The following is a 288,358-nucleotide window of genomic DNA, read 5'->3' on the forward strand; positions in this document are numbered from 1 at the left end:
TTCAATGTAAATGGAAAATATCACATAATATGCCACAGATGCTTTGTGTCAAAAGTCTCCGGCTATTGCTGAAAAAAAAATCCCATAAACATGTCAGTTTCGATGGGTACACCTTTTGGAAGCCTGGCCGTGGACCTTTGGTCAAAACTCAAATCGATAACGTAATTTCGAGAGTGCATGATAGATTCTACTTTTTTGGAAATTTTACCCCACACAACCATATAACCGAGTGTTCCCGCTGCCTAGCAAGTTATAATAATTTGTAACACTCGCTTTTTTCAGCAAGTTACGGAAGCAGACAAATTTGTGCACTGGCAGAGCTAACTGTCACCAGCAATAGAATCCCCCGATACCGCTCGACCGCGCGGCCGGCACCCAGCCCAGGGACGGGGTCGGGGTCGGGATCTCTGGCCGCCGCCCGATCACGTGACCGACCCTGCCCCGGGGCGAGGTCAGCTGACACAGGGCGGCCCGGTGGACCCTCACACTGGCAGCTCAGAGCCTTTCGGGACGCACGGCCGGCTGCCTGCCTTTGTTAGCGCGCAGGTCTCTGTCAGTCCGTCAGTTCATGCCGACTATCTTTTACTGTATTTTATCTTGGGTTTCACATTTATTCCTATATTATTTACTTTTCTTCTTGCGACTTTTCAGCGTTGCAGTTTCCTCTTGGCATCGACCGGTTTTATTCAACGGTTATACCTACCACTTGTTCCCTTGAGAACAGTTGCACCAGCGTCAATTTACGCAAATGACAACAAAATAATAATAAATAAATAAAAGCATGCTAGTTGGTCGTTTCTCTCCGTCCGCTTCTCTCTCGTTGTCAGGTATGGCATTTTTCGTCCCCAGTCCCTGTTTACTTCCCGAACAAAAAAAAAAACTCAAAGTTCAAGGGACTACGGGTAGGTATATTGCACAGTGCATGCCCATTGCACGTACCTATATTATACGTACCACATCTCATCACGAAAGCAATACAAAATTGCACACGTCTGCAAACACAATGACAGATTACTAGCATCCCAAACATGGCAAATAATGACAGCAACAGTGTCAAAACCGAAAGATGCAAAATTTCGCCATATTACCTGATGAGCACAATGAATGGCAACGAGAATAAAAATTTGCATTAGTATTAAAACAGCAACACAGCATATCACACTTGCTTCACAAACAGTTCGACACAATATAACGCTACTACACTCAAAATATGTACAGATTATTTACAACAGAACGTCAGGGTCAGAGACAGAGACCATGACCCTGCCAACGAGAGCACCTTCGTCAGGGCCGGGCGACCTCAGACGGAGCCGGCGCCCTCTTCCCCCGCCCCCTCCGGCACATCCCCTCTCCCGAGGAAGGGCCAGTCTCCGAGCCAGGCGGTGGGCGGCCTGTCCTCCCCAGCCTCCCGACCGGTGTGGGGCTCCTGAGGGACCGAGCCGTCCACCAGACGAGGCTCCCGGCCGACGGCCGAGGGGGGCTTGCTGGTCAGGCGCAGGTGCGGCAGGGGCTGGTAGCGTCCGTGGTGGAAGTGGGAGAAGTAGCGTCCCAGCTCCAGGTGGCGGACGGGACGGGGACGCTCCGCCAGCACTAGGTCCTCTGAAGCAGAGAACAGAGAGGGATAGTTAGGGAGGTGTACCGAAGAATTTGGTTGGGCGTGATGACACACAAACACTGCTGATACACTGTAAAAAATCTTACAAGCCCCTTGTAGGAAAACCGCTGGCGCAAAAATGAGCATGCAGCGACGTGTAAAAATCGCCTCATATTTAGCTAGTAAGAGGGTACAAGCTTGTTTCGTTAGTAAATGACAAGCCCACGCCTCATAAACCGAGCATCCCCGTGTCAGCCCCTCGTTTCGTTATTCGGTACCTCGTTTGAAAACGAGGGCAAAACCAGCAGATCGGTACGCCGATTATGGCTCCTTAGCAGGACTCGCCTGGTAACCCAACCAGCTAGCGCCTGCTATTGCTGCCCAGTAGTAATACTAGCTCAATTGCGTCACCCCCCCCCCCCCCCTCCTTCTCCCCAGCCGCCCCTCCGACTGGTGGACGACCCGGCCAACGACAGCCACGCCACGTTACAAAAAAAAAAATACACAAAAATAACGTTTATTAATTATTAGCATACGATACAAAATATCTAAATATATACATATTACAATATCATAGCGGAGTGGTGCAAAAGCTGATTCGAGTCACCACCAATAACATTCACAAAATAATACGGTTGCATGAGACGAGACACGATCGGGCACTTCCACGGGCTCTGACGCAACGGCACTGACAACAGGCGAGTGAGCAAGTTGATCCTGCCATGTCAGGTACATTGTGCACTGTGCAGTCCATCAAATATTTGCCATACTTTGCAGATTCAAGCAAGTTTTTTTTTTCTGGGCGAGGCTTACCAACAGAAATATCGCTGGCTTCCGGTATACCTTCATGCCTCAGTCTTCCACAACTTAAAGCAACTCTGCAAACAGAAAAGAAAATTAACTGCTGATTTTAAAATATCAGTGAGGATGGCTTTATTATCTACAACAACTGACTTTTGTATAAGATAAATCAATGTGAGGCAATATGAGTAGCTTACACATTTGGAAAAAAAAGGCTAGACAGCAACTGAAAGAAAGTCCGTCTTCCAACAGTCGGAATTCAAACGAAACAGTGGCCCACAACGGTCAAGGGGTGAATTCTATGACGCAACATGTGTTCAGAATATTACAAAATGAATAAAGTGTCCCCCATTGCTACGTAAATATCATACAATATAACGTACCTTCGGAATATCCCCGCCCGAGAACTTCACAACGCACCGTGCCACAACACAACCGCACCAACCGCCGGCAGCCGCAGAACTGAACAATGGCGGCCGGAAATGACGGCCCCGCGCCGGAAGTTAAGGACGCGTTTTAGAAGCAGTCTCAGACTCGTCGCTGCTCACCGTAGCAGGGATTTATGAGGCACTACCGAATCAAAGTCGTTTCGCCTCATTCGGCAACACGGAAACCCTACCAGGACTAGTCCGATGATGAGTTTCCGACTAGGTGGCGTGTGCGCAGGATTATATTTAAAGCACGTGCAGGGCGGTGCCTCATTAGCCGACATAATAATTATATGACACGATAATGAAACACGCATGTAACTAGCATGCAACAAGCTTCTGGCGGATTTAATTATGAGACTATGCGTAGTTTTCCGACACAGCGCGAAATCTGTTGATAAGCAGGAAGGGGTGTTAGGGAAGCATTTAAGTTATTAGGTTACCGTTTGTAACCAATTGTTTCACGAGGCCACTCTTTAACTAACAACGCTCAGGCTGATAATGTCCCTATATATAACAGCAAGGTACAATGGACTACCGTGTAACCCACTCCTTGTCATAGAATTGGCTCGTGACATTTTTTTACAGTGTATATCACAGCTTTTTTTTTTGCAGGCTAGTTCCTTTGCTTGTTCAAATATGGCCACGACGTTATGCTATTTCAGATATTTTTTCTATCGCCAGGGAGAAAAAGGGAAGTGGCGCAGCATTTTCTGCCACGCTTTGCTGTAAATTACTGCAGCGCAGTCTGCAGCGATGTCCTTACCCTCCCTGACGCGGAGAGCGCAGTGTTCGCCGTCCAGGAGTAGGTCATACCACGCGGTGGGCTCGTTGTCCGTCACCTGACGGTGAGACAACGGCAGGGTCAGCATTCAGCAACGTTTGGGCTGATGTGTTCAGTTATCAGGCACAGAAGCAAAATCTGTTTAGTTTGGTGAAGTAGCCAACAGCATTATTGAATGTTGTAAGGAGACAACATTACCAATTAAAAAAGCCTATCTAAGGGCCATGCATGAAAGGTAGCGGACTACTCGCCAAAGCTGACCTTGGAAGAGAGCACGGCGTAGATGACGCCCATCACCCCGCTGTCGGCCACGAAGTTGACGACGTCGCCGATTTCCAGCAATGGCTCGTGGTAGCCGTAGGATTCGATGCCCACGAGAGCTGCCTGTGAAATGAAAAAAAAAATCTTTAAAGCCGGCATTTCAAACAAAAACGATAAACCGAAAAGGCCGTACCACCGTTGCCCAATGTCCCACCTTGAGCTACGTTTCGGCATCAAATTTTGTAGTTTTTCAAGAGCGTAAACCGACACGACGGCAATGAATCTCCGGCACCGGCTCGTTTTAACTGAACTCACCGTACGTCTCAGGTAGGCCTCGTTGGTGTTGAGCCACCGGTGAACCTCGGTACTGCGGCTCACCAGGGACGCCATAAACTGCCGGATACCCGCCGCCTCGTCCTCCGACACATCAGCGGCGTCCAGGTACTCCTGCAGAAGGAGAAAATAACCTCAGAACTGCTGATTGATGATTATGATGATGGTTTGGGGTTTTAGGGCGCCCAGACTGCGGTAATCATCGACGTCCAATACGCCTGTTTGAAGTGACCATATTTACAAATTTCATAAGAAAAGTATGATATATGTACCTTTGTGCTTGTTATCACTTCGGTTAGGAGATGTGCAACATCATTTGAACACAAAGGACCCGTGACAACTGTTGCTGGCACCCCGTTCAGGTTGGCTGACCTGACAGAGGCGGCGGGTGTAGGCCGGTCTCGCGGCCTGCAGCTGGCCGCAGACGCTGCGCAGCTGCAGCCGTCCCGGATGGCAGCCGTCCATGGTCCGGTAGAGCAGCAGCTGGTTGGCCTGGTGGTCGGCCTCAGTTTCTGCGCGGACGCTCCGCTTCCATTGGTAGCCGCCGGCAGAGAGGTAGTGCAGAAGCTGAGGACAGAACCAGGGGCGCGGTTAGCAGCAGCGGGACGCTGTTGAAAAGCTATAAGCTATGTGATGATTCTTACAATGACAACTTCAGTTTGATTTAGGCTTTATGCTTCACGTGATCGGCGCTAAGGGCACTACTCACCATGCCGGGCGTCATGGGCTCGAGGAGGATCCTGTGGAAGGCCTCCCCGCAGACCTCCTGGACCTCCTCCACGGCGGTCTCCAGGTCCAGTTGGACGCCGCCGCGGGCCACGTCGATGAAGATGACGTCTTCCTCGCTGGAGAAGCACGGAACAGTTGACGTCGACGGAACACGGCATAATACACTAATGATGCGAATAACTTAGATCTAATTTTACAATATACGAGTATGCACTTCGACAGCAAACAAGTTCATCAAGCAGACATGAATCTAGAGGCAAGAATACAATTAGCGATGCTAGATGCATCAGGTTTGCTGTTAGTCAGTACTCACACTGGCTGCCAGCGGACCAGCCACGGGTCCATCATCCTGAGGTGCTGGATCAGCACCCCGAGACGGCCGGCGACGGCGGCATACAGCGCCGTCATGACGCCTTGCAGGCCGCTGCCCCACGTGACGATGTCACGGTGCGCCACGCGCAGCTGTTGAGAGAAAGTACAGTTAACCGATCAGCTCAGGGTGAAGTTCAACAGACGATGAAGACGAAGATAGCACATGTGCAATGCTTTCGTGGGCCGCAACGACAAGTAATGTCGGCAGCATTTTTTTCAACATTTTGTAGTTGTAGATTTGTACTCTTAGCACATCGGCACCTATCATCAGGCTTATCATTCAAGCTTCAACGGATTATTTTAGGTTACTTACGGTCGCGTGCAGCTCCCGATCTTCCGGCCTGTCCTGGTCCTCCGGTCCGTCCTGCTTCAGGAGCCGGAGCCGATCGTACAGCGTGTAGTTCACGCAGTCGAACAGCTGCTGGGACAGCAGGTCGGACCACAGGGTGTCCACCAGGGGCTCTGAGCGGGTTTCGGTCCAGGCAGCTGCTGGGTGGTCCGGGTAGCACTGCTTCAGCTCCTGCAGAGCAATCTCCGCCACCCGAGTCGCGTACCTGGACAATCAACAGAGAGTCAGTTAGGAATGCAGGAGGATTGCTGGCGAAGTCAGAATCTGGTGGACTTTATTACTCTTTGGTTTCGAGGCAGTCACATCTTTTACAAAAAAGTAACAAGTTGTAATTTCCGGCTATCCACACGTAAAAAATGTTTATCGCTTGAGTTTATTCCCGAAAGCGATTGATGAATAAGGTACCTTAGTCACCACTGTTGCCGACAAACTGCACTAGGTAGTTGGTGTTGCGGCTCATTTCGGATCTGATCGTAGCTGCCGGGCCGGGCCGACTCGTGATCCCGGCCGGCGCCGCTCCACGCCGCCGCCGCCCCCATCCCCCTGCCACGCCGCCGGCAGATGGGCCGTCCGCATGGCAGTGATCGGGTGACGGGACGCTCCCCTCTCCCTACGACCGTGTTCTACAGCTGCAGTTGTATGAAAGGATGCGCTGTTACCGGAGGGACTGACCCGGGGGGAGGGGGTGGGCTGGCGTGGCGTCGCACGTGGATCTGTGTCCCCGGCGGACCGGAGCCGTTATGCCGACATGTGCCGACCGCGTGGTAGGGTTACCAGGACGCTGTGTAGTGTGTAGCTTCTTTGTTGTTTCATTACTTTCGTCGCCATCTGTGTCCTCCCGACCCAGTACATAAACGGGGCGGGAGCAGCCCTCGCTCTCACTTCTTTACTTTTCGGCGCCGAGAGAGCACTGCCTCGCTCTCTCTGGCCAACTCTTCTTGTCAGTGATACTGTGTTGTCATCGCCTATTCGCCATCTGCAATACTCACCAGTTCGGAAGAATCTTGTGTTTGTGAATGGTGAAGAGTGGAGTGCAGCGGCGGATAAGAGCACGGGGAGAGTGGCACACAGTCAGTTCGCACAGTCTTCTATTTCACGGTGACCGGGTCTACTTATCATTCCTATCTGATTCCTTATTTTCCTAATACCTCTTGCTCTCTGAAAAGAGGGTTCCTTTGTCTCTCTGTAAAGAGGGCTCTTTATTTAGGTCTTAACATGCTCTCTGTAAAGAGGGTTCCTTTGTCTCTCTGAAAAGAGGGCTCTGCATACCCTTTTAGGTCTTAACCCTCGCCCGCACATGCCATTTTCCCATCCTAGAACGCACATGGGGGGGGGGGTGGTTGCCACCCCCCCCGCGCCATTTCGTTCCTGTTGGAGATAGAGCTTAGCAGTAAAGACCAAAAAGATTCTTTGGGAAGAGACGAATCCAATGATACCCAGTTTTACCTTCTCAGGTCAGTCATTGACCTTCCAGGTCAGGTCAAACTAAAAAATGTTGCTGTTTTGGGTCACCGTTGGATATCAAGTGTGCTGCTTATCAAATACCGATGACGATGCTGTTTTCTGGTGCCAAGCCAGCTAGAACCTCTTTGTCACACTACCCGACCAGAATTTTGCTGCTGAGGTCATTTCAGGTCAAGTTAGGTCAAGGTCAATTATATGTGTTTGTATGTCTGTGTGTGTCTGTGTGTATACTGATGTGTGCACCGATTGTTTTTGGGTCCATATTACATGAAATAATGATCTGAGAAGCTTTTACCAAAAATGCAGTCAAAAAACTTCAAAAAAAGTAAATTCAGCCTGCCTAAAACGCAATTATCTTAGGTGACCTAGGTTGACCTTGACCCTGACCTTGACCCCTGTACATCGTCAAACAACATGTTCCATGATAGGTAGGAGGTAAGACTGGCAAAAAAGGCCGAAATCAGGGTGTCTAAAGCTCATAAGGCCCATGGCAAACGCAAGATGTTGAGAATTGGCCATTTGGGTCATGACATGACCTGAAAAACAAGATCATATCTCCGAAACCAAAAATCACAGAAACTTGAAATTTTCAGTGGACATCAAGAAAGGATAGAGGAGCAGCTATACGAAAAATCAGCCTTCTAGCTCTAAAAATGTTGAGTGCAGAGCAGAAAGACTACCTGGGGGGGGGGGGGGGTGGCAACCACCCCCCCCATGTGCGGGCGAGGGTTAACATGCTCTCTGTAAAGAGGGTTCCTTTGTCTCTCTGAAAAGAGGGCTCTGCATACCTTTTTAGGTCTTAACATGCTCTCTGTAAAGAGGGTTCCTTTGTCGCTCTGAGAAGAGTGCTCTTAAACCTTGATCCAAAATTATATCCATTCATATAGCATCCACTTCTTATATTATAAATTCCCAATTTCGCCTCATTACCATATCAACCTATATCCTGTCAGGCCCCGGTCGCCACACCAAATGATGCGAGACGTCAACACACACACAGTTATACAGTCCACTGAGTCAAGTTGAAGAACGTCTGCAACAACCACATTCGCTGAACAGACTACCTTACCTTTGGACGTCGGAGGCCGGCCGCGGCCCCACCTCTGGGAACCGCCACATGGCCAGCAGGCGGTAGGCCTCGCCGACCTCCTGCTGCTCGGGAGGCAGCTCCATGAACATCCGCATCAGCGGCACCAGCACGGAGTCACGCTGCACCTCCCGGTAGAACATGGTGGCGTAGTAGCCACGCGAGAGTCCGTTTCTGGCAAGGACAAGTCACATTGTCACCCTAGAGTTGTGAAATTATTTGATTCCACTTCCTGGAGATGTCATGTTGAGCATCACATTGAGTTAATATCTCGACAATTTTTTGTAATATTTGGTATAACATAGCAAGTTTTGAGAACAAATAATCAGAAAGTAATGGAAAGTTACTCTCACAGAACAAGTACACAGAGTACACTCAGCTATCAGCCAAATGATGTCCTTTGAACTAAAAAAGAGTAAAAAGACCCCTTAGTCACCTCACCTCCGTGTAGGCCGCGGATGGAATATCTCATCCAGGAGGGCGTCCCTCATGACGAGGGAACCATGTGCCGCGGTGATCCCGCGGAACTCCTCCATGGCCTGGTCGGGCAGTCCGGGCACGGGGTGGAACTGGCCGGCCACGCGATCCAGGAACACCCTCAGGTGCTGCCCAGCCCCAAGCCGACACTGGGTGAGGGTGCGGCAGTTGATGCCGCAGAGCAGCACCTTGACCACGGGACAGCAGGACGGCTGTATCAGGCGAGGAAACGTGCCGGAAAGGGATCAATTTCGTTAGAAATTACACAATAATTTCAACTAAAACGGTTTACGGTAACGAGATGATTTATATTACCACTTACCTCGATTGCTATCATACTTTATAGGGTTTGATTACCTATTGGTTATCGCATTTTAATCTCTCACTCGATAACGTTATAAGAGCGCTCTTCAGTCTTCACCAGAGCCAATATATCACTCTGCTGTTCTTCGTATTTCATGCTGCTGCTGAAGCCAGCTCAATGCGATTTTTAGTTTGTATGACCACTTGAGCCGAAACTTAAACTTACCGCCTCTTAAACATCGCCCTCCATATCTTGTTGGAAGACGCCATGATGTCCCTAAATCTCCGGCACGACGAAGCGATGTCAGGAACATCTTCTATGTCCAGAAGACAAAATATGTCTTCCAGGATCTCCGTAGGGATCTGCCTGACCGGCATGCACTCCATCTCGCGATGTCAGTGGGCGCAATCCGCTCAAACTAACCGTAAGAAGTCTTGCGCCGTACTGAACTGCCCGCGCTTTGATTGGCGCCATCAGCCCTCATTTCAGTGACTGCGGTGCCATCTATAGGCCCGGTTATGGAGATCTGATCGCCCGGGACAGCCAATCACGCCCCAGCAGGGTTGAGGCCGCCAATAATGAACCTAGGCGAACGCTAAGCTCCGCCTCCTTGTCATCGAAGAGATTTGACGTCATTATACCCTGTTTGCTATCGATGTTACCGTGTCGAAGAAAGTTAGCCCGTTCATATTTTATCAATAAGACAGATTGACTGGATATATATGAAAACATTCTCCTTGTACCTAAAATATGTGACAATAAAGAATGAATAATGAGATGTAAATACCACTTTTCTGAATCTGCATTCTGTAAATGTTTAATGTAATATTGCAAGTCAGAAAAAAGAAGAGATCCAAAGAGACACATCGTTTTATCAGACTCCTAAAGCTGACTTTGCTTCTTTTTAACGTTTTCTTTTCATTGATTTTTTCTTTCAACAAATGACATTATCACCAAGAAGCCGGGCACAATTATGGATTCGTATGAATATGTGTGTCATTAAGTTGCACAGCTTGTTTGCCGATGTTTCTCTCCGCACTTCTTTCAGATGCCGCTCGAGCCGGCTCAGAGTCAGGCTGGTAGTCAGGTAGGTCCCGCTCATTGAGACTTTCCTTCGCGAAAAGTGTTTTTCATGCCATTTTTGACTGCGTTTTGAGATGTCCCTCGGCGCTTCAACTTGCAGAAAAGTACCCGCGACATTGAATGGCCTAGTTTTTTTTTCGTGCGTCGCCCATTGCCCGGGGACTCGACAGCTGCCATGAATTATCCTCAGAGGATTTCTGACTCGTATTTAGCCTTGTTGACCACCTTGTGCATGGATGCAGCGTGGAACCGAGTAAGACCTTATGCCGCGTTATTTCGCCCCCATATCATGATATCGAGAGGCTGTTTGGCGGTTCCAATGCGTGGCACTTGATATGACATGAATTTAGACCAACTCCGGCAGTTAAGTTGGTGTTGCCTCTGAACTGATTTAAAGACAGACTCTTAAAACCCAGATAAAATGCTTATTTTCATCGAAGCTCCTTTTTGTCCTTTTGTAAAACGCCTAACTTATATATTCTTCCGCTTAACCCTCCCCGCACATGCCATTTTCCCATCCTAGAACGCACATGGGGGGGGGGGTGGTTGCCACCCCCACCCCCCGCGACATTTCGTTCCTGTTGGAGATAGAGCTTAGCGGTAAAGACCAAAAAGATTCTTTGGGAAGAGACGAATCCAATGATACACAGTTTTACCTTCTCAGGTCAGTCATTGACCTTCCAGGTCAGGTCAAACTAAAAAATGTTGCTGTTTTGGGTCACCGTTGGATATCAAGTGCGCTGCTTATCAAATACCGATGACGATGCTGTTTTCTGGTGCCAAGCCAGCTAGAACCTCTTTGTCACACTATCCGACCAGAATTTTGCTGCTGAGGTCATTTCAGGTCAAGTTAGGTCAAGGTCAATTATATGTGTTTGTATGTCTGTGTGTGTCTGTGTGTATACTGATGTGTGCACCGATTGTTTTTGGGTCCATATCACATGAAATCATGATCTGAGAAGCTTTTACCAAAAATGCAGTCAAAAAACTTCACAAAAAGTAAATTCAGCTTGCCTAGAACGCAATTATCTTAGATGACCTAAGTTGACCTTGACCCTGACCTTGACCCCTGTACATCGTCGAACAACATGTTCCATGATAGGTGGGAGGTAAGACTGGCAAAAAAGGCCGAAATCAAGGTGTCAAAAGCTCACAAGGCCCATGGCAAACGCAAGATGTTGAGAATTGGCCATTTGGGTCATGACATGACCTGAAAAACAAGGTCATATCTCCAAAACCGAAAATCACAGAAACTTGAAATTTTCAGTGGACATCAAGAAAAGATAGACAAGCAGCTATACGAAAAATCAGCCTTCTAGCTCTAAAAATGTTGAGTGCAGAGCAGAAAGACTGCCTGGGGGGGGTGGCACCCCCCCCCCCATGTGCGAGCGAGGGTTAATTTTGACTGTTATGTCTATTATAGGCGAATTTATTTTCATGCGTCACGGTGCATACGTTACGCAATCATTTGGTAATCTTTTTTCTTCAAATTCAGTGACAGTAGCTGATCAAGGTTTTCATTAAAACAAAAATATCGTCACCATCAAAACAGAGAAATTCGGTTAACTTAAAACTGTTATGCAACATTCCTCTGAGTAGCATCCACGTTCAGTTTTATAATAGCGCGTTGGCGTATATTATACGCATATTTGTATGTAGTATGTACATTTTCAAGTCAGTCTTCAATCAGTCGTGGCTATTTTTGCCCCAAGACATAGGGTAATGGGTAAAACCATGCAGGTTGCAGTTACTCAATCATCGACACCATCACGATAAAGTAATGAAAACAATTACACACGCTCTGGCGAGAATAGGTACCTACTCTTTGGCCGCGTGACATATTCAGTGACCAGCATGTCTGCGATTGACGCGTCTCGCAAGGGACCGCCGCGCTGTGGTTCTCCAAACAATAGCGGAGGGAGACTTACAAATCATTGACCGGACAAGCGTGTGTAGCCAGCCTCTGCCGTCGCTCGCGGTATGTATTTACTATGCCGAACTAGTGAATAGGGTCAGGTAACAACCCAGCTATGATTGCTGCGGTCACATAAATGCAACTTATCTGCATCATTATCACCATATCATTATGTCTTTATAACCCGCGCCCCGTAGGGCTACCGGCGGACCCTACCACCCGTAGGGGGGGGGGGGGCGTTTCGGCCCCCCCTAAGATCTCGGAAAGTTACCGGCCGATTTTCAAAATTCAAACGGCGTTCGATAGCCCCACCCGGGAACTACCTTGTGACCAAATTTCATTGACCTAGGTCAAACCGATGACGTCAGAGGTCAGGTCAAAGGTCAGATTTTCACCGTTCACAGGCAATTCAAGAAATGTGCTGTGAAAGCGAGCAAATTGGTAATTTATTGAAAACCATCGATGGTACATTGTTCGTCAAACACATACTTTGCTATCTAAGGTCACTGATACCAGGTCAGGTCACAGCGATGAGCGAGGTCAGGTCACCGGGGGTCACAATATGAATGTGTCGTGTGATACATGTTTTATGGTCCATTTGACATGACAAATGCGACTATGTGGGTTAGGCAGCCTTTGGGGCCAGCCTAGGTCACGTTTTTGTGAAGGTCAGGTCAAGGTCAGGTCAAATTAGGTCAAATTTCAAAGTTGATATTTTTGCATAAAATGGGTATCGATTCGATGCAGCTCGTCACGGGGAGTCTAATGGTGGTCTTTGTTTTGCTCTACAAGTTCTAAAATTGCCAAAAATTGAGTTTGAAAATTTGACGTCATCATTTTTGAACAGTTTTTTCGCTATAACTTGGCCAAAAAACGAGGTATCGATCTGAAATTTGGTATGTAGATAGAAGACGGTAGGCACTATCACATATATTCCGGTTTTTTCGAAACTCAAAAAACTGTTTGGATTTTTTGGCGAATATATCCAAAAAATGCTTTTTTGATTTTTGGGGGTCAAAACTTCAAAATTTTAAAAATTCGAGATAGCAGTTTTGTAGCCCTGTCAATTCTACACCTTTTATACCTTGATCATTTTTCTGTATCTTCAAAGCTGTAGTCCTGACAGGTCTTCTCGCGAAGGTCTTTTTTTCGGTCGAAAATGACAGAACATGACGTCACTCTGACGTCATTTGTGGCCAACCTATCATAGCCTCTGGAAAAAAAGTTTGGTCACAATTTGTAAATTTGATGCCCAGAGGGGTCCTAAAAGTTTGGTGGCGATATCTCCAGCCGTTTAGGAGATATCGACCGAAAAGGACAGAGGGGGGGGCCGTTTCGCCCCCCCCCTACGGGGCGCGGGATAAGAGAAGCTTCCATCACTTCAAACTCATCTATCAATGCTTCATTTTCGTTCCCTAAACTCTGGCTGGTCATTTATTTGTCTTCGGTTGTACAGCAGGTAACATTCTCTGTACGAGTACCTACAACCGGAGGGCCTGGTGAATGGACTGTGGAGTGTGGGTGGCCACTGACCACATGGTGAAGGGTGTCTAATTACCGACCAGACTGGCGCCTGAAACTTCAATCAAACCGCTCACAATGTTGGCGACACACCGCCAGCGGGGTACAAAAAGAAATGTCAGTCTTGCTACCAGAACCAGCCACGCCCTTAAAGGATTTGGAAAAGGCTGACCCTGTGGTAATGAGGGTCAGGTACCCAAACCAGGCGACTAACCATTCCCATTATCCCAAGGCACGGAGTGCTGGCGATAGATAAACGCGGGTCTGCCAATCGCTCCTTCCGTATTTACTGACCATAACCGTGTTTGGTAATTGGCATTGCCATACCACCCACAGTCGTGGCGCCAGGCACGGGATTACCGCCGACCGACCGCTGGACATTATCAAAGAGGAGACGAGACCCCGGTGGAGACACGTCACTTGGCGTGGGGACGGTGGGATCGTGATCACTAATTTAGAGACGCTCAGCCGGGCAGAGCGGCGACGACCAGTAATCTGAGCGCTATTGAAAATCGCTGCTGGCAAAATGCAAGAGCTTATAAGATTTTTTTTTCATTACCTCTTGATTGCCTTGTAAGCTTATTAGCAGCAAGGACATTTTAATACACGAGTACCACTGCCCACTTTGCTGGCAAAAATTCATCATTCCGTATGTTTACTTTTTCCAGCTTAGTAGTTTATGATCCTTGTAAGGTACGGTTCATGTTGTATTTTAACCCGCGCCCGGCTGGGGGTCCTGGATTTCCACGCCCTGCTGGGGGGGGGGGGGGTGTTTGAACACCCCCCCCCCCCTTCTAACTCGGCTCCTGGGCCACGTAGCGATACGCGGAAGGCGGCGTTCGAAAGAGCGTCAAAAATAATGACGAAATCAGTTCGGTCAATTTTTTGGTCAGGTCAAAGGTCAGGTCACCAGAGGTCATTGAAGGCAAAATTTCGCCGATTTCCAGGTCGAATATCGAAAATTTCCAAGAAGCCAACGCATAACTCGGGAACCAATAGAGCTACAGCGCCGCGGAAAAGCGCATTCGATAGCCCTATTAACGCCCTTTCTGAATAATTCTCTCAGATTTGACCTAACGTCAACGGTGTTGCCTGCAGGGGGCAAAAACTGCAAAAATAGCCGATTTTTTCGGAAACGGTTTTTCTGCAATAACTTTTGACCCAAGCCTTGTACGAGCTTACTTTTACCGGCATCGTGTTCCTCTCGTCAAGACGCATCGAATGAACTATAACTTGACCTTAAAAGGTCAACTTGAAAATTTGACCTCAGGTCAAGGTCATGACCTGACCGGAAAGGGTCATGTTGCATATCAGTCGATCCGTATCGTCGAGCTGAACACATCTAAGGTGTTTTCATCGCTCTAGCATGCCTCTAGCAAAAGTTATTTGCGAAAAATTGTTAGATACCATTCGTGAACTAAGATGACCTCAGGGCATAAACAGGGGTCACGGACACCATTTTCATGTTCAGTGTGTCTAAACCACTTGTAATTCAGTGTTTGGGAGTGTTTATAATGTCTTTCGTCCGAAAGAGACGCATTTCAATTTTCTCCCATTGACTTATAATGGGGAGGTCGCAAAATTGACCTGACCTTAGGTCATCGATATCAAAATTCTGAGATATACATTTTGTACATGCTATTGCTCTTAGCAATCGCTGAAAGTTTCAAAGCGATCGGTCACTCGGTGTAGCTATGACAGACATTGAAACTTTTTATGAGGTGAGGTCACTTCAAGTGACCTGGTGACCTGACCTTGAATGACCTCGGTCTGAAATTTTCACAACATGTGTAGAATTGATGCATGATAAGGTGTACCCAAAACGGCGGCGCTCCGCGCCGCCGTTTTTGAGATATTCGCGAAAAACCACAAGGGGGGTGTTCAAACACCCCCCCCCAGCAGGGCGCGGGTTAACACGCGCAGTGGAAGGGGGGGGGGCGGATGTCGCCCACCCCTCCTGTTTTTCGCCAATAGCTCGCGCCGCAAACAAAATATTAATGTGGAATTTTGGCTACCTGCTCAGAATTGAATTGCGGATCTTCTCGTGCAAAAAATAAGAAAATCGGTTCACAACTGTTCTAGTAAGAGCGATGTGAAGTCAAACATCCTGCCGCCGCGGCGGCGCGGCGGCGCGGCGGCCGGCGCGGCGCTAGCCGTTACGCGCCGCCTGAATTGTAGACTGTGCCGGGGCGGGACGCTTCCGTTTTACATCGCGCTCCTTACCGCTGATTAGATTAGATTCGCGTCAAATTTGGTGAGAAGACTGGGAAATGTACAGGAAATCATATGGTCAAAGAATTTTGAAAATCGGCCGGTAACAACTTGAGTTATGAGTGTGTAAACACAAAATTGTGATTGCCGCGTTTCCCGCGTCGGCCGATCCCGCTTCAGCCGGCGACATCTTACCCTTAGCAGGCTTCTAACTGCCATATTTATTGTTGGATTAACTAGAAATTCACTTTACATACTCACAAATGTTCGGTTTTTCGTATAGTGAAAGAAAAAAGAAAATCGGTCGGTAACTTTTTGAGTTATCAGCGTGTAAACGCAAAAAAGTCGCTCATATGGCAGATTTGACCACATTTGACCTCATTTGACCTTGAAGATATTGACCTAGGGTCATGAAATTCACACACGACAGAGTTCCCTATGGCCCTCACCTACCCTCCAAATTTCGTTATTCTAGCTCCAGTGGGAGCTGAGATCTTAGGGGGGGGGGCGACATCCGCCCCCCCCCCCCCCTTCCACTGGGCGTAGTACTGGTAACCCTTCCACTGCGCGTGTTAATCGCAAGAAAATCAATCGTTTTCCTTTCATTCGTTTCATCGGAATAACAACGGAAAACAGGGATGCAGAAAAATATGTTTACTTCTAGCGAGGCATACAACACGTCATACCCCGTTACAATCACGCTGCACAGACAGCTACACACGTGGTCGCCACGTGGCTAACTGCGGGCCTGGGACCACGCTGCCGACCGTCTGATGACCGTCTGATGCCGGTGGTGGCATTAGCGCACACCCGGTGTCCAATTACTGAACCCGTCACAGAAAGGAAACCCCGCCACATCGAAACACTGGGGTCCGGAGCTGTGCGGAAGTCTCTCGGCACGTTTGGGTATGAGACGCCGTGTGTCGCCAAATTATCAGCGGTTTGATTGAGTTTTCTGCCGTCAGTTCCGCTGGTTGTCGTGCGACCACCCGTGGCGCCCCTCGGTACCCTTGTCTATTCTTATCTTATAAATCGTCCTATCTTATCCGACTCCTAATTTCCATTGCTGAAGATTAGTCAAAGCCAGAGTTCAAAGGTGCCCTCCCGCTGGAAGGGTGCCAGGATCGTTATCAGGGGGCAGCTGGACGTGGCCGGGCAGGAAACGGCTGTGCTGTGGTCATTCGATGGCCACGTGGTGAACATATACTTCAACCTATCTGTAACCATGCTATAAAGTCCTGCATAAGAGACACCGGAGTACATTCACCCATGTCTGGTGCTGGGTGTCGGATTATTTTTCTATTAACCCGCGCCCTGCTGGGGGTCCTGGATTTCCACGCCCTGCTGGGGGGGGGTGTTTGAACACCCCCCCCCTTGTAGCTCGGCTCCTGGGCCACGTAGCGATACGCGGAAGGCGGCGTTCGAAAGAGCGTCAAAAATAATGACGAAATCACTTCGGTCAATTTTTTGGTCAGGTCAAAGGTCAGGTCACCAGAGGTCATTGAAGGCAAAATTTCGCCGATTTCCAGGTCGAATGTCGAAAATTTCCAAGAAGCCAACGCATAACTCGGGAACCAATAGAGCTACAGCGCCGCGGAAAAGCGCATTCGATAGCCCTATTAACCCTCGCCCGCACATGCCATTTTCCCATCCTAGAACGCACATGGGGGGGGGGGGGTGGTTGCCACCCCCCCCCCGCGCCATTTCGTTCCTGTTGGAGATAGAGCTTAGCGGTAAAGACCAAAAAGATTCTTTGGGAAGAGACGAATCCAATGGTACCCAGTTTTACCTTCTCAGGTCAGTCATTGACCTTCCAGGTCAGGTCAAACTAAAAAATGTTGCTGTTTTGGGTCACCATTGGATATCAAGTGCGCTGCTTATCATATACCGATGACGATGCCGTTTTCTGGTGCCAAGCCAGCTAGAACCTCTTTGTCACACTACCCGACCAGGTTTTTGTTGCTGAGGTCATTTCAGGTCAAGTTAGGTCAAGGTCAATTATATGTGTTTGTATGTCTGTGTGTGTCTGTGTGTATACTAATGTGTGCACCGATTGTTTATGTGTCCATATTACATGAAATCATGATCTGAGAAGCTTTTACGAAAAATGCAGTCAAAAAACTTCACAAAAAGTAAATTTCGCTTACCCAAAACGCAATTATCTTAGATGACCTAGGTTGACCTTGACCTTGACCTTGACATCTGTACATCGTCGAACAACATGTTCCATGATAGGTGGGAGGTAAGACTGGCAAAAAAGGCCGAAATCAAGGTGTCAAAAGCTCACAAGGCCCGTAGCCAACGCCAGATGTTGAGAATTGGCCATTTAGGTCATGACATGACCTGAAAAACAAGGTCATATCTCCGAAACCGAAAACCGCAGAAACTTGAAATTTTCAGTGGACATCGAGAAAGGATAGAGGAGCAGCTATACCAAAAATCAGCCTCCTAGCTCTAAAAATGTTGAGTGCAGAGCAGAAAGACTACCTGGGGGGGGGGGTGGCAACCACCCCCCCATGTGCGGGCGAGGGTTAACGCCCTTTCTGAGTAATTCTCTCAGATTTGACCTAACGTCAACGGTTTTGCCTGCAGGGGGCAAAAACTGCAAAAATAGCCGATTTTTTCGAAAACAGTTTTTCTGCAATAACTTTAGACCCAAGCCTTGTACGAGCTTCCTTTTACGGGCATCGTGTTCCTCTCGTCAAGACGCATCGAATGAACTATAACTTGACCTTGAAAGGTCAACTTGAAAATTTGACCTCAGGTCAAGGTCATGACCTGACCGGAAAGGTTCATGTTGCATATCAGTCGATCCGTATCGTCGAGCTGAACACATCTAAGGCGTTTTCATCGCTCTAGCATGCCTCTATCAAAAGTTATTTGCGAAAAACTGTTAGATACCATTCGTGACCTAAGATGACCTCAGGGCATAAACAAGGGTCACGGACACCATTTTCAAGTTCAGTGTGTCTAAACCACTTGTAATTCGGTGTTTGGGAGTGTTTATAATGTCTTTCATCCAAAAGAGGCGCATTTCAATTTTCTCCCATTGACTTATAATGGGGAGGTCGCAAAATTGACCTGACCTTAGGTCATCGATATCAAAATTCTGAGATATACATTTCGTACATGCTATTGCTCTTAGCAATCGCTGAAAGTTTCAAAGCGATCGGTCACTCGGTGTAGCTATGACAGACATTGAAAGTTTTTATGAGGTAAGGTCACTTTAAGTGACCTGGTGACCTGACCTTGAATGACCTTGGTCTGAAATTTTCACAACATGTGTAGAATTGATGTATGATAAGGTGTACCAAAAACGGCGGCGCTCCGCGCCGCCGTTTTTTAGATATTCGCGAAAAACCTCAAGGGGGGGTGTTCAAACACCCCCCCCCAGCAGGGCGCGGGTTAAAATGCAACTTTGAAATTGCGAGCTAGCGCGAGGCGCGAAGCGAATCTTTTCAATTTAAATGGAAAAGATCACAAAATGTGCCTAAAAGGCTTTGTGTCAAAAGTTTCCGGCTATTGCTGAAAAAAAAAACATTTTCCATAAACATGTCAGTTTTGATGGGCACACCTTTGGGAAGCCTGACCGTGAACATAATGTCAAAACTCAAATCGATAACGCAATTTGGAGATAGCATGATAGTTTCTACTTTTTGGAAATTTTACCCCACACAACCATATAAACGATTGTTCCCGCTGCCTAGCAAGTTATAATAATTAGTGACGTTCGCCTTTTTTCAGCAAGTTACGGAAGCAGACAAATATGTGCACTGGCAGCGCTAGCCGTGACCAGGAATAGAATCCCTCGCCACTGCACCGCCCGACCGCGCGGCCGGCGCCCAGCCCAGGGACGGTGTCGGGATCTCTGGCCGCCGCCCGATCACGTGACCGACCCGGCCCGGGGCGAGGTCAGCTGACACAGTGCGGCCCGGTGGACCCTCACACTGGCAGCTCAGAACCGTTCAGGACGCACGGCCGGCTGGCCGCCTTTGGTAGTGCTGCAGGGTGTGAGACCAGTTTTTGCCACGCTGCAGCTGTCAGGTCGGGGCGACTGCCTTTTAGTGTATTTTTTTGTCTCGCGTGTTGCAGTTATTCCTGTATAGTGTATAGTTTTCTCCTAGAAGCTTGTTACCGTCGGTTTCCTGCAAGCACCGACGGGTCTTATCCACCGGTTAGATCACTCGTTTCTTTGGGAGCAGCTATATTGGTCGCCTCTTCCAGTAAGAGTCCATGTTTCTCAGATGGGATATTGTCCGTCCCCAAAACTCTAGCCATCTACCATCCTGAAAAAAAAAAATCAAGAGCCAAAAGGTAAAGCATGACGATATGTATTTTGCGCAGTGTGCAATGCACATTGCTCAAGAGCCAAAAGGTAAAGCATGACGATATGTATTTTGCGCAGTGTGCAATGCACATTGCACACGCATGCGCAATAACCATCCCAAAAAAAAATGACACTAAAAAACGTCTGTGCATACGGGTGGCATCGAGTCACAGCAATAGTGCATATGGTCAGGTTGTGCGACATTTTACCACATAATCTACTATGCCAAGTGAACATTGACATTGTACCACATTACATGATATCACAATACCTACTCTTACATCGAAACAAGTATGAAAATTTGCACTAGTATATGCACAACAGTAGCACATAGCAATATAGCAGATCACAGTTCCATCAACAACATAGCGACACAATATAACATTACTAAGATAAAAATATGTACAAATATATACAACATCGCATGTCCAGGCACGGTCGTAGGTCCTGCCCGCGTTGGTCACGGGCCGCCCTCATCAGAGCCGAGCGACCTCAGACGGAGTCGGCACCCTCTTCCCCCGCCCCCTCCGGCACGTCCCCTCGCTGGAGGAAGGGCCAGTCCCCCAGCCAGGCGGTGGGCGGCCTGTCCTCCCCAGCCTCCCGACCGGTGTGGGGCTCCTGAGGGACCGAGCCGTCCACCAGACGAGGCTCCCGGCCGACCGCCGAGGGGGGCTTGCTGGTCAGGCGCAGGTGCGGCAGGGGCTGGTAGCGTCCGTGGCGAAAGTGGGAGAAGTAGCGTCCCAGCTCCAGGTGGCGGACGGGACGGGGACGCTCCGCCAGCACCAGGTCCTCTGAAACAGAGAACAGAGATAGTTAGGGAGGTGTGCCGAAGAATGGTGTTGGGAGTGATGACACACAAACACTGCTGATATATCACAGCTTCTTTGGCAGGCTAGTTCCTTTCCTTGTTCAAATATGGCCACGACGTTATGCTATTTCAGATATTGTTCTATGGCCAGGGAGAAAAAGGAAAATGGTGCAGCATTTACTACCACGCTATGCTGTAAATTTCTGCAGCGCAGTCTGCAGCGATGTCCTTACCCTCCCTGACGCGGAGAGCGCAGTGTTCGCCGTCCAGGAGTAGGTCGTACCACGCCGTGGTCTCGCTGTCCGTCACCTGACGGTGAGAGAACAGCAGGGTCAGCATTCAGCGACGTTTGGGCTGATGTGTTCAGTTATCAGGGCACAGAAGGAAAATCTGTTTAGTTTGGAGAACTGGCCAACATCATTATCGCATGTTGTAAGGAGACAACCATACCAATCAAAAAGCCTATCTAAGGGTTATGTATGAAAGGTAGCGGACTACTCCCCAAAGCTGACCTTAGAAGAGAGCACGGCGTAGATGACGCCCATCACCCCGCTGTCGGCGGCGAAGGTGGCCACGTCGCCGATTTCCAGCAGGGGCTCGTAGTACCTGCAGGTTTCGGCGTTCACGAGGGCTGCCTGTGAAATGGAGCCATTCATCGTCAGTTAAAACCGGGCTCTTACAACAACGACAAACCTGTAAAGATCCTCAACCACTATTCAGAGTCATATCCTGGAGCATGTGTCATATTTTTGTTTCTATCGTTTTTCAAACACGGACCGACATAATAACAATGAATCTCCGGCACCAGCTCGTTTCAACCGAACTCACCGTGCGTCTCAGGTACGCCTCGTTGGTGTTGAGCCACCGGTGAACCTCGGTACTGCGGCTAACCAGTGACGCCATAAACTGGCGGATACCCGCCGCCTCGTCCTCCGACACATCGGCGGCGTCCAGGTACTCCTGAAGAAGGGAATATAATCATCAGTACTGCTGTTAATAATTATGATGATGGTTTGGGATTTTAGGGCGCCCAGATTGCGGTGTTCATCGACGTTCATTAGGGGAGAGTGGGGCAAAGCGGCCACCCGGGGCAAAGCGGCCATCCATCGTTTTAGCCCTCCACAGCTGGCGTCAGTTCCAATTTATGATTTCCAATTATTCTTCTCTTTGCGGTCGTTCGAATGAGCCAGACCGGGGTTTCAGGCCCATCGCCATTGTTCTGTGAAACACGGAAAAGCATTTCTTGCCAGGTTACCAATTATGTTTACAATTTTTAAATGTTATTTTATTCCATAACCGTTTGGAATTTTTATAAGCGTTTTTGTCCATGCATTGCGTGGTTATCGTACACGCCTTCTACCAATTTTAATGCTTTTTACCCCACTAATAGCTGAGCTGGAATATTTTTGTCTCGGACGGTATGCGCGGGGCAAAGCGGCCGGGGCAAAGTGGCCAGCCCCCAATTGGCCATAAGTTGTTTCCATCTGAATAAAAACATTATTTATATTCAAATGTGTCGTCATGCATTCATCTTGGCCACTTTTCGGTTACATGAGTTACGAAATTATGCAATTAAATGTTTTTCCAAGAAAATTCTTTCTTTGTTTAGCAATAGGTGGGAAGAGAACAAAGTAAACATCCATCTTCCCTTAAACCTTGTCACCATCAAATACCCTAGTCGTGCATGAGGCAACTATTCTGTTTCTCATATCGGGACTTGAGAAGTCGCCAGTGGCCGCTTTGCCTCAGGGATGGGGCAAAGTGGCCAATATGCTATAGGTTTAAAGTTTTGTCAATATCTCCCATATGTGAACGCCTTTGGAAATGAAACGCAGTTGGAATAAAAGACAATTTAATAGGGATCACATTGGTATAGAAAGAATCTTTCCAAGTTTAAAAATCAAGCGTCGGTATCGTTAGAAACGTTAGGGTGGCCGCTTTGCCCCACTCTCCCCTACTGAGGTTTGAAGTGGCTGTATTTACATATTTTCAAAAGCATTCATTTCGCACTTGTGATTGTAAGCACTTCGGTTAGGAGATATGCAACATCATTTAAACACATAGGGCCCCGTGACATTTGCTGCTGGCACACCGTTCAGGCTGGCTGACCTGACAGAGGCGGCGGGTGTAGGCCGGTCTTGCGGCCTGCAGCTGGCCGCAGACGCTGCGCAGCTGCAGCCGTCCCGGGTGGCAGCCGTCCATGGTCCGGTAGAGCAGCAGCTGGTTGGCCTGGTGGTCGGCCTCAGTCTCTGCGCGGACGCTCCGCTTCCATTGGTAGCCGCCGGCAGAGAGGTAGTGCAGAAGCTGAGGACAGAACCAGGGGCGCGGTTAGCAGCAGCGGGACGCTGTTGAAAAGCTATAAGCTATGTGATGATTCTTACAATGGCAACTTCAGTTTGATTTTGGTTTCATGCTTCACGTGATCGTCGCCAAGGGCACTACTCACCATGCCGGGCGTCATGGGCTCGAGGAGGATCCTGTGGAAGGCCTCCCCGCAGACCCCCTGGACCTCCTCCACAGCGGTCTCCAGGTCCAGTTGGACGCCACCGCGGGCCACGTCGATGAAGATGACGTCTTCCTCGCTGGAGAAGCAGGAAACAGTCATTATCGATGGAAAACGGCATACTACATAAATGGTGCCAAAAACTGAGCATCTTTCTACTTGCATTACAATATACCTACCACTAAACACTTCAACTGCAAACAAGAAATGAATCTAAAGGCAGCAATACAATTGTCCACTCTAGATGCACCAGGTTAGCCGGTAGTCAGTACTCACACTGGCTGCCAGCGGACCAGCCACGGGTCCATCATCCTGAGGTGCTGGATCAGCACCCCGAGACGGCCGGCGACGGCGGCATACAGCGCCGTCATGACGCCCTGCAGGCCGCTACCCCACGTGACGATGTCACGGTGTGCCACGCGCAGCTGTTGAGAGAAAATAAAGTTAAACGATCAGCTCAGGGTGAAATTCAACAAACGATGAAGACAAAGATCACACATGTGCAGTGCTTTCGTGGGCCGCAACGACAAACAATGTCGGCAGCATTTTTTCAAACATTTTGTAGTTGCCAAGTTTCAGCTCTCTATCCCCAGCGTGTTCGGACAGCAGTTTTGTAGTTGTAAGTTTGTACTTTTGACACGTCGGCACTTTATCATTAGGCTTATAACTCAAGCTTCAACGGATTATTTTAGGTTACTTACAGTGGCGTGCAGCTCCCGATCCTCCGGCCTGTCGTGGTCTTCCGGTCCGTCCTGCTTCAGGAGCCGGAGCCGATCGTACAGCGTGAAGTTGACGCATTCGAACACCTGTTCGGACAGCAGGTCGGACCACAGGGTGTCCACCAGGGGCTCGGAGCGGGTCTCGGTCCAGGCAGACACTGGGTGGTCCGGGTAACACCGCTTCAGCTCCTGCAGAGCAATCTCCGCCACCCGAGTCGCGTACCTGGACAATCAACGGAGAGTCAGTTAGGAATGCAGGAGGATTGCTGGCGAAGTCAGAATCTGGTGGACTTAATTACTCTTTGTTTTCGAGGCAGTCACATCTTTTACAAAAAAGTAACAGTTGTAGTTTCCGGCTATCCACACGTAAAAAAATGTTTATCGCTTGAGTTTATTCCCGAAAGCGTTGATGAATAAGGTACCTTAGTCACCACATTCGCGGAACAGACTCCCTTACCTCTGCACGTCGGAGGCCGGCCGCGGCCCCAACTCAGGGAACCGCCACATGGCCAGCAGGCGGTAGGCCTCGCCGACCTCCTGCTGCTCGGGAGGCAGCTCCATGAACCTCCGTATCAGCGGCACCAGCACAGAGTCACGCTGCACCTCCCGGTACAGCATGGTGGCGTAGTAGCCACGCGAGAGTCCGTTCCTGGCAAGGACAAGTCACATTGTCACCCTAGAGTTGTGAAATTATTTGAATCCACTTCCAGGAGATGTCATGTTGAGCATCACATTGAGTTAATATCTCGACAATTTTTTGTAATATTTGGTATAACATAGCAAGTTACGAGAACAAATAACCAGAAAGTAATGGAAAGTTACTCTCACAGAACAAGTACACAGAGTAGGGTAAGGTGCCTAATTAGCGACCCCCTTAATTTGAACCGTCATTGCTCACGCTCTGTGGGTGCCACTGTATTACTGGCTTGATTTTCGGAGAGGTCGTTCATTTTTCGATTAAAAAATAGTCATTTTCTGCCCCAATATTCACTAAATTATTTGTAGTGAGCATTTAAGCAAACCATTGCAAAAAACGCTAATAGGGAACTCTTCCCGATTAGCGACCAGGGAGGGTCGCTAATAAGTCTATGGGTTTCCCCATATTAAAAATGGCAAAAAATGCGACGCCTGAAAAGATGTAATATTATCTCAAAAAGGTAACCTATACGCAAAGCTCACTCAATCACTCGAACAGGAACGTTTATCCAACACATTTATGTAAGTAAAAACTGATCACGTGATGCACCGAAGGCGAAAAGAAGGCGGAAACCCAAATTTTGCGGGCTATCTCGTATGATATTCGAGGTCCGCGCTGAATTCGGCACCCCTGCAGTCGGTGACGACATTTGACATCCCCTGCCACACATTGCAAGCTTCAGCAACACCTCATTTTCATTTCTCTCCTTTCCCCTTTCTTTCCCTTCTTGAGCTATTTGCGACCATGTCAGGCGCAAATAGGAAATATGAGTTGCGACACATTTTTAACCGCCATGCTGTGCACGGTTAAGCGATTCACTTTGGGAAAACGGCAATCAATTGAAAAAGGAATGTCGATTCAGAATAAAAAAGGTGCATCATCCTAATGTGCATCGCTTTTCATCAGAGAGGGCCCAAACACACACGTTTTGGATAAGAAACTCGTCATTTTCATTTAAACTCACCTGAAACGTCCCACCAGAAACATCGACAACCGTAAAATAATTTAATTTGATAACCAAAGTATGGCTGACCTTTTGACGATGTTTTTACCCTGTTTTCTCCCGCCAGTTTTTCTGTAGGGAGGTAGGTCGCAAATCGGAAAGGGTCGCTGATTAGGCACCTTACCCTACACTCAGCTATCAGCCAAATGATGACCTTTGAACTAAAAAAGAGTAAAAAGACCCCTTAGTCACCTTACCTCCGTGTAGGCCGTGGATGAAAGATTTCATCCAGGAGGGCGTCCCTCATGACGAGGGAGCCGTGAGCCGCGGTGATCCCGCGGAACTCCTCCATGGCCTGGTCGGGCAGTCCGGGAACGGGGTGAAATTGGCCGGCCACGCGGTCCAAAAACACCCTCAGGTGCTGCCCGTACCCCAGCCGACACTGGGTAAGGGTGCGCCAGTTTATGCCGCGGAGCAGCCCTCTGACCTCACGGCAGTAAGTCGGCTGTGTAAGGCGAGGGAACCTGCCGGAGAGGGACAAGTTTCGTTAGACATCGCACAGCAATTTCAACTAAATGGTTTATGTTCATGGGAGGATTAACCCGCGCACCGACGGGGGGGGGGGCGGATGTCTGCCCCCCCCCTGAGGTTTTTCGCGAATAACGGGAAAACCGCGGCGCGTAGCGGACTATTCCCTCATTAATTTTACACATGGTGTGCAAGTTTGAACCTCCTACCTTTCAAGGTCAGGTCACCAGGTCACTTTGAATGACCCAACCTCAAGTCACTTTTTTGCAACTTTGTCACCGTGCCAGAGCTACAGTAGATGTCGGAGGCCTTTGAATGTCGCAGGATGTTATCAGGTCATTAGTAGCTACAATTTGTGTATCTCGGAATTTTGATATCCGTGACCTAAGGTCAGGTCAATTTCGCGACCTCCCCATTATAAGTCAATGGGGAAAAAATCAACTCCCTGTTTTTACCACTAAAACGGGTCGGAATGGCCCCATATACCATAGGGGAGAGTGGGGCAAAGCGGCCACCCGGGGCAAAGCGGCCACCCATCGTTTTAGCCCTTCATAGCTGGCGTTAGTTACAATTTATGGTTTCCAATTATACTTCTCTTTACGGTCGTTCGAATGAGCCAGACCGGGGTTTCAGGCCCATCACCATTGTTCTGTGAAACACGGAAAAGCATTTCTTGCCAGGTTACCAACTATGTTTACAATTTTTAAATGTTATGTTATTCCATAACCGTTTGGAATTTTTATAAGCGTTCTTGTCCATGCATTGCATGTTTATCGTACATGTATTCTACCAATTTTAATGTTTTTTACCCCACTAATAGCTAAGCTGGAATATTTTTGTCTCGGACGGTATGCGCGGGGCAAAGTGGCCGGGGCAAAGTGGCCACCCCCAAATTGGCCATAAGTTGCTTCCATCTGGATAAAAAACATTATTTATACTCAAATGTGTCGTCATGCATTCATCTTGGCCACTTTTCAGTTGCATGAGTTACCAAATAATGCAATTAAATGTTTATTTTCATGAAAATCCTTTCTTTGTTTACCTACAGGTGGAAGATGATAAAGTAAACATCCATCCTCGCTTAACCTTGTTACCATCAAATACCCTAGTCGTACACAAGGCAACTATTTTGTTTCTCATATCGGGACTTGAGAAGACGCCGGTGGCCGCTTTGCCCCAGGGTATGGGGCAAAGTGGCCAATATGCATAGGTTTAAAGTTTTGTCAATATATTTCATATGTGAACGCTTTTGGAAATAAAACGCAATTGAAATAAAAGGCAACTTAATAGGGATCACATTGGTATAGAAAGAATCTTTCCAAGTTTAAAAATCAAGCGTTGTCATCGTGAGAAGCGTTAGGGTGGCCGCTTTGCCCCACTCTCCCCTACATGTCCTTCATATACGATCAACCTTCACTACCTTGAGGTCTGTTTTGCTGTTGGGCAGCTGTGAGATCATGTGACGTCATCAAAGGTCACCAAAGGTTTTTGGCCAATAACTCCGTACAGGAATAAGATACAGACGCGTGGATGGTCTCATTTTGTTCAGCTCGTCAAGACGCATCGAATGATATACATGATGACCTCAAGGTCACGTGACCTGAGGTCAACCTTTGACCTTGACCTTTCGAGGTCAACATATATAGCATTCGATGCGGATTGACGAGAGGATCACGACGATGCCTTTAGTTTGTTCCTATCTTGACTAATTCGAAAGTTATTCGAGAAAAACTATCCATATCTAGCGCCGCCATTTTGACTTTTTCGACCACTGTGACGTCATCTTTGACCTGACCTGAAAATGACCTTAGTAAAAATTGTAGATCTTGACCGTGCGTATCCGATGCCGTTTACCGCTTGTCGCTATCTTGCTTCGTTCTCGAGATCTCAGGGGGGCGGTCATCCGCCCCCCCCCCCCCCGTCGGTGCGAACTGCGAAGTTGGCGCAGACCCCCGTCGGTGCGCGGGTTAATATTACCACTTAAATACACTAATTGCTACCATGCTTTACAAGCACTATTGGATATTGCAGCATAACCATTTTAACCCCTCACTCGACAACGTCATAAAGCGCCTTCCATCAGAGCCAACAGATCACCCTGCTGTTCTTCGTAGGTAATTCACGAGCTGCTGGTGAAGCAAGCTCAATGCAACTTTTAGTTTTATGAACCCGTGAGCCAAAACTTACCTCCTCTCAAACATCGCTCTCCATATCTTGTTGGACGTTGCATAGGCGCGGGAGCCGGGGGGGCAGTGGGGGCAGCTTGCCCCCCCAACTCTGGGGCCGTGGGGGCGGTGCCCCCACAGCTTTGAGACGGAATACCACACTTTTTTTGCAAATGTTTTCTTTTTTTGTTGAAAAAGCCGAGGGGTGAAAAATAAGTGGCCTAAAACCGGTGAGAAAACTAGATTTGGGGGTACCCTAGGTTGATCTCTATTATGGTGTGCCCCCCCAGTCGGAAAGTAGTTCCCGCGCCCCTGGGACGTTGCCAAGATGTCACGGAATCTCCGGCAGGACGACGCGATGTCGGGAACATCTTCCACGTCCAGCAGGCTGAAGATATCCTCCAGGATCTCTGTAGGAAGCTGCCTGACTGGCATGCACTCCATCTTGAATTGTCACTAGGCTCAAGCTGCTCGAAGTAGTCGTACGAAGTCTTGTACCGCACTGAACTACCCGCGCTTGGATCGGCGCCATCAACACTCGCTTCAGAGACTGTGGTGCCATCTATAGCCGGATTATGGAAATCTGAGCGCCCAAGGCAGCCAATAACGTCCCAGCAGGGTTGAGGCCGCCAATCATAGATTAGGCTAACGCTAAGCTCCGCCTCCTTGTTATCGAAGACCTGTGACGTCATTATACCCTGTTTGCTATCGATGTAACCGTGTTGTAGAAAGTTGGCCCGTTCATATTTTAACGATAAAACAGATCGACTGATAAAAGACATGAAAACATTCTCTCTCGTAATTAAAATATGTGAAATATTCTTGTAAAAAAGAAAATGAATGATTACGGAGCGAGCGAAGCGAGCGTAGTCTTTCGTAGATTAATGGAACTCTCTGAGTATTAGCAGCCGGCCGTGCTGACGCTTTTCAGCAACCACTTGATCGATTTACATGCGGTAATTTTTGTAGGGTAGCTTCATTCCTTCTGCCAAGTATTGAACTATTCCCGATGCATGCCTTACCTTACCTTACCTTACCTTTGCGGTAATCGGGATTTAAAAGGCCACTTGGCCTGGGGATCCCGCTCACATCGAGCTCGTAACAGGATACAGGCTGGGCTCTTAGGGGGTTGGGATGTCGAACATCGAGTCGCCCCAGTGTTTATCCAGGAGAGCCTTGAACTGGTTCACGGACTGGGCCGCCACCACTGCGTTCGGCAATGAGTTCCAGTCGTTGATGACTCTAATGCTGAATGAGTTTCTGCGCACCAGTTTCGAGGCCCTGGGCTTGTCGTGGCCCCTGGTACGACCAGAGTCACTCCGCGTCAGGAAGACTTCAGGTGGAATTGCCAAACCGCCGTGGAACAGCTGGTACACCGTCACCATGTCGCCTCTACGTCTCCGGTAGTGTAGGGATGGCAATCCCAACCGACGGAGCCGTTCAGTGTACGGGAGGTGCCTGATCGCGGTGACCATCTTTGTGGCACGCCGTTGCACGCGTTCCAGCTTCTTCTGGTCGACCTTTCCGAAGGGACCCCAGATGGTGTTTCCGTATTCCAGGAGGGGGCGAACCATCGTCTTATATAACAGTGGCAGTGTGAACTCATCGATGTTAGCGAATGAGCGCCTCACAACGGCCAGTATCTGGGAAGCCTACGCGATGGCTGCGGCAGTCTGCTTGTGGAAGTTGAGCTGGCAGTCTATGAAGATGCCAAGGTCTTTCTCCTCCTCTGTCTCTTGTATCGGAATGCCACTCAGGGTGTACGTCAGGGCCGGGTTTCGCAGGCCGAGATGCATTGCCTTACATTTCTGGGCATTGAATGGAAGAAGCCATTTTTCGGACCACCGGACGAGTGCGTCGATGTCGCTTTGGAGGCTTGTGCCGGTACCGGGCACTTGTCGATAAAGCTTAGTGTCATCTGCGAAAAGCTTGACTGAGCCAGACACTTCCAAGGGCAGGTCGTTGACGAAGATAGTGAACAGCACAGGTCCGAGGACCGATCCCTGGGGAATTCCGCTCGTCACCGGTGCCCAAGGGGACTTACTTCCCTGGACCACGACCCTCTGTCGACGACCGACCAGAAAGGCCGCAATCCAATTGAGAAGGGCTCCTCTGACACCATAGGCGTACAGCTTGTGTATCAATCGTTTGTGCGGCACGGAATCGAAGGCCTTAGCAAAGTCCAAGTAGATGATGTCAATGGCCTCGCCATTTTCGAGAGCACAGCTCCAATCTTCCATCGCTTCCATCAGCTGGGTAGTGCAGGACCTCTTTGGGAGGAACCCGTGCTGGGCGCTGTCAAGCAGACCATTTGTGCACATATGCTGGAGGAGGGCGTCTCGGACAATTGACTCCAGGACTTTGACGGGGATGGCCGTTAGTGTTATAGGTCTGTAACTCGAGGGGTTCTGACGGTCTCCTTTCTTGAAGATAGGGGTGATCTCTCCGGTCTTCCATTCTGGGGGGAGGGCTCCAGCATCCAGTGACTTCCTGAATAGTGTGCTCAGGGGCATCGCGAGGGTCCTTGCAGATTCGCGGAGGACTCGAGGCTGTATGGAGTCGGGTCCTGGAGAGCTGTTTGGTCTGAGGGAAGTCAGTTTTGCCTCCACTTTTTGCGCAGAAACGTCGATGTCTTCGAGGACAGGTCCATCCCACCGCACGTTAAGTTCTGGCTCTGGTTCGTTGGCTTCGTGGGTGAAAATGCCACTGAAGTACCTTCCCAAGATGTTAGCCTTTTCTTGGTTGCAGGATGCTAGCGCTCCATGTTCGTTGACTAGGTCTTCAACTCTGCTCTTGGTACGGAGTCTTGTGCTAGCGTATCTCCAGAAGGCTTTGGGATTTTCCTTTAGTTTACCCGCCAGACTGGATTCGTATTGCTTTCGCAAATTTCTTGTGAGTTTCCTTAGCTCATTCCTACAGCGTACGAACCTGGCGTGGTCAATTGGGTCTAGCGTTCGTCGATATTCACCCCAGAGTAACTTCTTTTTCTTTCGCAGCTGCATAGCTTTTCTGTCCATGTAGATGTTTTTCTTGGGGCGGATCTTTCTTCTTGTGGAGGCTTGTGACACAGCCTCGGATAACCGTGCCTTGAATGTTGCGTATGCATCATCCAAATTCATGTTATCAAGCTCTGACCAGTCTCGGGCACCCAGCTCAGCGGATAGTTGCACAAAGTCAGTGATCGTGCGACACTGAGGGAGTGAAGTAGCGGTATCTGTGTAACAAGGGAGGGTGAACCGGATGACCAGGTGGTCGCTACTTCCTAACGCAGGCTGGTACTGGAGGCTAGTGACCATACCCTCCTCATTCGTGAGGACCAGGTCAAGGACAGATGGGGTCTCGCCTAATCGGTATCGAGTTGGGTGCTTTATATGCTGAAAGAGGAGGCAGTCATGGATCAGGTCCAGGAAGGATTGTGAGATGTGCTGAGCTGGTGCGGTTTCTGATTCCCAGTCAATGTAAGGGAAGTTAAAGTCGCCGACGATGAGGAGGTGGGAGAATGGCAACAGGCATGCCTGCCGAAACAGACCCTCAAGGTGCTGCATACTTTCTTCTGGAGAACCAGAGGGACTTCTATAGATGCATCCCAACAGAAGGCGATCGCTTCCAGTGAGTGATAAACTCACCCAGGCGTGCTCCACTGATGAGTGTTCTAGAAAGACTTCAGACACACTTAGTTTTTCAGATGTGAAAATGCATACACCTCTCATGCCGCTAGTACCCAAGTTGGGTGTAGATGGTGCAAAGCTAGGGTGCATAGTGTATCCAGGGATGTGGAGCAGTGCAGGGGCTATTGGATTTTTTTGGGCCTTGGGAATCACTTCAGAGATGAGAATAATGTCTGGTTCATCATTGCAGATTAGCATGCAGAGGTCGTCCCGTTTGGTGGTGAACTGGTCGGCATTCGTATACAGAACTGTCAGACCCTTGATGCGCTGCCTTGGGTGACTTAGTCAAAAGCCATGGGCAGCATTTTCTGGTTGGGCTGAGTGGCCTTCTGTGCCAGAGGTGCCACCAGATTCCCGTACTGCACCAGGCAGACCTGCGCCACCCTGACCCTCGTTGTTATCAAGGGCTGCGGGTGTAGCCCCAATAATTTGAGGAGCAACAGGGGCTGGCTGAGCAGGGACACTGTCGGGGACATGGCTTCTAGACTCTGACTCCCTGGACTGAGAGGACACTGAGGTGCCACCAGACACACTGCTCTTGCCTGGTGCTTTGCTGTTTTCATTTGGTGGCTGGGTTAGGCAGATGATTTTGCCTCCCTTGATCTTCAGGTTTGTTTCACCTGCTCTACGTCTTGATGTGAGCTCATCTCTGAGCTTCCTGTTCACCTCTCTCTCCTGCTGAGTCAGATCAGGCGTGATGTAGATGTTGGGGTACTGCACAGAGTGGCGCAGCTGCGGAGCACACCTAAGTATATCATGTCTACAAGCTGGGTTATCCAGAGTTACTATCAGTAGTCGTGGTTTCCCAGGCACTGCCTTACCAACTCTGAACGACTTTGATGCCCTTACGTTTATCTTCATCTCATTCTTGACTATCTCAGTGAACAGGGACAGGTCTTTTACAGACCTCTCGTAGAAGGTGCCTTCTACCTGCTCGGGAAGGTTGTGAACAACAAGGTTCGCTTTCCTTCTCTCTTTATCGAGATGGTTGTCAAGGACCTTGGAAAGATCCATTGTAGCCTTGCGCTCTTCGTGTTGGCCAGATTTTGGAAGCTGGGCAAATTGAGTTTTCACCACCTGAGCCACCTCAGAGCAAGTACTTTTTACTGCTTCAGCATAAGAGACCTTGTGTTGCTGGGTTGTAAGTTCAAGCAACTGAGACTGCTTGACTGTCTGCGACTCAATGGATTTGAGTGATTTTTCAAGCAGGGATGCATGGTCCTTAATCGATTTCTCGTGAGACTTGACTGAGGTCAGGAAAAGCTCCGAGTTTCTCTTAGCTGCATCTTCGAGCTGCCGCAGCCTGTTCTCAGTGGACCGCAGTTGCAAAAGGAGAGATTTTTCCTTTCCGCTCTTTAAATCTGTCTTGCATGTCATGCAAAGCCAAGCGAGGGCCTGAAATCTCTCAAGAGCTCTAGAAGCAGCTTTTGGAATCCCTTGGCAGCTGGGATGAAACCATTCGTGACACCTATCACAGCAGACCCCAGGTTCGCCATTTTTCACAGGGTTTCCACATACCTTGTCGGGGCCACCAGTACAGATTGCCTCTGTGCTGCTCGTGTCGCTTGAGGAGCGTGATAGGGTACCGCCAGATTCCTGCTCAAAAGCTTTGTAGACGCTTTGATTGAGTTTACCCACCTTGGTTTGCTTCGTCGAGGTTTGTTCCATACCTGAATCGATGTCTTTCTCGCCGACCGCCGCCACGCTTCCCTGTTTATGGTGCTCGTCGCTCCCTCCTTCGCTACCACCACCATCACCACAGCCACCAATAGCTAAAGCCCTGGTTCCACCGCTTTCCCCGTCGCGACTTTTTTCCTTGCTTTTCTCGGAGACTCCGGTCGCATTTTTTGAAACCGTTCCCGACGCTAGCGTCTTGAGGCTGATTGCGGTCAGCTGGCGTCCCTCCTTGGTTTCGGCGGGAAAGTACCGGCGATCGTTCTAACGGCATTTCTTGCTTTTCTTTACTCTTGTTGTTTTTGTTTACGAAGATGTGATCCGTGGATTAGGAAATAGCAAAGACCAGGAAAGAAAACCAGGAAAAGTGAGATACAATCAGCTGACTAGCCAGGCAGTAAGGAGGAGCTCGATGGGCACGTCCGATCCCGACGGAATCCCGACACCGAAAGCAGGTGACTCCTGATGCACGTGTCACGTGCAAAACGAAGAGGTGTCAGTTTTGTAGCAATTGCAATATCTCGGTAACTGCTGGACCGATCGTGTTAAAACTTGGCATGTAGGTAGGCAACCACTAGGAAATATATGTTTTATGTGCCACAGCTGGGGTGCAGCTGCACGTGTGCACGTGCAGAGGTCGATTCCAGATCTTGAAAACGGCTGAACCGATTGCACTGAAATTTGGTACATGATGAGGGACCGGTTAGTAGGGTGCCGTGCAAAAGTCAGTTGGGACCCATTTTGCACGTGCGCACGTGCAGGGTGCCGCATCCAGATCTCGAGAAGGGCTAGGCCGATGGCGCTGAAATTGGGCACATCGCTAGTGATTATTCTTAAAAGTAACTTCGTTTTGGTCTTTTTTAAAACGGTTATTTCATTATAGTCTCTTGTTCGCTTTAATTTTTTATACGGTTATGTATGGTCGAAATTGATTTGCCTGCGTCATGAGACGGTGTGTACTGTATACAGGGTGTCCCAGGATTGACCGAACACTGTATATCAGCGTATTCTTTGGCCGCGTGATATGTCTGGTGACCTGCGTGTCTGCGATTGACGCGTCTCGCAAGGGACCGCCGCGCTGTGGTTCTCCAAACAATAGGGAGGGAGACTGATGAATCATTGACCGGACAAGCGTGTGTAGCCAGTCTCTGCCGTCGCTCACGGTATGTATTTACTATGCCGAACTAGTGAATAGGGTCAGGTAACAACCCAGCTATGATTGCTGCGGTCACATAAATGCAACTTATCTGCATCATCCTATCACCATCTCTTATATGTCTTATACGAGAAGCTCTCACCACTTCAAACTCGTATATCAATACTTCATTTTCGTTCCCTAAACTCTGGCTGGTCATTTATTTGTCTTCGGTTGTACAGCAGGTAACATTCTCTGTACGAGTACCTACAACCGCAGGGCCTGGTGAATGGACTGTGGAGTGTGGGTGGCCACTGACCACGTGGTGAAGGGTGTCTAATTACCGACCAGACTGGCGCCTGAAACTTCAATTAAGCCGCTCACAATGTTGGCGACACACCGCGACCGAGGTGCAAAAAATGTCAGTCTTGCTACCAGAACCAGCCACGCCCTTAGAGGATTTGGAAAAGGCTGACCCTGTGGTAATGAGGGTCAGGTACCCAAACCAGGCGGGAACCTTTCCCGTTATCCCTTCACATGGAGTGCTGGCGATAGATAAACGCGGGTCTGCTAATCGCTTCCTCTGTGCTACTGACCATAGCCGTGTTTGGTAATTGACATTGCCATACCACCCACCCACAGTCGCATGGCACCAAGCCTGGATTACTGCCGACCGAACGCTGGACATTATCAAAGAGGAGACGAGACCCCGGGTGCAACTGGAGACACGCCGCTTGGGGTGGGGACGGTGGGATTCAGTTTAGTAGTTTGGAGATGCTCAGCCAAGAAGAGCGGCGACGACCGCTGTTGAAAACCGCGGTAGACAAAGTGAGGAATGATAGGTAAGGTGGTCCTCCTGATCACCCCCTGATCGCCTAGTCAGCTCATTGGCAGACATCTCCGTACGCGAGTGTCACTGAGCTAGCAAATATTCAAATGTGAATTTTCCTGAGTATATTGGTATATCCAAGGTATATCTTGCCCAGTTAAGTATGGGCTTACATGTTTTGTTTTATAAATGCCACTCAGTTTTGCTTTTCATTCGGGTAATTGGAGAGCAGAATAAAGCATTCTGGATAGGTTGTATCTCCCCATTGAGCTGAAGACTGCTATATACCCAGGCTGAGCCAAGCTGTACCCGCAGTTACACACGTGGACACCACGTGGCGCCGCACCCGGGACCACCTCCGGGACTGTCTGGGGATAGGGGGCATTAGCTAATTCATGAGCCTGTCACTGGAAGGAAACCCAACTACATTGGAGCACTGGGGGGTCGGGACACGTCTTAACCCTATTCCTGGCGGGCTCCGCCGGGACAAGAAACTGGCGGGGGGGGGGGGCCGATTCGGCCCCTCCCTGAGATCTCGAGAACGAAGCAAGATAGCGACAAGCGGTAAACGGCATCGGATACGCATGGACAAAGTCTACAATTTTTACTAAGGTCATTTTCAGGTCATGTCAAAGATGACGTCACAGGGGTCGAAAAAGTCAAAATGGCGGCGCTAGATATGGAGATAGTTTTTCTCGAATAACTTTCGAATTAGTCAAGATAGGAACAAACTAAGGGCATCATCGTGATCCTCTCGTCAATCCGCATCGAATGATATATATGTTGACCTCGAAAGGTCAAGGTCAAAGGTTGACCTCAGGTCACGTGACCTCGAGGTCATCATGTATATCATTCGATGCGTCTTGACGAGCTGAACACAATGAGACCATCCACGCGTCTGTATCTTGTTCCTGTACGGAGTTATTGGCCAAAAACCTTTGGTGACCTTTGATGACGTCACATGACCTCACAGCTGCCCAACAGCAAAACAGACCTCAAGGTAGTCAAGGTTGATCGTATATGAAGTCATGTATGGTATTGGTATATGGGGCCATTCCGACCCGTTTTAGTGGTAAAAACAGGGAGTTGATTTTTCCCCCATTGACTTATTAATGGGGAGGTCGCGAAACTGACCTGACCTTAGGTCACCGATATCAAAATTCCGAGATATAAAAATTGCACATACTGGTACCCTAACTAAAGCCTGAAGAGAAGAAATTGATTGGTCAAAAACTCTAGCTCTGGCGTGATTGCAAACTTTTCTGAGGTAGGGTCACCAAACCGCCTCTGGTGACCTGACCTGAGGTCAGATCAACTCAAAATTTTCAGACATGTTGCGTAGAAGCCTTTTAGGAAAAGTCAGAAAATTTGAGCTTCCTAGCTCAACGCGTTTGGGAGAAATAACCAAAAAACCTCAGGGGGGGCTCCTGAGGCCCCCGCCAGGAATAGGGTTAAGTCTCTCGGCGCGTTTGGGTCTCTAGACGCTGGCTGAAGCGGTGTGTCGTCATATTGTCAGAACTTCTCTTGAGTTCCTGTCGTCAGTCTATAGCCGGTGACAAGATACTGCTAATCGCTTGACCACCCGCAGCTTCCCTCGGTACCCTTATCTACCCTAATCTTATCAATCGTCCCATCTTATGCGACCCCTCATTACTACTGCTGAAGACTAGCCACAGTCAGAGTTCAAAGGTGCCTCGCGCTGGAAGGGTAGGGGCTCTTGATGAGGCACGGGTGATATCGCAGTGCACGTGGCCGGGCACGGAACGGGCTGCACTGCACGGTCATTTCGTGGTGACACGGCAAACACATGAACCTCAACTTATATGTACCCAACAACCATGCTGCAAAGTCGCACATACGTGATACGAGACACCTGGTTTCATTCACATGTCTGGTGCCTCCTTCGAAAACATAATTCTAGGGACATTGCTTAATTTCGTGCCCCATTGCTGACGAAGCTGCAAAGCGAAATATTCAATGAATGCCTAAATATTTGGGCTCTAATTTTATCATTTATAGTATGAGGTTATTGGTTACTATTTAATGATTTGTTACTATTTCATTTCTTATTATGCTGAGCCTCAGTCAGGGTTCTCTCTCTCTCTCTCTCTCTCTCTCTCTCTCTCTCTCTCTCTCTCTCTCTCTCTCTCTCTCTCTCTCTCTCTCTCTCTCTCTCTCTCTCTCTCTCTCTCTCTCTCTCTCTCTCTCTCTCTCTCTCTCTCTCTCTCTCTCTCTCTCTCTCTCTCTCTCTCTCTCTCTCTCTCTCTCTCTCTCTCTCTCTCTCTCTCTCTCTCTCTCTCTCTCTCTCTCTCTCTCTCTCTCTCTCTCTCTGTCTCTCTCTCTCTCTCTGTCTCTCTCTCTCTCTCTCTGTCTCTGTCTCTGTCTCTGTCTCTGTCTCTGTCTCTGTCTCTGTCTCTGTCTCTGTCTCTGTCTCTGTCTCTGTCTCTGTCTCTGTCTCTGTCTCTGTCTCTGTCTCTGTCTGTCTCTGTCTCTGTCTCTGTCTCTCTCTCTCTCTCTCTCTCTCTCTCTCTCTCTCTCTCTCTCTCTCTCCTCCCTCTCTCTCGTCCTCCTGCCTCTTCCCCTCTCCTCTCTCTCTCTCTCTCTCTCTCTCTCTCTCTCTCTCCCTCTCCCCCCTCTCTCTCTCTCTCTCTTGCACAGCAGCACGGGTAGCAACCTTCCGACCCTTCCCCCCTCCCGTGTCGTGTAAACATCTCAACTGTTCTGTACCTATCGGCGGTGATATTAGACCCATTCAGGCTACTAAACACAGGTGTTGATGCAAGTGTCCAACGGTCATTATTCGCTCTTCGCTCATTCAAAGAAAAGGAAGCTGTTGTTGGTTTATTGGGGCTTTAAAAAATGATGCACGGTTTATTTCGAACAGCAACACTATAAGAGACAATCGCCCGACACAGACGGCGCATGGCGGCGCGCTCGTGCGTCGGCAGGTAGGCCAGGCGCGTTTCCAACCACCTTATTATGACTGCCGTCCGGCGCACTAGGGCGGTAGCCTCTCGGGCTCTCTCGCGTGGGGCAGCCTGAAAAAGAGAAACTTGGCGTCACCTCACGAGAAGAATTAAGGGACAGAGAGGTTACATTAGGCGTTTCCCTTATCTATTCGCTTCATTGCTAAGGATTATCAGATCCCCGATATTGAAGTTCGTTAGCAGCCATCAAGAGACCGACGTTGGGGGGGGGGGGGAGGGTCAGCAATATGTAAAGAGCACGTGCGTGTAAACAAAGAACCAGAAGAGATAACTCACCATGGCCAGATAGGCGGTGTTGTAACGCGACCGCTCCGCCGCCAAGTAGCCCTCCATGACGAAACAATCGTAGTACGGGGTTGGAGGTGCCCGCTCCGGGCTAAAAATCCAGTCCGGGACCTCGTAGTCCGGGGCCGGACTCTTCGCCGTCGGTCGCACAAATTTCACATTGAAGTCGCCTACGACCTCCGGCTCCGCGCTCGTCGGTGGCGCGATTTCAGTAGAGGGGTTCATGGCGTCTCGACGGTTTGGAGAAGATCGCTTCAACTCCAACAGGGACACACTAGGGAGCTCTATTTTATCCCCAGGAAGAGGGGGCGGAAAAGGGTTCAATCCCCGCCCAGAACTGACCGTCCGGCCCGCTGGTTGGCCGTAGTAATCCGGTAATTAGGAGTATGGAAGGGTCGTGCCGCGGGGCGGGTGTCCACTGACAAAAGGAGACGCCGCTCGGTCCGCTTCACTCTTCGAATATTGAGAACTAGAAGTAAGGATATGCAGCTATCTCGGAAAGTTGGGTGGTAGTGTTCGATGGGATCGATGGTGCATGTCATGTTCAGCCCGGTCCGCAGGGCAGGGGCCGTCGGCAGCGCCGAGCTGCCCGTCCACTGTCGCCGTCAAAGTTATCTTTTCTTCACTTTTTCTCCTTCTTCCTCTCTCTCTCTCTCTCTCTCTCTCTCTCTCTCTCTCTCTCTCTCTCTCTCTCTCTCTCTCTCTCTCTCTCTCTCTCTCTCTCTCTCTCTCTCTCTCTCTCTCTCTCTCTCTCTCTCTCTCTCTCTTTCTCTCTCTCTCTCTCTCTCTCTCTCTCTCTCTCTCTCTCTCTCTCTCTCTCTCTCTCTCTCTCTCTCTCCCTCTCTCTCTCTCTCTCTCTCTCTCTCTCTCTGTCTCTGTCTGCCTGTCTGCCTGTCTGCCTGTCTGCCTGTCTGCCTGTCTGCCTGTCTGCCTGTCTGCCTGTCTGCCTGTCTGCCTGTCTGCCTGTCTGCCTGTCTGCCTGTCTGCCTGTCTGCCTGTCTGCCTGTCTGCCTGTCTGCCTGTCTGCCTGTCTGCCTGTCTGCCTGTCTGCCTGTCTGCCTGCCTGCCTGCCTGCCTGCCTGTGTGCCTGTCTGCCTGTCTGCCTGTCTGCCTGTCTGTCTGTCTATCTGTCTGTCTGTCTATCTGTCTGTCTGTCTGTCTGTCTCTTTTTTCTTTCTCCCTCTCTCTCTCTCTTTCTATCTATCCCTCTCTCTCCCTCTCTCTGTACCTCTCTCTCCCTCTTTTCCTCCCTCCCTCTTCTTTTTATCTTTTTATATGTCTCTGTCTCTATCCCAGTCCCTTCCTCACTGTATTTTCTCTCTCCCTCCTTTTTTTCTTTTCTTTTGCGTTTGTATTGTTTTCTATCCGCCTATTTCATCTCCTGTTTTCTTTTTCCCCACCTTCCTACCCGTCTCTTTCTCTCCCTACCTACACGTCCCTCCCCTGTTGTGCCCCGTTGACATTTTCTTACGGATATGATGATGATAAGTTTTTTTCGTGGTTTCGAGCGTTTCAAACATGAGAGTTGATATTACTCCCATGCATGAGAGTGGATATCAAGGTCACCTGGAAGTCAGGTCAGGTCATTGACCTTTGGTGACCTCGGTTTACTTTTTCGAGTTTTATATGTTTCTAGAGTAGTTTTTAGAGCTGAATTCGAATTTAGCAATCATTCGCACATCTACGAAGTAGATTTGGTGCCTTCGTAACATGTTACGAAGCTGTCAGAGACGGTTGACACGTACTACGAATACCCAACACGACCCCTAATGGTTGACATGACCTGACCTGATACGACCTGGCCTAAATGCATGAAGACATCATCTGTGATCAAACCTAACGTGATATTCGTGTTCAGCAGTCCCCATGGCAGCCACACTTTACGACATTCTAACAGGTCCCGATTTTCCAGAATTTTATTTCATTGACCTGACCTGGAAGGTCCAATGACCTAGGACCTTTACAATTGGGTATCATTGGCTTCCTCTCGTCACAGGCAACACGTTCATTTTTTCGCGAAGCTCTAGCTCGATCAGGATTGGCCTCCTCTCGTCACGGGCAACACGCTCATTTTTTTTCGCGAAGCTCTAGCTCGATGAAGATTTGGGAAAGGCTGATGCTGTGGTAATGAGGGTCAGGTACCCAAACCAGGCGAGAGCCATTCCCATTATCCCGACGCATGGAGTGCTGGCGATAGACGCGGGTCTGCTAATCGCTTCCTCCGTGATTACTGACCATAGTCGTGTTTGTTTAGTTTAGTTTAGTTTAGTTTATTTAGCATATCATCCACGGGTAAGATGACCCATTTATAGACAAAGTCATCAGAATAAAAACACACAAACGCAGCAAGGTGAATAACAATGCAAAACAGACACAATATCGACACAAACACACCTCTGTTGGTCTACTTCTCGCGCACATAGGTGATCACATGCTTTTTGAAGTTCAGAGCGCTGTGGTTCCATTTGTCAATGGCCCGGTTTCGGTCGAGAAACGCGTTACAAAGCTTCGGCAAGCGACAGAATGGACTATTTCTGACCGTGTTGACCCGAGCATACGGCACATGGAACAGCGTCCTATTCCGGAGCGGGCGAGGAGGCATTGCCAGCGGAAACTGTTCCAACAGGTATGACGAGTCCACAGCATGACGGTGAATGTTGCGGATGAACATGATGTCATGCTGTTCACGCCGCGCTGCGAGGGGGGCCATGTGGAAGCGCTTCATCAGGGCGTCGTACTCAAGGGACACGTCTGTGTCTCGACATCTACCGCTCAGCCACATCAAAAACTTATGCTGAACGCGCTCAATGCGTTTCATGTGCGTCTCTGCCGCCCCTCCCCACACCACGCCTGCGAACTCGAGAATGGAACGAACATTTGCGCAGTATGAAGCCAGCACAGCCTTTACATTGCACTCACGGAGTGACCTGCCACGCTTGCCAGTTTGGAATGATCGCATGAGCACGCCTAGCGCCCTGTTAGCCTTACGAACAGTAACATCTACATGTTCACCAAATGTTAGCTTCTCATCAAGGTACACACCCAGGTCTCGCATCACACCAACTCTCTCCAACTGCTCGCCTCCCACAGTGTACGAGTACACACCGACAGTTGGAGCATGCCGAAGTGTTAACGTTAACACTTTACATTTGGCCGGGTTTAGTGTGAGTCTCCATAGTGTAGACCAACGATGCAAACTGTCCAACTGCCGCTGTAAGAAGTCCGCATCAGCAGGACAGTCTACCTTGCCATACAGCTTGACATCGTCGGCGAATAGCACACAATCAGTTTTCACGCAGTCAGGTAAGTCGTTAATGAAGCAGGCGAACAGTAACGGGGAAATTAGTCCGCCCTCCGGGGTGCCTGACGGTGCCGACGCCCACTGCGAACACTTGCCCTTCACAACAACGCGCTGTTCTCTTTCCGAAAGGTACGACTCAAACCATGCAAAAGCTTTGCCTGAAATTTGATATGAATTTTTAAGTTTGTGAAGAAGTAGTTTGTGGTTAACACTTTGGAAGGCCGAACTAAAGTCTGTATAAATCACATCAGTTTGAGAACCAGCAGCGATGTTGTTCCAGGCAGCGTTCAGCATTGTGAGCAGGTTCGATGCACAAGAGCGGCCCGGCATGAACCCGTGCTGTCGGTCTGACAGAACAGGCTTCACATGTGCGTACAGAACCTCACAAACAACACGTTCCACCACTTTCCCAAACATCGGCAGTAGCGATACGGAGCGGTAGTTGAGCGGTGAGCTTTTTGTACCTTTCTTATGGATCGGCACAATGTTTGCACGCTTCCACACCTTGGGAAATACGCCCTGGTCAAAAGACAGCCTGCACAGTATCGCCAGCGGCGCCGCCAACTCGTCAGAACACTCTCATGACACGAGCGCTGACATTATCAGGACCGCACGCTTTTCCAGGGTTCATGCCCTTGAGAATGTTCCTGATGTTCTCCGACGATACATGTAATTCCCGCAGTGGGTTCAGGTCATATACAGGCGCTTGAGGTACATCGCTGACAGACGTGTCTGCAAACTTGCAAGCAAAAGCATGGTTTAACAACTCTGCTTTGGCAGTGTCGTCCGCTACTTTCTCGTTGCCGTTTACAAGTGGTGGGATTTCACTGTTTCTACCTTTGACGGTTTTTACATACGACCAAAAACGCTTAGGGTTGGTTTTAAGATCATCGGTGAGATTCTTCAGGTAGGGGAGAGTGGGGAAAGATGCCCAGGGTTTTACTATGTCATATATTGTTCGAAAATGACGATCGGAAATAAAAACATGGAGTTTCAACGGAAGCCGACATCATTTTTCTCCAAAAATATCACACTTTCGTGCCTGAAATATGATGAGTTTTTTTGCTATTAAGCATTTTCCTGAAGAAGTGAAAGGGGGCATCTTACCCCACAGGGTGGGAAAGACGCCCCCTGGCGTTGGGGAAGATGCCCCTGCACTATAAGTGACATAAATGGGCACGTGAATCGCCTGAACGAATGAGTAGTCCCTTCGAGCCTGCAGTAGACACCAAACGTCATCGTAAGGGCCCTCAAAAGTAGTCGTAAGGGGCTTCAGAGGTCATCGTTATGGGCCATCATAGTCCAGCGCGGCCAAACAAGCCTCCGTGGTGGCGTTTGGAGACCACTGTGGGGCCCTTATAGGTCTTCATGATGCTTGAGGGCCCTCGAGCCCATCGTGGGGACCTCAGATGCCAGCGCGGCCCGTGGAGCCAACGTGGGAGCCCTCAAAGGATGTCGTGAGGGGCCCTGGAGCCAATAATGGGGCCCACAGAGGCCGTCGTGAGGGCTCTCAGAGTCAGATGCCGCCCAAAAAGTCGCTGTGTGGGCCGAGAGACCGGCATGGGGAGCACCCGACCGTACTGGACTCTCAATAGTCCCAGATTTGCTTTTGTCTCTCATCACAAGTATGTAATAAATGATTTGACGGGCTGCTTGAAGGACAGCCTACGGATTTAGGGGAGCGTCTTTCCCCATCAGCACAGGGGGCATCTTACCCCAAGGTACCGAAGTAACATTAAATCAGTACAATTTGTTAGCCATAAAACTACACCCTGAAACAAACTGTTTGGGACGCAGTACACGCATGTTAATGTATCACGACTATAGCAAGGGACGCAAAAATTATTTACCTTCTTTGATATTTACAATGTTTTGACACCAAAATATTTTTTGAAAGCAGCAAATAAAAAACATGCAATCACCAGCCAGCCGTTGCCCAACTGAGCTTCGCAAATTTATGTGCAGTTAACAAGGCAGGCTTCCGCTTTACGCTAAGAACATTAATTTCCAGGTTCTATTCTTTGTTTCGCCGCTAGAGGGGGTGGGGCGTCTTTCCCACCCTGGGCATCTTACCCCACTCTCCCCTATTCATAAAACTTAGAGCTAGCGAGTTTTTTAAAAATCCTACGTTTGCCACTGAACGCCGCCTCTGTCTCGGGAGTCCTGGTGCGCTTCATTCTTCGGTGAGCTGCCTCCTTCTCACTCAGCGCCGTCCGAAGCTCTCGGTCAAACCATGGTGGCTGGCGGCGCTTCAGATGGACCACTGGGACGTGATCAGTGATGGCAGAGTTGAGGAGCTCGTAGAAGAGGGTGGTGGCGTCATCGACGGGCAAGTTGTCCAGCATGCTCCACGGGACGAGTCTCAGTGCCGTACGCAGTCCGTCCCAGTCGGCGCGTCTGTAGTTGAGCGCTGAGATCCTCGTCACCAGCGGGACAGGTCCCCGCACCGCACTGATGTCACACACCACCTCCCTGTGGTCAGACGAAAACACTCCATCGCGCACCGAAGCCGTAATGGCTTGGCCATTTGGTAATTGACATTGCCATACCACCCACCACAACAGTCGTGGCGCCAGGCATGGGGCTACCACCGACCGAATTTGCTGGACCTTATCAAAGAGCTGAAACGAGACCCCGGATGGGGCACGTCACTTGGCGTGGGGACGGTGGGATTCAGCTTATCAATTTAGAGACCCTCAACCGAGTAAAGCAGGGGACGGCGACGGGTAATTTGAGCGGTATGTATATTGAAAACGGCGGCAGGTAAAGCGAGGGCTGATAAGGTGGTCTTTTTCATTACCTCTTGGTCACCTTGCCAGATCATTAGCAGTAAGGGCATCTCCAGACTCCAGTGCCACTGCTTACTGTGCTCAGTGATCACCACGCCATGTGTGGATCGCCCATGATCGTAAATACATACAATACATACATTCCTACACAGCCGACTGTCTGGGGACATCGGTGGCGGCATCAGCACGCACCCCGGTAGCTCATTACTGAACCTGTCGCAGGAAGGAAACCCCACCACATCGAAACACTGGGGTCGGGGGATTAAAAGAAAGGTTTTCGGTGCGTTTGGGTCTCTGACGTCTACTAACACCGTATGTCGCCTAACGCCGTCAGCGACTTGATTGAATTTCCTGTCGTCAGTCTATAGCCGGTGACAGGATATACTGCTAATCGCTCGACCACCCGCAGCGTCCCTCGGTACCCTTATCTACCCTAATCTTATCAATCGTCCCATCTTATCCGACCCCTCATTACTACTCGGCTGAAGATTAGCCACAGTCAGAGTTCAAAGGTGCCCTCGCGCTGGAAGGGTATGAGGGTAGTTATCAGGCACGACTGATAAAACCACGTGTCAGTGGGCGCGTGGTCGGGCAGGGATTGGGAACGGCGGTTGTGCTCAGTGCTGCGGTCATTTCGTGGCCACACCGGGCAAAAATATAGACCTCAACGTATCTATAACGGCTCAAAGCCTATAACGGAAGTTTCCATTGATGCCATCGTGTTCTCCATGCTCAGGCGCGTCGAGTGATGCTTTTTGGTCAGTTTAGGTCAACTCAAGGTGGTGACCTCGGGTCAAGGTCAGGTCAGAGTCACCCAGGCCACGAAGTTGATTTGAAGGTTGAAGTTGAAGTTGAGGAAATCATGTCGCTTATCATTCGATTCGGCGGACTTTCCCGAATCCATTGGTCATTGGTGGCTTTTCCGATTCTAGCTTAACCCGCGCGGGGCTGGGGGGGGGGGGTAAATTTTACCCCCCCTCGCGAATTTTTGCGATATCTCAAAAACGGCGGCGCGCAGCGCCGCCAAACTTTCAGTACCTTTTCTTACATCAATTTGACACGTTCCCTGAAAATTTGAGCGAAATCCGTCGGAAAATGTTTGAGAAATTGACGTTTTAGTGACGTCATGTTCGTCATTTTCGCCTCAAAAACGGCAAAAGTTCAAACGCCGCTAACATCTTCATTTTTAAAGGAATCAAGACGTAACAAAAAAGGTTATACGTAATTTTACTTTGTCTATCAAATGGCTATCTCGGTTTTTTGAAAATTTTGGATTTTGGCCTAAATTTTTTCAAAAAACTGATTTTTTTGGGAAAATCATTATAAAATCCAAAATTTTGAGTCTATCGAAAAAACCGGAATATATGTCAGAGAAGTGGTCTATGTGCACCTACATACCAAATTTTAGAAGAATCGGTTCAAAAATGTGGGAGTTATTCAAAATTTTATGACGTCACGACACACAAATTTTTTGAAAAATGACTTTTTTGGAAGTTCTAGACCTCGTACGGAAACAAAAATAGCACCATTCGATTCGCCGTGAAAAACTGCATCAGATAGACACCTTTTTAGGCCCTAACAACCAACTTCAAAATTTGACCTCTTTTGACCTGACCTTGACCTGACCTCGACCTGAAATTCATCCAGAGGTGGTCCATATCACTTATTTAGTGTGCCTATTGAATTCTATGAGTAAAATGACCCATAAAACATGTGTCGCACATGCCCTTTTCTATATTTTGTTTTTTGGTGACCTGACCTGACCTGACCTGACCTTGACCTTGACCTCTGAATGATATTGTATGCAACGAATATTGTCTTGGTAGCCTAAGAACACGTTTTGGGCGATGAGTCTCAGTCCATGACTCCATTCTTCGGCAACTACGATGCAAGGCCGATACTGTAGAAACTTGCAATTTGTACCCTTGACCTGACCTTGACCTTGACCTCAAACTTTAAATTAAGTACATGTTTTTAGTAGTTCGTGATGAGAGCTTTCGATTGGCGTTTGAATTTTCCAAATCGGACCGTTAGTTCGGGAGATAACAGGGGGGATAAAATTTACCCCCCCCCCCAGCCCCGCGCGTTCGGCTGGAGACCCCAGCCCCGCGCGGGTTAACCCTCGCATGTGTGCGGCGTTTGCCAGCTTCTAATGTGTAGAGGGGGGGGGGGGTCGGTTGGACCCCCCCTTGCCGTTTGGCCCCTGATCGAGCTAGAACTTCGCGGAAACAACGAGCGTGTTGCCCGTGACGAGAGGAAGCCGATGATACCCAATTTTAAGGTCCTAGGTCATTGGTTGACCTTCCAGGTCAGGTCAATGACCCCAAAGTCGGGAAAATCGGGACCTGTTAGAAAGTCGTAAAGAGTGGCTGCTAAGGGGTTTTTCGGGGTGCTGATCACGAATATCGTGTTAGTTTTGATCACAGATGATGTCTTGAAGCATTTAGACCAGGTCGGGTCAGGTCAGGTCAGGTCAACCAGTAGGCGTCGTGACGGGTATTCGTAGTATGTGTCAACCGCCTCTGACCGCTTCGTAACATGTTACGAAGTCACCAAAACTACTTCGTAAATGTTCAAATGGTTGCTAAATTCGAATTCAGCTCCAAAAACTAGCTTAGAAACATGTAAAACTCGAAAAAGTGAACCGAGGTCACCCGAGGTCACCAAAGGTCAATGACCTGACCTGACCTTCAGGTGACCTTGACACCCACGGGAGTAACATCAAATTACATGTTTGAACGTTTGAAACCACGAAAAGCTTGCAAACGCGCGGCTAATGCGAGCCGACATACGCAGAATCGCGATTCCGGCCAAACATGGTCTCGGAAAAGAGGTCACAGGTCAAAGGTCATTTGGGTCAGGGTCATGAAATTTTCAGGGTAGGTGTAAAATTGATCAATGTGAGGGTACTGAAAGTTTCGTCGCGAACGGCCGCTTTTTACGCGAGTTATTCGCGAAAAACCATGGGGGGGTCCATCCGACCCCCCCCCCCCCTACACATGCGAGGGTTAACCCTTTTAGTGGCAGGGGGTTGTTTTCATCCACCCCTCAGGTTTTTCGGGAATATCTCCGAAACCGCTGAAGCTACGGTGCTGAAATTTTGTGACTTTTCCTAAAACTAAATTGGGCACATTCCCTGAAAATTTCAAGATCATAACTTTACCAGGGGCGGCTCCAGAGCACTGGGAATTGGGGGTCCTATTCGTGAAGCGAGTCATTTGGGCGAAGATCACGATGCTGATGTATTATAACTGTATGCACCAGTTTTACGAACAGTGAATGAAAGGTATCATGTGATAACATATACAAAGTTATTGTGCATCCTCTTTTGACACGTTTTCGCTATAATAGGCGGATCCAGGCGTCCAAAAGGGGGGGTTATGTTTTATCTCCCAACATAGGTGCCCTGACACCGCCTATGCATGACCAATACAATTGTAGTCGTTCTCTCATAAGAAAATTGTAACATAACAAGACCATTGCCACCCTTTTTAGAAACAGTACCAAGAAAAACCTTATTTATTATACTTTTTGTGTACCCCCAATCTCAATGATCTGTATCCGCCTATGATTTTTGAAAATGCATATTTTTAGGATCCATGTGAATTCCTGGTTCATTCTCTATCGATCGGCAAAAGTTGCGTTAAGATTGGTTCAGAAACCTGGCCGTGATAAATAGTCTAAAATGTATCTGCAGTTTGCCCGTTTTTACCCCCCTCTACCCCCTATTGACATTTTTTAATTTTTATTTTTTAGAAATGTAGATCACGTTGAGCGAAATCGAATGCCGTTTGAATTTTGAAAATCGGCCCGTTAGATCTCGAGATATCAGGGGGGTCGTAAACAGCCCCCCCCCCTGCCACTAATAGGGGTAGCCAGGAGCCTGCCACTAATAGGGTTAAATTGATTGGAAGTTATTGATGGAAAACACCTCCAAAAGTGAAGCATCACACCTTCCAAGGAGTGTATAAAATCACAATTAAATGAGCTTGCGGTAACTTCATTTCTGGTCCCAACATAACAGTTTGCATGTTTCCTCAATTGACTTACAACGCTGAGAAGTAACCGAACTGGCCTCATGTCACCTAAAGGAAAAATCCGAGATATTCAAGCTGTGAGTGAGACCTCTAAAGGTTATAGGACCTGCAAGTTTTATTTCCCTGTGTCCTGTGAAAGTTCCTCTGACACTAGGGGCATTGCGAAGTTGCGACATTCTAGGACCGTGCAGACTTTCACGTATGGCGTCATAGGTCAGTGACCTAACATGACCTGAAAATGGGTTGTGTTACAAGATTTCGCAAGATGTCAAAATATGTCACAAGCACGGAGCACCCCCTCCCTCGGGCGGCCTTATTCACGATTTTAGGACTAAAGTACGTATCGCTAAAGTACGTAGGACAAAAGTACGTATGCAAATGTTCGTACGCAAATATACGTAGGCGCTAAAGTTCGTATGCCAAAAGTACGTACGCAAATGTTCGTACGTAAAAGTACGTATGCAAAAGTACGTAGTGCATAAAGTACGTATGTCAAAAGTACGTACGCAAATGTTCGTACGCAAAAGTACGTATGAAAAAGTACGTAGTGCATAAAGTACGTATGCCAAAAGTACGTACGCAAATGCTCGTACGCAAAAGTACATATGCAAAAGTACGTAGTGTAAAAAGTATGTATGCCAAAAGTACGTACGTAAATGTTCGTACGCAAAAGTTCGTATGCAAAAGTACGTAGTGTATAAAGTACGTATGCCAAAAGTACGTACCCAAAAGTTCGTACGCAAAAGTACGTTTGCAAAAGTACGTAGTGTATAAAGTACGTATGCCAAAAGTACGTACGCGAATGTTCGCACGCAAAAGTTCGTATGAAAAAGTACGTAGTGTAAAAAGTACGTATGCCAAAAGTACGTATGGTTCGTATGCCAAAGCACGTAGTGTATAAGTACGTATGCTAGAAGTAGGGTATAGTAGTGTAAGTTGAGCCACTTTTTCTTTATTGCTGCCCTCTTGCCATACTATAGGGAACTCATGATAAATTCATATAGGTACCAAATAATATAGCTTTGTTCCTTTCGCCCATTTACTCATCGAGAAATTTTGCTATGCCTTGTAACAAATGCTCATTAAATAAAGAATAAGAAAGGTATTACACATTGATCAACTTACCCCATGGGTGGGGTACGTACTTTATACCCTACGTACATTTGCTATACGTACTTTTGTCCGTGACGTACTTGGTCCACACGTAGGGTAGACCGGGGCAAGTCGCCCCGCCGAGGTAAAACGCCTGGCGGCCTCACCGATATCTCTCGGAACTGACAGGGTTCTGGGGAAAGGTCCTCTCCTTTGTTAAACGTGCACTATATGATCATTCTGGAAAGAAATTGTGATAACTCTCTGGGAGATATAGCCAAAAATGTGTTGTTTTTTTTTAGTGATTTTTATGTTTGGTCATCTGATTATGCATCCTCGCGTTCTTTTGTAGTCCACATCAGGTTAACGACTTGTATGTATTTTGAACAACTATTGTCTAACGCTTATAATGCCGGGTTGGTTCGTGTTAAATTATGTCTTGCTGGAGCGCAAGGCGTTGTTCGCTGACCGGACTACATGATGGGGTAAAACGCCCCAGTAGGTCGCGGGGCAAAAAGCCCCATGGGGCGTTTTACCTCATGTGTTGTTCGGACTACCCACTTCCTAATGTTCGGTAGCTGGCGAACAGCAAGTTTCTATGCATTTATATGTATTTTTCTCAGCAACTGTATGGCAAAGGAAGTGTATTGTTAACTGATTTGCATTGCAATAATTTATTATTTGGCCTTATGAGGCACGTGAAAAACCTGCTCATACAATTAACAATAGTGTCATAGCTAAACACCTGATAGGATGGAAGGTGCTAACTTCAGTGCCGTGCCTCCAGCGGTCTAACGGATCTCTCATATAAGATTTAGCCAACTACCATGTTTAATCTTTAAGCTAGACTCTAGAGTATGGGGCTTCTTGCCTCAGGCCGTGGGGCGTTTTGCCCTGGGGTTGGGGCAAAATGTCCCATTTGCAGTTGCTTCACAAATCACTTCCTAGCTGGGAGTCCGATCATAAGTGAATGAATTTGAGGGGTGAAATTTAAAGTAAAATGTCCAAAGAACACATTGAGCACAAATTTGGCCTTCCAGGTGATGTAGCACAAAATTTAGGTAGGCCTGGTAGGCCTATGTAGCAAAATAGATTATCTGGGGCGTCTTGCCCAAGGTCTTTACCTTGCGTCTTTATCCTTCATTATACCCTACGTACATTTGTTATATGTACTTTTGTACGTGACGTACTTTTGTCCTTACGTTTACGTACTTTATACCCTTACGTACTTCTGCCATACGTACTTTTGTCCGTGACGTACTTTTGTCCATACGTACTTTTTACCCTACGTACATTAGCTATACGTACTTTTGTCCGTGACGTACTTTTGTCCATACGTACTTTATACCCTACGTACTTCTGCGATACGTACTTTTGTCCCTGACGTACTTTTGTCCATACGTACTTTTTACCCTACGTACATTAGCTATACGTACTTTTGTCCCTGACGTACTTTTGTCCATACGTACTTTATACTGTACGTACTTCTGCGATACGTACTTTTGTCCATACGTACTTTATACTGTACGTACTTCTGCGATACGTACTTTTGTCCCTGACGTACTTTTGTACATACGTACTTTATATTGTACGTACTTCTGCGATACGTACTTTTGTCCCTGACGTACTTTTGTCCATACGTACTTTATACTGTACGTACTTCTGCGATACGTACTTAAATCCTACGTACTTTTGCTTACGTACTTTTGTCCTACGTACTTTAGCGATACGTACTTTTGTCCGTAACCCCTTATTCACACCGTCCCATTTGCTGTTCTCTGCTACTAGCGTGACATCTCACCATCTCGAATAATATTATCAACTACAGTTTCTCTAACTGTACGAAAGATGTCGCCAGCGCAGCTCCACTGTTCGATCAGCTGGCAATCGGTGGGCGGCACCGGCGGAGCGAGCGTCGCTCTCCCCGAACGTTGTCGGCACCGACGCGACGCGGGGCCGCACCAGTTTGGCCCGGGGTGTGCGCACGGGGCGACGCGACTCCACGAAACGGGCAGTGACGGGATTGCGTCGAAGGCGACGGGACGACGCTGGCCAGGAGGCACGTCTCGGCCGTGGCGCTGGTAGTGTAGGTGAGCTATTTCTGCCCCGTGAATCTTACCAAATTTTGAACCAATTTGACGCTCCTAGACTTAATTTGATTGATCGAACGCTTTGTTTTTCTGCTGGTGAATTATTTATGCATCAAGTCTGGAAAATACTTTTCCGCGGCGGACCAGACTCATCTCACCACAGCATCAGAGCGACTGCAAGCGAGACGAGCGCGTGACTCCCTCATCGATACACGGCGGTCCCTTGGCACCCTGCCAGGGCGAGGCGAGGTAAGTCATGCCCCGGCGACGGAGCGTGTCGCCAGCTGACGAGGTATCCAACAGGTGTGTCAACCCTGGCCCGATCGCGGCAACCGAGCGCGGCGCCGGGGGCGTTTTTGAGCACCAATAATTGTTGAGCGATGTGTGTCTCCTTCTGTTCGTTCTGCTATCCATTGCCGCTGCCAGGCACCTCGGAGCGTGGAAGCCAGCCAGCCATCAGTGGTGCCAAAATACGGCTATAAATAAATATGTCATCCGAAGCATGTTTGCCCGATAACTGCAGTTTCCTGCGCGTTACGGTCAAGCATGCTCGGTGGTTATAGAATATAAACATAGGTATCATTTAAAGAATCATCGCGTATTGGTGAACCACTGTCATTTCTTAGGTACGCATGGGATACGCTATGACATCAAAGTAGCCACTGCTGGTATAAATTTCAGGCTGTTAGAAAAAAAAACGAACGAAATGCTGATCATGTCATGTGAATATAAAAAGAACGTTTTTTTTTTCTGGAAAACGACATAAACAAGTATAGGTACGTCGAATGCATAGTATGTAAGAAAGTCATCGTTTATTATGTCAGCCATATTCCCCAAGAAAAAAAAAACAGACTTCCGTATTGTTTGGTATGGGTTAATAAAAATGATATCCGATTGGCATCTTTAGTAGCCATCACCTATCGCCACTTGGCATCTCTACTTTCAAGATTTATAATTGTAGATATTATTGCAGGAAGAAAACACGATTCGATGCTCCTATACCTGTAATATGGCTTGTCATGCACATGATTTCAATTCAAACTGTTTTCGCACAAAAGCCCCATTGAGCCACAATGTGAACATTCTGCGTGTTCATTTACGGAACGTCCAACCGCACAAACCATTCATAAATTCACATACTGCCAGCTCGTTATAAACGCGAGTGCATCACATCTTCGGACATATTCTCGCTCTGTGATTTATTTTCCGGCTAACGGGCGGCGAGGGAGGACTATAGTTTCATTTACAGTGTCACTGGTCTTCCAGATGGCTTCGCTGTGATGAATGCCACCGGGTGACTTCAAACTAATGTAAGGGAGAGCAGCCGGACTTATTACCACTGAAGACACATGGGCCGACCGACCTTTGCGAAATTCAACGGCAGTGCGTGATGGCTTAGCGATCCATCCCGCGTTGCACGGAATGCTGGAGTTTATGCAAATTGACTGCAGTTGTATGAATGTTAAAATTGCAAAGTGAATTAGAATGCAGATGGGACTTGAATACCTCATGGGCTGGGGAAATATTGCGACTATCAAAGTCAATACTGAGCTGTTGGTACCCGTTCACATGATAACATGTGGGCATTCATTAGAAATAGACAGCATTTAAAGACAGCTATCATCTCATAATTATTTGCAATAAAACAACACCATATGCACTCGCAATCCTGACCAACAATAAGAACATTGGACAGGTAAACAAACACACAACTTACCTGCGAGCGACTTTTTATGCCGTCGATGCTTTGAACTCTTCCGTGTGTGTTGGCATCACCCCTCCTGCGGCGACGATTTGATCCTCTGGTGCGTCTGAAATTGGCAGTCGCACCTTCGCCACCTGTTCGTCTTCCTCTGCCGCCAAACGATGTCAACCCATTGTTCTTCTCCCTTCATGCACCAGCATCAATCTTGATTTCGCCGTCTTCGGTCGCTGTGCCGTTCTTGTGTACACTTTTCGCTCCCATTCTTATTTACTTACTATTATATCCCTCGCCCGTAAACGGTGTTTTGCCACCTTCGCCCATGCAGCGGGGGGGGGGGGGGGTTGGTGCGACCCCCCCTGGCGTTTGGAAACGGAGCGTCGTAGAGCTTAGCGGAAACAACCAACGGATTGCTCTCAACGATATCTCGCGATTGGTGGTATATTTTTTGGTCCTAGGTCAACATTTGACCTACTTATGACCGGTCAAAGGTCAAATTTTCGGAAAAAAATCTAAATTTTTCATATTTCCGCGCCGATTGCGGCAAAACGGTAAGAGATATCGACTTGAAACTTTCACTATCGTGATCCTTGATCAATTCTCTATCGTTTGGTGTGTATTTCGATGTCATAATTCTAAAAATGATGCGTTGGGAGCATCGGAAGTCTGCAAGGTCATTTGTGCATTAGGTCACGTCAGGCGTGTGACGTCACTGACCTGACCCTGACCCAAAATGAACTACAAGAAACAACCGACGATGCCTGAAATGGATAGCAAATTCGAATTCAGGGCATCTAAATACCCCGAAAAGGCATACAAGTGCAAGAAGTCATTACAGGTTAACCGAGGTCACTGACCTTACCTTGACCTTTGGGGCATTCCACGATAGATCGAACCAGGCCCGTCACCCTCATCTCTAAGATTTGAATGAAAATTGGTACAATGGGTAATCATAGGCTCCAAAAACACCTGTCAAAATATCAGACTTCTCAGATCAAAACTTTTTGAGTTACATTGCATAATATTTTCTAAACTTCAGATTGTAAAGGTGAGTTTGATGAGCTATAACTCAAAAACGAGCTAAGCAAGCAACAAACGGTAAACAGCTTTGAACTAACGATGAATCAAAGATTAATACAGTATTTTTAAAATTGGAAAGAAAAGCTTAACATATTGAAAAAAGTCGTAGTATTTTTTCAAATTGTCTATAATGGCCCTTGGGACCAAAATTTTTGCCATTTTTATTTTTTCAAAATAAACCTCAGGTCCTTTAAAATCGACATGCAAAAAAATTAGAAGGGTGTTCTTTCTATAAGTTCCTCATTTAAATGTATACAAAATGAGTTCCGGGGTTCGGTACGACCCCAGCTCGCCGTTTCGCCTCTAATGGAGCTAGAACCTTGCGGAAAATACGAGCATGTGCGCCGTTACAAGATGCATCGAATAATGCCACATTTTAAGGTCTCGGGTTCATTGGTGACCCCTGAGGTCATTTCAAGTGACCCAAATTACGGGTCCGGTTTTTGATAGATAACTTCGCAACAAATGGTCCCAGAGCCACGATTTTAGCATCTTTGTGTTTGCCTAGCTCCGGCGCGTCGAATGGTATACTGTTTGTTCTGGTGAAGTCAGCTTAAGTCGCTGACCTCGGGTCAGCACACTGCCGTGTATTTGGCTCCGCGCCCCGACCGGGCGGCCCAGCCGGCAGCCAGCCCCCGGGCATCACGTGACCGCTCGAGTCCGCGGCAAAGCCAACCAGCGCGGCGCTGGACAAACAGCGCCGCTACAGAGATGGTTAACAGTCGGGTCAGGCCACGAAGCTGAGTGAATGAGATCATATTGCACATCATTCGATTCGCAAGGTCTTTCCGAGTCCAATGGTAGCTTTCCCGTCTCTCTAGCTCAATTTGATCGAGAGTTATTGACGAAAAACTCTTATGACCCTAATGACGTACGAATGACGTCACGAAAGATCAACAATGCAAAAGTCAAGCAAAAGTGAGGCGAAAATGACTTCAACTGAACTTTCAGTAACAGGGGATGTCACTAGGCAGCTTTCATCATCATCATCATCATCAACCTTGCGGCTTTACCACACCATTTGTAGGCTCTTTTCCGAAATCACAATTCGAGACCATTACGGTGACGTAAAATAAGTACATTTATAGAACGAACACCTTCCTATTTTTTTTTTTTGCATACTACTTAAAAATGATCCAAAAATGTTTTTAAGTGAATAAAAATTCAAAACAAATTGGTCCTAAAGGCATAAAAATGCAAATTAAAGGAAACTCGAGGTGTTATATATCAAAAATAGTATATATTTCAAAATTTAAAAAGTGCATATTATTCTTTGCTTCAATGCAAGTTTAATGCCGTATAGCATTTGGCATTTGGATTATCCTTAGAGTTACAGCCCGCCAAACTTGGGGCTGCAACGCAAGATCCAAAACATGTTATACACTATAACTCAAAAACCACTCATCTGATAAGCTTGAAATTGTTACAGGAGGATTCAGAGCCCCTGATTACCCCTTAGACCAATTATCGTTAAAATCCGAGAGATGAGGGTGTCAAATTCGAAAAAAGTGGTACGATCTATCGTGGAATGCCCCCTTTAGTAACCTTCAAAATGTCAACGGACATTGTGCCAATGTCAAATCAGCCAGTTGTGATTCTAAAACAATCCATCAGTGTGTCAGGTCAGTAGGCATTTATACCAATGTGAATCAATCTCCAATTTAGTGTAAATCTGGCCGGAGGTTGTTCCCTTTATGACGTCATAACTCCGTGACCTGACACGACCTTGACAAAAAAATAACAAAAGTTGCGCAAAGGATGCCCCAGAGGGTACTGAAAATTTGAACAGGCTATCTGAAACGGTTCGGCGTGTAGCTAAGAAAAACCTCAGGGGGGGGGGGGGGGCGGGTTGCACCCCCCGAGGGATACTCGTATACTTATTCTTATTTTTATTCCTTCCCCATTATCATTGTGCTCTCGCATCTAAGATTGTTTTCAATGAAAGTCACTTTATTCATTTCACAAACGTTTGATTACCTCCGAAAATGAATAGTTATGAAGAATACACGTTCTTTGCATTGAGTTGAAGCTATTAAGAAGTGATATCGGATGGAATCGTTTTGTGTTGTTGCCGTGCTCAGTTCCCATCCTACAGTTGAGGAAAGGAGATTTATCGGGCCAAGAACTTCTACCTACAGCTACAAACAATGAACAAAACAGCGGCCTATCAATTTTTGTCTTCATTTTCTACCCTCTGGCTTTGCATTACCAATATAAGCCTTAATTATTTTTATTAAAATACTCGGATACTGTACTCGGAAGTTAGGGTAGCCGTGGTGACCAATCGTACTGTCTGCATTAGTCACGTGATGTCTGGCCGCGCTCACCACGTGTTGTAAGGTCTGGGATAATTCCGCCCTCCGCCCCTTCCCGCCCCTACTGTGACGTGGGGAGCATGGGGAGTGGAGGGGAGTCGGTGTGGGATGAGGTGCTGTCCCTCCCCAGCTGTTGTGAGCCCGGCGCTTCTAGATTAGTACTGAATGAGCGGCGGTAGGGGAGGATATAATGCAGCGACTTGAGGTTCAACTGTGTGCTGGAAATTTAGCTCACCAGGATGCACTTTGCGTTTGGGTGCGTCCGTGCGCTGGTGGATGGTATCGTGCAACGTGAGGTGCGTGAGTATTCCCGAGCTCCTGAAAAGGGGTGCATGGCTTGCCTCAACTGCAAAAGCAAGTCTCATTTGCTTGGACTTGGACTTTGCTTGCTTGGAGTTCTCAATGTGTGGTGATCACCACATGGGGCCGCCGATCTATACTTTTCCGCTATATCTGGGCTTGGTAAGTACCTATCGGTAGCCCAGTTATCCAAGCCCACATCGAAAGCCCCGCCGGATTCAGCGCTGCAGCCCATCGAGCACTATTTCAACACGCTGAGAGCTGTCAAATGCTTCTGTTTTTCCTGTCGCCGCTCTCCTATAGACGCTCCTCTGAGTCAAAAAAGTGACAAAGAAAGTGAGGATCCGGACAGATCAACTGTCATCTGAGGCGACAGCTGACGTCTGATTCGCGACGATCTGTCTGTCTCGATACGATGAGTGGAGTGATCTTCGTCACGGTTTGAGTTCTGGTGAAGAAAGTCGGGAGAAAACTGCCTAATATCTCTATTGAATCCACGGCAAAGAAGTATTAAAAGATTTATGCTCTTTTGAATCACGTTAATCCATGCAGAAAAAAATGGATATCTTATTACAGGGAGCTATTTTGTGACCTCCAGCATTTAAAGGGAAGTCGGCCCTAAGTGCAAGTAAGCAGCTTTCCTCTCTTCTCCATTTGCACACGTAACTCTCCTACCTATTTATCCTTTCTTTTTCGTATTGTTTCGCCTTATCCGTCCCGCCATGTCTTGTCAATGCCTTGCCTTATCCTGTTTTTTTTTTTTTGCTGCCTTGTCTCGATCCTTCTTAGCTAGTCACTCGAGATCTCTTCTCAGCGGCTCTCCCTCCCGGCCATCGCCACTCTCCTCCCCTGTTCCCCTCTCCCCATCTTCACTTCATCACCTCACTTCCCGTCCATCTCTCCTCTCCTCTCCCTCCATTCTCTCTCCCCTCTCGGTCCTCTCTCCCTTCTCCTCTCCTCTCCCTCCATTATCTCTCCTCTCTCGTGGTCCGATATATCCCACCAGCTGATCGTTCCCCTCCGTGGCTCTCTCGTGCCGGTATGCGAATACCGTTCGAAATAGCTCCCGCTCGGCCCGACCGACCGTCTGGCCACGTCCCCGGGCAGCCTGAGGGCACGTCTGACCCCACGTGACCTCGATGGCGCCGCACGGAGAGCCGTCGATGCCGACGACCGGATGTGGGTCTCGTCTGGGTGCCCCTGCCGAAGGTATTGGCGAGCGGTGCGACTTTTGGGGCTTACAGTCGGGCCTGACAGGGACCCCATGGCGGCGCTTATGATGAAGGGCAGGTGATTGGAAGTTACTTCTGTTTTTGCGTACATGATTAATAATTATATACCATGCAGGTAATGGCAGCGAGGGGGCTTATGTATTCTGACGCATTGGCCTTAAGGAAATGTAATAACTTCCCGTAAAATGTATCCAATGGAGGTAAGGTAAAACGTGCTCACCTGGCATTGCATTATGATTGGTGAGCTTGTCAGCTATTTTTACGTTATTTATGCCACGCTTCAGAATGATGGTAAAATCGTTGGTATGCGCTTTTTATAACAAGTTTCTTCTTTCAAGTCTCCAAAATTAAACGGAGCCTAAATCTGGACGCACCAGGTCGGGTCACAATGCCCATCAGTCAGTGGCAGGGGACACTCTGGCCCGTGCTGGTGTCTGGACCTGTCGTCTGCCCCAGGATGGACCCAAGCGCGCCCCCTGACCCCTGCGAACGCGGGCCGTCACAGAGTCCCCAATGAGCGACAGCGTTCCCTCTGCTCCCAATGGATCACCGTGCGCTTGTGGAGATGGGCAAGCGTGCATCTTTGCGGCCATTGCCCTTGCCAGCTCCACCGGTGAGCCGCAAGATGAACTCGAGAGGCCCCTATGCCCCGTCCCAATACGTCTTTCCAGTCTCATTGTACCCAGTCCCCTGGCACGGAATAGCTATGCATTGTTTTCGAATGTCACAGGTAGCGTGCCTAATGGTCTCCTGTTGTTTTGCCAGTGAGCCAGCACGCTAGGTTCACACTGGTCGAAAGCATGCGTCACGAGTCCATGTAGGCAAGCTAGGAGCTCCAGGTTGATTGGTAGCAACACTTGTTCACCGCATGACTGGCATGCACGTTCTTGACTGACTCAAATGTCAGTCACGTTTCGAACTCAGTGCCTCGCTCTAGCACCTATTTGGTGCTCCCCTGATTATGTTTCTACTTCATCCCCGATAGATACCATGTCTAGTTTGCGGCTCGGAAGTGGTCCAACACTGTTTATGAACTCGATGTAAAACTTCAGCGATAGCTCGGCTATCAACATAAGGGTGACCCCATGGGTGCGCTGGCGGCGGCAAGTTTTTCTGCGCTTCCTGGACGGTGTTCTCTTCAAATAAGCTTATCGTGGAAACTTCGCACTGGTGCGATTGGTGAATCGTGTTGGGAATATTTGATTCCCTCCTTGGAAACCTCCCTCGTGCTTCCATGACTAGAGCTGATGAAAATGACGTATAGGCTCTTGGCTCGTTTGATAAATTGTGCCACGGAAAGTCGCAGTCCTAGGAAATATGCATTCCTAAAGTAACTAGGAAGTAGGGACCAAGGCAGGTGCAACAAGCTATGTGTGATTGTGCAAATACCTCTGCAGGATATGGGTGTCATGGGTGATCCAGGGCATTTTCACACCAATGGTGCCACTTATCCTCATTTCCTGACTTTTTTGGAAGAAAAAATTGTAAATGAATATACCATTGAGTGCTCTTAGTAGCGTTTTTTTTTTCAACGTCTCTTTTTATAAGAACACAGGACATTCGCTCATGCGCTTGCCATAGAAAACATCCATGAAATGTCCAGCAACGTAGATACTATAGCAGAATATTTCAGTCGTATGAGATGCCTATCTAACGTGTTCGTAGTTTGATGACACTTTGCTTCTATTTTCTTTACTTTTTAAGTTTGAAACACCGCAGTTGTTTCATAATTTCGGCGGCGGCTAGCTGATGTCAAGTCGTTAAGATGATATATGAGCCGGTTTACTAAACTTTGGCGTTCCAGCCATTGAATATTGAAGCCCTCTAGAGTGCTGTAATGCCAAAGAGCACGAAACACATATAGATCATCATGCTGATGAAGCAATAAGCTAATAACCTGGCTTCAAACTTTTGTCACACAGTAGGCCATCGTCTACCGAATATCATTTGCCTTCACAAACGTTTAGAATTTTCATATTGTTGAACCGTCAAAACTGTGATCAACGAGGTATATGAGGCTATCAGCTTATTGTCGCCACACTAATATGAAGTCATTTTGCAAAGATAAACTTCAATTCGATTATCCTCTCGCTTAATATTTTGGCTAGATTTTTAATTCGTAATTTTCGTTTCATTTGCCAGGTTCCTTTGTGCACATCAAACCAAGGCATGAGCTTACACATGGAACATAAAGTACCAATGCCAATTGCCATCATGGATTGCCAGGTGAAGTGACTCGCTTTTTGTAATGTATTGCAAGAAAAGTTGATCAAATCAAACGCACCAGTGATATTTTGTCTTTCTCCACAGGGCCGTCCTCAACCGCAATGATGGCGAACTACTGCAGCTGCTCCTACTGTGACCTTTGTTGACCTTTGGAAGCCGCCAGTTGACATTTAGAGATCAGTGCTACTTGAAGGTGTACTGGAGGCTCAAACACTCCAGCAGCTACTGGTGTCGGTCGCACTGATCAGTATGCTCCAGTGACAGAAAAAAATAACAGTGAAGTGAAGAGTGAGCAAGCTCGACCACGAGTGACTCGAGTGACATCTGCATCCTGCACACCACGGTTTACCGTCCAGGTGACTTCTGGTGACCACGAGTGACTCGGTGACGTCTTCACACCGCCGTCTGAGAGCGCTATCCAGGTGGGTCAGTGGGGTGACGCCATCTGCACGCGCCTCGCACGTGTCAACCCCGTCACCGGCCGTCCATTTGGCTCACGATCGTGAAACGGTGACCTTGGAGTGTTGCCAAGCCACTGGCCACCTCCCCCTTCACCCCTCCCCTTTCGCTGGCGTCACCGAACCGACCGCACGCACTGTGCGGTGTCCCTGCCGCCGCCCACTGACCTTGGCTTGTGGTGGGCACCATGGGGGAAGCCGATCAGATGTCGTGGCTGCTGGAAAGGCGGAGGGGGAGGTCACTGACCTGTAGCTAGTGGGCGGGGGGGATAGGGATGTTACTTTTGCTTCTTAGTCGTAGGCAGGGGTGGAGATCTGTCAAAATTTCGGGGGGGGGGGTCCAGGTCGGGCAGATGGAGGCGGGCCCGGATGCAGTACCATTAAATTACAGAGCAGTTATAGGTAATCCGTTTTTAGTGGGAGGGGTCCTGACCCCCCTCCCCCCGAGATTTCCACCTCTGGGCTAAAGGATGTGCAGACTTCTGAAGGTAGTTGTGGGGAAAGGCTTCTTTGTCATGATTAGGATGTTCCATCCAGGCCCGGGACTGGTCGTTTGTCGTAACTACGCAAGTTAACCGTGAGCCATGGAATGTATGTCGTAATGTAAAATTTACCTCAATTTTTACTGCTGAGGTTCCAACCATTGATCTTTGTTTTCTCTTGGTATGCATTATATTTTTTATCGGACATGACACCTGAGTTGTAAGCTTTTGAGGCTGGCAGACCTTCGCCCGGCACTTTGCAAAATGTGTACAGCCTAATGGACTAAAGGACCATTCTTCTCCCGTCGACTGATTTATTCCGCAGTGAAGGAACTGTTTTTACAGACTTACTTAGGGAGAAATGTGAGGGAAACGTCTGACATGCGAACTTTTGCACCCATGCAACTTTTTGTGGCCTATTTTCTAAGCGCACTGCGCAGTGCAGCTATTCTTTAGTAAATGCATCCAAATCATGTTACAGGGTGTCCCAGAAGTCTTGAAGCTTTTTTATTTTTGTCGTGTGATCTTGTTACGGAGCGAGCGAAGCGAGCGGAGTCTCATACTGAATTAAGGGAAAATCCTGAGTATGAGCGGCCGGCCGGCCGGCCGGCCGTGGGGACGCTCTTCAAAAGCTAATATCTTAGGAACGGGACATCCGATTGACAAGCGGCCTTCTTTACTGAATGTCACTTGGACGTAAAAGTTATGTGGTGTGATGGCCACCATGCGTTCTTGCCAACCACCGCACGTGGCGCGTGGTAAAGTTGGACATTTTTTAAGAACCCCCAAAATTGCAACCTCAATAACGGCACAACGGTTGGGCCGATTGAATTGAAACTCGGTACACAGTTAGGTCTCCATCAGATAATTCATCTGCATGTGTTAAGGTTGGGGTGCTACAGCACGTGCGCACGTGCAGGGGGCGCTCCCAGATCTCGAGAACGGCTGGGCCGATTGCGCTCAAATTTGGTACACGGTTGGGGACCAGTTAGTAGGGTGCCGTGCAAAAGTCAGTTTGGACCCCGCTTGCACGTGCGCACGTGCAGTGTGCCGCTTCCAGATCTCGAGAACGGCTAGGCCGATTGCGCTGAAATTTGGCACATCGCTTAAGACCGGTTAGTAGGGTGCAGTGCACAGGTTAGTTGGAGGTACCCCCTCGCAATTTCGCACGTGCAAGGCCCATCCTCTCGCTCGCTCCGTTGGTCGCCCAAAAGGCGTTTTACTGGTTATGCCACCGATTAAGGCAAATGATGCCTCAAACGAAAGAGAATGAACTGAAAATTTGTATTTGCATGCGTAGAGCACCACTTTAGTCAGGTGGCCCCCGTTGTGAGTCGCACAAGAATGAGCGCGAGAGATCACGTTCTTCGCTGCCGCAAAGATCTCCCGATTTGTGAAACACCGGTGTCGCGATGCCCGGTGCTAGTCAGCTTCAGAGCCTTATTCCATGATAAATATATGTCGCAAATGTTATTTGTGACAGGTTGATATTTGTCTTAGCCCAATAATAATGCAACGAATCAAAGGATGAAAATGGGCTGTTGCTTAGCGTGCTCAAGCAGCTGAGCCTTGCTTTCGTAGTGGATGCGAGAAAACATCTCAGAAGACTTCCTGATCAGTAAATCATTATGTTGCTAAGGTTTTCTTGGGGTCTGGGGTCAATACGCTGTTTGCTGGCTCGCTTCATGGAATAAGGCTCTGAAGCTGACAAGCAACGGGCATGGCGACACCGGTGTTTCCCAAATCGGGAGATATTGGCGGCAGCGAAGAACGCGATCTCTCGCGCTCGTTCTTGTGCGACTCACAACGGAGGCCACCTGACTTAAGTGGTGCTCTACGCATGCAAATACAAAATTTCAGTTCATTCTCTTTCGTTTGAGGCATCATTTGCCTTAATCGGTGGCATAGCAAGGTCACACGACAAAAATAAAAAAGCTTCAAGACTTCTGGGACACCCTGTACTTAACACTCAACATTTGTGCCAGGCACAATATAAAACGCACTTGATTATTAGGTCTCTGACTTGGATAACAACCGTCTTTGATTAATGTAAAATCAGGTATATGGCATCGGTAGGGCAGTGAATCACTGCATGTTAAAAGCAATTGCATGCATCATTTCATTACACAAGTGGGGTGTATGCAGCGTGCTCTGAGTGAAACTGCAGCGTGGCGCCGGGGTGTCTGGATTGTTCGGAGGTTACGCCGCTCGTGTTTGCTATTCTAGACAGCCAATGGTTTACCCGTGATTTTACGACACCATAAACTGATGAAACAATCGTTTCGACTTTGTGACGTCATGCCGGGCCATGCGCCGTATCGTGGGGCTGCAGAGCTCAGGAGCTCATTAGTTGTCAGTGATGGGCACTTGATTGTCTTTATGACCTATAAACATGGACGGCATTCACGTGACCCGAGGAATAGCACTTGTAGGCGAGGTGCGAATGCCTCTGATGATTCGTTTAATCACAAAAGCGCTGTTGTTAATGAGTCACAATTTAAATTGATCTTCAACATGTAAAACATGGAAACCAATGGATCTTTTCTTCTACACTTATAAAATCTCTTCGCAAAATGCTTGTGCAAAACATCATCAACTCATGTATGCTTCGTTTTTTTGCGAGCATGATAAATAAAAGCTGATCTACTTTATCTTTCCTGTCATGTTCGCAAAGCTGCATTATACAAATACCGACAAACGGATATGCCTCGATATTCTATTGACCTCCCATCAATGTCTTATTCCATCCATATCTTTCGTTCAGCCCACGTTTACTCTAGGCTCACCCCCGGCCACGACATAAGTGAGCCGGACTTAAACTACTGTTTTCCCCGGGGCGCCATCAGAGCTCGATTTGCAACAGCTGCCGAGGCACCACTCTTCAGTGGAGATAATTTGACGCGCGTGGCACTGTTCAGTGTTCAGTCACAGGGGCCAGCTCTATTCTATAGCCCGAGGGCATCCTAGGACGAGAACGTCTCATAAACGGAGAATCAGTATATGTGCGCCGCGGATCGGTGTGATTGTGTCAGCCTTTTGGTGCTTTTATTGAATACAGCGTATTTCAAATTAAATAATGCTTGCTGTCCTAAACGAATGGTCGTTTTTATCATGCATCGTTTAGTAGGATTTAAAAATGTTTTTAACCTAATTGGTGGCGCTTATTATCCTGGTGCAGCAACGGTAACAATGTTTCTGGCTTCCAAGCTGACACCGTTAGTTTCGCAGCAAATGCCACATGGTTCATGGTCATTATAATCAGCGTTACATAAAACATTAATGGTGGTCTCCCTGCTTTGTGATAAGCATGAAAGGGTGACAATTGATTTAAACTTGGATTCGTATAAGCATAAACGACGTTGCAAAATGAATGTTCACAATTCTTACCTACATCGCATTCTGGAGCCTGTATTTTTACCTACTTAGATTGAGGCAGACAACATTGATGAAAATTTGTTGTCATTTTAATGTGTTCTTTTTGTAACATATCTCCTTATTATTTATCGCGAATGATGTGGATACCTATAACAGGCACGCAATGATGAGATGCCGACACTGGTGGGTATTTGTATCATTCAGACCACTCTAAATATCAAGAGTCGATGTAAAAACTCCTTAGCCTGTACGACAAACCGATACTATGTACATAATTTGGAACTCACCATTTACCACCGTAAGCAGGATAGATTCAAATGGCTGCCGTTGCGCTGCAGAATTGTTGCCTGTCAAGCAGACCGGGCAGCAGCGGAAAGACGTAAACAGCACTCCATCATCATATGTGAGACAAAAACAGCGTAGAAGCACACGAGTGATAAAGAACGTCTAAAAAGCATGACTCATATCACATCAAGGAATAAGTGCTTAGCAAATATGCTAAAGACATTACAGTAGTTCCTTTTTCAATTGATTACGTGGATTTCAGGTGAAACTCGGAAAAGGAGTTTGTTGTACTGCGGAGCGTAATGTCGATTGCTCCATGTAACGTGTTCTATGTGAAAAGCGATAATAAACGTCAAACTGTCATACCACATAACGTGTTCTACCTCGTTTTCCATTTCACTCAATCAGCGCTCTTGTTCTGCCGGATTTAATCTAAATTCCATCCACTAATGGAACAACAGAACGACTGAATACGGGACAAAACAGCGAGACTGCTGATTTGATAGACGAGGAGAGAAGATAGCAATTAAATGCAAAACTGAAACGACAGATGAATGTGAGATGTGGTGAAGAGTCTGCTCTGAACTGCCTTACTTTGGACATTAGATCTCCTTTTTCGGAGGGGGGGGGGGGGGTGAGCAAACCAGTGACCATCTGGCTATCTTTCACATGAGCCCATTGCTCATGGGTCGATATTGGTATAACACATTCTCCTGTGAAATATGATACGGCACTTTGTCTTTGCACTTGGTGGATTTTCTACAGAGAAAAGATTGATGCCTAAATGATATTTGCAATCATACTCGGTCATTCTGCATTATATACCCGCACTAACGGCTGTTGAGCAACAGGACCTGAAATGAGAAAACGCGGTACGAAGTTCTCTCCTCTGGGTGATTTCATCAATGGACTTGGCCATCCATCTTCGTAGAGCGCTCTTATTGCCGAATTCATGTATGACGCTGAAATATGATTTTTGAATCTTCAGAATGAGAACAGAATGGTTCACCGGCCCACTTCCCTCAAAGTTCACTGACCTAAATTTGCCGCAACACACGCACAGTGATTTTATAGTTATTGAAACATACCTGTAGATGGAATGCAAAATCCTTTACAAATACATAACAATAAGCAGGTTTAAATTTATGTGAAATAAATTATTAGTTATCAAATACACCTTAATCCTGTTCTAAGCTTGTTCTAATGAATTAATGCTTGACAGTGTTTAACCGGCTTAATTGTGAAAGGTCTCCAAGGATATTCAGAATGTAAAAAGAAAAGAAAAAGCATTTCTGCAATGATGAGGCCTATTCACAGTTCACTTCTACAAAGAGAACTGTGAATCTGCTAGCAGTTGTGCGAGCGCTCGACGTAGTCCCTCTGATTCCGTGTTTGTTCTGCAGCGCAGGGTGCCTTTATTGTCCAATTCATAAATCAGTCCGCAGACCAAATAAAGCTGTAAAATGCCTACGACGCAGTGAAGGCCAACAACAATCGATATTGAGCAATATATCAGAGACGTGGGGACCAGAATTAGACCACATTGGTCCAGTACGACTCAGTCCTAAAAGCCCTCGCCCTCTTGACCAACCCCCTCTCCCAAGTTAGACAATTCTTGCCGCGCGTGGGGCGGTCGGCGTGACCTTGGTTCCCTCTATTCGGTATTAGGGTCCCCTAATAAAGTTTAGTGGCCCCTCTGGAGTGAAGCTAGCAGCGACAACAGGTCGTTAGTGTTTCCTCTCTGTCGCTACTGTGTCCCGTGCTGCAACCCATTCCAGTTTGGCTGTTGTTGGCCGTACTCACCCATTTTTCGGTTGCGCTCCTCATTCGCCACAACCGTGGGTGAGACGACGTCGGACGAGAGAGGGAGAGAAGTAATAAAAAAAAAACGAAAAAGAGACGGAGGAGACAATGTTGAGGACATTGGCGCCGTTGGGGATGGGGGGTGGGAGACGGGCCACTCGCGGCCCGCCTCTGTTGTCACCGTCGTCCCCTCTCACTGACTGACGTCTGTCCTCTCGTCTCCTCCCTCGCCCTCCCCGCCCTCGCCCCTCCCCACGGACTGCCGCTCCCCAACCCACCTCCGACCCAGCTGGTCTTCACTCCAGAGGGGCCACTAAACTTTATTAGGGGACCCTAATAGTACGACTCAGTCCTAAAAGCCCTCGCCCTCTTGACCAACCCCCTCTCCCAAGTTAGACAATTCTTGCGGCGCGTGGGGCGGTCGACGTGACCTTGGTTCCCTCTATCGACCTGTTGTCGCTGCTAGCTCAGTTCGAGCTTAGGGCGGCCTATAGTCCGACACAATGCTGGACTTTAGAATGTTGTAGTGCTGGATTCAGTGGAAAGGCGAGTCCACTGTCGCCTATTGCTGACTTGACACCGGAGTCCCACTCACTTATCGGGAATAGCGCAATGGCCATTCGTTTCTTAGGTCCAGTGGGTTATTATGATGCAGTGACCATTTGGTGTAAACATGATAAGGAACATGATGCAACTATCTGATGTTCCTCTAAGTTATGCTTCCGTATTGCTTGTTCCATATTCCGTGGACGATATGGAGTTTATATGTGCGCTTAATTGTCATATGAGTCGTAGTGTGTCATTATTAGGATATAATGGCAGGAACCTGCGGCCGGTAGTAGCTTGCAATTATTCCGATTAAATTTCCCAACTGGTGACGAAAGCATTAATTGATAAATGTATGTAAATAACACCTAAATGACACGAGTTATAGAATGTTTGATATAGTTACCACCATAACAGCTAACATATATGTTTTACAGTTGTATGGCTTAGCTGTAAATTGGCAGTGATATTTGTGCAACGGTCTGCATGATTAGATTTTCAGAATTAACAGTTCTGTTCATTCGTTCATTCCCTGCAAAAGTATCCCCCCCCCCCCCCCCAACTGTCCTACTGTAAGCTTCTGCGAGTGACAGACTGCTCACGAATGTCCAAGAAAATGAATGATGAAACATGCTTGATTTCGATGTAAACACATTTCTTGTATCCGGAAATCGTGACCCGTTTAGAATGAAAGTCGCGTGAGCTTCCTGCCATCCATACTGTTAAAAATTCAAGCACATCGTTTTCATCGTTTTCATTCGTTTCCTTCGAGGCCTTGTCCTATGGCCTTGGCCTTGTCGCCCTAGTTGAGAGTATGTTGGTTGAGAGTTGAGCGTCGTTGCTTTTGTTATAACAGACATCTTGCGAAAAAGGACAGCTTTGCTGGTAACTGTTTCAAAATATGAAGTTAGCCACATGGAGCTGTTTCGGAAAGCATCTGGTGTAATCCCAGGGCTCAAAACAGGAACATGCTTGATAAAATAACGTGCAAAGCATTGAAAAGTCCTGTCTCGCGCCACAAACATTTTGATATTTTTGAAGGGTTCTAAAGGACGGCCGCATTGTTTACATCGACGTAAAAACATCTAATGTGTACCACCATTCCAGACGTTTAAGTAATATCATGCTCCTTCAATTCAGAATCAATATGAAGATCGTGAAGACATGACTGATCGTCATATGAAACTCATTCGAAGCCTTTGTACAGAAATGAAGCTTTGTTGAGTGTACTGACGAAAACACGCTCTTGAGAATATAAGAAACATTCAACCCTAATGCGATACAATTTCTGCGTATAGATGTTATGAATTAATATGACAGAATATCATGAACATCCAACAACGAAAACAGTTGCCAAGTAAGACAATTTCACTTGGCGATGGCATACAGAACGCTCGTCCGGATCAACAATGGTTGTAAAACAGAAGAAGAAATCTGCACCAGTGCTACTGTGATTGCTACTGCGGTTGATATCAGGCAAGTGAAGCAATTGCCGCCAGGGAAATCCGTTCATCCTGTCTGCTTGCTGCCGCCGAACAATCAGTGGCAGGTTGTCACGCTGAATCCCTCATGTACAAACAATGTTTGTTGATCCCAGTCTAGAAACGTGCTGTATGTGTTTCAACCTTGCCGATGGTTCCCTTATGATCGGCATTGTTTTACTATTACATTCCGTGCTTTGCGCATTAGGTAGTGGCTACGGTTTGCATCTATTAGGCAGTAGTTTCGATGTCAAGGAACAGTTTGACAAAGCTGTTCCAGAAGGGTGGCCAAAAATGGAGAAATTGGTCACCATATATCTAGCCTTTCATTGTGTCTCCTCTATATTTCACGCCATACTCATATTCGGTGTTCAAAAGGACCACTTCGTCTTGATAAAAATGTGGTTGATTTATATGGCCATGGTGATTGTGTCAATCATCTCGCTGATTGCTGTGTATCACATTGCGCGATTAAACTCATTCACATTCACGCTTCCTGACACAGTTCTCGTTTCCGTCTTAGGCTATTGGTGGATAGTGGTGTACGTGTATAGAAAAGAAGCCATGTTGCTGTAACTGCAATATGTATCTGTGAAAAAGTGTTCTTGCAGGGCGGCGCTTTGGTCTGTCTTTTTTGCCTAATGTGCGTGCAGCCATGTCTATTGTTCGAACGTCATTAGCTGAAGAAGCATTGAGTTAAAGCCTTGTTTCGTTTTCAACGGTTCGTTTAAGTTATTTAGCGCATGATCTGAAAGCCCAATTTGACGTTTACTCAATTGTTATTACGCATAACTCCTGGTTATTTTATCTTCCTCACTAACGTCTGTTTCATTCAATGCAATCACGTCATTTCCTTTTCAATTTCATAGTGTAGGATGTTTTCATCACCCCCCAAAACTCCTGTTTTTACACACACTTCAGTCGTCACTCACACCGAGAGCTTCACGTTTCCAGTCATGAGTCAGGTGACCCATCACCTGTCCGCCTAGGCTCCGGTCTCGTGATCCTTGAGTCGGGGGAGGGGGGGGGGGGACCGCCGCGACGCCTGGGGGAGGGGGGGGGCGCCCCACACACTATTCCTGTCTGCGCACGAGCCAACCGACTGATCGCGGATGACCTTGACCGTCGGAGGCCCCCTTCCGCGCGGGGGTGGGGGTGGGGAGGGGGGGGCGAGACTTCCGTCCGGTCAGCTGATGGCGCACGCCGGAGCCAGACAGATAGGGGAGAGTGGGGAAAGATGCCCAGGGTTTTACTATGTCATATATTATTCGAAAATGACGATCGGAAAGCAAAAACTTGGAGTTTCAACGGAAGTCGACATCATTTTTCTCCAAAAATATCACACTTTCGTGCCTGAAATATGCTAACTTTTTTTGCTATTAAGCATTTTCCTGAAGAAGTCAAAGGGGGCATCTTACCCCACAGGGTGGGAAAGACGCCCCCTGGCGTTGGGGAAGATGCCCCCTGCACTATAAGTGACATAAATGGGCACGTGAATCGCCTGAACGAATCAGTAGTCCCTTCGAGCCTGCAGTAGACACCAAACGTCATCGTAAGGGCCCTCAAAAGTGGTCGTAAGGTGCTTCAGAGGTCATCGTTAGGGTCATCATAGTCCAGCGCGGCCAAACAAGCTTCCGTGGTGGCGTTCGGAGACCACTGTGGAGCCCTTATAGGTCTTCATGATGCTTGAGGGCCCTCGAGCCCATCGTGGGGACCTCAGATGCCAGCGCGGCCCGTGGAGCCAACGTGGGAGCCCTCAAAGGATATCGTGAGGGGCCCTGGAGCCAATAATGGGGCCCACCGAGGCCGTCGTGAGGGCTCTCAAGAGTCGGATGCCGCCCAAAAAGTCGCTGTGTGGGCCGAGAGACCGGCATGGGGAGCACCCGACCGTACTGAACTCTCAATAGTCCCAGATCGGCTTTTGTCTCTCATCACAAGCATGTAATAAATGATTTGACGGGCTGCTTGAAGGACAGCCTACGGATTTAGGGGGGCGTCTTTCCCCATCAGGACAGGGGGCATCTTACCCCAAGGTACCGAAGTAACATTAAATCAGTACAATATGTTAGCCATAAAACTACACCCTGAAACAAACTGTTTGGGACACAGTACACGCATGTTAATGTATCACGACTATATCAAGGGACGCAAAAATTATCTACCTTCTTTGATATTTACAATGTTTTAACATCAAAATATTTTTTCGAAAGCAGCAAATAAAAAACATGCATTCACCAGCCAGCCGTTGCCCAACTGAGCTTCGCAAATTTTTGTGCAGTTAACAAGGCAGGCTTCCGCTTTACGCTAAGAACATTAATTTCCGGGTTCAATTCTTTGTTTCGCCGCTAGAGGGGGTGGGGCGTCTTTCCCACCCTGGGCATCTTACCCCACTCTCCCCTACTGGTAAGGAATGGTGATGTAGCTCTTACGCCGACTGGATAGGCGAGGAAAATATTTGCTTTGTGGGAGAGTAGTTGTCATGTGTCCATGAAAGTTTGCATTTGAACAAAATGTACAAGTAACAAGCTTGAAATAAATAATGATTTTAGTATGTTTTTTGTTTTGCTGCTTTGAGAGTTTATACGCAATCTAGAAAAGCTTTTTGTGCGGACATATGAATGAACTGACACAAACCAATGAGCATTCTACAGTTAGGCATTCCACGGGTATTCCAAGATCTAGGCCGCTCTTTTCCATTCAGTTACGCATCTTTGATCGGCCACATTGACGCATCTGTCCAACACCAGACCGTTCATATTCGCTCATCTTTGCAGAAGACTCTGATCTACCACCACGCTTATAGATCAAGGAGCAATCGATGCATGATGACATGATGAGCACAAATTTAGTCCGCCAAACGTTATTAGGGGTCGATGGCGACATATTCGTCTGGTGAGACTATGATCATGTGGTGGGTTTTCTTATGAGGTTTAACCCGCGCACCGACGGGGGTCTGCGCCAACTTCGCACCGACTGGGGGGGGGGGGCGGATGACCGCCCCCCCCCCTGAGATCTCGAGAACGAAGCAAGATAGCGACAAGCGGTAAACGGCATCGGATACGCACGGCCAAGATCTATAATTTTTACTAAGGTCATTTTCAGGTCAGGTCAAAGATGACGTCACAGGGGTCGAAAAAGTCAAAATGGCGGCGCTAGATATGCAGAGAGTTTTTCTCGAATAACTTTCGAATTAGTCAAGATAGGAACAAACTAAGGGCATCATCGTGATCCTCTCGTCAATCCGCATCGAATGATATGTATGTTGACCTCGAAAGGTCAAGGTCAAAGGTTGACCTCAGGTCACGTGACCTCGAGGTCATCATGTATATCATTCGATGCGTCTTGACGAGCTGAACACAATGAGACCATCCACGCGTCTGTATCTTGTTCTTGTACGGAGTTATTGGCCAAAAACCTTTGGTGACCTTTGATGACGTCACATGACCTCACAGCTGCTCAACAGCAAAACAGACCTCAAGGTAGTGAAGGTTGATCGTATATGAAGTCATGTATGGTATATGGGGCCATTCCGACCCGTTTTAGTGGTAAAAACAGGGAGTTGCTTTTTCCCCCATTGACTTATAATGGGGAGGTCGCGAAATTGACCTGACTTTAGGTCACCGATATCAAAATTCCGAGATATACAAATTGTAGCTACTAATAACCTAATAATATCCTGCGACTTTCAAAGGCCTCCGACATCTACTGTAGCTCTGGCACGGTGACAAAGTTGCAAAAAAGTGACTTGAGGTTGGGTCATTCAAAGTGACCTGGTGACCTGACCTTAAAAGGTAGGAGGTTCAAACTTGCACACCATGTGTAAAATTGATGAGGTTATAGTCATACCAAATTTCGCGGCGCTACGCGCGGCGGTTTTCCCGCTATTCGCGAAAAACCTCAGGGGGGGGGGGCGGATATCCGCCCCCCCCCGTCGGTGCGCGGGTTAATCTGCGCATAAGAATCGACCGATGTATTTTTGGTGGCCGACACGTATATTTATCTAGAATAAAATTTGAGCCAGCCAGCAAAATAAGCAGTTTCTTACCCTCGGATTATAAACCCTCGGACGGTAAAACGACGAATGAATCCAAAACAGCGCCATTGGGCCATTTAGCCTACGAACTACATACAACTCAAAAAATTTGCGGCGTGTCCCATTAGCGGTGAACTGACACGGACCAGTTTCACGCTCCAAAACCACCTGCTACCCCGTTGACATACGGCCCTAGGGCAGCACGGCGCATGCTCCGGAAATAGCCCGGGGCGGTCGGGCTGGGTGGGGCGCTGGGCGGCGCGGAGCAGTGGGGGGGGGGGGGGGCTGCCGGCAGACATCGGTCGTGCGGGGCCCACTCATCATGGGTATCAGTGAGGACGATAATTTCCGCCCGACTGCTAATGGCGGGGCTCCACGCGAGCTGCGAAATAACCTCGGCACAGCTGATTGGCTGCCATGACGGATACGCTCAATGGGGTTGAAGATAAAAGCGGAGTCACATACAATGTTACTAATAAATAAACGCAAAAAATTAAATATGTCATTTCGGCTTTGTAGTTTCTCGAAACTTACAAACCCTGTGGCTGTTTGGGAAGTGTATTTCTTATTTTGTGTTTCAAGAATAGCGTTAGATAAATTGTCTTGTTGTTTTTTTCCTGGCATATTATTGCAGCGAAATATTATTGCAGTCCAGTGACTCAGTGCAGGTCACTGGCACGGGTCGACAAGGCCGGCTTCAACAACCAGCTGGTGAACACCGACTGGGCGCCGGTGTATACTGCAGCCGGTCCGGACATGAAGTGGACAGCATTCCTGCAAATCTTCACACCACTGCTCGACTCAGTCGCGCCTTCAAGACGACTCCTGCGGCGACCGACTCGAGCGCCACCTACTTCTGAGCACACGCGCCATCTGCTGGCGATCCGTCGAGACGCTCTCTCAGGCGACCGCCAGGACTACAAGGAGATAAACCGGTCGGCGCGCGCTGCCATCCGTGCAGACTGCCGGCGTCATCTCCAGGAGCAGCTGACCAGGGCCGGCCCAGGCAGCTTATGGAGAGTTCTCCGACCGATCATCGGCTCTAACAAGAAGCACTCGACGCTCGAGGGCATCACTGCTGACGCTCTCAATGACTTCTACGTGTCCGTGGCCCCACGACTGGCCGCCACCGTTCTCGCACCGTCCCGTCCCGTCCACGTCCGTCTACCGCGGGTCTGTACTGAAGGACTCCGAGTCCAGCCGGTGACCATGGAGGCACTGTGGGGGATAATCCAGGGGATGAAGCCGTCCAGCTTCGAGGGCCCCGACGGACTCAGCGTGAAGACGATTCAGACCTTCTTTGACGGCTTTGGACACATTGTGCTGGACCTGGTTAACGCGAGCCTCGAGACGGGCACGGTTCCTGCATCGTGGAAACACGTTACCATAACACCGATCCCCAAGGGGAAGCTAATCTCATCCGACCCATCTAGCACGCGGCCTATCTCCATGCTGCCGGCGATCACCAAAATCACCGAGAGGGCCGTCCAGCTCCAGCTCGCCGAGTACATGGAGAGGCACCATCTGCTCAGCGAGACGCAGCACGGCTATCGGAAGAGTCACTCCTGCGAGACGGCACTTCACGTAGTGACCGACGACATACTGCGAGCGATGGACAGCGGTGAAATCGCCCTCTGGGCGATGGTCGACCTCTCAAAGTGCTTTGACATGGTGCCGCATGACAGGCTGATCGACAAACTACTTCTATATGGCGTTGACCCTTTTTGGTTCACGGACTATTTAAACGGTCACACACAGCACGTGCAGACGGTGAATCATGAAGGACACGAGATCAAATCAGCCGTGAAACAGAATGCAGTCGGTGTGTACCAGGGAGGTTCGTTAAGTTGTATACTGTGGTGTGTGTTTTCCAACGACCTCTGTCTGCATGTGCCGCCGCCTGTAAAGGTAGTGCAGTTCGCAGACGACACCCAGATCTGGATCACGGGCAAGAAACAAAACTTGCCTCAGCTGGTGACACAACTCGAGACCGCTCTCCAGAGTATGTTCGACTGGTTTTGTAGCAACAACATGAAAGTGAATGAGGCAAAAACTGAGCTCATGTTATTCGGAACAAGGCAAATGCTGAGAGATATCGAGGAGGTGACCGTTAAATTTAATGGTGCCACCATTAGATCTATGAACCAGGCCCGCAACCTAGGAGTGATATTTGACCAACACCTCGACTTTCGTCTGCATGTAGACCAGCTTGTACCGAAGTGCACCGGCATGTTACTCGCTTTGAACCATGCAAAACACGTGATTCCATTGGCCACTGTAAAATATCTCATTACCGCGCTAGTTTTTCCCGTGATGCGATACTGCATGTCTGTATACGGCATTTGTAACAAAACGCAGGTCCACCGAATTCAAAAGTTGATTAACTTCGCTGCGCGTGTTGTGTCTGGACGTCGGAAGACCGACCATATTTCTGACGTGGTTCGATCGCTGGGTTGGTTCAAAGCAGACGAGCTCATTTCCTATCATCGAGTTCTTGTCATTCACCGACTCATGTCATGCCTCGTTCCGCCGCCATTAGCGCAGACTATCGGTGCTCCTGCTCGCCGCCAACACGATCATGACACACGGTCTGCTGACCTCCTGACTGTGCCACGTATTCGTACCGAGACTGGTCGCAAGCGCTTGTGTTTCAGCGGTGTGAAATTGTATAATGAGGTACCGAAGCCTGCAGGAACCTCATTCAAGACTGCTGCAAAGCGCCACCTGCGTGCCGTCGAAACGTGACGAGAGCTGGAGCCATGAGGTTTGTTGGCGAGTGCTGTGATTACCTGTGCGCCCTATATGGATAATGGGTATACTGTCACCTGCCTTACGTTTTTATTTGTGTATCTGTGCTTTGGATGGATGCTACTGTATGTTTACCTTTTATCACTGTTTTATTTTTACTACGTACGATGGCGAAAAGCCACCAGTTTGCGTGGATCTATCGTGAATACACATTGAATTGAATTGAAAATGCCTTTGTCACTTAAGTGAGTGCTAGTTTGCTGAAGGCTGAAACTTCTTAACCCAATATTAACCCTCGCCGGACCTATTGGTTTTCTACATACGGGCCGGCCGAGGGGGGGGGGGGCGGGTACGACCCCCCCCCCTCGCCGTTTCGCCCCTGGTGGAGCTAGCGCGTCGCGGAAAAAACGAGCGTGTGCGCCGTTACGAGACGCAGAGATTGGTACCCGATTTTAAGGTCCTAGGTCAACCGGTGACCTCTGAGGTCAGGTCAAGTGCCCCAAGGTACGGCTCAGTTTTTGGTGAATAACTTCGCAAAAAACGGCCGCAGAGCGCCGATTTTGGCAGCATCGTGTTCGTCTCGCTCAGGCGCGTCGAATGATATACTTTTTGTCCGGGTCAGGTCAACTTGGGGTGTTGACCTCAGGTCAAGGTCAGGTCAGCACCCCCAGGTCACGAAGTTGGTCGAAAGAGGTCATGTCGCATATCATTCGATTCGGCAGGTCTTCCTGAGTCCATTGGTGGCTTTCCCGACTCGCTAGCTCAATTTGATCAAGAGTTATTGACGAAAAACTAATATGACCTTGATGACGTCATAAATGACGTCACGCAAGGTCAACATTGCAAAAGTGACGCATCTAACCTTGCAAGGAGTGCATCAAATCACGATTCTGTGTGCTTGAGATAGTTGGAGATCGTTCCCGGCGCCAGAATAGTAGTTTTCATTTTTCCCCATTGACTTATAATGGTGAGGTCACGAAAATGACCTGACCTCATATGACCTTTAGGAAAAATCCGAGATATAAAAGTTGTGGGACTCATAATGGATACTAGATCCTGCAAGTTTCATTTCCCTGTGACATCTCCTCTGGCAGTGAGGGCGTTGCTAAGTTGCGACATCTGAAGACCGTGCAGAGGTTCACTTATGACGTCATAGGTCAGTGACCTGACCTGACCCAAAAATGCGGTTGGTGTCAAAAGATGCGGCTTGGATCAAAGGTCAGGTATGCCAAGTTTCAGCTCTCTATCGCCAGCGTGTTTGGAGCTACCGCGAAAAAACCCTATGGGGGGGGGGCGGCACCCGCCCCCCCCCCTCGGCCGGCGAGGGTTAAGGAAATTCTTCATGATTTAAATTTTAGATTCTTATGACAACTCCACAGCCTTTTAGGCAGACAATATCAAGTCTCCTGGCTCAAGGCTGCTGCAGTGCCGAACATTTCACTCATGTAGCTGTTTCAGACCAGTTGCCGTGGCTTCACCCTGCGTTGGGCAGCTGCCGGCTGCCCTAAGGTCAGAGGTCAACTGGCCCTCGCCTCGGCTCTGGCGCTGAATATCTGCCCAGCCGGGCGCACTGCAGGCCAGTAAAAATTTGATATGCGCCGGGCCAGTTTATGATACGCTGGTGGGCACCCCTTGATTAACCCGGCAGTTGCTGGGGTATTTCGCCACCCACCGTTTGCTGGGGGGGGCGTTAAACGCCCCCAGCCGATAACTCGAGAACCAATAGGCGCAGCGAAACGCACGAGGCGGCAAACGAAAGAGCGCGACGAGACGCTTCAGACGAGTACTTTATAGTTGAATTTTGAGGTCACAGGTCGGGTCAAGGTCAGGTCAAACGCCTGAAATCGGGCTTTCAGTAGCATGGACTTCAGGACTTCGCAATGGGCGCCTCTCGTCATAAACTCTGTCAAAACGGTGCACAATCCATCATATAAGGCCTACAAGAGTGTCAACTCCATGTAGGGGTCAGTCAAGCATAGGTCAGGGTCAAGGTCAGGTCAACCGGGTAGGCACATATCCCCGAAAATCAAAACTGATATTCGCAACCCGTGACACATGTTTTATGGGTAATTTGGGGCGTAGAACACGATGGTGACATTCATTTTATCATATGTGTACGTGTTTGGCTCAAAAAGTTCAATTTAAGAAATGCATGTGTCATGGTCGTGAAGTAGTCACGAGAAATTGCCGAGATTCAGTTCAAGATTTTGGAAAATGCTGAACGATAATCAATAATCGAAGATAGCCATTTGATAGTGCATGGTATTGGCAGTCTAATGGCGTTTACGGCATGTCTGTATGTCTATTCTGTGATTTTATATGATTTTTCGAACATATGCCGTTTTTGGTCGAAAACTCAGAAATCATGACGTCATTAAAACCTCGATATCTCAAAAATTTTCCGACCGATTTTTTTGAAACTTTGTCACAATAAACTTCAATCAATTCCCTACAGGTACCCAAAATTTGGCGCGCCTGCGGCGCGCCGTTTTTATGCTATGGCCCGGCGAAAAAGTGGGGGCGTTTAACGCCCCCCCCCCCTAGCAACTCGCGGGTTAAACCACTCGGTGCTGCGCAGCGAGTAACTGCCGGCGGTCAGCGTGACCGACTCACGGCCCAGAGACCCCGACTCACGGCCCAGAGACCGGACTCACGGCCCAGAGACCGGACTCACGGCCCAGAGACCCCGACTCACGACCCGCCTACCCCGACTCACGACCCAGAGACCCCGACTCACGACCCGCCTACCCTAACTCATGACCCGCCTACCTCGACTCACGGCTCGTGGCACGCGCGGACCGCTGATCCAACGGATTTCGATTTGCTGCCCCAATGTGTGATCGCGTTTCTAATGGGCACGACCAGGATTTTCCATTAAGCTGCGATCCAGGTTATAATGGCAGACGCTTATGCCTCAGAATGCCAACGACTGCCTAGTGCCTTGCCCTGACCTATGCCGTTGTTGAAAGTAACTAAGGTTGATTTCGTGATACGTAAGGACCCAGATTGTTGCTTAAGTTTTTTCACCTCATCAGTGATTTTGACGATAGAGTGAAATTGGCTAGCTGCTATAACCGCAACACATGTAATTTGTAACCCATTTTGGATATTTATTAGATTAGGTGAGTTCTAACTAGAAAATAAATGGAATGCTGTTTAAGTTAAATCGTATTAAACTGTAGGTATAAAAAGTGTCGATGTGTTTAGTTATTAATTTTAAATATCAATTTGGTCAGACTATTTAGCTTTGTTATAGGTGAAATCATCATAAAAACTCACATCGTAGCAAGAAAGGGCTCGCCAATCCACCAATCCGATTAGTCCACACTCTGAAGTCTGAGCCCATCATGGGTTGATCCACTTACCGTGGTCTGATGAGTTCACCGAATGAGGTCCTGCTCTTTCCGCTGCTGCTGCTGACATACGGTCCTTCTCTGCCCACCTCTGATGCCTCCCCTCCCCCTCGCACTGCTGGTGGACCCCGCCCTGTGCCCTCTCCCTGATGACAGGGAACCTTTCAGACGTCTTCCTCTGACTGTGGGAAGGACGTGGTTCTCCTCCCATTGTCGTACCGTTGACCTTTATGTTGATGGATTTAAACTTAGTTTGAATTCTCAGCTTCCATGCATCTGCATTTCGGTCCCATGTGTGTCCATCCAGTTGAGGTCGGGTCCCGGGAGAGGGGACGGGACCCGGGGTACCTCCTGACCGCTCTCCCTGGCTCGTCGGAGTCGAGTCGTCGAGGCCAATCGATGAATCGCGTCCCGTCTGACCGGGCGAGCAAACGACCCCATCGCCTTATAGCCGGGAGTGGCGTGAAAGCGGCACCATCATTCAGGATCCCGTAGCAAATCGTATTTGGCAGGAGTGGGTGCAGCACTTCTTGATTGGTTGGTTGTGGTGTGTTTCATAGCGTGCGTTTCACGCCGGAAATACAACCAAAATGGAACGTTAACTGCCCGACTCTGAAATCATTTATGGATTGAGGAATGCGGCTATCAACTGAATTGATGAACGTCATAGCAATTCAGGCGTATCGACGGATGCATTTTTAGCTCAAATAAGAGATCTATCAAGCTAGGAATTTCAAGAAGCTGCTCATAAATTTTGGTTTTGACATTTTGCAATTCGTTTCAGTCGTTTCTGATACACATTTCCATTCCATCTTGGAGTTCATCCGCATGTGCTGCTCGCAGTGAATATCAATTTCGGTCAAAGGTTACCATGCCTCCACATCTGTTGGGTTTGCTTTGAATACAACTACAGCTGGAATAACTGTTCAGACTTCGATTCGTCGATGCACTCTACAGAGCTGGGCCGTGCTGCGTTTTGTCGCATGCCTGGCACTGGGGTGGACATTTCGTTAGCCACAATTTTGTCCAACTATAATAAGCTGCGTGGAGAGAAACCATTGGACTGTTGGCAATGTGTGGCACGTGCCCACCAACTCCGCTCGGCTCATCGGTTTCGACGCTTCCTGTCGGTCAGTGCCGCGTGCCGCCGCGCCGCCAACGACGGACGACGGAGGTCGAACATCGTCCCTGTCTGATGAAACGACGTGCTCGGCCTGACAGGTAGGGTGAATCAAGACCGCTAGCTTTTTTAGACGTTTCTGGTATTAGACAAGCAATGTTGAAGGGAGAGTCTCATTGGCTTTCTCAGCCTTCTTCAACGGACCTTTTTGAAAATGGGAGCGGCTGGTTGTGGAACTGGAATATTATTGGAAGTAACACAAGGGAGTCCGGTTAATAATTTTAACGCCTTTCAACCTCCTTGAACAAGCTTTTGAAAACAGAAAAATCAAGAACCTATGTACCTACATTCGTGCTAGCAGCGCATATAACTAATTGCATGAGCTTCACAAAAGGCAATATACATGTCTGATCAGTACCAAATATAGTTCAAGAAGCAAGGCATACTTTCCTGCATGCCACTATATGTTCTGTCGGTCGTAATAGGCTCTGACGGTAACAGCTGCTGCTTTTCCATGCAGATGCAACGAGCCAGCAAGTTGATTAGGTCACTGGAAGCTCAACAACTTTGCACATCCATTCCACCCGTGTCATTCATTTCATTCCACTGGCCTGCAACGAGCAGCTTAGATTGATTAAAACTCTCACTCGCGTCTTGTTTGTAAAGGAAAATGCAGAATATAGCCCGTTTAATTACATGGAAATAAGTGATATCAATCCAGAGGAAAGCCACTATTTTTGGCGGTTTTGATGAAGTGGAAGGGGACGGCACATGGGTGACCGTGGCGTGGGCCGAAACGCTAGGCCAATATGGTATGAAACCGGCCCAAATGGCTACTTTTAGGCACGTTTCGTGGTCAGGATTATGCATACCATCTCCTCGGTCCCGGGTCTACTCTTAGCGGGTCCAGACAGTGAGTTACTTATGTCACAGTGATCCTGGGTAGTGGGACTGGGTAGCCACCGGTGACTTCATTCTCACGACGGTCGACGAATTGACAGCCATGACATTGCTCTCGAGACATTTGTATATTCGATTGCGTAACTAATGTCTGGAGAGCCGAGGGCAGTCAGGAGGGCTGGAACATATTACACAATGTACATAAACACAAGGGACGCCTGTCCTCGGCTATGTAATCTTCCACTAGCTCACAAGGACACATTCCAGCTTCTGATCCTCGAGCATACAGAAGGACCTAACGCAGGTTTCCTTTTGTGTATGAGACCGGGAAAAGATTGCTCCAGATTCCAGAGGGCGCGGAGGTGATGGAAATTTCCACTAAAAGTATTGTCTAAAACAAAAATAGATGTCTCCGCCAACCAGAAATCAGGGCATAGGAATTTTCATAACGAGAACTTGAGGAATCTTGAGGAAAACAAGTTTACAAATCCCCTGAACATTTACAGGGTGCGGCAGAAAGATTTACCTCTTGTTTTTCTTAAATATTTCGGCCCCGAACAAAGATATCAAATTGATTTCTGGCATATATATGCAATAACATGTACACACCTCAGCGACGGCATTATGACTCAATATGGTCACCTTTGTCCTTCGCCACTGCCTCGAAACGTTCCTCTGCAGAGGGGCACGAGCGCCGCACGGTGTCCCCGCCAAGATTCGACGGTGCCGACTCGAGGGCCAGCTTCAGGGTGGCGATTCTGCCGTGTGGCGCTGCAGACACCCTCCTCTCCAAGATGGTCCAGATTGCGGAGCCCATCAGGTTCAGGTCTGGACTTGATGATGGCCGAAAGTCTTCGTCCCAGAACCCAGGCACGTGGGCCTTCCACCACGGTTGAGCGATGTTTGCCGTTTGCGGCGGCGCACCGTCCTGGACGAAGACGCATCCGTCTCGGAACGACGAAGTGACCCAAAGCTAAACATGTTCCTCCAGAATATGGACTTAAACCTGTGAATTCACTTTCACAGCCTCCTTGATGAAGACCAAGGTTCCTTTTGAGCCGTTGTATGCGACGGCAGCCCAAACCATGACACCAACAGGCTTCCTGCGACGAAGAATGGCGCGAATAGCAGGATCAATGCTGGATGGACCATCTGCCCAAATTCTGACGCTCTGGAAGTGTCTCTGGGGCTCAAGCATGAAAATGTTGTCATTGGACCAGAAGAATGCCTTGTTACCGGCGCTCCTGATCTCCTCCAATGTCTTTTGGGTCCTGTGTAGCCGCTTCTCCCACTATACCGCCGAAATTAGGTGCCGACGTTGCATCCTGTATGACATGAAGCCTAAGCCGTCGTTTATGATTCTCCTGGCGGTTGTGGGCGAAACATTGAGGTCCCTTGGCAGTTTGCGCCTGCTTCGCCTAGGACTTGAAACACCTTCTTGTGGACGATATTAACCAGCTTTTTGAAGCGGATATCCCTTGCTCTGCCTGGCATGGACTTCGTCGACACTAACCGTGTCTTTTTAAGTCATTTAATTACACTGCAAACAGTTTTTACGGCAACACCGAGCTGTTTGGCGACGCTTCGGGAGATGTGGCCAGCCTACTTCAGCGCCGCAATTTTGGCTCTCTTAGTCATCTTCGCCATAGCTCATCAACAACTAGTAAAAAATGTAAAAATGATCTTAATGTTGATACATAAGTCAGTTGGGAAGCTGCATGCAAACTTTCATCAAAATCCGTTCATACCTTTTTGAGTTATTGACTGAAAACTAACAGGTAAATCTTTCTGCCCCACCCTGTATTATTCACTCTGATTTTGTCCGGGCTCCCCTGAATCATGAAGTAAGCATCCTTCCTCCCTTGTTCAGTAGGTATGTGAAGAACACGATTTTGACGCGAGTGCTGCGTCATACCTTGATTCCGCTCGTAGTGAGTACGGGCGACTGCCTCACTATAGCGTGTCACATGGCTCCGAACTTGCCTCGCTCTGCACCGGGTCTGATGTGGGTCGGTGCAGGGCCTGCTGCGTGCAGCGTCCTTGGCCACCGACCACAGACATCTGGTCGGTCCGTGGGGTAGGTCTTGCCGGTGCTGACAGATGACTGTCACATATGACAGCCGACAGTCACTGACGACAGCTCAGTCACTGCTGAGTGACGGACAGTGACTGCCTGGATGACTGACAGGTCTTCTGCCCGCTTGTTGTTTACGGTGCATGACTCGCGGCAAATATCTGATCATATGTCTTCCCCTTCTGTCTCTATTGAGAGCCAGCGAAGACTTCAGCTATATTCTCTGTTACAAAACTTCGATTGAGTGGTGAGCAATACTTCTCACTAATTGATCAATGGCTGTCGGAGGTGATTAAGCAAACTTTTGCTAGTTAGAGCGGTGTGATTATTGATTCATTTTGAGCGCCACCTAATTATCAAGATTGATCTTAGCATACATCATCGAAATTGAAGGGCCTGCGGCAATCGACATCGCCGTTGCAACTCAATTGATCGGTAGTATTTGAAACGCTGGATAAAACTTATAAGTTGTAGTATAAGTTTAAGGGTCTTCATTACAGTGGTGTCAATAACGGAAAATCGGAATACCGATACCAAACCAAATACCAACCGAAACCGTGGGGAAATACCGAAACCAAACCAACTTGGGAAAATGAGGAAAATACCAACTTTTTACCGATTTCTTAGCCTCTTATACATTAGTGAGGGTTAATGATACCAACAAAATACCAAACACCTTACGATTGAAATACCAGATACCAAGTTGGTATCGGTTTGGTATCGGTATACCAAAAAGTTGGTATCCGATTGACATCTGTAGTCTTCAAGACTAATTCCGGATATCTGTCGCCGCTCTAATTATGAATCATCAGCGCTGCTGCTGGGCAACCCCCAGCCCAAATGGCAAACAAACACACCCGTTCCATTTTGATCAGGCTCATTCTCAGCCGTCGGGGACAGACGGGCAGTGTCTCCGGACCGGCGGGCGGCCCTGAGCGACCTGTCTCTGCCGCCCTCCATGAGCCCGGTCCGCGGTTAATTCTGGTCGGCGTCTGTTTAGCTAGAGGTGGGCTAGCGCGGCAAGGCGGGACGCTGCACTGCCAATGTAATCAGATGGACGGAGGAGGTGTGAACTCTGGCCTTATCGCCGCCAGTCGGAGAGTGGCAGCCGCTGGCGTGGCACCCCTTTCTGTCCTGTGCCGTCCCGTCCCCTCTTCTCCCTTCCCTCCCTTCCTCCTCGGTATGCGATTGTTGACGCCTCAGTCTGGCCTGGGCCTGCTGCCCATTCCTGTGACCTGGCCAAAGGTCAATGGGTATTCCGGCAATGATGAGCTTCTTAGGACGTGGAAAGTGAGCTTCTATGGTGATGGTCTTTGAATGACGATGCGAATGTGTATTCGCATTTTAAGAAGACAACTTTTAAATATCCATTCGAATGTTATTTGTTCTTGCAGAATTTGTCACGCACGGCAACATTTTTCTGCATAAGATATGGCATATGGTATTTAGAGTGCAAGCTAGGATTTCGATTGCAATCGATTATGTATAAACAATCCATCGACCAAACATAAATTGCTTTCGATTTTGCAGCAACTAAGGCTTCCAACATTTAGTCCCCCTATCTTTTCAAGCATGATAATTAGCCTTCATTCGACCCAGACCTGACGCATATCGTATGACCAATTACCATGAAACTACTCAGGTATTTTTTGAAACCAACTGAAATATGGGGAGATCGACAGGCATAACCGATGGTAAGTGGCAGTACATAGGCATAGTTTGCGTCGCTGTCTCATTTCTCACTAGTGTGATGGCCGTATCACAAAGCTTTCAATCGAAAATCAATGAATTATAGCAGTGTTTCACCGTTCCTCATCCCAACTGCTATAGGACCGACCACTCGCATGGCTGCTGCCCTATAGCCACTGTGGTCTGTCTCTGTGGCTATGTGTGCAATACGTGAGAAAAAGTACATTGTTTGTGACGACAATCACGATCGTGTGGCATTCCGGCACTCGGAATATATCGACCGGGCGACCATGACGATGGGCGTGTCTGGTGTCCGTTGATGGTTGTAGGTTCGGGAGGAGCATTTTGCAATTTTGGCTGCTTGACATCTGAGCATTAAGTGCATACTATGTATAATCGTCATCTATAAATGTTTCTAACAGATCAATCGTCGATCAACAAACAGATCAACAAACAGATCTGGTCAAAGTGGTACTATGACCAGATCTCCTAAGCTTCAATCCTCTTTTCTCCATCGCCTAGTGGAGGAAACGCACATAGGCTTCACTCTCAGGAGGACAACCCAAGCGTTGCGTGATATCCGTGATATGCGTGTTTTGCGTGAGATGCGTGATTTGCGGATGTGCGTGCCGTCGGTGCTTACTGGATCAGGGATCTGCTCGGCACTGGGCCCTGCTAGTCGCGATAGTTTGCTGGCGTGTTTGACCTGAAGGCTGACCAGACAACCGAAGGGGTTTGTATCTAGGTCTCGGTGATGCTGAATTCGCCAGTATGCTGTCTCAACGTGTGCAAAGTGGTGGGCGCGTCACGTCAACCACGACACGTCAGACAGCTTTGGAACGTGCGACAGCCTGGGATCTCCTAAATGCTAGGCAATAAGTGTTAGTAGAATTATAAATAAGATCGTTGCATGCTGTTTAATCCTCGCCCTGGCAGGGCATTTTTCATAACACGGCCTGGCAGGGGGGGGGGGGGTCGATGCGACCCCCCCTCGCGATTGGCTCCTATGGCACCTAGAAACACCAAATTTTGTAGGTAGGTGTGCCCCCTGGAGTTCTCGCCCCTGTGAAAATTTGGTTGCTCTAGGTCAATATTTAGGGGGGTTTTGGGGGTATAAATGTAAAAATTTCGCTAAAAACAGGTCAAATTTTTTTCGCTTTTAACTTTTGATCTAATTAAGATAGAGCAAAACGAAAAGCACCAGTGAACTCAGCACGTCAAGGCGCGTCGAATGATATACCTTGTAGCTTGCTTAAGTGTACTTAAAGTTTTTCTTAAATTTTAAGTAAACTTTAATTAACTAATTAAGTTCAAGTTAACCAAATTGCGTCATATCGCATATCATTCGATTCGGCTGATCACCAGAAACACAATGATACCATTTTTTAAGCTCTAGCGTCATTATGTGCCATGTTATTGGCAAAAACGTCATTTGACCTCAGTTGACCTCATTTGACCTGACCCATGGATAAGTACACCAAACAAAGAAGCACCAAGTGACCTGCTGCTAAGTACTGTGGTTTCAAAGCACAAAAGTGATTTAACAAATCGGATCTCTCCAGTATTTTCCGAATTTAGTATTTTCCCATAGGCTTAATTAACCCTCGCCCTGGCAGGGGGGGTGTCGATGCGACCCCCCCCCCCCCTAAGGTTTTTCGAAGATAGCGTAAAAACGGCGGCGCGCAGCGACGCCAAATTTGGCACAGCCTATGGGTCAGCCTTTTTACATATTACCTGACAATTTCAGGTCCGGGTGACCTTGGGTCAGGTCACCAGGTCAGAAAAACCGGTACAACGTCATGGTCAAATTTTGATTTTCTTTTTGCACCTGTCCAACTCACAGTTTTGGACTGATTTCCGTCAAACTTTCAGGATGTGCTAAGTTCACCGAGTTGTATAACATATAGTTCGGTTTTTTTGAGGTCACTGAACTGAGGTCAGTTAGAGGTCATTACGCCGTAATGTTAAGCCTATGGGAAAATACTAAATTCGGAAAATACTGGAGATATCCGCCTCGTTCTATCACTTTTGTGCTTTGAAACCACAGTACTTAACAGCAGGTCACTTGGTGCTTCTTTGTTTGGTGTACTTATCCATGGGTCAGGTCAAATGAGGTCAACTGAGGTCAAATGACGTTTTTGCCAATAACTTGGCACATAATGACGCTAGAGCTTAAAAATGGTGTCATTGTGTTCCTTATGATCAGCCGAATAGAATGACATGCGATATGATGCACTTTGGTTAAGTTGAACTTAATTGATTAATTAAAGTTTGCTTAAAAATTAAGAAAAACTTTAAGTACACTTAAGCAAGCTAAAAAGTATATCATTCGACGCGCCTTGACGTGCTGAGTTCACTGGTGCTTTTCGTTTTGCTCTATCTTTATTAGATCAGAAGTGATAAGCGAAAAAACATTTGACCTGTTTTTAGCGAAATTTTTACATTTATACCCCCCAAAACCCCCCTAAATATTAACCTAGAACAACCAAATTTGAACAGGGGCGAGAACTCCAGGGGGCCCACCTACCTACCAAATTTGGTGTTTCTAGGTGCCATAGGAGCCAATCGCGAGGGGGGGGGGTCACATCGACCCCCCCCCCCCTGCCAGGGCGTGTTATGAAAAATGCCCTGCCAGGGCGAGGGTTAACATTACGACGTAATGACCTCTAACCAGGGCTGCGGAGTCGATGGATTTTCGGCGACTCCGCCTCCGACTCCAACTCCGGCTTTCAAAAACCAGCTCCGACTCTCCGAGTTTTACGCTATCTTCGAAAACCTTAGGGGGGGTCGCATCGACCCCCCCCCCCCTGCCAGTGCGAGGGTTAACAGCTACCATGATGTTTTGTATGGCACGAACGTGCTAAATATCGTCGCCAGTTGGCAAAGCATGTTTGTTATCAACACCGTCTAAATCCGTACCTATAGGGTACACAAGCATATGCAATCACGGAAAGTTGTACGTTTGATCAACAGTATGTATGCATATATAGACATTAAATGATTTTTTTCTTCAAAGCTTGGATGCAAACGAAAATCCACCTCACTGCGCTCTCATTTAGGCGAAGAGATATACATACGTCAATCCAAGGAGGTGTTCTGGCAGCGTCAATGCCACCGGCTATCAAAGGTGCCAGCCGAGAGAAAATATTATGAGCTGCCAGACTGGAATCATAACACTGATAATCTCAGAGATACATGGAGAAGAATCCATGTTTCTTTTGCTGATATTTATGGTCCGTTTGATCGGTGTGTTGGTAAACGGGCCGTGAATTGATGTTGCGCTCATCACTGATGTGGTTTTTGTGACATAAAGCACATGATCAAGATGTGTCGGAATTGGCGATCAATCAATCGTTTCATTATCGAGTCGATGCTGTGGCTGTGAATGCTGCATATTATCGGTTTCGTGATCGCTGAGAGATAGTGGGTCGTCATCAACAGAAGCTTTCAGAAACATGAATGGCGCATTAGACACCCGATAGAAACACTGCAAACAAATCGCGTCTCATTGCGTGCTGTTGAAAAAATCACCGATTTCTTGCCCTTTTCGCGTGACCTTGCAGCTTGTATTCTCCGTTGATAGTTACCGGGCGATTGATCCTCGTTTACACATGATAGTCACATACTGCGTACAGCGGCAGTGTTCTTTGAATGGCCGCGGCCTGTCGTCGACGCCGCGTAGTACAAACACTGCTATCGGAGTCGCTGGTGAGTTGCACAATGTCCGGCAGCTGCCAGCAATCGGCCCCTTCCCCTCCCCCTTCCCCGGGCTCTTCTTCCTGAACAAAGTGATCGAATGCACATAGGCTCTCCGTGCTTCTTTCATCCCTTTCCAGGTCAACTGTCTGGCAATAAATTTACCCAAAGGGATGGCTTTTTAGAAACCTTGAAATAAATATCGTATATATCGCTCCTCTGCCCTCTTGCCGACCGTTGCATTTGTTGTTATTGGCCAATTCAATCAGTGACCATTGGCACAGCTCTAGCGGTGCCATTCGTGCCCAGTGGCTGGCTCACAGGCGCTGGTTCACCGCCACCTCTGCACCAGCCCACGGCACGGTCCAGGGGGACTCAGCTTACCGCCCGGAGAGGCACAAAGTCTCCGTCGCGTCTCAGTCTTTCGATAAGGCTGTGAGGGCACCACTGTCGCGGGACGGCTTTCCGGCTGGCAGGCCGGAGACGTATTGACCCGCGGGTCACGACTACCACCAGTCACAAAGGAAACATTATCCAATGAAAAGGCTCGACTATTCTCACTCCTGACAACTTCCCCTCTGTTCCTCTCTGATTCTTGACTCATTTTCTATCTGTCTCTATAGGTACTGCCTTTCTTCTCGTAATGTCCTGCGCCCGCCCCCGTCCCCACTAGAGACCCCTATCTGCGCAGTAGCAACGTTTCAGCGCTGTTGCCAACCGCCCCAACATGACGCAGCTGCCGGTGTCGACACGCCTATTGCGACACAGCGGAAGGCTATGGGTCCCCCACTGACACCGGGGCCATGAGATCAGACCGATAGATTGCCTCCATACGTCTGGATGAGGATGTGGTTGAGAAACTGCAGACAGCCCGACCCGGCAGAGGGGGCGGAGTGGACGATCGCAGAGAGAAGTTCTTATGAAGCGGTGGGTTGTAAGGCTGTGTCGATGTAACTATATGCTTACAATAGACAGCTACATATACGATGCCCCTTGCCACAGCATGGGTCAAGGGGAGGAGGGTACACCCTTTGGCCATGCGACACCTTTTACCACTTTTTCAACGTAACGGCCATAGCAGGGCATATTATTATTTAAATAGTTTTGGCGGTTGCCTACTCCTTCACCCCTGGCACAGGCCAAGTCCGGGAGTGCCGACGCCACCCCGCGATATCTTAATTAGCTCCTCTTAGTGCTGAGGCTCGACCAATTAAGGTTCATTAAGGGTGGCGGCTGAGTCACCACATTCGCAAATTGTAATTGCATTTTTAATTGTTAAATCCCTTCTCGCTGTGGCTTACATTATATAATTCAATGGGTGGATGTTTTGCGTATTTACACCGTCAGTTGGTCGATAATTGAGTTGAGAGGAAATGAAATAAAAAATAGTTGTTTTATGTAGCCAAAACTAGTTTAATCTTGCTGTTTTATCTTTGTTTTCAGGTAACAACATTATTTTGCCTGATAAGTGGAAAGGAGGACGGCTTAGAAGGTGTGCTTTGTTTTGAATAACACGTTTAGACAAAAAAGACACGACTAATACACTGATATAGCAGGGCTAATAGCAGCAATGCTATTCTGGCCTCCAGTCTCCACTGCACCACTGCCACCCATGCCTCGACCCGCCCCCTTCTCCCCCGCTATCCACCCATGACCTGTCTCATGTCTGACCGGCCGAGGTCATCGCCCCGGGCTGTGTTGACCTTCCGGCAGTGGCGGCGCGCCATTCATGCGCGCTACGACCGACGTTTCCTCACTTCCCACCGTTTCATCAGGCGTAGTACGGCGCGCGCGCCCGCCGCCTGGCTCGTATGACGTCATAACCGTTGCATCAGACTCCGAAGGGGGCGGGGTCTGGGCGGGGGCGGCCGGCGCGGCGGCGGCGGCGGCGGCGGCGGCGGGCGGCGCGGTGGGCGGCTCAGACGTTGTGACGCCCCCGGCCGGTAACGACCCTCCGCGCGCGACCGTCCGCCCGATCAGCAGTGTCGTGTGAGGTCGTGAGGAAAAGGGTGACGTCCATCGGCTGGGTGACCGCGACTGTGCGATACGTTATCACCCGAGTGAGTGACACCGCGGTGTGCTTTGTCAACATTGTGGTATTTTCACAAATTTAGTGCAGATATGTTGACATAGTGGAACATTGTTCCTTAGGGGAGGTCATAGGGTGAATTCTGGTGAGACAACCGGTTAGGATCTGGCTCGAACCAGACTGAGGTGCACCTGGGGTGGACCTGTGTCGTCTGACAGCGCTGTGCGATGGACCTGGGCGGATCTGACTCCTACAAAGTGAGTTCGTTGGGAGGGGTAGCAGCGGGTTTTCGTACAGGAACGTTCAAGTGTCTTTTCCCTAAAGCAGCGGAAGTATTGAAAAACGCTCACTAGCTCTTAGGCATTGTCTGTTGAAAATGGTCATCATTTATATCCTTTTCTTCCATTTAATTAACTTTCAGACATACTCGTATATGATTATCCAGCAATCAAATGAAAATTAAAAGGAGCGTTTCATTAAATACATCCTTACGAAGAGCAGGAAGGCTTGGCCTAGTTTAAGACTGTTTTTGTGTTTATATGCTCGGGACTGCACATAACACATTCTTTCCATTAAAATGCTTGCAAGTACGTGGCTTACTGATGACATGATATAAGCGGACCGAAGCGGGTCATTCATCTCCCTAGTCACAAAATAAATCACCGAAACGACTCTTATTTGACAGAGTCGCTCCGTCATCAATTTAATAACCCACCCAACACGAGGACGCCATTTGTTGGTCGGAGAGACTTTGTACACCCACACTGCAATCGGATCCCGAAATCCGGACCTGCTAATGATAACTTGTTATTCTCCTGATTTTTTCATAGACAATAATTTGAACGACTGCCTAGCAGTCGCATATATGTCCATGACTTGGATGCTTTCCTGTTATGAGACATTTATGACACGCCCGTCCATTGCTTTAACGTTACGGCCTATCATAGGACCACTGTCTCAGGGCGATTTATAAACGACTCGTAGTCCGTAGAATCCTAGAATCGCCTTCTTAACGCCAAATACAATTATTTTCAGGAAAGGTCGGGCGCCCATTTTTTAGTTCTTACTTCCAACCTATTGGATTTCTAATAGCAGCGAAAGTGCTAGTCGATTAGCTACTGAGTGGAGACCTGTTGAGGCGACCGGAGACGCCATACTTAACACGCGCACTGCAGCGGGTCTGAGCCGAACACGAACTGCAGGGGGGGGGGGGTTGAAAACAACCCCCCCTGAGATCTCGAAAACGGCGCAACGTAGCGACAAGCGGTAAACGGCGTTGGATAGGTTAAGATGAGATCGACAAGAAATACTAAGATCATTTTTGGGTCAGGTCAAAAACGAGGTCACCAGAGGTCACCGAAGACAAAATGTTACGATTTTCACAACAGGAAATTCGCGGTAGTTTTTCTTGAATAACTTGTCTTGCACACAAGACAGAGGATCGATTCGAACGCCATCGTTCTTAGCTCGTCAAGGCGCATCGAATAATATATAATATGACCTCGAAAGGTCAAGTTGAAAATTTGACCTCAGGTCAAGGTCATGACCTGACCGAAATAGGTCATGTTGCATATCATTCGATCCGCATTGACGAGAAAAAACACGATAAACGTCGAACGGAGTCTCTATCTCTACTCAATCTCAAGTTATTGAAGAAAAACCGCTGGTGACCTCAGGTGACCTAAGATGACCTGGAGATCACCTTCCAAAGGTCATAAGTGATATGTTTCGGTGAAATCACCAACAGGGACCTGTAATACTATGATCCTGGGCGTATTGAAGTCATAGGATGGCATTCAGAGTAAGTTGAAATTTCTCCCATTGACTTATAATGGGCCGGTCGCAAAAATGACCTGACCTTAGGTCATCGATATAAAAATTCCGAGATATACAAGTTGTAGCTCGTGATGACTTTACTATTTCCTGTGGGTTTCAAGATCATATCTCAACAACTGTGGGCTTGGTGGGATTGCAAACTTCGAAATTTAAGTTTCGAGGTAGGGTCACTTGACCTGACCTGGTGACCTGACCATAGGTCACCTGGGTCGAAATTTTTACTCAAGGTGTGCAAAAGTTGTGCGAACATGTATGCAAAATTTGGCGGCGCTACGCGCCGCCGTTTTCTCGCAATTTGCGAAAAACCACAGGGGGGGGGGGGTTGAAAACAACCCCCCCCCCCTGCAGTGCGCGTGTTAATCATTACGAAAGGAAAACAAATTGCATAAAAATGAATTGAGCGTTATTCAGTAAAAGTCTTCATATGTAACAGCCTGCGCTGCAAACAGTTCTGGACATGTGTAGCGCTCACTTTGTTCACGTGTTGCTAATGCAATATGCAATGACAGGAAGGGTGCTGCTCCATTATAAATCATTTCCTGTAATTTATTTTGTGGTATGACAGTTTGACGTTTGTGAAAAGCGATAATGTGAACACATATGTATATATTGCACAAACCGGTTCTGCCTCGCTCCTTATCCATACCCTCTCTCTCTCTCTCTCTCTCTCTCTCTCTCTCTCTCTCTCTCTCTCTCTCTCTCTCTCTCTCTCTCTCTCTCTCTCTCTCTCTCTCTCTCTCTCTCTCTCTCTCTCTCTCGGTCTCTCTTCTCTCTCTCTCTATCTCTCCTCCCCCCTCTCTCTCTCTCTCTCTCTCTCTCCTCTCGCTCTCCACATCTCCTGTCAGGGGTCGTCAGTATAAGCCAGCACCTGCCATTGAGCCAGCACAGTGGGCTTATGGGAGATCCCGCTACCGTTCAGTACCGGGGCCTGTCGGCACCGCTAATTGCTCCTACGACAGCTGGACATGAGCGAATTTCCCGGCTGGCTTTATTGGACCGAATAGGATGGGTTTATGACTTTCAGTGCTGTGAACCCGTTATCAAGGGTGGAGTAGTATCGTCTCTAAGATAATTTCGATGGAAATGTCTGTTATATCTGCCTCCTATAGGTAGCGTTTTTGCGAAATATAGGTAGGTATGTGCTTTACTTCCTATATATGGTTAACCCGGCACCGCCTGGGCTATTTCCGTACCCACGACAGCCTGGGGGGGGGGGGGGTCGGATCCGACCCCCCCCCTGTTATCTCGAGAACCAATGGTCGTATCGAGCCCCGCGAGGCGGCGTTCGAAAGGTCTCTACGAGACCTTCCCAAAGCACTCTTAAGATTTTAAGATTGAGGTCATGTTTCGGGTCAAGGTCAGGTCAAAGGTCAAATTCAGGGGTTTTGCATGAATCGGCTTACGGACAGCGGAATCGATAGCTGCTGCTCGAAACTCACCAAAAATGACCTCAAAGGCCTAGTGAAGGTACCATGTGCGTATAGGGGTCATACTAGGTACAGGTCAAGGTCAGGTCAGGTCACCAAAGGTCACGGTTTTCACTTTCTGCTACATGGGCGTGGGACACATGTTTTATGGCTTATTTTTCACGCCGAATCCGATGGTAATGGTTATATGGGGTTCCGGACAAAAAGTCAAATGATAAAAGGTAAAAGGATGATTAGTCAACAGACATTACGTCAAAAGCAAGAAGTCAAAAATCTTAAAAGTCAACAGGTAAAAGGTCAACAAAGAGGAAAGTCAAAAGGCAAAAAGTCAAAAAGGATAAAACGTCGAGAGATAAAAAGTGAAATTGTCAAAGAGTCAATGAACAAAAAGTCAACTAGCATAGAAGTCAAAAGACAAAAAGTCAAATGGACATAAAGTCAAAAGACAAAAAGTAAAAACGGCAAAAAGTCAAATTGCCAAAAAGTAAAAAGGACAAAAGTCGAAAGACAAAAAGTGAACAGGACATAAAGTCAAAATCCAAAAAACCAAAAGGACAGAAAGTCAAAAGGACAAAAAGTAAGAAAACAACAAGTCAACCGGGCATGAAGTCAAAATAAAAAGTCAAAAGGTCAAAAAGTCAAAAAGACATATAGTCAAAGTCCAAAAAGTCAAAAGGACAAAAATCAAAGGGACAAAAAGTAAAAAAGGACAAAAAGTGAAGAGGACAAAGGTCAAAAGACGAAAAGTCAACAGGACATAAAGTCAAATTACGAAAAATCCAAAGGAAAAAAAGCCAAAAGCCAAAAACTCAAAAGGACAAGTCAAAGAGACAAAGTCAATGACACCTGGATCATCAGTCATTACATACATGAGATAACATTTACAAACAGCTGTACACAATTAAGCAGGATGCTGCACAATATAACCTGCATCATTGGACATTGAAGCGAGACTGCCTCCATTGCGCGACTGATGGGGATTCCCATGGCCCGCAGGCCGCAACCGCGACTCAGCTGGTCACACGGGCATGCTTGGCTGAAATCTGACACACATCCGTTGACACTTACGTGCTGGGTGGGAGCTCGCTCGCATCGTAAGGTTGTCATGAGGCATTTGAGGCAGCGTTACATGATCCTTCGAGACGACTGGCTGTACCAGGCACAGTTTACTGGAATTATTTCAACAAATATAGTAACCCGGAATGTTATCGATACGAAAGGTTCGCTTGTTCAAATTTCCTATATTGTGTAGGGAGACGTTTCTCATCAATTGATTCCGTCACGGGTTCTATAAGCGATTTCACACTTTCATTATAGTTCAAGCGTATTGTATGGTACATACAATTGGTACAATAGTAAAGCGCGTCGTTTCTTTTAGATAGGTGGAAGTTGGCTGTTGGAACGAGAGGCAATTGTGTGATTGTCGGATTGTCCTGCCTTGAAAGGAACGCTCATATGAGCATTAACCCGGCCGGGCCCGGGGGGTAATCCCAACCACCGCAGCCCGGGGGGGCGTTTTTCGCCCCCCCCCCCTGTCTAACTCCGTAAATAAGGGAGCTACGGAAACAAAAGCGATACCAAACGAAAGGTCCTTACCAGACGATTCTAAAGCACCTAAAATTTTTGACGTCAATTTTCAAGGTCAGAGGTCAAGGTCAAAGGCAAAAACCGGCACAGGTGTAGTGATCTCAAAGTAAGCCTTCTAGAGGATGGCAGGATGCATCAAACCGGCAAAATTGGGTATCAAACGAAAGAAGAGAATCTGAGGATTCCGAATATGTGCTCCAAATCAAAGGTCAAGGTCAAGGTCACGCTCAAAATTGACCTCAAACTTTGCACTTTTTCGTACATCTTGCTTGCTAACTTCCAAGACGTTTTGAAATGTTTGGAGGCTTATCAGTTCCCTATTTGTGGTTCATCTTACGATACAAGGCTGCCCAAAGGTCAAGGTCACAGAAGAGTATCCTTGCTAGAGGCTATTTCACTAATTCAAGTTAGTAATAATAAATAAGACAATTTTGCCATCCGGAAGCTCTAAATGAAGGCTTAGAGGAAAATGGATGCGAGATTCGTGATCAGCGAGTACAAATCCATCATAAACGACCTTTCATGTGTCAAGGTCAACCAAAGGTCATTTGAGGTCACACGAGGTCAACATAAAATTTGACCTTTTCCAAACAAAATATATATCATTCGACGCGGCTTGACACGGCGAATGCGATGGTACCACTGCCGTAGCTCTAGGACCATTTTTGTCGAAGTTATTTGCGAAAAACTAAAACCACATTTCGGGGTCGTTGACCTGACCTCTGACCTCAGGTCACTAAAACTATTTTTCTATTTTTCTCTAGGTCAAACGCTACACAACCGTGCTCGTAATTTGTCTTTATCTCTAAAACTCTATTTTTAGCAGCTATTTGAAGTTCGCGTCTGTGACGCCGAAGTTTGCCTTGCAGGGGTCTAGAAAAATCGACCTTGTGACGTCATCAAGGGGGCTAGGTCAAAAATTTTTACTTCAGAAGATGTCAAATTGATGGGAGAAAAGGTACTGAAAGTTTCGCTTTCCTATCCCTAAGCGTTCGGGAGCTATCGCAAATATTCGCCAGGGGGGGGGCGAAAAACGCCCCCCCCGGGCCCGCGAGGGTTAACAGACAACAACCTGTTAATATTCACGGACTGCATACAATTAAGGTGCCCAATTTTCATCGAAAGGTACGGTCTGCATACAATTAAGGTGACCTATTTTCATTGAAATGTATAGGTCAATTAAGTTATCGAGATACCATTGCTAAAAACACAATTTTTTAGGACCTCGGAGCTGTGACGTCCAAAGAGAGGTGACAAGTATAGCGCATTGTGGCCACCAGTTACTGTCCCTCTCCTTCATCTTCGCCTCCGCCCTACGTCTCCTTATCGGAACTGCCCCCCCCCCCCCGCCACCAGCAGGCACAGTACGCCAACTTTAGGTATATAAATAAGTTCATATTTCCAATATACTTTTTAAAGAAAAGTAAAAATAGGTTGGAGCGTTCTTATCGGTAGTGTCGGGGCTCGCACGGGGACGCGCCGAGACGCGCTATGCGGTGCAGACGGCGCCCAGCGGGCGGCGGCCGGGGATCAGGTGGCCCGGCGCGGGTCAGTCGCCGACCGGAGACGCGGGCTGCGGCGTACAGGGACCCGCAGTTGCTACTGTACACATATATTACCAATTTAGAATTGTGTTATTATTTGCTAAGTGCTGGCCATTGGAGAAAAGAAATGTAGCGCAAAGTATAGAGGAATAACACATGTTTGCTTCTAGGACGAATGTTTTGCATAATTCCTCTTACCGCAACAGATATTCTTCAAAAACTACAATCGTGCTATTTTTCTGTGCCGGTTGCCTCCCCAGAGCCCGTCCTTGGTATCGCCACTAGCTCCCGCTCCCGCTACGTGAATGAAAGTCACGTGACTACTACACGTTTGCGCTCAGTACTAACACACCTAGCCCGAGGGCCGGTCCGTAGCGGGGAGGGGTAGAACGCTAGAGGTCCAGCGCAGTGGAGCTGGTGGTGGCCCGTATCATAAAGAGGCAACCGTAAGCAGAACTACAATTGCCGCAGTATGAGATTGTGATAAAGTTTTCTTTAAATGTATTGATTAACAAGAAAGTGCAACGCTTTTTCGAGATAATAAAACGGTGTCCAAGGTCTTGGAAGAACTGTAAAACATATGCAGGAACGTATAAATTTCTGATACAGGCCATGACCTTTCACCTTGCCTCCGGGGAGGACCGCTCAGGAAGCCACATACTGAATGATTCGAGGCCTCGCAGCGCGGCGGCAGACGAGGTGGATAAACCATTGCCGCCTGATCTTTCGAATACTTATGTTTCCAGAAGAAGGATAGGGGGGGAGGGCTGTTTTCAACACACTCACAATCCTTCCCTTATTAAGTTATAGCTTACCGAAAAGATGCAACACAATGGTGGCCGTCACGAGATGTAGCGAATAGTGCCTCAGCCACACCGGTTTTAAGTAAACCTTAAGTATTGGAATTCAGGCCAGTGATCCTGAAGCAGTATTTTATTTTTGTCGTGCATAAGCTGGGATCACGTGGGCAAAGTTAATTGCAAAGAAACGGTTTTAGTTTCAGAACATTTCTGAGGCTAATCGCGCCAAATAGTATACGTTTATTGCAAAATGTCAAATAGAATGTTGACGTGCTATCCAGATGATGGAATTTATACCGACACAAGAAGTCAAAAAGTGGCATCGTGAGTCATGTTGCATACCTATAAATCGATTCGTCAGCTTGGTTCGAGCTCAATAGTTCATTCGCGGATGATCGTTTCGTTTTTTTTTTTAAACAGTTTATGAGCCAGCAACCACCCTCCCCAGTCCCCCCTCCCCCAACAACAACAATTGTTGACAAATACTCAAATACTGTGATGTGATGGCCTAAAATGCCCTCAATTGTGTTACGTATTTGGGCTCTCAACTTTGATTTAGTTCTTTTATGAATGGATGGTCGCATGAATGAACGAATGAAAAGCTCCACATCATTTGAGCGTCAGATGAAATCAATCCTAAAATTTGATCTACCAGTCTGCAACGGGAAGGTTTAAAAACGGCAGTGCAAGTTAAGTGCTGTTTCTAATCTATGCCGTTTTTTACTTAGTGTCTCATAGCTCCTCAATCTTGAGCCGCTTCTCTCACGATGATTCATTTTATATGATGCTTACATTATTCAAGAAGTTGTTGTTTTCGAGCTCGTTGGTCCTAAAAACTGCTATCGAAGTAACTTAAAGTGTTTCGGCACTTAAAAAACAATCGACATTTAAAGGTAGTGTGCCAGCTTTCCTGGACCATATGGAGTTAATGACCCGGATAAGGAGAACCGGATTTTTAGAACTTATCCATACCTTCAAAACTTATGGAAACGTCTTAAATTCTTCAAATTTTGAGTACCCCAGTGCGAAATTCGCCCCGACGGGTTGTCGGTCGTACCCCAACCACATTTCACACCACTATGAACAATAAATGCACACACTAAAATCGCTATTACCGATAGGCTCATCCAATCAAGTTTCGATAAACCCGTTCATCATCATCTCCTGCGGTTTCGAACACGCCTGTTAGGTGGCTTCTGATGCTCGTCGAGGTCGGAATTTCCAAATACGCGTGGTGCGTCGGGCCCAAGTCGGGCCGCGCGCTCTGACTTCGGCCAAGAAAAATGCGTCAGCTGATCATTGTCATTTCTGCCACTTGCGTGTGGTGTAATGGGGTCATAACTTAAGAGACGGCTGTTTCATATCAATTATTTTACATAAAATCATATTTCAAACCACAAATTAATGTTCGACAGCCAAATTTAAGAAACAATACCAATACAGGCTTACAGTTTAAGGCTCGACATTGTGTTGTCTACGATTAGACAGCTGATAACTCATTCCCGTACGTCGTATGGTCGTAACACTATAATGACCTTTGCTTATTGTCACAAGTGCGCCGCATTCGCGATTGTTGCCCGACGCCTGTTTGCAGGTGAGCCCACTACAGTTGTTATACATATCTAAAAACCGATAAACTTTTAGGCGAAAAAGGCACTATTTCAGGCCCATTTTTGATTTTTTTTTGCGATATTAGGTAAAAACAGAAGCTTCTTATCCTAGGAAAAATAAAACGGGAAATCTTTCAAAGGTGGCACACTACCTTTAAACCTCACCAATCTAGGCATTTTCAGCGTCTAACATGTAGCGGAGGGGCGTAGAAACATTCAGCTGTTCGGCCCTTGATAAAAGGGCCAGAGCTTCGCTGAAAAAAGAAAAAAGAGCGTGCTGCTCGTGACGAGAGAAATCCAATGATTTTAGGGTCCTGGTCATCGCTGACGAGAGAAAGCCAGTTATCTTTATGTCCTGGTCAATGTTGAGATCCTAGGTCGACCTCCCAGATCAGGTTAATACTTAATAGGTAACCCAAAAGCACGGAAAATTGGGTCCTGCTAGAATTTCTCCAAGTGAAGTTTGCTGAGACTTGGCTTGCTCCTGACTTCGAATTTGCACTTGCTTTGTTCAAAGACGATGTATCAAAGCATTTCGGGTAGGACGGGTCACGCCAGATCATCCATTAGGCCGTAGGCGTTCTGCTGGCTATCCATAGAATGTTAACCAGCACTAACAGCCTTGCAACATGTTGCATAGGCACACTGATACCAAACTATACCTAGTTTTCAAATGCTAAAATGGATGCTAAATTTCAAAACAACGTCCAACATTACCTAAAAACCACAGTAAAAAGGTGTAAGTTGAAGGAAGTTAACCGAGATCATTTCAAGTAAACGACCTTAATCTGAGTTTCACTTGACCTTGGCACCCACTACAATCTTGAGACAAACATTAAATATTATATTTCACATGTTGTCACGTCCCTAATCACGAAAAGACTGGAAACACACAGAAGATGTGCGCTGACTGACATTCAATCGCTCTTCTGGCCTGACATGATCTTGAGAAAAACTAATCACAGGTCAAAGGTAATTTGGTTCAGGGATTTCAAATTCTCGGGGAAGGTGCAAAAATAATAAGGGCTATTTACTCTTCCGGGAAGCTGTAAAATTGATTATCTCCAGGGCACCAAAGAATCGTCGCAATCCTTAGCTTTTACGCGATTTAGGTATTGGTGAAAAACAGAGGGCAGGGTCTACTTAACTCTATTTGTAGGTATGTGTGGTGAGGGTTAATGCCTATTCATTTTATCTGTGTTGATGAATGAGCGACAATTTCTACATGAACTGAGACCAGGCCACTTGAGTATGTTTTTCTCACGGACAATGACAATACAATAACAATGCGAATAAATCAGACCTTTCGGACAACAACGTGCCTTCGTCAGTGGAGAAAAATACGTGTAGGTTTAACATCGATTAATAATATATGCGGCACCGTCTCGGTCTGGCCAGCCGGGTTGCCGATAAAATACACAAATGTTTATATGCTTCCATGATGTGCTTAAAGGGACCCTCCCACCTTAACATTAGATTTGAGTTGAGATAGCCAAAATGAGGTCCCTGGCTCACAATTACCGGTTTCGGCACTCACAACATCGAGAAATGCCTTAAATCGGAAATATTGAATTTCAAAATTGCAGCATTTTGATTCAGAGGGGCTAATGCTTAGGAATACCCCTCTGAATGTGTGACGTCAGCGCAAATATCTAACGATTTTTTAATGTTTGACTAAAACGTTTTGTAGCACGCGGTGGTATATGCTATTTGCGCGCAACATCTGCCGCAAACGCCGCACTTCTAAAATAAAGTCGCTAGAAACAGCGGAGATCCCAATAAAAGTAAACAAAAGTAAAAGTCTAATATCTTGAAAACCGGTGAATATTTTTCGGTGAAATTTGGTAGATATTCGATTTCGCTCTTTCTGAACCGAGCGACATCACTTTCATGCCAATTCATAAACTTTTTTGAAGGTGGGAGGGTCCCTTTAAAAACTGCTGAAAATATATCCGAAAAAATAAAGATAACTACTTCATCGATTTTATCGAGAGATAACACCTAAACCTATTATAGTGACTTATTTCTTGCCACTGACGAAGGCACTTTGTTGTGCGAAACGTCTGGTTTTATTCGTATTGTTATTGTATTGTCATTCCCTGTGAGAAAAAGCATAACGCTTCAGTTCTAACCATAAGAGTGAAGCGGCTTAATGTAACACTTCACTGTGTATACGAAACCCCTAAGTCCCTAAAAATAATCCTATTTACCTACAGCTTTTAAAAAGATACAGCTTATACAGCTTATTGCTTAGGCATACAATTTTTCTGCAACAAGACAATATTCATTTATCTCCACAGAATATGTTAAAATAGTGCTACTGAAGTTCACTTTCGAAGCGTCTCCTCCACGAATTCCACAGCTCTCGAGTGCCATTTTGGATCACGGAACATGGCTGGGCGCGGGACAGGTCGTGTGCGAGCTTGGACGGGCCACGTGACCACCTCCTGCCCTCCCCTTCATTCCCGTCCCCTTCCCCAGCAGGGCCTCCGATCTAACCGCGCCCCAGGCAGTCGGCTCGGTCCGACCCTCACTGGTCGAGCCACGGCCTGGTGCCGCCTGAGTTTGTGCCGGGTGCAAAACTGGAGCAGTTACTAGCGCCGGAACTAGTAATCAGCACGACCATCGTCAGATGGCAGGAGTGAATGGAATAAGCGGTTCCAGGTTTCAGAAGGAATGGGGCAGGAAGAAGCGCTGAAAACAAGGTTTTGCTGATACAGCCATAAAACGTTCATTGAATTAGGAGAGCAGCACATCAGTTTAAAGCCCTTCAGATGGTGGTTTTAATAAGCACACAATCATTTCCCAATTCGCCTTCAACGGTGTCACAGGCCAAGAATACGCTGAAATACTAGTGTGTACAGAAGCAACTGCGGGTCCCTGTACTTGTACCGACTTAGTTAACGACTGCTGTTAAAGACTACTTTTTGCTATTGACTACATTTTGCGCATCAACTTTTCGCGCACCTATTAACTAGTTATTTGCTTGTTGACTTTTTGTGTGTTGACTTTTAGCGTGTTGACTTTTAAGCATGTTGACTTTTAGCGTGTTGACTTTTAGCATGTTGACCTTTCGCGTGTTGACTTTTAGCGTGTTGACTTTTAGGCGTGTTGACTTTTAGCGTCTTGACTTTTTGCGTGTTGACTTTTTGCGTGTTGACTTTTAGCGTGTTGACTTTTAGCGCGTTGACTTTTTGACATGTCGGCTTTTTGTCCCTTTGACATTACGTCTTTTGACTTCTTGCGTGTTGACTTTTAGCTTGTTGACTTCTGGCGTGTTGACTTTTTGGCAGGTTGACTTTTTGTTCATTTGACATTTTGTCCTTTGACTTCTTGCGATGTCGACTTTCTGTCTGTTGACTTAATGTCCTTTGACTTTTAATCCGTTTACTTTTACCGTTTTGACTTTTCATCCGGGAATCTGGTTATATGTGACCCCAAGTCACTGTGCTGGTGATAAGTGTGCATTGAAAGCATAAAAATCGTTTATACTATGCATAACTAAACGAGGGCTAAGAAAAAAGGTCAATTTTCAATTTTTTATTTTTGACATAAAAATGCACTTTTCTAGACGAGCTTTGTCCCAGGAATCTAGTGGTGCCATTTGTTTTCACGTGCGATGTTCAGAAGTGCCTCTAATTCACGAAAATGCTTATGACGTCACCATGCCCTATGCATGTTGGAGCTATTTTTTACAATTTGGGGGTCAAAAATCAAGATAGAAAGTTGAAATTTGGGGCATCTAATGTTCTAATAGAGCTCTATAACATATATTCCGTTTTTTTGGAAATTCCCAAAATTTTGGATTTTATTAGCTGTTTTCCAAAAAATATAGTTTTTTGAATTTTTAGGGGTGAAAAACGCATTTTATGGAAAATACGAGATAGCCATTTTAAAGAACTCGTTAAGTTGCGTCTTTTGATGTCCTTAATTTGCAATTTGCTTCAAACCCTGATTTTTGGCGATTTTTTAAACATTTACCACTTTTTGACTAAAAACGCCATGTAGTTACATCACTAAAATCGATATATTTCAATTTTTTTTGGACATTTTTTCTTAAAAATTGCACAGGAGACGTCAAATTGATGGGGGAGAAGGTATGCCAAGTTTCAAGTAGATAGCGAAAGTGGTTCATGAGTTATTCAAGAAAAACGGAGGGGGGTCGGATCCGACCCCCCCCAGGCGGTCGCGGGTTAAAAAGGAAACGAATGAATAGGTACGAAACGAAAAACATTGTAAATGAATAGGTAGGTATGTACTCCTCTGCAACTTATACGCAATACGCTACTAATAAAAACGAATAAGTCGCATTATGCTCGATTGATATGCAAACTTTTCATCATATTGCTGCTTCCGAGCTCCGATCATATGAATGGACATGCGGCGCCTCACTGTTGATTGACCGGCCATCTCCGGAAGAGAAGTGCCCTGAGCCGCTAAAACTGCTGCTACCTGGCAAAATTACAGACGACCTTGAGACGAATGTAAACATCGTTAACATTTGTTGTGGAGTGAAACAGGTGCTGGGTGGAGGCGTTTGCGACACATGTCTATTTATTAGAATTTTGTAGCACATTCGATATTTTTTCTCATTTTGTGACTTTTCAAGAACGGCACGAATTCCGCTAACTCCAATAAATATCAGTCATGTGATATCAAACAAGATCAGAGGACTCGGACTTCGGAGTATCCAAAAAGCTAGTGGTACTGGTTCGTGCTGTTACCGCACAATGGAATGATATTTCGCCCTTTTCGTAAATTATTTTTGGAATAATTAATCCCAGTGACGTTGATTGCTATTCCTTGTGTGAATTGACGTAATTAACTGTTGCTGGCCACGACTGCTCGCTGTTATTACGTCCGATCAATGCACCCCACTCATCATTGTCCTTGCTCTTTCAGGAGGCGACTTTGTCTGACGTGATCTCGCTGGAGGACATGGAGGACAGCATGGACGCCGGCTTCCTGGCCGACCTGCCGAAGGACGGTGGTGCGCTGGCCGCTCTGGAGCGTCTGGACACGCCGCCGCCGACTCCCATCTTCCTCTCGGAGCTGGAGAGCTCGCCACTCTCGTCCGCCGGCCTGGAGTCGCCGCTGGGAGATTCTGAGGTGAGCAGACGTGTCTCACGGGCAGCGCAGGTCGCCTTGTGGAACACTTTTGACTTGGTTTGCTCATAATTACCTCAGTCGCTAATCATGGCATTTAGCTGCAGCCGATTTACCTATTGTTTCAAAATAAGGCGAGAGAAAAGGGAGAAGCAGTAACCCCTTCTCTGAACATTTTTAAAAGGGTGGTAAGATATCGTTTTCATTTCTTTTGACAGCTGAAAGTCTTTTACCCTAGCCACAGTTTGTTTTCTTCCTCCTGGGTCTCATAATTTTCCTCGCTAGTCCTCGTTTCGCAAGCCAAACCGAGGACGGCAGATTGGATCAATTTTGGAGCGCTGCTACGTGACCCGGGCTCGAACGCGCTGGTCGACCGATAGCGCGCACCACTGCGATGACGGTCAGCTCCTCTGAAGGGCGGATATCGCACGCCGAGCAGTCCTGCCCGCCGCGCCCGCTGCGCTCGGCCAGGGAGGATTTCGACAGCGGCTTAGTTCCGACGACACGGCCAGGATCCAAAAAATGTTCCCAATTTACCACGCCATTTGTATGTAAGGCAGTGCCGCGTCTTTGGCCCGCGGGCGGCTGCCGGGGGGCGATAGGGCGCGATAATGCCTCGGTAACTTCCTCTGGAACGGGTCACCGGCGTGCGCTGATCACGAGCCGGCCTCATGCCTGCTTACATACGCGAGTAAACCGCCGCGCCGGTCCGCGCGCCCGGCCTGTCGCCCTGGCAACACGTTTCGGTCCGCCAGACTGCCAAGGTCTCCGCGCGGCGGGTTGTGGACGGCCCCTCGGCCGGGCAGTGCCCGCTTCCGCCGGCCTGTCCACGCCACATCTGGTTTAGCCGCCATAGGCTGAGGCTTGACAGGGTTAACCGCGCCCGTGATGACGGGATGAGAGCGGACAGGACGCTCCCAGACACGTTCCCGGCGCGGTTATCTGCCGGAAAGGGGCGGCGGGTGGAGCGGTAGTGGTCTGCCGGAAAGCCCACGGCTGGTTTATCGCAGCTCCGTCCAGCCGTCTGCCGCGCCGCCCCGGAAAGCAGGCAGGGCGGGGGCGGGGGCGGGGGTGGATTCCACTCTGCTCGAAACTCGGCTCGAATCGGCTCAGCAGCGAACGACGATCGCACGGCCAATAGAAGCGGCGGCTCGGTCGGATTGGCGCTTGTCATAGCCACGCGCAGCTGTGTCGGAATTGAAGTTCGCCGCCAAACGGCGCTCGGTGGTTCGTTTCACAGCCAGAATCTCTTTTTATTTCTTCTACTCCGGTTAGAACTTCAGTCTTCGCCGAGAAGTGTTGTTAAGTGGAACTGAATGAAGAAAGAAGAACTATAACGAAATCATTTGTTCAGCATTTAACGACTCACAGCAGAAAATGAATAAAACCCGCTCGCTCTGTCTGCTGGTTTCCAGGAAGCTCAGATCCGGTGTGATTCCAGCTGCCCTCATTTCCGCATCCTTTCATGTCGCTAATTAACCTATCCAGAAGAGGCGCGCAGTTTTCCTAACTCGTTGCCCCGACACTGGCCGCTGCGCAGCCGGCCTTGCCACTGGTAACTGACGCGGCGCGGCGCGGCCACGGATTTCCTCTGGGTGTCGTGAGGCTGTGTCGTGAGGCGTATGGTCGCCCGTGTTTGACCTGCCCCGAGCCGGGGTCGTAACTCTGTCGCCGGTGAAATGTGGCCCCTCGCTGCCGGCACCACGACGTGCGTTCATTGAGCGCCGCTGATGAGACGCGCGGCCGATGGCCAGTGGTGTCCGGTGGACGATGGTGTTGGACTGTGGGTGGTACGGAAGGGCTGTGTGCGCGTGAAAGGCTTCCCGATCGGGCAGGTGGGGAGGGGGGAGGAAGCAATTGTGGGTTAGTGGTATGAAAGGTCAGTAGTTGGTTGCTGCTAGCCGTGTTCATTTTAGTTTTATTTCAGTGCATGTTGACCTTTTAATTCAGTGAGTGCATTTGAAAATGCTTGTACTCACTTCCCTGCATAATTTTGGTGTCCCTAGAATATTTGCCTCTTTAGTTGATATCCATGCAGAGGTCCCATGGATGCATGGACAACGGACATTGAGCAAAGCAAATGCGAGCGGAAACTGAGGAGGGTGGCCCGTGTTGGATTCTGCGTCATCTGTCGGGACGTGCGCCGTCAGTGACGATACGGTCCGACCGCGCGCCCCGTGACACCGACACAACATCAGTCGTGACACGGGCGCTGGCACGGGTCGCCGTGACCGGTCACTGAACCGGCCACAGGGTCCTCGGCGGCCCCTCGTCCAGCTCCTTCGTCACACGTCTGGTGACCGGAACGGAGAATGACCCACCCGGGGGCAGCGTTTGGCCACGCGGGTAGCGACGCGTCATAACTCAACAATGACTGATGCCTGGGAGGAGTTGTTTTGACGAACCCTGTGACTGGCGGTGGCGCTTGTCTTCGTGATTGACTAATTAGGCTATTTTTGAATCGGGAGACAGTCAGAGTCTTGTTGATGGTGGGTTTAATGGGTTCCACCTCGTCTTCTGCAGCTTGAACTGTTGTACTTTCAGCGAGGGCAAGGGCAGGACGTTGACCTTCACACGTCCTGTGACCGTTATGGAGCGAGTGGTGACAACTTCATGGGGTCGAATTGCGTCCCTAAATCGCAGCTGTTCATCATCTCGCAGCGAGCGAACGGCCTGAAGGGTCTACAGTTCTATTTCGGGACCGGATGCTCTCTAAAGAATGTTTAAATTGCGACATATTTGTAAAATGTGGTGTTGCATCAGGCTTGACCTTTCGACGACCGGGGCTTCATTTATTTATTCGTTTCGAAATCCCTCAATAATTATTCAGCTTCACCTGGGAAGTCTGCGGGCTACTAGGTTTAGCGTCCACTAACATTAGAGTTGACAATTTATTGATTTATTTCATTCACTGTTGCCTCAGCCCTTAACACTTATATCCGTGGCGTTGGGTCAGTTCTAAATAATACCGAACAATTTACTTCACCCTCCTGCAGCCGGAATGCAATTCACATCACCCGCCCTCGTCTGCTAAATCCATATGCATTTTCCTCCGGCGGGAAGATCATCTGTACGAATTGGCCGGATTCCACACGAGTTGGCTCTGCCTACTCGCGCCGTGCAGCAATCGTAGCTTCCGATATATCATGCAGCCCACATCAATGTAGGCTGCGCTATCACGACTGGCTTCACGTTCCATCCGGGCGGCGTTCGATCTCTGTACGCGGCGCCGCGGGTCGCGATTCAGGGCAGATTGCCAATGTCAACCCATTGCCCCAATCGGCGCCCGCTGTGGGCTATGACCATGGGGGCTATAGCGCTTGGCGCGTCACCGCTGGGCGGCGGTCAGTGGGCAGATTTGGGTCGAAGCCGTGGTCGATTGATCTCGGCAACCTTTCAAGCGACGACTCGATGTGACGACTGTCCGGACTCCGGACTTATTCGGCAGACCGAGGAATAAGGAATTCCGGGTCGTTGCTGGGGCGAGGGAAGGGGGGGTTGAGCTGCATCACGACGATGGCAGAGGCGATGGTGGTATTAGGAATCGTTGAAACAGTTGTGTTCAAGCATGCTGGTTGTCATTAGGAAACGTGTAATACTCACAGTTAAAGCTCTCCTGGCTTAGTATAGGGAAATGTTTGGCTGACTGCTTTGGCCCTGACTCAGCCCGTCGTCACGAACCGGCGCGTTGCATCATGCCACGTGGTGGGAAGTGCCGGCGCCGAGCGGACCCAGAGTCCTGTCTCTCCTCAGTTCGCCTCAGATCACAGAGCGGCGAGCTTGTCATGTGCAGAGGATCGGACGAATCTGAACACCTGCATGTGTCGTGAAAGTCATGTCCCGCCGTGGAAAATCACGGCCAAGTGTGCCTTGCCGGCTGTGCTGTGCGGATCAATGGAATAAAACCAGACGGATGGCTGGAGGGGCCCTGTGAAGCGGAGCGATGCTATCTGTCCCATCTGGTGTGGTGGATGTCTGTCTCAGTCTGAGACAGCTGAGCAGGACTGTGGGGATGGGACAAACCGGCCGTGGAATGTGAGATGCTGTGATAACATGTTGTTCCTCTCAGTGGCGGCGGAAGCGGGGGGGCAGCGGGGGCACGGCGCCCCCCCATCTTCCAGGGTGGGGGGGCAAACATATCTTTTTGCCCCCCCAAAATTGTTATCGACGAAGTACCACAATACTTCCATACTACCTACGTCAGGAACATATGCCAGTTTGGCTGAGTACCTTTTTATTAAGTTGATATAGCGAGTAACTTGGATTGATAATAGCCGTTTTCACGACGGGCTATCCGGCGAGCTAGTCCGTGACGGACTATTTCCACCAAACGCCCTCCACACATAATGCTCAGAAATCAAGCAGAGCTATCTACGAGCTACCGGTAACCGAAGTCTGGAAGAGTAGGACGGAACGCGAGTAACCCGGCACGGACGTCACGAAAGTGCGTCTGAGCGTGCCACAGGCCTTTCCCCGCGACTCTGCCAGACGCCAGCCGGCATAGGCGCGTGAGCCGGGGGGCAGCATGGGGGCAGCCTGCCCCCACAACTCTGGGGCCGTGGGGGTCTCTGCCCCCGCAAAGTTTCAAAGGGCCAGGAACCGTCGGGGCAGCTTGTCCTCCCCATATTAGCGGCCGAGGGCCTCAAAGAAAAGCTGAATGGAAGACAATACCTATTTAAGTAAAAAAAATCCCCCTCTGTACCTGACTTGACAGCTCATGTGTGGAAGCTTTAAACGTTTATTCCAGGTTACCAAAAAGGTAGTTTCTTGACTCAGATGAGACTAATTATCTCACTTATTTGCAAATGTTTTATTTTTTATTTTTGTTGTAAAGGCCAAGAGGTGAAAAATAAGTGGCCTAAAACCGGTGAGAAAACTAGATTTGGGGGTACCCTAGGTTCCGGGAAGGATCAGGTGTGCCCCCCCATCCCAAAATACCTTCCGCCGCCACTGGTTCCTCTCGTCGATGCCAGGTGTTCTGGTTTACAATGCATCCGTTTTGTCGACAAGTTGAAGACAATTGCTGCAGATAATAGAGTCTTCAAGGTCGCATTCATCTACGATCGCCCGTCTAGCCACCAGACCTGGCGATTCGGTCGTCTGTCCCCTCATCTGGCGACAACTCCAGACCACACCATACGACTCCAACTATTTTGTTTGTCGCTTTGGCGAATGGACCTCGACAAAAACCCTCTGTCGTCTCTCGCACCCCGTGTCGTGGCGGCGGTGGCGAGCGTCTGGTGATCTGGCTGGTGTGGGTCTCAGAACGCTCAGCCCTGCACCACTGCTGAGTCTGTAGAGTCTGTAGACCGACTGGCAGGCAGACTGGCTGATAACGACGTTGCCCGCGTCCAGCTTTTTCTGCGTCTGCCATGTTTTCTCAGCGGATACCGTAGCGCGCCTTCGGTCGTCTGCGTGTTTACATTTGAGCGTGCTGGTGGCCCTGGCCTGCGCCGGCGATGTTGGGTTTGGGCTGGGCGACGGAGCCTGGTGGGGACGGATGGAGAGGCGTGGATGTGGATAGGAGTGGGAAAGGGTTGTGGCTGGGGCGGGGAATGTCAGATAGGTGCGATATTGTGCGGGTAATGGGGTTCGCAAACAGTAGCCGTGTTTGTGTTTGGCACTCACTGGCTGGGGCATATCTGCATGCGGAATGAAGCAGCCAGTCAAGAACAAGGACACTGGTGTTCACTTGCTGTCGGTGTGTGATGTTGCAATTTATGTCCGGCTACTTCACCGTAATATTATTTGTTCCGAGGAGATTGGTGATTGAGGGGTTCACGCACCAGCGGCGTCGCCGTTGCGTTGTTCGAACAATGTTGCAATCTGCTATATTTGTTTGGAACAAATCGTTTTGAGGATCGATGCGAGGTCAGAGAGGTCAGATTTTGTGTAAATGGAAGTTGCTGTTTTATTGGAGAACATATTCCGGCAAATGCTTCAATTCCCAATTGTTTGAAGTGAAACAGGCCAGTAAAGCATGACCTTCATTTTGCTGACATTTACCGTCAATAGCTAACTTTCAATCAGAAGTTACTGGAATTGAATGATTCAAAGAATTGAATACTCTCGTCCAGCCTAGATGAGGTAAACCCAATAGTTTAAAAGCATGGAATTGGGCATGTCATGTGCGATTGTGCATGTGAGCACAGGGCTTGGCGTGACCACTCATCTTTTCTTTTTACTTTTTCATTATCGGTTATCCGGGTGCTTGTTTTTGTTTAACCGATCTAATTCGATAGGTCGAGGAGCGAGGAGGTCTGACCTGTCAATAGCTGGCGTGCAAGCTTCTACTACAGTGCTGTTTGCTTTGACCCCCAAAGCGAAAGTAATGCAATTATGGGGACGTCGTTTTGTACCCGTGAGTCGTGAGCTTCAGTTTGACCTCACGAAGGGACGGACGGTGAAGCTGGTCAGCAACTGCCTGAACGTCACTCATAAGTCCTAAATCTCCCTGGGAAGCCGCTGTGGATGCCATAAAACACTGCCGTCCTTCTGAGTTTGACGTGTCTTTGGGCTTCTTCAAGCTCATTTCCCTTGAGAAAGGCAGACATTTTAGCACTGGTTACTGGTGAAGAGATGGCACTTCATTGAACTCGTTTGGGCACAGACCAATGAAACTTCACAACGAAGCTGTGCAAGCTGCAGGCACTGGCAGACAACACCTGATCTGATCAACATTGATCTGACTCAATAGCCCAGACTCGTCGTCACTGTCTCCCTATCCTGGCAGAATCTGTAACTTTTTGGCTGGTAAATTTCAAGGCGTTTAAAACGCGCGACAAAAAGGACAGGAAGTTCGACCAAACTTGTGCTGCCGCTTCGTCATTATAAGAATAATATCGCAGACTGTTGGGAAAACTTAGCGCGAAAATTAGCATTCGCTTCGTAAAGTTTTCATTAAACGTTGTACCTACTGCTTCATTAATGACAAGGATTAGCTGCTTTCTTTTGGTGTTGTGTTTTGGGGCCCGTAAATTAGGACATAAATGTCATCATATCGTTATTATTGATAAGCAATCAACTTACGCCTGGTGCTTTGTCAACTCTGGTCACGACATAATGAAGCCTATACTGTGTGGCTGTTTTCGCAACTACGTCTAAAGTTGAACGCAACGATGAAAAGACCACTGATGTGGCCGTATTGATGACAACCATTGGCGATTGGGGATTCGCTTCGACCAATGAAGAAGCTTGTTGGTTTTATCCATACAGAACTGGGGGTTATCGGCCCGAATGCTCTGTCCGTTGATTCTAGCCCTCTGGGACGGCGTATTTCTCAACGGGTGGCCTTATCTATCGATTCGAACAGAGCAAAGGCTAGGGAACTCAGCCAGACTCAACTCAATGCTAGCCAATAGCCATCCCCACAAATGCCCGTTCTTTGAACTGGAATCGTATGCCGCCACCTCGGCATTTGGACATAAATGCAGTGAGCTTTGACCAACGGCGACCGGTCGACGAGGCTTGCATACGGTCAAACTTGTCAATATTGACCCTGTGCTCTGTGCAAAACGCCGGTCCTATTTGCCGCACAAGTAGGAGGCTAATGTAGCCTGTAGTGGTTACTTCGGACAAAGGAAGTGATATCCTTACTCCTTAGGGCGATCGTGATTGAGCTACATTAAGCTTTTGAATGGAACGGGAAATTCGGAAGTGGCAAGCGTTGTAAGACTCGTGGTCCCTCCCGGCATCCCCTGTCGATTTGCTTCTGCTCTGCCATAAATCAGACTCTCTAAAATGCCGAAGATTGATGAGATCTCGCCTGGAGTGGACAGGATGATTGCGTTCGAAAGTGCCCGAATGCTCCAGAGAGTCTCCGCTCGGACGAGCCAGGCGTCAATCGGACGCCGTTAGCACTCCGAGACGGCCTGTTGGCATACGGTGCGCTTCACGGCACAGCATCTAATGTGGGCGACAATCGGTTTACAGCTATACCAATTGCCTCGCTCCGGTGGAGCCAAGGTTCTGGGAATGTGGCGGGAAAAGAGGCAGTGGACTGCTTCTCTTCCGGGATAGTCTGCGACTCCACACTTATGTCGAGTCGGTCACCAGCCAGCTGGGCTGGCTTCACCGCAATCACAGGGCCAACCGTTCGGCGGAGCGCTGCCGTCCGAATAACCGAAAGCCCAGCTCATTCGGCCACAGGCTGTTGTCAGGGGCGCAACAACTAGACGGCCATGATATATGGGAGCGATTCTGGCCCGGCGGCCCCGGCCTTATGGACCAAGTTAGAGCCACTTTGTGTCGTCCGTCGACAAAGTCGAGACTGGCGAGCTCAACCACGGATCTGGATTAGGGGCGCGCGCACCGACGCAATAGGCGCAGAACTACAGCAGTTAGAGAACGGATGAGGTCCTTACGTCACTTTTTACTATTAGTGCATGCATATTCATTCCGCTTTTTCTACTGTTCCAAATTACTGTTTGGTCATTTTGCTTGAAAAAATGTCGTCTTTCAACCAGTTTGGACCATATTTTAGAATGACTTCGATCATCTCAGCCTTAACCCTATTCCTGGCGGGGGGGGGGGGGCCTCAGGAGCCCCCCCTGAGGTTTTTTGGTTATTTCTCCCAAACGCGTTGAGCTAGGAAGCTCAAATTTTCTGACTTTTCCTAAAAGGCTTCTACGCAACATGTCTGAAAATTTTGAGTTGATCTGACCTCAGGTCAGGTCACCAGAGGCGGTTTGGTGACCCTACCTCAGAAAAGTTTGCAATCACGCCAGAGCTAGAGTTTTTGACCGATCAATTTCTTCTCTTCAGGCTTTAGTTAGGGTACCAGTATGTGCAATTTGTATATCTCGAAATTTTGATATCGGTGACCTAAGGTCAGGTCAGTTTCGCGACCTCCCCATTATAAGTCAATGGGGGGAAAATCAACTCCTTGTTTTTACCACTAAAACGGGTCGGAATGGCCCCATATACCATACATGACTTCATATACGATCAACCTTCACTACCTTGAGGTCTGTTTTGCTGTTGGGCAGCTGTGAGGTCATGTGACGTCATCAAAGGTCACCAAAGGTTTTTGGCCAATGACTCCGTACAGGAACAAGATACAGACGCGTGGATGGTCTCATTGTGTTCAGCTCGTCAAGACGCATCGAATGATATACATGATGACCTCGAGGTCACGTGACCTGAGGTCAACCTTTGACCTTGACCTTTCGAGGTCAACATATATATCATTCGATGCGGATTGACGAGATGATCACGATGATGCCCTTAGTTTGTTCCTATCTTGACTAATTCGAAAGTTATTCGAGAAAAACTCTCTCCATATCTAGCGCCGCCATTTTGACTTTTTCGACCCCTGTGACGTCATCTTTGACCTTACCTGAAAATGACCTTAGTAAAAATTGTAGATCTTGACCGTGCGTATCCGATGCCGTTTACCGTTTGTCGCTGCGATGTGTAGTTTTTGAGATCTGAAGGGGGGGGGGGCCGAATCGGCTCCCCCCGCCAGTTTCTTGTCCGGGCGGAGCCCGCCAGGAATAGGGTTAAACGCCGTTGTCACTCTAGTTTTATTGGTCTTCATTGACTTCGTAGAAAAACAACGCCCATTTCCCTGAGGATCTTCCGGTCGATCCATCTTCCACAGCTGCTGTCACTGGCTGAATGGGCCGCGCTACGTTCAGAATCAACCATCCACCGTCGCTCCACCAGCCCGACAGTCGCTGCCAATGTCACCAGGATGTCGGCGACGCCGCCTTCTGACCTGGGATCTCACAGTCGCCGCCATTGTGGCCAGGGTGTCAGCAGCACTGCCTAGAGCTCAGTGAATCTGGAGGGGCGCCGACTCCCATGGCTCTCGGCTGACGCCGATTACGGCCCGACTGACGTTGATTATATCACTGGGGACCGAAGAATGCCCGCGGGCCATTGTGGGCCCGGTCCGGCGCGTCGTGCGACGTCCCAGCGGCGATTCATCGGCGACAGATGGGCTGTGAACGGCTCTGTATTGATCCGGGTCGGGTATTCATGGGGTGGCGCCGTCTGCTGATGGAAGACATTTGGGAGCTGGCGCAGAGCAGTGTGCGGTCGGCTCGGCACTGGTTTGGTGCCAAGATATACGGATGCCTTTGTGGTTTCACTTGGTTCAGAATTCTATGTGGATGTGTCAGTGTGACGACTTTTTATGTGGCCCATAGTGACACAGGGACGTGCGTTATGGTGATTTGACTAATGAAGGAGGAAGTGCTAGAGAAAGTGTTATCTCGACCTGCTTCTCTCCTTCTCTCATTTCTGCGTCGTTCTTTTTTTTTTTGGTGCGCAGCTAATGAAAATCGACCACCTGAGTTGTTTTGTCGTTGCAGCTGCTACTGTCCGCGAGTTTCATTGCGGTCGGATCGTGTGCCTGGTCTTGATAGCGACGTCAGGTCGCCTGATGAGACCCTGAGAAGGTCACGCTCGTCCTTTGGGAACACCGCGACGACCGGAGCTCATTAGGGTAACTGTCCCGCCAAAGTTCGGGCGGCGACTCGCGCGGTGGAAGCTCCTCGCTCCGTCAGGAGGTGGACGGTGACATGGAACCGCTTAGTGACCGCAAACCGCTTACCAGCGGCCCAGTTAACAACCGGACAAACGGTTGGGTGGTATTGATTCGCACTTGTTTGAGTTCTGACCGGTAGTTAGCTGCATTACTTTGGGTATTAACTATGCTGTTCGTGTCGTCGCTAATTATATTGTCTTCAGGAACTTTGCAAACAGCCAAGGTCGTCACGCGCGTGTGGCTTTGTCGTTTAATAAGTGATGTGCGTTTGTGAGCACAACGCATTTTCGTCGGGGGCCAATGTGTTCGTGTCAGGCGGCCGGTCGAACGCCGTCCGACTTCAAAGGCCTGCACTACGCGCGGAAATGTCTAGGTCATGTGCTGTGCGGCTGGACTGCGTGGCCCGAGAACCTTCTAGGACTTTCTGAAAGTTGGCTCGCAGACGGCAGTGGGCAGGACGTGACACGTTAGTCCGGGGTGGCGTGCTGCGTTCTAGCGCGAGGCGCCGTGACATTTGCCAAACGGGCAGATGTCGAGTTGGGCGGTATTGAACTGCGCCGTAAGGTCACGACCAGACCGGGGCGTCGGGGTCGGGAACGAATGGGACGCAGAGAGCGTCTGCCGTCGGGGGTCCGGGACGTGTCGCCGGCGCCGTCTGACTGTCGCCCTCTGAGGTCCAATGGGGGCCTTGGACCGGCTGAACCGAGGAACGCACCAGCGATCAATGCCCGCCATCGCCGCGGTCGGCGTCACAACAGTGCCAGCCAGACGGGGCGGCGACGGCGGCGACGGGCTGCTCAGCAAGTGCCGAGGGAGCTCTATTGTTCATTTTGGCGGACAGTTTACCACTCCACAGACGCGGCCGAGACGTGCCAACAGGTGCATAAATAAAGGGTTCTGCAATTTGTCGGTGAACTGATGCCTCAGTCAATACCGTCTGGCGCCCGCTGCGAAGGCCGCCGTCTCTCTCCGTCCGGCAGAGTTGAGCCGGTGTGGGCCCGGAGCTTCAATATCCCTGGGAACCGTGGCGTATGCACCGCATTCTCAGTCGTGTCTGCCCCAGGCACTGGCTGCTGGAGCTGGAGTTCTGGAGTTCATCCAGAGCACGGATCTCCGATGTGCCGGGGCAGAAGCAGCCGTGAAAAGTTTCCAGGCCCGAGGCCACTCGGCACTCAGATTGAGAACTTCTGGAATTTTATTCATGTCTCGGAGCCCTGATTGTTGTTTTAATTGCTTCCTGTCTGTCTCTCTGTTCGTGCATCTAGCATATCTGATGACTTGTTCAGTCGGGTGGACATTCACCTCGTCTGCCCTTGATGGCCCATCCATGTGCCTTGGTCACTGTCTCTGGGTCTTCCGTCTCCAGTACTGATCAAACAATTTTCTCCATAGCTATCAAGCTATGTTCCTTTTGACCACTATCACCAGCTGTCCGTGTAGACTATGGCTACTCAGACCGCGTCTCTAGCTTCACCTCCAATGTTTCTGCTGAGTCCGAACCTGGTTCTGTGCTCACATCGCATCTAAAAAGTAACTGCTCTCGCGCATGACCTACCCTACTGAGAGGCTGTGACCGCTGACCCCTGGAAATCATCTGGTTGTCTGGTGACTCACAGACAGAGTGCAGCGTCGGGGCAGCCCCGAACGGTAGTCAGACACGGGTCAGGTTCTAATGGTCGCGCCTCCGGCCGCCGCCGCCGCCGCCGCCGCCGCCGCTGTCTGCCCTCTCCTGTCTCCGATCTGCTCCCAATCTCGGCCAATGACCGTCTGCCTCCTGGCCCCGAGGCTAGGTCGAGTGTTCGTGAGTCGGGACACGAAAGGCGCTGCTGCTCGCCGCTCACCTTAGCAGTTCGTGACGTTAATCACCCGGTGCTGTAGCAGAGACTGGCGTGAAGGCATCTGCCAGTTGGTCATAATGCTGCATTTATGGTTCGGCGCCATTCACTTTGTATAATTTGTCATTTGATACGGCTCTCAGTAGTTATCTTTTAATGGGCCGTGTTCTCATATGGGCTTTCTGAGTGAGATGGTCTGGTCTTGTAAGGAATTATTGTGCTCCGTTACAATATTGGTAGCAAACTGGCAGAAATGCTGGGACCAAGACCTGAAGGTTACCAAGGCCTGAGGCAAGCGCCGCCCAGCTCCGTACATATATCGCTGGGGACGGAAATTACGTTGTTTTGCCACAGGAAGTGAACGTTTGTCATGTTGACCACTAAATGACGTTGATAGCTCAACTTCCTTAGTGATTGTTATTTCCACGAGCGACGCGAAGGAAAAAGAAAGGGCTGATGAACGGGTTGTTCGTTTGTACCTTTTTCGGCATTTCGCGTCAAAATTCAGTAAACGTGGATCTTATTTTCATAGGTGCTACCTTATTTAAATTGTAGTTAACCCGCGCCCGGCTGGGGGTCCTGGATTTCCACGCCCTGCTGGGGGGGGGGGGGGGTGTTTGAACACCCCCCCTTGTAACTCGGCTCCTGGGCCACGTAGCGATACGCGGAAGGCGGCGTTCGAAAGAGCGTCAAAAATAATGACGAAATCACTTCAGTCAATTTTTTGGTCAGGTCAAAGGTCAGGTCACCAGAGGTCATTGAAGGCAAAATTTCGCCGATTTCCAGGTCGAATGTCGAAAATTTCTAAAAAGCCAACGCATAACTCGGGAACCAATAGAGCTACAGCGCCGCGGAAAAGCGCATTCGATAGCCCTATTAACGCCCTTTCTGAGTAATTCTCTCAGATTTGATCTACCGTCAACGGTTTTGCCTGCAGGGGGCAAAAACGGCAAAAATAGCCGATTTTTTCGGAAACCGTTTTTCTGCAACAACTTTTGACCCAAGCCTTGTACGAGCTTACTTTTACCAGCATCGTGTTCCTCTCGTCAAGACGCATCGAATGAACTATAACTTGACCTTGAAAGGTCAACTTGAAAATTTGACCTCAGGTCAAGGTCATGACCTGGCCGGAAAGGGTCATGTTGCATATCAGTCGATCCGTATCGTCTAGCTGAACACAACTAAGGCGTTTTCATCGCTCTAGCATGCCTCTATCAAAAGTTATTTGCGAAAAACTGTTAGATACCATTCGTGACCTAAGATGACCTCAGGGCATAAACAAGGGTCACGGACACCATTTTCATGTTCAGTGTGTCTAAACCACTTGTAATTCGGTGTTTGGGAGAGTTTATAATGCCTTTCGTCCAAAAGAGGCGCATTTCAATTTTCTCCCATTGACTTATAATGGGGAGGTCGCAAAATTGACCTGACCTTAGGTCATCGATATCAAAATTCTGAGATATACATTTTGTACATGCTATTGCTCTTAGCAATCGCTGAAAGTTTCAAAGCGATCGGTCACTCGGTGTAGCTATGACAGACATTGAAACTTTTTATGAGGTGAGGTCACTTCAAGTGACCTGGTGACCTGACCTTGAATGACCTTGGTCTGAAATTTTCACAACATGTGTAGAATCGATGTATGATAAGGTGTACCAAAAACGGCGGCGCTCCGCGCCGCCGTTTTTGAGATATTCGCGAAAAACCACAAGGGGGGGTGTTCAAACACCCCCCCCCCCCAGCAGGGCGCGGGTTAAAATGAGCGGCGCTAGTCTATGGTGTATGTACCTACCTACTATGTGAGCATTCCTAAATAAGTTCCAGGTAGTTCCACCTATGAAACTTAACCATTTAAAATCACCCTGTGTTTGACACCATCCCATGTCTAATGCAGCTTGACATGTCAGGCGATTTCCTTGGAAACCTGACTTCTCTCGTGACGTTAAACAGGCGCTTGACGGAAAATTTATTAATATCTTGATTTCATATGGGCTCGCCGTTCAGTCGAAATCCATATAGGTACACTTTAGACATATGTCTTGCATATAAGGAGGATCTGATTTGAAACTATGAAATGGACTGTCTTGAAATATTACGGTCTGATTTGTATGTTTGTATGTTTGTATTGAAATATTACTGTATTACTGTCTGAGAAACTGCACGATTGAGAAAGGGAGCATATGCTAAACCGAGCAAGGGAAAAGGGACGTCTTCGGCTTTTGAACTCTCAATCTGTCAATGTTAACCCGCGCGGGGCTGGGGGGGGGGTAAATTTTACCCCCCCCTCGCGAATTTTCGCGATATCTCAAAAACGGCGGCGCGCAGCGCCGCCAAACTTTCATTACCTTTTCTTACATCAATTTGACACGTTCCCTGAAAATTTGAGCGAAATCCGTCGGAAAATTTTTGAGAAATTGACGTTTTAGTGACGTCATGTTCGCCATTTTCGCCTCAAAAACGGCAAAAGTTCAAACGCCGCTAACACCTTCATTTTTAAAGGAATCAAGACGTAACAAAAAAGGTTATACGTAATTTTACTTTGTCTATCAAATGGCTATCTCGGTTTTTTGAAAATTTTGGATTTTGGCCTAAATTTTTTTTTCAAAAAACTGATTTTTTGGGGAAAATCATGATAAAATCCAAAATTTTGAGTCTATCAAAAAAACCGGAATATATGTCAGAGAAGTGGTCTATGTGCACCTACATACCAAATTTTAGAAGAATCGGTTCAAAAATGTGGGAGTTATTCAAAATTTTATGACGTCACGACACACAAAATTTTTGAAAAATGACTTTTTTGGAAGTTCTAGACCTCGTACGGAAACAAAAATAGCACCATTCGATTCACCGTGAAAAACTGCATCAGATAGACACCTTTTTAGGCCTTAACAACCAACTTCAAAATTTGACCTCACTTGACCTGACCTTGACCTGACCTCGACCTGAAATTCATCCAGAGGTGGTCCATATCACTTATTGAGTGTGCCTATTGAATTCTATGAGTAAAATGACCCATAAAACATGTGTCGCACATGCCCTTTTCTATATTTTGTTTTTTGGTGACCTGACCTGACCTGACCTGACCTTGACCTTGACCTCTGAATGATATTGTATGCACCGAATATTGTCTTGGTAGCCTAAGAACACGTTTTGGGCGATCAGTCTCAGTCCATGACTCCATTCTTCGGCAACTACGGTGCAAGGCCGATACTGTAGAAACTTGCAATTTGTACCCTTGACCTGACCTTGACCTTGACCTCAAACTTTAAATTCAGTACATGTTTTTAGTAGTTCGTGATGAGAGCTTTCGATTGGCGTTTGAATTTTCCAAATCGGACCATTAGTTCGGGAGATAACAGGGGGGGTAAAATTTACCCCCCCCCCCAGCCCCGCGCGTTCGGCTGGAGACCCCAGCCCCGCGCGGGTTAAGTCTCGAGAGACCCAGTGACTGTCACATAATCTGCTGATGAATACTGAAATTAACCTGCGCCCCACTGGGGTCTGCGTATAACACGCCCTACTGAGGGGGGGGGGCTATTCATAGCCCCCCCCCCCTCCTAACTCCGAAACTACTGGGCCGATCGTCAAAATTCAAACGGCGTCTGATAGCCCCGGAAAAACTGTCGAGCGAAACCTAATTTCATTGACCTCGAGGTCACTGATGACGTCACAGGTCAGGTCAAAGTAAAAATTATTAGCATTTTGGCTTCTTCACGTTTTGGGCTCTGGCCGCCGTCTTACAAGTCAGATCAGGCTCATTTTTGGTTCGCACACTCGTGAACAGATGCTCTAGATACTCTGAGGGTACCAAACTTGTACTTTGATTTTCAGGTCAAGGTCAGGTCATCACAGGTCACGAAAATATTATATCATCCGTCGGTCACGTGACACATGTTTTATGGTCCATTTAGGTCAGAGATTTCGAATTTGATGTCGTCTGTGTCATTCGAGGTCATTTTGAGTCAAATGTAGCTCAGGTCAGGTCACTTTCAGGTCAAAAAAGGTCAAATTTTGAAGCTAAAATTTTTCAACACAAAAGGTGTCTATTGGATGCAGTTTGAGCTCAGGAGCACGATGTTGCTATTTATATTGGCGTACGATGTCAAATTCATGCTGAAAAATTGATTTGAAAAATTAATAATTGTTAATTTTTTGCAATAATGCGTATAACTTGGCCATTTTTGAAGATATTTAGCTAAAACTTGCTAGAGTTAGTCATAATAATGTGTTCTATCACATATATTTCGTTTTTTTGAAAAGTCATTTTTTAAAGAAAAAATATAAATATAAAGTTCGAATTTTATTATATAGCTATAACTTTCAAATTTTCAAAATTTTGAAAATCTGAGATAGCAGTTTGATAGCGCAGTCTATTCTGAGTCCTCTCATGCAAAGAAATTGGATCTAGCTTAAAAACTGAGCTCTTGGGAGCGATTGCCGTGGTTCAATGTTTTGCGTCGAAATCGGCCGAACATGACGTCATTCTGACGTCATTTCCGGCCGACCTATGGTAGGTACGAAGTTCAAATTTTGACATGTAAGGTGTCAAATTGATGCAGCCAAAGGTACTGAAAGTTTGGCGTCGATACGTCAAGCGGTTTGGAAGTTATTGCAGAAAAACGGGAGGGGGGCTATAAATAGCCCCCCCCCCCGCCCCAGTGGGGCGCGGGTTAATATTCCATCCCGTACTGGCGGTTGCTATGCCAGCATTTCCTAGCCACGCTGTCCTCCCGTCTGCCCCCCCCCCCCCCTCTCCCGCGGCGCCCACCGGCTGACCGTGGCACCAGTGACCCACAAGGCCCCCGGCACCGGGCTGCCGATGGCCTTGAGCTTTGACAGCGATCAGCTGTTCACGCCATGCCGTGGGCAGGGGAGGGAGGGGGGGGAGGGCGGTATCTGGACCACGTTACTCCGGCCGGGGGCGGGGCGGTCAGTTGGATTGCAGTCATTGAGGAGGGTGCGCGGTGGTTTTCCGTTCCCGAATCGCGAGGCGGGGCGCAGTGAGGTGAATTCTGGCGAGGTGAAGGTGACGAATTAGTCTGTGGTGGAAAGTGAAAACTGACCGGTGGAGGGAAGCCAGCTGGCACGTGGTTCCTCGTTATCGGTAGCCCGGGGCTAAAGATGGAGGATTGCGCCAGACATCGAGCACAGTTTTTGTTGGCTGCTTGAAGTTACAAGTCGATAGTTGTTTCAGGAGTGTGAGATAACGGTAAAAAGCATCGCCGTCAAGCGGTTTGTGGTGTGCCATTTGATTGTGTGACCCGGTTCGATCGTACCATGCCATGTCTGATTGTAAATCTGTTCCCAGTATCATAAAGACATCACAAGTGTTTTCATTCATTGCTTTCGCATCAAGTTTACCTGAAGTTCGTCTTTGCGGTAATTCTTAGAGCGCATCTGACGGCTTCTCCTCTGCCCGTGCCCCGCAGCTGGAGCCTCCCGGTGCCGACCAGGACACGATGACAATGGATGACCTGCTGAACTCCTGCGGCGTCAGCTGCGACGCCTCTGTCGACAGCCCGCTGCTCTCCTCTCTGGACCTGATGTGGGGCGCCAGCCCGACCCCGGCGCTGACAGCGGCCACGACGGCGGCGCCCACCCCGTCTCCGGCTCCGGCACACACCCCCTCCTCGGCGCCCAGGACCCCGGAGCCCTCGGCGGCACCGGCGGGGATGAGGTCCCAGGGCCAGGAGAAGTCGGCAGGGGACCGGCCGGCGCCGCCCACTCCGGAGCAGCAGCTGCAGGCCGAGGTGCAGCGGCTGCACCGGCAGCAGCGGCAGGAGGAGGCCACCAAGCAGCTGCTGGAGCGGCAGCTGCAGCAGCTGCAGAAGCAGCAGCTGATCCAGCAGCGGCAGGACCAGCAGCAGCAGCAGCTGCTTATCAAACAGCAGAAGCAGGCGCAGCGGCAGCAGCAGCGGCAAAAGCAGCACCTGCACTGGCAGCAGCATCAGCTGCAGCAGCGGCAGACGAAGCAGCAACAGCAACAACAGCAGCGCGCGCAGCAGCAGCACCGGCTTCGGCTGGATGATAGCAGGTGAGACCCAGTCAATGTCAATACCCGAAAGAGCCGAAAGAGCGCTGCTTTCACAGCGCTGCTTATACTAATAACAAGCGACAGCTCTGCGCACACATCTATTAATCTAATCCACTATTTTCTTCCTCTTGATCCCGCCTCCGTCACGGCTGATTCCGCTGCTATCCGAGTATTCAGCCGCCCGCCAGCGCCCATCTCCGCGGTATGCAGCGCGGCGGCGCTGTTAGGGTGATGGATGCGACCTCCAGTGCCCCATGTATCGCGTATGTCGTGTTGGCCGGGTCACGTTCTTCCTCCCGTGGGCTTCCCTCGGAGATCGCCTTGAGTTATACCTTCCGGGAGTGACTGGGTTAGTTTCCTCCTCTGTAAGACGCAGCTCGGACCGGGGGCGGGGCTCGCAGGGTCCCTCACCGCCAGGAAGCCGCTACCGAGAGTGATTTATGCCCCCGGACCGGCATCGCCCGCAGTGGTGGATTTATGGATATGAGGTTCTTCGGTTGGGTCGGTAGTTTTCAGAACAAAGTATCCAAGCGGTAGTTTCGATCACTATGAATATATTATTAAAATAACGAGCTCCGGATAGGAGATCGTGCATTCAACTCTGCTTATTCCTTGTTCATGTGAAATGGTCAGATGCTGCAGCAATTATACAAACAATTATGCATATGAATCGAAGTTTTCTTTCGTTAACTTGAACAGCTACTACCATCATTCATCACTTATGAGTGTGTAATGTTCAATATTCAATGCTGATACAAATATAGGACGATATAACGGGATGGCGATTGAGGATTAGTGGTATCCGCCAGTAGCGACGGAACACCGTCAATTAAGGGGGGGGGGACACTGCCGACTTTTGGTCCCATTCTTTCCATGCAACGCCCATAGGGCTAATGTTAAAATGCAAAAATCAAAGGTGGGCACGGTGCCCCGGTGCCCTCCCCGTTCCGCCGCCTATGGTATCCGCAACCTAAGTCTTTTTGTTGCAATGTCGAACCAGTACTTTTCCACTCCACGTTTCGCCATCACCACTAGCCCTAACCGCGCCACTCGTCCCCTCCACCGCAGTGCAAAGTCTTCAGCATCAACATCATCGTCGACAGCGTCGAGCCACCAGCGCGGTCCGGCCAAGGTGCGTCGGAAGACGCGTGTCATCACGATCCCCAGCTCAGCCGGGCCTACGACGGTGACTGTCCCGCACATCGTCATCTGTACGCCGAGCATCATCAACTCTCGACCGTCGGCCACATCACTGCCGGTTACCTTCTCTGTGCAGGGTGAGTTGAGATGGGGTGCTGGAGGTTAGAGATGTCGATGTTTGTGTATGGGGTGGGGGGGGGGAATGGTTGCTCGTGCTGTCGCGTTGTGTGTGAAACATATCGACACCTTTTTTAAACCCCACATCTGTTCTCCGGTGAATTTTCCGGGAAGCACGAAAGATCTCTTTTTAGAAGTGTCCAATCGTCCTATCCTGATCAAATTTGTGTGTTCGTAAGCTTGCTCTGGCATTGCTTGATCTGCCAAGACAGACAAACTTGAGAAAAATCGAGTGACTGTACCTTTTTTGAAGGTTTCTAAACAACTTGTCTGGGCTTCACGGGAGAACAAATGTGGGGTTAAAAAAAGGTGTCGATATGAGGGCGCAGTGCTGGTTTTACCATAGTGATTCGGTTGAGAAGTGAGAACGCCATGCCTTGAAAGTGTCAGATGAATCATATGGCTGTCATCAGGTATGTAATATTTTGGCCATGTTTTCTAGCAACATGATACTAAGAAATCCTGTTGGTGACTACCTGTCGTCGCTTGAGTTCCGTGGCAAAACGCCTTTGATGCAGCTCTCGAGAAAGAACATATGATTTAGCATTCTGAACATAACAGGGCTTCCACTATGTTACAATGAATCATTCCATGCGGCAGTCCACTCGAATAGGACATACTTCTTTCTTATATCGGGGCATATATTGAGAGATAATTACTTGATCGTTTCGATAACGTGTTCTTTAGAATGATCATTTTGACCATCGATTTGTCCAACAGAACATCAGGGCATTGTTGTTCCGCTGTTACCGGGATCACACCCCACTTGTCACTATCAGTCCTTGACGTTTAAACTCTACCGCTCCTGAGCAGCCAGTGGAATGAGGAAAGCAAACATTGCGTCAGACTATTGATGGCTATATCATATCGGTTTGATTGTGGCCGGACCACCAGCCAAAGTACACTCAGCATGAAACCGCTAAACGGTTAACGGCTTACGTAAGTTTACGCTACTTGCTCCACTGTCGTTCGTTGCTAAGTATTTCCGCGTTTCTAATGCAACGAGACCAAAAGCCTTCGCGCTTCGGCCAAACTTTTCCCGTCAGTCTACCTTAATGACAGTACCTATAGCCGACGAGTGTTTCGACAGAAAGTTTGTGGTAACATTATTGTAGTAGTCAGACCGGCAAATTGAGCGCGTTGACTTAGTTGACTTAACACTGTAACCAAATGGAAGCGAGCTGCGCAATACGCAAGGCAAACATTCAACACAGTAGGACCTTCTATCTTCCAAGGTGATCAATCACTCAAATAGGACTTCTGCCTTTCGTATCTTACTCTGTTTCGCTTTAGGTTTTATTGTCCTTCGCCGTCTGATACCCGTATGGATCCCGATAATTTTTCATCCTGGAGGCCACATCTCCCTGTGGCGCAGGGCGCTCCATTCATGGCACCTTTCAAGTGACAGCCTGGTCGCCTGTGCCATTTAGCGCTCGTCTCCGCTGTGTGGCCGGCTGACGTTAATGACATTAGCTGTCGAGGGAGCCGTTGAGGGGGCCGTTCTGAGTCCCTAATGAACGATGAGCAGAATAGGCCGGTAAGCTGCGGCCGCCGCCGCCGCCGCCTGATAAGACGCCCTTGATGCGTTTGTCACTTTGAACCGCCTCTTTTTATCCGAGGTTCAAGGCTCCACTCGAGCCTGAATTTCAGGATGTGTGGAGTTACGCGTTGGCTATTTATGCTTGTCGGCCCAGACCCCAGAATGCATATTTGTCTCTCAAAATTCATTAACACATGGCTCAAGGCAAGCGTTTACGCTCTCTGCATCATCAACCCTGCCTTACATCGCATTTGGTACTCAAGTGCCCATGAACTTCCACGTGCGTTTGCCGTATGGTGTGACGTGTGTCCTCTCGAGATGCGTTCAGTCATGACCGTCGGGCCGCCGAGTCGGCCGCACAGATACACCCTCATGGGAGGGAAGACGGCCAGGAGTCATACTGTTTATACGTGATGGAAACGCTTCGAGCCCATGCTGGCCGGCGCATTAATTTACAGTTAGGCGTGAATGTGGGCCTCGGATGATAGTTTCATTTTGACGCAGATGTGAAATATGGCGGGCGAAATTGAAGATCTGTCGAGGTGGACTGTTGCATAGCGCACTGCACATACAATGGTGATGAGTTTCTCGTGGGAACGCTATAACATACGAAAAGTTAAACATTATATTTGCTACTGAACTGCTTGTGCACATCTGCCAGTAATGGCAAGAACTAATGTTCTAAGTTTTATTCACCAGTTTATGAATAACTAAGCCCGGGGTTTTAATTGCAATTGGCAATGCATCACTCTTATTGCTGACGTGCGAACAAAATGTCAGCACGAAATGTCAGAAAATCATCATTTAAGACTGAATCATGGGCCTCGTATGACGATAGTTTGAATCGTTAAATTTATTTATCTAGCAAACAAGAACAGAAGGGAGAAGGGGAATAGATTTATCGCTTCACATGCGCTTGCAATACAAGCCCAAAAACTGGGGTAATTTACGGACTCGCTTTATGAAACGAAGCCATGGATTCATTCGACTAATGCATCATATGCCAACTTGCCAACTAATCGGCTCATATGCCGAGTACTAGCCAAACTTACAGCGGTGAGGTAGCAACCACTTTTAGCATTTGGTTTTCAAGTAGCCAAAACTTGCGATTCTTTGCTGACGATAAGGTATAGAATTGTTCGTTACATGCTGCCCATTTGCGGCTACAAGGTTTGTAGCATGCGATCCAATCCAATCAACGTTCCTTTCCTGCGGTGCTGACTGTCACTTGCCACTAGACGATTCACGCTTGAGTAAAATTTATGTCCACTAGGCACGCCCTAATGTGTCGGGAATGCTGGTCGAATATGCGCTGTTGCTCATGTTAGCATTCTGACACGGTTTTAGTGTGACCCTATAAAATGCCTGAGCGGCGGCTGGCACGACATCGCCGAAGCTGGGCGCCGACCGAGTTAGCTTCTGGTTAATTTCTCAAATGATTCGGACCGGGAAGGCCCGCCTTCCAGGCAGCGTTGCTGCTCGAGGACTATTAGAGAGTGTTGGACTGCTCCAATTGTCACCAATCTCCCGCTCAGTGTAGTCAACAGCCTGCCAGATGGCTGGACTTCTCAGACACATCTGACTCGAGTGCCAAAGTGGCTGCGTTGGTAGAACATTGGACGCGACCAGCCTTTCTGCGGTTCTGCAAAGCCGACCGGAACCTATTTCTAAAATGAGCGCCGCACAATCTCCCAGCTACACGGAGCGTAATAGACACGCTGCATCTGAATGCAAATGTGGTCATCGTCCACGGTCCAGCCGAGAGTCGGCGGCTCTAACTGGCTGCAGGCGACGAACAGACGCTCGTCGTGAGAGCACGGCAGCAGGTTTATGTAGCTGTTCAAGGAAGACGGGCCTGCGGGCACTGGTCCTCGAGGTTCCCCTGAGGTTGTGTGGCGCAGGGCATGGTGTGAGGAAGAAGGGGAGATATAGAGGGAGGGTGAGAGAGAGAGAGAGAGAGAGAGAGAGAGAGAGAGAGAGAGAGAGAGAGAGAGAGAGAGAGGGGGGGAGAATAAAGAGGAGAAAGAAACGGTTTAAGTAGAGGAAGAATTGAGAAAGAGGTCCAAAAATAATAAGTTTATTCATTGAGTTATTGAATGAGTATGTTGTTGGGGGGGGGGGGGGGGTTAGTAGAGTAATGCAACAGTGTAGGTTTATTTTTAGTGTGTGTCCGCCGTAGCCTAGTTTTGTCTTCAATAACAGCATGGTTCATGGACATAAATTTCCCCGAGGCGTCCGCCATATGACTCTCGCTCCGGGTAGTGGTGGCTCGGCGACCCTTGACGTCAGTCGGCCGCCACATAGACCGCATTACGGGCCCACATTGTCGAGCCACATGCCTGCGGTGTCATTTGCTGCGCCGGAGAAAGTTCGCTGCGGCGAGATAGGCTCTTTTGTTCAATCGCAAGGCGCGAAATGAAATATGGCAGCATCAGAACTCGGTGTTGGTGTTATTGGTGCAACGCGCGATACTCAACACTCCGAATAGCTCCAGCATTTCTTCTTGGTTTCTCCCCAGGCTGGCTTCACCCTACCCCGTATCGCACTTCACCTGCGCGTCATACAGCCCGCGCTCAGGATGGTAGCCCCGCACGATGTAATAGCATGCAGGACAGCGCTTGGAGCGTCATGTCGGCAGTGTCGGTCTTGTCGGATCAGAGTGATTACATCAACCGGTGGCATGGTAGCGGCTACCGTTTGGATGTAAGTGGCGGTTGAGTGGCGGTTGAGTTGTTGGTGGATATTCGGTGAACTCGAAACTTGTTTTAGGGTCATGAGAGCCTTTTGGCAGCATTTGCGGATGGTCCGTGCCGGTAGTTCGGTAGTCTGAAGTGGTATGTGAAGTTTCATTGTTTTGTTTGCATCAGTGTTATATTTCCTGTATTTGAAATGTGTTGGTGGTTGCAATGTCCGAGGCGGTGTGGTTCCTACGCGGTCACGAATTTCGCATTAGCACCGCTGTCATTTCCGGGCTTATGGGGGAGCTCTCCGAGGGAGACCGCCACTCCCAAGAGCGTCCGTTCTCGGGAACGTCAGCAGGAGGTGACGGACGCCATCGATGCTTTGGAGATCCACCGCTGTCGCTGACTTGGGCGTCATCGACTCCCCATTGCCATTCGACAGGGTCGGCCCAAGGCTGTCCGGAGTGGAAAACTCGCGCTACTCGGCAGGGATTTACGATTCGGCGATAAAGTATCGGTATCAGGAATTGCACACGCTCACTGAGCGCCTGTGCACGGCGCCATGCGGGCGTGGTTTGGGCGTGCACTTTGACTATCTCCCCCGTCCCACATACACGTAACAGGGCACATGGGCCTATATAATCACATTGGATACAACAGACATCAAGCAAACGAGGTTTAAAGCGAGGAAACTGTGTGCTGTTTGTCAATGTACCGGATATTGAATTCAGTAACAGCGGCGTCTCTATGGTGGGATCTGCTGCGGCTTCAAACGGCCGCTCTGTGCGGGGTTTCCGCCCCGTGTTCGACAGTATCGGTGACTGCGGTGGGTGAATGTTAATGATGCCCGTTCGCCGGGCCGTGGGCGTCACATCCGCTGCATTGGTAATGCCCTGAGGGTCCGTGGTGAGCAGGGAATTTGGCGCCTCCGTCAAATAGGGACGCAGAACTTAGCATTCGCTAGGATTGATACTCTGTCTATTCAATATTTTCGGGCATTGTGCATTTTAAGTTTGACGTGGCTAGCAGCGGAGACCGAATTAAAACATCTCTAGCCCACGCTAATACATGTCGGCTAACTACATCTGTAATCTGTAATGTATACCAGCTAGTTGAGCTAACCGATATAAAGTGTTTTCAAAGAGTCCTAAAGAACAACAGAGATACTGACTGCAAGCAAAACATGCATTATGGCAGACAGCCTTAGGTCTTTCATAATTTAAACATTTCAAATAAGGAGAAGATCATGATAATATAATAAGGTAAGGTAAGGTAATCATGATAATATAAATAAGGAGAACGATGAATTTGCACAGCAACTTGGGAGAAGAGTCAAATATGCAGCTCCACGAAAGCCAACCTTTTTTGTAACCATATTCTGTACAACGGCATTCCTTCCCAGGGTTTGTTTGCCTCGCGCGGTGTACCAGTAGCCGTTTCACATGAGCCGGTACCTGTGAATACCTACCTGCGGGCTACCTCACACGATAATGTCATGCACGCGAGCTGCACGTCATAGGCGATCACGATGCAAGCGTTATGCCCGTGCCCGTGCTTTTTTGTTATTTGACAGCGGTGTAGCTGCTTGCGCTGCGCCAGCGCTAATTTCGCACAAGTGTGGCTTCAGAGCCGTATGAAGTCTGACCTTTAAAAAAAGAAACATGTAACTTTGTATGCGCTTTATATAAAAAACAGCCCAAGATAACATATTTAATGATTATTTACGTTATAAAGAAAAATAAGTGATTCTAAACCATGAAGCAATGCTTAAGTCCCAAAATGAGCTTTACTTTTCCTAAATTCGCACGTACTGCTTTGAGCCTTAGCTTCCCTCAGCGATGCTGGTTTTCCGACACTTGTGCGTTTGTTATTAGTGCGACGCATCTGGCGATGCACGGTTATGTTCCGAGTTGACCAGCTGTCTCCCTAAACCAGCCCTGTGTGCTTTGGCAGGGCGCTGTTGCAGCGTGCTGTTTTACGAACAAGCGAAATGGGCAGTGGCACTTGTCTTTGGGAACTATCATAACTCATGTTTTGTATGTGTCAAAGGGCAAGCTTTGCCTTATAATTTAATGGGATACACACACACGCATCTTTATACCCACGAAGTACAAATTAAGCCTATTAGTTGCGAATTTCATGAGTTACTGGGTATGCATTGCTTACCCTGCGCTTACCAGCCTACTTGAAATGCTCTCGCCATAACTTCCTTGTGTTGTCATATGATGTATTATGCAGTTAACTCAGAAATGATAAACGACGGGTCGTTTCAAGTCATCTACGGCACTGGAATCGCGATACATCTATAATATGAAATGTCACAGGGGTGAGATCGGTTTGAAAGCACTCGGGCACAACTTGTTCTCTCTGGTATTCATGTGGGTCGCCCCGCTGGAGCCGCGGCGTCTCCCTTCCATTAAAAGTTGACGAGCCGGGCGGGCCGCGACGATCACTCGCCGGTGCTATTTATTTATTTTCGCCACCCCGTTCCAAATGGGATTGTTTGTTGAGTCGGCAGCTTCCCGTGCGGGCGGTGGTCTTGTCAGGGGTCTGTCGTCGGCCTGTCCGTGACCTTAGGACTCTGACCACTGCATTGTGGAGTATAATGGGTATGGTGGACGCGGCGCCCAACAGCCTGCGCCATCAGAATTGACATGTCTTCAGGGCGTATTTGATGCCGCGAAGTCTAAACCTTACTCATATCAGCGTTACTGTCGTGTTATTTTGGCGTTGCGCATGCTCTTTACATGCGCCCACGTTTACGTGACGAAGTTGCATGAGAGCAAACAAAAGGTCCAGCGTTCCCCGTCAGTACGTCCGTTCCGGACCCGTGTTCGCCGGCCATTGTCTGCCCCCTCCTCCCCCTCCCCGTTCGACCCATGCCCGATCAACAGGCGGGCTGCCAATGCAAGCGGGCGTGCTGGTCGGTGCCGACAGCCCGGCCAGCACCGGGTCTGGTGTAACTTCCAAACTTCCAACACCTGACACTCGCTGCAGTCGGTCTGAAACGCCCCCGGCTCCGCGCAGCCGACTCTGCTGTGGTACAGAGCTCATGTGCTAAGTCAGATACGCACCGAAAGGACTGTCCCGAGCGCAGTGGTCGGCTAGCTTTTACAGGAACTGGTCTGTAATGATTAGGGCGGTCCCAGCTTGTTATAACAGCTCCTTTGAGTGGATTCTGCCGACGGTATTAGGCTCTCCGCTAGTGTTATTGCACGGCGGAGCTGTCGCGTGCAGCAATTTAAACGTCAGTGTTTCAATTTTTCCTAGCGCGGGGCTAATGTTTGAGCAGCATATTTTCGTTGTGTTGACGTTAACGATTATGGATATGTATTATGTAGACTACCATGTAACTTGCAAACGAACCGTGTAATTGTGCGATGCTGATTTGTGGCATTACCCGAGTAATCCATGTGACGTGATTCTGAAGCAGAGCAAACAGCTCACATTTTCTGTGCCAAGTTTCAGTCGAGAGTGCACCTCAGTTCACACCTCAAGGAAGCCGTCCGGCGCGACCCCTGGCCTTCTCACTCGCCTCCGCATTGTGCAGTTCGGGGTGGCAACCGCCTGGTATCTGACTACTTGGAACGCTATGTGCTGGCCCAGCTAATGGAGCCGGCGCTGGCAGCTGATACGACCAGCATGCAGCCGCCCAGAGTCGATAGCAGCTGTCTGGAAATCTGTCTGAATCAGCGACACCATCCAGCGTCAGTGATGCAGCTCGTGAAATGCCAGAATGTCGTCTGTCGGACGCATGCTCTTCTGGACAACTGAGCTGAGCCGACGACGAAAAATGTTTGTGGGATTTGTAGGATTTGTTGTAGGAGCTCAGTCCCGTTTTCAGTCGAGAAATGGCGACGGGCTGGTGCTCTTGCTAGATCATAATACAGTTTACACTGTACAAATTAACCCACGAGCCGCTGGGGGGCATAAAGTTGCCCCCCCCCCTTTACGTTTTGTGAAATATCTCCGAAACCTGATGAGCTACGAAGGTGAAACTTGGCATAGCTTCAAATGAATACCTAGGCAATGTTTGAGGAAAATTTGGTGGTTGTAGCACCTAAGATGACGTCACAGTGACGTCATAAAGTTTTGTCGTTTTCCGATATGGACCGTTTCTGATGGCGCTGAGCATGAAACTCAACTGTAAATGAACTAGACAGCACCTGCTGTCATCCTGAAACATTTAACTATACTTCCATCTAGTTTCTGACCAATAATCGACCATTTATATTCGGTTCCATATATCTGATGTATCGCGAGGAATATGAGAGTCGCAAATCTATAATTTAACTTATGACGTCACTGTGACGTCATTTCAAATGGTATCGACACCAAATTCGGACACAACCTCGGCTAGGTATTCAGGAAGATATGTGCAAAGTTTCGCTTCTCTATCTCTTCGCTTTGCGACAAGTAAAGGGGGGGGGCAACTATATGCCCCCCCCCCAGCGGCCGGCGGGTGGCGCGGAGGCCCAGCGGCCGCCGGGTTAACCCGCGCCCGGCTGGGGGTCCTGGATTTCCACGCCCTGCTGGGGGGGGGGGGGGGTGTTTGAACACCCCCCCCTTGTAACTCGGCTCCTGGGCCACGTAGCGATACGCGGAAGGCGGCGTTCGAAAGAGCGTCAAAAATAATGACGAAATCACTTCGGTCAATTTTTTGGTCAGGTCAAAGGTCAGGTTACCAGAGGTCATTGAAGGCAAAATTTCGCCGATTTCCAGGTCAAATGTCGAAAAGTTCCGAGAAGCCAACGCATAACTCGGGAACCAATAGAGCTACAGCGCCGCGGAAAAGCGCATTCGATAGCCCTATTAACGCCCTTTCTGAATATTTCACTCAGATTTGACCTAACGTCAACAGTTTTGCCTGCAGGGGGCAAAAACTGCAAAAATAGCCGATTTTTTTCGGAAACAGTTTTTCTGCAATAACTTTTGACCCAAGCCTTGTACGAGCTTACTTTTACCGGCATCGTGTTCCTCCCGTCAAGACGCATCGAATGAACTATAACTTGACCTTGAAAGGTCAACTTGAAAATTTGACCTCAGGTCAAGGTCATGACCTGACCGGAAAGGGTCATGTTGCATATCAGTCGATCCGTATCGTCGAGCTGAACACATATAAGGCGTTTTCATCGCTCTAGCATGCCTCTATCAAAAGTTATTTGCGAAAAACTGTTAGATACCATTCGTGACCTAAGATGACCTCAGGGCATAAACAGGGGTCACGGACACCATTTTCATGTTCAGTGTGTCTAAACCACTTGTAATTCGGTGTTTGGGAGTGTTTATAATGCCTTTCGTCCAAAAGAGACGCATTTCAATATTCTTCCATTGACTTATAATGGGGAGGTCGCAAAATTGACCTGACCTTAGGTCATCGATATCAAAATTCTGAGATATACATTTTGTACACTGTACATGCTATTGCTCTTAGCAATCGCTCAAAGTTTCAAAGCGATCGGTCACTCGGTGTAGCTATGACAGACATTGAAACTTTTTATGAGGTGAGGTCACTTCAAGTGACCTGGTGACCTGATCTTGAATGACCTTGGTCTGAAATTTTCACAACATGTGCGCCGCCGTTTTTCGCGAAAAACCACAAGGGGGGGGGGTGTTTGAACACCCCCCCCCCCCCCAGCAGGGCGCGGGTTAAGTATGCCAACTTCGAGTCAGCTGCTCTGTGCATCGTTCTGTGCAAGTATCAATTGCGTTGCCCCCTTTTCCCCGATGCGAGCCACCCCGCTGTCCCGACTGGTGTGGTCCGCTCTGGCGCGGTTCCGTGACCGTCCGGCCGGCTCGTGACCGTCCGTTTCGTGACCGGTGATCGTGCCGTGAGGCCGTCCGTCTATTGGCGGTGTGTCCGGCCGGCCGGGGAGCGACTGACATGGACATCGGTCTTTGAGCGCCGCTCCGGTCTGTCAACGGGCTGATCGCGGGGCGGGGCGAGGCGACAGGGGCAGCGCCCTCGCGCCGGGAAGAGGCGGCGACATGACCTTAGCAACGCTTGATACGAGTAGTACAGTAGGTCTACTAAAAAAGTCCCCCGCTCCAGAGGCGGCCGGCCGGCCGAACCCCCGGATTCCAGCCCCGACTCTATTGCGCAGGCCGCGGCAGCGACACGGGTCAGGTCGCGGCGCCCGGCGAGTGGGTCAGTTGGCGGCGGCCGGCCGTGGAGTGAGGACGCCGTGTGTGGGGCGCAGAGATGCCGCAGTGCAGAGGAGGGGGAAGATAGCGACTCTGCACTATGCCGGAAATGATGCCTTTGTGATCTAAATTAAACACCTGCAGACGCAGTGCATATCCTCCCTCGCCCCATTCCTATTTTATCATAATCCTTCAATAATCCGTAATGACCATTCAACGCAAGCAAACAAAACAACCCGTTTAGCGGCGACATCATCTCGGATAAAAAGCGACAGTGATGATTAAAATAGACTTAGCGCGAGGGCAAATCGAGGGGTATATATGTATCTCATACCGAGTATTTTATTCCCATCTAGCAAATCAAGATTGGAGATCTTGTCCAACAAGTCAGCGGCCGTTCTAGACACAGATAAATGCTTTGTTTTCGGTCGCATCATTATCTGCAATAATTCGAAGCAAGGTTTAACCCTCGCCTGCCGAGAAGAAGGGGTGAATGCCGCCACCATGTATTTTTTGCGGTAGCTCAAAGCACACTGATGATAGAAGGCTGACATTTCATACGCCTTGCATTTAATTCAAGCCGGATCATTTGACATCAACCACGTTTTCAGGTCAGGTCACTTAACCATGGCGTCTTAAGTAAATCTCTGCACGGTTGTCGGTTATAAAATGATGCAAATCCGCAATGCACTTAGTGTCATAGAAGCACAATGGGGAAATATGGAAACTGTTAATATGGCGTCGGAAATGATCTAAAATTATGCCTCAAGCACTTCAAATCGTGACTTCATACATTCTTGGCAAGGTCTAATGCTTCACTTTTGCATTGTTCACCTTGCGTGACGTCATTTATGACGTCACTAGGACTAGGGTGATAGGAGTGCTTCGTCAATAACTCCCGATCAAAATGAGCTAGCCAGTCGGGACAGCCATCAATGGACTTTGCAAGACTTGCCGAATCAAATGTTATGCAACATGTCCTCCTTTCAACAGCTTCGTGACCTGTGTTGCCCTAACATGAGTCATGACATTGACCTCAGGTAAACATCCTAAATTGCTTCACCTAAACAAAAAAGCGTATAAATCGACGCGTCTGAAAACAGAAAACACGATTGTATCGAAATGACGATAATGCGACCATTTTTGCGAAGTTATTTACCAAAAACCGGTCGAATGCCTTGGGACCCTTGACCTGCCCTAAGAGGTCACTGATATTTTAAAATCGGGTATACACTTCGGGTAAATCGGGTAAATCGGGTAATCACTGCGTCACGTAACGAAGCAAACGCTCGTTTTTTCCGCGAGGCTCTAGCAGCTAGCTCAATTATAGGAGTTAAACATGGGGTTGGGGGATCGCTCCCTTCTCACTCGCTATTTGGCCGGGATAATGTTTGCAATTATTGTTAAAATCTAGCATTTTAAGATTTCAAATGACCCATTTTCCCCGCCCAAGTCTTTCAATTCAAGGTCATAACACCATGTCACGTCAAGTGACCTTACCTCAAGGAAAGTGCCTGTGCTCATCATATCTAAATACACCGACTAACCGATCGCTTTAGAACTTTCAGCGATTTCAATGGGCAACACTATATGCATTTGAAACGTTTACTTTGCAAGTTTGACATTGTTGACAGAAACGCCGGGTCAATTTTGAGATCGCTCAAGTCAATGGGAAAAAATTGAACTGTGACATATCACATAACTATGCTCTGGTGTAGTAAATAATTGGGTTGTGCGAGCCAGCGACAGTGATCTGCGGAGGCGATACTGTTCCCGTGGGACGATTGCCCTGTCAGGACAGTCCAGCCGTCTCCCAAACGGTCACCCGAAGAGGATTATGTGTCCTGGAATGGATCCGACATCAACTACAGGCTGGCTGGTGGGGTGACCTCCAGTCCAGAGAGGGAAGCATGAAGACTAGGGGCGATGCGGATTGTTTTTTCCTGAGGATAGCGAGGACGGAAGGAATCTAGCACCCCTGACCCTTCCTCATACTTAATGTATCTCAAGCGTTTTTTTTTCTCGACATCGTCAATGTGTCATGAATAAAAATATGTAATCCGGGAGGATAAATTAAATATAGAAATTGTGGCCAACAGAACATTATCGGTTGCGTTCAACATACTCGTAAGCATGATCACACACCCAGCTTACATATGAGCCATGTAATAATTATTTTTGATAGACATGCTTAAGTTATGAAATCATCTGAAGTGTTTGTAAAGTTCCACGATACGGATCTAATATCCTGCTATGCATCATGACAATTTCTGGTCAGGTCATGTCTTTGAACATAGGCCAAATTTTTCAAATGACCTTTAAAGATCAACTTTTGATTCATTCGAAGCGATTTGATAAGAGGAACACGAGGCTGGTAAAATTAATTTCAAGCAAGTTTTAAGCTAATAACTTTTAAGTGTTTGTGGAAAAGCAATTGGTTTTCTCATAATACCGATGGTGGCAGTTGCTGTTATTTACGTGCTAAGCCGTTCACCTTAATTAAATCTGACAATATTATTCAGACATAGCGGTAAACGAGCTGATTGTTGTGTTAGGTTAGGCTCGGTCGATTTCAGAGTGGGAAGGATGACAGGAATTAGGGGGAGACAGGGGGCCCGGGCGGGAGTCCTGGACTTCATGCTCCGCTGGGGCCGAGCCCATCACGTGGGTTGGATTGCCCTGACACATGGATAGCCCTGGGCGGTGTTTCACGGCCCCGCGTTGCAGCACGCTGCGCTGCGCTGCTGCATTGTTGCGGCGGTTGATATGAATTCGGCTCCACGCTAGCGTTGCGAGCTTCCGAGTCTGTTGATGTTTCCATGGAAATTGGAAACCCAATGCACCGGTGCGCGCAACGCACCCTGTCCAAGCAAAATTTTACCACCGACGACCTCTGGTGCCATGACCTCTGGCTCTAACCCGATCTAAAATTGGCAGAAGTATTCTTCTTCTTCTTTTTGCTATTTTTGACGCTCCTTCGAATGCCACTTAAATGTCCAAAGCTGAGGTATTAGAGTTGCAAAGTTTCCCTACCGCATTACCGGCATGCCGGTAATTTTTCACTACCGCAGGTTTTTTGTGGTATCTGGCATGTCTTGCCGGTAGCATGCCGGTATTTTTGGTTTTGCACAAAAAAAAATTATTAGCATATGATTCAAACTTTGGACACTAAGAGGAAAATGTGGCATCTCTTGTAGGGGTAAACTGGAATCAACAATGCAGGTTTTTTAGTAGGGGAGAGTGGGGCAAAGCGGCCACCCGGGGCAAAGCGGCCACCCATCGTTTTAGCCCTTTATAGCTGGCGTCAGTTCCAATTTATGGTTTCCAATTATACTTCTCTTCACGGTCGTTCGAATGAGCCAGACCGGGGTTTCAGGCCCATCACCATTGTTCTGTGAAATACGGAAAAGCATTTCTTGCCAGGTTACCAACTATGTTTACAATTTTTAAATGTTATGTTATTCCATAACCGTTTGGAATTTTTATAAGCGTTCTTGTCCATGCATTGCATGGTTATCGTACATGTATTCTACCAATTTTAATGTTTTTTACCCCACTAATAGCTAAGCTGAAATGTTTTTGTCTCAGACGGTATGCGCGGGGCAAAGTGGCCGGGGCAAAGTGGCCACCCCCCAATTGGCCATAAGTTGCTTCCATCTGGATAAAAAACATTATTTATATTCAAATGTGTCGTCATGCATTCATCTTGGCCACTTTTCAGTTGCATGAGTTACCAAATAATGCAATTAAATGTTTATTTTCATGAAAACCCTTTCTTTGTTTACCTACAGGTGGAAGATGATAAAGTAAACATCCATACTCGCTTAAAACTTGTCACCATCAAATACCCTAGTCGTACACGAGGCAACTATTTGTTTCTCATATCGGGACTTGAGAAGACGCCGGTGGCCGCTTTGCCCCAGGGTATGGGGCAAAGTGGCCAATATGCATAGGTTTAAAGTTTTGTCAATATCTTTCATATGTGAACGCCTTTGGAAATAAAACGCAGTTGAAATAAAAGGCAACTTACTAGGGATCACATTGGTATAGAAAGAATCTTTCCAAGTTTAAAAATCAGGCGTTGGCATCGTGAGAAGCGTTAGGGTGGCCGCTTTGCCCCACTCTCCCCTATGCCGGTAATTTGGTGGTGTTTTTGCTTTGGGCGTGGTAGCATGCCGGTATCCCCAAAAAAAATTGTGGGGCGGGGCGGTGCCGGTAGCAGCCTTTGGGGGAAACTTTGCAACTCTATGAGGTATAAGAATGATGCTCAATCCCCATTTCCCCTCCAACAGGGCGTGAGAGTCTAAGGCATTCCTGTGGGGCACGGGCTAACAATGAGTATCTCATAATCATTGTGGCCAGGCCATGAACATCTACTGCCATTCTTGAACACCGGTTTCGGTGCGCTGAGCGGTGACCGTCCCGTTTGTTGAATTCTACAGCTGGCTGGCGGAGAGCGTTACCGGCCGCCCGTCCACCGCCCGCGGGCCGGACCGAGCGGTCCCGCTGACCCTACCTGACCTGATACCGGCGCGATACGGGACAGGCATACGGGGGTTCGGCTCAGCGGAGGCAGCGCCCACTGGTGCCGGGGACTTTTTTAATAGACCTACTGTACGGGATGGTGCTGCCAAGTGAGGCCATGCTGTGGGCTGGAATTTCAAGCTAAGCTGTACTGTTTTTGGCGACAGACAGCGATTATTACGCCTCGGCGGCGTGGTAGCGAAACCAGCGGCTTCGGCAGCTGTGCAGACCAGATATTGGTGAAATGTGTGGACGGTATCGCTGTTGTGGCTGATATATAACCACAGCCCTGTTGCTGCTCTGATATGTATTTCTGGGTAATATGTCATGGCATGGCTGCACGGGTTGTCCCGACAGCTGCTCCCCGGCGGGATAGCACAACGTCCAACATTTAACATTAAATGCATAACCGATTCCGTCGTTGGCGACTTCCAAAAACTCGATCTTCAGCTGTCCGGCCGTGACATTTGCCCGTTATCACTTCCATTATTTCTGGTATCACGGAGCGGCGACCAATTTGGCCGGCTGGCCGGCGGGCGCCGATGTCGGCGGAGCTCTGAGAAGCCGACTCGGTCTGTGTCGGCGTATCTGTAGGCCGCAGAGGACCCGCGGCGGCGGCTGTGTCCGAGCCGGGGAGAGGATCCGGGCGATTGTTCGGCCGCTGGGGGCGCCGATTGAACTGGGAGGTTCTGACCGCTGGGCATTGATTAGCTATGGGTTGGTGAACTTGTATCAGCGTGGGGGAGCTGAAGGCACATTGGATGTGTAATTTGACTAAAGTTGTGTAACTTGTATGCCGTTCGGACGCGCTCGATGTGTAAATGTCGTATTCAATACTCGTTACTTAGGTGAGCTAACGTTCGATCGATCTGACCTGCCCCGCCCTGTGGCCCCCAGACCGGCCGATCTGACCTGACCCTTTCTGTGACCCGCAGACCGGCAGACGGCGGCGGCGCGGGTGACGGCTCGTCCCACGGTCACGTTTAGCGCCAGGGAGCAGGGTCGACCTCTGGGCGTTGGTCTGGGAGTCGGTGTACGGCGCCGAGTGGTGGGTCGCGCCGCGCCCGGCTCCGTCCCCATCGCCAAACGGTACTCGGTGGAGTCGTCACCCAGCTCACCGGAGACGCCGCCCTGCTCACTGCTGAGGATACCTAGTCGGGTGAGTGCCGCCCTACCCAGCTGCATGAGTGCCGCCTGCTCCAGCTGGTTGAGTGTCGCTTTACCCTGGCGGATGAGTGCCGTCTCACCCACCCGGGTGAGTGTCCTGTACCCAGCTGTGTGAGTGCCGCCATACTCAGCCGGAGAGTACCGCCCCACCAAGCCGAATGAGTGCCGCATGAAGTGATGGTGTCAGCTCAGCTGGCAGAGATGAGCAATGGGCCTTGGTGGGGCATGTGATTGAAATGGGACGGGGATTGGGAATGGGAGCTGCAGCCTGCAGAGTGGAGCAAAAGAGTCAAAGACTGTGTCGATTGTTGGGGTAGGGTCTTGGACTGAGTCGGAGATGGCTGGCGCAAGGGGGTGTGGCTCTCTACGATTGCAGGTATAGTTCGAGCTCAGACTTGTACATTTCTTTGGTTTGCATCGTTGATAATGTACATTTCTTTGGTTTGCAGCGTTGATAATTAGGATTAGATACCTACTGCTGCTTTTCTTTGACAAACAAAATGGCACCGCCTTCAAGCAAATATGGTAGGTATATTATAATCGTTAACGGATATCTTTGTAGGTCGGTTAATTTTGCGTTGAAATTGATTTTTTCAGTCAAATTCTAATGACCTTTTTTCAAGGTTATCCATTTCAATGATGCGGCACTCGGCAGCCAAACTCCAACACTCAAAGCTTACAAGTCGCTCGAAGTATTCATATTTCAACTCCGGCAGCGATAATTTGCCGTCTCGAGTTTAAAGGGCCCAAATGTCGGCTCGTACTTGTCTGCGCGAAGTTATGGGTTAGTTTGTTCGTTGCTAACCACAATGCTAGTGCCACTGTTCCACCCGGCTGACGTGACTAAGTTGATTGGCTATACCCACGAGTTGCGTCATTATGTCTGCCCATGACGTGACACAGGAGGAATGAAGTCTGAGTGGAATACCTTTCCCTGGTGATTGTGTCATGAATGTTGATACGGCAGTCAAGGCAAGGTCAAAATCGTTCAGCTGACGCAGGTAGCCACATTGCTGTGCATTTGAACAGACAGGTACTACAGAAAGTCTATTTTTAGTTTGCCACTCCGAAAGGTTTACCTCGGTGAGTCTGTGCTTTCCTCCCTCCATGAGCCACCAGCCAGCAGGGCTATGTGTCGGTAAAACAGGCTTTGGCGTGCATTGGATGCGAGTTTAGCCCACCTCGGCTTCAGAAATCGACTGTAACTGCAAGACCAGGCTGAGCCGTATACTGGGAGGGAAACACTCGCGGTGTTCGTGGTGCGGCTGGTGGAGTGTGAAAGTGGCTAGTGGTCGGGCACTAAGGGAGGGCTTGGTGTCACTTGTTTGAGCTGATGTTTGGAGCCAACCAACCGCGAGAGGCAGCCACACATTGTCCGTTTGGTGACACAAAGGGGATGACCGTTGCACCATGTGACTCGTGGGCTATCATGGGCCGGGATAAGGTATGTGAAATGGTAAAAATCTTTTTTTTTTGTGGTGTGCTCAAAGTAGCATGAGCCAATAATTTATGGATATCTGGGACGATTTGGACAGTAGGTGCTAAAAAAAATTGGCAAATCGGCCTACGGTAAGATACTTCACCTGACTTTGATATATGTGTGGGATGATTGCAGGGTCGTTTTCGAGCAGCAGCAGCCTTTACGCTGACATCGATTTTGCTCAGTTCTTGATTGCGATATGCAGTCTAAGCAATCGCTCATGTTCTGCTTTGTCGAAATGTCTATCGGGTTGCCGGGCTATATATACCCGCTAGACGTTGATTAAGAATGTCGGCTTGTTAATGATGTTGAGGTCTCACTCGCATGGTGGTTGATTGTTCTTCAAAGTTAATTTGCAGCGCTGATAAAAGTTGCAAGCCTCACTTCTGGGCTTCATTCTGCATGAACTTGCGCCCGGCACGGCTCAAATGGAGGCTCAACGTTGTCGCTCAATACTGCGGAAACGGTTGTTAATGAATTCTTCCATGAAGTATTCTTTGATGATACAGAGGAAATGCTATTTTCAAAAGACTACTAAACAACCAAATGGTCTGAGGGTATTTCAACGGCCAACTGCGCATCAAAACCTAACTATTTCACACTTTTCATCGGGCACCTTCAGCCGCGTGATTCATTTATTTCCCGTCGGCCGGTCTCTCTGTGTGCAATTTTCTCGGCTGTTACGTCTTGTCGGCGCCACTGCTCGTCTCTGGTGAGCGGGCGGCCGTAGCGCTAGCGTATCGTCGGCACTCCGCTGGATGTTTTGCCGGGTTCGGTGCGTCTCCCGCACGGCGCTGGTAAAATGGACAGTCTCTGCGCTGTCATTTCGGCCCACCCACCAGTCGGGACAGTTCATCACAATCAGCGCTGGCCGTCTGTCAACGTCTCTGTCACCGCGCAGTCGCGTCGACCTGCATACAAAACAACACACGGGGCGTGGCCGTCGCCGCCGGCGCGACCCCGCCGCCCCGCGGACGGTCAGTTTATTTATGCATCCGTGCGTCGATTCGTGCCCAGCGACAGCGCCTCGGACCGCCTCTCGGGGTGCGAGTCTATCACCCGAGGCGTTCGACGGGGACCTCGAGCCACGCTAGTCGCGCCGCGCTGGACCGCACCGGGTGGGGCAGACGCGCGCGGACCGACGGGCGTGCTCGGCACGGCAGCGGCATTGCTGAACGCTATCTGCGCGCCTGTCGATGTCAGCGAGTGACGGAGGTCTCTGAGGGTTTGGGGTGGTCAGTGGTGGTGGACTGCTGCCAGCGAGCGGACGGCTGTTGAAATGTTTGCGATCGGCGGCAGGGTCGATAGGAGCTCGCGCGCATTTGGGATGAGGTCGAGATGAGAGTCTAGTGGTCTCTCTCTCTCTCTCTCTCTCTCTCTCTCTCTCTCTCTCTCTCTCTCTCTCTCTCTCTCTCTCTCTCTCTCTCTCTCTCTCTCTCGCGCACGCCTAAAAAGCAATGTTTTTACGGAAAACTTCACTTATTTACACTCCGACTGACACATAATGGATGGCTGCAATTTATTATGATTTGTGACTGCTAAGGCGCTTTTCCGCTTCCTTTGGAATTAGTATAGGACGTGTATTACCTCAAGTATCTGTTGTAAAGCTGGCGTCCTTGAGAAGTATTTTGAGGAGGTAAGAAAAATTGTTCTCGAAGTGTGTGGGCTCGTAGGCTCCCTACTTTTGAAACACTGCTGTATTTTTATTGATGTTGATACAGTTTTACGGACATCTGGTGCTGTTATTTTGACAGTTGCTGTGTCAGTGTTTTGAGACAACAGTAGTGCTGGAAACAGAAAGCAACGTCTTCCAGGTGAAAGGCTTAAAGTCCTTGACTTTTGTTAGACTATAACGGCTGCAACGTACCTGGAGGAAGACAGATTGATGAGCATCCCTAGGTCGAGCTTTATTTACCTGTGTTTACTTTTGCGGTCTGCGGATGATGCTGAAACAGTGATCCCCAACACCTAAAATTCCAAATACTGAAATGATTGGAGTATTATCTTAGTTCACATCCTGCAGTGTTGGGCGCCTCACGTCTGCTCTTAAACCGGTTGTTGATAAACGTAATCCCGTAATCTGCCACTTGGACAATTGGTCAAATGTTATTTTCGCTGACCTGTTGATTATTCGTATGTTAGCAGCAAGGCTGAGTGACATTCTCAGAAGGTGCATTGATGCGTGCATTCTGCGTTTAATTGGCATTAGAGGCCTGATAATGCGCTTAGGATACACCAGGAATGCGTCTTGGAGAGACTGCAGGCTGGCTCAGCTCCTCGCAGACTAAGGCGAAGGGAAAAGTTGAGGGAAGATCCTCTGAGCAGGCCAAAGCCATCAGAGTATTGGATCCATTCGTAAGCAACGCTCATCTCCCATACGTCATCCGTGGCCGAAAAAGTGGTGTAGGTGGTAAACTTTGCTAACTGCTGACGTTGGCCACTTTCACCATTCTAAAAGTTTGTAATGTCAGGCAAAAAATCTGCTAGAAAATGTGATGTTATAAGGTGGATGGTAATGTTTGTGGAATTTCGTTACAAACAGTGGACAATGGATAAACTAAAGTGATGGTTTGACCCCAAGATAAAAGGACTTTTTTATTGCAGTGCATTTTGGACTTGGTGGCAATGACAAAGCCGGGCATGATATTCGTCGAAGTCTGATCAATTTCAATCAGAAGCTCATCAAACTTTTTCCCCTTCCGCTGCTGTTCAGCCATTCGGTCTTGACGTTTTGACGATGTTGGAAAGAGGCAATCTCCTTCATTTGACAGTTGTTGCAGGCCTATTTGAAGATGTTACAGCAGATGGGGTGGCTTTTTCAGACAGCTTTAGCCTCTGTTGCTGGATGCCTGTTAGATGGGCCTTACATGACGACGCCTTTCACAGATGTGTTTCCATTTGTGAAGCTATTCTCGCTCTATAAGGATGTAAAGCCAGGCTCCTGTTTTTTTTTTTCATGTTGGATCTTATCTCGCGCCTCATTCGTCTCGGCCGGCTGTCGTCTTATCACGGAGGGCGGCACGTTTCCTCGCCCCCGAGTTCCGACGGACAGACCTAACTATCACCTCCCGGACTGCCGTGAGACGACAGAGCTACCCGCGGGGGCGGAGCGGCTGACGGCAGTGACACCTCCCCGGCCCCGCGGCGGCATTGCGCCAATTTCGCCGCAATGGTCCCCCAGCGCCATAGATTGGGGATCCGCCGCCCGTCTGGCCACGGCGCCGGTCATTGGGTGGGACGTGGGCCGCTCTCTGGCAATGAAGCAGCGACGCCCCTCTCGGAAATGCGATCGTGCATAGCAATGACGGGCTCTGTGAAATGAGGCCACGGAGGGAGGGGAGGGACCGAGGAAGCTAGGGGTGGTGGAGGGGGGGGGGGTCGCCAGCCGGGACCCCGCCACGCGTGGTTTTTGTGTGCTGTTCGGGATCCGGTGGCCTGGCTGCGTGGACCCTGCGTGGCGCGCCATCTGGCTGGAACGACGATCTGTTTTTCTGCGCCACGGCACCCCGTCCAATGTAATATTGGTCTGGGCCGGCCGCCGGCCAGAATGCTGATGCATCGAAATGCAACAGTCGACAGCGGTGGAGGATGTATTGTAGCGAAATTGGACCGCAGCGCTGACAAAACGAATCGGGAAATGAGCTTAATTCCGCTGAACCGCGGTCACGCCCCAGTGAGTATTAGCCGAAACTCATTCCTCTAATTCGTTTTGTAGAACGTCTTTCATTGCATTATTTGTTGCCAGTAGCTTACTTTTATGTTCCCTTACACAATTCGACCACATTTGGCTAATTAGCTTACGATGCCTTTCGCTTCTTCTGCCTGCCTCCGTCTATCTAACTCTCTTCCTCTCTTGGCGTTTTCCCTCGTTCTCGAGTTCACTGTTTTCCTACCACTGCCTGCTTCTCTTTTGATTCTCAACTTTGCTTATTTCGTTCCCACTCTTTGTTGTAGCCACAGCCACCGCTGCCTTCAGCCCTTTTCTCAGCCCTGCCCGCCTCCCCGCAATCTCCAACCTTACCGTCAGCCCTCGCCAAGTGACTGTCCTCGGCTGTGACGGGGCAGTGAGGCGGACGACGATATCTTGAATGGGCCTGGTGCGAACTGCGAGCTGTCGTCCGCCGAATCGACACCGACGCGAGGCGGTGCAGCTGATTGAAGCCGGTCTGATGCCTCGAAAGGCCGGCGGAGGGCCAGAGATGGAAGATGGAATGCAGAGTGGCTGGATGTGGCTGGCTGACTGGCTTCCTCAGCGCTGGTGGGTTGGCTGTTTGGTTGTCTGGCAAACCAACTGGCTGCTCGAATGACTGGGCATATGGGTAACTGGCATATCCGTCCCTTCACACCACCGGGCATACACAGTTGCTGCACAAACGGGCTCCACTTTATTTCAGCATGCTTTGCTGTTTTTTTTCCTCTGATCGCCGGACGTAGCTGAGGTAGTGTTTAACCGTCTGGCTGGTGTCTGTGGTCTGTCTGTGCCTTCGTCCTGATTCGGAGTCCGCCAGGCATGGGCGCGTCGGAGGTCTGGATGGGGTGCTGGAGGGTGGATTACGGTGGCGCCATGATTCGCCAGAAATGACAGCACGCCACGCGGAACACGTGGAAGGAGAATGATGCAACCGGGCAAAGATTGTTACCTTGTAGGTGGCACCATGATGAAACTCAAGGATGGCCTACATGCTGCATGATAGAAGTGCACACATAAGGAGCTTTATGTTGCTCTAGGAATCATCCTGTCCATGACAAGGTGCTTCACAACAGGACTAAGTACTTCAATGGATGGTAAGCCCATTCCGAGAATGTGACGTCTATTGATCCTAACACCACAGGCGCGTACTTGGAAGCCTTGAAGATCCACCCAACGTTGATGGTTCAAAAATCTCGCTTTTGCTAAATGTTTCAACAATGTATGCTGACATTTTTCATGTTTTTATTTCAAGCGTCATTTTTCATGGAAAAAGAAAATATTACAGGTCAAACTAAATAGATTATATACTATTTCGAGCTTAATTTCATTTGTCTTCTACTGTTTTGGACCGGTGACGGCCGTTACCGACCTAGCAACTGTTGCCGGGAGCCCTGACCGGACTGCAGAGGCGGCTGGGTCCGTCTGATCACCGAATTGTAGTCTGCTGTGGTGTTTGGACCCCGTCCCTGGCAAGGACTGGTCCCCAGAGAACGTCACCGGTCTCCGGGATCAGACATTTCTGTAAATAACACCGGTCTGGGGCCAATCCACACAGCTTCAGAGCGGACTAATCGTTCGCACTTTTCTATTTCAATTATATTTGTTTGTTTTCGTCCCATCGTGTCGCATCTTCAGGAGATGGAATGCGATTGATGACATCCTCCTCTACTAATGTTAGATCCGCTCCTAATCTTATTCTCCTAACGTTCACCGATCACCAGTGGTGCCCGGCCCGTCACCCTGCCTAATCCGAGGCGTCAGACTACAAACACAAACAGCTGAGGGACGCCTGTCGGGCTGTCGGCGGGCCGTGAGCGGCGCTCATCATCTGCTGATGTGTTTGTTTGTCCCGGCCTGCGAACCCACAGGCCGGGGTGACGGCCAATTCGCCGTCAGCCGCCCGGCAATACCGTTAGGAGGAGATGAGCCGCGCCGCTTGGATGGAATGCATCGTCCGCGAAGTAGTGGATGGAAAGGGATGGGTTGGATGAAAATTGAACGCTGCGAGGAGGGGTGTGGGTGTTTGTTGGAAGTTGTTGTTGTGCACCGTGCTTAGAGCCTTGGAAAGATCCGTGTAGAAATGTGTTTGATTTTCGATGTCATCAGCGATCGTGGCGACTTTGCAGAAACATCAACCTAATCGAAATGTAGAATTGTCATGGCATCAGTGTACACTTCGCCTCGGTGCACATTATTTGACATTGCATTTGCAATTGTGAACCCTGTCACCCTTCGTACGACCATCATCGTGCTCACCTGTACAATGAGCTCGCCAGAGACCAGGGTCGATTCGCCTGCGGTAGGGTGATCGGCCGTCATCAGTCAGCTGATACACCTAACAGCTGCTCAGCTGACTGAGATCAGCTCCGCCCCTGCTGAGCCCAGCGCTGCCCCTGCTGAGCTCAGCACCGGCAATGCTGACTCGCCAGTCCAAATCATGCAACGACTGGGGAAGGCGACAGTGAAAGACGGCTGCCGTCCAATCTCATACAGGGAGAAAACATGACGAGTGTCTGGCTCTGTCTCTACCAAGATCCGGATGCAATTAGGGGAACGTGATATGCGTTTTGGGACTATCGCGTGGTGGCTGGAAGCAGCCCTCGTGAACGTGGATCGTGACATTGATTTCGGTGCACCACTGAGGCGTGGGTCGGGATGGGTAATGGGTGGCTGTCCTGTCAGAAAATGTGGCCCGGAAAGACGTACGGCCAATTTTGAGCGGCGACCTAGTCGATCCTCAGACGACCGTTATTGGATTCGGTTCAGAAGACCGATGAGCTGTGTGTCGTGCGTGCACGAGCGATTTCGTGACCCAGATAGCCTTAGAATTTTCCACACAGTGGGTTGTTTTAGTTGTCCTGAACAACTGCCTCCGAATTTACATAAAGCAATCAGCGCGACTGATTTTGTTAGCAGAGCTGCGAGCGCTTTGCGAGGGAGGTGTGCCGATGGCTGTTCGAGTTTCGATCTACACTGAACTCGCGTGAGGACGGGCTAAATGGAGGCGCTTCACGAAAGGGACCTTTGTCTCACTGCAGACAATGTCCGATGCCTCCGAAAGTTTGTGATGTCGTGTGGGGGTTATTGGTCGGTATATAATCCTAGCACTAGTCCTGGCGCTGCGGCTCGGCGCACATGTTCGAATGCATCAGCTACACTCCTCTCCTCTGTGTAATATGACACTCCTTTGGCCACGATTCCCCTCGTGTTGACTTGTTTTCTGACTCACGTCGCCCTACACCCACTACACACTGTGCGTTCTTGGCTTGTGAGCCGACACCGCTGAACGACGCGTGTCGACAGGTGCGTGTTTATTTATCACGCAGTGTAGCCCCTCGTCTGTGGCCCGCACCTCACCGTGGCTGTTTTGCCTCCGGCGATGGGTTTGTGTGAGCGGGACTGTTGTTCCGTGACCATCCGTGACCGGCAGAGCTGAACGTACCACGGGTCGGCCGTCACAGCGGTACTTTCTGCGGTCAGAGGTAGTGACACTAAGTGCTGTGTGTGCTCAGGCAATCAGTGAGACGTGCTCAGTGGACCTGATGTGCTAGTGAAGGCTGAAAGTAAGGCACAGTGGTAGCGATTCACTGCCAAGCCATGAGCTTGAACAGCTGAAAACTAGTGACGCAGGCTTCGAAATTGAAGTACGATATTTTAGATATTCTTTTTTTTTGCGGAAAAATTAATTCCATTGCATTGCCTACCACACATGAAGTGACAAGCTCATACTCGGGTTTTATGGGACAGAGCTTGAAATGAGGTGTAATGTGCATAGCTTCAGTCATCCCTCATTACATCTACACAGACGGTGCAAGCTCTGAACATGAAGACGGCGTCGTAACATGCAGTCGTAACATGCAATGTTACGACATCACGTTCCGGAGCACGTTGCGTTATTTCCTGATTCTTTCTGGGGATTCCGACCTACTTGATTTGACTGTTCGGTGGTTATGTAAGGACGCGTCCTTTGTATGCCTCATCGCGTCGTTCTGCCAGTTGGCTCTTCCCGATGGAGGACGATATCAATAAGAGAGTGGATGGGTTAGAACGGTGACAGAAGGGCGACCTTGACGAGGCGAGACGCGATGCCAGGAACGCGAGAACGAGTGGGTTGCTATGCGGACCACTCGCAGAGAGCGGTCGGGCCGAGGCCGAGGAGAGGGAGACAGGGGGTCTAGGGCGGGGGAGGATAACTTTACACCTGTTGGTTATCGATTGATGGCGCCCCATTATTGATGGTGCCCGGGCGGGGGCCGGAGGCGGGTCTGACGAGTCACACAGAGGAGCCGGCGAACCGGCAGCGAAGTGGCGGATGGAGGCGACGGAACGGAAACGGCAGAGGCGCGGAATGATGCCAGAACGGCGCTGGAGACGAGCCACTGCTGTCTGCCGAGATTGTCACCGGTTCCGACGGGCCGGAGCTGCATCCGGCTGCCGCGGCTGCAGTGTTAGACTGAAAAGGAGACTGATTCTCTCCCTCTTCCCTCTCCCACTCCCACGACCTCACCCCGGCAGTGACTCTGGCCGAAATGCCGTTAGCCGCTGCAGCGTCACTTTGTGTCGCTGTGGTCGCAGTCAATTAGCGTGATGGCCGTCGTGGATAGCCGTCGGTAGCATTGTCAGGCGTGCTTCCGTTCTGCCATATGCCTTGCGGCTCCTTCATATACCGTCAAAGGCACGCCCGGTAAACATGATGCATGAAAGCTTTTTGTGCGGCTGTGTTGATGTGGCGTTTTTCTGTCTGTCCATCAGCTGATGCAATTCCGTCCCTCGCTTCTCGTTTTCTCTCTTTCCGCCCTCTTCCGGATGCGGATTTTTTGTCTCTGGCCGGCGCGGCGGGCGGCCTCTCCATCGTTCTGGCTGGCCCAGCTCGAGTACAGTCGCTGGGATTGGGAGATTAGCCGGCGAACAAACGGGCCGTAGACGCGCCGGAGAGCTGCTGCCGCCCCGGGCGTGGAGCCGTTCCACGCAGGTCCTTTTGGAGACGGCGGACGGAGGCTGTGGCGACGGCAAAGAGGTGGTTTGATTGTATAATTCATATCTCCCTCCGCTTCTTCTACCACTGTAATGTCTACCATCATTTTTCTACCACTGCAACGTTTATCACAAATGCGACGACAGACAACAATGTGGCGACACTACGGTGGGGATAGGCAGATCCTTCCGTGGCTCGGGGTCCAGTCGCCTTTTGTGTCCGGGTCGGCCGAGTCGATTGCGCCTGGCACTGGTCTGTCCCAGTCCTGGAGGTCGATCCCGTGGCCTTGTGGCGCCCTCACTGAGAGACTGGCACCAGTCCAGGGCGGAGATGCTCCCCGCTCCTCTCAAGATGCCCGTTTTTAGCGCCGGGGTATCGATTTGAGCTGGAAGGGCCGTCGGGGAGTTTTATGACCAGTATTGATCCAGTTGTCAGTAGACGGACGGACGCGCCGGCCGTTCCGCCGCCTTGACCGGAAGCACGGCCAGCCGAGACCACGTGGAAATGTGACCATGGATGGGACGGAGATTGGATATCGGAGGACATTTGGAAGTGGACGTGGCCAGGCAAGGTCGAGCTGAGACGGTATGTGGCCGGTTTGGGCGGGTGTGAGCCGACCTCTGATAGTCGCTGCTAAATTCTCACCCCCCTTATAATGGCCTTGCTTACGCACAAATTTAGGCATTCCCTAGTGTTGCTTCGTGTGATGTCTTTCTTGCTTCCGTAGGTGTTCTTTCTCGTTGTGCTCTATCCACTTTGCTGTACGATGCCAGGATATCGCGCATTGTTACTGTGGGCTTTGCTGGACTCGATCGACTGATCCTCAGGATTCCACAGGCTTCTGTCAGACCACAGTGCTCTACCGTCAGGTGAAATAGGTTTGTTTGGACTATTCGAAATAGGAGCTGTTTGCTGATAAGGGCGGCATTCTGTTGTCCAGGTCATGGTTTGGAATGGAGCCACATACCAGTTCGGCCTGGATTGACATTGGTCTGTGTGTGCATAACTGAACTGGACTGAAGTGGTTTTCGAGACTATAGGCTGGCTGTACATAGATACCTGGCTAGAATTCAGCTAGACCAGTGTCAGGCAACATTACACTAGGCCTCTGCGGACTCGGCTGTGTACTACGACGGACGGGCCGAACATCGTCGACCGATTTGTTCGGTACGGTCCGGTGGTAATCGGACGCCTCGGCAGCATTCCAGCGCGGCGCGGCACGTGTTGTGTTCGGTTGATCCCCCAGTATTGATCACCAGAGCCGTGGAATGCAGCCGCCCACGACTGCTGCAAATGCCGACAGTGCGGTGGGAACGGCGCTTCACTAGCTGGCAGGGGCGAAGCTTCCTATACAGTTGGTGGGGCGGCTGCCCCACCAACTTTGTATTTTGCCCCACCAATGAGCGTTTTGCCCCACCAACTTTAGGTGATTTCTAAGACTCTGTTGCTTTGCAAATTAATCTTTTTCGCATCGAAGAGCTTTGAAATGTCTGTTTAATACAAAATAATATGTCTGTAATGATAGGAATTGATTCAGTGTGGCATTTCATTCAACTTTATAATCGGACATTGTGGGTTTGACGACTTTTTGCCCCACCAACTTCCCTGGAAAAGCTCCACCCATGCTAGCTGGGCTGCCGTGGTATTGCCGGTAGAGTCTGTGTGGGTTGATCGGTAACAGTTTGACTCTGTCTTCAATGCTGAGTGCCGTGACGTGACTGAAAAGAGATGCTTCTGATTTATTCCGCGCTTTTTCAAACTATGATCAATGGTCATGTCTTCAAAAAGAGGAATGATGACTACCTTGACTTGAACAGGCATGGCCTATTCTCACAACGGCATCCAACAGGAGCCTGTGAACTGAAGAATCGCCCGACTATGCGAAGACCCTAGAAGTCGAGCCCACTAGCGGAATGTATTACACTGCTAAATATGGGGAATGCCGTCAGCTGACTGATTTGGCTCGCTATTCGGAGAAACTATGAAGCCCTATGCCCGCGACTCGGAAAATGTTCCTGATATCTAAGAGAACAATGTCTGTAGCACTGCTTTTGGTGTAATTCATGGTCCGTGGAGGCTCTTTTGGTGGCCGTTGATCTAAAAGCCGTGGTCTTTTCCAGTTCAGAATAAATAACACATGTGCTGGCGTCCTGGGAAATAACAAGAGAGGGAACTGAAAGCCGGCACTGTATGCAGTATTCAAGACAAGACAACTGTTGTATACGTTATACAATCTACAGCAACGATAGTTTTTTTTTTTACTGTTGGTTATTTTCGCTATTGGGAGAGCTCCTGGACATGACTTGGAGGACCTCCTCAATAATACAGTTTGGAATTTGATGTGGATTTATTTAGCTTCATTGACAAATATATTTGAAAACTAATGACCTGGCTAGCTTATGTCGGCAAATATTTCAAGCGATTTGCAGGCATTTAATAATTTCATGGAATTCATGCTCCCATTTACATTATTGAGTGGTTCAAACTATAACTGTTCTCTGTTGGTGCTGGTTCCACTTTGTCTGGCTCGAGGAATATCAGCTCAATGTTGGATCAAGACGTTCTGGCGAAATGTTGTAAGGAATTAATTATTAGCTCTGCCGATGTTCGCCGAATGCCCGTCTTCTTGCCCATTTCGTTATCCAATCGTTCTAAGTTTTCGTTAGTAGATAAACTATGAAATGTGGATATGTTACTTACATTCATCATCGTAATCCATCTCAAACATTTTTGTCTTTTCATTTATGAAGTAATTTGGTCATCTACGTACGAACTATGACGGCTGATACAGCGCCTCCCATACCGCGCACTTGAACTTACCAACCGGCCGCTAGGTGCCACTAGTAGCAGACGCCTGTAGGTATGCTGTGCCGCATGGCTCGACGGCCGAAGCCGCTCACTAACGTGGGTACTAGAGTTGCAAAATTTCCCTACCGCACTGCCGGCATGCCGGTAATTTTTCACTACCGCAGGTTTTTTCGTGGTATTTGGCATATTCTGCCGGTAGCATGCCGGTATTTTTGATTTTGCACCAAAAAAAAAAAAAAATTATCAGCAAATGATTCAAACTTTGGACACTAAGAGGCTATTGAATTGTAATAACAGCAATCTTAGCCACTGCAAAATACATTTTGTGGTAGAAGTTCCATTGCTAAGGGTAATTGTACACATGAACCTCAGCATTTCACAGGTTTGGCTCTAATAAGAATTGTCAAGAATCTAGGTACTGTGGTCTATCAAAGGAAGAATACTCATTCATGTTGCAAAAGCACAACCAATTAGTAAGTCTAATGGTAGGTAATAGGTATAATGCAATAAAATAAATTAATGTTGATGGCAACATTCCCTAGGCAAAATGCAGAATCAAAACAACACAAAACACATTGTTTGGAAACTGGCCTTGAGTCCTGAGATGTGGTCTGAGATACTCTACAAAGAATTTGACACTGAAAATCCAGCTGAAAAGGCAGGTGTTAGGAAGCCCTGAGCCTAACTTCGGTCCCAAAATGAAATGAAAATGAATTAAACTGGCATTTTGTCTTATCTTTACAAGATAACGCAACATGCAGACCAAATGAATACAAAGTGGCGCAATATGATCAGCTGATCAAGCAACCAAGGATTGACTTTTAAGATCCTCTGTCCCCTAAAAAAAGGATGTAAGCTGATGACGTAATATTTATTCATATGCCCTTTTGGTTGAATTACTCAAGAGAAGTGGATTTTCTTGTAGTGAATAACACTCACAGTGTTGATTTTATTGGATTTTAATATCGTGTTGGATGATTTTTATCAAAAAAAAATCATTCACGAGGCAGTAGTTTGCAGTCCTAAAACTTTTTTTGCAGTGTTTTAATCAGCTGGTTAAAAACTGTGTTATGGCGCATATGTTTCGATCCTTTATAACCTTGTGTTTGTTCCTGCGTTTGAGAAGGGAGAGGATATTATATCGTTTTTATACATATTATTTGGTGACTTCTCAGGACAAGTGAGTTATTAACACATATTTTTACATGATTTGTATCTTACTCACGAGCCAGCAAGCCATGGCGGATAGGAAAAAGCAGATGTTGATCTCGCTTCCTCAGTTAGGAACATGGCTTAATCTGTAGTTTTTTTATATTGTGATTTATGACTAGCTATAGTTCATTTTAGGGTAATGTGGAAAATAAGAACGCTTGTGGTAAATGTGATTGTTGCTCACTGTGCAGTCTTCAGGAACACATTTCAGTAATTCAAGTTCTTTTTGACCTTGCTTTTTTGATGAATGTGTGTAGGCTTTTTGTAGGCAATACCTCTTTGATTCCAGGTGATATTTTAACAGCTGTAAACTGGAATTGAGTTTCAAAATTGTGGTATTTGTGGGGCTAACTCAGCCAAAATCAGGCTGCTGGAGTTTTGGTTGGACAATGGGTGGCTGCTGGGTGGGGCGGTAACTGAAATTGCCAAAATGTGGCATCTCATGTAGGGGTAAGCCAGAATCAAGAATGCAGGTTTTTAAGTATGCCGGTAATTTGGCGGTGTTTTTGCTTGGGGCGTGGTAGCATGCCGGTATCCCAGAAAATTTTTGTGGGGCGGGGCGGTGCCGGTAGCAGCCCATAGGGAAAACTTTGCAACTCTAGTGGGTACAGGTAGCACGCGGGGCTGCTGCTGACAAATATTTGAATAGGGCAACCATTGTAACCAATCTACAGGGAATTTTTATGTATCTTCTGCGTACTATTTACCTACTATGAATTTACTATGAATCAATCACGGGCATTGCTATACCTGTCATCTGCGCTATGTGTTGCTCCATCCCTCCGTCTTCAGTGCGTCATTTGCTGACCGCATCCCTTCGCCCCTGTTCCAGCAGAAGCCGGTGCTGAAGGTGACCACGGCCACGCAGACGGGCGAGGCGGTGGACGAGGTGTTGCGGAACAACGACTCGACGTTGATCCGCCTGCTAGTCACCGGGCAGGACCTCACCAACGGCTACAAACTCTGTCCGGACGGTCAGGTGAGAGAAGGGCTGCGGGGAGTGCAGGTCTTGGGGCATGGTCGTCAGTCAGACGTATGGTAGTGAGCAGCTCAGGTATGTGAGTGCTCGGCCATGTGCTGAATTCCCCGTCTATTGTACTGCTCAGAGTTCGACCTCTAAGTGTGGTTCTTGGCACGGAAGCTGGTGTAGGATAATGGTGCCGTAGCTCGTACGTCTGTCCACAGTCCGAGGTACTATGTGAGAGTGGTGATGAAAGCCACCGGTGATTTGGGACTCAGCAAATGTAACGAGCGACTGTGCACGGAATGATTCTTTATCCATGGATTCAATCTGTTGTCCAGGTTGTGTTTTATAAGGGAGCACCTTTCCGTGTCACCACGGCCAGTTTACTTTCATACCGACAGTTTGGTTTCGCTATTGGTAGATCACATGAAGCAAGTAGCCACTGTCCGCAGTTGCCATCATCGATCTACTCCCGGTTTCCTCCCGAGATTCAGTGGCTTCGTTTATTCAGAACTTATTCTTTGGAGCGCTCTTGCGAGGAACATTATGAATATTAGAGAAAATATATGAAAAAATGACCTCTCCTCGACATTTAAAATTATTTGAATAGCCAAATATTACTGTATTGATATTTCGACCAACAGGTCTTCTTCAGAATAAGACAGTGTACACAAGTGTACGAGAATACAAACGTATTCTCGTACACTTGTGTACACTGTCTTATTCTGAAGAAGACCTGTTGGTCGAAATATCAATACAGTAATATTTGGCTATTCAAATAATTTTAAATGTCGAGGAGAGGTCAATTTTTCATATATTTTCTCTCTCTAATAGGCTTCGATTATTAGTCGATCCGTTTCCTAGTCCTCTCCTCGTCACCCCGTTTCTCCTTCCTTTCTCCAGTCGTTCCGTGTTTCCGTCCGTCCCCGGTCACCCCGTTTCTGAGACCGATGGCGGGTCGATCGGCTCCTGTCGCCGCTGATGGGTTTCACTGGTCGTGATTGGGTTCGTCTGGGTGGAACAGAACTCTATCGATGGCGACGCGCCTTTTTCGGGGCCGTCCTGTCTGAGACGACGGTCAGGTCGGTTCACGGTCAGGGGTGCGGGTCCCCGATCAATGACCATGGGGACGCCGCGCGACCGCGGCCAGCGATCAAAGCCGGGCGGCGGGACGTGCCAACTGCCCCCTGATGGCCACTCTCCTACGGCGGCGGGTGGGGGTTTCGCTGATGGCCTGCGTATTAAAGACGCCCGCGCACCGCAGGGCTGCCGCGGCGTCATTTTTGACGGACCGAGTCAATCGCCGAAGATTGCCGTCGCTGGGAAATGTTCGGAAACTATGCGAGACGCGACGCCACCCAGCAGTGTGATCGAGCCGACTTAGCTTGATGGTCTGAGGCCCAAGTGAGCGATCAGACGGGATTTGTTGAGCGGTACTCTATCATCGTCCGAAGTTTGCCCGGCCGGACTCGGTGAGACTCCACAGCGCCCGCGGAAGTTTCTCGATGAGGTCTTCTGTACTGGAGTGTGTTTTCGCTGCTCCAATTGGGTGTGGCGTGGCGAGCCAAGTCGTCGTCGTCGTCTCTCATCGCCGCACGAGATGAAGTTGGATCGTAAGCCGGTAGTTTGACGATTCGCGCGGCTCGCACACAAGAGGAAGGCGTAAGGCTAGATGAGGTTGGTGGCTGTAAGATCCTAACATCGGCGGAGCCAGGAGATGAGCTGAAACGGAAATGCGCTTCTATAGAGAAAGGTAAGATGAATTTTGCAGGGAGACTTTATGGAAAACAGCCTACAACCGGAAGTTGAATGATGAAGCGCGCATTTGAATTCAGATTAACCTTCGCCCCAGTGGGGGGGGGGCATATGTTACCACCCTGTCGCGTTTTTTGCGTATAAATAAAAAACCGCGGCGCGTAGCGCCGCGCCGCTTGGGGTAGCTTTTGGTACATCAATTTTTGACAATGTGTGAAATTTTTGACCCCAGGTCATGTCAGGTCAGGTCACCAGGTCAAGTTAACTGACCAAGCCTAAAAAAAAGTTTGCAATCATGTCCAGCCTGCAGTGTTTGTCAGAAAGGTTTTAAACTTGGTGGATTGCATGATGTTATGGGCGCCTACAATTTGTATATCTCGGATTTTTTATATCCGTGACCTAAGGTCAGGTCAGTGGCGTGACCTTTCCATTACAAGTCAATGGAGAAAAATGAAAATGCCTCTAGATCCGTGTGTACGCATCGGAACAGTCCAAATATTTCAGAATCACAATGATTTAGTCCACTCGTGATGACCAAGGTGTCATTTTTGCTGATAGCCTCTAGACAGGTCATCCGAGGTCACTTGAGGCTACAAACAGTTTTTTGCCAATAACTCGCGATTGGAAAGAGATAGAACGCTGGGGATGGTCTCATTGTGTTTGTCTTGTTGAGACGCATCGACTGATATGCAGCATGACCTTTTCCGGTAAGGTCACCTTGATCAGGTCACCTTGACCTGAGGTCAAATTTTAAAGTTGACCTTTCAAGGTCAAATTATAGTTCATTCGACGCGTCTCGGCGAGGGGAACACGATTCTGGCAATAGAAATGCCGTGGCTTTTTGTAGTCGAAAGTTATTGTCGAAAAACACTTTTCGTAAAAACAGCTATTTTTGGAGTTTTTGCCCTCTGGAGGCTAAACCGTTGACCTGAGGTCAATATTGATAAAAAACCTTTTGAAAAGAAGAGTTCAAAAGCTATCTATTGCTCTTCCATGCGTTTTTCTAGCTACCATAGTTCCTGAGATAGCGGCATGTTTTCTGAAAAATATCATGACAATTGGCAAATTTTGACCTTTGATGACCTCTGGTGACCCCAATATTGCTCTAAGGTGAAAAATGACTGAGATACTTTCAAACGTACGCATTGAAAGCTATCGACTGCTTTTTACCGCGTCTTTCTAGCCCTCTTAGTTTTTGAGTTAGAGGTGGGTGGTAACATATGCCCCCCCCCCCCCCCACTAGGGCGAAGTTGGCTGAGACCGCCACTGGGGCGCGGGTTAATCGAATGTAGGTAAAATATATCTAATAAAGCTATGGCTGTGTACCTATTGGTAATCTTCTCTACACCTCAGGTGTAAACCCTACCAGTGTCAGTAGCTGAAACAGTGTCAGTTCGTCTCCCGCGCCAGGAAACGAAATAAGACAAAGCTGCTCTCAGAGAATGTCCCAATTTCCGCCACGCCGCCCTGTGCCGCCCTATTGTACCATTGTGTGTTACAGCGGCCCACGCACTGACCTCTCCGTGACCGGGGCCATTTCGGCGGCGGAGCGGCTGTTTTGAAGGCGGCACTAGTATTGATTACCGGTCATCGGGGCAGTAACTGTTCTGACAACGGCGCTAATGGCACATCAAACAGATCAAACCCGCCACCGGATCTGACAATGGCACTCGGTAGTGTCTTTCTTTCGATAGGTTTTCTTATAAGTTACCTTTTTTAAAGATGCCTTTTACATAACTCCGGCTGCTTCAGTCCATTTTCAATGGTTTTAAATCATTATCAATCTCAAAAAGCACAATAGATGCCCGTATTATTGCTACTTGAACCTCGCCCCTGAAGCCACTGAAGATACAGTCTACATTAGTATAAGTGGCGACCCGGCCATCACTTTGCCACGCCCTGCCTGCGCCAGCACAGCACCGCTATGCCTGTGGTACGATATGTTTTGTTGTGTTGTGGCGATAATTGGCTCTCTTGTGACATTGTTTGCGGCCTGGGGTGGCTGCTGGCTCCACACGACATTGCACTGTGCACTACATCGGACAACGACTAAAGGTCCCTCGAGTAGGGCGGTGTTTTGGACAGGGCGATGGAAGCTTTTGACCATGTTTTTCATAGCAAAAGTTTAGTCGCTATTAATTTTACCCCTAAGTTGTATCAACCGTTTTTGTGATTTGCTTTAAATGTTGGATTTTTCGCATCATCATTCCTTCCCATTTCCGGCCCCTGCGTAAACGTATTTCATCTATTATGTGCCCACCGTCGCGTTACACGAGTTGAAATGGCTCATATTTTCTCATCACTGCTAAATTTATCGTCACTTCCTTTTTTGCTGTTGTTCCAGCACTGCAACGAAACCCTTACCAAATAGAATGGCTGTTTCAATCATAATACAACCCGTTAAGACCAGTCATTGCGATCATTTTAAATAATGTTTGTGTACATATACCAGACGCGGCCTGGTCGGGGGATAGCGTCTGCCGGCGAAACGACCGCTTGTAAAAGTCTCTCCGTCTACCCGCGCATACTGGCTCGGTCACGCGTCGGCTGTCGCCCCGCCAGGCCGCGTGCGAACTAGGGAGAGGCGGCGAGAGGAAGCTTTTCGCCCAGGCGGCAGTCAACAGCTGGCGCAGTACCAAACAAACTGTTCTGCGGGGCCGAGGCGAGATATTGCCTCCGGAAGATTAGTGAACCGTGCGTGCGCCGCGGAAGAAAAGGGCGTAGGCGGGTTTGTTGGGGTCTGTGAATGTCGATGCTGTTGTTGAACCAGACTAAGTGTGGGTGCAAGCTTTCTCCGTGGTTGTAGTTGTATGGGGCTTTAACTTATATATTGGTGTGGAAGCTGATCAAGCTGTGTATCACCAATTTTGTAGGAACCGTCATTGGGTCAATCATTCTTCGATTTCTTTTTTGCCAGCTTATTGACGAAAACAATAGTAAACCGACGTTATAGGTGTTCCTAAATCAAGAACTATAGTCGTTTATTTAGGAATACCCATACGTCTGCGTAATGCGACTAGCAGTCAGTTTTAAACAAAGCGGTGCCACTTGCCAGCAAGATAGGGCGCTCAGAGACCCACAATTCTTCCGGAGGAAATAAATGCCTTCTGTTCAACGACACTATTGGGCCCTGAATCACCATTGGGCATCATTAATTTCAGATCGACCTGCCTGGTATTTCATGAATCCCACCCACACAAACGTCCCGCTGGAATACCTCTACAATTGTCCATTAGTAATGAAATGAACCAGCATGCAAGCCCGGCTCTGAAACCACTCAAATAATTTAGCTGATGATGAAATCCCCATGGTTGTCCAACTGCACAGTATACATCGATTATTTGTATCGACGGGCCGGGTCGGAATATAGGGTACTCGCTACTGGATCCGATGTCACGACCCAGCTCAGGCTCCGAATTTGAACAAATCGTCCTCAGGGCTCTCGTCGGGTCATCGTGGTGGCTCACTGCTAGTCCTACGGTCCCTGTGGGATGGTTCAGGGGCTTTGACCGCCCTCACTCCAGTCTCATGCCAAGAAGAGTGAAGCCATGAAGTCAACGCTACATCGGAGTTGATTATATCGACCCACGATACTGTTTCCTTATTTCCTTATTTTTTATTTATTTTATAGTTTCCTTATTTAATTTGTTCCTTGGACTTATTCGTATCAAACGTCGCACATCATAGCTCTCAATAATTCCAAGGAAGAGATTCGGGATCTTATTCCTTGAGAAGGTCAGCGTGAAATGAACTTACTGTGAGAGTGGGTCGAATCTGGCTGGTGTCGTTTGAGAGTAGTGTTGAGTCTAGCTGTCTCTCGCAGAACTGTAAAAAAGGGGCGAAAATAAGGAAACGAGGTGAGGTTGGGCGCGCGCGCTATACAGGCGACCCCCAGGCGCTCCTCAGTTTTTCGTATCGTTTGTGGAGAAATTTCGTGTACAGGCTGTGAAATTTGGCATCGGAGTGCTCGTAATCTCCTTCTGCATCTTTGTGGCCACTCTCCAGAACTGTAAGTCCAAGAATTATTCGCATATCTCTCTGTCAAGCCGTGGTCTGCGAGAGGGCAGCTAACGCCCGAAGTCATATTTAACGCCCGAAGTCATATTTGAAAACTACTTTCCGATGCTTGCCTACGACCAACCGACTCAAGTTTTGCGGTTTTCTTCACTGTATGTATTCGTGAAAACAGATCAACTCTACCTCTACTCAGTCGGAAGTTCTGCTCGATTTTCCCGGTACTACTCTACTAACACCAAGTATGACCGGGAACAGCTGCTGGCAGTCCGCAGACTGCTCAGCTGGGACGACGCGACTAGTGACGTCACCGAGAGGATCAGGGTCAGCCTACCCCCTCGTCTGTCTCACCTGATCCGCCGTACCAGAGCTCACGCACACCAATCAATCAGTGTCGTATGTGGGTCCGGCCGGCAGCACCGCGCGACGACCCGCGCACCAGAGGAGCCCAGTCACAGAACCCTCACCCAACCGGCCCGACTCACCATCTCGGAAACCCGCCGGCTCACAAAGACAGCAAACACCGGTCTTTTGATCGGCGTTTTGAACATTCAAAGCCTGAAGCCAAAACTACTAGAACTCACCGAAGAACTAAACCGTCACGATTTCGACGCCTGCCTCCTGGCCGAGACCTGGCTGCGCCCTTCTACTCCAAATCGACTTCTCGTGATTCCCGGCTACTCTCTCAGCCGAGTCGACCGACCAGACGGCAGCGGCTACGGCGGGGTCGCCGTACTGTCAAAAACGGATATGAAAACTGTGACCATCAAACCGAGCACATCCCCGCACCCCGGCAGTCTCCTGGAAACCCGGTGGATGTTGTTCAAGCTCGAACGAAATCGCCAGTTAATTGTTTGCTCTGTGTACCGGCCGCCCCGACAGACCGATGCCGCTCTGCGAGCTGACTTTTCGGACCTCGAGACGCAGTTACAGCGTGTATTAATTGATTTTCCCAAGATTCCATTTATGATCTGTGGCGATTTAAACTGTGATATGTTGAAGGAGGAGAGTTTTCGTGCGCGTGTACACCTCAGTGACTTTTTATCGAATTATTCTCTTGAGCAGCTTGTAACCGTTCCAACGTACACTTCCGGCTCGTTGCTAGACGTCTGTATGGTTAAAAATAGAGAGCTTGTGCGTGATTGCTCTGCATCCTTTTGCCACTTCAGCCCACACAAACTCCTTCGTGTGTCTATTAACGTTCCGAAACAACGCAAAAAATCCTACAGTTGTTCAATCCCGCTCGATCAACCGTATAGATGTCGATGCCCTGAACTCTGACCTGATGTTTGCCGATTGGGAGGGCGTGTTTAGTGCCACGAACGTAAGTGACCAGTGGGATGCTTTCCTGACCGAATTTCTGCCGATTTTTGACGATCACGCACCTATAAAGAATATTACCATCCGTAATCCTACAGCACCACCAGTTACCCCCGCCACACTTAAAATCATGGATCAACGTCGTACCGCGTTACAGCAGTTCGGTAGAAAGTCGGAGGTTTACAAAGACTTAAACCGAACTGTCCGGGCCGCAGTGCGACGAGACCGACGCGGCGAACTTCACAGAGAGATTAGTGGGCGGGGTCCCAACAAGGTGTGGAAAAGTATTAGGTCGGTTGTGGCTGGTAAGAAAGACGGACCTAGTGTTCAACCTGATGTATCGGCTGACGTTTTAAATTCTTTTTTCGTTTCTGTGGGTCCCCGCGTCGCTACAGAGATCCGTGACCAAAATCCAGTTGTTGAGCAAATTGGCCGTTTGCCGCGTGTCGTAACCGGTAGATTTAAGCCCAGACCTATCTCTCTCGGTGAACTCGGTCACACCGTTTTCAATATGCGCAATTCTGCCGCCTGTGCGTCTGATGGCGTCTGCATTCGCATGCTGAAAACTGCTTTCCCATCTATCGGTGACGTTATCCTTCACATCATTAACACTTGCATCTCAAGGTCCGATATCCCCTTTCATTGGAAACACTCTATAGTTCACCCCATCTTCAAGTCTGGAAACCCATCTGATCCCACTAATTTTCGACCTATCTCCTTAGTACCTGTCATTATGAAGGTGGTCGAGCGAGTCATTCACAAACAGCTCTATCGCTATCTCTCCCAAAACCATTTTCTGGCCAATACCCAGCACGGTTTCCGACCCCGGCACTCAACTGAGACAGCACTTCTGTCCGTCAGTGACCAAATCCTGGCCGCCACCGATAGGGGGGATGTCTCTATGCTATGCCTTATTGATTTAAGCAAATGTTTTGATGTCATCAACCATGAGTTATTGCTCGCTAAATTGGCAATGCACGGCATAGAGACATCCTGGTTCGCCGCTTATCTCCAGGGTCACACACAGAGTGTGTCATTGAAGGACGAGTCCGGTCGCCGGGTATTATCACAACCTCTCCCCAACTCTATGGGCGTCTTTCAAGGCTCGGCACTCGGTCCCTTACTCTTCACGGTATTTTCCAATGATCTATCACTTTATTCTGAGGATGCAGCAGTCTTCCAGTACGCTGATGATACTCAATTGTTGGTGAGTGGCCCTTTAAACGACCTTAGGGGACTCATCTCGCGCTTGGAAGCGTCACTGGCGTCTCTCGACCATTGGTTCAGTGCAAATGCTCTTAAAGTAAACACTGCTAAAACTCAGCTCATGGTTTTCGGCAGTCGGCAAAATTTGAGAAGCATACCTGCTTTCACCGTTTCTTTTCGCGACACCAAACTAGTGCCATGCAAGCAGGTGGGCAACCTGGGCGTTATCTTCGACGGCACCCTGTCCTGGGACGCGCATGTGTCCGAGCTCAGTCGCCGATGCACGGGTCTCCTAATTGGCCTCTCCCATGTCCGCCACTACCTCCCCGACGGTGTCACCAAGACACTAGTGGTGGCTCTCGTCATGTCACGGATCCAGTACTGTCTCTCCGTATTTGGTAATGGTAGCCAAAAGAACTTCGATCGCATTCAGAAAATTCTTAACTTTGCCGCTAGAGTCATTTTCGGTCGCCGTAAATTTGATCATGTCTCCCATCTCCGGGACCAACTCGGCTGGATGGCACCTAAAACAATGGCTGAATACCATACCCTTATCACGGCGCACAAGGCCATCCAGAGAGGTGAACCCGAGGAGATCGCGACCCTATTTTCCAAAAATTCCCAAACACGAGCAAGGTCTACTCGCCAAGACCACCTTTTCCACTTACCGCGACCCCGACTAGAGACCGGAAAACGTAGATTCGCCTACCGTGCCGCGGCGCTCCTAAATACTCTCCCCTTCGAGCTAACGCAGTTGCCTCCAGCCAGATTTGCCCGTGCTGTAAAAAAGGGGCTTAAGCCTAGCCAGAGTAGCCATAGTAGCTAGCCTCATGACTCTTGGACTATGAAAGGCAAACGAGTCTGTGTGTACATAGTTATGAACGCGGCTTCGTGCGGGTTACACCTAGTACCTATGTGCGTGTTCGGCGTTCGCGTTGTGTATTTCGTATCCGTAAGTGTGTGCGTTTTCTTGTGTAGGTACCTATTTCTTGTGTTATCTTCAACCAGCTCGGACTCGGAGTGTAATCGCCACGCCGATTGTGGATTGCTCTTGATGGTCAATACATACATACATACATACAACTGAACGAACAGTACCAAATCACTGCGTCGTCAGTAGTTATAGTCGTTGAACAAATAAATTTCATAGCTGCTTTATGCAGAGTCCAGCTACACGCTGCTAGCTACCATCCCAACAGCTGTCAGCTTCAAATTTGAATTCGGCAAATGTTGGTATACCTATTCAGACCTGTAGTGACGTGTAGTGGCTTTGGCCTAGGTAGCCGATGAAGTATCGATATAAAGGTGCAGGCATTTCCTTCACATTTACTTTTGCTACCAATCTAAATCAATTATTTGTTTTCATTGGATGGACTGGTTTGGCCAAAACAGATGAACCATATTCGCTAAAACAGCGCCGCTCATACCACGCGGATTTGAACTTACCGTCCCGGCCGCTAGGTGTCACTAGTAGTAGACGCCTGAAGGTATACTGTGCCGCATGGCTCGACGGCCATAGCCGCGCATTGATGATTGACGGCACCGTTGCATTGTTTGGAGCCTGAATGTGAATCTGTCGCCATTCAACGGTGCTGCTAATTTGACTGAGTCACTGTAATGTCCCATGAAAAAAAAGACTGAACCATCTGTCAAGTATGTGTATTAAGTGCACTCGGAAACTCGCATTGTATGCTAGGAGCTCGTCGCGAGTTGCTCCCCTACCTGACCGTGCTTCTGTTCTGCCGGCAGTGTCTGACGCCGGAGCGGCAGCCGGCGCCGCCGTCCCTGTTCGCCGGCCTGCCGGACCGGGGATCGTCCGTGCTGCTCTCTATGCTCTCCCACGACGACGAGCCGCAGCTCCCGGCCCTCTTCCCATCGGAGACGGCCGGCCGCCTGCTCGACGACCCGCTCTGACGCTAGGCGGCGCTAGGGGCGCGGCGGTAGTTGTAGGTGGCGCTAGTGTAGTCGTGTGCGAGTGCGGTAGCGCTGTAGCTGGGCCGGGCGGCGCGGCTGCGGTCAGTCCTGCACGGACTGTGGTCTGTGCAGAAGTACGGCCGAAGCTGGAACACCGCTGTTTTGACTCAGATCTGGCTGCCTGCGTGGTGGTCAACAGTATTGGTCAGGGCCTAGCCCTCGTGACGACTTTGAGCACCCCACTCCCGCCGTCATCTGCGTATATTTGGTGTCGCCACGTCTCCGATCGCACCCGCCGTCTCGTGCGTCTCACCACTCACAAATAGCCGAGAGTACGACCGCAATAATGTCCTGAACAAACGTAGGTACAAATGCCGCCGGGTGACGCCGAGAGTCCTCACTGTGCACTCCGAGATCCCCACGATACGATGAGCGTGCGAGCCTGTCCGCCCGCCTGCTGCCCAACCCATGTGACCCGCCGACAATCAAAACCCTTCTGTCTCTTCGTGTGTCCCCTGTATGTGTGAATAGGAGGCCCTCGGCTGCGTGTGCTGCACGGCCTGGCGCTCTGGCTCCCCATTTGTTCCCGTTGGGCGCTGTCAGTCAGTGGTCGCCCAGTGCACCCCTCCCCCTCCCGCTCTGTTCGTCCCGCGTGCAGGGCAGCCGCCACCCGTCAGTGTTCGCTCTGGGGTCGGGTGATAGGGTACTGGACTGCCTGGGGGAGGGAAAGTGGCAGGGCTGTTCGTTCAGGTTCAGGAAAAGTGTCTGTGAGACGTTGTTGTTGGTGCCGAGAGCGGAGCGTTGTGCCGTTATGCTGCCTGGTGTGCTATGTAGTCGCGATTGTGGCGTCATCTAGGTGGATTCGAGTTGCGTGTGCTGCCACCTATCAGGTTGGCCGCTGTACTGAGCCGGGCCGACCGCGGCACACCGGATCGGGTGGGAGGTGCTGCCGCCTAGCGGTGATGGGCTGGATCAGTTTGCGTGTTGATTCAGTCGCCTCACTGCTTATGACAATATTGCATCATTGAATGAGGGTAAAACCCGCCCACCTTGATCATTTTTGCAATAACTAAAAATAAAACTATTGACGTCGACTTAAGTTTGTTTGTATGTTTTGGTTTTACGGTGGGCAGAGCAGATTGAATGCTCTGAATCACTCCGCTAAGTTATCATTGATCGACTTTCTCGAAACTGGGGTCATGCATTGCAGGTTCAATGTAAAACCCATCAACAGTGTGAAAGCAAAAATCCTCCCCCAGCCATGTTTTGCCTGGGTGACTAAAATACGTTTACCGTTATTTGGAAATCGAATCTGCTCTGGTCGTGATGTTTAGACGACTGATAAACCTCCGCTAGAAAATGAGCCTTATTCTGACAGTGATCGGATCTCCAAATCCATTGCACATCGGCATGCCTACCTTTGTATCTCTACACTTACTCATTTCCCCAATAGTGAAGAGCTGTTGAAAAACTGCGTTTGAATGCAACGATGTCATCACCCAATTATCTTAACTAGTTTATCACCTTTATATAATTTAGCTACAAGTGAACATTTTAGCAGTCATAGTCGTGAAAGTAAAAGGCGTGAACGGCGACAATCAGACTTAGAGCTTACGGGCTGAGATACGGAGGCATTCAGGGCAGTTTGACGAGAAAAAAAAAAACAAGTTACATATCTGGCAGCTCTTTCACATGAACTATTAATCTGACCATTCGGAAATAACTCACTGACAATTGTCAGCTGACACTTCCACTGTCACAGGCCTGTCAGATACACTGTCACGTCACAGAACAGGCTGGGCCAGACTGTCACAATCTATCCATCGGGCCAGTGTGGCAATAAAGCGAATAGCCGCCGCCTTATTTGCTCAATCGAGCGGCTCCGGTGCAGTGTCATAATGAAAATTGCCCCGCCTTATCGGTACGGCGCCGAATGCAGCGCTGGCCGTACCTTTCTGACGATGGAGGTGGGGTCGGATCTGCCCATCTCGACTCGGATGAAAGTGGCCCTGGGGCCTGGGCTGGCATGGTGCGATGGTGGGAAGACGGGAAAGTGGCACACTCCCTTCCTTATCATTTGTCCTTTGCCTCTCTTCACGACCGGGAGGGGAGGGGCCGCCTTCAAATAATTTGGTTTAAGCTGTGTGTAGGCATAAAGGTGCCTGCATTTCTTTTTTCTTTTTTTCTTTTTGACCTCCCACCCACCCAACCTAAAATCGTGGGGGAGCGACTGGTCTCTCCTTGGCAATGTCCCTTTCCTTCTTTTTCCTCTCCCCCTCTTCCATTCCCCGTCTTCCCCATGCTCTGTTCGCCTGTCCCTCCCTCTCTCCTTCCCTCTCTCTCTCTCTCTCTCTCTCTCTCTCTCTTCTCTCTCTCTCTCTCTCTCTCTCTCTCTCTCTCTCTCTCTCTCTCTCTCTCTCTCTCTCTCTCTCTCTCTCTCTCTCTCTCTCTCTCTCTCTCTCTCTCTCTCTCTCTCTCTCTCTCTCTCCGATTGAAATGCCTCTTCCTCCATCCTCCATCCACATCACTGGCGCCAGTCGAGTCGACTCTCCATCAAATATTGCTCGAGTGTGCTTACCGCTCCGCATACGGCAATGCAATGGAGTCACCGACGCAATTCTAACAAAGCTCCCGTCCCAGAGGGCTACCAGTTGCATCCAATTAGCTTTGATTTAATTTTCTATTACTGACGCCGGCCTACGCTGCGCTCCCGTGGGAAAGCTGCACGGCTTCAAAGGGAGCCCGCGGGCTGCCGTCCGTCGTCCAAAACAAGATGGCAGGCGGAGAGTCGCGGCGCTGCTGCCGATTCTGCGCCATATTGCAGGCTGCCGGGGCCGGGAGCGTATCCCCGCCGGGTGCCCGGAGCTAATCAGGGAGCCGCCGGAGCCGGAGGGAAGGGGAGGAGTCCCCCGGAGCCGGAGGGAAGGGGAGGAGTCCCCCGGAGCCGGACTGCGGAGAGCTGAGAGCCGAGCGGTGGGGTCAGATTGGAGAATGGATTACCGGAGAGCCGGGCACTGATGTTAATATTGTCGTTGCGGATTTTGCGATGACGTGAACGGTTTCGAAAAGCGTTTCGCAAACAATAATCATTTGCAATTTTGTTTACCAATACATTAATTAAGCAGATGAACTTGACTTTTGTTTGTTTGAAAGCAACATTGTCATTTAAGTTCTTACGAATACCTCCAGTAATTAAATATCAGCATCAATACTGGCATGGATGATTCAGGCTGGTCTCGCTTGTAGAACGGATTTATGTCATTTTAAATTTAAATTTAATTAAGAAGACGTTGGACACTGAATTGCACTGGACTGATTTAGATGGACTGAAACACGCGGATCACCCAGCAGTGTGTCTGAAACAGTCATGCAATAACGTGATTAGCTGGCCTTGACCCGACCTCGTCAGGGGTCAAAGGCACAGGTCACAGACCAGTTGGCAGTAGACCAGCGATTGGAAACGTGCTGTGAGCTGGACATAAACAGTGGGCGCAAGCCTCGCATTTGGTGATGGTGCGTGATCGTAGAAAATATTGACAGTCGTGACGGTGGGTGATAATAGTGATGGGTAGTGATGGAAGTGAAGGTTAATTATGTTTTTTTTTGTTAATAAACTACAATGAAGGCGCATGATGGCAAATTACGGTGATGGTGTGCGATAACTAATGTCAGTGATGGCGCATATAGTGCATGGTGATAATTCAGTGATAGCACGTGATGGCATCATTCATGGTGCGTGATAATGCCATGATCATGACGATGCCTCCAATGACTGTGAAGATATTGCAGGAGTCAAGACGATTGTGATTGCTCCATGAGTTCATGGACTCAGCTGAGTTTGGACGCTGATTGCACCAGCCAGCGGTCTACGGCAAATACCTATGAATTATGATGGTTGAACTTCTAAGCAGGTAAGTTGCTTCTGATGAACTCAATTTGCTTCTGAGCCTAACCACTTTCCCTAATCAATGTGAGTTCATTGCAATCGTTATTAGTTACTTTGTGAACTGTCTAGAACTGGATGCAGCACTCATTTATTTATCTGACGTTATTTAGGTATGCTCAAAAGTTACAGGCATCACAAGCATCACAAGCATAAGAACGTTCTTTTCTATGTATGTAGAGAGAAACACGTTTTTGTGTCATCTACGTTATTCGATTTATCAGATGATTTGGAGCTTTTGGACCTATGTGAACACTGAACATGGCATGCATGTGCTAATACTGCCACGATAATACTACGTTATGAACATTATTAGACTGTGAAAAGGAGACATTATTCTTTCGGCAGCTTTTACCTGCCAGTAGGAAGGAGGCTCCGTTTGACGCTGTAAACTTCCTGCAGATGAAGCTAAAACATCCAACCCACGTTATACGGATACTGACGGTTTTAGTCCACAGTCTAGCAGAAATTATCACCTGTGACATAACGCAAAAATCGTAACACATGAGTGCCGCTACTTGAATTTGCCGCAAACATACATTGTTTGCAGTTACTTCATGGTCCTGGTATCGGGTGTGACCTCACGTCATAAAAAGTCCCGAGCCCACATTGAGACTGGGTGCTTTTTCGAAGTCCATCATCATTGCTGGATTCGTTGTGCAAGCAGTACCTACAAGCCTTATCCCTGGGAAAGCCCTTCAACTTCAATGGAGTATGTGGTTTATGAGCAGAAAAACGGTGTATCATGCCTACACAGCTGGTCTAACTGCTCAGCATCTACATACAGTTCGATTGGATTTGAGATAGGCAGCTTCTAGCCAAGTAAATTTCAGGCGCAATTTGTGGAATCGTAATGTCGAGATTTTATAAGTATGCATCGGAAAGCCTGTAGGTAGCTTCATTGCTTACATCTTAACCCTCGCCAGCCGAGGGGGGGGGGCGGGTGCCGCCCCCATAGGTTTTTCGCGATAGCTCCGAACACGCTGGCAATAGGGAGCTGAAACTTAGCATACCTGACCTTTGATTCAAGCCGGATCTTTTGACACCAACTGCATTTTCGGGTCAGGTCAGGTCACTTCCCTATGTTGAGCATAGTACCCTCTCCCCCTCCCCCACCCCACCCTACTCCATCCCCAACCCGCACGCATTCCATGACATCAACGATTGCCTATCTCTGAAGCTGTTTAACCAGCCGCATGCCTAGCATCGTTGACATATTACCACTCGACTTGATGACCAACCTTTTGACCCCGTCCCATGCTGGCCTATTGAAGTCGTGGACAATGGATATGTCATTGCTGTCACCTGCTGGTTTGAATCGCCGAGACGCGACACCAACATAACCGGCTCATCATCGCTGGGCACTGCCATTATCAAATGTTTGCCACTTTCGCTCCGACCTTACACCACTGCCTGCATTCGTCCGCCATTAAAAGCTGCGCAAATATTGGCAGTCACCAAACGCGGTCGGCGCATCTATCGATGCCGCATTACCCCGGCTCTATTCCGCATCACGTTAACACGACACCGTATGCATGCACGCACGATGGCGGCTGTGTGTTTAGCGGCGGCACCGCGCCCGGGGGCTGTCACCTGCCGGACGCGCCCAGGACCGACTCCGAATGTGGCCGAGCTCGGCATTGAAGGAGCCGCCAGCGCGGCCACCCAGGTCGACTGTGTTTGGTCGGTCCACACGGCGATATTTGCGTCTGCGAGTTCGGTGCCGGTGCCGACGTCATCCGCGCCGTCGAAAGACACACAGTCTGTCGACGCGGGCATGGTCACCAGCCCGTGAGCCGCAGGCCCGTCCCGAGTACACACAGCACAGTGCACATTCACATGCACATTGCACAGTGCACACTTACGTCCGGCGCTGTCGGCCAGCCCCAGAACGCTGCCGCCTAGTTGCGTCCCTCCCGGACTGGATTGAAACTGCCACTCGGCAGCCACCCGCCGAACAAGGAACAGGGGCGAGAGGGGCTGGAAGTAATCCCTGCCTATGTGCGCCGGACACGCGCCGTCGCTAGATAGAGCTATGACCGGCTTTTTATGCCAGTTGTCGACGGGTGAGCGGCTTTGCGCGCCGCTGAACCTGTGACCTATGGTCCGGGTCAGGCCGGGATGAGGTTGGAAGGAGAACACTCGCGCTGGGGCAGCGTTTGAGTCGAGGATAAAAGATTATGCGGTAATCATTTTGTTTTAATACGAATACTCGACGACACTCATCGTGTAATAACTGATATGGCTGTATGCGTTAGTTTTCTTTTTCTAATGAAAGTGTTAAGTGCCGACTAAATTCTCTTTTAGATAAATCCAGTCCTTACGTGCTGGGATTGCTCCTCTTTTCTCCCCTAATCTCCCTCCATCCATGCACACCAAATGATCACACCTTTCCCCCACTCCAGACCTTCAGGTAGCCCTCAGATGACCCCTCCTCACCAGAATGCCCCTAGCCCCCCTCCCTCCCCCTCCCAAGGTAGTGCCGGAAATGCCTCCTCCGTTCATCGAGGGCGTCTTTCTAGTAACACCGGCCGTCGCCCGCCCAATGTATAACGTTTGAGCCGCGCCGCGGCCGATAGCAAGCGTCGCGTCGGTGCCGGTATATCGGCGCCGGCGCCAGCCCCACCTGATAGGGTGGTCCGGCCGACACACAGAGCACCGGAGGTCTGCGGATTAGCGTGTGGCGCCACTCTCCCAGCGGGGGGGGTGGTGGAAAATGCACCCCAGAACGCCGGCGCCGGGCCGAGTGGTTTTCAAGTGGTTTTGCTGCAACAGGCTCCGCCATGTCGGCCACGTGGTCCGACGACAGGCACGTGCGCCAGAGGGAGGACGCTCTCTGCTGCCCAACGACAGCCAACATTAAGTGGATTATATAGTCCCTTGTGCTGGAATTATCGAGTTTAAAAATTTGACAGGCGGTGATCACATTCAGGCTTCATCTGAAATGTTCATCTCTATGTCTCCGTCTCTTATGCTCCAGCCACAAAGTGACGACAAGAAGCTATAATCGGGACAGTGTTAGTACCAACAAGCGGGGGTCCGGCTGAGCGCCCCCCCCCCCCCCCCCCTCTCCACTTGCCCTTTGCTTTGGGAATGGTCAGTTAGACCGATGCTCTATATGTATAAACAGCTGTGTGTGAACTGTATCCGTGGGTAAGGCCTGCCATATGGACTCGCCTGTTAATCGTATTTGTAATGCTTTTAACCCTAGAACGCCTAGGGGGGGGGTTGTATCAACCCCCCCCTGAGGTTTTTTCGAAGTGCACGCTAAACGGCTTGTCGTAGCGGGCTGAAATTTTCCATACCCTCTGGGGCAACCTTTGCGCATCTTTTGCCGAAAAAAAATTGATCGGGTCATGTCAGGTCACGGAGTTATGACGTCATAAGAGGTACAGCCTCCGGCCGACAGTTACCAAACGTGTGCGCCGAATCCCTAGGTTTTCTGCCGGTGATACCCACATTGTTTGATGGATCATGATGAAACTTCCCATGCATGTTGGGGCAAGCATTGGCTATCGTGTGGTGCAAGAAAATTGACCGGGTCAGGTCAGGTCACGGAGTTATGACGTCACAAGAGGAACAGCGTCCGGTACTATTTTTGAAAAGCGCCCGAACCACTATTTTGTTAATTCTTGTCACCTCAATGGGAATATGCAGCAAAATTAGCTTCTATAGGGAGCAAATGGACCTCCCAAATCCAAAAATACAATCAGATTTCAAAAATTTAAATTTTGATTTTTCGAATTTCTGCCGCCGACTGTGACCTTGCCGACTTCCGGCGCTCCCAACGCGCCATTTTTAGAGCTAGGGAAACGAAATACATACCAAACGATAGAGAATTGATCAAGGAACACGATAGTGAAGGTTTCAAGTCGATATCTCCCACCGTTTTGCCGCAATCGCCGCCGAAAGTTGAGAAAAGTCTATTTTTCCGAAAATTTGACCTTTGACCGGTCAAAAGTAGGTCAAATGTTGACCTAGGACCAAAAAATATACCACCAATCGCGAGATCTCGTTGAGAGCAATCCGTTGGTTTTTTCCGCTAAGCTCTACGACCTTCCGTTTCGAAACGCCAGGGGGGGGGGGTCGTAACAACCCCCCCCCTGGTCGTTCGTGTTATGAGAAATGGCCTGGTCGTGCGAGGGTTAAGACAAACGCCTCACCTCCGCGTGTGATGAGGTGATATAGTCAAAGACGCTGGCTGGTTTATTGCGTCACTTTATCCAATAGCGTTGTATACTTTCAAAGTGATGCACTCCATGTTGTATCAGTTTCTGCATATATGCAGAGTTGAAGTGTTCTGCATGTATTCCGTAGCATAAAGAGGGACGAGGGCGTAGCCATCTTCACACACCTGGGCACGAACGCCAAGCGTCCTATTTGTTATTGGGATGTGTATATTAACTTTTCGCTGATATGCCGACTAGTTTTTCCCAATCAGATGCAGAGAGATCAAGTCTATATACTTGCGGCAAACACTTGTTTCACAGCACAGAACACCTGGCCTTTCCATGTACATAGATATGTATGTATCCTCACATATGGTTCAATATTAGTTCTCAGCTATCGGCTCCAGGTAAGATACGAAATACATTTTGAAGTAAAAAATAATCGACAGATTTTTTTTGTCTTCAAATTTTAACGGACACGAATTTATTGCCACCATAATGACGAGGCCAAGGTTTCCCTGACTTCAGGCCATCAAGCAGCTTTCGCCACGTCCAGATTCATGAGGAAAGAAAACACGCATTGCGAAGCTGCGACCAATCCTCAGGTGAAAAGCTGTTGCCAGTTAGCGGATATGCCATCCTGAATCTTGAATGTCGGAATGAAACCCAAATGAAACCGAGGACCTGACTGCGTGTCTGCGTGTTATATTAATGAGCTTGAATTTCACAGCCGGTAGCCATAACAACGACACCGGGTTCTTGGCAACCGTCACTCCGGAAAGGTCTGTGTGGTCGTTGTGTCGGCGACAACACAGATTGCCAGCCGATAACACACCGATGGCCTTTTCGCTACCGCACAATTTATTCTGATTGCTCCCCGCTGTGAGAGATTCTGCGGCGTGGTTCGTCGCCGGATGGTGCCCGTTTAGCCCCCTATTATCCGCGGATTACCCCCTATCACAATAATACCCTCCAATGAACTCCAAAGCCGAGGTGCACAATACGCGTCGGGGTGCGTCGCGGCCGTCGTCGGCTCAACAGGCGACGCCTGCGACCAAACCGGCGCGGGCGTGCGCCACGCTCGCCGCTGCGCTGAGCCTGCGTCACAATGGCCGCATCGATCGCGTGTCGGCGCCCTCGTCGGCCGCGCCACCCGCCGCCGGCCGGCCTCCCGGAGCGGCGCGCCGCTGTGACGGTAAAGAGGTGAAACAATGCGAGCGCGACGCGCACCGAGCCTACCGTACTGGAGTGCGCGCTCCGAGTGGCTTTATAAAGCCATCTTGAGCGCCGCTCGATGCGTGAGTGGCGTCCCCCGTCGAAATCGACGAGATGCCGACGTCGGTACCGATGCTGCGGCCGGACAGTCGACGCAGGCCGCTCGGCCCGCTCCCCGAGACATACCAAACCGCCGACACCGCTTTGTGGTGGATTTCCGCGCCGCGGCGGCGATATCGGCGCGATAAAGAAGATGCGGCGATTCGTGACGCCGCGGCTGAACCGGCGCGCCGCTTTCAGCGCTTGCCGGAGGGGCCAGGGCTCCGTTCGCGAGTCTCGGATTATCTGCTGCGGCCCGTAACCAGATCAAAACGAGCCCATCGCGCTCTGAAAGCGCCGGCTCAACCCGGGGCGAAAATGGCGCGCCCGGCCGGCGCTCCGGTTAATGTGATTATTTGGCGCGCCGGGCCCATGCCGAGGGCACCAGTTCTAGGCCAGACGGTCTACCGGTCCCGGTGAAAGGGAGGGCCAATGTGCTGCCATTTCTGGTCTGGTTTTCATGCGTGAGCCTCAATTCATAGAGCGAGGTGGAGGGCTAGGATTTTGTGAGTTATTCTATTCTAACCAACCTCTGTCAGTTTTTTTATGTTGAGCACTACAAAAAGTCTCGTACCGCTTTTCTGATGTTCGTGCCGTAATTAAATTGTGGGGTTACTTTTAATTGAGACAGACAAGTTCTTTTGCAAAGGTCAATCGCAGTCCACGAAGGCATTTCGCATTGTATCATTTGGTACCAGACAACCTCTTCATAAACATCTCTGTTTCCTTGATTTATGGCAGGCTCAAAGGCATTGATAAGCTCTTGAGATAGCAAAAGTATATAGTTCATTATATATGAACGGTAATGTATGCGAACTAGTTACGCATCACCGTTTCGTTTCATCTCGAGCCCCATTTTATTTTGGTACCAATATCCCCAGTGGAATCTATTCAAGTGAAATTCTATTTATTGTTCAACCCATTTAAATAGCTAAATTGAAAACAAATAACGTTTCGTCGATAAGTGAACTTGTTTTGTTACTACGTCTAACTACGTGACATTATTGCGAAAATTATATCCAGGCATCTTGGCGCTGAGCAAACGTTGATTAATCCGTGAACTGCGGCAGGTGCTCCTCGAAAGGCGGCGTGTTTGCCCAGTTGGCCTGAGCTTTCATCAGCGATGCTCAGGCGGACTCTAAAATGGCGATCCACTTCATCAATCACTCACTGAGCCAGGTGAGCGTTGGCAAACGGTAAACGGGCAAACGCCGGCCGGCTGCACGTCACGGTTACACTGTCAACAGTGGGATACACAGGCAATGCGTTGGCAAGCAGGACTCTGAGAGTGTAAGGTATGTGTGTTTAGCTGTTGAAATGTATTACCTTAATGACATTCAAAATACATTATGCACATTACAATATAATCACCTTATGAATGATACTGCATATACACCTATACCATACACAACGATAATGCTATATTTCATAAACAGCTTCAATAAAGAGGTGTTCATAATTGAAAAACCCCGGAGGTGCACTCTTGCAATACTTTTTTTTTCATTTATTTAGCTGCGTTTCTCTCACTCTTTCCCCCTCTCCCATTCCCCCCTCTCTCTCTCTCGCTCTCTCTCTCTCTTCTCTCTCTCTCTCTCTCTCTCTCTCTCCTCCATCTCTCTCTCCCTCTCCCACTCCTCCGTCCCTGTCACCCTCCCATCTGTCGTATCTGCCCGCTCTGCCCGGGTGCGCTGTCCTCCCGCTCCGGTCGGACCACTCCGGCGGGCAGGTGTTACGTCAGCTCGTGACGGACCGCGTGACACGCGCGCGTCACTCTCCGAGTCACGTGCGTCGCCGTAATGTGACGAGCAGCGACGTGACGGTGAGAGGTAAGGGCCGGGGGTGCGGCAGGACACTCCCCTTGTTCTCCTGTCACTCTCGTGTCCGCGACAATGCCCGCATTGCTGTCCTACCTGTGTCCGAGCTGTGGACGCTGCTGAACCAAGTTCTGATATCATTGTCCGCGCCAGTGTCCGCGTTGTGTCCGAGTTCCTGTTCGCAATGCTGTTCATTGTACTGTCCGACCCTGCCCCTACAGTGACACACGTTCTTGTCTAATGAAGAAGCATAGTGGGTTTTGACTTTTGAGTTGGCTGTAAGTAATCTCATTATGGTAACTGTATAGAAATGTGCAAACGATTCGTTCTGAGAATGAACCAACATGGACAATGTGTAAGAGCCATTCTTTAAACTTTTCAACTCATCTTATCTAAATTCATTTTCACGTCTAGACTGCAATCATTCCCAGCGTCGTGCTTTTTGTGACTGGCGTTCAGTGCTCAGTCGGAAAGGAAATCACCTGAAATTTGTTACGAGACTGTTCGGCGAACTCATCTGCGCCGGTGGGTGGGTGCGGGATTCAATCAGAGATCTAACTTTGTCGCTAGCGCCATACAGGAGCTGTTCGATTGGCGGCGAATTCGGAGCGTCCGAGGCGGATGCGTCGGATCTGCTGAAGGTCTGAGATGGAACTGTGCAGTGGGCGGAATTCAGACATTTCCCAGGGGGTCCGCGAATCGGATGAGTTTCGATATTATTTCGCCTAAGATGTCTGCACATACACGAAGAGTGAACAGTACAATGAAAAGAGGACGATAGTAGGCTGCAATTCGAAAATAATATTAAAACCAGACCAGTTTTATTAACCCTCGCCCCGTTGGGGGGGGGCATTTTGGCCCCCCCCCCTGTGGTTTTTCCTAAATAGCAAAAAAACGGCGGCGCGCAGCGCCGCCAAATTTTCAGTACCTTCCCGGGCATCAATTTGACACCTTCACACCAAATTTCAAGTCTTAGGTCGCCTTAGGTCAGGAGTTATTGAGGTCAAACTGAGGTCATGTTCGAGCAAAAATGAGCAAAAAACATGCAATCTTGAAACGCTCACCAAATCTACAGTTATCAAGCAATTTCAAAGTTCTTTATATGATCTAGTAGACAAAAAGCGGCGCTACAAAACTGCTATCTCGAATTTTCAAAATTTTTGGTTTTTGACCAAAAAAATTTCAAAAAATTGATTTTTTAGAAAAACTTTGAAAAAATCCAAATTTTTTCCGAATTTCGAAAAAACCGGAACATATGTGATAGTCCCAGCGCTCTTCTATATACAAACCAAATTTCAGATCGATATCTCGTTTTTTGGCCAAGTTATAGCGAAAAAAAACTGTTCAAAAATGATGACGTCAAATTTTTGAACTCAATTTTTAGCAATTCTAGACCACGTACGGCAAAACAAAGACCACCATTGAACTCCCCGTGACGAGCTGCATCGATTCGATACCCATTTTATGCAAAAATATTAACTTTGAAATTTGACCTAATTTGACCTGACCTTGACCTGACCTTGACCTGACCTTGACCAAAACGTGATCTAAGCTGGCCCCAAAGGCTGCCTGACCCATATAATCGCATTTGTCATGTAAAATGGACCATAAAACATGTATCACACGACACTTTCATATTGTGACCCCCCGTGACCTGACCTCTGTGACCTGACCTGGTATCAGTGACCTCAAATAGCAAAATATGTGTTTGAAGAACATTTCCCTATCGATGATTTTCAATGAAATGCATTTTACTCGATTTTACAACGCATTTCTTGAAGTGCCTGTAAACGGTGAAAATTGGACCTTTGACCTGACCTGTGACGTCATCGGTTTGACCTAGGTCAATAAAATTGGGTCACAAGGTAGTTCCCCGTTGGGGCTATCCAACACCGTTTACCGCTTGTCGCTATGTTGCGTGGTTCTCGAGATCTTAGGGGGGGGGGCCAAAATGCCCCCCCCCCCCAACCGGGCGCGTTGCTCGGCAGAGCCCAACGGGGCGCGGGTTAACAACACGCCTGTGTAAAGCCTCTTACGTGATTATAAGTCAAATATGAACTTCACTTCAAATGGACAGTTTGGATAAACATTAGCAGTATGCACAAGTCTACATATAATGCGCAGAAAACCATACATTCAACAACACACCTGTACAAATGTTGCGAGCAGCATTTAATCTCTCACTCTAATCTCAACACCCCACCTTTTCCCAGCCGGGCCCTATATTGCTGCGCGGCGTACCCAATCGCGGCCGGGCCACTCGGCCGTACCAATCCCGGTCGCGGATCGCAACAACAGATGGGCCGGCGCGCGCCAATAAAGTTTATCGAGACGCGTGCAAACACATCGACCTGGGCCGATCAGATTAGCCCGGGCTCCGGGCCGAACGGGGCTGTACCCTGCGCGCGGCGGAACAGCCACGGGCTGCAGCCGGCCCGCGGGCCGCGCGCCCCATAGACAGAACAAGTCTGAGGGGTAAATATTGCTGAGAGGGGTGGGCTGGTTTGGGTGTCATTCTGTGAAACAAGAGTGAAATGCTTAATTAGTGCAAATTATCCTAATTATCAGCGCTGCATTGATGATGCTGATGCCTTAAATTTTAGGATCTGGCAATTTCTTTTGGGTGTGCTCAAAGCAAATTTACTCGTATGTGCGGAGCAGGTTAGAGGTTTCATAACTGAACCTTCATTACCTATAAAAAAACAGTGTTCTAATTGAAAGCTATTTAAACTATACACTGTTTTGCGATTTATCTTTTATCTTTACATTTGAAATATATTTTGTTTCAGAAAACACAGTGATGATTTATGAACATTGAGCATTTGGGAAATGATGTGTTTTTTTAATCGTTTATTTGTCTGCTCGATTGAAGAAAAATATGATGAAGTGAATCCACTTTTGTTTCACCTTTGTTTCCACTTCAAGATGTGTGATCCTTTATGAATGTGACCGGGAATCTGAAGCGATGACTGAAATTTGCAATTATTTGAAAAATGAGCGCATTTCATTGCATCGTCGGTCAATATAACTCCTCTCTGATTTTACTATTCGTTGCTTGTTCACCAGCTATTTAGCATTTGTTTGAGCGACTGAACACTTGAAATTTCTCTCTTTCAATGCCGCACGTGCACGGTGATGAGGTTTTCAAAATCCTCTTGTCTCGTCTTTTCCAATCGCCACCGTGCAACAATCCTAAAACAGGCTTCAATGAAGAGCCAACAGAGCGCACACGCGCGGCGAACAAAGCACAGCTTCAGACCCTCTTCACCCAGCGTTCCCACGACTCGGGGCCGGCAATTCTCCGTCCAAATCGAGCTGTCCCAGCATCGAGAGCCCTCGGTCGCCGGCCGGGGACCCGCGCCGCCTCGGGGCACGGTCACGTGACCGCGGAGCGCCGCCCGGCCATCTTGGCTGGTGCGTTGGCGGTCGATGCGCCGCCGTCGACGACGCGCCGCGGCTCCTCCGTCGGTGCCGACGAGACATGGCGGCGGCGACGACGACGACCTGCTGAGGAGCTGGGAATGGGGGAGATTAGAGGACAGACTGGTCCTCTGAGAACAAAGAGACAATGTCAAATCTGCTCTGCATAAAATACCAAAACGAGAACTATAGAAGTATGTAAGTTACAAATATCGGAATCAAATGCAGATGTGTTTAGCTTTCAAGTCGTTATAGTTTGCAATGTGAGGCCTCAGTGAATTCAACTCCATAAAAGGCGGTATTCTGGCTAAAGCTTTTTACTGCTTTATCCAATAATCCTACCGTGCCAATTACAAAGCATGTTTTTTTTTTTTGTGCACTGAAACAATGACATTCATGCCGAATACAACACATGCATCCAGTGCAGAAAAGGAACACGTCCAAATAACTGACCACCAAACACAAGTCGGTTCAAACGGTTCTGCTATGTTAGTTGCCGACACTAGCGACGTCGGTAAGTGTCATGCCAGCAATGTGCTGGTGTGACTCAACATTGGCTATGTTTAGAGGTGCTCATAAGATATTACTCGGCTCATAATACCCGGTCCACTGAGTTAGACTCGGTTTTAAGCATCTCCGAGACGCAAAACAACATAGAATAAACAGCTTTTTATTATAGCAAAACCAAACGTTTTCGTGTAAGGCTGGAGGATAGGCAGCAACATTTTTCATGTTAGGTATACTTTTTACAAACGGTTTGGACAAAAGGAACTGGTATTCATTGACACTGGTGACTTAAAACAAACACGAAACTACATATACATTTTGCATCTATTACATTTGTACAGCATACAAACGTGCTATATGAAAACAATTTTATAAATTTGATTAGAAACCAAAGCTTAATGCTAAACTATATTTACAAAATGGCCAAAAGATAATCACATTTATATTTTCAATCATGAGCCTCAAAGCAGCGCTATCTTTCATCATTAAAAAACAATCTATAAAATTTTCTGTAAAAACTCCTAGGGGCTTGCATCAGCCCCCGACTGCCGCAGTTAAAGCAACAAGCGAGAAATATCTCGCCCCTCTTTTCAATTTTGTTCTTATAATTTCATTGTAGCCTAACCATAACGATATACTAGGTACTACAATGTAAGCACACAGTACACTACGTGACCTCTAGATAATATTACCATTGGTGAGCTAGCATCTCACAGACTACACCGTATAAACAATGAACATGATCATCAATGTTGTCGATAAATAGTCAACAACATTGTTGAGGATGTTGAGCGCTCGTTTCAAACGACCGATATCCAATGGTTACGTTCAACTGACTAAACAATATAATCAACAATCATCTCTTATACCGAGCATTGCTCTGTCATTCAGCAGAACGATTGCAACATACACCGTGAAGTGCTTACTCTGCCATCATCTAAAGACGCAGCGTATTCTCCGCAATCAGCTTATAGTGACACGATAAATGGCGCCCCCTGGCCCCCACCCACCGTCCTGCAGCGACCCATATCAGTCCTTACCCGACCAAGCGGCGCCATCTTCAACGGCCAGGCCTCACCTTATCAACTTGCACACAGCCTGTCACACCGGCCACGCTGCACGATAAAGATCAGTTTCGCGTGCTCGTCCCTGTCCGCCGGGTCAGCGCGGCCAGGTCAGGAAGGGTCAGCCGGTGGTGTGACCCGTCCTGACCTCGCCGGCGGCTCCTGGCGGCACGGCGGCGAGCGCGACCGACACTGAGCCAGAGAGAGAGGGCCGGCCGCCGGCACCGGCTGAAAATGTTGACTCTGGAATGGAGAGTTCTGTTTGCACGGGATATTGATTTCCGGGACGGTATATGCACAGCGGAGGGGTGTAGGGAAGCTTAGCCTGCTGGTCTGGTCTGACGCGAGGGACGAGGGACGAGGAAGGAAGGGGATGAATGGAGGGGGAGGGAGAAAGGGACAGGGACAGGGCGAGGACGTGGGGACGAGTGTATTGAAAAAGTAAGAGAAATTGGTAAGAGACACTAGCTTGACGAAAGAATAGCAATGGCCAATAAATGGATGAGAGAAAGAGAAAGCGAGGGGAGAAATAGAAGATGAAAGAGACAACAGGTATGAGATGAATGAATACGAAATGAGGGAAGAAACAGTAAGAGTGATTTCCTTTTTCGACAAAAAAAAGAGTTAAACGAAGAGTGGAAATTTATCTTAACAACGCGACGATCATGTCCTTGTTCATCCCCCTGTTGTATCACATAAGTGGTTTTTATTACGAGCTGTCCTGGAAAATTAAGCACACTATAATGTGGTGTTATAATACATAACAGATTAATACAGTTTTGAACAGCTCATATAGAAATATTCTAATTATTGTATAAACTAACTATTTCCTACGACTTGCCCCCATTTGTCAAATTGTTTCGGTGATTTGGATGACAGGACAAGGCTTTGTATTATGCCTTTTGAGAAAAAAAAATCGTTTGGTCAAGAATGCTGGTAAAGTTGTACTTACTGGTTATCGAACAATAACAAAAGGTTTTCGATTGAGTGTTTATCAAGCGACTGTTGCAGGAGGTCTAAGAAGGCCTGAAATGCACTGCATTCACGCTTTGGCCAAAACTCTCCGTAAACCTTATTTGTGCTTAGTCGTTGGGTTGCATCGTTAGTCATTAATAAATCTATCTGAGTGAACCGATCTCCTCGAAATATATCAGATCCTATGGCATAGTACTTATCCACTCACATACGATTGAGCACGGTTGGTGTGTCCGTCTTAGTGTCTGAGAGTATAACGCCCACCAAGATCAGATGAGTTCTCAAGTGGCGCACCACACACCACAATCTACCCAACAAACACTCCCGTAATAATCGTCTGAGCATGAGCGTCGTCTGTAATATTGACCCTAGTACGTCAGCAGACTCTAATATTGACCGTAGTACGCTGGGGCCTGTTTACCGAACGAACAATTCATTGAAGAAGCAACTTATCTGGGTCATGATAGCGCCAGGAGGCGACGCCACCAAATCCGTAACTAAACTCCCTAGAGAGTTTGCAAATAGGCCGCGCTCTGTGCCAGTGTCAAGGCTAGGTAAACTCCCGCCCGTATGGGGATTCCACGCTAAACGCCGACTGTGGTGTGACATGATGTCTGATTGACAAAAGCGTTTACTGGACTTTGTGAAAGGTGAGGCTTATGTCATGGGAAACAGTTGTTTATGGGGGAGAGTTTTGATTCGTTTGCTCTTTGAAAAATCTGATTTGATTTTTAGTTAACCTAGCTAGCAATATGATCGGGACTACAAAAGAGGCGATACGCTGGTTATAAAATTGAATGGTAAACAATATATCATTTCAAATGTCTTCCTATCGATACTTAACGACATCGGATATCTCAGCTGTCATGATAAGACTAACTCTATTTTCATTAGCAGCCTTACCGCTAATTCCACGAGCTGTCCGTCGTTGCACAGTCGAGCCGCCGCTCTTCACTGTTTCACCCAGCGTGCAATGCGGCACAGCCTACGCTCCGGGCGGCTGCTGGGCGGCTTGGACGGCTGTACAGTGCGGACTGCCCGGCTCCATATCGAGTGCAACACATCATGTGCGGCGAATAAGGGGAAGACAGCGTTAGTCCCGCTTGGGTGTGTGATAAATTGTTATTTGTGAGCAGGGACTGGAAGTATTTTCCATTTTTCTCTAAGCAAAGCGTTCTGATGGCGGTTTTTATGTACTGTGTGAGATATAAGAGTGTGGGTGCCCTCTGCTTTCTGCATTTGGTAGCCGTGAGTGGTGACCCTCACAAGTGGGGAAGTGGTGGGAGGTGGCCTTATCAGGTGGGAAAATCATGGGTGGTGGGTGGCCCGCCTGCGCCTCAGGTAAGTCAGCGGTGGGTGGCGGCCGGTGGTCCTAACCTCAGGGGAAGAAGTTTTGGGTGGCGGGCGGCGACCCTGTGCCTCAGGTGGGCTGCGGCTTTATACCTCAGGTGGTGAGTGACGCCCCTGCGTCCGTATCACGCTGTAGCGTCACACCCGCCGTCGACTCTCAGGTCGTCGCGGACAGGCCGTCGCCGCCTAGTCGCTGTCGCCGATTAGATAGCAGGTATCTAGAACCAACAGCCGCCCGGCCACGCCGCTCGCCTGGGAATAACAGCCAGGCATTTAGATTGGCGGCCAGATATTGCGAAAAGACCGATAGCGGGCCCGGCAGAATTCGCGCCGCCGCGCCGCGCCGATGAAAAACGGCGCGCGTCCGCTCTAGAGCGACCGATATGAGCCAGGTGAGCGTGGGGCGAGGAACGCTCGACGGCAGGGCGATATCTGACAAAGGGCATCTGGAGGCAGGGTGGTGTCTGGCAAAGGACAACATCTGGCATCGGGGAGGCATTTTGCAATGGGATGGCATCTGGTAAGGAGTGGCATTGCGTTACGGGAGACATTTGCCAGCGTTTGTTACGCTGTTGTTATTTTTCTACATACTTAACTTTTTTTCTGAACTGACACTTAAGCCGTTGCTAGATAAGAAATAGGTATAACTAATAACTTCCCTGTCAGTTTAGCGTAACCTACATACAAATGTGCCTTTCCAGTCCCATCACACCCACCTCAATACGAAGTAGATATGTACAGCCCACCGCTAAAGTAATGTGTGGTTTTACCAATCCTCAACGGATGGCTTTGCCCGACGATTTTTAAATGCGGACTGATTGAAAAGAAGACGTCAATAGATAACATTGTAGCTGCAAGGGTGAAAATACATGTAAGCTACATTTAAAGTCTCGTTGCAGTCTGGCTGATTGTTCCTAGGCTTCAGAAGCAGAACATACCCATGACTGAAACCACACATTACTTCTGCTGTGGACTGTACTTACGCTTAGCTGCTTGAACATCACAGCAGATTGAAATAAGCATTATAAACCATTACCAGCATTCAATCAGCGATAGGAAAACCACAGTGTATATAAGGAAAAACGGTCATTCCAGAGCGGTTCGCGCATTTTTTGGTACACTCGGGGGCAGATTGATGTTCCACCACTCCCTACCCATCGGGCTCCTATGGCTCAGCACTGGCTGCTGTCAGTGTTGCCTGCCGTCAGCACTGCTCAGCACTGACTGCCAGTGCCAGTGCTGCCAGTGCTGCCACTGGCAGCAGCCAGTGCTGAGCTATGGGAGCCCGATAGGTAGGGAGTGGTGGAACATCAATCTGCCCCCGAGTGTACATTCCGGTCGTGTTTTTGCTGGGATCGGGGCGTTGACGGTTTATAGCACGTGCCGTTCTTCCGCAAATAAAAGGCGAGACGAGCATTTTACGACTGCGTTTAATGCGATGAGCTACTGGCCGGCGGACCACCCAGCGAAATCGCCGCGCGAAGAACAAAAGACTTTTACGGTGGCGACACGAGCAGTCTAAAACCGCAGCGATCATCCGACATTCCTGGGCGCCGACACGGCGTGCTACCCGGGCCGGGGCGCACGTGCACAGGTTCACAGGTGGGCCGCGACTGCCGGGCGCTCCCAACTGGTCCCTGTTCAGCTCCCTGTTCGCGTTGCGGACAGTCGGATATTTGCGCCAATGAGATGCAGTAGTAAAATCTCTGTCGTAAAATAATTCAGTGGCAGATGAGGGGAGGGGTGCGTCTGACCCTATCAGGTGATATAGCAGTAACTGAAGACATTCCCCATGGCAGGTAGACTAGCGATTGAAATCTGCTGCCGTTGCGGTGTATGGCTGAAGAACCTGAGCGCGATTTATTAATTGGATCCTTCCACACACAATTACACAAAATGTCCAGACGATCCACTATACCTAAGGATGTGCATCTCTAGCGAGCGGCTATCTCGGTTACGATGGGATCTTTTCAGAAACAGAGCTACTCGTCTTGTAAGATACCTGTTGTCCCTCTCAGTCAGCACCGGGGTTGGGGGGTGGGGTGGGGTGGGGGGGGGGAGGAGGTGGCTGATAAACACTGACAAACATACAGACGTCGGAAGTGCAGGTGGGCGACGGGTCTGAAACTGGTATCGCAGACGCCGACCATGATGTCAGACACAGACAGGAAATTTCACATGAAGTCATCGATAGGAGACCTTGGAAACTACAAATCAGGGCCTGTCGTTCCCCACTCTCTCCTCCCCTCTCTCTCTCTCTCTCTCTCTCTCTCTCTCTCTCTCTCTCTCTCTCTTTCTCTTTTTTTCTCTATTTTTTTTTTGCTATTTTCCCATCCCTCTGGTTCTCTCCCTCTGCCAGTTCCTCTCATCCTCTTTCCAAGTACCTTTTCGGTAAATGGACCATTCCGTCGCGACCGGTGACCTGTGCGATATAAAATAACACATCTCTACCTGCCACTGCGGTGCTAACCAGCTTACATCTCTGCTGCCTACCTCGCTGACCACTGCCTCGTGCACAATGAGGAAATCCTCTGACCGCTCCTCCTTCCTCTCAATTACCACTCACTCCTCTAAATCGGCACGTGCCCATTGCAATGTCTCTGATCATGGCAGCACCGCGACCGGAGTCATCTTGACTCAACTTCCGCGGAGTCATCCCATGGGCGACGAAGTTACCGGGCTCTCGTGGGGTCGTCCCCGCCTCGGCGACGGACCCCACCTTCGCGATGTGACGTCGCTCCGGCGCGAGACGGCGAGGTGCGGTGCGCGCATTTCTCCCGCGCGCGCCACCGCCGGAATACCAATTGGGCAGTTTATGGCGCCAAAAAGCGGCGGGTGCGGCTGGCGCGAGGTGCGCCCGAGCCCGGCCGCTGCCACCGCGGACCTCAGGCGTGGAGACAGACGGAGGCTTGGGTGCTGGCTGGGTCGTTCCACACGTCTGATCTTCTAACGGATTTTGGAGGAAATTGGCAATTGCAATACTTCTCGAACTGCAGAGATTAAAAGCATAGTTGTTCTTAGCACTTGAAATTAACATTTTGTTTTCATTAAAAAAAACTTTAAAGGTACTGCTGAGAAGTACCAACTCTTTATCCTTTCGTAAAAAGTTCATAATTTCCAGGAATGTCTTCAAAGGATATGCTAATTTATAAACTGTAAGAATGTAGCACCAATTAACATGAAAATGATACAGGACCAGAACGGCCTTCTTTCTTCATACTTAGTTTTCGTAACATGTTTTCTTTGTTTTGTGCTCGTTTTCTTACAGTGTAACACGACTAAACCAGGTAACATTTCAATCATTACTTCAGATACGTCGCAGCGCGGTGACGTTAGTCGCTGGTGGGTTCCTTTCATTGATAACCTAAACCAATCGACGGTAGTGTTTTATGGGAAATTTGATCATTCATGGGGACTGCCATTCTGGATTGATCGAAAGTCAGTTTACTTGCATGATAATTTGCAATGTTTATCCAAACGGTTCAAACATTGAACTTACTCATGACATATTGATTCTATTGCGTGGGAGTCCCTTGAGGTGCATGAGGAAAACTATAAACTCGGGGGGGGGGGGGGGCTGATCGCTGTTTGAACCACACGATGAGTAAATCTTATGAGCGTATTGACTGCCATTGTGCGTCAATATGAGACACTTCGGGAAAGTTCCGGTTGTGATAATGCTGATGACATTACAATTAGCTAAGCAAAATCAGATAAGCCTTGCAGGAGAGTGGCGCCGTTCGCCGGATATTTGAACTGCACGCAAACATATGTAGACAACAAATGCTCTCCAAGGTCTTGCTATATTTGTTCATACATCCGCTCGCCCGTCCTTCCTCCGTCCATTCCTCTTTGAGAGCCGACTTGGTAATGATTGACCATTGACAAATTATCGCCACTTCTTGTTGATCGTGCCCCGAACTAACAACTATCCACCTCAGCCGCGTTGGTCATAGTAATATTGAATTAATCATCCCGAATTGCCCTACTGCAGCGGTTCGTACTGGTATCGGAGGCACCCATGCGGCGGCCTCAGATGTCTCTGCATGCATTGGACTCGATTCGAGAGGTAAATTGATTTGAGCTGTAATTTGTTTGTGTCTGTGACAAGTGAATTGCCGAGGGTAAAAACTAGGGCGAGAACAATTTTTTTAGGAAAACCGGTACCTCTTTGGTATACCTAGCGCCTCGCGCCATTTATTTCATGCAGGATTATGTAACAATGAAGAATGCTGCTTCTATTCCTTAGTTACATTGTATCTGTGATGCTTGTTTTGACGGAGCTGCGGCCCGTCTCGCTCCCGATTGCTCCCGGAGGGGAGAGGAGGGAGGGTCGGCCCCGACCAGGGGGTCGACACCGGTAAAATGGCGCCGTTATGGAGCATTGATTGCGGTGGCGACACGCCGGCCGCCGGCCGCCGGCCGCCCACTCAATAATGCAGCCGCCATTAAAGATTCACACGGGGTCATTACAACAACCGTGATGTATAGTGCCGGCCGCCACGGTCGGAGGCACGACACCGAGTCAGAGGAGGGAGTCGTGGAGTCACGACACCGAGTCAGAGGAGGGAGTCATGGAGGCACAGTCGAGTCAGAGAAGGCAGTCGCGGAGGAACGACGCCGAGTCAGAGCAGGGAGTCGAAGAATCACGACATCGAGTTAGAGGAGGAGGTGGCGGAGTCACGACACCGAGTCAGAAAAGGGAGTTGCGGAGTCACGACACCGAGTCATAGCAGGGAGTCGCGGATTCACGAAACCGATTCAGAGAACGAAGTCACAGAGACACAGAGGCACGGCTACGGCACCAAGTAGGGACAGAAATCAGGACATCGAGTCACCTAGGAACGACACCGAGTCAAGGCATTGAGCCGCAGTAACACGGAAACGCAAATACTGATAATAGACACAGCTCTCAAGTCTCAAGGTATTAATAACCACCATATGTGACGCATTAGTTTTGCTGACCATTTGTCCTTCCCACTAGACATCAATTTCAAGAAGTCCATCTTTTCTTATCACAGCACGGAACAATGGGATAAATAAAAATCCATAGCGTGAAACACAACCCACAACCCCGGACACAGGCCTCATGCACACTGTACGTTGTTAATGTAGTGTGCAGTGTGTCTCGCTCGCACCAATCAGCTCGTTCGATTTTACGGTCACCCTCCAAAGGACAGGTGAGATAATTTACCCGTGTTTCCCACTGATGGGGTAGTTGTACTCCATTAAGCCGTCCACTTCCGTCCACGCAGGTATCCTGCAGCCCTTTCCCTACCCCGGCTCAACCCTGCACCTGCCAAAGCCCCCTGCCCCCTCCCAGACCCCTAGGCCACCTGTTCCCAGCAGACCTGTCGCCATTACAGCCGCCCCCGACGGCGACCGCGATTAAAACTCAGCCACTGCAGTAATCACTTTTATCTAATTGTCACGGCTGTTGTCGGGCGGCCGTTTCGCCGCGACCGACGCTCGTGCGGCGCGGTCGTCGAGCTCGACGTTCGTGACGCCCGGTCGGCGAGCGCGACGCGAACACGCGAGGCTCGTTACAGGGACAAAATCACGGCACGCCCTGACGGCTCGAGTCGCAATTAAAATTTAAGCCGCTGCACGTGCGACTGTGCCGCGTCGAGCCCGTATGAATTATTTGCATTCAATCGGTGGCGGCCGTGCGGAGGTAATTGGCGCTTTGTGGCACTCTGTCCCCGGGGACCAGTTGAGGCCGTGAGACGTTTGAAACGGTGTCAAAAGGGTTAATACGGTAATTTTGGTCACACGGGAAACGTTAGAACGAGCGCGTAAAACTTGATTTGCAAGCAAATTAACCTCAGAGCGTAAGGGGTTTTCTAGTAAGAATAGCGTTTAACTTACCTGAAGCTTAGAAGCACATCTCAAGCTGACTAATATTTCTGTCAAATAAATAAAGCTGCAAATACCTACAGCAACAGCGAAAACTGAAGATGGAAAGTCTCCGAATATTTGGTGCCAATTAGACACTTCCACAGGGATATATTTTGCAGAATCGGCACACACTGATACATTGAGAGCAAATCACCATGCCCATAGAGCTAGATCAAACGATTGCTAGTGGTGCCTCTATGTTCATGGTAAGTCAAAGAGAAATCCGAGACATCAGCCGCGTCTAGAACCCATCGAATTTCCTATCATGTTATTTTGGCCAATCTTTCAGTCATTGGAAGCTCTTAACCCTCGCCCATGTAGTTGGTGCAACCCCCCCCCCCCCCTGAGGTTTTTCTTAGCTACACGCCGAACCGTTGCAGATAGCCTGCTCAAATTTTCAGTACCCTTTGGGGCATCCTTTGCGCAACTTTTGTAGTATTTTTTGTCAAGGTCATGTCAGGTCACGGAGTTATGACGTCATAAAGGGAACAACCTCCGGCAAGATTTACGCTAAATTGGAGATTGCTTCACATTGGTATAAATGCCGACTGACCTGGCACACTGATGGATTGTTTTAGAATCACAACTGGCTGATTTGACATTGGCACAATGTCCGTTGACATTTTGAAGGTTACTAAAGGTCAAGGTAAGATCAGTGACCTCGTTTGACCTGTAATGATTTCTTGCACTTGTATGCCTTTTCGGGGTATTTTGATGCCCTGAATTCGAATTTGCTATCCATTTCAGGCATCGTCGGTTGTTTCTTGTAGTTCATTTTGGGTCAGGGTCAGGTCAGTGACGTCACACGCCTGACGTGACCCAATGCACAAATGACCTTGCAGACTTACGATGCTCCCAACGCATCATTTTTAGAGGTATGACATCGAAATACACACCAAACGATAGAGAATTGATCAAGGATCACGATAGTGAAGGTTTCAAGTCGATATCTCTCACCGTTTTGCCGCAATCGGCGCGGAAATCTGAAAAGTTCGATTTTTCCGAAAATTTGACCTTTGACCGGTCATAAGTAGGTCAAATGTTGACCTAGGACCAAAAAATATACCACCAATCGCGAGATCTCGTTGAGAGCAATCCGTTGGTCTTTTCCGCTAAGCTCTACGACGCTCCGTTTTCAAACGCCAGGGGGGTTGCACCAACCCCCCCCCCCCTGCATGGGCGAAGGTGGCAAAACACCGTTTACGGGCGAGGGTTAAATGTTTTGTAGCCTAGTTGTCAGCTGAAAAAATTAATTATTGATCTGCGCAATTATTTGATTTCAGAGGTTATGTGGTTTGCTCGGAGGGTATTTGATAGAGGCACTTTGGTGCACAGGAGTGAGAACGATTTATCAGCCTAGCCTGGCAGGCAGTCAAAATTGAGCCATTGCCGAGTCCGCAAGTTATTACATCCCCACCATCAAGTGAGTAAGACCTGGCGATTTTACAAACCTTCCATGGTGCCAGTTTCCGCGGACAGCCGCAGCACTTAGCACACAATACCTGGTGACCTCCCACTGAGAGTTGGCTCCAGTGCAAATCAATGCATCGTGCAAAAAGACATCAACCGAGCGGCCGGCGCGAGCCGCACCGACCACTCAGCAAATTAATCAGCGAGCCTCAGGGCGGACACCGACGGGGCGCGTCATAAATGGAACTATTCGGCTGACAATGAGCTGTTGAATGTATGTACGCTGGTCGCGGCGCCTACAGGCTTTGTGCGGGCCATGCGATCAATGAATCGCAATAACGCGCTCTTGATAAAGGAGTCACCCGAGGTGTGGGGGTAATTTGTCGCAATGCTCCTGTCGGAACAGAACTCATTCAGACATCGGGTGTTTGGTGATCCGTGGACACTGGCTATTGGTTATCGGCGCGATCATTTGTGACTGCCGTTTCCGTGGAACGGTTTTGTGTTTGGTCAGTTCTTTGTATGAGTAAATTGCTGCCGTTTAGGGGCGTGGTGGTGGGTAAATGATTGTCAGAAACTCGGGAAGTTCTGAAAGGAAATGACCAGCAACGTCACCAATTCAGTCGCACCTGGGGAAGCGGCATTGATTGATTTTAAAAAGTCTGATGCGTGGTTTCAGTGCCGTTTCATTTGACAATACATCCCTACCATTCCTAGATTCAAAAGACCCAGGTTTACTTTTGAATCTGCAATCTGTTTTCTCTAAAATGACCAAAGTTGAGGTACGAGACTAGCTAAATGAATCTAGTAAAGCTATGGCAATGTTTGATCACAATATTCACTGAATTCACAAAGAGCACATCAACCAGTTGTCTACCACTTTTGATTGTATTTTCCTCTGCGCACATGACCATGACGGATTATTCACAAAACGTTACCTTATCATGTAATAGAGCATTATAACGTCTACGGCGTCCCGTCACCATCATCTTCAGCTTTTTCGTCGCCTTTGTCGCCAGCATCGTCACCGTCACACGCTTCTGTTGTCCCTCTGCTAGTTTCAGTCGTCTTTCCTACGTCATCACCTCGAATCAAAAGCTCCAGCATCACCGCTGACGGGGGCAGCGGTCACGGTATTTTCCAATCTGGACCCACACTGACCGCCAGACACGTGTCGCCCCGGTCCCATGGGCCCCTGTGGGGTCGCCGAGCCCTGCCTCCCCGGAGACCTACCTCGAGCATCGACCGAATCAGTGCGGTCCCGGAAAACGGACACAGTGCGAACGGAAGGAATGGTGGTGAGACGGACAGGGAGAGAGAGAGAGAGAGAGAGAGAGAGAGAGAGAGAGAGAGAGAGAGAGAGAGGGGGGAAGATAGAGAGACCAGAGAGAGACAGAGAGAGACAGAGAGAGAGACAGAGAGAGACAGAGAGAGAGACAGAGAGAGAGACAGAGAGAGAGAGAGAGAAAGAGAGAAAGAGAGAGGGAGAGAGGAAGAGGGGAGAAGGAAGAGGAGGACCACACACACCAACATAGTTCGGTCCCGTAGCTCAGTTGGTAGAGCGTTGGACTCCGCGTGGTGAGAGCACACGTTCCCGGTTACAACAGTCCGGGTTCGAAGCGCGACGGGCGCTTTATGGGCCTCCTGACAGGTATGTTTGCGGTTGATGGCAGGCCGTAGCCAGGTGAAGTCAGTGAGGGGACCGGCCGTGCGCGGCTATGTGCGCACGTTAAACTTTGGACTCTAAATACTGCCATAGAACTGGAATTGCGCGATCGGAGGGTAGAGGACAGGGTCACCGCAACAAGCATCGCTTAGCGGTGGCTCTGTCCTTGTGAATCCTTCCCATCAAATGGTTCGGACTAAATTTATAAAAAAAGGAGAGAGGGTGAGCATGTGCTGCTAAATTGATGCGAGCATTGGTTTCTTTTTAGGGGGAGTGAAGCAGCTGGAAGCAGAGTCATGAGGCGCCTCCCACCAACACACAAAATGCCATAAGCCGAATCCATCTGCAAAGTCTTCGTCATACATCTTGGACCCTATCACTGTGGGTGTGACCTAACAGTGACGTCTCATTAGTTCGACGCCCACCTTGCCTCTAAGTGCATCATTGAGCGGAGAAGACTTCTAAACGTCTAGCTCTCACCAGATTTCTAGTTTCAGAGTAGCAGTGAAAATGCAATGATTTTATAACAGATTTTGTGAATGCAATTCGCTGAAAATGTGACAATGCAATTCGCTTAAGCAGTGGCAATAAAGACCACGAAACTGTCCGATAAAGCCGAGTTATCTTGATACAGATTTTAACAATAAAAAATGTAACAATTGATGCGCTGATGTCGCGCATAGTGATAAACTATCACGTATATTATAGTACAATATGCTTACAATGAAAGTTCGACGATGAATGATTCAAAGGTATCCATCAAGCCTCGTTGTGATGTATTATCTTTGCGATGCATGCCTTGGGTTACAACGAGTTAAAATCGATGTCCGTTGCTAGGAAAAGCGTGCAATGTGTGTGGTTACATGGATCCTCGCCATTGTCTCACGTTTTCCGGTTATTTGTTCAGCATAACAGCTTTATTCTTGCATCGTTCCGTGCCTGAAGGGCGTTTTCAAGGCGACGGTCAAGCTGTCCTTCCTATCTTTCTTCCGGTTGTGAAAGACGTTTTCGTGAAAGGCAATAAATTACGTAATAACGTAACATTTCTTCCGTTGTAGGCAACTGAATATAATACGATTCATGGAATGTGGCTCTTGTCTTGTTTGAATTATCAAAAACCCGTGCAGTCCTGTTTGACTGACGATGACATGAGGAAAGATGAATGAAGGATAACTTACTAACTGTATCCATGCCTTGCATTTGGGAAAAGATCCTGGACATAACGCTACGTCTTGCCCATCACTAAATGTTGACTTCTTGAGCATCCCAAGAGGTGCAATAATCAGTTGTCGTGCATCACCTCGCTTCCTTTGCGTATCGTAGCAGATAGTGAGTATGTTGAAACAAGACTATTATTTGTGGTCTGTGGTAGCGATTACCAACAATGTTTGACAGCACCCACTATCCCCCGACCACTCCATGGTTGATTAAAAAGGAATACTTTTATTAATATTTTATTCTTGATTGGACGACAGTCGCACTTCATATATGTAAAATTTACCAACACATATTCACACAATTAAGTAGTTATTAGAAGGCATAAGCTGCAAAAAAACATTGACATGTAGCAAAGTTTGGTGTACAAAATAAAAACACTGCGATATAAAATCATATGCAACATGAAATGGCGTCAAAGTACATAACAGAAACACAATCCAAAATGGCAATACTGAAGTTGGTATGATACTGGAATGTATTGTTCGGGTTCGAGAAAAGGCCAAAACCAACGGCCAAACCTTCCTCTGATAAAATTCAAACAAGTTAAAACTCACACAAGAAACTTATTCTACACGGCTGCAAAAGCATTCCAATGCTCCTCTGCTGCGTTGGCACAATAAAAAGCATCGACAACTAAGATATGTGTCACAGTAATACTCAGCTCTGGTGTTTCCAGAGCCCTAGCTTGTACCTAGCGGCCTTCCACTGACCTCTGACCTCTGCGGTGACCCGGGTGACCCCAGTGACCTCTGTGACCTCAGAGGTAGCACCCGGCGATCAACGTTACCATCCACTACCCTAAGCAAAGCACGAACATTTCGATCACACTGCCTCTTCGGTGCGGAGGCTTGGTCGGCAGGCCCTGACCTGACCGGGACGGCGGCGGGCGCCTGAGGTCAGGTCAGGTCAGGGTCGAGGTCACACCCAGCTGCACGGGTTGCAGTCAGGACGGAGCGGCACCGGCTGCTCCTTCCCGCTGAAGGCATGAGACAGTGTGCTGGTTTTGTGACCACATCTTCAAGATACTGACCTCGTGTGACCCAGATATCCCCCAATGACCACTTCACCAGCTCGGGTCACTGGCCTTCGGCACCCCACGGCCGGTCCTGCCGGCGCACGTTGCCGCTGCACGGGCCGGGAAAAGCACATCACAACAGTAATAACAACACACTGACCCAGGCGCCCTCTCGGCCACTGTAACAACACACGCTCGCACGCACGCACGCCCGGCGCGCTGGCGGTCGCCCGACACTAGGCGCGGGGGGGGGGGAAGGGGAGGTTCAGGGCCGCAGCTGCTCCGATCACAGAAGAGCGTTGGATGAGTGGAGCGGCTGGTAGTAGTAGGGCTCCGGCGGCAGACTGGACGGCGGCGCGTAGGCCATGCCGTACCCGCCGTACTGCGTCGGTAGGTCGTACACAAACTTGTCCGCCGGCGCGCCCTTGTTCTCGTTAGCCATGATATTGTTTATCGAGAAGGGGTTGTAGTGCGGGTCCTTGTAGACGTCCTTGTAGGGGTCCTGTTTGAGGTGGGGCGGCAGCGGCGGCGGCGGTCCGCCGTAGTAGTCGGTCAGCTGGTGCTGGTGCTGCCCCGGGTGCTGGTGGTGCGCCTCCTCACCAGCTGGTGCTGGCTCCAGTTTGGGGGCCGGCTCCAGGTGCGCGGTGTGTGTGGTTTGACAGGACGGAGGGGCCGTGCTGCCCAGCGGCGAGGACACGGACGGGGTCAGTGGGCCGCCGCCGCTGACCGGAGGCCCCCCGCCGGCCGCCGCGCCCGCGCCCACCGCCGCCGCCGCTTCCTTCTTCACCTCAGCTCGCTCCTTCTTGGAGCGCGAGCCCGGCGCGGCCTCCCCCGAGTGGGTGATGGCGCGCGCCGCCTGCCGTACCGCCTCCTTCTTCTCGTCCTTGAAGCGCTTCTGGCGGCGCAGGTAGCAGCCGTTCTCGAACATGTTGCCCGACTCGGGGTGCAGCGCCCAGAAGCTGCCCTTGCCGGGCTTGTCCGGTGTCCGCGGCACCTGTGGAAGACAAGAAGGGAGGAGGTCAGAACGAGCGACAAGAGACAGAACAACTGACAGGGATAGAGCAAAGCCTAGTTGTTCATGTTGAAGTTTTTCTTGAGTTTGTTTTGGGCTTTGCCTTTGGCTCTAGTAAACTGGACCTAATTCTTGGTTATAGCACACAATCTGAAACCAGTCGACTTGCACGATTAGCATTACACTGTCATACTCGTCCGATACAGTTTGTCTATTCGTATAGGCCGGTGGCCAGTGGATACACATGTTATTTTCAGCACAGTATTGGTGTCAGGGATTGTTGAGAGGGAATATCGTATTCCAAGAATATTGACAACCAGTCGACAACACTATAATGCCCTAGTCTTTCTACTTTTATTTTAACTTCATAATAATGAAAACTCGAACAATTGCATTTATCAGCTTTGATCACCAGTGCCCACATTCAAATTAACGAAATCACGCCGGAGTCACCCTTCACCAATTTCTGAACAATTTTGACTTTCTAGCAAACAAGCTGTTTTTCCGTGTCCTGACAATTACCTCAACTATCGCCCTGACGCGCTACCAGCGTCCAAATTACCACATAATGGTAAAAATGGCGCACGTACCACGCTCCTTGTGACAATTAGAGTCACCCTCTTGTCAAATATGGACGGGCAGGACCGGCTGAGCTGAAGGGTCGGCGTGGTGCATATTAGTATGAGTTTCTCTACAACTATGTTTTTTTTCGTGTGACTCATGATAATAACTTGTGTGTTACGATACTATTATTAAAATATGTAAGTACAAAGTCTATTTACATTTGATTTATGTATCGTTAATGTGAATTGTAAGAGAAACATTATCCCCTTATTTAACGTTGAATAATAACGAAGGACTATCTATGCCCTTCCGTTGCCATTTAAAAAGCACACAAAACGCAAATAATGACAATGATGAGAAATATCGCAAAAAAAAACTTTGAACTATCACTATCTCATTTAATGCTGACTTTGGGTGCTGGCAGCAGACCAACGCTACTCCACACTCCCTACCTATCGGACTTGTATCGGCCGCAATGTATGAAGCTAGGTCATGTCATTTCTAATGACGTCATTCGCGTACTACAAATACTGTTTTGGCGCGCCCACTCAACACTTGAGCGCTCACTCAGCCTGAGATCAACATAAGCATGCTACTTGAATACATAAGCCTTGCTTACAATGGTTTCGCACATTATCAGTAAGCGCACTACTTATAATAATTGCTTATGTTATGTCGCCACACACTTATCTACATCGAACATCAATTCATATTGTTAGTTCTGTATATTTTTAGTTTATAAGTTACGTTAGACAATAAAGGCAATTATTGCTGTTCTCGACGCCATTGTTTACTAAAATGTTGTAAAAGTCAAGTGAAAAGTGTAGGTATGATGTTTCAAGAATATGGTTCGTGCTAACTTTCGTCTCGCTGTTTCAAATGGACCACGAACAGCATACGTGATGAGATATTTTGACTGTTGCGAGGCCAAAAACATACAACATAGTTTTTAACCCTCGCCCTGGCAGGGGGGGGGGGGGGCGATGCGACCCCCCCCTAAGGTTTTTCGAAGCTAGCGTAAAAACGGCGGCGCGCAGCGCCGCCAAATTTGGCACAGCCTATGGGGCAACCTTTTTACATATGACCTGCAAATTTCAGGTCCGGGTGACCTTGGGTCAGGTCGCCAGGTCAGAAAAACCGGAAAAAGGTCATGGTCAAATTTCAATTTTCTGTTTGCACCTGTCCAACTCACAGTTTTTGACTGATTTCCTTCAAACTTTCAGGGTGTGCTAAGTTCACCGAGTTGTATAACATATAGTTCTGGTTTTTTGGTGCCACTGACCTGAGGTCAGCTAGAGGTCATTACGTCATAATGTTAAGCCTATGGGAAAATACTAAATTCGGAAAATACTGGAGATATCCGCTTCGTTCTATCACTTTTGTGCTTTGAAACCACAGTAATTAACAGCAGGTCACTTGGTGCTTCTCTGTTTGGTGTACTTATCCATGGGTCAGGTCAAATGAGGTCAACCGAGGTCAAAAGACGTTTTTGCCAATAACTTGGCACATAATGAAGCTAGAGCTTAAAAAATGGTGTCATTATGTTCCTTGTGATCAGCCGAATCGACTGATATGCAATATGATGCAATTTGGTTAAGTTTAACTTAATTCATTAATTAAAGTTCACTTAAAATTTAAGAAAAACTTTAAGTACACTTAAGCAAGCTAAAAGTACACCATTCGACGCGCCTTGACGTGCTGAGTTCACTGGTGCTTTTCTTTTTGCTCTATCTTAAATAGATCAAAAGTTATAAGCGAAAAACTTTTGACATGTTTTTACCGAAATTTTTACATTTATACCCCCCAAAACCCCCCTAAATATTGACCTAGAGCGACCAAATTTGCACAGGGCGAGAACTCCAGGGGGCCCACCTACCTACCAAATTTGGTGTTTCTAGGTGCCATAGGAGCCAATCGCGAGGGGGGGGTCGCATCGACCCCCCCCCCCCTGCCAGGCCGTGTTATGAAAAATGCCCTGCCAGGGCGAGGGTTAATATGCTGCTTTTAAACAATGAAGTCATAAACAAATCGCAAAAAATGTGGAAGAGCTCGTACTTCAATAAATTTTAAAAAGTAGATGTCGAGGGGTTATATGTCGTGCTCGGCGCATAGGGCCCTGGCCGAAAGTCAGCCGAAGCCCTGAGGACAGCCGCCCGAATTACATCCCAGAATCAGATCAGAGGAGCGTTTGCGGCAGCTGATATAGCCTGTTGTGATTCAGCGAACGATAAGTCCCTCTTCCGTGTATCGGTCGCCGTGACCGCACCGTTCCTCTAAGTTTGAGTGTGTCCTCATCTCAGTGGAACTTTGGCCCCGTGCGGGGTCAATGAGATAGGCCCTCAATTCACAGTCCAAAATATGCTGGTGGAAGCGCAGGTAGGGAAGGGCAGGGGAAGAGGATGACTAGGGAAGGTGGTCTACGTTGGGTGATCTACGCTGAGGTAAGTGTAAGCGTGGGTAATTAGTTGTGAAGAGATGATGATGATTTGGTGAGACAGGGCGCACTAGCAAGTAACGAGGCTATATCGTGTAGCTGTGAAGAGAGTTTGGGGGCAAGATGGAAGTTAACCCTCGCCAGGCGAGGGCCTTTTCCATAACACGGACGGCGAGTGGGGGTTGGTATGAACCCCCTTCCCTCGCGATTGGCTCCTATGGCACTTAGAAACGCCCAATTTACAGGGTAGGTGGATCCATAGGAGATCTCGCCCCTGTGAAAGTTTGGTAACTCTAAGTCAATATTTAGGGGGTTTTTGGGGGGAAATGAGTGAAAAAAAATTGCTAAAACATGTCAAACGTTTTTCGCTTATAACATTTTACCTAGTAAAGATAGAGCAAAAATAAAAGCACCAGTGAAATCAGGACTTCCGTGCGCATCGTATGATATACTTTGTTACCAATTAAAGTGAACTCTGGAATTCAGTTGCCGCTAAGCTAGTCCAAGTTTTCCCTGACCTTGTACCGGTTTTTGTGACCTGGTGATCTGACCTGAAAAGACTGGGACTTCAAATTTTCTGGAACGGTGTGAAAAGGCTGCCGCAGAGGGTATGCCAAATTTGGCGGCGCTACGCGCCGCCGTTTTTACGTTATTTGCGAAAAACCTTAGGGAGGGGGGTTGCATCAACCCCCCTCGCTGGGCGAGGGCTAACATCTCGCGGTAAAATGCAGGGATGTTTGGAAGGCCCATTGAATCAGATGCTTTCATTCACCTATCATAACGTATGCCTAGTTTGTGCCCATTATTGACATGGCTCTAGGTGGAACGCCGCTCGACGGTGGCTCATCTCGACTGTGCTTCATCTGTGTACACTGTACATATACAAACATGCAAACATACACACACGTCCGAGCGGTGTTTGATAAGACACAATGGATCAAGTGCTGTTTTCATATTCGGTGTACACGTTGGCCTTTTACCTACGCTTTTTACGACTTGTTATTGCTTGTAGAAGAGGGCAGAGCTCACACACATGATTTTTTATCTAAAAGGTAGGTATTCTTGGAATCTTGTATTTTGTTGACGAAAGAGTACCTATGTGCGGCATAAATATAACTGCAAAAAAACAGGCGGTGCTGCAAGATGCCTTATTTGGTTTGTCACACAAGCACATCGTCCTCCATTTTTTACCCTGCACCATTCTTATGCGAGCATCAGCAGAGATTGTCGCAGTCACAATTTATCACTTGCAACTTCCTTTGGGAGCGCCTAGATCGCGTGCAGGATTAGAAGGAAGCCTCCATTCCGGAAAATGGAAATACCCCGCTCACTAGTGGCGGTCATCCACCAGCGTTCCACTCAAGAGCTGGCATTGAGTCGACGCTTCTGTGGTTGATAGCCTCGGGGCATGCGACAAAAGCCGCACTTTCGAATATAGGGACCCGATAATTGCCTCCATCATGCATAACGGTGTCGCCGAAATACAGAGCCGCAACGCAAATAACACTCACTGATCCGCGCCTAAGCTCCGCCTAAGCTCTTGACTTAGTTTAAGTTTGGTTGGCAAACGGACCACATGAACTTTGAGACCAACATTGATTTCTGGCGGTTGAATGGTGTGCTTGTGCAAAAACAGGATGAGTGCAAACATGAATGTTCTCCTTTCTTGTTGAATATTGACTTTAATTAAGATTTAGCTTATTTTAGCTGAACTGACAAGCTACAAGGTGTTACAGTTAAAAAGGTGATATTATTCAGGGGCTTCGATAAGCAATTATTAGACCTGTGAGTTTCTGTTTACGAAAGGAGAAAATTGCTTGTTAAAATCTACATAGATTCGAAGGAACATTTACGTTTTGATATAAAACATACCTTTGAGCCAAATAAACAACCTGATTTGTACCTGCTTTGTCGTCAGCACGGCACGCCATTGGATTACTGACTTGAGATCGGCGGCTTGGCGTATAAGTCATTGTGCAATGTGCAGTGACTTCTGAACAATTTGCACCCCGAGATATTTACCTTTTACCGTGTAGACTTAGAGAAGCACGAGGAGGTACTCTTGCGTCTCATAAAAATAATTCAATCAATGGGTACACAAATCATCTGTAGTAAACGGTATGCATAAAAATCGGTAGATGAGCGCCCAGAAGACTCGCGTATCAGTGTTGTGCACGCGTGGTATGCTGTTACGGAAATATTTATCTAAACAAAACAAACCAGTCCTCAAAAACGATGAACGTGTGTTCACTACTTTTGTACATACGCGTAACTGCTACCGGAGCATTTTATGACATTTTAATAAAATGATTTTATGACAAAATGATGAATGATAGGGCGGTGGGCGAAGATTGTGATGTAACTATTTGCTAATTTTGTTTATTAGTTATTTAACAATATCATTATCAGGCAGTGTCCCATGCCCATTGAAAGGCGAAGTCGAAATGAAAGGCGAAGTCAAAAGTATGCTCATTGATTTCGTCTGTGTTTCAATGCCTTTCAATGTCTGTGAACGCATGAGTGTTTAGTATCTGTAGGCGCAGCTAAACACGCTAAACTTTGTATTGATTATAAGCAGAACATAGATACTTTCCCCGACAACCTCACGTATTTCTACATGAGCTATCCGGCAATTGTCTGGGTCTTTTAGCTGTCGTACGATATTTGCATTCGAGAATCGCTCTGATCTTTGCAGCAGCTATGAGCTAGCCACGGCACCTCTAGTCACTGCAACTCTAGGCACCACTGTGGTATCCCGACCGTTCGCACCTCTAGTCGCACGTGCAGCGTGCTGTGCGCGTGTGTCTGCGAGCGGCCGCCTCTCGAGAGGATTGTTGTGAGAGAGTCGCGCGGGGGATGCGGCCGGTGAGGAGCGCGCCTTTGGAGTGGCGGCCCGGCCGGCCCGGCCGTAAGGATGAGACTGGACGAGACGAGACGGCGCGAGACGAAACGAGACGGAGCGAGACGGTTCGAGGTAGGAGGGACGGTACGAGCGGGAGCGCAGCAGCCGGGTAACTATTCACTCCGTCTGAGCATCTCAAACCCGCCACCACCACACCGCTCGGATAGGAGCGGCCCGCGCGGCAATCGCGGCCGGTGCGGCCAATTTGGCGCGGGCAAAAACGGCGCCCGGTCGCGGTAACCGGATTGAGCACCGCGACGGTCGAGGGAGGCGATGAAAGGGGGTTTAGGGCGCGCGGGCCGGATGGGAAGCTGGGACAGACGGTCCCGCCTGGCGATGCCGTTCCTCTCATGGGAGGCTTATAAACGATGTAGACCGTTAGAGGGAGCGGTGATTATTGTGGTCTGATGCGATTTGGGAGGCGAATCGGCCGGGAAACCATCTGGTTCTGTTGCCGTCTAGACCGGTTTTGGTTTATTTTGTTTTGTTTTAGCTCGAACTGTAATAGGTTTTCAAACTGAGAGCTGGCACATTGTTTATTTTGCAGTGTTTTATTGGAATATAAAATTTCAGCACTTCATGAATAGAAGAGTTCTCTCTTTTATAAATCATATCCAACCAACCGATTTCTAGTTAAACATTTCTACCAACTGCCGACTATCGAACAAAGCACTTCACAAACTTATCGGAGATGACCTGACTCGGGAGTTGCTCTCACGCGGCGTGTACGTACATTTACCTTGAGAAAGCAGTCGTTGAACGATAGCGAGTGGCGGATCGAGTTCTGCCAGCGCTGCTGGTTCTGCCGGTAGAACGGGAACAGGTCCATGATGAACTGGTAGATCTCGCTCAGCGTCAGCATCTTCTGCGGCGAGTTCTGGATGGCCATGGTGATGAGGCTGATGTAGCTGTAGGGCGGCTTGGCGTGCGTGTAGCTGCGCCGGTACGTCTTGTCGTTGCGCGCTCTCTGCAGGGCACTGCCGACCGGCGAGTGTGGTGACCCGGTCAGCTCGCGGCTGTACGGACTCAGGCTCGGCGCCAGGCCGCCGACGCCGCCCAGACCCGTCATACACGAACTGTTCATACCGATCTGCTGGGCGGGGGCCATGCTGCTGAACGATGTCATACTCGCCATCGAGGCAGGCGGCGGGTAGTTGCCGTTGACGGCCATGCCGCCCATGCTGTTGTAGCTCTGCAGACTCTGCGGCTGCGGGTAGGACATGTGCATGTTGTTCTGCATCGGGTAGCTGGCCATGGCGGTGTTGTTCATGGTGCCTCCGGAGTGCATCATGGCGCTGCTGAGGCGGCGGCGCGCGGCTCACGGGGACGTCCTGGCACTGTCCGGCGATCACTGATCCACTTTAGCCGCGGCGTGATTTGATTTCACTATTATCACTGCAAACACGCGTGGCACTCTGTTGCCTGTTGATCACAGCTGTTGTCGCGACAGGCTCGTATAATTGAAACACCAAACAGCCGCATGTGTAACTTGGCTGTTTAGCCAAGTTGTACAATCAAGTGCTCCGCGTTGTCTCTGGGTGTATGCCCAACTTAGCGTAGGGTAAATACGCTTCACCGGCCGGCCGCTGCGAGCTCCGCCCCCGGGGCGGAGCCTCGTTCCAGGTGACGGCCGGCGCGAGCGCTGATTGGCCGTTTCCATGGCGATGAGATACGCCTGTGACGTCAGAGGACTGATGAGCAGCGAAATTCCGACCAGTGCCCCAGGCGCTTCAGGCGCGTCCGCCGCACGGGCTGGCAGCGAAATTGTGAAAGATTGCAGCTGGTAATTTGGCAATAACGTGCAATGAACGGTATTGCAACGGAAAAGAATACGGTCGGATCTGACAGTCAAATCGTCCGGGCGAATTGATGACGTTCAAATGTCAAAACAAAGAATGATTGCACGTAGTTTTCGGCAGTTTCAGAAAGGCTGTCATGGACGCTGCGGAAGGGTGCGCCAGGAACCTTTCTCCTAAGTCCAAATACTGCTCAGATTTCAAAAGGAACGCTTGCACTGATGTGCAGTTGACAATACACGTTTCCAATTAAAAGCTGCTCAGTTTTTTTTTTCTATTCAAGAAAAAAAATGGCAAACCTACAATAATTTTGGGTGCTGCAGGGAAAAGGCATTTATCCTAAATGTCGTGACCTCACGGCTCCGCAAGTTATTCCCGATGCCTTATTATCTATATCACCAAATGATAACGCCTTATTTGTCGATTTTATTTGCGGACACCAGCTCATATTTCTTTAAAGCAAAGTAAACACCTTTTTCCATGTGGATATCTGTAATCGATAAGCAATTGTCTTTGAAACAAACACAAAGCACTAAGAAATGCTCTTAAGTGACACCCACGTGTAGGCATAGATTACCCTTTTCTTGTAAAAGCAGAAGTCATTGTCGTGACGCTCAATTATAAACATGACAGTCATTTCAATTGAATATTGATCAAGTACCTTTAGGCACATTCAAGGTATTGATATGTCAAAAAAATAGAGGCCTGTGTGGGTCGGCTGTAGTGGTTTGGCCTACGGGTGACTTCTGAGCAATGCTGCCCGATTTTGTGTTTTCGGTTTTTCTTCGATAAACATTGCATATTTAACCCTCGCATGTGTAGGGGGGGGGGGGGGGTCGGATGGACCCCCCCCCATGGTTTTTCGCGAATAACTCGCGTAAAAAGCGGCCGATCGCGACGAAACTTTCAGTACCCTCGCATTAATCAATTTTACACCTACCCTGAAAATTTCATGACCCTGACCCAAATGACCTTTGACCTGTGACCTCTTTTCCGAGACCATGTTTGGCCGGAATCGCGATTTCGCGTATGTCGGCTCGCACTAGCCGCGTGTTTGCAAGCTTTTCGTGGTTTCAAACGTTCAAACATGTGATTTGATGTTACTCCCGTGTGTGGCAAGGTCACCTGAAGGTCAGGTCAGGTCATTGACCTTTGGTGACCTCGGGTGACCTCGGGTCACTTTTTCGAGTTTTACATGTTTCTAGGCTAGTTTTTGGAGCTGAATTCGAATTTAGCAACCATTTGAACATTTACGAAGTAGTTTTGGTGACTTCGTAACATGTTACGAAGCTGTCAGAGGCGGTTGACACGTACTACGAATACCCGTCACGACGCCTACTGGTTGACCTGACCTGACCTGACCCGACCTGGTCTAAATGCTTCAAGACATCATCTGTGATCAAAACTAACACGATATTCGTGATCAGCACCCCGAAAAACCCCTTAGCAGCCACACTTTACGACTTTCTAACAGGTCCCGATTTTCCCGACTTTGGGTCATTGACCTGACCTGGAAGGTCAACCAATGACCTAGGACCTTAAAATTGGGTATCATCGGCTTCCTCTCGTCACGGGCAACATGCTCGTTTTTTCCGCGAAGCTCTAGCTCGATCAGGGTCCAAACGGCAAGGGGGGGGTCCAACCGACCCCCCCCCCCCCCCCCTACACATTAGAAGCTGGCAAACGCCGCACACATGCGAGGGTTAAGAGGTGACTAAAAATGCTAGTTTTAGCTCCTGTTCTTGCCTCTAGCCTTTTCAATTTATCTTAGGCCCAAAATGCTAGTTTCCCTAAAAATGTCTGAGCGTGTCGACCTTTTGTTTCATCATGTTTTTCATACCCTCGTTTTTAGAGTTAGCACGAGGACGACATCCCTGGGCCCCAGTGATCGAACTTATCCCAGGTCCAGCAGAGACAATAGCCGTTTTCACGACGGGTTATCTGGCAAATGCACCAAACTTGACCAAATCTGCACCAAATCCCTCTTACAACAAATAGCAAATATCTTCATATCATGAATATCTATATTTCAGTGTTTTATTTGAAAATAAGGTCTGATAATTTGAGCTGTCCTATATAAGCAACTGTGCAACCCAAACCGATAACTTCTGAGAAACACAAGCCGTTTCCACGACGGTCATCTGGTACACATTTGGTGAAGATTAGATGCAGATTAGGTGCAAATTTTGTCAAATTAGGTTCATGATGTTTCTTAGAAGTTATCAGTTTGGGTTGCACAGATACTTATATGTATGTATGTGTGTATGTATGTATGTATGTACAATGTACATATGTATGTGTTGACATCATGAGCCTTTCACATACAGCGTGATGATTACTTCTTATTCACTTTTCAAATTATATCAGACATTATTTTCGATTTACACGCTGAAATAAATGCATGATGTTAAGATATTTCTTGCAAAGGAGATTTGGTGCAGATTTGGTTGAATTAAATGCATTCGCCAGATAGCCTCGTCGTGAAAACGGCTACAATGAAACTAATTAGACAAAATCTGCACCTAATTTAACAAAATTTGCATCTAATCTGCACCTAATGTGCACTAAATTTGTACCAAATAGCCGTCGTGACTAAAACAGCTAATAGTCACATACTTATTTGATAAAGATTGTTGTTATTTGTATTACACATTGCTGTCATAAGCTCTGCGCTCACTTTTTAACCCTAGAACGCCTAGGAGGGGGGGGGGGTTGTATCAACCCCCCCCTGAGGTTTTTTCGAAGTGCACGCTAAACGGCTTGTCGTAGCGGGTTGAAATTTTCAATACCCTCTGGGGCAACCTTTGCGCATCTTTTGCCGAAAAAAATTGATCGGGTCATGTCAGGTCACGGAGTTATGACGTCATAAGAGGTACAGCCTCCGGCCGACAGTTACCAAACGTGTGCGCCGAATCCCTAGGTTTTCTGCCGGTGATACCCACATTGTTTGATGGATCATGATGAAACTTCCCATGCATGTTGGGGCAAGCATTGGCTATCGTGTGGTGCAAGAAAATTGACCGGGTCAGGTCAGGTCACGGAGCTATGACGTCACAAGAGGAACAGCGTCCGGTACTATTTTTGAAAAGCGCCCGAACCACTATTTTGCTAATTCTTGTCACCTCAATGGGAATATGCAGCAATACTAGCTTCTATCGGGAGCAAATGGACCTCCCAAATCCAAAAATACAATCAGATTTCAAAAATTTAAATTTTGATTTTTCGAATTTCTGCCGCCGACTGTGACCTTGCCGACTTCCGGCGCTCCCAACGCGCCATTTTTAGAGCTAGGGAAACGAAATACATACCAAACGATAGAGAATTGATCAAGGAACACGATAGTGAAGGTTTTAAGTCGATATCTCCCACCGTTTTGCCGCAATCGCCGCCGAAAGTTGAAAAAGTTTGATTTTTTCGGAAAATTTGACCTTTGACCGGTCATAAGTAGGTCAAATGTTGACCTAGGACCAAAAAATATACCACCAATCGCGAGATCTCGTTGAGAGCAATCCGTTGGTTTTTTTCCGCTAAGCTCTACGACCTTCCGTTTCGAAACGCCGGGGGGGGGTCGTAACAACCCCCCCCCCCCCTGGTCGTTCGTGTTATGAGAAATGGCCTGATCGTGCGAGGGTTAACCCTCGCCCTGGCAGGGCATTTTTCATAACACGGCCTGGCAGGGGGGGGGGTCGATGCGACCCCCCCCCCCCCCTCGCGATTGGCTCCTATGGCACCTAGAAACACCAAATTTGGTAGGTAGGTGGGCCTCCTGGAGTTCTCGCCCCTGTGCAAATTTGGTTGCTCTAGGTCAATATTTAGGGGGGTTTTGGGGGTATAAATGTAAAAATTTCGCTAAAAACAGGTCAAAAGTTTTTCGCTTATAACTTTTGATCTAATTAAGATAGCGCAAAAAGAAAAGCACCAGTGAACTCAGCACGTCAAGGCGCGTCGAATGATATACTTTTTAGCCTGCCTAAGTGTACTTAAAGTTTTTCTTAAATTTTAAGTAAACTTAAATTAATAAATTAAGTTTAAGTTAACCAACTTGCATCATATCGCATATCATTCGATTCGGCTGATCACTAGGAACACAATGATACCATTTTTGAAGCTCTAGCGTCATTATGTGCCAAGTTATTGGCAAAAACGTCATTTGACCTCATTTGACCTCATTTGACCTGACCCATGGATAAGCACACCAAACAAAGAAGCACCAAGTGACCTGCTGTTAAGTACTGTGGTTTCAAAGCACAAAAGTGATAGAACGAAGCGGATATCTCCAGTATCTTCCGAATTTAGTATTTTCCCATAGGCTTAACATTACGACGTAATGACCTCTAACTGACCTCAGGTCATTGACCTTAAAAAACCCGAACTATATGTTATACGACTCGGTGAACTTGGCACATCCTGAAAGTTTGAAGGAAATCAGTCCAAAACTGTGAGTTGGACAGGTGCAAAAAGAAAATTGAAATTTGACCATGACCTTGTACCGGTTTTTCTGACCTGGTGACCTGACCCAAGGTCACCCGGACCTGAAATTTTCAGGTCATATGTAAAAAGGTTGCCCCATAGGCTGTGCCAAATTTGGCGGCGCTGCGCGCCGCCGTTTTTACGCTATCCTCGAAAAACCTTAGGGGGGGGGGTCGCATCGACCCCCCCTGCCAGGGCGAGGGTTAAGATCTTTGACACGTTATCGCAAGCACATACAAATCCGTTACTCGGAAGTGTAAGTTTATCTAAAGTAGCACTTGTAAGTGCTCCACTGTCGAGTGAACTACCGAACAACAATTGCTTGCGCTCTAAATAGCAAATTAGGTTCATAGGTAGACTTTAAAGTAAGTGTTAAAGGATCCCACCTTTAACATGGGGTTTGAGTTGAGATAGCCAAGTTTGCGGCGAGGTTCAGAAACCACTATCTATCTAGGTTGCAACCCCCGCGGCCTCTTGGTGTTGAAGAAATTCGTTCCCTTCATTTGAAAATGGGCCTTGTACAAGGCCCTATCTTCAACATGGAGCGACCGTTAGGTGACGTCACCTCGTTTAGTCATTCTGATTTAAATGGGTTTGTTCGTTGAAAAATCGCTTAAAACTTGGTCTGAACTTTGTTGTGGTGCCTACAGAGTAAAAAGAATCAGCTTTATGACAGTAATGTGGCCTGGGGAAGGAGGTAATTTTGGGCTGTGACGTCACATATTTGAAAGTTTGTGTTTGGAATACGGGAAGCCTAAGATGTTTAATGAAAAATAAATGCCAGAACCGTGTTCCTGGTCATCCAATCTATAAAGTCGGGCACAATTTAACTGGTTTTAACAACATTTTAGAAGGTGGGATAGTCCCTTTAAGCTGATATCAAAGTCCCATATCTTTCTCAGAGCTCTGATTCTACCTCAGCACTGGCCTCTGCCCCCGCTGCGCCGCATATGTCGCCTATGCGCCGCGTATGCCGCCGGTGCGTTGCCGGTGCGTTACATTGTCTGTCGGCAGGTGGTGGTGCGGGTCTGTATCTTATCTGGACCGGGCCACCGACCCCACCTGTCGACATTGAGCGCCGGTGCTGTCCACTCGCAGGCCAGGACTCCAGAGGGAGATATGTGACTCCAGAGAGGATATATGCGACTCCAGATAACAGCTATGAGAACTCCAGTGAGGGATATGTGACTCCAGAGAGGAGCTATGTCAGATCACTCCTATCCCCGAGGGACGTCGGTATGTTGGATTCTGGGTGTCCTTGAGGCAAGCAATGCTTTTGTGATCGAGAGTGACTCAGACTGATTCATAGTGGCCCGAAGGCCTCTGCGTGATTCTGGGTGACTTTCGAGCTATTTCGGGTGAACTATATGCGACTCAGAATGGTCAAGATGACTCGCTGAGCTGAAGCAAGAGGTACGACTGAGAGCGCCTCTGAGTTCTGAAATCAGCTTCAAAGTGACTACATATCGTCTATTGGCTAACTCCAAGTTCCAGACAGCCACGATGGGAACAGTTTGCCGCTCTGCTTCTAGGAAGGTATCTGAAACTGCATTACCTACAAGAAGAAAGACTGACACAACTAAGCCAAACAAAGCTTTTTATTCCTCAACACACATAAAATCGTAGAAGTTGCGACTCCACCATACGTCACCGGATCTGAGCATATCCGGCCAAACACCTCAGATCTCGCCGCCACCGGACACCGACCTCCGGTCGACATTACCACATTCTATCGCCGAGCCCATAACACCCTCACCTCGCACCTCGGCCCGCCGCGAGCCGGTGGTGGTGGCCGCCGCGCGGCGACGCCCCGTCGTTTCCGGTGCGTCGGCGGCGGCGGCGGCGGGTGGCCGATTTTACCACCTGGCCGCCGCAGCACCCATCGGACCGCCCGCACTTGAGCGGGCAGCCCTAATGGCTCGAGAATCCGACCTACAATGGCTCGAACGTGCGTCAATTACGCCAAATTACAGGTGGAATTCTGCCGCCCGGCTGACGCGGCGGCGGCGGCGGTGCTGAGGTTGGGGCGGGGCGCGTGCGCGCGGGGCGGTCTGTTGTGAAGCGTCTGGGAGGCACAAGAGGTGTCAGCGCCCGACTGAGATGGTCAAGCACCCGGCGTCCTCCGTTACACTCAGCTGTGGAATGTATTTCTGGAATGGATTGGTGGTAGAAGAAATACCTACAGTTTTGCTATGTGGATACTGATAAGATTACGCCAGATAGACTGATAATAAAAGCGTCGCAAAATAAGATGTCACTCAAAATTCAATTCAATTAGACGTGTTATTCAGAAAAGCACATGTAACTAGCTCATCGGAAGACAACAGATGCCATTTGGTTTGATGCTTTACCCTACCGGCTCATTTGCACATATGTTTCTTGAAGACTATTCAGCATTGCATGCCTACGCATTACAGAACACACATCATAAGGTCTGTAGCAGCAACGTACCAGCAAAATGGAGCGCCATGGAAGAGATATTTATAATTAGCTTCATATCCACCTGCATATGCTATCTAGTAGCACACTCGAACCGTTCCAAGCAAACATTGTGAAGACATTCATTGCAATTACTACGATCATCCACGTCCAACACTACATATACTTGCAAAATGTCGATACGGAGCTACGTTTATGTATAATCAGGAGCCCTGCGGCATATATTGCCGGAAAATACAACCCTCACGAAATGCCCATCAGACAAAGGCTCTTGGACAACATCAAACAGAGCAATTTATGAAACCATTGCGCCTAGTTAAACAAACCTAATTATTGCTCGCGCTTTGCCGTGCGCGCACTGCCAATCAGGCAAATTAATCTAATGCCGGCCGACGGGTAGTGCCGAGTTAGGTATGACCTGTCTCGCCGGGGTATGGACAATGAACTCATACCGGGTCACCTCCGACTGCGTGACACATTGCCCCGGGGGTGGCCGGGGCACGCCTTCCCCGCCCCTGTCCGCACTAATCACCCCTCCCCCGACCCGACACCTCCCCCGGGCCGGCCGCCCGCCGGTCAGCTCGACAACGGCGCGCTAACGCTCATTGCACGCGCCCTGGAGACCAATTGACTGCTAATTAACAGCCGGCAGCGTGCGCCGCCGCGCCGCACGCGCGCCACTTTGACCGCGTCGACCACCGACGCACGCCGACAGAACATGTACGGTTGAATTAGGCGCGATAGCAACCGAATCATCACTTTTTAAGCGCGAGGGGTCAGCTTCATTGAACGGTCTACGAGCAGTTCAGTGAGTCCCTGGGGAGCACTTTGCACTGTCGGCCGCCGCCGCCGCTGTCCGGTGCTCGATATTAGAGGCACGAGTGGCTCGTGCCGGTGATTCGTGCCAGGATAGACGGATGTGCTGCACGCCATGAGAACGCCGCTGTTACTACGCCCCGAGCACATCCAGCACGTCTCTATAGCATGTCTCTAACACGCCTTGCGCTCGGCGGACCCACGCCTCTCGGTCTAGGGCATGACTCTCGGGTTGAGAAAAGGTGGTTTCTCGTTCCCCTGATTCCGAAGTCGACAGGTCGTCATCCCCCGTCGACGGGGTACTGTGTTCGCTGTCCAATGTTCACCCCGTGCGCTCTGCAATGAGACACATTTCTAATGATCACAATCACAAGAAGCGCGCTGCAAATGAAGTCCGGCGCCCGGTCCCGTGACATTATATGACTAATGACCGGCCAGTCAGCACCGGAACTGTCCCCAGTCTCCACACCTGGCCGTATTGCATTTTAATTTGAGCGCCACGCGTCGAGCCGGGCATTTCGGCGGCCCCGGGGGTCCCATTGGCCGGGTCAGTCGCTCGCTCTCCGCGGCACTGATGGACACTTGGTAGTCATCAGACACCTGCCATTAGGACATCTGGGCTGTCATTAGTGTAACTTCACGCTCATGAACAGCGCTAGCCTTTGTTGCACGCACACCCAAATGCGTGCACTGAAACCACTTCATTATATCCAATTACATGATGAATTGGACTACTGCATGATGAATTGGCGGTGAGGTGCCGCTTTTCCGAGGCACCATGGCCCATGGGGAATGGAATTGTTATATGACACGGTATTAGGCAGTTGCGGATGGGGGACGGGCGCACGTGAATGCGTGAGACTCAGAGGCCCACGTCTGCAATGCTTAGTTTAATTCGTTCAAGAGCACACTTGTGCGTGCGACATTTTCCAAGCATTACGATATTGCGTGAATCATTCAGCTTTTAGCATAAGCTAAAGCAGCAAATGATACAAAACAAAGGGCAATAAATACCGTCAGATCTCCATCCATGTAGCACTGATGTATTTGCAAGAGACGTTTGAACGTTAGCCTTCTTACATTGATAAATATCAGCTAGCTTTTTTACTGGTTTGCCATCAACTGAAAGCGCAGCGTCTTCCCTGTCTCGTTTTTTACTTCACATTGATGCAGTATCCCTGCTTCGATAGCCAAATAATGCTCACTGCTCAGTGCTCATCCGTCATGACAATGCATCATTTCCTCCCCGAGGCAAGGTAACGCTGAACCACCTGTCTTCCTTCAAGAGGCGCCACCCGAGGTCCCCCAGCGGCTACCTCCCCTGCCGCCCCTCTCGAGCTCCCTATCTGCTTGCACGTGCACGTCTAAGTGGTCTCGAGTTGCTGAGATCGCCCTCCAGGCGGCCCTCCACCCACCCTTCGCCTGGCTGACCGCCGCGGCAGTGCCGGCCAGCCCATGCGTGGTGTCCGCTCCGGCGCCTGTGGGTCACAGCGGCGGTGCAGCATGGTTAGACGGGAGACGCTCCCCTCGCAGTGACGGTAGATCGCTGCAGAGGCGCACTTGACTCAGACACGCGGCCACTGTCTCCGATTGCAGAGTCATTGCCACGAGCAGCATCATCCCCACCCCCGCCCCCGCTGCCGCCCCCACCTCCACCCCAGCTCATCTCTGCCCCGTGCTGCCGCGGCTGCGCGCTCCAGCCTTCACGCCTGACCAGAGCCCAAAGACGGCAGGCGCGACGTCTGCCGCCGGCGGACAAAAGCTGTCGGAGCTTCATTGCCACCTGTTAGCGGCGGTCCTCGCACGAGACACCACGATCGGCGGTGATTCTGCGGGCGGTTAGCACCGTGGCGGCTGATTGTGTCCGGTGATGGCTCTGTGCTGCACTGCGGGGTCGGAGAGGGACGGTGTCAATGGAAGGGTGACTGAAGTGCGACTGCATGCAGCACCGGGCGGCTGCAGTGTCCCCCCGGTCGTCTGAATGGGAGGGGAGAGAGGGGGAGAGAGAGAGAGAGAGGGGAGAGAGAGAGAGAGGACTAGAGGAGTGTGGGGGTGGGAAGTCCCAGCTGAGGCCGTGATATTCACAAAGATGCGCTGAAAGTGATTGATCAATGATCAATCATGACATTGAATAGTTTATTTATGCTTGGCTATGGTGTGCCATTAACGCACGTTGTTGCACTTCATATTTATCTTTATTATGAAAACGATTGATAGATAGAGGTGAAACTGAAGCATTGCAATGCTGTTGATGTTGAGTTAGACGATCATTGGTCTTTGAAACGAACACGAACTCATATCAATTAGGTACCTAAACATTTCATGGCATCTCTTTCTGTAACCCGGTCCTGTAGCTCAGTTGGTTAGAGCGTTGGACTCCGCGTGGTGAGAGCACGCGTTCCCGGTTATGACAGTCCGGGTTCGAAGCGCGACGGGCGCTCGACATTTATGGGCCTCCTGACGGGTATGGTTGCGGTTGGTGGCAGGCCGTAGCCAGGCGAAGTCAGCGAGGGGACCGGCCGTGCGCGGCTTTGTGCGCACGTTAAACTTTGGACTCTAAATTCTGCCATAGAATCGGAATTACGCGATCGGAGGGTAGAGGGCAGAGTCATCGCAACAAGCTTCGCTTAGCGGTGGCTCTGTCCTTGTGAATCCTTCCCATCAAAAGGTTCGGACTAAATTTATAAAAAAAAACCAACTCGATAACCCCATTTGACCCCGTCTGCGTCACTGTGCAGTCCCTTAGCTCAGAGCCAGTTCGGCTCGCCTCCCTCCTTTGTTTTGCTAGCGGTAAGCTGACCGCACTAGCCAGCCAGGTAACTGCATAGTGAACGGTGCACGGCCACCGTCTCAACATATTCGGTCATCGACAGACCGCTAGTGACCGCTTGACAGCCTCCGGACGGTAGAATATCACTTCGCAGGTCCCAAGACTAGGTAGTCTGCAGGGTCTAGACTGCCACATACTGCTAAAGACCACACAAGAGACCACCGGAGACCACCGAAGATCAACGAAGACTATCAGAGACCACCGGAGACCACCGGAGACCACCAGGGTGGCGGTCCACGTCTCGCGCTGACCCACTCACCACAGCCAGAGTGGTCACCGGCAGCGAAGACGCTCGTGCTCCCCGGTGTTTACCCAGTGGTTCTCGATGGCCGTTTAATACAGCCTCGGACTCGGAGTATGAATGGGACTCCGTGCGGGCGCGGTGGGGGCGGTGCCGGGGAGGGGGGGGGGGGGAGGGTGGCGGCGGTCGTTCGCCAGCTGACCACCGGCGGTCGTCTACAGGTGTTAATGTTTTTGTTTGGGGTGTCGTACCGCCGCCGGATGGTCGACCATCGGTAGCTTTTCTTCGCTCCATTAACAGAGGATTGTGTTGTGAGGATGATCGGGGACTGGGGAAAATCAGAGGACTGCAAACTGGAGAATGAGGACTAGTGAGAAAAAAATGATGAATTAATGTGTAGCTAACGAGATGCAAACATAGATAGATATAGATGAGATGCAAGATATGTAATCTACTGGAGACACAATAATTCGCAATATAAAATGAAGAACTATCATGTAATCATATATATTAATGTATTCTCGGCAATGAACATTTTGAGAGAACTAATGTTAAGCAGTGAAAGAAAACATTTCGTTTTCGGCTAGAATAGCGGCAGTTTAGATCATACACCTGCCTCCGAGCCCGATCACCAATATCCCAACATCCGCTCTTAAAATATCTCTCTCCTCTGCCCTACCCAGCACGTGCCACCGGAGGGCGTCGGCTCCTGGCCTCTCCCGAGACCCTCTCCTCTCCTCTCTCCTAACCTCTCAGACGCTCCGGCCGCGCCGCATTCCGCCGCGTCAGCGCCGCATTGGCAGCCGCTGCGCCACACTCGCCGCAGAACCCGTTCGTGGCGCGCTCGCGGCAAATTGGCCGCCATCGGAGGCGGCGACAAGTGGCGAGGACCACCCGCGCCGCTGCGATGACGCGCGCTGTCGCAGTCTGATGTGGCACGTGTGATGTGACGTCAGGGTGATGTTAGCTGATGTGATGTGCCATTTTGACCTCATATGGTATCTGGTGTCTGGAGATGTTCGGTGTGCTATTCATTTGACATCAGATAGGTTCAGAGACGGGAGCAAAACTGTGTAGTGCGCACATCATCGGGGAGACAGATGATTTTGCTCTTTGCTTCTGCAGGTGTCGCCACATCAATATCAAATTCCTCGTTACATCTCAGTTATGCAGCAGTGTTCTTTGGCTACCTTATATTCCCTTATAAAATATTTATGGTTCTAACGGCTCTCTGTCTAATTGAGTATATTTTTACGGTGACCTGTGAATATATCACCCCCATCTCGGCGATGCAGCGCGCTGTTGTGGCCAGTACCGGTTTGTTGTCAGAGTCTCTGCCAGCACACAGTGGGTCGCCCCCGAGTTACGCTGTGCAAACGGCGGCCGGACGGCGTGTGCAGCTGCTTTTGCCACCGCGTCTGCGATGATGTGAGATGTGATTTACACCTCGGTGTGAGAAGTGACCGCGAGGCGCTGCTGTGCGACCTGGGTGGGCCGCCGGGCGGAGGCGGCGACGGAGGGCGGTGGGCTGTGGAGGCGGTGCCCACCGGTGCCAGTCTCCGGCGTCACGGCGGACCTCCCTGGGCATCGGCCGAGGACGCGACGCTTTGTTCCTAACCGCCATTCAAACAGCACCCACGGGTCACGTCACTGTCAACCCACAGCCGACGTGCCGTCTCGACGGCCAGGCGCCCGCCGCGCCGGAAAGAACCGACCGCGGCCCGGCGCGAGCGGCGCGACCAAGAGTGCACAGTCACCTGGAGAGAGAGAGAGAGAGAGAGAGAGAGAGAGAGAGAGAGAGAGAGAGAGAGAGAGAGAGAGAGAGAGAGAGAGAGAGAGAGAGAGAGAGAGAGAGAGAGAGAGAGAGAGAGAGGGTAGGGGGGAGAGAGGGGGCGATTGAGACCCGAGGGCGTGATTGAGAACGGTTTCCAAACAGGTGAGCGGCAATTGATGCCCGATCGGGCCCGGTGCTGCTAGCCCGAGGCTGTTTGACCTCCGCCAATGACCGGCCCCGATTCGAGCTGAGGTGCGCAAGCTGAAGTGACCAGCGAAAAGGTCATGTTTACCGAGCCTTGCAAGGCGGTGAGATCAGGTGGGGAACGGTTCGGTGTGTGTGCAAACCACCGGCAATCTTCTGTCATGGTTGGCATTCCTCGGCGTCACTGGTGGGCACTTGAAGAAACGAAATGTGTTCGGAAAGGCAGGATGGTTCTTTTCTTTTTGTCGGTGTTTTGGAGGGTAACATCTGCTTCACTCGCATCTTAACTCTTCTTTAGCTTACCAATGGCACACAAAATGTCACTGACATGCCACGAACCCGTCTATGGTAGGAATTCCGGATTCCCACCTTTCAGCCCGCCTTCCCATTCCTGCGTGAGCCATGACCGCATCAAAAGTCATTTCCGGTCGCGAATCCCTCCCATTTGACAGGGCGAGAATAGCTCAAACTCATCAGTCTTCGGCGTCCGTTAGCATCCCGCTACTGGGCCGGATCGGCACCACAATATGCCACAGTGCGCCACAATGGGCCCGGTGACGGGTGCGCGTCAGTTCCGCCCTCCGCTGCCCGTCCTGCTCGCGGCCGGCCGGCGGGTGTCATTCACTCGCGCCGAGCACCGCTTATGACAAATTCGCCGATCGATCAGAGCTGTCTGGTGGGGCAGCCGCTCCATCCCCGCCCGCTGCCGGATATGGCCGGTCCCGGTGGCCACATTTCGGTCCGTCCGTCGGACAGGGTGGTGCACAGTGGCCGGTGAATGGAGCTGTAAGACGCCACGCCGTCTGTCCCTACCACCCTTCCTTTATTCGCCATTTCTCGGTTTGTCGGCACAAAGACGCAGGGAGGGGAGGGTGGATGGCTGGAGAAGGTGACGCCTTGTAGGGAGAATAATGGTGCCAAGCCGTGACAGAACTGCGCTGAACTGAAGAAAAAAAATAGCACTAAACAAGAGTCAAATCAAATCATTCACAGCCGCCCCACCACCATCGATTCCAGATGTAAAACAAAAGGGGGAATCGGGGGAGCCACGCGGTCCCCGGACACACACCTTGGTCAGCCCCACCACGAACCCTCCGCACAGGGGGCACCCGTCCCGCCCCACCCCTCCGGGCGCGGGGGGCTGTGCCAGCGTCCACCAGGGATCGATCCCGCCGGGTGCTCCTTGGGTGCCTAATTATCTGTTGATCCCAGCGGTGTCCAGGCGCGCACGTGCCTTTGGACGGCGCTACCGGCACCCCTCGACCTGGCTCGACGCTGATAGATCACTGCATTGTCCCTCTGCGACGTTTATTTCACGGCGAAGAGACCCCCTTCCATGGGCGGCGCCACCGGGGGGGACGGGGGGGACAGGTCCCCCGCTATCGAAAGTTAGGGGGTACAGTACCCCCCTATCGGCGAGGCCCGTTCAATAGTTGATAATAATGCATTATAGAGCTATCCGTCGCATTTAATGCATCGTTGGTTAATCAAGGCAGGTTCTGAATAAAGATTGCTGTTGGGATGCATCGCAGGGGGTCCTGGCCATCTGCAAAAGGTGTGGAGCTGTGATGCCTGTAGTTATAAGGTGATCGGCAGGGCCTCGGGGATCGTGCCCCCTTTTTGGGGCGGCAGGCAGGGTTATTACTTATTACCTCCCCACCCCACTGCCAGACCCCATTGCCGATAAAACCAAGTTCACTGAAACTCCATAGATTTCCGTTACTATATGAAAATTTTCCATTCCTAATTAGTCAAATTCAAGCATGGCAGTTCTACCACAGGGACCATTTGAAATCTATGCCATTTAACCCCAGCACTTGTGGGGAGAAGTGTTCGGATAGATCACAGGCAGGACCAAAAAAGCACACAGTAGCCCAAGACCTTATAATTGGATAATGGATATAGCATCGGCTCCCTCTCGTCAAGGGGTTCGATAGCACTCGTTTTTTTTTTTTTTTGCAAAACTAAGTTCGGTCGGCGGCCGAACGGCTGGGGGTCTAATCGAGCCCCCCCCCCCCATCCCTCCCCTTCTTACGTCAGCGGCTGTGAAAATGCCATTACCAGCTGTTGAAACATGGCAGTTGCTTTTGCATGAGTGCACGAAAGGGTTTTAGGTCCGTGATACGTGAAAGGTTCTACATGAAAATTGAGATACACCAGCTTATCAAATTGTGCTCACTGTGGTGCGCTCGGTTTTACCTTGACTAGTCTTTGAATTCTGGGGTGAAACAGACCAGTCAAGAAACCTGTTCCATAAGGAGAGCCACTAATGCTAAAGAGATGTGGGATGAGGTTTCCAGAGACCTTCATTACCTCCTAAAGTGCCCCGCCATTTGCCAGTCCCTGCTGTAGTTGTTACGATTGGAGGGTGAATATGAGAACGATGCAGGTCGTGCCAGCTCGATCATGACGAACACAATGGTGCCGACATCACAGCTCTACTGCCATTTTTGACGAAGTTAATCAACAAGCACCGGAATCCTACCCTGGGGCATTTCACCTGCAGAGGTCGCCGAACCTGAGACCCTTTCACTCAATTTTTTTCAACGGTGCATGCGCTCGTTTTTCCCGCGAAGCTCTTGGTAAGTAAAATCCACCAGAAAGTGTGATCAAATAACGGCTGGTGACCTTCCATGACCTAGCATGGCCTTTTGAGTGACCACCGATGACATGACCACTGACGGCTAGCCATTAGCTGCACCCTGCCCGTTGCATATGGATCAGGTGGTGATGTCATGATTCTGAAATTATATTGCAGTTTTGGCGCACTTGTCAGAGCAGAAGATATTCCCACTTTTCCTCCATGACTATATGATGGTGAAGCCCTGAAGCTGACCAGACGTAAGATCGAAAATTTGAAAGTACGAAACGTAAGAATAGCTGGCACTGCTACTCATACCTAAGCAATTCGCAGCTTGTAGGAAACCAGCTTTGAGTTGGCAAGACTGCAAATTTTGATTTAGAGGCAAGGATGCTTGAAAAGGTGATCGATCTTAGGTGTGCTAGGATAAGTTTGGAAACGGGATGCACCATTCGATGTGTTTTGGGCCTTGCCAAGTTTCGCGGCGTTACGTGCCTCGTTTTTTTTTTTGCATACACGATCAGTATCTACTTTTGGGATTTTCGGTCCCCGTCCCCCCCTATCGAAAACCCGTGGCGCCGCCCCTGCCCCCTTCCGTTGTGCACGCGGCTCTGGACGCCCGTGGAGTCGGTGGACGCGGTTATGATCGATGAAATTGGCACTAATCGGACACGCGGCGCGCCGAGACACGCTGCCGTGCGCCGGGAACGCCGCGCTCGCCGCCACCCGCGAGTCACGTGACCGCTGTGGACGGAAGTCATGTGTGACGCGCGGTGGGCAAGGGTTAATCCGGCTCGGAGGCGGGTCGACGCGTGCGGCCGCAAGGGCTAATCCCGGCTTGATTTGTTTGGGTTCGCCTGTTTGCGGCCGTACTGAGCTAAGGACAGGTTTCATTGAAAAGGGTTGTGTGTTTAGCGAAATACTTTGTCTCGGTTCAATGGAAGGAAGTTATGGCCAAGCAGAGAAGTGTCCAATGGTTTTGAAAATATCTTCGATGAAAAGCGAGATGGGTAAAGAATGACAGGTTCCATGCCTAGCCAAACGAGGTGAGTGCCGCGTGGCCCGTCAATGCACCGGACACAACAGCACAAGGTTAAGGATTGTGGGCGGTGAAGCCTCGGGGCCGGGGTGGGGTATGTAGGAGCCCGGGAGGCACCTGTCACCGAGATCCTGCAGTCGGCACTGCTGGCCGGACTCCCAGGGGCACCCGGTTCTGGACTGTCCTAATAGAAACTCACGTTGATAGCTGACCACAATCACAGACACAGACACAGCTAAGCGCATAGACACACACAGTTGGACTCCGTATCGATAGATGACTAGGACTTGGCATTGGGATGGTTCAGTCCCTCAAAATCACCCACCCAGGCAGGTTGAGCACGACTGTCCTCCGCCTGAAGAGCCCACAGAGAAGAGCACTGACAAAATGTTATTGCCCAGTCTCCCGCGAGTGCTGATGGTGATGAAATAACCAGGTGGACATCCTGATGTGACAATTTTGAAATGAGTTGAGTTGGGTACCTTTCCAGCTTTGTTAGTGGTGACAAACCTTGATGACGAAAGTCTGGATCTGTCAGAAGGGGTGGCATTGAGTTGACTACCAAGACGACGGGCACATTCACAGTGTCCCGTTTGGAAATTGCATTGTGCGGCCAAAAGACCAGTGGGTGATAAGTGTGCGATTTCTAAGTAGGCAATAGGATCACTACAGCGCAAAACGTGACGGCAGACATGAAAAACAGCTTACCACTTCTTGACATCGTCATGTCGACAAAAACGTCACAATCACTCAAACGGTCTCACACTGTCCAGTTCTGGCACCGCACAGTCCGATTCCTCCAAAACAGGCTGCACCGCTTGTCATGTGCTGCCTCCGGGCGACTGCAGCGATCAGCGCACTGTCAAGTAGTCGCGGAGACGCCACTATGTCCAAAGATATCTAGCACAAACAAATCAGTGACATCATACGAACGAAATGCTTCAATCGCATTGCTTGAGTCCATGCACAGAACAACGGATCAATGGATTACTCTAAGGGTTTAGATATCTCTCAAGTGGTCTATATTGAGCATTCGTGCTGATAAGATGATCCTTCCACATTGACGGCTGTGAATGCACAATGCACATGAAAACGAGATTATAGGATGGCTTTTTACAGTGCTGCTGTGCTTCTAGACATGTGATGCGACTGTCTGAAGCTAGAGGCATGATCTCAATGGTTTCAGCTAGCTTGCAAATTAGGATATATGGTCCAATGGGACCTTAAGCTGAAAATTGCATATTTGATCTGTATTCTCCGATAGGATTAGTATTGCAAGGAGCACTTCAAAACTAGGAACGTTATTAACTAAGAATGATACAAAACTAAGAGTTGTGTCAAGTGGTAATTGACATTGGTGCTGAATTTGGTTGGATGTTGACTTAATTATCAAGTTGACAAGAAATTGCACCTGGATAGTCATGAACAAGATGTCTAGTGATCCGTAGGTAGCTTATAAATGGCCATCCTCCAAATTGACTAACGTCTACCAGCGTTCCATTTGCAGTCCGCTTTGGCTCGGCAGCATTCCAGCGCAATTCGCACATGAGTGCTGTGACATTTGGAATCGTTCCGTAAAAGTCAACACGACCTAAATATTTGCAAAACCGTTCAATGTAAACAACATCATCCCTTCCACTCCTTTAGAATGGTCGTCATCGCACACACTACTTCGATGTGGAAAACACTATTTTTCGCGGGGGAACACACTCCAGCTCGCCTTGGTCTCATACCATCCGATATTGTGCGCTGTTTGAGCGGCAAAACGCGGCAGCAAACAACGATTTGACTCCTGACAGGCACGCCGCATGACAACAACGCCGACCACAGAGGACCTCTAAATGGCGCCCACAAACTGACAGCCATCCACGGACACTGCCCTGGACAAACACGGAATGGGGACATTCATCTGTTGAGACGTGCTGTCGCACTCTGTTCTCCTCCCATCCAGCAAAACACACAGCGCCGTCAAAAGGCGCGTCTCCGGCGGTCCAACACGCGCTCCGAATATCTCTCGGCGGCCAGACGAGCGCTCCCGACTCCACGTGCCGGTGACAAGCTGGCCCGCCCTCTCCCTCCCTCTGCCCTCCCTCTGCCCTCCCCGTCCCGCCCCGATCCCTCTCATTCACTCCTCCAAACGTTCGCTTTTATCCCGGCTAAAAGCCGGCTGTATTGTGGTCGTTCGTCAGCCACGGCCGGCCGGTGCGATCCCCCGGTCTAAAGCGCCCCTCGCCCTTCGCCCCCTCAGTCCCCCGCGCCCCCTCTTTTCGTCCAGCCGTCAAACCGTCGCTGCGGATAGCGTGTTTGCGCTATTGTTTCTGGCTGAAAGCGTGCTCTGCCCAGTGGCGCCTGTGGCCTTCCGCTACAGATGTTAGCGGGATCGCTGAATGAGCTGGGCTGGTCATTCAGCCCGGCTCCCCGTCAGGGTCGCAGTGAGGCCTGTATGGGACCGCTGGACAGTGGAAGCGGGTGGTTTTGGGGCGCTGCGCTCTACGGATGACAGCGGAGGTGGCTGGGAGTGACGGATGACGGTGAAAGACGACATTGCTGGCGTGAGTGACGAGTAATGGTCCAAGACAAGAGACGGTCCATGTGTCTGTGTACGTATTGTGTTTGATTATTTTTTTTCTGGCGAGCCTGCCAGACACAGAAGCTCAAAATCATACCTTGTGCGGTATGTGTGACTCAACGGGTAACGACAGGGCGTGCGATTTATTTGATCGCCGGTGCCATTATCATCACGGTATTCGCTCCAACTGCTGAGTCCTCGCTCAGCTCGTGGGCTCGGTCACACTGTCCTTATTTAGCGATACCGCCAGTCACTCCCCGCCCTCCCTGCCGGTGCGGGGCGGCCGCCACTCCTGTCTGCTGAGCTCGGTCGGGACGCTCCCCACCCCACTCGACACCTCTCGTCCGTCAGCTGCCATCACGTGCAGCCATGCAGGCTGACAGCGGCGGCTCGGCCGACCTGCCCGGCCACAGTGGAGCGCTAATGGCACAGCGCGCCCGCCGCCCATACCACATTACAGGCACGCTCCGCGCCGCCGCGCCCGCCGCCCGCGCCGGGTCGCTGAAGTGCGCCTAGCGTGCCGAGCACCGCTTGAGGCGCACGTGCACGGTGGCGTTGCACGTGCAGACCGGCACGTGGCAGTGACACGAGTGCGGCCTAAAACACGCCACAAATGGGCCAGGTGATTATATTAACACGTGGCATCTTCAGGGGCGCACGTGCGGGCGCGTTGAGGCGCGCACGGGGCGCCTCGCCGGCTGTCAGTGATGAGAGGTGTGCCGCCGCCTGAGATGACCTCTGACATGCGAGAGGGGGCGCGTTAGAGCCGCTTCCGGTCCCCAATGGACGGGGTGAGTGTGGAACGAAGGGACGGTGAGGCTTTGTTGTTAGGTGATTGTTAGACAGCGAACTGGCGTGATATCAGCGCATCGGTAATCGCATAGACGCGTGCCACTGGAGCTGGGTATGACTGAGGCTAGTAGGAATACGATTCAGGAATTCGCGCCAGCCATTTAGCGCTAGAGTAAAAGAGCACTGTGCAGTGTGCAATGACTGGCAGTTTTACCATGTTTTATAATGAACATGCGAAGCTAATAATTATTGACAGCAGTCGTTTTCATGTGACAGGAAGTAGCTAGAGAAAATAGTACATCGACCAAGCGTTATTATATCGAAGTCGAGAATCATGCTTCACAGAACTTTTTGTTCAACAGAGATGACCATTGCAGCTAAGTCAGTCGGTAAAGTTTAACCTTGTTTGGAGCTAGTGAGCTAGTTTATGATTGGCACGTGGTCCTTTCAATCCAGAGCTGACAAGCCAGAACCAAGTTTAGTTTAGAACTGCATGATTCCAAGTGACATGTCTGGACGCTGGCACATCTCAGTGACCGACATAGATAACCAGCAGTACGGTTTCCACTTAACTAACATAGTGATCCCAGTTAGTCAGAGCTGACATAGCACTTTCATAGGGATCATTGAGAGTGGAATTGACCATGTCAGGTGTAATATCATGCAACATTCACTTGGTTCATGGCTATAACCAACAAGTGTACCACTAAATCTGCACTGCTCTAGCTGCAATACATCATTAAGTTTGCATGACAATATGAGCAGAGTGAAAACAAAACATGATTAAACCAGGCTATGATCTATGTAACTGTCTCTATAAATCCACACGCATCGGCGGCGCTCAATCCCACTGTTGACTTATTCATCGCAGCCCTTTTGAAAAATATACTCCATAAGCGGATACGCAAACGCATAACAGATTTAACTGCCGGTCACCACGCGAGGTGGCCACATCGCGGGCCGGTTTGCGCCGGCCTCGATCGTCCCTCGCACCTGTGTTCACCGGCCGGCAGAGTGGGGAGCCCCCGGACCTCTCTCTTCCCCGATTCTGCGGGGCTAGAAGCCGGTTCCAATATTCATCATAGGCTGGTGCCGAGGGCCACCGGTCGTTGTATTATCATTTACGCGGGCGCTAAAAGTAAATTAAAGCGGCGCAGCCGGCACACCGCCCAGGTGAATGAGCGTATTGTTGGACTGAGGTGCCGCGGGCTATTATCACTAATGGAAGCCGGACTGAGTGTCCTGTTTACCTTCGTCACAGAGGGGAGGGTGGCTATGCGGTACGGCCGTGGTGGTTGTGTGACTCCGTGTGGCTCAGGACGCCCAGATTGTAACTCTGAATGTGATTGAAAATAGTTTTTTTTTTCGTTTTCTTTGCCGGAATTATAGAAGGTCAGTTCAGATCTAACCAAAATGCATATCATTTCCCAACAAATTATGTCGTCCAGTGGTTTGCCATTTTGTTACTGAATTAACTGATGTATATAGTAAGTTAAATTCTTGTAAAGGCGAGTTCTTCGATTCATAAGTTCAGTTAATATTGGATATTTCAATCAAATTCATAAACCACATATGGGCCTACCTACATACTAGTCCGAGCTTCTTCAAAACATGACATAGGCAACAAGCTGTAACAAAGAGCTAGCATGAGATCGTCATTTTCACCACTTTTCGATCAGACTAAACGTAAGACGCATCGTACGCATCCCATCTCAATGTAAATCACGTCAGTTAGGTCGCAACAGGAAGCCTTAACCGCGGTGCTAGCCACAGGAAACAGCCCCTGGCGCGCATACCTCGCCACCAACCACAGTGGAATGCTAAGTGACCTTTAGTGCGGATATGACACGCGGAACGAGCTCTGGGCAGGGGCGGATGGCGCCGCCTCGGAGCGGGCGGGGAGTCGAGGCTGGCTGTTTGTCTCGGAAACTGGCAGTACCCACACAGGATGTTTGAGGGTGTCAAACAGATGGAGGGCAGAGAATGGAGCCAACTATTGACACATGATACAGGGAGGACGTGATTAAACCGTCAAACTGGACAGCTGGCACGATTGGGGGTCGCTGGAGCCGACCCGTGCCGGACTGCTCCCGACTGCCTCGTGTCAAAGTCAGGCGTGTCAACGTGTCAGGGGCGGTGTTGGCTAAGTCGTCCCCGTGTCAAGGTCTTTGTACCTGAGATGCTATTTGGAGAGGGAATGGGAGTTGAACTTCCTGCGGAAATTTCTCAGACATGGACGAATCATTGCTAGCTGTAATTGAAAGCTCTGGTGAAGGTGATTTACTGAAACTGCCAAGTGTGTAAAGCTCAAGGTGTCTGTAGAAAGCCAGTTGTGCACTGCGCAGTACTGATCATTCCAAACTCAAGCCCCCCCCCCCCAAAAAAAAAACTGAAAAATGCATGCCTACCTTTTCGACTTGCAAACACCTTCCCCACTATCTCTCGCTCTTCTTCCCTTTCTCCTCCTCTCCCTCTCTCTCTCTCTCTCTCTCTCTCTCTCTCTCTCTCTCTCTCTCTCTCTCTCTCTCTCTCTCCCTCTTTCTCCTCTCTCCTGTTGCGCTCTGTTTGGACGGCGGGTCCTATCTGGCCGGGGTGGGCCGCCACAATACATCACCAGTGTTTACCATGGCCCTGACAGCCGCCCGCAGGCCGCAGTCGTCGTGTTTGCCCGTCCATTTTGCGGCCTTCCGCAGTCGAGCTTGTGTCATGCCCGGTCAGATCAGGTTACGCGGCAGCCTGGCCGCTGATTGGTTGATGCGTCTCTCGGTCTGGCCAATCAGTGACGGCCACCAGATGCCGGTTCAGATAGTGATTACGGGGCGGGCTGACAGGGAAGGGGGGACGCCCCGCAGAGCGACGAGATGGAATGGGCGGGCGTGGAGTAGAGAGATGGGGTCGCTAGAGAACTCAGAGGGCTATTGGTATCGTACCGGGACGGCCCGGACGGGTGGGACTAAATGCTTACTTCGAAATCTAAGCTGCGTTGCGGCATTGGCGGTTATGTGCGGCGTGTATGCCGCATGATTAGTAAGCGGCGACCACTAAATTAAAGACTCAAACGCTCCGACCGGTTCTCAATGAATAACACTGCATACCAAAAATGCCAACCGCTCTCGTCATAAGATATTTAGCTTTAAATAACAAGGTTATCTACATCATCATTTTGAACCAAATTAATACTTTCAACTTAACTTACTCATTCCTTCCTTTGTTGTCTCCAAACAGTCTTTCGATTGTCTGGAAATCGTATGCTAAATCCCGTACCTGTATGCGACTGGTGCATATAAAGGCCGATAAAAGAATTTGAATAGGCTCTGGCATGCGATTTCCTGGCTACCCAAAAAAGTCTGTTTCAGTCTTGCTATCAAAACATGACCTCGCCCGCACAGGGGGGGGGGGGGGTTGATGCAACCCCCCTAAGGTTTTTCGCGAATAACTCGCTTAAAAAGCGGCTGATCGCGACGAAACTTTCAGTACCCTCGCATTGATCAATTTAACACCCATCCTGAAAATTTCATGACCCTGACCCAAATGACCTTTGACCTGTGACCTACTTTTCGAGACCATGTTTGGCCGGAACCGCGATTCAGCGTATGTCGGCTCGCATTAGCAGCGCGTTTGCAGTCTTTTCGTGGTTTCAAGCGTTCAAACATGTGATATGATGTTGCCCCCATGCATTAGGGTGGGTGTCAAGGTCACCTGAAGGTCAGGTCAGGTCATTGACCTTTGGTGACCTCGGTTCACTTTTTCGAGTTTGACATGTTTCTAGGTCAGTTTTTTCGAGCTGAATTCGAATTAAGCAGCCACATGAATGTTTACAAAGTAGTTTTGGTGCCTTCGTAACATGTTACGAGGCTGTCAGAGGCGGTTGACACCTACTACAAATACCTGGCAGGACCTCTACTGGTTGACCTGACCTGACCTAACCCGACCTGGCCTAAATGAATGAAGACATCATCTGTGATCAAAACTAGCATGATATTCGTGATCAGCACCCCGAAAAAAAGCCATAGCAGCCACACTACGACGTTCTAACAGGTCCCAATTTTCCCGCCTTTTGGGTCATTGACCTGACCTGGAAGGTCAACCGATGACCTAGGACCTTAAAATTGGGTATCATCGGCTTTCTCTCGTCACGGGCAACACGCTCGTTTTTTCCGCGAAGCTCTAGCTTGATCAGGAGCGAAACGGCAAGGGGTTATACCTTATACGTTCGCGGCTGAGTATTAATTTGGTTCAAAACAATGATGTAGATAAGTTAGTTATTTAAATCTTAATATCCTATGACGAGAGCGATGGACATTTTTGGTATGCAGTGTTATCCATTGAAAACAGGTGAAAGCTATTGAGTTTTTAATTTAGTGGTCGCCGCTTACTAATCATGCGGCATACACGCCGCACATAACCGCCAATGCCGCAACGCAGCTTGGATTTCGAAGTAAGCATTTAGTCTCACCCGGCCCGGACCACTTCTGCGCCTGCCATCTATCGGGCAGTGCTTGGAACTACAGCGGGCGCCGGCCGGCCGGGCCGCGCGGCGCCGTTACGGGGCTATGGAGGCGAATGAAGTGGTGTAAAACCAGACGAATTTTACGCTTGTAAAGCAAAAAACTAAAAATGTACACTCACCACGGTGTTCAGGAAAGTACTGGGAACAATATGGATATAATGTAAAGCTAGTACGATGCGAACTGTTGGTTCCCTAGAGCAGTATTTACATACTTGTCGGAGATAGGACTTTAACATTACCGGGGCTTCCAAACTGCGCTCGCAAAGTACTTGATTGTAAATATTTGCATTTAGAGGCAAAAATCTAAAAATGTACAGTCAGAGCGTTGTTCCCAATACTTCTAGGTACATAATGAGCATAAATTTAGCTTGAAGTGTCATCACACATTGGTTCCCAGTCCAGTTTAAAGCGACACTTTGTGCCGCAGAGCCTATCTCTTCCAGTGGATGGTGGCTGGCTGGCGGTTGTAGTGGTGGACAAGACAATTCTTGAGTGAAATGAAATCGTTTTCTTTCATAGAAGATTTTTGAAGAACTCGTAATAATTGACAAATGACCGTTAATTACAGTGTATAATTTAAAGTTCATGGCAAATGACAAACTTTTAAACAATGCTAGTGAATCCCAGTACCGCTGCGCGAGTAAGCAAGTACTCGACGCACGGTCTGCCCGTCACTTCTGAAAATGGTCCGCGGCCGGCCGGCCGCGACCCGACACGTGGAATTCTCAGCACATTTCAGGCCAGCAAGTGTACTATGCTGTGCAGACTTTGCAATGGGCTTACTCCATTTGACAACAATCACAGCATCGCAACAAATGCACTTTGTTCCCGTAATATCAATGTATTATGTATGATGTAACTGAATAATAATTGTTCTGCACATTCTTCTCCAACTTTTCACGACAGTTGTTCTCCAATATAGTTGGGTGATATCACATTGTTCTCCTTTGTTTTTCTTAGCACCCCATCTAGGAGTCATTCCCCTCAGACACTCCACCCCTCGGCATGTGTAACCCCTGTCAATCGACTATCACAACAAGGGGCACACCACTCGGTGTTACTTCGGACACCGCGCCACGAGACGGGGATTCAGCAGCTGATGTCAACCCTCCCACTGCCTTCAACCCGCCGCGGTCTCCGTGACATACCCGGCGCTGCATTTATAATTGGACACGTAATAATCGGACGTTTGATAATTGGACACGTTCCTAGGACACGGGGCCGTCACCTAGCGTGTCGCTGGTGTTTGAACAGCCACCTGACAGCGTCATAAAACAGACGGCCGATCCGCCGGTCGCCGCCGCGCCGCCGCTCCGCTGTCTCATTTGCACCGGCCAGCAATGATCGTTCGTGTGACCGATTCTTCCGGAAACTGTCTCATTTTGTGCGACTGCACCCCGGGGCCGCGCCACAATAGGTCACATGGCGCCGCGACTCGGCGCTCAAACAGAGCGCCCGGCAATGTGTCAGCCAGTGTACACATGCGGCGGCGCGCGCGTGCACAAAGCGGCGCGGCCCCGACTGTGAAGCCACCACCATCGGCAGGCGTAATATGCCATCATTTGGACGGCCCGATCCAGTGCGACGTCCGTAATGGTGTCTAAACACAATCGACACCGGGTCGGCGACCATTACCTGGGCCGATGCATATCAGAAGCACAGCGGCGAATTGTTTGTTCTCCGACATTACGGCATTACTCAGCACAAACAGGCGCGACCAGCACTGGATCAGCCCACTCGAAGAAATTAGAAAATCATTTGCCTGATGCATTGTCACAATGCGAGGTTCTGTGTAAACTAGGTAGCGGACGGAAACGCGAATAATGTGCTCTTGTCGCGCGACCCGTACTTTCTGGGTGGTTTATTTTGGCAGGGGCGTAAATGCTTATTGTGACAGTGTCGCTCCGCCAAGATCTATGGGTGAAGAGCGGTTTTCCTATGCCATTCGTGTGTGGCGAGTGTACATTGTCCACATTATTGATACAGGGGCTGTTGTAAAGTGGTGTGGCGTTCTAGTACAAGAATATGAGCACGAACATACATATACCCAGTAAGAAATGACACAGCTAGATATAAATGATGTCAAATGTTTGCACATTGAGCCGCTTATATAAGAGAAGCATGTCTTTTTGAAGTGTGATGGTCTGATGTATGTGGATGGAATAAGTAAAATGTCTTTTGAATATATGAGTTACCTACTAAGTGAAAAGCTAGCAATGTGCGATGCAATATTTTTTATCATTGACTGCAATACATGGAATGCATTCCTTAGTCACCATTTCATTCCCAAGTGACATTTGTGAAACGCAAGTGTCATGTGTAACCGTTCATTTGATCGGTTCGCTCTGCAATCCAAAGAACACGTTTAATTATTTTGATATCAATTATAGTCGCTGACCTTTCAACCATACCACACAGCTTCTCTTCAACAAAGACACTGTTCTAAATAACTTATTTTGATATAACCCACTAATTGGATCTGGTCTCACCAAAGCTGCCCCCTCGATAAAACCCCGTGCCATTCTGTGGCCTTTACCGGTCCGCTGGAGTCCCAAACAGATCCATCGCTGCCACCATGAGGCGCAAACGATGCAATTAATTCATTTATTGTGCTGTGCGGCGGGCGATGCGGATGCGTCGGCTACGCCCCCTGCGCCGTATCTGGCGCGTTTATTAGCCGTAATCCGGCTCGGCGGCGACATATGGCGCCCCGCGGCGAGCGTCAATACAAAACCACCTATTACGTTATCACCGCGGGACCCCGGGGCGCACCACTCGGCGCCCCTCCGGCGCCCCCGGTCTCCCCTCCTCTGCGGCTCACAACAGCGCACCCGTCTATTGCCCCAGCCGGCCCATAAACGCCCCGCTCTGACATGTTGCACGATATGTGGTGAGAGGGGTGAGCGGCAGGCGGAGAGAGTGGCGAGAGGGGGAGCGACAGACGGCGAGAGCACTGGTGGGAGAGAGGGACTGGGGGAGAGGCAGAAGGGAGAGGGCATAGAGAGAGGGGAGGGGCGGCGGCAGATAGCTCGGTTAAATATTTCCACGTAATGATGCACAGTACACTGTCCAGAGCATGCATTGTAATCCGCAACAGTCCCACTTGTGAGACACTTCTTTGGAGAGGCTTCTTTGGTAAAACTACAGAAACTGTCCAATAGTCATCATCCTTCTCCCAAAATAACCGCGCCACCTGGGGGCATACCTTCTCTGTAAAATTCCCAATTGTGTCCCGAAGTGTCCCGAATGAGTCCCGAATAGTGTTGAAGGTATAGCCGCATTCGGGACGATTCGAGACTAATTCGGGACGATTCGAGACTAATTCGGGACACTTCGGGACTCTTCGGGACAATCGACACATCGAGGCGACTCGGTCGCTGATTGGCTGAGGCGGGGGCATAACTCGGCCGCTGATTGGTTGGTGCCGCCAGCCGACGCTACCGGTGCTCCGCTGCAGAGGCGGCGGCTGCAGACGCAGCTGGGGACGGCCGGCGGAGACGGCGGGTGGTGGTGGCGGCCCGCCCAATAGATAGTTATATTTATTATAATATTATTATATAGGGGAAGATGGGGGAACACCGACCTCCTTAACCTTTTAGGGTCTAGTCACGATTTGAAAGTCCGAAATTGAAAAACGAGTGTCACACTGATCTGAATGATCTCTCACAGATGACTGGGGAGGAGATGTTAACATCTTACCCGTTCTCTCAGAGATTCCTAAATGTTGGCTGGCTCTGGTGTTAAGGCGTGCACTGGTAGAACCAATGTGCGACCCCCGCACGAGGGGCAACAGAATTTGTATATCACGCCAGAGGAGCACATTTTTGGAACTCTATCTTTGTGTTTGAAAAAAGAGCCAATCGTAAGTTAGTTCCTCAGGACGATACGAAATTGGGCACAGGGGTAGAAAGTAGTCAGTATATCGGTAATAGCATGTTTTAAAGCTTGGGACTGTTCCCCAAGAAACGGGAAAGTCACGTATTTGCAGAGCTTGGGCACATCAAAAGATGCTGGTACCCGATCGTATTGTTCGTTGAGGAAGTTCCTCACTTCGGCATTGATTAGAGGAGCATTTTAACCTTATTCCTGGCGGGGGGGGGGCCTCAGGAGCCCCCCCTGAGGTTTTTTGGTTATATCTCCCAAACGCGTTGAGCTAGGAAGCTCAAATTTTCTGACTTTTCCTAAAAGGCTTCTACGCAACATGTCTGAAAATTTTGAGTTGATCTGACCTCAGGTCAGGTCACCAGAGGCGGTTTGGTGACGCTACCTCAGAAAAGTTTGCAATCACGCCAGAGCCAGAGTTTTTGACCGATCAATTTCTTCTCTTCAGGGTTTAGTTAGGGTACCAGTATGTGCAATTTGTATATCTCGGAATTTTGATATCGGTGACCTAAGGTCAGGTCAATTTCGCGACCTCCCCATTATAAGTCAATGGGGGAAAAATCAACTCCCTGTTTTTACCACTAAAACGGGTCGGAATGGCCCCATATACCATACATGACTTCATATACGATCAACCTTCACTACCTTGAGGTCTGTTTTGCTGTTGGGCAGCTGTGAGGTCATGTGACGTCATCAAAGGTCACCAAAGGTTTTTGGCCAATAACTCCGTACAGGAACAAGATACAGACGCGTGGATGGTCTCATTGTGTTCAGCTCGTCAAGACGCATCGAATGATATACATGATGACCTCGAGGTCACGTGACCTGAGGTCAACCTTTGACCTTGACCTTTCGAGGTCAACATATATATCATTCGATGCGGATTGACGAGAGGATCACGATGATGCACTTAGTTTGTTCCTATCTTGACTAATTCGAAAGTTATTCGAGAAAAACTCTCTCCATATTTAGTGCCGCCATTTTGACTTTTTCGACCCCTGTGACGTCATCTTTGACCTGACCTGAAAATGACCTTAGTAAAAATTGTAGATCTTGGCCGTGCGTATCCGATGCCGTTTACCGCTTGTCGCTATCTTGCTTCGTTCTCGAGATCTCAGGGGGGGCCGAATCGGCCCCCCCCCCCCGCCAGTTTCTTGTCCCGGCGGAGCCCGCCAGGAATAGGGTTAAATGCGATTTCTTTCACGGTCGAAATGGTGGGCGAACGCCCGACCTGGGATGATCGGCGTCACTGCCAGTAGCCGTATGCTCATCCCACCATCGCCGGACTATGCAATTGCAGGCAGATGTCCCAACTGATCAGCAATGGCATGCCGTGTCAGTTCGGCCTGGAGGATACCGAATGTCTTGTTCAGCTCCCCGATGCAGAAATTTCTGACCGTCATTCTGTGACGCTGCCGTTCGGGTGGACAATCTGTGTGAAACTGGCCGTAGTTCGGTGACCCATGGTCCGAGATCCATTCACGACTTCGGTTTTTAGGCCAATGACCGTGCAATGCAGGGGTGCAGCCCATATGCGCAGTTTAACCCTCGCCGGCACAGGCCATTTTGCGTCCTTCGACGGCACAAGGGGGGGGGGGTTGGTACGACCCCCCCCATCGCGTTTGGCCCCTGATCGAGCTAGAGCTTCGCGGAAAAACGAGCGTGTTGCCCGTCACGAGACGAAGCCCATGATACCCAATTTTAAGGTCCTAGGTCATCGGGTGACCTTCCAGGTCAGGTCAATGACCCGAAAACCGCAAAAATCGGGACCTGTTAGAAAGTCGTAAATTGTGGCTGCTATGTGGTTTTCCGGGGTGCTGATCACGAATATCGTGTTAGTTTTGATCAGAGATGATGTCTTTAAGCATTTAGACCAGGTCGGGTCAGGTCAGGTCAGGTCAACCGGTAGGGGTTGTGACGGGTATTCGTAATACGTGTCATCCGCCTCAGAAAGCTTCGTAACATGTTACGAAGGCACCAAAACTACTTCGTAAATGTTCAAATGGTTGCCAAATTCGAATTCAGCTCCAAAAACTAGCCTAGAAACATGAATGTAAAACTCGAAAAAGTGAACCGAGGTCACCCGAGGTCACTAAAGGTCAATGACCTGACCTGACTTTCAGGTGACCTTGACACCCACCATAATGTATGGGAGCGACATCAAATCACATGTTTGAACGTTTGAAACCACAAAAAGCTTGCAAACGCGCGGCTACTGTTAGCCGACATACGCCGAATCGCGATTCCGGCCAAACATGGTCTCGGAAAAGAGGTCACAGGTCAAAGGTCATTGGGGTCAGGGTCATGAAATTATCAGGGTAGGTGTAAAATTGATCAATGCGAGGGTACTGAAAGTTTCGTCGCGATCGGCCGCTATTTACGCGAGTTATTCGCGAAAAACCTTAGGGGGGGGGGGGGGGGGGGTTGCATCAACCCCCCCCCCCCCCCTGTGCCGGCGAGGGTTAAGAGTTTTATCCTGGTCAGACCTGATCTGACCTTTACATCATGCAAAAACCCCCGTTATGCCTTAGATTGGGAACCGCGGTAACTGTTGTCATAGGTAGAAGACTAATCTTTCGCCGGGCCCTGTATTTGTAACATGGGTCGGGTGAGGTCTATTCAGTTACGTTGAGATCTTTATTATTAGGTCGTTCAATAAGTAATGATCAGTTGGGCATAGCTCCTGTGTTATTACATACTGACGATAACACATTCAAATTTTCACATTAAATACTGGCAAATATGTGACCAAAGTTTCATTCATCTTCGTCACCTGTAACTATGTTAGGCCCAAAACTTAGGCTCATTCGTTTCTTCATTAGAATACGACTTTCTGAGCCCTTGCAACATGCTGCAAAACTTTCAGCGGTGGTATTCACCTACCATAAGAGCGTTACACCCTCAGGTCCAGCGTCGGCTGAACGACTCTCCACTGCTTCTCACTTGGCGATGCCTCTGTCGGTCAGCATGGCCGGCCTTCCGACGGTGGCGCCGGCTGGCGGCTGCGCACGGAAAGCCCGGGGCAAAACAGCCAATCGTCGGTGCCGACGTAACCCTTTCTTTCCCCCTCCCTGCAACCCTCTATCCCCACCGACAGAGAAGTTTATGCCCCAGCTTCCGCGCTAGCTCGGTTAAATAGTTCCACGTAATGATGCACAGTACACTGTCCAGAGCATGCATTGTAATCCGCAACAGTCCCACTTGTGAGACACTTCTTTGGAGAGGCTTCTTTGGTAAAACTACAGAAACTGTCCAATAGTCATCATCCTTCTCCCAAAATAAATAAAAACTTGCAATTATCTCCAAGTTTGCGAAGTTTAAACCAAACTACATCTAGCCGTCCTATTCAAGTTTGAGATCTCACTCTCTAAGCTCCATTTCAATGTCGGCTCTGTGGCATGTTTGCCAGCCCCCATTGTGACTGGCCGGCTCGCTCGCGCCTGTTAGCCAACCAGGGATATACAAACGTTTCAGACGGCTTGTCTGCCAATTTGCCAGCAGATGATCCTGTTTGGTTAATATATATCTGATGTAAACAAACTGTGTGTGCCTTCCACATATATACACATGCACTTGTTCTATTTGGGGGCCAAGTGTCACAATCGTAATTATATTTAACTTCCGTGCTGGGGCATTTGTTCGACAAATACTCAGAGGTCTGGAATCACAGGGTCAACACTGCCTCTGCAAGTGTCTGGGGGTGGCGGCTGGAGTCTACACAGACGGAGTTTGTGTCCGATGACCGCGGGCGACACAGGCAGGAGGGATGATCATATTTCTGTCGAAACGAGATAGAACCAGAATTAATTGACACGCAAGACAAGATGAAAGAACGGTTGTCATAATAGTTATGTTGATCGATGATATCAGAGCAGTGCACGATAAGTAAAAGATATATTTCAGCTTTCTGAATGAAACAAAACATCTTCTGGAAAGCAAATGTAAACAATCGAACGGAAGGGTGCAGAGCTGGAGATAAAGAAACATACTTAGCGTGGCGGCAAAACTCTCTCATCTCATCGACACATGTTTGCGTTACGCATATTTTGTGTTGCTAACATGTGATTGAAGTTACAATGGCATTTAGCAATCAATTTGTAATGAAATGTATTATGTAGGCATGGTCAATTTTCTTTCATTTATTCAAAAATTGAACTCACTACATCATGAGCATATAAGTGTCTGGGCTATTGACTTCTTGGAAAAAAATTGCAACAATGAACAAAGACAAAGATCCTAGAAATAAAGATATGTTGCCCCCTCTCTTTCTCTCTCTCTCTCTCTCTCTCTCTCTCTCTCTCTCTCTCTCTCTCTCTCTCTCTCTCTCTCTCTCTCTCTCTCCTCTCTCTCTCTCTCTCTCTCTCTCTCTCTCTCTCTCTCTCTCTCTCTCTCCTCTCTCTCTCTCTCTCTCTCTCTCTCCCTCTCCCTCTCTCTCTCTCCCTCTCTCTCTCTCTCTCTCTCTCTCTCTCTCTCTCTCTTTCCCTCTCTCTCCCTCTGTGTCCACACACCTCTGAGGTCACCTGGCACTCTCTTAGTCCAACGGTGGTTTCCGGTGGCCTTTCCGCGAATGTGCGCCGTGTGATAGCTCAGCCTGTGCTGGTAATGACGTCACAGCCGTCATCAGAATTGATGGCGTCACCACTCAGGTGATCGGGACGGGAGAAACACGATGACGTGATTCGCAGCCAATCAAAGTCGTCTTGATGACGTTTTGAGCTGCTAAATGTGGTTAGAGGTAAAACATATGGCTATGGTTTTCCTGCTCTCTTTGTCTTTGTGGCTTTGGCGAGCGGTGATGGCTTTGCTTAGTGGTTTTCAGAAACGTAATACAGAAGGAGGCGCAGAGTTAATGGCTCTGCGTCTGTTGTATTGACTGTTGGATAGGTGACGATTGATGTCATGAAGGTGCAGCAGCTCTGTACCTCCCAGCAATGACATTCCACAGCATGTTTATCAGTGTCATTGCACGTATCACCTCCTTCATTCTCACCATGTTTTTAAGACAATCCTTTTAACACGGCCTCCGACACCACTTCCTTCATCCCTTCCAACATATACGTTTCCAAATATGCATTTTCCCACTACATCATCACATCCGCACCACGTCTCTCCATCTTCATCACTCTGTATCTATCCCCGCTCTGCTTATCCCCGCCCTCGAGGCGCTCATCCCCCTCATCCCGTCTCTCCTCCGACAGCTTAATACGGAGCCGCCTCAATTAGCCGTCGCTATTATCGCCGGGGGCCGTCGTTGCCGACGATATGGCGGTGCGTCGGCTCCGACGCGCGCCCCGCGCCCCGTCGCCCGGTGCGCTGCCGCTGTTTGCTCAAGGCGAGGATTTGCATCACAATTCGGGCGGCTAGAGTCGTGATGCGTCCCAGCCGGCGTCGTTGTCGATGGGGGGACGGTCGACGGGGTAGGAGGGGAGGGGATGTGAAGGGATGGGGTTTAGGACGGTTGTAGCTGTGTGTGTACCAAATGGGAACAAGTTGGGACATCAGTTGATGACGGAAGTTAATTTGTTAAACTTGATAAGAATAATGTTGAGTATGTGACTCTACAATGAGGTCTGTAATACAATAGCCGCGTTTACATAGGGCTAGTTGCCAGATAGTGGAATTTCCACTAACAGAGGGTTCCCGAGAAATACGCCATGGCCAATATCCTGGACGCAATCGGTGTGCAGACGAAAATATGCATGTGAGTGCTAGAAATTCGTAAATTACATTATTTCATTGACTGTTTTTGTTAAAACACGTGATGACAAGCTCAGAAATCTATTCATGGTGGCTTACGTGGCAAATTGGCTTTCCTTTATGGGATAATGCCATTTTCATTGCTCTACTGATTAGCGTATGACAGGTGTTCGTGTAAAATAAGCAATTTTACCATTTCCTTCATCAGTTTGGTAGCTGAAACAGCTACCAATTTACTTCCACTATGACAGTTTCCAGTAACATATGCTATGATTGGCTAATATTAGCCAATCAGATCTCTGGAGTTCCCCGCAGTGCGTTACAACTATGACGCGGCAAAGACATATTGGACATATCATTCTATATGATTATGCTTATCTACATGCATTGGCCTTGCGTTGCGTGGATCAGTGCTGCCAGATTTGGAGGATTTCCGCAAATCTGGAGGATTTTGAACTCTATTTGCGGACAAATTTCGCGTTTGGAGGATTTTGATTCTGGAGGAAAATCTGGAGGATTTGTCACCGATTATATTCAATTTCATGGAAAAATACAACGCGTTCAAGACTCAAAAGACATTTTCTGCCCAGCTTCACCCTACCCGTTAGGATATATCACTGCCCTTTATCACCGTGAGACTGGAATGTCTCAGTCTGTAGCTATATCCACGAATATCATGGTGACTATTTGTTCCTATTTCGTGTACGATTGTACCATATGTTTTTGAAGGTACCGAATACTGGCGGATCAAAGGGGGACATTTGGCGCAAATTCCCCCCCCCCTCCTGCAGCGTCCAAAATCGAAGAAAATTTTCGTTTTTTTTTTCAAGGATTAAAACGAAAACTAAACAACTTTTATTATAAAAAAGCATCTTTTAAACACACAGCAGTGCGAAAGGAATCGAAATCCGATGAGTTTTTAGAATTTGGAGAAACCTTTTCGGAGATATGCCCTCCCGCAGCGTCCAAGACCGCCTATCTGGATCCGCCAATGGGATTTGGAGGAATCTGGAGGATTTTTGTAACTGATCTGGAGGATTACAGCCTTTCTCCATCTGGCAGCACTGGCGTGGATGTCATCAAGTGAAATATTTTGGCCTAAGGTCAGTGAGACGCTAGTCGCTACTCTTCTATACGCTATGCCCTTTTTCAATATGAATACGGGTCGTGTTCTGACTGCAGACTCCTGGTAAGTTTGTGCAGGTCTCACGGAAGGGGCGAGGGCGCTCTTCGCTTTTCGATCCAGCAGGCAAACAATGATTTTTTGTAAAGGAGTAGGAGTGGAAGTCACAAATTTATTTAAAAGTTGGTAAAGTTGTTTTGGTTTAAAAGTTTGTGCATTTGCCTTGTCAAGGGTATGGAACTCAATATATGCTAAGTCATATTTCCAGGATGTTGATAGGTATGTTTGGAAAAAGATGTTTGATAATGTCGAGAAATGTAGCAAGGACTTTCCTATCTTCAAATCAGTTGCTCGCTACAGTTTCATGATTTTAAGGTGTGCATGAAATAATGAGAAAAGGTAAAAACAAAAATATGAATAAGAATTTTGTTAATTCATGATGCATGTTAGAATTTTTTTTCGTTGATTAACCCGCGAGTTGCTGGGGGGGGGCGTTAAACGCCCCCACTTTTTTCGCCGGGCCATAGCATAAAAACGGCGCGCCGCAGGCGCGCCAAATTTGGGTACCTGTAAGGAATTGATTGAAGTTTAATGTGACAAAGTGTCAAAAAAATCGGTCGGAAAATTTTTGAGATATCGAGGTTTTAGTGACGTCATGATTTCTGAGTTTTCGACCAAAACGGCATATGTTCAAAAAATCATATAAAATCACAGAATAGACATATAGACATGCCGTAAACGCCATTAGACTGCCAATACCATGGAAAATCAAATGGCTATCTTCGATTATTGATTATCGTCCGCATTTTCCAAAATCTTGAATGAATCTTGGCAATTTCTCGTGACTACTTCACGACCATGATACATGAATTTCTTAAATTGAACTTCTTTAGCCAAACACGTACACATATGATAAAATGAATGCCACCATCGTGTTCTACGCCCCAAATTACCCATAAAACATGTGTCACAGGCTGCGAATATCAGTTTTATTTTCGGGGATATGTGCCTGCCCGGTGACCTGACCTTGACCCTGACTATGCTTGACTGACCCCTGCATGGAGCTGACACTCTTGTAGGCCTTATATGATGGATTGTGCACCGTTTTGACAGAGTTTATGACGAGAGGCGCCCATTGCGAAGTCCTGAGGTCCATGCTTGAAAGCCCGATTTCAGGTGTTTGACCTGACCTTGACCTGACCTGTGACCTCAAAATTCAACTTTGAAGTACTCATCTGAAGCGTCTCGTCGCGTTCTTTCGTTTGCCGCTCGTGCGTTTCGCGCCTATTGGTTCTCGAGTTTCGGCTGGGGGCGTTTAACGCCCCCCCCCAGCAAACGGTGGGTGGCGAAATACCCCAGCAACTGCGGGTTAAAGCAAGGCTTGCGACTGAACCATAATGTACATTGACTGATGCGCAGTGCCCAAAATTTGTAGATGGGTGGGAAACGACATCAAATGCAAATCATTTTCCACTCTCGCCTCCAGTTTTCAAGCCCAATTTTCCACTCCCAATCCCACCGAGAAGGAGCAATTGCGGGAATGGTTGTTTTACATCTGTCACAATTGTAGATAGATTAATGTTTTGATCATTTTCCCACTCTTTTGGGCCTTACCTGACCGACAATTTTCACTCTCATCCTTTTTTTTTGGTCAGCAATTTTCCCCTCTGACACCCAAGCAAAAATATGATTTTGGTACACTGCTGAGTGCTCGAGTACCTACAAAACCAACAGCATGATGAATGGTTGAATTCTGTCCGAGTGGCTGCATTACCTAGTTGCATTTTTTCAATTCACCACACTCCTGTATCATGCAGGCATGGGAGTTATTTCAGAATTAAAATTAATATTTAATATATCTTGTTTATGAGACTCCTCACGGGCCAGACTGGAAAACATCCATACACTACGCCGGACGCCCGTGAGACCATCTTGCGCCGAAATTCGGCGCAAGCGATTTTGCGCCGAAATTTCTGAGTGATTTGCTCCAAAAATTAGGTGGCTATTTGTGCGAAAATTAAGCCCTTTTCATATAAAGCACATGTACACATATACTGATCAAGGCTATATCAACCAGGCAGAGTGTTTCGGGGCTTTGTACACTATCCCATGTTTGAGCGTCCGAATTAGTTTTTATTTCCACGTAAACCCAATACCTCGACGGGAGCCAGCGAGGGCCCGGTAGCGGAGCAGCACGTGCTCCGCGTGCTGCTATGAGACTCCTCACGGTATGGTTATGGCTGCTGGCAGCTGTAGCCAGCCTTTGTCAGTAAGGGATTGGCTATGCATGGTTTTGTGCGTACATATGATTTCAGACCAAATTCTGCCTAGCCCAGTATGTGTGCTTAGAATGTGGAGGGCATGCCAACATGTTCCTCTCAGCGGGGACTATGTCCTTGTGAACCCTTCCATTCAGAAGATTCAGATCAAATTGATAACATAAATCCTTGGCTAGAGTGGTTGCTGGGGTGCTAAGACTTAAAATACGCGCTAATGTCAGGTGTCAGCCAGTAGCGGCGGAACACCTTCAATTAGGGGGGGGGGGGGGACACTGCCGACTTTTGGTCCAAGTCCCATTCTTTCCATGCAACGCCCATAGGGCTAATGTTAAAATGTCAAACCAAAGGGGGGCACGTCACGGTGCCCCGGTGCCCTCCTCGTTCGGCCGCCCATGGTGTCTGCTCAAGCTACAGAGCTGCCATTCCAGCTGTTCTAAACCCCATAATACAAGTGGCATTTCTCCTGACAGCTGAATCCTCTCCAGTGACAGCTGATCTCGCCATCTGATCCTCCCAAAGACAGCTGACACTCCCTGGTGGGGGATGACCTTGCCCGGTGGCTGGTGGCAGCGAACCCTTCCCAGTGATAGCTGACCTTCCCGGTGGGAGGTCACAGCTAACCCCTCCGACGGATCACCCTCCCGGTTCTGAGCCCCGGCGTCACTGCCTCCCATTGACAGACTTTTCTGGCGGCAGCAGAAAAGTACTCCAGCCCAGCAGACTCCAGCCGAGCCGCACCCAGTGGCGGCCGACGCCGAGCACGGCGGGCGTTGCGGCGCGCGCCGGACGCTTCACCAGCACACGCAACGTCATCGCGTCGCTCGCCACCGAGCAGGTCCAGTTTCGGGCTTGCCGGCTCGTCGCTGATAACAGACTGCCATTCTCGCGGAGGCGGTGCCTAGCTGCGCCAGCGGCCGGTCGGCGCTCCAGACGGGTCGCGCCGCCGGCCAGCCCACCGCCAGGCACTGCACCAGTAGCGGCCGCGCCTGCTCGGCCAGTACCAGTCGCGAGAACGAGGCTATTTTTTCGTGCCGCAATGTTTGTGTTGGGCCGATAGAGCAGCGCTCGGGATGGCGCGCCCTGCCCGGCTTCGTTGACGGCCGCCACCCACACCTCGTAGCTCTGGTGGTGGTCTAGATCCTTCAGCTTCATCTCAATCGCCCGGCCAGGCCGGGCGGCCGCGCCGCCCAGACCGCCGTAGAGGCCGGCGGCCTCTACAGCTGCCGAGCCACCGGCAGCGACGGTGCGCACCGCCACTGGACTCGTCGCGTCAGCGTTATCGAGCCGCCGCGGATCGCGCCGTTTAGCTTACCGGCGTCTCTGGAGGGGGCGACCGGGCGCGGTCTCGTGTCTGGTGGACCTTCGGCGACCGCCCATCACCTTCAGCTGGCCGCGCGGCAACCATTCGCTGGCCGTCCACCGCCTGGAGACGGTCGGGCGCAGAGTTCTACAGTAGCCTGTGTTCCAGTGCGTGCGAGCCGACCAGGCTGCGGCCAACGCGTAACCGGCAGCCGCCACTCGGACTCGGCCGAGCTCCGCGTCAGAGTGCCGCCGCGCTGGCTTCACCGATGGTGGACAGGGAAGTGGCACTGGGCGGCAGCGTCGTGACTTCAACTGTTTCGGCGGCCGATCAGCCACCGTTTTGTCTCATGGACTGGACCTTTCACTTCAGCCGCCGCGCTCCGGGTTCCGCCAACAGGCGGCTCATCCTCCGTCGACGGCGGCTCATCTCCGTCGGCGGCGCCGACGGCTGCCTGTCGCCGCTGACGGTCGCCGAGATCGGCGGCAGAGACAACGCTACAGCGCGACAAAGCGGGACGAGCCGCTGCGGCGCGCCGCGCCGCACGGCATTACCGTGCCGGCTCGTTTCCAGCAGCGTCAGAGAGCCGCCTCGGGTGTGTCTGGCGCCGTCGGTGACCGGCCGCTGCAGCTGAGCTGGTACCGGGCGCAGCCATCTGTGCGACCCCCGACCGCGCTCGTGACCCCGGCGGACGGAGACGTCACTGTGCAGGTAACGGCTGCGGACGGCTCTCCCAGCTGACACTGACGGCGGCCGCGACGGACCGACGGCGGCACCTACACCGTACGCAACAGTCACGGCGAGGACAGCACCGCGCGGCACGTGATAGTGACGAGCGGCCGAGCCGCCCTCCGATCGGCGGTGGCGTCCGTCACCTTGCGATCCGTGCTGGTGGCCGGCCGCCCAGGTACGACGGCCCAGCGTCGTGGCGCACTACGTGGTTCAGTGCGTCGCCGAGCCGCCGGCCGGGTCTGGCAGCTGGGAGTCAGAGACAGTGTTGGCCCGGCAGCGGAGTGCGCTGGTGGCCGGCCTCCAGCCCAGCGCCTCGTACCGGCTGCATGTGTTCTTCGTGAATCGGCACGGCAGCAGCGAGCCCACGCGGCGCGCTGAGGGTGACACGAGCCGAGCCGCCCGGCGGCGGCCGCCGCTCGGCGCCCGGCTCCGACCGCCGGCCGCGTACACTGCGGCTGACGTGGAGCCCACCGCCGCCGCAGTCGCTGACCCACGACGGATAGGCCACCTACGTCCGGTGATCGACCAGATCACCCTGACCAGGTCCGTTGCCGACCGGAGCTGGTGTCCTCAAAACACCTGCAGCCCAACACGGCATACTCAGCCGATGAGCGCCTGTAACCGAGCCGGCCAGGGTCCTGCCCGCTCGCCCGTCACCGCCCACCACAGGAGGGAGTGCCGGAGGTGGCGCCGCGTCAGCTGACCTGCCGGGTCGTGTCACCCTCCTCCATCGGTCTCAGCTGCCTGTGGCTGGCCGGCGGCGCGAGGGCCCGTTCCCGGCCGACCTGGACGTAGCCGAGTTGTGCAGTCTGCTGCCGGTCACAGTCTACCAGCTTTGGTGAGCGCCACAGCGCGGCCGCACCACAGAGTCTACCACCCGGCTGGCCATCCACGCCGCAGACGGAGCAATGATCTCCGCTGCCGCCGCCAGAAAAGTCTGTCAATGGAGGCAGTGACCCCGGAGCTCAGAACCGGGAGGGTGATCCGTCGGGAGGTTAGCTGTGACACCTGCTGAAACGGGACACCTCTTAATCGTCAGCTGACTAGTGACGTCCTTAACTCCAGAGGTGCTGTCCTGGACGTGGAACCTGCGCCCAGCTGGTCGCGCTGACGCCGTCCCTCGTCAGGTGACAGCCGGCGGCGGTGACGAGGTGGCCGCACAGGTGAATGTGACCGCAGTGTCCACACCGGCTGCACCGTCTGCTGAAACCAGCGACAACAGCAGCCGAGCCGGCAACGCTCCGATGCTGACCTGGGTGGTGGCGAGGTCATCGGTCACGTGACACTGGTACATGCCGGCCACGGAGCGGTTGCCGCCGGTCAGCTGCAGAGCCGGCCGGCTGGCGGCGGCGGGCAGACGGCGGCCGTCCTTGAACCAGACGATGTCGCTGGCTGCCAGGGGCGGCGTCACGTGACAGGTCAGCTGAGCGGGCTGTCTGGTGGTCACCAGCAGCTGACCGGGCTCGATGACAGCGCGGCGTGTCACTGTCACCTCCAGTCGCGTGTTCCGCGCCGCGCTGCCCACCTCCGAGCTCGGCGATCTCGGCATACGCCCGCGTCCCTGACCTGACCCGGCGCACCACCAGCTGCTGGCCACTGACCTCGACATGACCAGAGTGGAGCAGCGGCGTCAGCTCAGCGCCGCGCACCTGTTGTTGTTGTTGTTGTTGTTGTGGTTCCATCCAGCCGCGTTACCGCGGTGTAGCCGTGCGGCTCTGGAGGTCCCTTACGGCGGCCGCCAGGGCCGCCACCTCTCCGTCGTCGCGGACGTCTTCCGGGCTCGGGAAAATCGTCCCGTACCTCCGGAGACGCCAGCCCATGAGGGCCGGGCACCGGAAGAAGAGGTGCCGGGGCGTGGCGGCCTCCTCCCGGCACACGGTGCACCGGGGTATGGTCATGCTGCATACCAAACGACGCGCCTTGACCAGGCGAGCAGTTTGGTACCACTTGCAAGTCTTTAGCACCATCATGTCGTGATTTATTGACAGAAAAACGATTTATGACGTCACATGACCTCAGATGACCTTTGCCGGTGCCCCTGTCAATTAGCGGCACCAGGATCATCACCGATGAGATAATCTTCCATAATACTGAAAGAATTGGGTGGTTTTGACTCGTTTACACGAAGCAGGAGGCGTTTCAATATTTTCCCATAGGCTTGCAATGTAAAGGTCACGAGTCTGGCCTGACCTCAGGTCACAGATATGAAAATTCTGAGATATACAAATTGCACATACTGGTTACTCAAACTAAAACCTGAAGAGAAGAAATTGATCGGTCAAAAACACTCTAGCTCTGGCGTGATTGCAAACTTTTCTGAGGTGTGGTCACCAAACCGCCTCTGGTGACCGGACCTGACCTGACCCGGCAACTTTTTTTGTCAAAATGTGCGCAATGAATGTTTTAAAAAGTCACCGAGTATGAGCTTTCAGTCTTGCGGCGTTTGCAATGGCACAAAAAAACCTGAATGGGGGGCCTTAAAGCCCCCCCCCCGCCAGGAATAGGGTTAAGAAATAATGTTTTTACTGGACGAGAACGGTGTAAAAAATCCTCCACTAATAGTAACCAGTAATTACTTCTATGATATACGTATGAAGTACCTATTTGCAACTGTGTCAAAGCACAAAAACAGCATTCGGACAGCTCACTGTGGTATGTTGAAATGGCAAGTTTGGTCAAACTTGGTCATGTGCTGAACTTTGATTTTAATTGCTAATTGTTTTGTCAGTTTCAGAGTGTTAATGGAAACAGACGACACTGAGCTGGGGCCGGATGCAGGAGGCGACGGACGCTGTGGTGCGCTGGGCAAAATAGTCCAAGATGCTGGTAGCGGGTGAAATACGCAGCTGCTCGTCGTCTCCTAGAGCGCCGCGGACGCCGTGGACTGCGCCATCAAAGTCGACGAAAAGTCGGCTCCAGCAGCCGACCGTCTCAAATTACTCGGAGCCACCCCCTCAACCTGCTCCTTCACTTCGGGGCCCATTGCCGCAGTCTCCGCTCCCGAGTGCGCCCGGGATCCAGCAGCTTCGCAAGCGGACAGCGCGGGGCTGGGGACTAGAGGAACGACAGCTCTGCGCTGTAGCGTCTGGATACGTCCGTGGAGTGCTGGTGCACGCGGCCGCCACCTGGCTCCTGGTGACGCCACAATCCCACGTGGAACTCCTCCAGAGGGAGATGCGGGCGGTGACCCGTATATCACCGGCTGCCCCTTGTTTACCCCAGCCCACGCAGTGATGGCGGAGGTCGGACTGATGCCGGTGCCCGCTGGCCGCCCAGCGAGACGTGCTGGTAGCGAAGCTCTTCGCCAAGGCGCACGCGCTCCCCGAGGGCAAGCCCTCAGGACTATCGCGGAAGATGGGCCGCCCAGCCTACTGAAGTCGATGACGGGCTGGCGTGGGGTGGGGCACGAAACCTGGCGAGCGGCTGGGATAATCTCTGATTCATGCTCGTGTCGCCAGTCGCGAGTGACATCTGTGTGCGGCGCGCGCGTCCAAGATGGCGGGCGGCGATGAGGCGCAGTCGGCCGCCGCCGCCGAGAAGCCGTCTGAGATGGAGCTACTTCGGGGCATGCTGCAGCAGCAATTGGAGCTGGCTGCAGCGGCAGCGCGACGTGAGGAGCGGATGGCCGCGCTGTTGGAGCGGGTGCTTCCCGGCCCGACGGCCGTGCAGGACGCCACGGCACCCGCCCAGGCAGCCGCGGGGCCCGATTCCGGCGCCCGGCCGCGTGCACGCATGCCCGCCGCCGGCACGCCCACGCCCCGGCTGGCGGCTACCGCTACCCTCAAGGAGTTTGAGGCCTGGAAAGAGAAGTTCTCCGGCTACTGCCTCCTCACCGGCGTCCACGATCTCACCGAGGCTGAGCAGCGGGCCGCCCTGCTCGCTGTTCTCGACGACGACTGGGCCCGCGTGGTCCGGTTTGGTCTGCCCATCCCGGCCGAGGCGTCCATGGCCGATGTAATCACCGCCATGCACACCCACCTTCGGCGGCAGCGGAACGTGGTGATCGACCGCTGCGAGTTTAACATGCGGATGCTGGAGCCAGGCGAGTCAGTGGACGATTTTATCTGCGCCCTGAAGGAGATAGCGTCCTGCTGTGATTTTTGCCCGAACTGCACCGATGATAGGTTCCGAGACCATCTGGTGGTGGGCACCAGTGATGACGAGGCCAGACGCCGCATGCTGGAACTGCCCGATCTGACCTTCCAGATGGCCGCCGACCTGTGCCGGGCGTCCGAGAGCGCCCGTCTCAACAGCTCGGCGATCCGTGGCCCGGGCGAGCCGTCTCTGCGCCGGCTCTCCGAGTACCGGCGACAGCGCGGTCGGCCGAGCGGCGCGGACTCGCGCTCGGCCGACCAGACCCGGCGGTGTGACCGCTGCGGTGCCGCGCAGCACACGGACGGTCGTGCCTGCCCCGCCCTGGGTCGCACCTGCCACCGATGGCCCCGAACGGGACCACTTTTCCTCGGTCTGCCGGCATGCCGCGGGCACTGAAGAGCGGCGCCGGCAGACGCCTAGTTCCGAGCGCAGCCACCAGGGACAGGACTGGCGCTTCCGTAGCGCGAGCAGCAGCCGCCAGGGGAGGGGCCGGCGCCACCGTAGCGCAATCAGCCGCCGCCGTGTCAGCACGGCTGCCGACGCGTCGCACCGGCAGGTTTCGGTGCTGGCAGCGAATGCAACCACGAGAGACACGGGGAACCGGCAGCAGCCAGCGCCGCCGGCAGCCCGGACGCCGGGCGCGCGCCTCAACAGTGTGACGGCCCACCGGTCGCCGCAGGTCCGGCTACAGCTGCACCTGCCAAACGGAGTCAGGCGGACGACCGTATGGACGCCCGACACAGGCGCCGAGATATCAGCCCTCTCACTGCAACAAGCCGAGTCCATGGGAGTGAGCAGAGCGGACCTCACGCCCTCCACGGCTGTGCTGTGGGCCGCCGACAGCCGCCGGCTGGACTGTGTGGGCACGTACGCCCTCACCCTGCAGCTCGGTGACGTCATACAGACCGTGCAGGTGTCCGTTCTGCGAGCACTGCACTCACCACTGCTGTCGTGGCACGATTGTATCGGCCTGGGAATTCTACCGGCGAGCTTTCCCCGGCAGATTTGCCAGCGCGGCTCGGCAGCCGAGACTGGGACGGACGGTGGGGCACCGGAGCCGCCGCCGCCCGGCGAGCCGCCTGAGGCCCCCGCCGCCGGCAGACAGCCCGCACTACGGCGCTGCAGCGGCACGACGGCGGCACCTGAGGAGACCCGGGACATAAGCCGCGTCTCTGCCGCCGACCGGCCGGCCGCCAGCTCGGCCGGCGCCGACCCGACCGGGCGGGCGCCGCCGCCCGGCCCTACGCGCGCGCCGCCGCCCGGCCGCCGGTGGCACCCCCTCCGCACGGCAGCGGCGGGCAGATTTCGACAAATTGAAAGCCGAGTTCCCGAGGGTCTTCGATACGGAGTCGACCCTGCGGAAGATGACGGGGGAGCCGATGAAGATCGAGCTGACGGACGACCCTCACGCTGTGACCACCGCCCGGAATATCCCGTTCTGTTGGCGAGAGGACGTGCGACTGCAACTCGACGAGCTGATGGAAAAGGACATCATCGAGCCGGTAGAGCACCCCACAGACTGGTGTCATCCGATCGTTCCTGTGGCCAAGGGGTCGTCAGACGGCACAGTGTCCGGCTGTCGGCTGACCGTGGACTTCACGAAACTGAACTGGTTCGTGAAGCGACCGACGTACCCGGTCCGCTCGCCTCAAGACGCACTCGCCTTCGTCTCACCCGGCGCTGCGTACTTCACCAAGCTGGACAGCAAGGCGGGGTACCACCAGGTCCCCATCCGGCCAGAAGACAGAGACGAGACCTGACGTGTTTTATCACGCCGTGGGGCCGCTACCGGTACCTGAGGGCTCCAATGGGAATCGTCAGCTCTGGCGACGTGTACAACCAGCGCGGTGACGCCGCGCTCGGCGACATCCCGCGCACGTGTAAGGTCAAGGACGACGTCCTGGCCTATGACGCTGACTACGCCGCCCACCTGCAGCACGTGCGGCAGATTCTGCTAAGGTGTGACCAGCACGGTATCACACTCAACCCGGACAAATGTCAGTTCGCGGAAGACGAGGTCGAATTCTGCGGCTTTCGCATCAATTCGGCTGGCTATACCGCCGACGGCAAGAAAGTCCGTGCCATCCAGGCCTTCCCCAGGCCGGGCAACATCACCGACCTACGGTCGTTCCTCGGCCTGGTGACCCAGCTCGGCGCCTTCTCCCCAGAGGTCGCCGCCGCCGCCTAGCAGCTGAGACAGCTGCTGCGGCCGCGGAACGCGTGGCTGTGGACGCCAGCGCACGAGCAGGCGTTCAGCGCGGTGAAGATGGCACTCACGTCGCCTCCCGTGCTCGACTTCTTCGACCCTCGCCGCCGCACAGTCCTTGAGACTGACGCCGCTCGCTCCGGCGGCCTGGGCTACTGCCTGCTGCAGCAAGACGCCGCAGGCCGGTAGCGACTGATCCAGTGCGGCTCACGCTTCCTATCGGACGCCGAGTCGCGGTACGCCGTGATCGAGTTGGAGCTGCTGGCCCTGGCCTGGGCCTGCAAGAAATGCAGCATCTATCTCGGCGGGATGCAGCGGTTTGAAGTCCTGACCGATCACCGGCCGCTCATCCCGATCCTCAACAGTAAGAGCCTTGCGGAGATCGAAAATCCGCGGCTCCAGCGGCTACGAGAACGGCTGGCGCCGTTCAACCTGCTCGCCATCTGGCGGCAAGGCAAGCTGCACGCCATCCCGGACGCGCTGTCGCGCGCGCCGGTGGATGACCCGGCGCCTGAGGACGAGGAAGCCGAGAGGGACGCCAGCCATCAGCTCGCCAGCGTGCTCTCACGGCTGGCCACCGACGGGGCGGACGACGGTCCCAGCCCGTTCAAAGACGCGGCGCTGACAGAGGTGCGCGCCGCCGCCGCCGCCGATCCGGAGCTCATCGCACTCACTGACCTGATCCTGAACGGGTTTCCAGAGCACCGGTCACAGCTGGACCCGCGCCTCCGACCGTACTGGGGAGTTCGGGACCGGCTGGCCGTGGACGACGGCCTGGTGGTGTGCGGCCAGCGGCTCGTGATACCGCCCAGTCTGCGGCGCGCCACGCTCGAGCGCCTGCACGCCAGTCACCAGGGCGTCGAGCGCACCAAACGCCGCGCGCGGCAGGTAGTCTACTGGCCGTTCCTGGACAGTGACATTGCGAACCATGTCGGAGCGTGCCCGGCCTGCCAGCAGTACCTGCCCAGTCAGCAGAAGGAGCCGCTGATACCGGAAAAGACGCCATCACGAGTGTTTGAGGCTGTCTCCGCTGACTACTTCGCCTGGGCCGGCCGCACGTTCCTGGTATACGCGGACCGGCTGTCCGGGTGGCCGTTTGTGTCGCACGTGGCCGGCGAGGCGACTGCCAGAGACCTGGTCTGCAGCCTGCGCCAGATATTCGCGGCCACCGGCGTGCCCACCACCCTCCGGACAGACGGTGGACACCAGTTCACCGCCCGGCTCACCCGAGAGTTTCTGCGCCGCTGGGGAGTGGAGCACCAGATCTCTACACCGCACTACCCTCAGTCTAATGGGCACGCCGAGTCGGCGGTCAAGGCCGCCAAACGGCTCATCCAGAAGGCGACCAGCAGCGGCGAGCTCGACACGGACGCCTACGCGCAGGGGCTGCTGGAGCTGCGCAACACGCCGCGCGCCGACAGCCGTTCTCCGGCTCAGGTCCTGTTCGGCCACCCGCTGAGATCGGCAGTGCCGGCGCACCACCGGGCCTTCGCCGACTGCTGGCAGCGGGCGGCGGACGACTGTGACGCCAGGGCCGCCGCGCAGCAACAGGAAACAGCCGAGCGGTACGACACGACAGCCCGCCAGCACAGCGCGCTCACCATGGGTCAGCGTGTGCTCGTCCAAGACCCGCGGTCGGGGCTGTGGGACCGCGTCGGCGTCATCACGGCGGTCGGACAGCGGCGCGACTACCTGGTCCGGCTGCCCAGTGGCCGAGTCTACTGGCGGAACCAGCGCTATCTGCGACCCCAGAGATCTCTCATCTCGGAGGGCGCCGCCACACCTGCACCTGGGCGCCGGCAGCAGCTCGCTCCGAGCTCGGCACCCGACGGCACGGAGGAGACCGCCGCCGCTGCGCCGGCGGGCGGACAGCCGGCACCACCGGTGCTGCGGAACAGCGCCGACGACCCCAGCTCAGTGCGCCGTGGGACGCGCCGCCGTCGCCGTCCGGCCCGACTGACCGTGCGCTGGGCGGACCAGACGTACGACTGAGTTCGTGCGTCCACACCGTGTGTGGTGTACATTTTTGTTTATGTGTTAGACGCAATGCGTATCTTGTACCGACGCATGCGTCTTGAGGGGGGGGGGGGGTGTTGTGATGGGGCACGTTTTCCTTTCCCTTCATTTGGTCTCACCCCCCGGTCATATGGAAGCACATAAAAAATAAACAGTTCCATGGTCGCCGCCATCGTGTTTCGGTCGTCCTGTGTCGCTCCAAGGATATCGCCGTGTTAATCGCCACTACCGACCATAACAGAACTGACGCATCGGCGGAAGCGGGAGTCCGCAGCGGAGAAGCCTTCGTGGAGTGTACACGGGTGTGGGAAATGAATGCTAAGTGTATCCAAATTGAAGGCACTGCTCTCGAATGATATAAATACTGAACAGCTTTGGATTGTTTATATTCCAAATGTTTACTTTCAGGACGAGTACTCCTTGTCATTCGGTCGTCAACTCCTCTCTCCGACCCCGGCTTAGCGCAGGCACGTATAACCTAGGTCCTAGAATTTGGCCGAGGGGGGAGCGGAGGAATCCCGTAGAGAGAGCCTCCTACCTACAGAGGGCCCTCTACCCGAGGAGTCAGAGGGGTCCAGGGTCCTAGTGGTCAGACACAGACACTAGCGGTTATTCACAGGAGGCCCCACGCAGTAAATTGAAGGGCCCTAGGTGGCAGGCGAGTCGGAGAGCCTTGATTGTCCTGAGTCCTGACGTGATTTTTTGGGGGATTCCCATGAATTTCGTTCGTCTCCGACGTGATTTTGGCCAACGTTGGCCTTCTGCCAGCATGGGCCCTGAAAACCCCTAGGGGGGAGGCGCACCCCGTCCGTCCCCCCTTGGGTACGTCCCCGGTCGGTCCAGCGACTCCACACGCGCCTACCGACACACAAGAAACTCTTGCCATTATGTTTGCTTCTGACGCAATCACGACAGAATTACGGTGAGAGACAAATACGGCGTGCCAAAGACATATTGGGTGTCTCAAAATCACTGAGAACTCTGTAGCTCAAAACTTAGCCCTGCACTCTTTTAGATCTACCCCGTTGAGTGGCATTCTTGTGAAAATTATGTAAAGATATTTATCAGAATAAGGTAGAAGTGTAGGGGGTGGCAGGTGAGGTGCAGAAGAAGAAGAAGAAGAAGAAGAAGTTGTACCTATCCAGTAATTTTATCTTGATTTGTGGACTAGACGAAGACTAGATTTTGATGAAATCGACAAACTTGAACTGCAGGTAAGGTGTTGGTTTGTCATGCCGATTGTCTTGAAACCCTTTCCTTTTAATCTTTCAATTAAAATCATCAACTCCTATCCAAACCACCAAAGAGCCGACATCCCACTCAGTCCAAATTTTCGTTCAGAGGCCAGTTTTACTTTACCCGATTTACCAACAAAAATAGCTGCCTGGAATTTTTCTCCTCATATATCCATTCCACGTAGGTACAACATACAGAGGGTAAACGCGATAGGCATGTAAGCAGTGAGGGCTTCACCATTTACCTACACTCCATATGTGAATTAGCCTTTAGGCAAAATAATCCGGCAGGTGGCTATTTTCTGTTTGTAAAACTGGCCTCAGACGGAGTGCTATCATTTGATTTACCATCACACGATAAGGCAGCAACAAAGTTTGTGGTTTTAGAATCTTGAAAAACTTTCTTGGGAGTGGCACTTGGTAGACATCCGTTTGAGATTCTGCTAGAGCAATAGCATCGCGCTCAAGCCAGCCAAATTTTAGACTGCCAACACAAGAAAAAAATGTTTGGTTAATCAGATTTCAGGCTTCAAAATATTAGGTAAAGCATCAATAGGCATTTAATTCAATTCTGGTGGTAAAAATCATGACCATATGTTGGCATGACATCAATTTTTAATTTTTTGTGGCACAACTTGTATATTGAGGCTTGAAGATGCTCAAATAGATGATATTTTTGATGCGTGTGTTGATGAAGACTGAAGTCCAATGAAAATAAAAAGCAGAAATTATCCTGACCTTACCTTCCCTACTAACCTTCAACCTCCAACCTATCAGCCTACAAACCACCGTTCAGACTTTATCTGCACGCAGGTTTAACATTTTATGATAAAGTAAAAAATGCTCAGCTTGTAATCCAATGTCTTTCAAAACCAATTGGCCTTTTTGGCCTTGCGAATGGTAAACGGAGAGAGAGAGAGTTGCCTAACTCTATCATGTAAAAACTGTTTTTAGAAAATAGCACTGTGTTTTATCCTGGCTTCATGACTCTCTAACGCTCCTTGAAACCGCTTGTTTTCTGACAATTGGTGATACAGAGAGGGTCTGCATTAATGTCCAAGTATGGTCATTTAGGATCAATTTTTGGTGCCCTCGTTTTATATTATTCCATCAGCCTTAGTTTGCCCAACTGACATGCGCTGAATTTGTCGCATGTGACGTTACACCTGACGTGCGCCGAAATTTTAGGTGGAACCCTGGTACTACCTATATACCCTGGGTACTACGCCAAACATAAGTTATAGCATGATCACTGGTCAGTTGCGCAGGTTCACCAGAACAGCTTCATGGGTGCAAAATGACCACCGCAGCGCCCGTAAACCCTAATAAACAAACAAGCAAACATCAGTTGCGCAGTTAATGCCAATTTTTACAGTTTTGATTGTCTATTGATATTGTTTGGTCTTTTCAGGACTCGTGGCGCTGCTCGCCTCCTCGCCAATGCGAATGCGTTCTCTGAGGACAACCCGCCCAAGGCTACCATGGCGAAGCCACGCCACCGCGCCGGCTATAGACTCACGGCCTGAAGCGAGTTTGGGCGCGACGGCTGGCGAGCCAAGGCGGCGGAAAGTCGTCTGGCGGAGCTCCCGTCTGAGGCGAGCTTGATCTGGTCAGACAGCTCCGCCACCGATGGTGTGCTAGATGGAGGAGGAGGGGCCACCCCCCCCCCCCCGAACCGCGACATCCGAGAGGTGCGTGTCGCGGCAGGCGCCCTCTGCTTACACGCGCGGCGAGCTATTCGCCCTAAGAGCGGTGTTGGAGGAGCTGGCCGGACGGATGGTACCGGTCGATATGGGTCGACCGCTGTCCTGGCTCCGTCCTGGAGGCCGACCGTGCAGTCGTTATCGACATCCGCCAGTACCTGCTCTGCATCGGCCGCCTCCCGAGGCCGGATGCCCACAATTCAACGACGTGGAGTGCCCTGCTGCCCGATGCCGCGTCTGCCGCGAAGAGGCTGGCACTCCACGGTATGTGCTGCTGCGATGCGTGGCGCTGGCGGCGTTGCGACAAAGAGCCTCGGCAGCTGAACTGCTTCAAGCGACGTAATGATATCTGCCCTCCCCTCCCCTATCGAGCCGCGTGGGTGTGGACGGACCGGTCGGCAGACGCGAGAACCTGCAGCGAAGGAGCTGGGGTCTACGGGGAGTAGCAGGACGAATGGAGTGATGAGCCGCGTGTCCCGACCGGTCCATTCTGCTGTTCCAGCTCCAGGACCGGCCGCGCCGTCGCCACCCGTCCGGCGTCAGTGGAGGACCGCTCATCAGCTGTCGATTTTCATCAGTTTCGTTTGGACCACTGGTCGGGCTCCTGCCAGTGCCGACATTGGGTTGGGCGGAGTCCTACCGATGAATGCCGCGAGTGCTGCAACATTGGCTCGGTACATCTCGGTACATTTTCCCGAGTCTGGTGTGGCTACGGGGAGACGGATTTGGTGACCCTGGCTGCCGCCGTGAGAACCATCCAGAACCGTACGGCTATGCTGCGGCAGCAGCTGAAAGGAACGCAACAACAATAACTACAACAGCAGCTGCTAATGAAAGGGGAAATCATGGAGCCGGATGACCCGGCACATGGCGCTCAGCCAGCTGAGAATGAGAGCAGCTATCAAATCGCCAGCAGGGTGCTGCGGCTGGTAACTGACGACCTTAACAGAGAGAGCGCCTCCGCTGATGCGGATGAAACTACCCCCTCTCGGGTTTGTTTGACGCCGTCTCCGTCGACTCTTTCGCCTGGGCCGGCTGGCGACCGCGACATTTCTTGTGCAGTGACTCGTAACTATGTTCACCAAACTTGTAAAACTCCTCACGTTAGCATCTTTAAAGAATGTTTCCCTTGTACACTGCTGCAATGTCTTATGTAGGCATATTGTAGGTACAGTCTAAACGAGTGTGGAATGCTTTGTTGTGCTTGCTTGTTCTGTATTTCGTTTGCTATTTATCACGGTGACTATAATTTATTTTGACCAACATTTGCCTTGTTGCAATTTTAGTGGATGTTTTCTGAACTGCTGTTTGCATTATAGATGTTGCTAGTGCGTAGACGCCAAAGATTACTTTATACCTATTGACGCGCCAGATAAAGGAGGTGAAGTATTCCTCTGATCTCTACCTACGAAATTCCTTTATGTGTGTTTTGTAATCGATATTGGCGGTTTTCTTATGTGATGCGGTGTAGAGCGTGGCTGAGGAAGGCGATGTTTAAAGTTGCTAGTTATTTTTCAATACATCTATGATCGGACTGTCGTGCTTGCTGTAGGTCGGACTTCCGTTCTTGATGGTGATTGGACGCACGTGCCGGTAGTTCACAACAATGCGGCTTTTGATTATAGTATAGATTTAGATGCTTTTAAAGTGTTTGTATACGTAGTCCTGAGTTTCGAGATATTATCCTTGCGGGCTCCTTGCCAACAGATTGTCCACTTCTGTGTCCAGTACTCATCCCACTCACGAGGCTCAGTTGTGTTTGCCAACCCCTATACGGAAACATTGGCCAGATAACTGACTACTACTGAAATTTTAAGAAGCGTGGGCAGTAGGGCATAACGAACGGTCATCAGGTTCAGTAGCCGCGGAGCACCTTCAATTAAGGGGGGGGGGGCACCGCCGACTTTTGGTCCCATTCTTTCCATGCAGCGCCCATAGGGCTAATGTAAAAATGCCAAAATCAAAGGGGGGCACGGTGCCCCGGTGCCCTCCCCATTCCGCCGCCTATGCTCAGATTATTTCTGACCTGACAGGCTCAGGGAGGATTGCTCTTTGTTGTTTTTCTCCGATGAACCCTCTTGCTGCACACTGGCTGATCCAAAGGATGGAAGGGACGGGGGGGGGTGCAGACGTAAGAAAAAAGAAGACAATGTTCTTTCCCTAGCGCACGAAATCAATTCTTAAATGAAAATAAAACGAATAAGCTTCCGTTAAGAAGCCCCCGTTCCGTATCTTCCGTTCCATTCCACGACTCGCACGTTCCAGTGACTTGCTGCAGAAGCGTCATCTATACCTCGCCCTTACTGCCGGGAAGGCCGCGAGTTGCGACATCTATACTATGTCTAGGCCTGAAATACCTCGGTAGTATTCATCCGCCACGATGTATTTATTTTTGTCAATCGGTTTGGTCCTTCTGGCCGGATAGGTCGTCAGAATTATCTGAAGGTGCCTGAAATGTCTCGTTAGTGGAAAAAATGTCTCGTTAGTGGAATTCCACTATCTGGCAACTAGCCCTATGTAAACGCGGCTAATGTAAGTATGAGTGAGCACAACCAAGAAATTGACCTGCAACGGTATTCTTTGTCTGATTTACCGTTTATTTATACCTAACTACACATAACATCAATATTTTAATATAACGCAATGGCATGCAGTATATATTGTTACATAATGTTACGCATTGTTTCCTGCTTGGTTTACAGTAGGGGAGAGCGGGGAGAGTTGTATCATGTCCAAGTTGTATCAGGGCGAATTGTGCCAAACTTATCCAATGGATGGCGCTCGCTACACGACCAGCCGACGAGGTTTTCCGGGCGCCATCTTTCCCTGTTCTGTCTTGTGGCTGAGTGGACGCGTCTCGAGGTGAGAGCCGATTTTATGTTTTTTTAATGTCATTCTAAAAAAATAAGTTGCAAGAAAATGTGTGTTTTGGGCATTTATATGTGCACGAATTTGAAAGATCTCCGTAGCGTTGGTGAGGGTAGGTTCTAAGGCTGCGTGAGTGAAAACGGATTTCTCCAGCTGTCCGCTGTTTTTTGAGCACGAGGATGTTGTTTCCAAGATGGCGGCTAGGTACATGTTGTATCAGAGCCGGGTGGGGTATGTTGTAACATGTATGTATGTATTGATGAAATACTAGGACTTACTCCACAAGGAGATCGAATGGGTCGGAGCGCTTTCAATATGTATTATACATATCGTCGTCAGCGAATCAATAACGGGTCGAATCGAGTCGGGTATCGAAGAGGTTCGGGAGCTGCGCGGCAGAGCGATCACATACTATTCGAATTATGCATTAAAGAGAATAAAAAACACGTGAGAACAATCATGATACACTAGCTGCTAAAATGAATTAAAATGGGGTGCTAAAATGCATAAATGGCACGTATAAAAGTACAATAAGGGGGGGGGGGGAACAGGATACCTATGGTGATAAAGACTGAGTAGAAAAGGGAACAAAGACTATACAAAACTGAGTGCAAAAACTGTAAAAGGACGAGTACAAATATAAATACATACAAAGGCCGAACTAGACGTAAACACTACTGACAAAAACGGCGGATTATCGGCAGCCAGCGGTCATGCAGCAGGGCACCCGAGTTCCTGTTCACGTTTGCGTCATTCGGCGACACCAGGACGGCTTCACGCCGACCAACAGTCCGAATATAGGCCGATTCCAGGAGAAGTCGCATCTGGTGATGACTGGCTCGATTCAAGATCTTGATGGCATCGAAAGCAGGTGAGCAGTCTCTATGGGTACTGAAGGCCGATGTATTGGCTCTCGAGCGGACTGCTCCAGTCCAGCTCTCCCGGTGTTCTCGGAGTCTCGTGCCCAGCTCACGATCTGTCTCGCCGATATAGACCATTGGGTCACCGTCCACTTGGCAGGAGCACTCGATCCGATAGATGACGTTGCTCTGTTGTAGCTTAGGCAGTTGGTGCTTAGCCTTGCTGCAGAGCAGCGAGCCGATGGTGACTGAAGGCTTGGAGACGAGCTGGATCCCGATCTTGCTGGCCTCCCGTTTGAGTTGGTAGAACAGGGGGCCGGCAAACGGAACAGAGACTCGGACAGGCGCCGGGTGTGAGTTCGCGCTAGGTGGCGCTGGTAGGGCCCTTGCCTTCAGTCTGAGATCGGTCCGAGTCTTCTGAATGGCCGAGTCGATGAATGATCGTGGGTAGCCATGATGATGAAACTTCTGGCGGATGAAGTCAAGCTCCTGCTGGCGGTCTCTCATGGACGAACAGTATCGGATCGCTCGAGTGCAGTCAGATCGAATGGCCGCTCTCAGGTAGCGGGTCTCGGTGTAGGAGCTGAAGGCAGGCACTTGGTTGGTGTTGCAGGACTTCCTGTAGACCTTGGTGCAGAACTTGTCGTCTCTTCTAGTGATGCAGATGTCAAGATACGGTAGCTGTCGGTTTACTTCCAAGTCAGTGGTGACATTGATGCTGGAGTCCTTGCTGTTCAGCTGGTTGACCCACGTGTTGAGGATGTCGTCACTGCCCTCGAACAAGATCAGGTAGTCGTCCGCGTATCGGCAGAAAGCATGGACCCTGCCACCACAGTTGGCCGCCAGGAGCTCCAGATCAGCCTCCCAGTGTCCCATGTACAGGTCAGCGACCACCGGAGAGTAGCTTTTGCCCATGGCTAGGCCGGTAGTCTGCCTGAACCATCGCTCCTTGTCACCGTCTTGAATGACCGCATGGCAGTTCTGGATAGAGATGTTCAGCAGGTCAGCGACTGCGTCGGGCTTGAGACAAGTTACGTCGGAGAGGGCGTCTCTGTTGTCTCGCAGCTGAGTACGAATCAGTGAGATGGCTGTCTGAGTAGGTATTGACGGGAACATCGCCTCCACATCCAGGGAGACGAGACGGCAGCTGTTGACCGCATGCGTCATGTTCTGTAGCATCTCCAGGACTTGCAGTGGAGAGCTGACCGAGTGTGGAGGGCGTGGGAGGACTTTCAGACACTTCGTCAGATGCTTGGTCAACTCGTAATCTGCACCGCGGTGGGCTGGGCAGATTGGTCTCAGTTTCAAGTTGGAGATCCAGTTGAGTCTGTCGTCGTCGGTGCTGGGAGGTGATGAGTATTTGTGAGTTTTCACAAGTCCATAGAACGGACCGCTGCGGCCATGGGTCTTGGAGAGGCGGCGATAGAGTTGGTAGCCTTCTGGGTTGTTCTCCTTCAGCATGGTGTCACGTCGCCTTCCACGAACAGCAGGTCCGGCCAATGCTGTGAGCAGGTGCTCGTTAAACCTGCCAGCAAAGGCTTCCGCTGGATCACTGGTTACCTCCTCGTAGACCGGTGACTGGAGTGAACGTAGAAGGGCTGCTGTGTAGTCAGACTTGCTTATCACCACCAGAGCCTTGGCCTTGTCTGCTGGAACAATCACCTTGGAGTCATCTCTGGTAAGTGACTTCAAAGACTCGGTCAGTTGTTTAGGCGGCTTAGGCTGTGGTTGGTTGTTGGCCCGTGTCAGTATCTTCTCAGCCTTGTTGAGGAAGGCGGTGATGTCATCGCCGGTCACACCTTGCTGGTCGGCTTGCTTGATGGCGATGTCGGAGACCATCTGGCTTTTCAACGCCAGCTCCAGAACAGGGGGCCTTGCTGGAGCTATGGAAAACTTGGACCCAAGTTGAAGTGCATGAGTCTCTTCTCTAGAGAGTGGCTGGTTAGTGAGGTTGATGACCGTCACATCCGTTGTTGCTGACCGTCTAGGATGTGTACCGGAGAAGGTCAGTCCCCCGTTCTCTCTCAGTAGAGCATGAAACTTCTTGGCCTTCACTGATTCACATTTTCTCAGTTCATGTCTGTAGATGCCTTGGGACTTGCCTTCTAGGACGGCCATGGCAGTCTGAGCGACTCCACGACGCAGTAGGCTGGCTTTGATGCCTTCAAGACGAGCTTTTGTACGGTGCGTTTCTGATCTCGCCTCGTTGAATGACAGGCGGAGGCGAGCTTCTTCTGATTTCTTCTTCCAGTTTGCTTCGCGTTCACTGGATGGCTTGATGTTCAGCCTGGCTTGATCTCCACATCATGTCATTACGTCAATGTATGTATGTATGTATGTATGTATGGGTATGTTGCTTTTGATCGCGAAAGCTAAGCCCTGGCTCGCGTTTGTAGGTAGCTAGTCAATACTCGTTCCATTTCGGCACAATGTGTTGGCTTCTTTGCTCTTAACGGGCCACTTTTGCGTCTAGTCTGTTGATGTTTCACTCGGACTTCATTGACCTAAGTTTGGTCTAATAAAGTGAAGCCTTTGAGTATACCTATACATTGTATTAACCCCATTTAATGTTGTTGTTATGTTCAAAACCAGTAGCAAGCACACTCCCTGAAACGTGAAATGGTGATACAAATTACCCCACCATGTGATACAACTCACCCAAGCCATGGGGCAAGTTGTATCAAAAACATTGTTCTATTCGGCAGACCGTAGAAGAAAAACTGGTAGAGGTAGCGGAAAAGTTACTTTGCACAAAAAAGCAGAAGAATCAAGGAAGGGGATAGTATGGAAATAATGAGTTTATCACGGATAGTTACGAGGTTATGGGTCTCGGAGTAAAAACTGATACAACCCACCCCACTCTCCCCTATGCCCTACACCAAACAGGAAACATTGCATTTCTCAGAGCTTTCATTATCACTCACTTCCCCAACGTCAAGACAATTTCATGGCAAATAGAAAAGTTTGCGCATTAATGAATGATTTTATGCGCAAAAGAAAAGTACAGCAATTTGCAATTTGCATACTCGCTACATTTTGTTCACGATTCCATTGTCGAACGTTACGGATAGCCGGCGGTATTCAGCCGACTGCTGCGCCGCCATTTTGTCGCCGTGCGCCACATTAGCCGGCGGGCCACCGCGGCTCGGAAAAACACGGCGCGATTAAATGAAAATGGAAATTAATTTCCCATTGCCGGCGGCGGCGGCGGGTGGGAGAGCCGCGCGAGCCGCCGCTCCACGTGCCAGACGCAGGAACAAACACGTGTCACGTGCGCCGGCCACGTGCCCTATTTGTAGAGCCCTGTTCATTTATTTGGCACGAGACCTGACCCAGACGGCACACTTGGTAAATATTTTCGCAAGGGATGAAGCTCTGGGAGACTGGATTTCGTTCAACTATTTCGTAACAGCCTGTTCTCCAATAAGCTGCTCTGAGCCCTCGAAACGCTCCCACCCCTTCAGCAAAAAGCATGTGTGCGAAATAAATATGTTCAGGAACGGCTGAATTGATATTGAAACGTGACGTGTAATTGACATAGAACTCCAATATGATTTCGAAACAGCACTTCAGACCATAGGCGGCGGAACTGGGAGGGCACCGGGGCACCGTGCCCCCCTTTGTTTTTGGCATTTTAACATTAGCCCTATGGGCGTTGCATGGAAAGAATTGGTCCAAAAGTCGGCAGTGTTCCCCCCCCCCCTTAATTGAAGGTGTTCCGCCGCTACTGCTTCAGACAGAATGGAGGATCCTACCGCTTGCGATGATCTAAAATGCGTTTTTTTTATTTTCCCACAATTCTGTGACCCCATGAATGATCAGACGATGATAGGTAAAGTCATAGACCTCTCAGGTCTTACACCGATATACAGAGGTCTATGGTGAAGCTTATCAACGACCGTTTCCTGTTCAATCGGGAGCGAACAGTCATATATCGTTGCCTTTATTGGAACACCTGGCATGGCTAAGCATCTTCCGCTATCGCACGCGTGTTTTCTTAGATCGGAACACCATATCGAACACAAAGACCTCAACGTCACCAAAGTACTTCCGTGGCAGGCTCGGAAGTGGCCGGAGTCAGAGAGCTGGTGACGTTTTCGTTTGTTGATATCATTCTCACAAGTTCATGAGACGGTAATAGTTCAAGATCAAACGTACGAGTACACATTCGGGAATCGGAACCTCAGCTGTTTCTCTAACAACACTAAATTGCCTTTAACATTTTTTGCAGACTTATAAAAGCTAATATGGCTGAAATGGAAAGAGCATAGGTGACTGTATTCAACTCGCGACATCTGCAATGCATGATATGTATTACACAAACTTATACCTTCAACTCAAAAAAAGTAATTGACTAAGCTAGAGCCAGTTTACCTGATGTCAGCCAGTCTGCCGCTGCACCGCTGACCACCCATTTGCGCTCGAAAGATCATGTGACTGCCGTAAACTAAGCCATCAGTTCTCAGTCATACTGCTGCGTTCAAGCTAATGTCCATGTGTCTCCGGTCAAAGTATCTCTCTCCAGAGCAGAGAGGGTCCGGTCCCCGACCCGGGAGCAGGGCAGAGACACAAGGGGTCCACTGGAGCCTCCTGTTTTCGCAGCTGGCGTCCCTTAATTGATAGCGATAACAATGTAATTAAATTAGAGCGGGGGCGTTGAGCTGGAATAATCCCCGGTCGGACAAAAAGGCGCAATTTCGGTCCGTTCCGAGCGCTGTTGTTACTGTGTGCCGCCGCACTGCTCCATTTTACATGCTTTGTTAGCGGTGGATCGGTAGGAATGGAGCTGATTGAGAGATCACGGGAACAGTTGCGCCGGGCGCCACACGGGCCGGCGAACGGAGCGGGCGGACGGCGTTTGAATACAGACCAACTACAGCCGGCGTGAGGGATACGATAGACTTTGTTGGTAATTAATTTGCGAATAACGGGATTTTAGCGATATGTCAAATCAGTCTTGATTTCAATAATACAAGTGAAACGCCTTTCTTGCATGAACATCTTTATCATGGCGTCAGCACGGCATGGAATGACAGACAATATATTAATCAAGATAGAGTTCACTGTTCATAGTAACGCGACGTCAAGAACGTTATAAATTACAAACGGTTGTCGGGATTCAAAGACATCGATCACAAAGCTGACACGCATTCTGACAAATGGTCGGTCAAAGTTTGCAGCCCTCCATCACCCCATGGCAGCTATAGTTCCAACAAGATACACATCGGGCACATTAGTGGCTGGTGCTGTTGTTAGTGCAACCAATATCGAGTCTTCACAGTTTTGTATCAGTTGAGACTAAGTTATCTGAATGAACGGAGATTTAGTGGTTAATGTTATACTGAAACTAAGTGTCGATTGTCTTTGCATTCAGATGCGGGGCATGCAGGATTCAGTGATAAGTGATCATTTGTCTCCTAGTCCATAACATCAAAACCTGCTCAGTTAATTCACAAAGAAAGCATGCTCTAATTATGTTTCGTGGCCATTTGATGACATCACAAAGCTTCCAAACCAAGTCAGGATGGCATCGGGTGACGCCGGCTGACGTCACCCGAGTTGGACTGACGTTGGCCGAGTGACTCCGCGACCCCTCCACTGACGGGAGGGCGGCGGCCGAGCCGTCTTCGCCGCATCCTCTGACGCGCCGTTGCCTCTCCGTCCAATCCATCAAAAGAGCAAACAGTCGCCGACGGCGGACGGCGGCGGCGGACGGCCGGCTGGTTGATTTAGCTAATGTCGCCTATCACGTTACCATGGAACAATGGCTGCCCGGCCGGGACGAGCGCTCTTGACGGACCTGCACACAGTGCCGGCAAACACGGCCGGGAATGGCCAGCTGCCGCCCCGCGCCGGCCCGAGAATAATGAAGAAAAACGATCCCCAACGGCGGCCGGAGATGGCCGCTGGCTTGGCCGCCTCTCCCGCCGCCGCCCCCGCCGCCGCTGCCGCCCTGCCCGGATTGAGTTCCTTCAGATCCGGACTGAGCGGCCAGAGACGGCCAGCCCATTAGCCCTGTTTGCCCAATTAGGGCGCGGGGCGGGGCCGGCCGGGATAGGGTTCAGCAGCAGCGGGAGGCAGAGTGGGGAGCAGAGTATCTCTCCTCCAGGCAGAGCAGAGGAGGAATCACGGGGCTGATTGAGAATCGGGGATTCGGCCGGCCGTGAAACGCCTCTGGGGGAGACACTGATTAGACGGATGGGGAGCGAAATCTGCGCTTTATTGCAGAAAATGTCAGGAGGAGGCTAAGCTCAAACGTTTTTGCCGACCCCTGACAGAATTCAATGATATGAGTTGAGAATTGTGATGTTTCGGACTGGCAGGATTTCATTTAAAAAGGATCTCTGAAAACAATGATTAAATAAGGAACGCACTTATATATGTATCTTTTTCGGAGCTCGCAAGCCATCAATTGAGCCCATCCAATTTCCAAGTTTCGTGCCTTGCGCTTATTTCCAAAGAACAACGATATGGCTGATAATGATGCATGATGCCCGAATAAGTGTTGGTCATTTCAGCGAAGCAGCTGGCTTCTGAACAACGTTTCCCTAAAAGCTCAGATCAGAACCATAGTTATTATTCAAAGGAGCACTGAAAAATAAACAAAACCAAATGATGTTCGGTTTAACCAGCGGAAGCAGCTTCTCCAACAGTCATGGCTAAAGAGACTGTTGTATCCCCCTTCCCCGGAAGGCCACCATCTTTGTGCCCAGTCAGCATGGCGTCGGCGTTCATTGCTATGCGAGCCGCGCTCTTTGAGTTTTCCTAGTACCGTCTGGGGACAGAACCGTCCAGTTTTCCGACGAGCTGGTGCACCCACGCCCAGCACCACTCACGGTCAGCCGATGTGTGTTTGGTTTAACCCCAGGTGAACCTGGCCTTGTACATATTACCGCTGCTTGCAACCTAAACAGCTGCCCAGCATGGTGAATGTTGAGCTGTGAATTAAATTCATGGATGATTTTCAGCTGATTCGCTTCTTCTTTTCGTATTCTCAAATTCCATCCTTCTTTTCTTCTCCTTCCTCCTCCTCTTCTCGTCATCCTTCTGCTCTCCCTTCTCCTCCCCTCCACAACCTTCCCACTATTCCATTCCCCATTCTCACCCTCTCTCTCTCTCTCTCTCTCTCTCTCTCTCTCTCTCTCTCTCTCTCTCTCTCTCTCTCTCTCTCTCTCTCTCTCTCTCTCTCTCTCTCTCTCTCTCTCTCTCTCTCTCTCTCTCTCTCTCTCTCTCTCTCTCTCTCTCTCTTCCGTCGCTGGACCTCCCACGATGCTCGCACACGGTCTCAGCAAACACAGACGTCTCGTTGACGGTGAGTGTGTTTGCATTCTCCCGCTACTGGTGTTTCTTCATTCATCGCCAGCTGTACCCACCCTCGGCCAGCGGTCGGGACGTGTTTAGCCAGAGTCAACGTCTTAAAAGTCCCGAGTTTGCTCTTTTGCTGTTTGCCAAATTATTAAATCTACTTTGGTTTATGGAAACTCCGTCGGTCAGTGTTGACCGTTCGGTTAGATCGCTCCGACGAGCGCTCCATTGTCGTAGCCTGCTCGGGAAAGAGGGACGACAGAGGGGTGGAGACTGTCGCGAGGTGTGTGAGGGGGAGGGGGTGTTAGCGAGGGGTGCTTCTTTGTTACCTCTTTGGGTCACCATTGTGGGCACGCACGCACGCAGAATTTGAGAAGAGTGAAAACACACAGTGCGTTCCATTCCACACCGAGATATGTCACGAAAGCGACGCTTTATTCACGCATTCTCAACACATCCGGGCCGAGTGATGGATCGCTTTGTGGCGCGTGGAAAATATTTTGGTCGGCTTGTGCGCAGCTTTCAGTCTCTTCCGGGGCCACTGGTGAACCAGCAATGCATCAACGGCCCATAGAAATCAGGCATTGTGCTGGTAGGTAAAATTCCTTATTAATCTAGTCACAATTTTACTCACTGATGTTGCAAATGTGTAGACAGAACTTAGCGGTCATCTATGCAGTGTAGCTAACATTATTGGCTTACCCTTTTCAAAAATGCTGTCACCGGCTTCCGACGCCGGCCATTTTTGCATCACCTGTCCCAGAGCACGGTGTATCGCTGCTCCTTTGGCGACTCCCCGACAGAGCAGGCAGCCGGCAGTGGCGCGGCACCGCGCTCCAAAGGGCCGCCGGCTCGCAAATCACGCCCCCCGCTTTACGACAGGAGCCGACAGCGGCCGCGCGCTTTACGACGCGTCATCGGCGCCGGTTACGACAGGAGCGACACCGCGCCGCTGCCGACACAGGCGGCCCGCCACGGGGCACGTGCATAATGAGCGCTAAAGACCTGTAAAGGGCGCATTCAGCGGTGCGCACTGCGCAGGGGCGGACCCGGGGCGGAACGGGGCGGAACGGGGAGGAGCAGGCCGTAGAGAGGGTCGAAACGATGCGCCAGCTGGCGGCGACTTCTCACTAATTTGTCACCGATCGACAAAGCGCGACAATACCGCATTGGGGGCGCGACTGAGGGCCGAATCGGCCCCCGTGATAATCGCACCTAATTTGACAAAAAGGCCGAGCCATCAATGCACTGTGCGGCGCGGCCGGCGCCGCCGCCCCGTCACTCGAGGTCCGCTCATGAATCGAACGGCTTTGTGGGTTCCGGCCCGGTGTGGAGCCATTCAGCGCGTCACCAAGTCGGCTGCCAGCGATCTACAAATGACACCATGGCTGCCGGAACGTCATAAACGTCATCGTGGCTGCCATCATGCAACGTATAACACTAAAGCAGGGCATAATAAAGCTTTAAGAGATACATCTAACGTTATGCCCGCATATCTATTTCTAAAAAACTAAATGAAATGCCTAGTTCTGCACTGAAAACAATTTAACCCAAGGCCCGCGGGTAAACCGGTGTTTTGCGGGTACCCCTATCCGCAACCATTTTTAACCACCCTCCCAGGAGTACAGTAAGGTCCCATTGCAGTGTAGTCATCCCTGCTCTCAGCGGACTTGTTCGCTGACAGCGGTTATATCCGCTCAGAGCAAGTACGACTACACCGCAATGGGACCTAGCACTACTCCTGGGAGGGTGGTTAAAAATGGTTGCGGATAGGGGTACCCGTAAAACACCGGTTTACTCGCCAGCCTTGGGTTAAATTGTTTTCAGTGTGCGCTGGAGGCTTCCTTTTTTACCTTCCTTTGTATGTACTTGCAAAACCTGCCTTTAGTGGCGAAGGAGGGGCTTTTCAAGTTTTATCTATCCGGACCATGAACATGCATGAGTGAGACCAGCATACACAAAGCAAACGCTCTCGGTGCCTAGCCTACAAAAATGACATTTTATTTTGTTCGGTTGTACGTGCATTCTAATTTCAAATAAAGCACAGTTCATCTACTTGCTAATGCATCATGCACTACAACCATGCCATCCAAAGTCAAAACAGCACCACAGTGGCATTCTGCATTTGCATAACACGCACCTGCATTTATGCTGCGAAATTGTGATAACTTACTTTTATTGTGATGCCACATAATTTCATGTTATTTTAGAGCGACATGATTTAATGTTATGTTCCCGCGGTACTATCTGGTGTAACACCAATCGTGTTAATTGGACGCAGGCAATTATTATGCAAAATAGCTCGTCCCTGATTAGTTATTAGTCATACATCACCCTCCCCAGACCTCTAGCCATGCAATGTACAGCATACATATTCTGCCTCTGGTGTAACTCAATCGATTGATCTGGAAATTGGAAGTGGGACATGAAAGTAGATTGTAGTTCTATGTAGAGCCATCATAACAGGTCATATGCTGTCGAAATATAAAGCGGTCTGGCTGACACTTTTCAGTAAATAACTACTGAAGCATATTACACGGTCGTTTACTTGGCAGCAGGCCTATTCGGTATGCTGTTGTATTTTCGATCAGATCCCCTCGTCTACATTTTCCCTGTGAACACATTCCTGAATTTAGAAAACCAAAATTAGGAAATCAATGATTCCTTGGCTGGATAAGGAAGGAATGATAGCTCCACGGTACTAACTATCTCGAGGGCCCACGGCACCACCTAGTGGACTAGGACGCCCTGCAGCGACATCTGTGATCCATACGCCAGGGCCATAAGCTGTAGTTCGTCATTTGCTCACATCTCACTCCTACGCTGGACCTGGAATTTGGGAAAGTAATTGCACCCCGGAGATGCATCAATATGTTAATTGATTCACTTTATAAAATGGTGTATACGGTACGAGATAAGCTGCTCTGCTGTACAAAATACACATTTCGGTTATAATTCAATCTCCTGGCCCAGGGCCCTAAAAATAATCTTATCTGTGAATGACCATGAATGACTAGGCATAGCCCTTCGCATTTTCTCAAACGTTCTTTCAAATTATGTTGACATACATTTACTCATAACCGTGTTTCCCATTCGTGATTAGGCACACGCCTACCACCTCTGGTTGGGTTACCTAACCAGTAACCACTACCTAACCACCTGACACCTCACCTTCGAGCCAGACCGTAGCTGTTCTGAAAGACGCTTTCAGCGCCACCTACTGACACGCTCAGCTGGACCTTCAGTGCGAGCCCTACCTTCCTGCTCTTTTACATAGGTGTCGCTAGCAGCGGACTGCTAGATGCCGCTGAAGCACAGGCATGAAGCATGATGGGTTTTACCGAAAATAAACCAACTATAATAGGTACCACATGCCTCACTCTGCATGGTCACTTCCTTCAGAACAAGTTTATCCTTTGCACAAGCATAAAGCACACACCGTTCCGTGCTTCTATCCTCAGGATACTGAAATCCTTCTCCTCCACGCCTCAACCCCCTCCGGACTGGACAGGCAACTTTAACTCATGCGGGCTGCTCCCTTGGAACGACACCGCTGCTCCCGAGGGAGCGCAACCCGTAGCCGGGTGCAGTGAGTACCTTGGGGCTGGGTGGCCTGTCCTCTGGAGGGACGGGCTCAGCCCCGGTGACTCACTAGGGTGCCTGCCCAGGCCAATGTCTCCCCCTATAGGTATCCTATCATCCTCCCGGCTCTGAAATGGTCCCATTGGACCGAAAGGGCCTAACCCAACAAAACAAAACAAACAAACAATAAAGCACACCTGACGGGCGAAGATTTGTCATTCTTCTACGAATGCCTTTGAATCTTTGACACGAGCTGAGCATCACTCGATGGTTAGGTAGCGGCGTCTGTCGGGTCTGGGTGTCCACTGTCAACATCAAGCAAAATTTTGACTGTTTTTACAGGTGTTGGTATCCAGCACTCAACAATTCTGTCAGGCACATGCCCTATCAGGAACCCATACTACCTGCCTCAATACCAACCCATTCGCATCGAATTGATCAAACTAGTGAGTAGTGACCGTTATGACAGTCACCCCTGCACACAACCGTTGGACGACAGATCCGAAATAACCATTACCCTCGGGATAACCGTTTGAGCGGCTGCCGGTGGCCTGTTCCACTGGGTGGTCCCCTTGGACTCAACATAACAGTCGGTGATCGCCATAGTTCAACGTCTCCTGTCCATCCTGTCCTATCATGTCCCTGAATAAACTACGATCGAGGAAAGCTGAAAGAAATGTTATTACCAACGAACATAAAAACTAAACAAAATAAAATAAGAACGTAACACAAGCAAGATCCTTCCTTGCTCTAGAACAGAGAGCAGCCAAACTCAAACTGACTTATATCATATACTAAAAAAGTGTTCAAATATGTATGCTAATGTAAAGTCACTGGCTTACATAACAGAGTAGGCACACAAGCCTGACGTCACATGTGGCTCATACCGATGTTCCTTTTATCAGATTGCAGCCCTCTTTTCCAGGCCATCAACCGTGACATGTCCAAGAAAGCCGATCCAAAGTTTTCTCGCACCTGTCATGTATCACACAGCCGTCGCATTTTACCTCTGCTGAGTGCTTTCTCTTCTTTTCATGGTAAAATAACACGCAGAAGCACAGTGCACAGCCCTCTGTGCACACATACATCCACCGCATTGTTTTCGGTAAGCGGTTTAGCGGCACGGCAGCGTTCATTCGCTCCATAGACCATCCGGTGCAGCTCATGAAAATCAAACAACACTAGATCGTGTCGATTCGAGCGGATCTCAAGTAATTACATTAAGAATGTGTGTAATCTGTCTTTTTCTACATTGTTTACGGTGTCGTGATCGCGGTTCCGTTATATCTGAAAGCCGGAAAAAGTATGTCCAAATGACAGTGACACGGCGTTTGGAGTTGTGCGGTGAGGTAATTTTGTAGCTGCACAAAGCGCCTACTAACCGTGCACGGCACAACGGTTGGTTACAGCGAGATCAGAGACGCCGCCTGAACAGCTGTGTGTAGGCCATAGGGGTTCAACGTCTCGGCTATTTAAATCGATGCAATAGACAGATGAACATCAAGGTTAGGTTCCAAGATATTTTTTAAAGTAGAATAGAAGTAAAACATGTTTTGCGCGTGTGATCGACCTCTGCACAAATGTTTGTAGGCTTGCGTTTTATAGATGCAGGTCGCTACATCCGCGATTTGATATCGTTTATTGACCGGTATGAGTAAGAGGGTTATATAATGTAATTGTATAGCATTTACAGCCACTGTCATTTTATATTCGCACACTCAAATCAATAGAGGAAAACACTTGCTCCTTCACCTTGCTTTCGGCCATGCACCTACTGCAGTACATATCGACAATGCCATGTGATATTGCCATTTGGTCTTCTCTAAAATGTCCCAAGCTCGATAGTTTAACGCAGCTCGAGTGCGCTATCACTATTTCAATAGAGACTGTTGCTGCGGTCATCAGTTGCACCGGAGGTCACTAGAAGTCGATAAATTTTTGGAGGGACACTCTGAATCGATAGATACTGACCGTTGTGACTAATAGCAAAAGCAGCTGAGGCAGAACAGAGAGAAGGAAAGCTGGTCGAGAGCATATCGACAGCCACGGCTTATTGGGAGTGCGAGAGGCTCGACAAAATGTTTGAAAATATTGCTGTAAGCAAAATATTTTGTCTTAGGGGACCAGCCCATTCGACCCAGACATTTATGAGCTATGGCTCCGGATTCGCCTTGGATTCACCAGTGATTCCATGACGGATCTTGGATCCCATACAGATCGGTTCCGCTTGTCATTCAGCGCTACTAGCGCCACTGCAAGCAGCTCCTCTGAACTCGTAGTTCAAGCGATACTCACCAGGCTATTTGACAATAACGTCCAACATCCAATAATACCAAAAGCATTTTTGATGAATATGGCTCAATGACGCAGTTTTATTCAGTTATTTAGTACTTGCGTGCATCTGACTCCTGACGCAGTCTGAGTTTGGAGAGCTAGAGAGGGAGGGAGAGAGAGAGAGAGAGAGAGAGAGAGAGAGAGAGAGAGAGAGAGAGAGAGAGAGAGAGAGAGAGAGAGGCGATGCCAGAGCGGAGGAGCTGAGCGGATGCGCCTGACAGCTGATGTGCTTTGATGTGGGATCCGCCCGCGCTTCGGGGATTTGCCGTCATTTCGGCGCAGTGCGCAGCGAATGTCATCCTAGCTGACGCCTGTCTGTTCTAATGATGTTCCTCTGAGCCGAGCAGCCGAGCGCAACCGGGGGTGAGGCGTGGTGAGGCTTTGGCCGGGAGTGGGACTGGGTAGCTATTTCACGGAGCTAAGGCCAAGGAGAGCCTGCTGAGTCGTTTTTACTTTGCCTGTGCTTAGCAAACACTTATGTCCTTGCCGTCAAGTTGTGGTTTGGGTTATTTATAACGCCTCACATTTTTGCTCTCTTTCTCTTTAAATAATCATTTACCTTTCCGCAAAAGACCGAGCCCGTGCAATCGTAACTACACGTCCTGTCCAAAAACCCCGATGGCGTCTGATCGAAACCAATATTTTACCAAACTTTCGACAACAAATGGTGAATGCACGTTGGGTGAAAGTGTGTACAGACTTCTACAAGTTTCCCATGTGCACTATCATGCCTTCATGTCTCACGATTCTTTGAGCGTATTTTCCAGCTCTGTAGTTCAGGCGACCTGTCAATGCGTCAGATTCTGCAGTGTGTCTACGAGTCGTTTTTCGCGATCACGATCATTTGACGAACGAGGCAGCCTTCATGATTCTCCGGCACCCACGTTATGACGTCAAAGTGCCGTGACGTAATGACAGCTGCAGCAATGTAACTGTCAAGTGTCAGTAACTCTTACCGAGTAAAAACATTTCTTCCTGCGCTACACCTGCGATAGTCATTTGTGCCGTCTTTCATTTTTACTCGCCCTTTGGAACAAAGATCAGTCAGAGCACGATAGTCACAATACACAGCAATGAAAAGCATCAGCTTTAGCAGATCAACGTTGTCAGCAAAATAATTATAATAGAACCGAACGGCCAGAATCAGAACATATGCACTCAGAATAGTTCAGAGCGACCACTGTCATAAGGGCGTGGCTTGCGCGGGTATGATTATCATTTCATTGCAACAGGTCTTTGGTTTCATCAAATTTCATGGCAACCTAAAGCTTTATTTTAACCCTCGCCCCGTTGGGGGGGCCATTTTGGCCCCCCCCCCTGTGGTTTTTCCTGAATAGCAAGAAAACGGCGGCGCGCAGCGCCGCCAAATTTTCAGTACCTTCCCGGGCATCAATTTGACACCTTCACACCAAATTTCAAGTCTTAGGTCACCTTAGGTCAGGAGTTATTGAGGTCAAACTGAGGTCATGTTCGAGCAAAAATGAGCAAAAAACATGCAATCTTGAAACGCACACCAAATCTACAGTTATCAAGCAATTTCAAAGTTCTTTATATGGTCTAGTAGACAAAAAGCGGCGCTACAAAACTGCTATCTCGGATTTTCAAAATTTTTGGTTTTTGACCAAAAAAAAATCAAAAAAATGATTTTTTTTAGAAAAACTTTGAAAAAATCCAAAAAATTTTCGAATTTCGAAAAAAAATCGGAATATATGTGATAGTCCCAGCGCTCTTCTATATACATACTAAATTTCAGATCGATATCTCGTTTTTTGGCCAAGTTATACCGAAAAAACTGTTCAAAAATGATGACGTCAAATTTTTGAACTCAATTTTTAGCGATTCTAGACCACGTACGGCAAAACAAAGACCACCATTGAACTCCCCGTGACAAGCTGCATCGATTCGATACCCATTATATGCAAAAATATTAACTTTGAAATTTGACCTAATTTGACCTGACCTTGACCTGACCTTGACCTGACCTTGACCAAAACGTGATCTAAGCTGGCCCCAAAGGCTGCCTGACCCATATAATCGCATTTGTCATGTAAAATGGACCATAAAACATGTATCACACGACACTTTCATATTGTGACCCCCCCGTGACCTGACCTCTGTGACCTGACCTGGTATCAGTGACCTCAAATAGCAAAATATGTGTTTGAAGAACATTTCCCCATCGATGATTTTCAATGAAATGCATTTTACTCGATTTTACAACGCATTTCTTGAAGTGCCTGTAAACGGTGAAAATTGGACCTTTGACCTGACCTGTGACGTCATCGGTTTGACCTAGGTCAATAAAATTGGGTCACAAGGTAGTTCCCCGTTGGGGCTATCCAACGCCGTTTACCGCTTGTCGCTATGTTGCGTGGTTCTCGAGATATTAGGGGGGGCCAAAATGGCCCCCCCCCCCAACCGGGCGCGTTGCTCGGCAGAGCCCAACGGGGCGCGGGTTAACCCTCGCCCGCACATGGGGGGGGGGTGGTTGCCACCCCCCCCAGGCAGTCTTTCTGCTCTGCACTCAACATTTTTAGAGCTAGAAGGCTGATTTTTCGTATAGCTGCTCGTCTATCCTTTCTTGATGTCCACTGAAAATATTTAAGTTTCTGTGATTTTTGGTTTCGGAGATATGACCTTGTTTTTAAGGTCATGTCATGACCCAAATGGCCAATTCTCAACATCTTGCGTTTGCCATGGGCCTTGTGAGCTTGTGACACCCTGATTTCGGCCTTTTTTTGCCAGTCTTACCTCCCACCTATCATGGAACATGTTGTTCGACGATGTACAGGGGTCAAGGTCAGGGTCAAGGTCAACCTAGGTCATCTAAGATAATTGCGTTTTAGGCAAGCTGAATTTACTTTTTGTGAAGTTTTTTGACTGCATTTTTGGTAAAAGCTGCTCAGATCATGATTTCATGTGATATGGACCCAAAAACAATCGGTGCACACATCAGTATACACACAGACACACACAGACATACAAACACATATAATTGACCTTGACCTAACTTGACCTGAAATGACCTCAGCAGCAAAATTCTGGTCGGATAGTGTGACAAAGAGGTTCTAGCTGGCTTGGCACCAGAAAACAGCATCGTCATCGGTATTTGATAAGCAGCGCACTTGATATCCAACGGTGACCCAAAACAGCAACATTTTTTAGTTTGACCTGACCTGGAAGGTCAATGACTGACCTGAGAAGGTAAAACTGGGTATCATTGGATTCGTCTCTTCCCAAAGAATCTTTTTGGTCTTTACTGCTAAGCTCTATCTCCAACAGGAACGAAATGGCGCGGGGGGGGGGGTGGCAACCACCCCCCCATGTGCGTTCTAGGATGGGAAAATGGCATGTGCGGGCGAGGGTTAAGAGCTATAAATCGTCGATAAGCAAAGGTCTGTTTCGTATTTCCCAGGAAGTAATACAGAGTAAAGACGACGACGCCCAACGACGCCCAGGGTATTTGCGCAGTTTCATTAAAGCGAAAAAACAACAACCTTGCTTCACTAACAGTGGTGTAATGTAAAGCCGCAATATGTTGCAACTTTTAACAGCGTCCAACTTATTCACTGAATGAGATCTGAATTTACCAAAGCTCAAGTACGTTCGTCGCTCACATTTAAACAGCTTATGCTTCTGAAGTTGAGAAAATACCAGCTAAGTACCTTTGCCAAGGGATCACTTTTAACCCTCGCCCTGGCAGGGGGGGTCGACGCGACCCCCCCCCCTAAGGTTTTTCGAAGATAGCGTAAAAACGGCGGCGCGCAGCGCCGCCAAATTTGGCACAGCCTATGGGGCAACCTTTTTACATATGACCTGAAAATTTCAGGTCCGGGTGACCTTGGGTCAGGTCACCAGGTCAGAAAAACCGGTACAAGGTCACGGTCAAATTTCAATTTTCTTTTTGCACCTGTCCAACTCACAGTTTTCGACTGATTTCCTTCAAACTTCCAGGATGTGCTAAGTTCACCGAGTTGTATAACATATATTCCGGCTTTTTTGAGGTCACTGACCTGAGGTCAGTTAGAGGTCACTACGTCGTAATGTTAAGCCTATGGGAAAATACTAAATTCGGAAATTACTGGAGATATCCGCTTCGTTCTATCACTTTTGTGCTTTGAAACCACGGTACTTAACAGCAGGTCACTTGGTGCTTCTTTGTTTGGTGTACTTATCCATGGGTCAGGTCAAATGAGGTCAAATGAGGTCAAATGACGTTTTTGCCAATAACTTGGCACATAATGACGCTAGAGCTTAAAAAATGGTATCATTGTGTTCCTGGTGATCAGCCGAATCGAATGATATGCGATATGATGCAATTTGGTTAACTTGAACTTAATTTATTAATTTAAGTTTACTTAAAATTTAAGAAAAACTTTAAGTACACTTAAGCAAGCTAAAAAGTATATCATTCGACGCGCCTTGACGTGCTGAGTTCACTGGTGCTTTTCTTTTTGCTCTATCTTAATTAGATCAAAGGTTATAAGCGAAAAACTTTTGATCTGTTTTTAGTGAAATTTTTACATTTATACCCCCCAAAACCCCCCTAAATATTGACCTAGAGCAACCAAATTTGCACAGGGGCGAGAACTCCAGGGGGCCCACCTACCTACCGAATTTGGTGTTTTTAGGTGCCATAGGAGCCAATCGCGAGGGGGGGGGTCGCATCGACCCCCCCCCCTGCCAGGCCGTGTTATGAAAAATGCCCTGCCAGGGCGAGGGTTAAATCCTTAGCGTCTTTTTTATTAAATATATTTTTTAACTGGCCTTACTCTCGGCCTAAAAACACCCGCACTCTCGGCTTACTCACAAAGGATTCTACCTTGGTGCGGACGCATACAAGTGGGCCAAACTAGCGGACGTACATAACTACCTACCTTCCCGCACCTGCCCCCGCTCATCAAACACCTGCCAACCTGATCTTCCCGGTTTCTTGTCTTCCCTCCTCTAGTTCCGTCTCAGACACGATGTTCTCTCGGCGATGCGGTACGAGTATGCCCCCGGTCTGTGTACCTGTCAAAGGAACACCGTCAGCCCTGGGGCGACCCGCCGTGGAGGCTGGTGGGTCTACTTGAGACAGGGCTGCTGTCTCAGTCGATACGAAGAGCGCAGTGGCACATTCAACACGTCAGAGGGGGCATGTGGGAGCTGAGAGCCGTGTCGACCATCGGCACATCAAAAACACGATCTCTGTAGGTGGCGAACGGCGTGACGGAACGAGATATGAGGGAAGTCCAGAGTGGTCCGAGTAGAGCAGAGCGCTGACATGTTGAAAGCAGTTGATGGACGCTGCCACGCAGGAGCTGATGACGAGCGCCATCCTGTTGCGATACATGTCAGCATGTCAGATGATCTGGTAGGTCAACATGTTGGATGGAATTGGGGTGTGTGGGGTGTGTCAGAGTTCGCGGTGTAGGGTGTTGCACCTGCCGCTGGTGGGCGGATCACAGGCGATCGGCTGACGCTGGCTGAGACGCGCCGACAGGCTCGCAGTCTTGTCAGTCTGTTTTGCTGGAATACACCCTAGCCGGATGACGTCATTAAGGCGCACTGGTAGACCCCTGAAAGCTGACTCAAGCAACTACCCGGGCCGCTTCTCCAAACTACATGAGTCATTCGCGATTTAGCGGTCGATGCGGGTCACTCTTTCACACGCAAACTAAGCCTCTTTGTCATTCAAATTTAAAGTCATAACCGTTTTTAAGTTGATCAAGTTGCAAGAAATATTGATAACATATGACGTAGTCAGCTAGTTTCTTTTATGAGTCGCTTCAGTCGATAACGGGTACCCCGTAATCGATCTTTAATGATGACATCAGTTCACTTTTATAAAAAGGCAGCGGCGCACTGAGTTCGGCCTTCAGCTCACACGACGAATCTTTAGCTGGCTGAGCATGTGTCGATTCGATAATATCTCTGGATTTCACAGAGTTCACTGACGTTGTCCCGGTCCCCTGTACTACAGGATATCTGACAAGATATTTTTTCGCTGTCCATTCCCGTGAATGAGGAGTTTGCTGGTGTTTCGAGTGACAGATTTGGAACCAAATGTGAATCCAGGCTCAGCACTGTAGGCAAATAAGCAAGTTATTCCGTGATACATGCAGCGCAACAGTTAATACCTAATCGTGAACGAAGCGAAAACTAAAATGTTTATTAAACGACTCTATGTCAATTCAGTAATCTCGGGCATATGTATTTTCGCCATAACACAAACGATGACATAGGCGGAATGGGGGGGACACCGGGGCACCGTGCCCCCCCTTTGATGTAGACATTTTAACATTAGCCCTATAGGGCTAATGTTAAAATATATGGGCGACGCACGTTGGGTGAAAGTGTGTACAGACTTCTACAAGTTCCCCATGTGCACTATCATGCCTTCATCAACGCCCATATATGGGCGTTGCATGGAAAGAATGGGACCAAAATTCGCCCCCCGCCCCCTCCTTAACCCTATTCCTGGCGGGGGGCCTCAGGAGCCCCCCCTGAGGTTTTTTGGTTATATCTCCCAAGCGCTTTGAGCTAGGAAGCTCAAATTTTCTGACTTTTTCTAAAAGGCTTTTACGCAACATTTCTGAAAATTTTGAGTTGATCTAACCTCAGGTCAAGTCACCAGAGGCGGTTTGGTGACCCTTCCTCAGAAAAGTTTGCAATCACGCCAGAGCTAGAGTTTTTGACCGATCAATTTCTTCTCTTCAGGCTTTAGTTAGGGTACCAGTATGTGCAGTTTGTATATCTCAGAATTTTCATATCTGTGACCTGAGGTCAGGCCAGACTCGTGACCTTTACATTGCAAGCCTATGGGAAAATATTGAAACGCCTCCTGCTTCGTGTAAACGAGTCAAAACCACCCAGTTCTTTCAGTATTATGGAAGATTATCTCATCGGTGATGATCCTGGTGCCGCTAATCGACAGGGGCACCGGCAAAGGTCATCTGAGGTCATGTGACGTCATAAATCGTTTTTCTGTCAATAAATCACGACATGATGGTGCTAAAGACTTTTAAGTGGTACCAAACTGCTCGCCTGGTCAAGGCGCGTGGTTTGGTATGCAGCATGACCATACCCCACAACCTCATTGATGATTGACCAAACCTTGACCTCAGGTCAAATTTTAACCCTATTCCTGGCGGGGGGGGCCTCAGGAGCCCCCCCCCCCCTGAGGTTTTTTGGTTATATCTCCCAAACGCGTTGAGCTAGGAAGCTCAAATTTTCTGACTTTTCCTATAAGGCTTCTACGCAACATGTCTGAAAATTTTGAGTTGATCTGACCTCAGGTCAGGTCACCAGAGGCGGTTTGGTGACGCTACCTCAGAAAAGTTTGCAATCACGCCAGAGCTAGAGTTTTTGACCGATCAATTTCTTCTCTTCAGGGTTTAGTTAGGGTACCAGTATGTGCAATTTGTATATCTCGGAATTTTGATATCGGTGACCTAAGGTCAGGTCAATTTCGCGACCTCCCCATTATAAGTCAATGGGGGAAAAATCAACTCCCTGTTTTTACCACTAAAACGGGTCGGAATGGCCCCATATACCATACATGACTTCATATACGATCAACCTTCACTACCTTGAGGTCTGTTTTGCTGTTGGGCAGCTGTGAGGTCATGTGACGTCATCAAAGGTCACCAAAGGTTTTTGGCCAATAACTCCGTACAGGAACAAGATACAGACGCGTGGATGGTCTCATTGTGTTCAGCTCGTCAAGACGCATCGAATGATATACATGATGACCTCGAGGTCACGTGACCTGAGGTCAACCTTTGACCTTGACCTTTCGAGGTCAACATATATATCATTCGATGCGGATTGACGAGAGGATCACGATGATGCCCTTAGTTTGTTCCTATCTTGACTAATTCGAAAGTTATTCGAGAAAAACTCTCTCCATATCTAGTGCCGCCATTTTGACTTTTTCGACCCCTGTGACGTCATCTTTGACCTGACCTGAAAATGACCTTAGTAAAAATTGTAGATCTTGGCCGTGCGTATCCGATGCCGTTTACCACTTGTCGCTATCTTGCTTCGTTCTCGAGATCTCAGGGGGGGGCCGAATCGGCCCCCCCCCCCCCGCCAGTTTCTTGTCCCGGCGGAGCCCGCCAGGAATAGGGTTAAATTGACCTGTGAAGGTCATCACATACTTATTTCGCATCGCCTCGGCGGGAGCAACAAAAAATGTATTGGTTTTATGTCTCTATGTTTCTTAGTTTAAAAGTTATATAGGTAACTAATTCCAAAACATTTTATCGTTGATGACCTCTGGTGACCTCAACATTGACCTGACCTGAAAATGTTTTATGTAAAAGTTGTAGATCTTTAAACGACCTATCAAACGCCGTTCGCCGTTTGTCGCTGCGATGTGTAGTTTTTGAGATCTGAAGGGGGGGGGCCGAATCGGCCCCCCCCCCCCCCGCCAGTTTCTTGTCCCGGCGGAGCCCGCCAGGAATAGGGTTAATTGAAGGTGTTCCGCCGTCACTGGACATAGACAAATGCTATATCACCCAATGCGCAGGCTTTCATTTGATTTGTGCGTAGGCAGCTTATTTACATCGTTCCCATGGGAACGATGTGAGTAAGCTGCTTATGACTTGCGGTACAGTATGCCTTCAGGCGCAAACTGTAGTGACATCTAGCGGGAGTGGTACAAAATAGGTTTAGAGACGTGCGGCACAGCATAACTTCAGGCGCACACGCCAGTGACATCTAGCGGCAGCCATTAGGATCATAAAGCCGTTTTCACGACGGCTATCTTGTGCGCATTTGGTTCACATTTGGCCAGATTTGGCGCAGATTTGGTCGAGTTCGGTTCAGTGTGTTTCTTCGTAGCTATGAGCGAGGGCTGCGCTAACTGCTTATGTACGGCTCTCGCGAGATTAAGTGGTAGGTTTTGCACTTTTACATTTTCGGTTATACCTACCTCAGAAACTAATCGATCTACGATGAAGCCATTTAACACGATCATGGCCGGCTTGTTACCCAACAAGTCAATCGCATCTTCAACACTTAAAAGCTTAAGACGACGAAGATATAGCCTGAAGTACACTAAATTGTCTAGGTGCAAAACCTACCGCTAAAACCCGCGAGACCTGTTCCTTCTTTGTCATACTATCAGACATTATCCTTGACTAAAACACTAAAATGAATTTATAATTTAAATATTTGCTTTAAAAGAGATTTGGTCATAGGCGGCGGAACGATTTGAGACAAGGGGGGGGCACCATGGCTCAAGGAGCCAAACCTAGGGTACCCCCAAATCCTGTTTTCTCATCGGATTTAGGCCACTTATTTTTCGTCACAGCCCTGACACGATGATTTTTTTTTTTTTTTACTAAACGAAAATTGCAGTTCACCCCCGTATGCAGGGGTGTACCTAATTTTATATCTCTTTGTGGGGGCATATGCACCCACAATCCTGAATTATGCCCCCACAATGATGAAAAAGCACCCACAAGTCTTTTACAAGGCTGCAAGCGTCCTTTCGAGAGCACGGTGCCCTTCGCATGCTCTAACGGCGTCCTCCTAACCGTCTCGCGTTCATGTACCGGGGTTACATGAGCAAGTAAATGCGTATCAGGAACGGATTTTCCTATTCGCTCACCATTGTAGTCCGTTTGTAATGCGTATTAACTCTGCTCATGTAACCCCGAGCATGGATAGCGTTTTTAATCATCACTCGGCGCCCTTCTGGGAGAATGGCGCACTTTTGACAGCACCGCGCCATTCTCATGGTCTAACGGCGCCCTCCTGACCGTCTCGCGTCCTTAGGTCTCTGTTCACCGTGCATCCCTCGACTATTCGGCGCCCTTCTGGCCTCTCAGCGCCCCTGAACCACATATAGCGTTTTCAATCACTCGGCACCCTTTTACGAGAATGGCGCCCTTTTCATGATCTCAAGGCGCCCTCGTAACCATCTGGCGCCCCCACGTCCCCACCAACGTAGCACTACTGACTGTGCGGCGCCCTTCTGGCCTCTTAGCGCCCCTAGACCACATAGCGTTTTCAATCACTCGGCGCCCTCCTAAGAGAATGGCGCCCTTTTCATCGTCTCACGGCGCCCTCGTAAGTCGTAACCGTCTGGCGCCTCCACATTTGGTGCCCCTCCTACTGGATGGCGCCTCTCTACATATTTTTTACGTCCTTCCGGTCAGTTTCCACTTTTAAGCGTGTATTTGCTTAGTCAGACACGTCACTTGAAGCGCCATTCGGCTAGCAATGTTATCAAATTCGGTGTTAATTTAGGCTCCCACATAAAGAATATCTATCGCGCCCCAAAACGGCCTGGCGCCGGGCGCCCCTACAGCTGGGCACCCACAATCATTTTAGGAAAATTACACCCCTGCCCGTATGTGTGGTTAACTTTAAGCTGATCCTCAAGTACCTATGTGTTTGTCTCTTCCTTATTGTCGTTTGATAAATTCCATTTATCCTACATGTATAATTCCCAAGAAGCCATCGCAGTACTAATCAGTGGCGAATCCCAGGGTGGAGGTCACATGTGTCATGACTTAGGGCCTGGGGTCACCACATGCCTGCCAGGAGCACCACAGGCCTGACAGCCGACAGGGGCACCACAGGCCCGCCAGGGGTGCCAAAGGCCTAGCAGGGGCACCACGGGCCTGTCAGTGGCACCACAGGCCTGTCAGGAGCACCATCGGCCTAGCAAAAGCACTACAGGTCTTCCAGGGGCACCACAGACCTGCCAGGGGCACCAGAGGCCTGTCAGGGACACTATCGGCTTCGCAGGGGAACCACCGGCTTCTCAAGGGCACCATGGGCCTGTCAAGGGCACCACAAGCCTGTCGTTGGCAATTTAGGATTGTCAGAGGCACCACAAACCTGTCAAGGGCACCTACGTTCTAACAGGGGCACCACAAACCTGCCAAGGCCCAGGGACACCACATGCCTAGCAAGGATACCACAGGCCTGTCAGGGGCACCACGGGCCTGTCAGGGCCCATGGGCACCTAAGTCATGTCAGGGCCCACCGTAGGCTTGTCAGGGGGCAGGGTAGGTAGGTACCACAGTCTTTCCAGGGGCACCAGCGGCTTAGCAGGGGCACCAGTCATCACATGACTAACCAAAAATAAAGCAAAAAAAACTGAAAATAGGGCACCACCAAAATTAAGTGGGCGAAATCCGTTGAGGTTTTAATTTTGGGCATAGGTACTAGGTAGGGGCACCACTTCGATTCATGAACCTCCCCTTTCCCGAATTTCCCGAGTTTTCCCGAATCCGCCCCTGGTACTAATACATCAAATTTAAGGGGGGGCACCTTGCTATTGGTGCCCCCCTTGCAGAATCCAAGGGGGGGCACGGTGCCCCGGTGCCCCCCCCGTTCCGCCGCCTATGGATTTGGTACAGATTTGGTCAATTAGGTGCATTCGCCAGATAGCCCGTCGCGAAAACGGCTATTATGGACATATTTTTTTCTTTAGATTTAGTGGAAAGCTTATATTTGAATTATATTAGTATTTTTTATTGTATCATACAGACTGCAATATTTGACGGGATGTTTAAATGAAAACTGCTGGGTTGCATGCCTACTACTTTCTTCGAGTTCGCTTGTTTTAACACTTTTTGGTTTTTACCATTTCATCTTTTATTTAGACATGCACAACATCAAACAGTAGTGTGACTGAATTGGCCTCTTGTCCAAGAGAGAAAATGTGTCTTCTTCTGTCACAATGGCTGCTTTTTGCGTGTTTATGGTAATGAATAACCAAGGGGCTCGCTTCATTAGCAGTTGTTTCGTGACTGTCGTGTAATTTACCTGACAGTCGTCGTCAGCCCCGTCCTAGGTGACTCGTGTACAACTGATAACAGGATCTCGTCACGACCCACTTAGAGCCGTCCTTGTCACTAGCTTCCTTTTTTGAACGCAAAAGGCCATAACTGTTCATTCATTCGATAGCAGTGATAACCCATTGATGCAGTTCCAGATAAACAGCATTCAAATCCCGCATATCATGATGAAGTCGAGGGCTAACGCATTGTGCGACGTTTTTATTTACCATTCAAGTCATGAGTTCAAGAAAATACCAGTTTTCCTTTCAGCTGAATTGCCTGAATAGGTGAATGTGAGCCTTTCAAAATTATCAGCTCGAACATAAATATCTAGGGGTGTATGTTTCACAAGGTAGGCATTTTCACGGCTGCATGGAATGATGTAATCGCATTTTTACGAAGAACGAGTACGGTTTCACGCATTTCTGTGACACACGGTTGGCTTCAACAATATAGCAATGCTGATCGCTATTAGGTATTGATTTATGTTTCAGCAGTAGTTGGAATGAAGGAGCGCTCAACTTGGCATCAGATGCAAAAGTACAACAAGTTTTCTCATTATCGCTCTAATTCTAGTCCCAAGAAGTGAGACAATGTCGGCCATGGGCTGTGCTGACGCATGTCTCTTATCAGACTTCTTCAGGCTCCTGTCTCTGAATTATTCATGCTACGCGCCGCGCGCGCCCATCCGCCGGGGGCCAAGCACGAAAAGCATGAATAAAATCGGACGGCCTTTGAATATCGCTCACTGAGGATGGCCGCTGGCAGTTTCGTACGTGGATGGTGAAGAGAGGAGGAGGGGCGAACTTTTGGAGGTCGTCAACCCCCAATGTTTGAAGAGTCAACATCGGCTGGTCGCAACGGGACGATGTCGTCGGAGTTTGCTAGCTAGCGCAGTTTTCAGAGGAAGTGGTGAGTCATTGACTCAACTAGCGGCTCAAAGGTTTTACATACATCATGTGAACCATTAAACCTTAAATAAGACTTCAATGTTTCGAATTTCAACCTATTAGTTCGATGTTATAGGATTCATATAAACATATAGGATGCATATGTTTGGCTAATCTATGAGACAAAAATTCATAAGAGCTCCTTGGGTGGATTATGAACATCTTAAGTTGAATACAACATTTTATCAAGCTACGAGTAATGATGATGAGTCTTGTATCAGAAGTGATGATCTGTGCCCAAAGCAACAGGAAGCAGATTTTTGTGCATATAAAATGCTAATCTTATGCATGTTCATGAAGCGAACGATGTCATCTCTCTATTTTTAAAACTACCGTCATGAGCATTGGACATGCAACACCAACTCCTAACCCTTGCATTAGGCATATATTATGCCTACCGTGCATTTACCTTTTGGCATCAAACACTGCAAATCGGGCATAGATCATCCTTCACGCTGTGAACAATGGATGCATCATTCGATGCGGGAGATTGGGTGGAACGTATGGCGGAAATTGGATATCGGACATCGGATATCGCTGGTCATCCAGGCGAGTCAGAAGCGCATGCCGTGACCGTCAGTCTGACCGTGACCGATCCGAGTAAGATCGGTCAGTCAGCGACCAGTGGACCGGAGGCGGCTCCCCGAGACTGCTGACTGCTAACTACACACAGAAAAATATTAACACCGTTAGCGGTGTAATTGCACAGTACATATCTGAGCACTTGAGGAAAGTTAATTTAGTCCCTTCCCCGCTTAAATTACTCGCGCTTCCAAATGAACACCAGGAAGAAGGTAATAGAACACTGTTAGGAGGGTTGGGTGTTTTGCTACATGTAGTAAAACACCCAACCCTCCTAACAGTGTTCTATTACCTTCTTCCTGGTGTTCATTTGGAAGCGCGAGTAATTTAAGCGGGGAAGGGACTAAATTAACTTTCCTCAAGTGCTCAGATATGTACTGTGCAATTACACCGCTAACGGTGTCAATATTTTTCTGTGTGTACGGACTGGTGGATGCTGACTGCTGGCATCTGATCGATGACTGCTGCCTGCTGCCCTTTGGAAAGTGCCGATAAGTGTCTGCTGTTGCTCTTGGTGTCAATTCTGTCGCTGATATTCCAGCTGGATGTGGCCTTATATGACCTATAAACTATATGTCTATAACTATGCACAATGCACAGCTCGTGAACTGTTGTTTGCTGTCGATATTGCTACCATTCCACATTTAAATACTGGCTAAGGCGAGACCATAGTCCCGACAGACGGCCATTTCAGGGAACTCAAACAGCTCGTTTTAGACTGGCACCACTTGTAAAGATGTCTGCGTGGGTGTCACAGTAGCTAAAATTAGAGGCTGAATTACGTATTACGTAACAACCTCACATTTGGAGGAATCACCTCATTAGTTCTTAAAGTACCTTGATCAGATGATGGTGAGACACTGACGGCGACTCCCTGATGTAATTATCAGGCCCAGCCGCCGTTCAGAGAGTGTGAGAAAGGGACTGAGCGCGGGGTTCTAACATGATCTAGACTCTGATACTTGTCAGATTAGTGAGTGAAAGGCGCTGGTTGAAAGAAGAAGTGGAGCGGGGTCCAGTTAGAAAAAAAATGACCGAATGCTAGCGGTGCCATGCCGGCTAGAAGGTTGTTGGAATGAGCCGGTATACGACATTCTGTCGTTACGTACCCAGTGTGTTTTCAGGGCGTCTTACATATGACATTTTCTCTCGGGCGTGCTCAGGACATTAGCGAGACATTCTTCTTTCGTTCTTAGGGTGTCCTCAGTTCGTTCTATTTGCTCAAGACTAAATGTTTTTATTTTGGACGGGGAATGAGTACGCCACCCCTCGTTGGCTGTGGCCAGGACATTATTTGCCGCATGAAGCAGCTTGCAAGTTGCACGTTCGTACTTGGTTTTGTGCTGCGCTGATGAGAACAAGTTACTAAAATAACCGCAGAGGTGTTCATGCAGTTTTACCGTATTCACACACCACGCTTTCATGAATTTAGTTGCCACTGACGCATCCTCTTCCATTACAATTTTGTTGAAAGCTAATCTTTTTGTGCTAATGTTTAGGCGTGCCCTTGCGGCTCAGAAAGGAAGAGTATAGGACATACGTCTCTCTCTCTCTCTCTCTCTCTCTCTCTCTCTCTCTCTCTCTCTCTCTCTCTCTCTCTCTCTCTCTCTCTCTCTCTCTCTCTCTCTCTCTCTCTCTCTCTCTCTCTCTCTCTCCTTTTTCTCTCTTGTCTGCTTTCCTGCTTTTCGACAACCGGCGATTTATTATCCAATAGTCGCACAAAGCTTGTAGTGCCAGTAGCTCGTACCTACAGTGTAATAAAAATAAAAATAAATATAGAAAAAGCGAAAGTGCTGAATGGATTTAGCCATTACCATGAACACGAAAAGCCAATCAATTCTCATCTCTCATTGATTATATGTAGACTAAAACATTTTCTCTGGCCAAAGAATAACTAACTACCTGCAATCATACATTCCACCTGCACCTCGCACTGCACTACCCACTACGAGCACGCCGCCTCCTCCGATCCATCACGCCCACAGCAGTCCCGATTCCGAGCTCGATAAGGCGGAACGAGGCTGTCACGTCTGACGTCTGTTAGTCACCTGTGACGCGTATTTCGACTCACCATCCACCTGTTCAGTGCAAGTATTCGAAGGTAAATGGAATCGTTAGCATTGCGCTGGTAGGCGGTTTCTTTGATCTTCTTGGCGTCTTTGACAAGCCGCCAGTGATGAGTCCTGACAGAATCGGAGCGTGTTTCATTTCGCTGAGGCGCCGGTAAGGCGATAGGGCAGAGCGTGCTTCCCGCGTCCGCCCACGAATCAGGGCGTCTCCTGGCACTCCTTAGGTTCCTTCAAACCTTCTCGAGCGCTCTCTGGATCCGTCAGCTCCGAGCGTGCCCCCGCGGCGAGCTCTTCGCTTCATCCCTCTCGCTCGCACGCAAGTGTCTGCTTTCCTCGTTTCGAGTAGCACGCAGAGGCGGCGGGGGGCGCCGCCGCCGGGCGCGGGCATTGTTTTTTAATCTCACCGCGCAGCGTCTGCGGAGATTCCAAACAGCAGACGGGAATGACGGAGTGCAGCGGCGCCGTGTCTCACTCACGGGCCGCCCCGCTGCTCACAAAACAACACGGCGCCTGTGCTGGTGATGGATGGGTGCGCCTTTCAGTCAGTCGGGGCTCAGCTGCTACCCCCCCCCCCCCCCTAAAACCCCCTGACATCCATCCCCAGGGCGCGGCACTCGCTCGTAAATGCCTTGTTTACGCAGCCCAAGTGCGCGCCAAATTTAAGGTAAGTCCCAGAGGCGCGCGGGCTGCGAACTGTCGGCAAACATTGAGCACAACACGCTCAGCCCGGCTCAGATGCCTGTAGCGGGGAGTTATGTGTAAAATCCCGGTGGATCTCTGTATACGGGGCTGCTCTGACGTCCAGACGACGAAAAATG

General features: G+C 49.5%; 7 protein-coding genes and 1 long non-coding RNA gene across 19 annotated transcripts; 3 read left to right on the top strand and 5 right to left on the bottom strand.

Moving 5' to 3' along the window:
- Nucleotides 1–887: 887 nt before the first annotated feature.
- LOC122388242 lies at nt 888–5,823 on the bottom strand. The gene is made up of 8 exons (XM_043379129.1): nt 5,616–5,823; nt 5,244–5,392; nt 4,911–5,046; nt 4,574–4,768; nt 4,184–4,315; nt 3,869–3,991; nt 3,590–3,665; nt 888–1,599 (listed from the first exon to the last, which is right to left on the bottom strand). Exons 2-8 carry the CDS (start codon nt 5,336–5,338, stop codon nt 1,301–1,303), a joined length of 1,056 nt encoding a protein of 351 aa, XP_043235064.1. The 5' UTR covers nt 5,339–5,392; nt 5,616–5,823; the 3' UTR covers nt 888–1,300.
- A 14,205-nt stretch (nt 5,824–20,028) lies between these two features.
- On the bottom strand, nt 20,029–27,605 carry LOC122388227. 2 transcript variants are annotated; one of them, XM_043379110.1, is made up of 11 exons: nt 26,448–27,605; nt 25,968–26,234; nt 24,528–24,719; nt 24,053–24,293; nt 23,628–23,776; nt 23,295–23,430; nt 22,958–23,152; nt 21,677–21,808; nt 21,361–21,483; nt 21,082–21,157; nt 20,029–20,831 (listed from the first exon to the last, which is right to left on the bottom strand). In XM_043379110.1, exons 2-11 carry the CDS (start codon nt 26,060–26,062, stop codon nt 20,533–20,535), a joined length of 1,638 nt encoding a protein of 545 aa, XP_043235045.1. In that variant the 5' UTR covers nt 26,063–26,234; nt 26,448–27,605; the 3' UTR covers nt 20,029–20,532. The 2 variants fall into 2 exon arrangements, with proteins under 2 accessions (XP_043235045.1, XP_043235046.1); XM_043379111.1 differs by having other exon boundaries at nt 26,694–26,887.
- A 10,948-nt stretch (nt 27,606–38,553) lies between these two features.
- LOC122388229 lies at nt 38,554–39,227 on the bottom strand. The gene is made up of 2 exons (XM_043379113.1): nt 38,973–39,227; nt 38,554–38,747 (listed from the first exon to the last, which is right to left on the bottom strand). Exons 1-2 carry the CDS (start codon nt 39,204–39,206, stop codon nt 38,562–38,564), a joined length of 420 nt encoding a protein of 139 aa, XP_043235048.1. The 5' UTR covers nt 39,207–39,227; the 3' UTR covers nt 38,554–38,561.
- A 12,840-nt stretch (nt 39,228–52,067) lies between these two features.
- On the top strand, nt 52,068–167,295 carry LOC122388245 (bromodomain-containing protein DDB_G0280777-like). 10 transcript variants are annotated; one of them, XM_043379138.1, is made up of 8 exons: nt 52,068–52,539; nt 61,230–61,567; nt 104,924–105,130; nt 122,884–123,488; nt 124,557–124,765; nt 140,630–140,853; nt 155,863–156,006; nt 166,036–167,295. In XM_043379138.1, the coding sequence occupies exons 3-8, from the start codon at nt 104,960–104,962 to the stop codon at nt 166,198–166,200; spliced, it is 1,518 nt and encodes a 505-aa protein (XP_043235073.1). In that variant the 5' UTR covers nt 52,068–52,539; nt 61,230–61,567; nt 104,924–104,959; the 3' UTR covers nt 166,201–167,295. The 10 variants fall into 10 exon arrangements, with proteins under 10 accessions (XP_043235073.1, XP_043235068.1, XP_043235067.1 ...); XM_043379133.1 differs by having other exon boundaries at nt 52,078–52,539; nt 155,860–156,006; XM_043379132.1 differs by lacking the exons at nt 52,068–52,539; nt 61,230–61,567 and adding an exon at nt 90,944–91,474.
- A 27,873-nt stretch (nt 167,296–195,168) lies between these two features.
- LOC122388246 (silk gland factor 1-like) lies at nt 195,169–204,426 on the bottom strand. 2 transcript variants are annotated; one of them, XM_043379143.1, is made up of 2 exons: nt 203,615–204,426; nt 195,169–196,957 (listed from the first exon to the last, which is right to left on the bottom strand). In XM_043379143.1, the coding sequence occupies exons 1-2, from the start codon at nt 204,164–204,166 to the stop codon at nt 196,250–196,252; spliced, it is 1,260 nt and encodes a 419-aa protein (XP_043235078.1). In that variant the 5' UTR covers nt 204,167–204,426; the 3' UTR covers nt 195,169–196,249. The 2 variants fall into 2 exon arrangements, with proteins under 2 accessions (XP_043235078.1, XP_043235077.1); XM_043379142.1 differs by having other exon boundaries at nt 203,609–204,426.
- A 45,884-nt stretch (nt 204,427–250,310) lies between these two features.
- Nucleotides 250,311–252,242, top strand: LOC122388233 (uncharacterized protein K02A2.6-like). The gene is made up of 3 exons (XM_043379120.1): nt 250,311–250,435; nt 250,616–251,945; nt 252,231–252,242. Exons 1-3 carry the CDS (start codon nt 250,311–250,313, stop codon nt 252,240–252,242), a joined length of 1,467 nt encoding a protein of 488 aa, XP_043235055.1.
- Nucleotides 252,243–253,271: 1,029 nt separating this feature from the next.
- Nucleotides 253,272–256,739, top strand: LOC122388247. Its single transcript, XR_006257760.1, has 2 exons — nt 253,272–253,480; nt 254,913–256,739. It is a non-coding gene; the product is annotated as an uncharacterized LOC122388247 (long non-coding RNA).
- Nucleotides 256,740–259,146: 2,407 nt separating this feature from the next.
- Nucleotides 259,147–260,771, bottom strand: LOC122388234. Its single transcript, XM_043379121.1, has 2 exons — nt 259,323–260,771; nt 259,147–259,155 (listed from the first exon to the last, which is right to left on the bottom strand). Exons 1-2 carry the CDS (start codon nt 260,769–260,771, stop codon nt 259,147–259,149), a joined length of 1,458 nt encoding a protein of 485 aa, XP_043235056.1.
- Nucleotides 260,772–288,358: the final 27,587 nt, after the last annotated feature.

Source organism: Amphibalanus amphitrite, unplaced genomic scaffold (assembly GCF_019059575.1).
Source record: "Amphibalanus amphitrite isolate SeventyFive unplaced genomic scaffold, NRLGWU_Aamphi_draft 000314F_arrow, whole genome shotgun sequence".
NCBI lineage: Eukaryota > Metazoa > Arthropoda > Thecostraca > Balanomorpha > Balanidae > Amphibalanus > Amphibalanus amphitrite.

Coding starts and splice junctions, on each gene's coding strand:
- LOC122388242 (XM_043379129.1), bottom strand. CDS start 5,338: ATGACGGCGCTGTATGCCGCCGTCGCCGGCCGTCTCGGGGTGCTGATC. Junction 5,047..5,243: donor CTGGTCCGCTGGCAGCCAGT/GTGAGTACTGAC, acceptor GTGCTTCTCCAG/CGAGGAAGACGTCATCTTCA. Junction 4,316..4,573: donor ACACCCGCCGCCTCTGTCAG/GTCAGCCAACCT, acceptor CTCCTTCTGCAG/GAGTACCTGGACGCCGCTGA.
- LOC122388227 (XM_043379110.1), bottom strand. CDS start 26,062: ATGGAGGAGTTCCGCGGGATCACCGCGGCTCACGGCTCCCTCGTCATG. Junction 23,777..24,052: donor ATCGGGAGCTGCACGCCACT/GTAAGTAACCTA, acceptor TTCTCTCAACAG/CTGCGCGTGGCACACCGTGA. Junction 21,809..22,957: donor ACACCCGCCGCCTCTGTCAG/GTCAGCCAGCCT, acceptor TCCCTTCTTCAG/GAGTACCTGGACGCCGCCGA.
- LOC122388229 (XM_043379113.1), bottom strand. CDS start 39,206: ATGAACCCCTCTACTGAAATCGCGCCACCGACGAGCGCGGAGCCGGAG. Junction 38,748..38,972: donor ACACCGCCTATCTGGCCATG/GTGAGTTATCTC, acceptor TCTCTTTTTCAG/GCTGCCCCACGCGAGAGAGC.
- LOC122388245 (XM_043379131.1), top strand. CDS start 91,445: ATGGACCTGGGCGGATCTGACTCCTACAAA. Junction 105,131..122,883: donor CGCCGCTGGGAGATTCTGAG/GTGAGCAGACGT, acceptor CGTGCCCCGCAG/CTGGAGCCTCCCGGTGCCGA. Junction 123,489..124,556: donor CTTCGGCTGGATGATAGCAG/GTGAGACCCAGT, acceptor CCTCCACCGCAG/TGCAAAGTCTTCAGCATCAA.
- LOC122388246 (XM_043379142.1), bottom strand. CDS start 204,166: ATGATGCACTCCGGAGGCACCATGAACAACACCGCCATGGCCAGCTAC. Junction 196,958..203,608: donor ACTGCTTTCTCAAGGTAAAT/GTACGTACACGC, acceptor TGTCTTCCACAG/GTGCCGCGGACACCGGACAA.
- LOC122388233 (XM_043379120.1), top strand. CDS start 250,311: ATGGCACTCACGTCGCCTCCCGTGCTCGACTTCTTCGACCCTCGCCGC. Junction 250,436..250,615: donor CAGCAAGACGCCGCAGGCCG/GTAGCGACTGAT, acceptor GATCCTCAACAG/TAAGAGCCTTGCGGAGATCG.
- LOC122388234 (XM_043379121.1), bottom strand. CDS start 260,771: ATGGTCTCCGACATCGCCATCAAGCAAGCCGACCAGCAAGGTGTGACC.